Raw genomic sequence first — 242606 nt, forward strand, 5'->3', positions numbered from 1 at the left:
ACTAGAATCATGTACATTTTATAACATGGTCACACCTGAACAGCTTGATGATGTCGAGTATGTAAATTAAAGATGTTCCTGGTGCATAAAAAGATGCTGCATGCTGTAAGTGACAAAGCTGAAATACTGCCTTACAAATTAGCCATACCATCCGGTGAGCTTGTTAAACAGCATCCCTCCAGAAAACAGTGGTAAATGTGAATGATCAGCCATGAATCCACTTAGTGGATATCCTGTAAAAACAGATTTTGAGCCCACATTTTTTGTCTGCAGGCAGTTCTGAAAAACAGCATTCATGAAATGATTCCTTAGTGCAGACATTTGGTAGAGGGCTGGTGTAACAGCTCCAGGACCTCCTTTTCCTGACAAGGAGAATAAAGGACCTGACTAGGAAAATGAGTGGAATTCTCATCCACCATACACTGATAGTGCACATCAGCTGGGGGTCACGGGCAGCCAACCTCCCTTGGGATCACACAGGACTCTGATGGTTAAGGCAAATCCACTTTCCTCCTCCTCCTCCTCTGGGACAGAAGTTTCAACCTGCAGAAACAGCATAACTTCATTCTTCAGCTCATATTCACACCTCATTGCTAGAGGCATTACTCTTTTGTTTTGAAACCTTCTTACCGCTTTTCCAGATTTGACCTGCTTTTCTTTTTCTTTTTTTTTTTAATTTTTGAGAGCTAGTATTACAGTGCTGTTCTAAATGAGAGAGTTACCCTTAAACACTCTCTGAGAGGTGCCTTCTCAGGTGGTTCTTTTCCTGCGCTATACCTGATGTTGTCTACACAAGCGCTGTGCGATTTTAGGAAGTCGTTGGTCTCCGCTGTATCAAATCTTAGCATCTCCCGTAAGGACCAAGAATTTCAAACAGGCAGAATCCTCTCCACTTTCCTGTTTTCTTGATATCCCTGGTATGTGGCCTCTGGCTGATGTATTCTGGCTCCCCACGCTGCCTCCCTTCCCTCAGCACTCTTCATTCTGGAAAGCTTTGCTTGTAAGTACCTGGCTTCCTCTGAGGAGCAGGAGTGCTTTGCTTTTCCCTTCACTCTAGGAGAAAATGAGGTGGTATTGGCAACTCTCAGGAATAAATAGCTGCAGCCTCCACGCTGAGACGGAAGGACAAAGTGCCTTCAGACCAAGGTCTGGGGTAGCTCATGCTGTGGATCTGAGCAGGTCTAACCCTCCGATGCGAGGTTACATAGGCCAAGTCATGGTTCTGCATGTCGTTTCACTACTAACGCTTCAGTAAGTGATGGTTTAAGTTAGTCACTTCAGATGTAACAGCTGTAGGTTGCATGATGTAAAAGCACAAATACATCTGTTTTGCTGAATGTCTGAGCGGCTGTATTTTAAATATATTATTTTCCATTTATATTTTCTCTTGAGGGGGTATTCATGCAATAATTACCTGGATTGGTTTGTACTGAAAAGACCTAACTTAATGCCATTTTTCAGCTTCAGAAAATATGTTTAAACATTATTCTAGCAGGATCTAATTCTTTATTTCACTGAAGCAAACCCAAGCTGTTCAGGCTGTTCAACAACAACAACAAAAAACCCAGCCTGGCAGTTTCAGCAAAAATTTAACAGCATTAAATGATGCATTAGCCAAGACTTCATTACTTTTACCAGATATAGCATGGTGCGTTATAAGTATTATCAAAACTGACCTTCAGTTGTCAAGTTAATAGATCGGAGGCCCGTTTGGCCAAACCTCTACACTTAGTTTGGCAGGGCAGACCCCCGGGCTTCTCGGAGATGCGCAGCCCCTTGGCAGTACTGCCGGCGTGTCGGAGCTGATAGCCCAGAGCTGGGCTGGCACCTCCCGCTCCTGACGAGGGATGTGAAGTTAGAAATCACAAATGATGGGCTCTGGGCATCTCTCTGCATGGAGCTTGTTCCAGGATTAGTGGATTTTGGGCCAGAGGAGGCCACAGGGACCGGTCAATCTGACCCTCCGTCTAGAGAATTTCACCCACTGTAGCTGGTAAATTTGTCTTGTACGGTTCAGATTACTGCATATGTACTGCATTTAATTCAGCACTGTATTAAAAAAAAATAAAAATTTCCCTTTTTATTTGAGGCTCAGCTTTTGCAAATCACTAATATACAATAACAAAAAGCTGCAGGAAAAAAATTGTGAGCCTTGGGTTAGAAGCCAGGAAGTGTAATTACTGATGCGTGCAACAAGCTATTGCACGTGTGGTGAAAGTGTGATCCTGGCATTGATTTTTCCATTACTGTATCAAACTCTGCGTGTGAAGCATTAACAGCGCTTCAGCGGGTATATATGAAAATCTGTCATTTGCTACAGCTGCCTCAGTGCCTGCCCTCTAACAGCCCCAAAACCTGCCCCGTGCCCCCCGCTGGGTATTTCAGCGGTGTGAGAAATGATTGCTCTTGACACCCGAGAACTAGATAGAGAGCGGGGAGACAACAGCACATCCTATCTGCAAGATTGCACCTGCCACAGCGCTCTGAAGGATGCATGGAAGGGGTCAGGGTTTTGCAAAGTGGGCAGAAATTACATGAGTACTTTATCCCCCGAGAACAGGAGCTGCCAGTGCATGTGTGCCAACACGCCCTGGCGCTGCGGTGAGAGCCAGCACCCAGGGAACGACCTCATTCGCTCGGGGTTGGGTGAAGCACTCTGTCTTGTCCTCTTATTAAGCCACTGATCCAAGGCAGACATGAAAAAGACCCCTTCTGTTTTGAAACTTCCTACAGTTCCCAATTCTATGTAAGGACATATTCCAAATCCCCAAGATACAACTGCTGTGTAACCCACTTGGTCCACCTGCCGGCAAATTTGGTTTTCAAATGCAATTGGTAAAATGGTTGCTCTGTGTGGCGCAGCCATCCTGTGCAAAGCCTTACTTCCCTCTCTGCCCCACCTTCAGAGGTTCTTTACTTTCCCTAAAATGTGGGTGCAGTGCCTTACTAGGATCCTCAGGGCCACAAGAAGGGACAGCAAAAGGAGTCAGAAAAGGCACACTGGAACCTCCACCTTTCAAAAGACGGGTGGACATTTTGGGAGGGAACAAAGTATAACAAGAGCCGGGGAGGCAGTGTCATATGCTGTGGTTAGAGGGGTGGTAAGTGGAGGCAGGGGGATGCATCAGGATCCATGCAGTGTTTGGATGAATCCAGAAATAATGAATTTGCATCAGCCCTACATCTGCTCAGTTTGGAAGAACTGATCCAAGTTCAAGAGGTTACAGGCAAGAAGATAGTAAGCAAAAGATACAGTGGAGTTGGGAGAGAGAAAGGGAGGATTGGGGGAGTGAGAAGGGATAATGAGATAAGTTGTCGCAAAAGCAGTGCAGTGTTTCTCTAATGTGTTATACAGAAAAGACAAGACAGTGAAAGCCTGTTGAGATTTTATATCATAGGGTCAGGCTTTCTGGTTTTGTTGCTGTTTCTTCTATGGTTAACTGGAGCAAAAAGGTCCACATAACGTTTGGGGTTCCTCCTTGCAAATAACAAGAATGAGCTCCAACCCAGAGACCTGGGAAAACTAAATGCCTCCTCCCTGGTTTTCCTTAGCAAGCAAAATTTTCTGCACCTGCAAATCCTCCAACACTGTCCAAACAAAGAAGCTGTCAGTAGAGGAAAGGGAACACGGGGATATTTTTGCTTTGTTTCCTAGTACTTGCAGATAAAGAGTAATATTTATCTGCTCCCTCAAGCTCATTTTAACTTTTACAATACTCCATCAAACTTGCACTCCTCCAACCTCGCCCCTTGGCAACAGCGTGCCACAAAATTAATTCTGTAAGTCACCCTGTCAGCTGAACCCCACTCTTGCTCTGGTCAGGGAACATCGCGTGCCTCTGTCAGTCTTGCTCCACGGATGTCACCTGTCTGGTCCTGCCTGGAGTTCCCGCAACCTTACTGCAGCACTCGGCAGGCAGGGCTGTGGGAGAAGCAGCCCGGCTCTGTGCTGTTTGCCATCTCTCACAAGAGAGACGGTCTCTCTCTGGGCTGTTTGCTTGCCGTGAATCACATCTCACAGGGGAGACCTCGGAGCCACTCTTGTACTTGTAAATGGTGCTACTCCACCAGCATCTGGAAGACTGAAGTCCTCTGCCTGACCACTGAAGATGTGTATTTTGAAAAGCAGGCATGCAAACCACCTGCTGCCCTGCCACATTCACCTTTCCCCACGGTCTGTGCCCCCGGTACACCTCCAGCTTGGCCAGGAGGTATTCTCGTCTTTATGGCTACTTCCCAGCCTGACCTCTCTGTTGGAAGGCTGCCAGCAAAATTAGAAATTAATTTCAGGTCTAGTGGTGGTTTTATGTGATGCGGCTGCTCGTCTGCTGGGAACACGATTCGATCCCCAGATACAGTCACTGGGCACTGAACAGACTGTGCAGAATAATATTTTTCAATCAATACTGACCTGAGCTGAAGATGAACCCGTCCGCGAGAGACGAGAAGCTCTGCAGAGCTCCCATTTACAATTCCCTTTGGCATGCCAAATCCCTACCAACGGCAGACCCCTTCTTTCCCAGGATCATTATGAAGCAAACTCCATTTCATTTAGGTCATGACCTTTTGTTTGATTTTTCAGAGAATTATGACCTACTTGGTGGCACGGCTTTGTGCTTGTTTTTAGCTCTTCGGATGGAGAAACTAATAAGTTAAGTAACAGAGGACAAGCATTTATTTTTAAAACTAGCCTCTCAGTGTAACCAACCATAAAATATTTATGGTTCTTCCTTGTAAATCTAACAGCTACTAGTTTTGAATCTGCTGCTTTTTCTCCTGACCTTGATGAAGTCTCCTATACCTCACTGCAAAGTATTAACGTGAAGTGCCACCAAAATGAAATCTCTGGCCTGAAACACAGTAAAGAGTCCATAGCTTAGAATAATGCTGGCTCAACTGATCTAGGCGTTAACCGTATCTGCTAGAAGAAAGAATAAAACAGGAGATTCCCCCCCCCCCTTAATCCACCTTTCTCTATACTAATCTGAAGATGAGCTTGTGAATGGTCAATAAGGAGGCCAGGGCTCAATGGCAGTTTGCTGAGCATCTGGCCTAGATCCTCAGCTGATGTAGATCATGTGTATTTTGAAGCTCATCACACCAGCAGCAGATTGCGTTCCTGAACAATAAATATTTCCTTCTATAAGGCCCTATTCAACTTTAACAAAACGTCATTTTCTATTCCAGCTCTTGTCCCAGGTTAAGTCCAGATAAGCAAATTAAAGCATGTTACAGCAAGATAGGCCAACATAGCAGTGTTTTGAAGCCATGTTTTGATTTTTGCTGGAAAGGAAGCATGTCACTGATGCTGTACCTTAACCAGGTCATATTGAAGTTTCCCCAAATTATATTTGCCGCCTTCCTAAAACAATAAAAGTGCTACCAACTGGGCCTTAACACACAGTGCATTTCCGTATAGTGTGACAAATGGCAAGGTATATATAATAAGCAGACCCCTAGGAACGCGGGGTAACCAAAAACCTGGTAGAGACACAGCCCTGAAGATCTTATTTCACTAAAACAGTCTCCAATCTTCACTTCACTTTGTCCAAGTAGAGACTCCAAGACAGGCTGTAACGCATTTATCCAATAAACTTGTCACACAAGAAAGGCTGTGCAGAAGTGTTTGGTTGGGCCCGCCTTCGCTGAAAGGTAAGAGGATCTCAGGTTGTTTACTAGAAGGTATTGCACAATTCACAACACAAGTTAAAAACCAGGCTGGCAGGCTCTGTGGGAGCCGTACTGGATAGCACTTCCCCAGCTGCCTGGGTCAAAGGCTTGCATAACATCAGGAAAAATAATGTTTAGCTGTGATATTATTTGAAGTGTAAACTTCATTGAAAGTATCATCTACCATAATTTCTTTCCAGTTAAGTATGTGATTTTGGATTTCTAAGATATAAAGGGAAAAAAAGGACTACCTCATTGTGTTGACATATGTTGTTCAGTTAATTTTAGATTTTGTGGCACTCTTTTAGTAAACCATTTTACACATTCAGGTAATTACCTGATACAATTGCACGTGAGTAATAACGCCAGGACGCAAGGACTTGCTTTCTCCCTCTTCCATGCAGTGCCAAGTGAGAAGCCCTGATGAAATCAGTGCAGTTACTCCAACGTGAGATGCATTAGTCTCATCTTCACACCACAGTTACATAAACAGAGCGATAGTGTCATTGTTTTGTTTTAAACACTTTATTCCGTGCTGAGTCTTCAAATTTATGTTATTTGACTCAATAAATGTTTGATGGTCTCAGTGTAGCATCTAGTGGAGAAAGGGTAAATAACAGAAAAAACGCAAAGCAGAAACGTGCCATTAACCCTTGCACACAGCAGGGATGAAAATGTGAACTGTTGGGGAGTGGGAATACTCGCTTCCCCAGATCATTCAGCAAAAGACTTCAAGGGTTACTCCGAAGTGGCTGCAGTTAACTGGGTACAATGCAGGGCTTGTAATCCTGGCAGAGCAAGATGGTATCACTGGCTTGAATTCAGCCCAGCAAGGTCTCTATGTCTGAGGTACACAATGCTATGAGGGCAAACTGTCCTTTAGAAACTTCCCTACTTAGTTTAAATTTGCTGTCGCTCCGGCAGTAGTGTTTCTGTCCTGGCTTACAGTCAGTTTTGCATTTCTTCCGTTCATGCTAATGCTGTTTCCAGTTTAACTACAGAGCCAGAGCTACTGTTCCCCAAATTCTGTCCCGACTTAGCCCCTGCACAACCCAAATGATGTGAGTGTTACTGCAGTGGCTGGTTGCACTGGAAACACTGCAGCCAGATCTGGCTCAGAGGGGATTTGACTCAGGACTAGTCCTGGACCCATGGTGCAGCCAGACCTCACGGGGCTCGGGGAAGTTGTGAATGTGCAAGCAAAGCAGGAACTGTTCCTGCTGCCTTTCTGCAGATTTGATCTGGGATCCAAGGGCTTAGCTTTCAAGACATATCAAATCTCAGTAGGTCCTGAAAATTGGGGTCCTCTGTGTAATTATTTAACAACAGCAAAAAAAGCTTAGAGTTACATTTTTAACATCTTTTATTTTATGAATGTCTTTCATTATAATATCCTGTTTATAAATAAATTAGAGTAGAATATCTGTGGCAAAAGAGAAGAAAGCTTAATTTTCAATAACCATGAACTTACTTAATAGAGTAAAGAATAGCAGGCTTGTTTTATAATTATTTTCTTCGAACTTTATTGGGACTTCTTCATCTGCATAACGTCTTTAGCATTTTATGGGGAGGTGAACAAAGAAGCACAAATCTGTACACCAGAATCTGCCTCCAGGCACAGTTCCTAGTGGAGAGTCCTCCAGAGGCACCACTGTTAGAGGAGGGATACAGCTATGAAATTAAAGGCGGGGTTGCAGAGCCAGTTCCTCGTGACATGGCATGGAACTGTGCTGCCTTGGGCAGAAATACAAAGTAGAAGGTATGTCCTTCATTAAGAGTACCTCTACAGAACACTGATTAATCCAAAATTATCTGAGATACAATTTCTTTGCAATTCATGAGGACACTGTATGTTGCCACTGATCCGTACTAGCAAGCGATTACAGAAGCATCTGCATTAGCCTGGTGGCACTAACCAATATGTAACAGGAGACTCAAGGGTTACCCATTCGGTATTTGTCCTTGCTAAATCTTCTAAGCAAAACAGAGATGTGTTCAGATCTGTTTACTCCTTCATCCCTATTAAGCCCACCGGATGGTGTAAAGCGGGGGTGATTCTCATTTTCCTATCTTGGTGCAGTGAGTATAGCTGATAGTGCTGCCTGTGAGCAGCGAGGCTGCTGAGGTCATCTCCTGAAGTGCCTTTCAGCTCTATCCTAATCTCAGTCCAACCCTTCAGTACTTGATGTTTTCCTGTTCCTCTGAACTGCTCGGGGTCCCATCTGGTGATTCCAGAACAAAAGCCCACTGGAATCAGAATAACTACCCTGTTTTCTGAGAACTTAAGGAGGGGCAGCAGACATCACTGAAAAACTATCTCACAGCTGTCCAGTGAGTGACAGAGCCTGGAGCTGGAGACAGCGAGCTCCAGATTTTTACCTTTTCAAGTGGAGAGGAATTACTTTATGCATGCTTTCCGCTGTCCTAAAGGTGACTTGGGAGTATCAGTAGCAACACTATTGGTAAAGCCAAGCATTCAAAAAGGAGTTTGTTTCCAAGATTGTGAAATACAAAATATAGTTGCACTTTAGTTTGCATTGTTTTTTTTTTCTTGCCTTTTTGACTTTCATATTTCCAAGTCCCCGCAACTATTATGACTAGAAACATCATTATCATTCTTGTTATCAGTACTACGGCTGCTTATAACAGTAGTACATGAAAGCTAAGATTCTTAGATAATAAGCAAATTTCATGAGCTGTGGGCAACATTACAGATCTGCTATAGATCAGATAAAAGCCACATTAAATCTGCAACTAATTGGTAGCCTTGGCGGAGGTGTCACCAGAGAGTTGAAGCACTGAGCCATCCTGTCCTCAGTGTGTGGTCCCTTTGCGGTTGAGTAAGATAAGTGCAGGTAGAATAGCGGTGTAAATGCAATACAATGCTATATTATTTTCAGTGCAGGCTACAGTCCATAGGGCTGACACTTCACCCTTTATTGGCTTCTGTGTTCTTCTCTGTCCCTGCTAACCCAGAAGCCAATATTGTGTCTGTGAAAGCATCTTTTCAGGGTTCTATCCATGTAACAGCAGTCAAATAGTTTGAAAACTTCCCTCAGCTCTCTGGTCCTCTTGTCTTCGCTGGTTGTTTCAGAAGATGTCATCTGGTACACTCCATCCATACTATTTTTAGGGGACATATATTTTTAAATAAAAAAGAACACATACAACCTTTTTGCAGTCTTGATCTGAAAATAATTTTTTTCACCTGTATGAAAGGTGAAAGGTTGCAAGGTTTTGGTAGCAGGGGGCCTACTGGGGTGGCTTCTGTGAGAAGCTGCTAGAAGCTTTCCCCATGTCCGACAGAGCCAATGCCAGCCGGCTCCAAGATGGACCCGCCGCTGGCCAAGGCTGAGCCCATCTGCGGCGGTGGTAGCACCTCTGTGATAACGTATTTAAGAAGGGGGAAAAGCTGCTGTGCAACAGCAGCCAGGAGAGAGGAGTGAGAATATGTGAGAGAAACAACTCTGCAGACACCAAGATCAGTGGAGAAGGAGGGGGAGGAGGGGCTCCAGGAGCCGGAGCAGAGATTCCCCTGCAGCCCCTGGTGAAGACCATGGTGAGGCAGGCTGTCCCCCTGCAGCCCATGCAGGTTAACGGTGGAGCAGATATCCACCTGCAGCCCGTGGAGGACCCCACACCAGAGCAGGTGGATGCCCGAAGAAGGCTGTGACCCCTTGGGAAGCCCATGCTGGAGCAGGGTCCTGGCAGGACCTGTGGGGAGAGGAGCCCACGCTGGAGCAGGTTTGCTGTCAGGACTTGTGACCCCGTGGGTGACCCACGCTGGAGCAGTCTGTTCCTGAAGGACTGCGCCCTGTGGAAGGGACCCACGCTGGCGCAGTTCGTGAAGAACTGCAGCCCGTGGGAAGGACTCACATTGGAGAAGTTCGTGGAGGACTGTCTCCCGTGGGAAGGACACCACGCTGGAGCAGGGGAAGAGTGTGAGGAGTCCTCCCCCTGAGGATGAAGGAGCGGTAGAGACAATGTGTGGTGAACTGACCACAACCCCCATTCCCCATCCCCCTGCACCGCTGTGGGGGAAGAGGTAGCAAAAATTGGGAGTAAAGTTAAGCCTGGGAGGAAGGGAGGGGTGGGGGGAAGGTGTTTTTAAGATTTTGTTTTTATTTCTCATTATCCTACTCTGATTTGATTGGTAATAAATTAAACTAATTTCCCAAAGTCGAGTCTGTTTTGGCCATGACAGTTAGTTGGTGAGTGATCTCTCCCTGTCCCTATCTCGACCCACGAGGTTTTTGTTCTATTTTCTCTCCCCTGTGCAGGTGAGGAGGGGAGTGATAGAGCAGCTTTGGTGGGCACCTGGCGTCCAGCCAGGGTCAACCCACCACGTCATCCTATTAGAAAATGCAGTGAGCTGAATTTTCTGTAAATGTTGATGCTTTTTATCATAATTAATCTGGCTAATTTCTATATGATCAGCCCAAGCCTTCTAATAATTTTTGCTCTTTATAACATGAACTTTGGAACTACTTCAGGAAGCCAGAAAGTGAATGTTCTATGAATCAAGAACTCAGAATGAGTTGTACAGTTCCTGGAAGAACTTAACCGGTCAAAAATCTCTCTTGACAATTTTAATTACTTTGCAGGGAGGCCAGAATGTGGGTGTACCAGGAAGTAGTTTGCACATATGTTTTGCTTAGCTGAGTTGCTGCTGTGCTGTCTTTTGTCTTTTTCTTAGGAAAGGTCAAATTTGGCGGTTTTCTGTACTGCATACTCAAGTAGATGGTTAATGCAAGGTAAACGCAAACCACAACAGTCAATAAACACTCTTTTATTTTTCTCTTTAGAGATACTTGTAAAGAACATTTACTTTTGAAACATGTCATGTTATACTGCAACGAAGAAAGATGTTTTTAGGACTGGAGTTGCATTTCTGGCTATGGCTTACCAGCGGGGGAAAAGCCTTTCACTGGTGCTTGCTGTTGGCAGACAATGTCGACCTCAAAACCTCAACTGTGAAACTGCAGAGCGGTGAGAGGTGACATACGGCCTCCTCTGTGTTTCAGATGAGTGAGTAGCTCTGTGCAAACTTTTGTAAAGAAGCCTGTGAAAGGACAAAGTAACCAAACACTACAGTATTTTTTTTTAAATCCCCAGCAACAAAACGGGAGGGGATGTCAGAGCAGCCATTTTCTCCTCCCTTCTTTTATATGTATTTGTGTTTTTCAAAAGGTTTCCCGATGTTGTACTTGAAACGGACCTGAAATACAAAAATTGCCCATCTGAGAGCCTGAGCTCATTCCAGTGCTTGCCTTGCAGACCAAGGAAACAAAACCAACAAAAGCAACTTCTTTACAGAGGTGAAATACGTATTGCTTATCTACACAGGCTACATCAACTTAAAGAATAAAATGCCGTGGCCTTCACTCAGAAGTGGAGATCTTAGCAACAGAAATGTAAATAGCATTGAGTACAGAATGCAGCAACCTGGGCACATACGGCGTCCTTATTAGAATCACTGCTATCTGACTTTTAGCTTTGCAAGAAAACTCTCTACCTTCCTGAAAGTTACCTAGAATTCAGCCAGATTCAGATCAATGTAAAGTTAGAGCGATTTCTCAGTATAGATATTTACAGAAGGAAAAAAAATTAAAGCCCACGGACCTGGACCCTGCATGTCTGAGCTGCTCATTTCAAAATCCTCATTGGATTTTTAAATTTTTTTTCTTTTCACTACAGAAAGAAATCAATAGCAGAATTGTACAACTTCCTTACAAATTGAGCCCACCAGTACTCTCTTGCTTTTTGAATGTTTCTTCTTCTCCTCTCAAATACTCCAGAAATTTTCTGACAAGCTGCAAAGCTGAGTGGCTTTGGTGGCAGTTCTTAGCTGGATTGCTTAACGATGGACCTAGAAAAGGCAAAAACTATTTTAAAACATGCAACACAATTCAAACCAAAGTTATAGGCTTGCTGCAGAAATTACTGGGTGAGGTTCTTTGGGCTAAGTCAAAGCAGAGGTCTAACTAAATGGTCATTTTTGGCTTTATATCTATGCAAGTGGTTTGCCTAAAATAAGATCACTATGGATCTCATCTCAAAACTTTGCTCAAATATCTTTTAAGGTTCTAAAAATGTTCATTAGATGTTTCATTAATTAAAATGCTTTATCAGGATTTCTCCTGTTCGATACCCACAGGATATGATAGGAAGCAAAAAGCCTGAGACAGACGTCTTTCTGCTCCAGCTGTCATATAGGAAAGATTGAACTGAGTCACACCAAGGGTCCAGATAACCTGGCACCCTGCAGTTGCCTGTAGTAGAAATACAAGGACAGAGCAGTTACAGCTTCATTTCTCCTCCTGTTTACCATCTCAATTTCTGGCAATCTAAGGACAGAATTGGAGGCTTTGTCCATCTCTCTGCAAAGCAGCCTTTTCTTCCATTAATTTGTCTAGTTACTTCTTGCAGCCCTTAGTATTTTTGGCATCTAAAATATCTCATGACAATGAATTACCCAAATTAAGCAGATGTTGTTTACATAGTACTTCCTTTTGTTTGTTCTACACCTCCATCTGAAAAAATATTGTTAGATTCATCGTAGTTCTCCTAAGAAATGAGTAATTGTTCCCTGTTCACCCTTCCCATGTCAGACGTGATTTTTTCATATCTGTATTATGTCTCCCATTTGTCGTCTGTTTTCCTGGTAGTGCCAGAGTACTTAATCTGTCTTACTGAGAAGGCACTCCATCTTTCTGATCAATCCACTCTTTTTTCTGTCTTTTCATATGTTATTCTGATGCTTAAGATGCTACCACATGTCGAGGTGCTATAAGCAGAATTTAGTGTTGTATTAAAGGAAAGAACATGATTCCTGAGGATTTATACAGTAGCATTATATTTTATGTTTGCTTTTTCATTCTCTTCTTTCCTTATCAGTCCTAACTGCCTCTCTGAGCACTGAGATAACAATTTCAGAAAACTATCCATAGTGACTCCAAAATATCTTTGCTGACTGATATGAGCTAATTTAGAGCCTACTATGTTGCACAGGTAGAGAGGTTTCTTGTTTTCCTTTCATGGACATCTGTGATCATTGCATTTTAGCTGCTATTTTATCACCTACTCAGTCTTTATCGTGATTTTTTTTGCTATTTTGTGCCAGCAGTCTTGGTTTTGGTTTTCCTGAATAATTGTGAATCACTGGAAAACACTGTCATCTCACTGTTCAATCCTGTTTCACTTCCCGCTTGTGAACGTGTTTTAAAGCGTAGGTCCCTTTGGATAATCACTGGTTACTCCCTTCTTTGTGATCAATTACCCACCCATCTTCCTTTCGAAGCAGTTACTAATCACAAAAGGCTCTCCCCTCTTGTGCTTTGTAAAAATGTTTGGGGAAATATGTGTACACGATTGCTTAATCTAGGCTGCATGTTAAATGTTCTTCATGTCGTGTCTACAGTCCCCTTATTGTTCAGACTGATACCCAGAAGATACCCAGAACATGCTCTGCCTCCCTCTGTCCCATACATTTGGATTTCCTTTCTGTGGAAATTAGACTGAGAGTAAAGGCAAGCTGGGAAGAGAAAGAGAGGAGGCAGGAGATAGCAGAAGATGGTACATACTTGGTCTTTGTCCAACAGGGAGTTGGATTATGGCTGAGGAGGACTCCAATGTCCCAGTGTTTATACAAAGTCTATATAAGCCAGCTCCTCTTTATCAATGTTTGCTGACATTTTTAAAGCACTACCAGATTTGCAGTTTCCATCTCTTCCCATTACATGGTGATGAGCCAACTGACTGGTCTGTCGTTTCTAGGTTTTCCCTGAAGTCGCTTCTAAAAATTGGAATGTCATATGCCACTTTCCATTCCTCCAGAACGGAATTCACTCCAAACCATAAATTACAAAGCACAGTTAATAGTTTGGCGATTTCAGATCCAAGTTCCTTTAGAACCCCGTGGTGAGAAACACATCGTCCCGGCAGGCAGGTACCGCACAATTTACTGAGTGGCTCCAAAACTGTACATACTAAGTTTTGCGAATGTCTTTTCCGACTGTGCCCCTAAAAAAGGCTTTGTTGTGGCAATCACCTCAAAATCCGCCATAAGGAACAGCGGTAGAAAAAAGGTACTTAGCTTTTCTCCTGTGGTTTCCTTGAATGCTTCTGTTATACCTTTGTTGCCTGCTTGTTCCTCTTGTTCTCTGGCAGATCTCCTGTTCTTGCTGTATTTGGAAAAGTTTTTATGCTTCAAAATCTTTTTTTGGCCTGCTTTATTATGGTTTTATATTTAACTTGCCAGAGTTTATGCTATTCCTCTTTTGGACAGAAGCAGAAAATAACAGTATTCCACAAGTGAACGCACAGATGGCATGCAGAAAAGGCTCAGGTATTTGTAGTGGTATCTAAAAATGCAACCTCGTGCTACTTTGATGCATGTTAAAGGCAAAGGAGTTTGTTGAAGGCTGGCTGGAGAAAAAAGGACTTAGCAAAATGTGGTCTAGCGACTGTAGCTACTGATGTTTCCATCAGCTTTCATTCTCAGTGTATTCTTAGAGTATTATCTTTTAGATCTATTTTTAAGAGATACCCAGCCAGCCTTCAAATAGCGGCAGCAAGCTTATTAACACAAATTGTTATTTCACAGTATTCTAACAACTGGCATTGTGGAGCCCTATTGCACCAGGTATTGCACAAACATAAAGAGAAAGTTAGTCCCTGCCCCAAACAGCGAAATGATTCTGTCCCCGTAGATTACCTAGGACACTGCTGAACAAGCACGCTTGGCATTTATGTCAATACTACGTTTTAACAGTGACCCCAAAACCATGTTCAAGCACAAACTTGCCTGCCGTTCACACTGATCGGTGGCACGCTCCACACGGGATTTGGCCAATCTCACTTTAAGGTTGTGCCTGTGCCCCTGAAGTTTCCATGAGCAAGGCGTGTATGTCTAAGGGTTTTGCTGAATCAGGACACCACTTTATAGAAAACGTATCTACTATTAAACATACATTATGCTTGATCTTAGTGTTGAGATTAAGCGCCTTGTCTCCTGCCCCTTTCCCAGCTAAACTCCACCTGTGGTGAGAGTCATTCATCTTGAATTGCTTTAATGCAGTGTTTAAGTGTGTCATCTTGGCAACAAAGCAGTTTGCACGGTATTTCAGTGAGAGGTTTAAAATCCCATTCACATTTTTAATATACACTTCTCTCACATAAATTATCACAGCTTGGTTGGCAGGTCTTGCATGAGTAATAAGGTTGTTGGCACAAACACGTACCACAGATCTATTAAGTAAAGGAGAAGCTTTTCTTTGTTCCTACATTTATATGAGAGGTTTAACTTGTACAAAATGGTTTAAGATACTGGCATTTTACTAGCAGGACATTACTAGCCATGAGATAACATATCCTCCCCAAAATGCATCAGCGGCAGTACAGATGAATCCCCATGCACCGGTTTGAAAATTAAGCTCTTGCTATGTGAAATATCTATGCAAAAGGCAGCTTTCATTGCTTATATGCGCAGGCAGACTGTAGCCGAAAACTTGCTCTTATGTAAAAGAGCCACGCTACTGAAAGAGAAGTGAGCTGAATGCACTTTTTACATATGAATGTGTTCTCTTCCCAGTAAATAATGACAGAGTCACGTTTCAGTTTGCTTTCTCTCTTTCATTCATAATTTTGGGAAGTGATCACTCAGGGTATGTAACACATAACTCAGAAATCAGGATTCTGCAAAGTAACTTCTCTGCTGAACTCCACATTATAAGGTCTGAGCAAAGTCTGTACGCAAATACCCTGCAGTGCAATTTTGCTCCATTGATGTTGTAAGCGCAGGAGCTGGAGAACTTTGTCTCAATATCTATTTTTAAAACATTTAGCGCTCTTGCAATGTAGGCCTGACCTGAAGTACTTTGCACACGGTGGGAATCTTCCACTGCCTTTATTTAGGGCTTTGAATCAAGCCTTCTGTAAGCAACAAATTATAGGAATAATAATGTATTGCGAGGAAATAACCTTGGAACGTCCAGCCTTTAGTATCTGTGTCACCAGTTTTGTGTTAGATTAGCAAAACATATCCTTTCATAACAGCTTAAGGTTACATTGGCCAAACAAATGTGTAGTTCTACAGTCACACTGAGTGGTTTGGATTGCTTCTCTATTACACGCTCTGTGTAAAGTAATGTATTAATTACTGTTATTCTCAAATTGAACATAACTGTATGTTTGACATAAACCAGGCACAAGCAAAGAAAATTATACGAAAATGTGAGAGGCAGACTTTGAAGCTTACGTGCAAATGGATTAAAATGTATCTATGCAATTGGTGAATAAATTTGCCATGACCTGGAAGAGAATTATCAGGAAACCAAGACAACTCCGCAGCTAAGGAACACTTTAATGCACAGAAGAACATATCTTGTCCACTGCTCGAGAGGCTGGCGGTAGTTCAGAAACGCAGAATGCAGTTATTGGATGTCTCTAGATGCACCACAATCAGTTTGTCAATATAGCTATGGAAATGTTCGAGAGGAGCTGGAGCAACGTGGACACAATAAGGAATGGCTTTACTGATGCTGTGTGTGTTATTTTGGGGCTTTATGAAATCATCAGCCTAGGAATTGTTCAATCCAGGAAAAACGTTCACATTTCAAACTTTGTCCTCTTATTTATAGACTTTCATTAATAAAGTTTAAGTAACAGCAATTTATGAGTGTTTTCTAGTCATAATCATTAAAAAGTCTATTATTTAAAAGTGCTCCAGAGACTGTGCGTTATCTAAAATTCCTGCTTGACTGCCTTCCCCAAATTCAGTCTTCCAACCCCGATTCAACTTAGGCCTGAAAGAAGATGAGACAACTGGAGAATCCTGCATGTCCTAATACTCAGGAAAAGGGAGAAGAGGCTAAAAGAGCTTGGATTATTTAGCCTAGTAAAATGAAGGGGGTATGACTGCTTTCTAAAAAATAATTGGGGGCAAACACTGCTAAGAGCGAAGGGCTATTTAAGCAAAAGAACAAAATTGGCACAAGAACAATTTAGGCTGGAAATGTACAGGTGGCTTCCAAACATCAAAAGAATGAGATTTTTAGAAAGCTTCCTAATTAGAAGAGTACATGCAAACTCCCTTAGTGTTATTCTGCATCTTGCTATGGTTAGGAATTTAATTGTGAAATCCAAGAACTCATTCCCAACCATATATTCTATGTGTCTGTTATTTGGCAAAGAGCTTGTTGCAAGAGGTTGTGTTTTAATAAATGGACATTAAAGACATTTTTAACCAAACCCTTTCACACATAGTATAAATACATGAAAGCACTGAGTTGTGTTAAACTAAGCCTTGCAAAGCCAGCCTTCCCATGGGCCACGTATGAAAATCTTTATGTGGCCAAGAGGCGCAATACGTCTCATAGCTTGGAGAACTCTGGCAAGGACTCACAGGCAGAAATGACTCTCTAGGACACTTGCAGGGTGAGGCTGGGTGGACACGTGGCCAAGACTAATGGTTACCCCATTAAGACAGCCCCATTCCCCCACTCTGGCTCTTTTCCTCCCACAGTAGGGATTTTGACTACCCGGCAGCCCTGATGTCAATGCGGACTTGCTGCCATTTAAGTGATTTTGCCCTGGCCTGGCAGTTGCACTCAAACTACTTGCAAGTCCCATGGAATTGAGAGGCACCAGCTAGCTGCATGTCGCTGAAACACATTATCGCTACTGCTCAGGTAAGCAGTAGCTCACCGCCCTTGTTAAATGCTTCCCTCAGCTCTGCTTTGTCATTACACTTCTGTGTCCCTGCCAGCCCTCTGGACCTGGGCTGCGGCCCCGCTGTGTCCCTGGGCCTACCCAGCAGGGAGGCTCCGACCCTGCGCACCCCGACAGGAGGGTCCCCAGGCTGCACCTGAGGGTGCAGAGAAGCTTCACCTCTCCCACCCTACCCACGTCAGGGGCACCAGCACAGATTCTCGGGAAGGCTGCGGTTACACCCCGCCTTTCTACAACCCCATTTCTGAAGAGGGGGGATCCCCACTCTCCCCGGGCCTCGCTGTCCGCGGGCACGCCGCAGGCCCGACGGGCTGCCTGCGCTGACGGCGGCGTTTCGGGTTAACGTCCCGTGGCGGGAGGGAAAGCCAGACCAGCCCGGGGCTCCCACAGCCACAACCCCCCTCAGGAACGACCTCCGTCCCCAAGCGAAGGGAGAGCGGCGGGAGACGGCGGCGGCCGCTGAGGACCGAGCAGCTTAGCACACCGGAGCGCACTGAGCGACCCTGCAACCGTAACTGACGGCTCAGGTGGCCAATCCACGCTCAGGGACGGACATAGAGCACCGCCCCCCCGGTTAATGGTAGACCCACCCAATCACGCTGCGGGATGAACGCTCAGCCGTGCCTTCTCTCTTTTACGGACAGGCAGCGAGGCCAATACGAAGGGGAGGACACCGCCCACTTGCCGTTCGACTCTCGCGAGTTTTCCCGGGCTGGCTCCCGTCCCCCCCCCCCCCCCCCCGCCACCGGGTGACTGCGCAGCCGCCATGTTGGTTGCTATGCTGCCAGTGCTGCCCGTATGAGGCGGGAGGGCGGCTGTGAGGGGAGGAGGCTGCCGTTCCTCCCACCTTCTCCCCCACAGACGCTCGCTCACTCGCTCGCTCACCGGCAGGGAGGGCGCCTCTGCAGAGCCCCGCCGCCTCGTCCCTCCCCGGTCCCCTCTGTCTCCCGGCCGGGGCTGCGCGCGAGGCGGCTGCCGGTGCGTGTGACGCGGCGCCGTGCCTCGTGAGGGGGGGACCCGGCCCGCGCGGCACCCGCCCGCCGCCGCGCTGCCCTGCCCTGCCCGCGCCCCGGCTCCCGCCTCGCCGCCCCCTCCGGCCGGTCGCTGTGAGGCGAGGGGGGAAGGAGAGGCCGGAGGGGGGTGGTCCGCCGCCTTCCCCCCCGGGCTTCCCCATCCCTTCCTTCCCCAGCTCTTCCCCCCCCCCCCCCCCCCCCCCCCGGTCCCTCGGCCCAGCCGCCGCAGTACGATGTGGTCCTCGCCGCTGCGGCTGGGCGCGGGGCGGCTGCTGCGGCTGCTGTCGCTGCTCCCGAGGCTGCGGCTCGGGCGGTCGCTGCGGGGGAACTGAAGGCAGCCAGCGGCGCGCCCGCTCCCGCGCGCGGGGGTGCCGTGCGGTGCTGCGCGGCGCGGTGCTGCGCGCGCGCCCGAGCGTCTGCGGCGCGTGCCCGTGCGCGCGCGGGGGGTCGCGGGGCGGCAGCGGCGAGCGCAGCCCCCGCGCCTCTTCCCTCCGCCGTCCCCGCTCCCCGCTCCATCTGGAAGGACGTGGCTGTTATATGAAGGTAAGGCGGCCGCCGGGGCGCTCGGGTCTCCGTGCTGGGGGGAGAGGGGCGGCGGCGGGGGGGCTGCGCGCCGCATTCCTGTACCGTGACCCCCCCCTCCCTCCCCAGCCGGCTGTGGGGCCCGAGGCTCCCCGCTCCCCCTCAGCCCCGCTCCCCGCAACTTCGCGCACAGGTCGCCGCTGGCGGAGAGCGGCTCTGCCGAGAGCCCTTTCGGTGGAGGGGGGGGGGGGGGGGGGCGCGTGTGTGGGTGCCCCTTCTGTTCTCCCCGCCGAAAAGAAAGGAGATCCAGCTCCGCTCTGGCGAAGGGGTTGGGGGGTGTGTGTGTGAAACCGACCGCCGGCCCGCGGAGAGGGCTCGTAAACAGCCTTCGGGGGAACGAGCGGCTTGGGCAGGGCGGGGGCGGTTTGGGGTCTGTAAAACGTGGTAAACTCAGCTGAACGCCTGAAATGGATTTTTTTTTCGGTATGTTTAATATGAAAGTTTGCGTTCCTGTGCTTTCTAGGCACATGTGCACGTTGCCCTGGTTATGGGCAGGGAAAATGGGTTTGAGTGCTGTCGTTGCATTCCTCCGGTACATTTTTAGTATCTCCCTCAAGCAGAGGGCTTGTATAATCGCGTGTGTCTGTATGCGACAGAGGCTTTCGGTGTACCTGGTGATGGGTTAACTCGTGTATACTGTTGCAGCACCAGCTGGAAGAGGAATAACGCCTTTTTCCTTTCAAAAAATCTCCAAGAGCTAGTTGCTAAAACTAGGTAGCTGCTAGTGTAGGTGAAATGTTCCCACCTCTTGCCTGTTCAAAGAAGATATGTCGTTCAGATGTAAAATACACGTGAATGAACTTTGTGCTGCTACTTATACCCTTCCAGGACTTCAGTGTGGCCAAGCTGTTGGAATTTTTTTTAACTGTGAGATAGAAAATATTTATGTGATTTGTGTATTACAGAAGTGCTAATGGATCTCAGCTGAAGAATAATTGTTAGACTACAATATGCACATATATTTTCTGACCCACGGGGCATTTCTCTTGCCCTGAGCTAAACTCTGTGTTGAATGGTAAGGGGGTTTTGTGAGTGCACATGTTTGCTTGCTTGTTATTGGCAAATAACTGCCCTGTAATGTTGGGAGCCACTGGTGTGTTCACACACATGCAGACATTTATGAGCTCGTCACATCGTAAATGTGTGTTGCGGGAATACAAGAATGAGTTGGATTAGAATTGGTAAAACCATTTTCTTATTAGGTATGTATATTGTAGGAGGTTTTCCAGTTCATTGCCTAAACATAAAATACTCAGTATTGTGATCTTATGGATGCCATTTTCTTGACAATGGATTTCTTGCTTCACCGACGTAAAAAGTTGTTTTTACATATTGGCATGACTCTGGCTTGCACCATGTTGATAAAATATGATTCCTGGGTGATAAGCTTCCAAATATGTACATGTGTGTCTATGTTTCCCAGGCACATTTATACTTTATAAACTCAGAAGTGTAACTGTTGGTCTGATTTTTTGAGATAATTTTGTTGTCATTACAGTTTCTGTGTATTTTTAGATTATGTTCACATTTTTATTTGTAGGTTTTTAAAGTTAAATTAAACATTGAAGTACAAATGTATTTTCCTCAAAAGCAGAAATGTACTAATATTTTACCTTTTGGTACATTTTTCCTTGTATGTGCAGTTAAGTTTGTTTGGAATCAGGTTCACCTACTTAGGGTTTAGTTTGATGTTTATTTCTTGTTCAGTAAAACTTTCCATGAAATGTATTGTTTGTTGCCATGCTTTACAATTCTGTTGTCCTGCTAATGTCTAATTTAAGTTGTACATAGCAGTATTGATTGAACACCCTTGCTAAAAATACTTTCAGGGTTGGGTATACTTACAGTGTAGCAGCAGGAAAGTTAAGCCTATACTGTGTTTCTGTGACTAGAATTAATTTATTATTAGCAGCTACATTTGTAAAACATGAATAAAAGAAAAATCCTGTAATCTTAGAAGTAATGCTAATTGCTCTATGGAGTGGATGAGCTCTCTATTAATGAACAGAGTTCATGTAGTACTATTTACATGTCATTGCCATTAGCATATTTGGAATATATGGTAAGTTAATACCCAGGGTACATCATTTTGGCTCTGATCCTGCAGTGACCCCTGTTTGGGCAGAGGGATCCACCTACACAAAACTCGCTGCAGGAACTGAGGCTCAAACATTCATTCTGTAGACACTAGGCCGATGTTTATCATGAGCGTTTGCTGCATGTGAATGTTTTGTATGTCTTCTTGTTAACCTTTGTGCGGCATGTCATGTAGGCTTCTGCGTGTGCAGAGCTGCAGGGTTGGTGCCCAGAGTAACAGCCTAATGCAACAGTGTGTGACGTGATTATTTTGTGAAAACGAGGGGTTTTTTTGAAATTGCTTTCATATTGTAACTTAGTACTGCTGAAAGGTCCTGATCAGCATTTGGGGGTTCCATCTCACTAGGGTCTCGTTATCCTTGGTGGATTATTTTATGAATGTTTTGTTGAATGTACATGGAAGTTTTGTGCACTGATTTATGCTCACATATAAAAAGTGGAATGCCTACTCTACAAGCGTGTTCTGGAGAACTGAGTGAAGGTTACAAGTTTGAATATACTGGAGGGGAAGATATTCAGGATGGTTCACTTAGTCCTGTAAGCTAACCTATACACGGGAAACAAAGACAGAATGGCTTGCTCGTGGTGGTTTAGACCTTTGGACAAGGTAAATGGGTTGAGTTAAATGTCTCCTGAAAACTATGGTAGATTAAAAATTCTGTTTTAACTTTTCAGCTGAGCAAAACTTAATTAAAACAAATAGTAGGCATGTGAGTGCTTTTGTTGTTGTTGTTGAAGTCAGTGTTAGATTATTTTTCTTAAACTGATGAATAATACATTTCTGTGGTCTGTCGTCTTAGGTCTTCATGCTACCATTAGTTAGATCCTCTGGTACATTATGATTCTGCCTCGTCCCTCCCTATGCTCCCCCCCCCAGTTTGGGTTTAAGTTTGGTACAAGATCACATGAATCCCATGCCTTCACATCCTGTTTTTCTGTCACCTCACTTCCATTCTCACCAATTATAAAAATGGTCAAACAAGAGAATCTTTCAGCAGATGGTTGACTGTGCTTTTTCTTTTTTTTTTTTTTTTTAATACCACACTTTCACTCTGGTGCTGTCACTTTTCGTAAAATGGCCAGACAAAATTCTCATGGGTTTTATTGTGCTCCAGCCTAAACAACTGTAAAAATGGTTTGTGTGTGCATATAATATGGGATTGTTTGTAGTGGAAAGAAGGAACTGTGAAGGTGGAAGAAAAAGGGGAGGGGAGAATGGCCTGAGCAGGAGACAAAACCGAAAGAGCTGACAGTGGCCTGGTAATACAACAGCAGGTCTTTGCCGTCTGGGCCAGCTGTTCATATATGCTTGTTTGGGAACAGAGGCTGTTTTTCCTTGAGGACTTGTAATCCACTGAATTAGCACAAAAATAGTTCTATGGAGGCTTTTGAAAGCCTTTAATTTCTAAAATTTTGCAATTTTCTGGAATTTTTCTCTGATATGTCATAGAATTGTATATCTGCAGGTACATGTTCAACATCTCCATTCTTATTTTGGAGAATTTCAGAATTATTAGAAAACTATTGCTATTTGTCACTTACAAAATAAACTACTTCAAGTTTACAGTAGTTAGTGTGTTCACAGAAGTTTTATTGATGTGTTAACATACCAGAACTAGATGTCCAGATGTAGGTTACAAGAGTATGGTCTGTCATGGTTTAACCTCAGCCAGCAACTGAGCACCACAGAGCTGCTCGCTCGCTCCCTCCCGCCCTGGTGGGATGGGGGAGAGAGTTGAAAGAGTAAAAGTGAGAAAACTCGTGCGTTGAGATAAGAACAGTTTAACAATTGAAATAAAATAATAATGAAAAGAATATACAAAGCAAGTGATGCACGATGCAATTGCTCACCACCCGCCAACCGATGCCCAGCCAGTCCCCGAGCAGCGGCCCCCCCGGCCAGCTTTCCCCAGTTTATGTACTGAGCATGACGTCACATGGTATGGAATGTCGCTGTGGCCAGTTTGGGTCAGCTGTCCTGGCTGTGCCCCCTCCCGGCTTCTTGTGCACCTCCAGCCTTCTCAGTCGGTAGAGCATGGGAAGCTGAAAAGTCCTTGACTAGTGTAAGCACTACTCAGCAACAACTAAAACATCACTGTGTTATCAACATTATTCTTATGCTAAATCCAAAGCACAGCACTGTACCAGCTACTAGGAAGAAAATTAACTCTATCCCAGCTGAAACCAGGACAGGTCTTTTCATGGTGATCTGTGTTACAGCATACTAAAGTGTGTGCTGATTGTATGCATGGTGTCCCAGTACATGCTACAGAATATTACAGCTGATAGTCACATAGTTACTCAGGTAGATTAGACGAGTGTAACTAGGTGAATTTTTGTTTGAAATACGAGAATTGAACCAGCTTCTCCTTTCTCGGCTTATGCACCTTCAAAAAAGACTTGGTAGGGTGATGCAATTAGACCTCTCTTGGCACACTTCTTTGTCTCATACTGCAATTACTTCTTGGACAAGTTGTAAGGCGACTGTTGGATGATAAATGCAATTCCATTTGTGTGGTTTATGAGATACTGCCATCTCTACAGTTACATGAGGAAGGGGGAAATGGCTAATAGCTATTTAAAAATAAACAGTCTTTTAATTATGAGTGCTTATGATCTGTAATGAAGAATGCTCTGGGAAATATTTTCACTGGTCAGGGAATGAACTTAAGAGTTTTCAGGCCATCCATAAGATTTTAAGAGGAAAAGATTGATAATCTACTTCTTATGGCATGTGTGTTCTTACACTGTCTTTCTGGCCATTCCTTATCTTCTGCAGGGTAACTAGCTGAGAGAATAATGACTGAATTATTCTGTATGACCAAAAGCCCAGATCTTCAAATGAAAATCAAATTTTGTGCTGCTAGAGATTAACGTTTTCATACTTGGATTTTTTTTAAATTAGAATGGTGTAGATTAGATTGAGGAAGGATGTATTCAATTCTCTTATCAACCTGGGATTTATACTTTTAATTTAAAGTTGCTAAATATCTGGTATTAAATGCTGAAAACCTTGTTCTGACTGGTGCTTTTTTGGGGATGATGTTCCAGTCTGGAGGCCTTAGTTGCAAGTAATTTTGCTATTTTGTTTGATAGTTTTCATAAACTAATTAAAAAAAAAATTCATTTAAATGTAAGCTCTTTTTGGTGTTTGTTAGGAGTAACAATATAAATCGTTTTGGTTTTATGCTGTTAACTGTGTTTGGGTTAAACAAATGATCCTCACTTATTTTGCCTCTAAAAGGATATTAACTTTTAAGACAGTTGAGTGTACTTTAGCTTTTCCTGAGTCCTCTGACCAGTTTATTGCATTTGTGTACCAACATCTCTCTGCCCTACAAAAAAACCCCCACCAACCAAACCCCCAAACAATGTTTTGTGTCTGTTGCAAAAGACAGAAATGAGAAACAAATTATATCAGTACTGCACTGAAACTGTCTATTGAGTGCAATGAAAGTTACATAAAAAATGTTTTCTCAGATGAGAAAATTATTCTTAGATAAGTCTTATCATTTTTACAGTTTGGGTTTTTTTTTTTATGGCATCAGTCGGCTTTAAAACCAAAAATTGAAACTGTATCTGCAGCAGATAGCTCTCCATGTAAACCAAAGCAGCATCTGGTAAAAGATAAGAGCCTGCTGTGGCTCCTTTGTCTCAGAGAGATGTGCTAACATACTTTGTCTTGGAAGAAGGTTAACAAGCAAGATTCCTGTGTTTTCTTTTCACAGTGGAAGGTGGTATTTGCAAAAGGGTCAAGCAAGTGGATTTGATACACTGAAAAGCTGTGTTTTTAAAAGAAGAGATTCAAGTGTGACATACCAGAAACTTGTGCTCCCTCTTGTCTCTGCCAATAGAGATGCAGTGCTGAACTAACTTCATAGTTCAGCCTTGAATAGAAATAGAAATGTTGTTAATTCCTCTAGGAATTAACCTTCCTTTAGGTAGAAAAATGACCACCTTTTCAATAAGAGCACACAGAAATATACCAGTCAGTGGAAGAACAGTTATTGCTATTAATGCTCTCTGAACTCCCAGGTTAGCACTGTTTTGTCTGGATGAACAGATAATTTCTTGATGATGCTTTGCCTTATATTTTCCTAAGCCATGTCAAATAGTTGTAAGTTGACAAACGTTCATTGTAACTTAAAGCTCTTATCATAACTGATTTGAACGAAAAAAAAATCCAAAATGAGATGTATTTCTCTTGGGACAGAAAAAGATGCTTCCCAGATCTTACAGCTGTGATTCAATGCCTTTGCTTAAAAAAAAAAAAAAAAAGCCAAAAACCAGACAAAATAATTTAGGAGGAAAAATCACATAGTAAAACTGGGATTCTTTTTTTTTCCACTGACGTTGACAGTGAATTCAGAAATGTTTTGGGGAAAAAACCTGCAGTCTTTCCATGAAAAATTGGCTTTGGAGAGAGTTAAAATTAACATATGTCACTTTGCATTTGTCTGTCTTGATACTTGCAACAAGCTTTAAGTGTCATCTGAAAAAGTAGTGAGACATATTTTTTGTCTTTTGATGTGTGAATAGGGTTAAAGATCACCAGTGCTGATGGCCAGTGATGTGTTGCATTGTAAGTTGTTTTTTCCCGTATGGATTGTGTATGTGCACTGCATATGCCAGCTTTGTATTGTGTCTCTAAACTGCATATAGCCACAGTACTGTTCTTAAAATGTTTTACTGAGTTTATATAGTGCCCCTATTTAGAAAAGATATACTTCAGGAGAAGGGATGTGTATCAATTAGTTTGACTTCTTAAAAATAAAATTTTATAGAACTTGGCATTTGAGTTTTAAATCACTGTGGCCTGTAACCTCCAAACTGTAAGCTGCTTGCTATTAAGGCTTTCCTTGGAAGAGGTTCTTGGCTTTTTTTGAGAAGCAGGCTGCTGTTACGATTGATGCCACAGTCTGTTTTTAGTACTTGAGTGCAAATGAGGCTATGGGTGAGTCTTGGGAATCCTAATTTGCAAGTAATTCCCCACTTACTATGTTTTAGGCTTGTGTGTTGACTCTGTAAGAAGATACTGCATCCTGTTAGCTCATCTGAATGCACCTGCTTTCTGTGGAGCTGATCTCTTTAAATCTAATGTTTGGAAGGACCTTTCCAGATGTAACGTCTATGAAAAAGGAGTTTGAAAGATTAAAATGTGGCTGCCTCTTTTAAAACTGAAGGGATGTATCACCTTTGTCTAAGTCTGGATGGAGAAGAGGGGAAAGAGGAAAAGGACAGCTGCCCTGCAGTGATTATAAAACATAAAGGTTTTGGAAAACATAATGAAAAATGAAAGTTGAATATGTGTGGGGTTTTTTTTTTTGTTTGTTTAATATCAGCAAATCTTTTGACCTCATAGGAAGCTTCTGCTGAAATAACTGTGGTACACACAACCACAGGAGGGGGAAACTGAAATACAGAAGTGGCATTAGAATGGAACAAACAGATCAGTCAGGTATATTATGGGGTCATACCTCCAAATCATTTGAATATTTTTTTGGCTCACTTGTTTTCTGTGAGCTTGAATTAGGCTACCGATTTAGATGTTTCAGTGTAGGGCTAATACAGTTGCTTCTAGTCATGCTTCTAGCATCTCTTCTCAAGTTCACTATATGTGCAACTAGGTAAGGAGGGACAGAACATTAATGGTGGTAAGAGGTTTTTACTTTTTTTACTTTTTTTTAACCCTTCACTAATGAATATTTTGCTTCTATTTTCATTTTACGATATATTAAAATATACCATATAAGTCAAATTCATATACCACACAGTTTGGAAGTGGCTTGAACTTTTAAAATCTTCAGATATTCATATTTGGGACTAAGGAAATAATTTTATTTTGGAGACCTTTGTTGGGAAAACTTGTTATTTTTTGCTTTGCTTTCCTGTGTGGTGTGATCTGCTTACAATTTTTTGGCATCTTCACTTAATGGATTTGCTATTACTTTAGAGACTTAAGGCATTGGTCATACTGTCTTTTCCCTTAGCTGCTAGTGTAGATTTGAGTCCTTTGTTCTACAGCTCTTAGATCTGCTGGAGGAAGTGACTTGGTGTGAGTGTGTGTCTGGGGAGGGGCAGAATGCGGTGGATGCTCTCTGGGTTCTTTTTGTAAAGTCATTTTTGACTTTTCACGGTCCCTGTGCTTGCAGAAACTTTTCAAATTTTGCAATAGTTAAGTAAATTTTATTGAATTGAATAATAGACATAATAAATACATTAAAATACCTCTGCTTTCAAAAACATGCCACTTAAAAGGCTGAGAGAGATACAATAAGAAACTGAGGCATGGGTAACCACTAAGGATATATACAGTTACACTTAGAACAGAATTCTTCTGTAGAAGACTAGAAAACAGACTGAAAATTAACATCTGACAAAAAGTCCTCTAAGAGGAAATTCCTACAGGAGAACTTCATTCTTGAGATTAATTAAATGAAAGATTAGAAATTCTCTAGATAGCTGTAAGCTATTTAATAAAACTGAAGTAAGCAATTAAGACTCGGTTGTAGTTACCAGCAGAGGCATTGCCTCCTTTTTACGATCCTGGTGCTGCCCCCCCGCACCCCACCCCCCCCACCCCCCCGTTACATATGTTCTCCCTCCTTTTACAGGAAAGCTATATGTGCAGCTCATTAATGCTAGATGTTTTCTGCAGAAGCATTTTCATAAAAAGCATCCCTCTCTGAATAAGGGTGATGTAGATAATAACTTCTTTGTCATTGAAAAGACATACACAGTCCTGTGAAAACAGAAATAAAAGTGCTTTGTAGGAATTACACTAATGAAATGTATGTGAGAGAGTAGCTTGGAAGAGAAACCTGATTAACATCTGAAACTTCAGCTAATATTTAGCCACCTTTGAATAGAACTTATGTTGCCAATAAAGCTACTTTGTCAAATCTTTGGTTTCTATTTCTAAGTTACATTGATGTAAGCATTTTTCAATCCACCTCTTTACAGTATTTTTTTTCCTATATCTTCCAGACAAACAGATTAATTCTAACTCTTCTGGGAAATTACTGTAGTTACTCTGGTATCTGCAAAAGACATTTTCTGCTTAAGTCTTTCATATTCATTCTGAATATATTTTGCATTCTGCTGCACCTGCTCTGCCGTGAAAATTGTGTGTGCTCTAGCAGTTGTGTACAATAAGCTGGGATATGTTATATCATCAGAGATCCATCCCTTGTCTGAGGGCAGTGTGTGATAGCAAATCACGTCATCATGTTAGGGAGAAAAATGTATAACTACAAATTGGCATTGGATTCCCCAAAATTGAAGTAGTTGCCATAGTTCAGCAGAATTAGTGTGCTACGAGTAAATGGGAAAAATAGAAAAAATGAATCCTTATGTGTACCAAGTAGTGCTATTATAATAATTTTACGTTGCTTCAAAATAAGTTACTGACTACTTAAGTCATTAAAAAGAGCACTCCATGATAAGATTTTTTTTTCAGAAGTGTTTGTTACTTTCCACTCTTAAGTTTATGAGAAAACAGATGTGGTCTTCAGTGAAAATAAAGATAGGCTGATACAGAAGTTCTGAAGGTAAACTTCTTAATGCTATTATTCTTCTGCTGTAAACAGAAAGCCACATTCTAAAAATCTGCTTTCCAGACATAAATGACTATAATTAGTACTCGGAAAAAGCCACAGTGAAACTTTTTCTTTTGGCAATGTATAAATGTCCTTATTTTCATAACATTTAACATTAAAATATAATCCATTGTCAGACTTAAAAGCAAAACTAAAAAGGAAGAGTTGCCTTTCCTAGTGGCCATTTATTGCATTTATAATAATTCTTTGTGTCTAAGTAAAAATAAAAAAAGTTGACTAATTATTTCTAGAATAAATTAGCATTATTTTTGTTGTAGCTGCCAAAGCATGGAAATGGGCTTGAAGCCCACTTTGCTATGTACAATTCGTAGAAAACAAATTGTGCTTTGAAGGCTTAACATTTCTGAAGTTGAGGTAGGATTCCTTGTCTCGTAACAGACTCATCTCCTTACGGTATTGGTGGGATATCCAGTTGCCTTGCAAATGCTTTAAAGTGTATTAAGAATGGCATAAAAATGAATGAATGCTTATGAACGAGGGCATTAGGGACCCAGATCTCAAGCCTTCAATGCACTTCCAGACAATGTTTTATAATACATGTATTCCTAATAACTATATAAACTAATGTGGCCTAAAATCAGCAGGGAATTCACTTTTCAGAAGTGTATCTGTTTAGTGTCCATAATATAATTAACATATATTGCCCACTTCTGATATATCTGTACACATGCTAAATAAAATATCTTCATATTGGTGTATAGTGGTCAAAAGGATGGAGTGATAACATTTTAAAATTCTGTAACAATAACTCCATGTTTTACTATAGAACTTACTTGAAGAGTATCCCAAGATTTTTTGAAATAATATTTGAGAAGCAAACACCAATGTTCATGCTTCCTCTTCAGGAGTGATAGGGAAATGTATTTTGTATATTGTTTTTGTATTAGACTTAATAATTTCTGCCAAACAGTGTTGTATATGCTTGCACTCAAAAAAAAAAAAAAGTTGAAATGTTCTGTTGACTTTTTAAAACTTTTTTGGCAATACTTGGCTTTCCATTTATTTTGTCCCTTGTTTAACAGTTTTTGTGTGTGTTTTCAAAAGCACTTCCATTCACCATTCAAGGAATTCAATAGAATTCTAATAGGAACTGCACATAAATAACTACAGAAATCAATGCTTCAATTCAGCCAAGAGTTTTTTGTGACTTCAAAAGCTACAAGAACATTTATTATTAGAAACATACAATTGACTTTTCTTGTATTATCATTTTGCATAGTGATTTGGTTTTTACCACCACAACAAGATGTTTGACAGTTTCATTTGAAAATGATGTATTTACATTCAGCGTTCCAAAACAGTGTAATTTTTATCTTTTCTGTGAAGCTCTATTCATGTTAATTTGCATGTTCAGCTTTGTGCAAAGATTGTCAGTGAAATATTCACTGGTGGATTTATCTTCAAAGGTCAACCGAATCTTAAGCATAGTCTCCTATTCCTGTACTGTAATGAAAATATAAAAGAAATCTTTAAAGAATGGAGTTGTTGGGTTAATTTTTGTCTGTTGACCTCATACAATGTAAAGCATATCCTCTCCGCTGAAATGCTCAATTTCCTGAGTATAACAACCACAGAAATAACCAACCTGTGATAGCACAGGGTTGTCTTGGAAGTACTTCCAGCCTTTAGTATTTGCACTACACCTCAGGCCACGTCAGCTGCAACAGTCCTTTTGATCCTGAAGTTTTTAGGTCTGTTATAGAAAGTGAGATAGTCTCTCGAAGGAGGTTGTTTGAGCACACTAGAAGCTTTAGAAAATTGATGCTTCTTTTCTTTTGAAACAGCCTGAAGATGATGTGACATGAAATACAGCACTTCATGTTCAGTAGTGCTTACTGCCTTGTAAATGGACCTCTTGAGTGCTGTAGCTTTTGGGCAGCTCTTGCGCGCAGTTGCCGTCAGGTAATAGTACAATGTTATCACCTTGGGTGGAAAGCACATCCAGAGGGAAACAGTTTTGCTCTGGTTGCCAGGAGGGTAGTCGTAGATTAATGGATTTTTCTGCATTAATGTTTAGTTTTTCACTGTTGCTGATAGTTTGAAAAACAAAGTCAAGTTACCAGCAGGGGCTTTTGGGTGGCAATAGCCTTCCCCCACCCTCCCAATCTCCTAATTCCTGCTCACTAGCCAGTCTGGTTCTGTGTCAGGAGGATGAGGTGATGTTAGGAACTGCTTCATGGAATTTCATCTTGTGAACCAACTGGTGCTGAGACTTGCCACCCACCCCTCCAATTACCTTGAGATGCAGACCTGCAGTCCCATCCTCATCTACCTTGTGGCATGAGCAGGTGCTGGTGGTGGATGCATGTTTTGGCACTTGAGAAACATTTCAGCTAGGTGGAGAGGTAGGGAAGCATGGCCTGTCTCTAGTCCTTCCTTCTCCTAACATTTGCAGTGGAAACACTACACAGGGGAAACTTAAACTGCACCTTGAGAAAGGTTTTAATGGTGATGAGGGGGAAGAGAGGCAAGGTAGAGCATGGTGAGGAGCAAGACTAGTAGCATAGACAATGTCATAACTGCAGTTCCATTAGTGTTTAATGTTGTTGTCACTTGGGAGTTATATGCATTTAGGATTTGAGTGCTGTCATGGTGTTATCTTAAAAAAAGATAAAGGAAGTGAAGTCAGACCTTCTGTTGGTTCCTCAAAGTTCTTCCCCATTTCCTTTTACCGCTTCTGTCTAATTCAGATTGCATTTGAGTCAGCTGCTTTCATCTTGACGCTTATGTCATTCAAGCATCCACAAAGTTAGTATGCTAATGTCTGCATTTCAACTGACTGATAGGTACACCAAAACCTATCTTACTTTTGTCACTGCAATATGAAGCTTCTTTTAATTTCCCTGGCTGTTCAGCATTTACAGAAACAAGATAATGGAATGGTGCTGGCACAATTTGTAAGCCTAATGTCTGAAGTTTATTAAACACGGATTTCTTTCTGAAACACAGTCTGGCCCTTCCTTGGTTCTTATAGGTGCTTGGTATTTAACTGGTATATAAGCTGGAGTGGAAGAAATAATAATGGGCATCTGAAAATGATGGTTTTGTTAGGGAAACTTGGTTCTGTTAAGGGGCAAAGAAGGCTTCTTAGATTTGTCTGAAAGCAAGCATTCCTCTGTATTTTTAGGTTTGTGGGTCTTCTACTTCTTTATGAAACCCAACTTATGATGGTAAGCAAAACAAACCACACACCTCATGGTTTTTTTGAAACCATTGTGGGTATTATCCATCCTCTCTTGCGCTGCTGCTCTTATGTAGCCAATCCCAAATGTATCAGTGGAAAGGAGAAAGACATCTGTAATTTGTTTTGAATGCAGGAAGGAGAAACAGAAGAGAAAAGAAACAGATAAGAGAGATGGGGAAGACTGGGAAAGAAAGAGTCTTCTCAGTTCTTGCAAGTAGTTGCCAGAAAACCTGAAGCATGGAGGTATTAAAATATATTATTGGTATGGAGCAACAAAGATTTTATTGCTTGATACAGCACACTGTGTTTCGTAGCTCCACCTTATCATGTAATCCCTTTTATTGAACATTGCTTTGAACTTGTTGAGGTTCCTGACACCGTTTGTAGAACAACTGGTTAGAAATTTACCTCAGAGACAAAAATATAGTCCTAAATTTGAACTAAATTCTTCCCTGACCGCTTTATTTACTGTATTTTGTACTCATCATTACTTTTCCAGAAGTGCTTTCTTCTCCTGCCTGGGCAGTGTGTCTGTGAGAGTGTTGCTCTCCTCCATATCATTAAAAAAAAAATAAATCTAATATCTAATTGGTGTTGCATTTTAAGCTTCTTAATAAACATTCCATCAGCTATATATGGAGAAAAAATTGTGTTTCAAAGTGCTTGAAAACTATAATACGTACAATTTTTGCAGTCTCAGGTGAAGCAATCTGAATTCTTTCTGTTTTATCATTATCGTGCTTTTTTAGGTATTTCATTTTGGTACTGCTTGGTACTGGAACAGTCTCTTGACCGTTCTTAATTGATCTACTTCTTTTTTTGGAAGCTTAAAAACGAATCCATTTGAATTTTTGCAATACTGAGCAGCATGAGAGAGGGCCTTCATCTATCTCATAGGCCGTGTGCCTGACTAAGCATCGTCATATGAGGAATTCCCTCTCTACAACAGCATGACATAGTTGGTTTATGTTTGTATCTTATGACCTACTAAAAATACTATCTTTCCTTCCTGCTTACCTTCTAAGATCCTCTTCTGCAGAATTGGTGTATAACCACTTTGTATGCAGTTTCTGTATTTTTGCAGTGGATTATGCCTGCTTGATAGAGTATGGAAATTGTCCAAACTTATAAAAGAAATGTATGTTTTCAGAAAATAGTTTTCTAGCTAAATTTTTAAGAATAAATGTTGTTCGTATGTTCTGAAGACACTAATGACACTTTAAGAATGTCGTGTCGTGTGTGTCGTCCCCCCCCATTTACGCTTGTGTTACTGGGAATGAAGGAGATCTTATATAGATTTCAGTAAATGACTGGATACAGTGTCCATGAGGGGTTGTGGAAACTACTGGGATTAGTAGAGAAAGCATAAACTGAATCAGAAGCTGACCAAAGAGAAGACTGCAAACAGCTATACCGTAAGAGCAGCTAACAGGATGGAGAGAGATTATTAGTCATGCTCTTCAAAAATCAGTCTTGAAATTAATCCTGTCTCATTACATTCATTAATAACCTTGGTGCAAGAATTATGTCTCTTCTTATTAAAAGCTGTAGATAACACAGAGTTCAGAAAATTTTTTAGTATTTCAGAGGACTGGATTATCCTGTAAGGAAAAATAAGATAAACTCATAGATTTGAGTACTAAAAAAATAGATACAATTTAATAATACAAAATCAAGTATTTAAGGCATAAGAACATTTCTTTGGTTTTAGGAATTATGAATTAGTAAGTAGGAGAGGAATTTGGGAATGCTGATAGTAATGTAGGTAACGGCTCCCAGTATGAAGCACAAGCAAGGTTAACCCACCGAATAGTTACCAGTGGTTCACTGTCAGAGCAGAATGTATCTAATAGTTTTTGCACCCGGTCTGCATTGGCTAATGATTTTTATTACTGGCTTGGATAACAGAAGAGAATTGGGGATAGCATGTCTTAAGTTTCACCCACAGCACCAACTAGGGGTGACTGCAAATATGTTGGAGAAAAAATTTAAATGCAGAATTTTTATATGTTTTTTTGTAAACCTGTCAAGGTAAAGTAGGGTCGAATTCATTAGTGTCTGTAGAACATAGTGTGTTTTTTAAAATGTATTTAGAAAACTATTTTCTAAGAAATATATCAATCTTTTAAAAGTTTAGACACTTTCTCTTGTGCAGTTGTTTTCCAGACTTTGTTTACTTTTTGTATGAGAATACACCTGGAAACAAAAAGCATTCTTTGAGAGTTTTGAAATGTCTTAGTTTTTAAAAGGAATTACATAAATCAGATTCCAATTCATAAGACACAGTTAAAATTTTAATATAAAGATTAGAAACTTAGTTTTAACAGTAATCTAAATTATAGGTAGATATCCTGATTTACCGAGCTCATGACAACAAACTGAAATAATGGCCTCTTACTTCAGGAGATTTGTGCTGAAACCAGCTGAGGTCATAAAAGAAATTCTAGTTCTGTCCCCATTTCTCTGAAAAAGAATGCTGCTACTCAGTGCCCTATTAGGACAGACAAAAGGCTGATGAACAGGAACATCTGGATCCAACTGTCAAATGGCCTAGTGTGGCAATACAACTAATTGCAGCTCGCTCTTAACATTTGTGTCCTAGTTCAGATTTACAGCATTTGCAATAAGATTATCAGTCTGTTATGCTTTTTTTTTTAATGTTTGGAAAAAAATAGGAAGGGGGAAAAAAACTTTATTTGTTTCTGAGCAATTGATGTAATTTTAATAATTGTGAGGAGTAGATAGTGTCCTTTAAAGGCTACTGTATGGACTGGTCTGGCTGTCTTAAACACTTTTTTCAGTGCTGACAATGTGCCAAGGTGAGCTGATCATATGTGTTTTAAACCTTAAGGATGTTTGGAATGCTTTTGATGGTTTGTATGCCTATACGTTCTATATACCAATGTGATTTCTCATAAAGTATTGTGCATTTTAATTAAATGCTGAATTGCCTTTCCTTTAGGATTTCTGTTCCTGCTTGTGTTTAGTCTCATCTGAGCTTACTTGGATCAGATCTATTACAATACAAAAAAATGTACAGGATTCGTCTACATAGGAATTTCTTGTAAAATAAAATTCTGCTAACAAGCAAAATCATTATTTCAAACCTGTTCTTGTGGACGTTCTTATTCCCTATTGAGTGTCTAATTGACCTTTGGTTGAATTCTCTTCTGAAGTGAAATAAAGGCAGCCTTACTGTTGAATAAATGGGTGCTGGTTTGGATTATGTTAGAAAAGGAAAGATGAAAAGAGAGAGAAGGAAAAAGATATGTTAGATTTTTGGTAAACTGGATCGAAACCTGAACATCTGAAGTGATTTGTCTTGAGCTTTTGGGGGAGACATCTTTTATTTTTTCTTTCTGGAGGAAAAAGATTTTGTGGATTCTTTTATGCATCTTAAACGTCTTAACTATCAAAATACACAGAAGCACAAAATATCAATATGTATGGAACATAAAATTAGAACAGGTAAGAAGTGAATGTATTTCATGTGATAGTTAAAAAATTTTACATGACTTGGGCTCCTAAGCACTTACAGCAGTTCTGAAAAGTAAATTTAAAGTATTACTTCAATGTCAGTCTCTGTGTTTGTTTTAGAAAGAAAACTTAGATTTCTAAATCAGTTAAATGGTTTTGAAGAGTTCATTTGCCATCTGAAAGGCATCTTACCACTTGTAACCTAATGCTAACTAAGCTGTCTAATAGATAGGTGCAGCTAAAAATACATAGGGATCTTAATACTTCTTTCCCTATGCCCAATTAAACATTGGCTACTGTGTATAAATATTTTTCTTGTGTAGCAATTACTGTTTCAAGACCTACACGGATGTCTGGTGTAGTAATTTTCCAGAAGATGATAACTCAGGCACACATAGTTAAGCCTATGTCCCCTCAACTCTTCTCATTGACTATAGCAGTAATACATCCCTTGAGCACCGTAAACTCTCTGAAGCAAGGTTCTCTATGGCTATGCAGATTCCTAAGTGTATTTTTAATGGAATTATTCTAAATGTTATTAATACTTTGCCTTTTCAGAGGAATATATACATTCACTGACATCTTAAGAGTTGTGTTCATACACCAGAACCTTTCTGAACACTAATATTAATCTTAAATCTTTCACTTACAAAGGTTTTGGCCCCTGTTGTTGAGAAGAGAAACTTAAGAGCATGTGTATAGGTGATGCAGCTTCCCAAACCTGTAGGGAGCCTGCAGTGGTTCCTAGAGGCAGATTGTTTCATCCATTTTAATTGCCTTTGCCTTTTTAATTCCAGTGCCACCATCTCAGTACTTCTTGTGATCTCCTGCTGTAGCCAGGGTGTGATAGAGGTGGGTGGTCATCGCTGATGTCGGCTGATAGGTTTTTGACTAGCATGGTGTGGCAGAAGCAATTGCATGGAGAGGTCAAGATCTAGGATGCCGCATTCAGGTAACTGTTAGAAACAGCTGATAATGACAGAAGTTTGGAAGGGAAGGAGCAGATCCTGCTTTATCTCTTCCTTCTGCTGCTGCTTCTTTTCTGCTTTACCCACAACTGGGCATCAGTACACGTCTTTGGAGTCCTTTCCTGTACAGCTACATGGTATTTTCAGGTAGGAGAAGATGTATCATCAAGCAGCTAGATAATCAACTTGGCCTTGCCTACCCCATCCCCTACTGTCTGAGCTGAAAGTTTTATGCCAACTATATTAGATGAACTGGCATGAAACTCTTCATAGCACACCACCTTTAATCTCTCTTTGCTTTGTCTTTTATTGGCAAAAGTGGCAATGATTATTTTCAATATATGTTTATCTGTTTGGACTTGGACATCTGCAGGATAAGAAAAAATGATTGTGAATTAAAAGTGTAGACTCCAGTAATATTCTGGCAAATAGTAAAACTGAACACGCAATAAGAAACTTCAGTGAAAATTACTGCTAGAGAGACTAATTGTAGAAAAGTGTATCAGCACCAATTACAGCAGGAAAGTCTGTCTTTCTGGAAAGGTCTGCCAAAGTCATTGATGAAGATAAAGCCCAGTCTTTCCTGAGCTGCTTTGTGTGATTGTGTGCCAAAGGTGATATGCTAAAGGGATCATAGACTTTATGCCAAGTTCTGTGGGATTTAAGGATTGCTTGTTAACTAGAGGAAATTTTTTTTTTGAGTTGCATAAATTAACCTTTCTTCTAACAATTTATCTTTTGTTTATGTATTACTGTTCCTTTTTCATTTGTACTGTCATCATGATTCTCCCCCCCTGCCTCCCCCGCCCCCCATGCACTAGTCACTTTTCATACCACAGGGAGAAAAATTCTGCATCAAAAGGACTGGCACAGCACGCACTGCAGATAAGAACCCGAGTGCCGTGTTGGATCAGATTAAAGATCCAGAACTCAGTAATCCTGACAGTGATGAATAACATGGAGAAGTATAAGACATGGGTCCTGTATACAGTGAACCTTCCTTCGTGTAGCCACTGGTTATAAGTCACTTTCCTGGTTTTGTTTGGTTTTAACATGTAGGTACTGATGGCTATAACTTTTGTTCTGTAGAAGATGTAACTATTTTTAAATGTTCATGGTAAACCCAAAAGCATTTCCGGTGTCTTTCAGGCAATGAAGTACTGGGCTGAAAAAGGAAACCACTGGTGGTATTATCTTTTAAATAGAGTGCATTGTATAAGCTTTAGTGTTCATTTTCATAGCAAAAGAAAGAACAAGCATACATTTGAAATTGTGAGGATCATGTTGTTAATACATATGGCATATAACTATTATAAAAGACCTTATTCTAATGCCAGTACCTGATAAGAACAGCAAGAGATGTATGACCAGCGTGGGCTGCTGCCACTGACTCACTGTGTAATGACAGGCAAATTACTTTGTTTTCTGCATCTCGTTCTACTCCTTTATAAATGAGAAATATTGTTTCCCAGTGAAACTCTTTGAGATCCTTGGATAAAAGGAGATTTTTTTTTTGTACGCCTACTGAGTATATAAATTTGAAGTGAGAAAGTGCAGCAAATACCAGGTTCTGTGCAAGTCTTTTACCAGCACAGACACAGTACGATGAGTCTCGCTGCTCATTATGGATTGTATTAAAGCATCTTGTACTCCTGAAGACCTCTGTAAAGCACAAGCAAAAAGAGGGGTTTAGGTCAGACTTGGCACTTGAGTCTGTGTTCTGTTCAAGCCTTTTTATAGTTAAGTACAGCCTCAATAAAACTTCTCTGACGTGTGCATTGGTAACTACCATTCCGATTTCTTTGATATGCCAGACACTGATGAAATAGTACAGGGAGCCTTTTAGAGCAGTTTTCTGTAAGTCTCCATCACCTCTTTCACATTGTCTTTGGCTATGTTTTATCACTGAATTTTCATAATGTTTTGGGAAACTTGACCTTTCCAGAACTGTCTGTGTTAACACTATAGTCTTAACATTTCCCCTGGCACCTCCTGAAACAAAATACAAATTAATGATTCAGACACCACAAAACAAATCACATGCCAGTTGTTTCTTCCCAACTATTCTTCATTGTCATTGTTTGCCCTATTGTATGCAAGTCCTTGTGTATTCTGTGGTGAAAGGGACCTAAATAATGCAGGAGATTTTAAGGGGTGTCAGTAGCAGATAAGTAGAGAAATGATGCAGTGGTTTCAGGTATATACAGAAGACAATTTGGATAAACATAAAAAGAATGCCATTATTTCAGCACTGACATGTGGAAGTTAACTTAGGTTTGATGTATGGTTTGGTTTTTAATAAATTCAGACTTATTTTGTGATAGTCCATAAATAGCTGTGGAAGTTTCTGGTCTCTGGTGCTTCAAGGAAGAATATGCTGTTGTCTCTTTTTGTAAATGATTGCCCCTCTGGTTTTGCATCTTTATCTCCTTCTATTTCATTTATCATAATTCTTCATCCCTTTTTAATTTGCTGACTTCCTTAGACCTTTTTCTTCACAAGAAGTGCCTGCTTTAGCTTCATCATTAAAAAAAAAAATTCATCCCATCAATTACTGTAGCTATCACCCCATTTTATACAGTCATGTTCTGCCCCAAATTCAGTAAATACACAATCTAAAACTTCAGTTTTGAATTTCTCTTTACATTTTCCCCCACCTCTTCACCATTTTCCACTCTTTTATTCTTCTTTTGAAATGGCTCTTACCAAAATGAATGATCTTCACTTGGCTGGATGCTAATACCTTTACTCCGTTTTCCTTGTTTTGACCATGAAAGAAGCAGCTTCCCCCCTTCGTGGCCACCTGCTGTCCTCCTTGTAGGAGCTGCTGTAGTGCTTATGCTGCTGCACAGTGAACCATATTGGGGAATTGGTCTGACTGAAAAATAATTTTGCCAAAATTGTGTTGCTTCTTAATTCCCCACTCTGGTTTACCATATGGCTGTACAAATGGCTGTGTCAGCAGTAGGGAGAGGATGATGCAAGGCTGGAAACAAGTGTCCAGACTCAGGAGTGGGTCAGGAATGCTGCGTTAGCTAGCAGTGCCAGGTTATGTCAAAATAAAGAGTTCATCAGAGTAAAGTCTAATTGTCTTTGACGTGATCACATCCTACTTCTGGAAATGCTGATTTCTGCTGCTTTTTTTCCTTAACCTCTCTCCCTGTCCCCCTTATTGTTTAACATATTTTCCAAAGCTGCTTGTTCATCTCTTTCTTGCTATAAGTGGTCAATAACAACATTAGTAGAAGCCTCCATTTCTCAGTGTGCACAGGAGGTGGAGCCTGTCATCCTCAGGACATGTTGAAAACCTCCTGTTTAAATCATTTGGGTGGGCATCATTAGTCAAACCTGTACCATCATTTGGAAGTACCTGTTAAATAATTACAATAAGGTTTCGACTGATAAGCTGTTGGAGTTGGATACGTATAAGTTTCAAAAGACTTATTTAAATCAGTAGTTTTCCAAGGCAGCACAGTATGATATCTGTTTAGTATGAAATTTTAAAGACTTAAGCCATTTTGGTCGAATCTTTGGCAACAAAAAAGATGTAATATAAGCTTATCTGCTTTCATGGTGTCTTTGCAGCAGGGACCGGATACCTTCACAACAAATAATTTTGTTTTTCATGTCCCTGAAATCACAAGGCACTCTTTGTAAACAAATGCACTGAATAGTCCCACCCTTTTCCTTAATCTACAGAGATACACTTTCATTAATCTGCAATCAAGTTATTAATAGCAGCATAAAAGCGTTTGTGGTTGGTTTTTTTTTTGGGGGGGGGGGGGGGGGGAGGAGGGAGAGAGGGTGGTTTGTTTTACTCTACAGATATTAAACTGATTCCGAAATGGTGAAATATACGTCTGAATTTGTTACCTGCAAAGCTGGGCATTTTCAGATTTGAGCCTGGGTTAAGGCCCACAAAGGTTATGAATTCACATCTAAATCCAATTCTGCATACTCCCACGGTGCCGGGTAAATAGACGTTCTAGCTCAATCCAAACCTGTATGTAATGCTGCATCTGCATGCGTTCAAGTCTCAAAATGTTTCAGCTAACCTAAGAATATCTTTTTGTTGTTCTTAAAAAATTCAAGTAAATTATGTTCCCTCTATTCCTTTATTTACTTGGAAAAAAGTTACAGGAAAAAGTGGCATTGATTAACAGTGTGATACACACTGTTGAGACAGTTTCAGCAGCTTGGCTTTGATACTCAGCTGCGTACGTCCTTTCAGAAAGGAATGATATTAATTACTCTCTGGTCAATCATATGAGCTGTAGTTCATTGTGTTGTCCTTGCCTTTCTGGCTATCATAATCCTGATTATTGACTTTCAAAATTTCCATTTCTTTCTAGGACAAAAGGATCAATCTTTGGTGCTTTCAAAGATCAAACCATGAAGTAAAACAAAAATCTGAGCTTAATGCTCTGAAACAAACATAAGCTCGCTCAGGCTACAGATGATCATTCAGTATTAGGGTTTTTTTCAGTAAATAGGTCATTTTCCAAACTTTAATACCAGGATTTGATACACAGCCCTGATGAAGGTGGACTGTTGAATTCCAGTCTCTTGAAGTATAACCCCAAATCAGAAATGGAAGACAAACTGTTCTATGGCATGTAAAATGTAAATAAATATGACTTTTTGTGGGTTTATGTCCCATGATCTCTACATCTTCTCCCAAAATATCCTAAGGCCTTATTATATGTGCAGTAGGGGATCTGATGCCCATGTCTGCTGCCCAAGGCTGGCAGCGCTCCCCTGCCCAAGAACTCTTACTGTCACCTTCCTTTTATTCTCAGTAGTCATAAAATGTCTTTTTAGCCTGTATCCGTTCTGTACTGCTGGTACCTGTCAATAACATGGATCCTACCTCCCACTCTTTTCCATAAGCCCTTGAATACTGTTCTCTCTTCCCTACTGAAAGGAAGGCATGATCTTCATTCAGGAGTTGCTCTCAGATTCCTGAGGTAATATTTTTCTTGAATTGCTGCCAGTGGAGATAGCGGTTGTGTTCTCTTTACCTAAATGTTGCTGTCAAATAGTCAGTTTTCTATTTCTCCCTTGTTGCCTTGCCTAGATTTTATGTACTTTCATAGATGTTGTATTTTTATCTGTAAGTGTTCTGAAAACAGGCATTTAAGTAAAGGCTCTCTGATCTCCCTTAACTCCGATATAGTTATTCTGGAAAGTAATTTTGTATTCTCTTAAATTCTCTGTCAATCATATTCAATAGAAAACTGAAAGAACTTCTTAGTGAAGCCAGCAAAACAGGAAAACAAGCTAACTACAAAAGTGAATTTCAGGTAAATGTTCAAACAACTTTAAGACCTTTCCCATCCCTTGTGGTTGAGATTAAAAATTCAACAGTCCATGGAATTGTAAGATGAGATGTAAAAACCTGATCTGTGGTGGTATTAAAACTTGCCATGTAATGGTGGCATGGCTACTCCTACTCCAGCTACTAATACCTTCCCATATCATGTTTCAGAGGAGTGTAACAACAAGTTTACAAAATGGCTTATTAGAATATGTAGTGGCAAAAATATTAGTGGTCATTCATTGATGTAAGTTATTTTGCTGTAGTGACCATCATGTGCCAGAGAGATGTACATGTAGTGTAGCCTATATATCTGTTAAAAAACAAAGCCTACCACAAAGTATGCATAAGCTGTAGGTTTGGGTATCTGTGGTAGGCTCTTCAGTTACTTATTTTGGATTTCTTGAGGGTTAGATGAGATTTTTCTGCACTTTCATGAGCTCTGTCAGCACTTGTTCAGTCTAGTTGGCACCTCTTCATTTCTCTCGTTTTTTTCAGCAGATTTTTCTTAGAGAAAGGCGGATGATCTAACGCTGTGAAGAAATTCTAATTTGCGTTTCTCTTTATATACTTCCAGAGGACAGATGGACATGTCTGTTATTTAATAATGCTCATGTTACATCCTTCGTAAAGAATCAGAATAGCTCCTAGCAGTCTGCCTGCCCTGTCAGTAGCAGACACAAGCTTCTGGCTGGTTTTGTGTTAAATAACAGGGATTTCTGCTCACTGGGCTCCAGCTTTCAGAGTTTGAGAACAGCACATTCTCGGATGGACATTGTAGATTCCACATACTGTTGGCAGCTGAGAAGTTCTCTTTCTTTGAGAGATTTTTGGGTGACCTTCTGGTAAATGAACATGCTGTGCTGGTTCTTGGAGAGTGGGAACTACTTTTCAAAAGGATAAGGCAGTGGTGGTAATAAACTCTTTACCATTGCCTCTCTCCCTGATGCACATAACATCGTGCCCATTCTTAAGAAATTGCCAGAGCATCCTGACACCAGCTCCTGAACCTGGAAGGGACAAGCTTTGTTTCATTTCTTTCCTTTGACTAGTCAGAACTGAAGAACACTTAGGTATTTCTCGGCTTGCCTTCTGAGCCACCCTGCCATTGACTAACACTGAAGGAGTGGCATGGTGCACGGCACTGGCTACCCGCTGTTTCACGAGTGGTGAGTAACGTTCCCGGCAGCCTCAGTTCAGTAATCGAGTGATGCAGCTGGAGCCGCATCTCTTTTGTTCTCTAGCTTCACAGACTCCAGTTTTAGACCTGCTAGCACTGACTTCAGAGGAGAGGACCTTTTCCAGCACTGGACAAAGCTGAGACTTTTCAAACCTTTACTGGACTGTAAAGGGACCCATCGATCTGTGTGTTTCGACTCTGCAACTTCCTGGAGCCATAGAAACCTTTCCAGTCATGGGTCACTGGGGTCTTCTTGCTGTGATCTAGGGAATAAATTGATGCCATTGTCGCACATTTCCACAGAAGGTTTCAACAATTTCATGGTAGGCCAGGATGTTATTGGTGTTACTCAGTTTCCTGACAGTTCTGAGACCGTTGAACTCTGATGTTGGCAGCTCATTTCAATAATTGCATGGTCGTATCTAGATGACTAGTCAGTATTTGCCAACCCATAGCGACAGATACTTGCTGAAGTGTACTTGTTCTGAAGTCAGTATTGCTAATGCCGGTATGGTGGCTGGAATTCAGAAGGGATAATCTGGATTTTGTTGTCTAGAGTGCTCCCCATAATCATAATGCAATTGTAACGTATTCAGATCTCCTTTGTATGCTATTAAAGAATGCAGTTTCTATATCTGCTCCCAGGTTTATTATTCTGTAATGGGAAAAGGATCCTCTCCATTTCATGGGTTGAAGCTTTTTTGCCTCTTCGTAATATGGCAAGCTTGTTCATCTGTCACAGATCCACTAATTATATCAGGAAGGACTTAACTGGGAAAACCAAACTAAGCGGCTAGTGGTTTGGTTTTGGCTTGGCACTCAATCTTCATGAGCCTTACTATTCTGGGCTGCCTCCTACATCTTTGTTAACATGAAGCTTGTTGCTAACTCAGTTTACCACTGCATTCTTGGAAACACTGAATTTCCTAAAGTCCTTATTTAAAGTACTTCTTGCAGTGAAAGACTTGGTCCCCCAGAAGAACTGAATCTGATCTGTGATATTCTGATGAGAACATCTTGCTATTTAGAAAGAAAGTAACTGCATTGTGTCAGCAAATACGGCTAGTGCTTGGGTGATAGTGGTGTCTTCCTTTTTGGAAAATATTTCTTCTGAACATTTGTGGGAGTGCAAGGAAGAGCTTTGTGCCCTCAGCTGAGCACAGTACCACTGTGCAGAGAGAGACTGCTCTGCAGAACAATGCTCCTGTTGCTTTCACCTGTGGCTCCTGCAGCTAACTGGGCTGAGCTGCAGGGCTGCCAGCAGGGGAAGGTGCATGTGAATAGACATTGGAAAATAGAAGAACCCAGTTACTTGGTTTCTTTGTTAATGTGCACATTCCATATCCTGCCATATGTCCCTTTTCTTTAGCTTGTTAATTCTGGGATGTTATAGATGATGCCTTCAGAAGTGCTTCAGTAATGTTAGACTGTGTGCCTGTTGTAAAACATCATTAGAACAAACTAAGAAACAATTTATTTTGAATAATGTTAGGGTAATGTTAGTGTTAATTAATTTTTCCATGCTTTATTAAAATCAACAACAACAACAAAACACCATTTTGTTTTATACTTACAGTGGTATTAAATGAGACTCCTGAAATTTTCTTACCTAAACCCTGAGAACCTATCTCTACAGGAGTTGGAAGGAATAATATTTTTCACAGGCAATATAAATAAACTGCACTTCTAAGATAATATAGTTCAGCTATTAGCTAAATAGCTTTTTAGCTTAGCCTATTCTTTTTTGAGGATATGAATTCTAGATAATGAAAAAGTGTTGGAATAAACGGTCCAAGGCAGTATTACTGATGCTGCCTTATAATAAAAGAAGTCACATAATAGTGTAATTTTTATGATACCGTGTCTTTGCCTCCAAGGGAAAAAATAGTGATTGTCTGTATGAGGTAGAAATTTCACTTTCTGTCATGTAATACAGAAGGCAGCAAATAGTTTGGGGAAGCTGAGTTTAATTATAAAAGAGTGCCTAAAGAAGAGGGTGTAAGAAAGCTATTGGGCCTGACTGCAGAGGCACATGAATGAAAAGAGGTTTTAAACATAATGCTCAAGAGGAGCAGTGCAGGTGTGCTGACTCAGAGAGCTCATCACCTTTTAATGCCATCTTCATAGATTCATTTGTATGTTGTTAGACTGTTCTTTCTCAATGCGCTTTATACAATATTTTTGCTTTGAAGAAAAAATGAATGTAATCTTTTATCTTCTGAGCGTCTCTTCACGCTTGATAGAAGCTGTAAGTTTTCTTCTCTTTTTATATATCGGAAAACTTAGCTACCGGGAAGCTGTATCGTGTCACTGTCAACGTGTTTGTGCATGTTGAGAATAGACTTGTACTTAATCAGTTTTCCTGCAGGGATTTCTCTTCTCCTGAAAGTCTGGTTTTGAAGGAGGTCGTCCCTAAGCATTACAGGCATTGAATTAATTCTGTTGGTGAAGATGATCGAAAAATGAGGCTGGGCTAAGTTCTGAAACCCAGAATTAACTTAAAATTTGTGCATCTGGGAGACTGTTAGGGGGAAGTCACTTGACTATGCAGGTCCTTTACGGATTTTTCTGATGGTGTGGGAATCTTTCTGTACCTCATGTTAAAATCTGTGAAATTTAAAAGTCTTTTAATGATTTTTGGTAATGCTATGTAGGTGGTGATGTTGCCATTCATCCCTTCCATTCATAGCCATGTGGAAAGCATCTCAACAGAGTGCATCAGACACCTGTGGTGTTACTCTGACTATAGATGTACCTGGCATCTCTCTTTAAAGCTTGGGAGCAGACTTGAACATGGTTCTTGTCTCTTGGCTACAGTTTTTCTTATTGCCTCCAGGTGGTACATGTTTGGTTTTCTGTGGGGGACATTTTGGTAGTTTCTATTGCTGTTCCATCTTCTGTGCCCACCCCAAAGGAGTAGGGCATGGAGTAGCAAAGACAAGGATGGAATAGGCCAGCGAGAAGTTGAAAGGTGGTTAGATAAATGGGCATAATGTAGGGAAGGATTTGAGTGGAGAAGGGAATTGAACAGTTGGAAGGGGGACCGTTGGAACCTTGAGAAGTGACAAAGGGATGTGGAGGAGGTCTGGAATACTTGAAGGAGGGGAATGGTACGGAACTGATGGTTTCAGTAATAAATAATTATCTTTGTAGTTTCAGTGTGGCTGCTGCATCAACCTGTGAATCTGTAACCCGTGTTTGTACCTGCCTTTCCAGGGAAAACAACAGGAACAAGAGCCAGGCTATTTTAAGACTACTTAATTAGTATATTACTTAAATTGCCTAATGATGCCTAATGACTTTTAAAGTGCTATTAGTAGCCACATTTAAATGTCTGAAAACATAAACTTAACAATGTGCTATCTCTACTGTCCACTGTTATCTATTATTTCTTTCAGGGATAACATGTACTTGCTAAGACAAAAAAATCTTGCATTTGATGTCAAATATTCATAGACAAATGGTTCTCCCAAGAGAGGCCAGATCTGTCTTTATAAAATGAGAAAATATATTGAGAAAACTTTCTTGTTTATATTATCAACTTGATAGGAATTTTTGTTGTCTATAATGGTATTCATAAAAGTAACTTAAGTATTCGTTACTGTAACTTGTTTTCATTTCTTTGCAAGGCTGTGCTGATACCTTTAAGAGTCATAGCCTTTTATCGTGACCTCATGAACTCTGAATATAAGCAAGAATTGTAGTGGGAAATTTTAGAACTGTATTTTCTTTTAAATAAAACACAAATGCCTAGAGTAAGCTCTTCTAGAGCTTTTGGGAAATTAAGCTAGATTCTTCATAAAAGTTGCCTCATGTTCATTATTTTTGAGGTTTGGTTACTGAATTGATCTTACAGGAACGATTTCTCATTTGTTCAAGTTAGTACTAGTGGAGACTAATCACACCTGATCTAATGGTGAACTTTTTTCTAAGGACTGCCCATAATTTTGGGATGGCTGACACCAGGTTGAATTCTAGATGTTCCTTCCTTCTACCATAGACAGTCTCTACACATGGCATTATTCAGAGGGAGACATTGCACAGATACTCATTTATGCTCTGTATTTTGAGAGGTGTTTTTTTTTTTCCCACAGTAGCTTATGTTCCCTTTTAGAAAAGGGAAATGGATCTGTCCCAAAATGTTGACTGCTTGGCAGTTGAGCAGAAAAAAGTGTTCAATGATGGCCTCAAAGGAAAGGTATTTAAGGAAGTGATGATTTTACTTGCTGGCAGCTTCCTTTCCACTACTCTTATAGAAAACAGCAAAATTTTTGATTTTCACCTTTACCAAAAGGGCAAGAAGCTGGGAAACTTGGGTACATTCTGCAAATCTTTTTCTTGTCAGGGACACTTAAATTTATCACGTCTGTCAGAAGACTTGAATCTTTTTGGCTCCACAGGCTTGGAGGAATTTCAGAGTTTCTTTGTCAGAGATTCACGTCTCCATATACCAGTGCACACTGGAAGTATGGGTCACTTAGTATGTTCGAATCCCTGAGAACTGAAATGCTGGGCAGAAATATGCCTACTTATTAAGTCCTTTACTCTGTTTGGCATGAACCACGATTACACCTAGAGGAAGTAGTTACTTCCTAGGTTTAAGAACTGCAGCATCATTTCCATGCTTAGTTTTGACTGTGAGGAGTTACTGCACTGTGTTTGATAGGGGGTTTGGGTAAATGTCAGCTGTCTACATAATAGCTTGTGCTGAATTTCTAAATATTAAAGGTCTGCTATTGTAAAAGTACATTGACTTGTTGTCTTACTGATACACTTGTCAGATAGCTTTGGAGACAGAATTTCACCCCTTGTATAGAAATAATGAATGTGGTAGCAGGGTGAGTTATACTGTGACTGTTGCTTAGGCCATCATTGCAGATCAGCTACTTAAATTGTGTGTTCCTTACATGCTTTTGGAAATCATGGTATTGTGGATAAATTGGTTTTTTCTTGCAGATTTACACTACCTTTTTATTTTGACTATGAAATCCCTTTCTGGCATTTGTAGCATGCCAACTTTGTTGAAAACATGCTCGCTAAGCCTTGTGTTAGGTCTCCGCTGTCAGGTTTTACTAGACTACCACATGCTTCAAATGCTTGTTCATGAATTTGAAACAGGTAGACATTTAGCATAATCATTCATTATTACTTAAAGTACTTTTTCAGTAGAATCAAAGGAGAACCGAGGGCACTGAGGGAGTTGGTTAAAATCTGTCATTCAGACCTGCTGCTTTGCATAGTCCCTGGCTCAGCAGAGGTGGGGCTCGAGAGCTTAGCACTTGCATGGAGGAGCAGAGAGAAGTGATTGCAGTAAAGATGGAACAGCCTTGCAAACTTCTGGTTTCTAACAGCCTGGGGATTATAACTGGTTTTGTTCAGTTACAGTAGTATCTGTTAACTGCAATATAGTGGAAGAGGCTATCCAAATGGTTTTTTTGCTAAGCTTTTTTGTAAAGCTGCTGTATGCTGGAAGGTGAATTAGTTTGCATAGAAGGCTCTTAAATCAATCTGCTGCTTCAGTCATTTGACTTCAAAGAGAAAAAATAATGCTATATCCTTATATTTAAAACAGTGGGAAAAGATTGTTAAAGGCTAGGACGTCGCAGTCTCTCCCATATACAGTTGAACAGTAAAATCACATATGTTCATTTTTAACAGTAATTTTTTTTTTGCACAAGTAGTATGAACTTCACTGTGGCATATAAAATAAATTCATCACTCGATTTAAGACTTCTTCTGAGAGCAACTTCTATGGTTAGATTATTTTATTATGAATAAGTAGAAGTCGGTTACAGGCAATGTAGTGGAAGAGTTGATTTGTGTTTCACTTACTCAAAGTTTAGTGACTAGATATGTAACCAGCTCTGTCAGCGTGGTTTTCTTAGAGTTAAGCTTTGTTTAAAAAAAAATTAAAAAATAAAATTGGTCTGGTTTTTCATACCACAAGTTTGAGAAAGTTTGCTGTGATGACATGGATGTGTGGACTTCTGTATTGGGCTGTGGCTACAATCCGGTTGGCATTTATGGTTCTGGTAGGAGAAAAAACAAAAACTGAACTCACCCCCAGCCTCTCAGCTGAGGCATGGCAACTGTGCTTGCAGCCTGCAACACAGTGAAGAGGCTTGGGGTGGGGATTTGAACCATCTTACAGTTTTAGAGGCAGAGAAAATATTTTGCAGGATACTTCCAGACCTCGGGTTGCTTTACAAAGAAGAATAAGAGGTAATTTGATTACTGTCAAGGTATCATCAGGGGCGATGGGCTCTTCCTGTGTTGGTTTGTGGCAGGAGTTATGTGCTAGCTTCCTATCAGGAAATCAGTTTGGCCAGATGAAAGTTATCAGGAGCAGCAAAGAAGGAAGTAAATGAAATTGAAGACCCTGTGATATGCAGGTGATTAAACTGCGTTCAGGGTTTTGTTCTTGCTTAAAAGTGGTAAATACATGAGAGAAACCATAAATAGCAGTGTGATAAATAGTAGTGTGACATTAAGCTTATAAATAGCCTTTTATAATTTTGTAGTACTTTCTCCTTTTAATAGCCTGTTGCTCTGTAACTTCAGCACGCACTAACTGCATATGTGTGTTCATTTGCCCTTCTCGGCAATGTTTTCTTCCAGCTGGAGCTGTGATGGTTTTTTTGTTGCTTTAGTTGATCAACTGGCTTGTAACAGTTATGTGCCTGCTTTTTCAGTGGACACGAAACTTCATACTGAACTGAGCCAATATTATAAAGAAGCATTAAAGCCTCTGTTGTCTTCCTGAACATGAATGCTTTAGAGGAAATTGTAGAAGTTGTTTTTCTACTAAAAATAAATTCAGTAAATTATAGAATAATTGAATTAATTCATCTCAAACCAACAGTATTGAAAGTTTATTGCTGATTCTGAATGGCAGCTGATTTTAAAAGTTTTCAGCTCCAAGCAAAATGGCCAGATAATTTTTCTCAGTCGGATGTTTTATTAAATGAAATGACACTAAATGCTTTTATATAGAAAATGTATACCCCGCCGTACCTGGAAAATAATTTGCTATTACATTAGTAAAAGGAATCTAACTTCTAATTAAAGGTCTGAGATTTAATTGGGTGGGCTGAGATGAATAGTATATAAATACAGAGTTTGTCACTGAATTTTAGTTTTGCTTGGGTGACATGGTGTGACTTCATTTTGGTGCTGTAGTGCATTAAAAAATTCCTTCTTTTTAGGTTTTGCGCCTGTTGCAGTTGTATACCTGCAACTTTGTGCCTTTACTTTTTAGATACAGGAATGTAGGGATTTTTTTGTTGTTGTTGCAGTATAGTCATTGTTAGCCTTGACAGTGTGATGTTGCTTTTGACACCATTAATAACATCTGCTATTTTTGTTAAGTTAATTTTGTGGAAACTTCCAAGTATTACTGTGTAATTCTACAAAGAACAAAGCTATAAGGAAGAAAACAGTCATATTCAGAAACAAAAAATAAAACTTTAAAGTTTTTTCAGAAGTCTACTTTGATGAACCCTGGTAAGAATTATAAACCTTTTATGTAAGTTTGGATCTTGTCTTTCGTCTTGTATTACGTTTTCTTTCAATACTTTTTTTTTTTACAGAAGCTTTATATGCTTCTGTAAGTTTGTCAATTTAGTTTCAAAAGAAGGAAATGCATCCCAAAAGGAAAAGCATTTTTAGATAACTGTTAGAAATACGCATGAAGGTAATTTTTCCTCTTACTCGTGTACGTACAAAATTGATTGTAGTTTAACAATTTACAAAACTCGGAATATATGAAGATATGTGCACGAAGCCTGCAGTCTGGCCTTAACATTTAATCATGTCATAACGCCTGACAGGGTGCAACTGTTGAGGTCAGTATGCCACAGTTTTGGAAAACTTTTGGTTTGGCTTTGAGTTTCACTTCGTAAGAAGCATAGATAGAATTGTCCTGTCGTTTTCTGGTCAAGATCTTTGAAAATGATCCTTTTACAAAGTAAGTTTGTACAATTTACAAATCTGGGGAGCTTAGACCTCTGTAAGATACTTTGCTAAAGAAACTAACCCCCCCAAACTGTGATTTTTTTTTTTTTAAATTTCACTGCATGTGAATGGTTATCAGATTTAACTGCTTAATCACTTGAATGTGAGTGATACTTTCATTGCCAGATTCACTCAAATAGTTTTGAACTTCTAGTCTTCAGCTGGCTTGAAAATGGAAATTGTTTCCTGTAAAGAAAATCTTTGAGAGGAGGCAGAGGCAAGTCAGAAAAATACTTACCTGAGCTGTGCTGAAGTTGTAAAAATGTGAGAGCTCTTAATAATAAATAAGTAAATAAAAGGAGAATTTAAAATGTGGGATGATATGAATAGGATGATTCTTTCGCTACAGGGCAGGTCCATCAGCAAAGCTGCTCTTGCCCTGTGTGGAGAGCTTTTCGTTCTAGTGTCCAGACGTGCTTTGGGGTCTCTCTCGAGTGCACACCCCAAGAGCAACCAAAGAGGCGACCTGCTCCGCTCTCATACCCCAGGGCCAAAAAGCTGGGGAGAGGCCGAGTATCCGGGTGCTCGGGAAAGGAGTGCGAGGCAGGGCGGCTGAGAGCCAGGGGCACGGATGGAGTGAGGTCACTTCTCTGAGCAGCGCTGCTGGAAGACTTCCCTTGGTTTGTTTTCTGTTGGAGGAGGAAGTGGAGTTGACAAGGGTTTTCCAGGCAGGTAGCCAGACAGGCATTATTTTAATGTTTCCAGCGGAAAATCGGTGTTTTTTGGCAAAACTGAAATTTTCCATGTGAAAATTCCTATTTTTGTGGAAATGGCATTTCTGATGAAAAACTAATTTTGATGGAAAGTGTCCAATTGGTTATATTCAGCCTTAGAATTAGCATCTGCTGTGTTTAAGTCTATTGAAGATAATTTGGCTTAGGTTTAACGACTCTGAACAGGATATACAGAGACAACTTTCCTCCCTCTGTCTAATACTTCAGTTCTAGTGCCAGCCAAAATTCAACTTGAAGTTGGCTATGAGTAGAATAAAAGCTTTTTCCGAATTTTGCCAGTTTGTTTTCAATTCAGAATTCTGTGAAGCCTTCAGCTTCAAAGGCTTCACAACACAGATGCCATGGCTGGAACTAAAGCTGCCAATTCAATTAGCTGCTCTGGACTTGAAGATCATGCTGCGTGCAGCAGTATTGATCTGTGGGTGCTTGACTGGTTAATAGTTAGCCCACAGATTTTCTCCATCAGTATGTTTTGTGTTGATGTTGTCTTCAGATAATTGTGGTTGAGACTTGTACAGTGTATAGGATGTGGGACTTGTGTTCATTTACAGTCACACCAAGTGAGAACATGTAACTTTCCAGCATTTGGTGTTTTACCCGTGTTTTATCTGCTTAGTTGTATACAACTGTTGAGGACTAGCAGTTGTTATTTACATGTAATTTCTTTCTCTTTTTGGCTTCTTAAATTGTGTTAAAAACCCCTCTTATTTGCAGATGGAAAAGCTGAAATCAAAACCTAATTCTCACTTGCTACATTTCCTTGATTCAACATGTGTAGTCAGGCTGTTAATATTAGTGTCCTGAAAGGACTGTACTAGGTTATTATAGCTATAGGCAGTTGTACATTGTCATTAAAGGCTTGAAGATTACCAGGCTCCTTTTTAGTTACTAAAGATTTTGGTTTCTACTAGGCCTGTAGAGAACTGTAAACTCCTTTTTTAATAGGTAAAGAAATCTTTTTAGAAGTTGTATAGTAAAGGGGAGTCAAATTTAGTTACCCCTTGATACTTTTGAGGAAAGCTGTAGGAAGAAGTTTGGGTTTTTTGAGTTTGTTGGGTTGTGTTCCACCCCCCCCCACCCCCCCCCGCCTTTCTTAAGCAAGATATAAAATACTAACTTGTTGTTATCACCTGGTGCTTCTGGTTTTAGTTTGTCCTAACTTGCACTGATTTCAACCCTTTTTTCTTTTGGTGAGTAGATACTGAGGCTTCCTAGTCTTAGGGTTGTATGGGAGCCAGAATTTCCTTTTAATGAAAAATCTATTTAACCTAGTTTAGGAACACAGTTAAAAAAATACTGCAAATTTATTTTGAGAAGTTTCTATCAAGAAGATATGTTAGTAATGTTTCATTATAGTCTCCATTTATTACATCTTATTATAGCATTGAGTCATGAAGCCAAGAATATGAGATCCAGCTCCAGGAATGGGAAGAGATAGATGTAGTAATCATCTGTGTGAGGGTCAGGGACTGACATTTTTAAGGCTATTTTCAAACAAGGGCAGGTTATAGATATAATCAAGTTTAAAATATTAGAGGTGGAACTCACTTGGAAAACTTTTCTATTTATTCCTGGTAATCTTTACACATGATAAACACCTCCAAATACGAACTGACAGCTGCGTACTAGGAAACAAGGTGGTTTTATGTCTTACCAATGCATTTTCATATTTGTTTAATTTATAATATTTTTTTAAAAATAGAAGGATAGTTAAATTCACCATTTTGTGATATTTAAACAGTACTTCTCTTCCTAGTTCTTTTTCCTGGCAGCTTTATCCTTTTCTGACTGCTTCAGCTATTTGCCCTTCCACAGGGTTTGGTCTGCATTTTTAATTTTTTTTTTTTATTTTTAAAAATAGTTAGATTTAACTTTTTTTCCCTGCTAGCTTTGCCATTTTCCATCCTAAATTGTTTATTCCAGGAGCGTGGGCTGCTGCTAATGCAGTGCATAGGTTTCTTTGCTGTCCGTCGCACTGGCTGAAGTGGTTGTATAGCGGTGCAGTGACCATAGCCGTGCAGCCAGGGGCTCTCCCCTCCGTGTGTCTTTGCTGGCTCACAAGCTGGCCACTGCTATAGCTGGTGATTGCCATCAACTTCTGTTTTCATATTACAGGCCTTAAACTATACCAGTATCTTTGCTTAAAGACATTTCTAGCTTCAGCTGCCTGCTCTCTGTTTCTTCACACCATGGTATGCCTTTCCTAAACTATTCTGTAAAGTGGTCGCACTATGATCCAGGTGACTCCTGAAGATCAATTATAGTTTATTGCTTAATAGAGGGATAGGTGTGTGTTTTCTGGTTTGTTAAGGTGCGTATATGTATATTGCTATCATATAGAAACTTTCTAGGCTTTCTGTGCTCAAAATAATCTCTGAAACCTCACATAAAATTCACACATCTTGTTCAAGTGCGTGCATGACTTGTTTCATAAAACTTCCCTTACCCCTGAGTATCACCTGAAAATAAAAGGTCTCCAGGTCAGAAGCAATGTGGCTGTACAAATTCATGATGTTTCAAGTCTGATTGTGGCTTCAGTGTGTCACCTGTAGGACAGATGGGTTTGTGTTTGTTGTGAATAACCATAGGTACTCAATATGAAGCCTTTTCCTAAAGGCACGTGGACTCTGGATTTCTTGCATCATTTGGAAGTGATGCAAAAGTCCTGTCTCTTCTGAAGTACTGTTATCATCAGGTCAGTGAGTACTCAGCCTTGAGCTGGCAGGAGGTAGCTGGAAGGAGGTTTTCTGTTGTCTTTGCATTCGTTCACACTGACCTGTAAGACTGTTGCAGTTAGAAGGGAAACAGGGTGAACCTGCTGAAGTAGGGTAGGGTAAAAAAAAAAATTAAGTCTGACTATTTTAATTCTAGATCTTCCTTAGCTGCAGACTTCTAGTGTATTGGGTGTATTTCTTCAGCCTCTCTGAAGCTCAGTTCATCTAGAAAACTGGTCAAAAACTGAAAAAAAGAGATCAGATTTACTATGAAAGGATGTGCTATAGAAATCCAGTGCATTTATCAGGCTGCCAGTTGTAATGCGGTGTGGACAGGTATTCGCTAGGAATAAATTTGAAACTTAAAAATGAACCATATTGAGCTGTTTGGAATCTGTATTTGTAAGTCCATTTGTCTTTTTTTTTTGTCTTTTTTTTTTTCTCCCCCCCCCCCCCCCCAATTTTACTATCTTCTCGGGCTGTATCTCATCTAGAGTCCTGGATAGTGAAGATGGAAGAGTTACTTTCTTCATGTGAAAAATGTCTGCGCCTAGAAAGGGAGGACATAACGGTTTGAGGTTCAAAATAATTGGCAGTGTTGATGGCATGGTTTCTAAGAACTACTTTTTTTTATTAGTACTCCTTCTAAACTGTGCCAGTAAGTATTACAATCTGAAACTAAGGAATTTTATCTTGCTGTCTTTGTGTTTCCTGAAATGTTACGTATAGGAATGAAGAAAAGCAGATAACCAGATGTCTTGTACTATACTACTTCAGACCCAAAGCAGAGAAAGGGAGCAGCTGAATTTGAGAGGCTTTTTTTGGAGCGTTGTGCATACAGTTCAAGCATAATAAGTATTGGCATTTAATTAGATGAAAGTGTCATTTATGATAGGCTTTTCTGTTCGCTATGCTCTTGTTCTTGCAGGAAGGGAGGAGCAAGGGAGGGAATTGTCAAATTGTTGAAATAGTTTATTTTTCAGATGAAATAGTAGATTGCTACAGTATTACCAAACTAATTTGCTGTGTTCTGGTATATATTCTCCAGCTTTCTCTAACAGATTGGTCACTATCCTGTGTAGAGTGACCAAACACTCGTTAATTATTATTTTTATGTTGGAAAGAATGAAATTCTGGGAGTGACAGAGCAAGGTGTTTTGCCTTTAACCTTTTGTCTCTATTAGTAATTATGTGATTATTACAGTGAAAATCTTGCTTGATATCACACAGCAGTTGTTCAAATTTGAAACCCCTATCCAAAGAAGTAGATAAAAAGCATTATCCAAGGAGGTCTTAATATAAAAAGAGGTTCTCAAGTAATTTTTAAACTGAGAGTAATTATTAATTTAGGTGTCGAGTCTGTACTGAAATCTACAGCCAACCCCATGAAATCCTCGTGTTCATGAAAGGAGATGAACTAACAATTTTAGGAACTTATCTGAAGAAGTGGATAGAATATTAATTCTCTCTTACTGGCTCGTTTATAGGAGAAGCTGATGGTGGGGGAGAGAAACTTCTTTTCTCTCAGCTGTTGAACTTCGGGCCCAAAATTTTCAGAAACTGTCAGATGTACTTTAAGAATTAGTGCTTTTTGTGTTAGATTTGGCTTTTCACGTGGTTGAGGATTGGGGGTGTGGAAGAGGAGGATGTAACAGTAGCTCATTCATTGAAATGCAGGTGAAGTTATGGACATTTTGGGGGGCATGTGAGTATGTTGCTCTTTATTGCTCTTAAGAGTGAAATACTTGCAGATAGGAATTTCTCTTCCTGTTCTGTACTTCTTGCATCTGTGAGGGATTTAATCAAGCAGCTCAGAGTGCCCGCACATAACAGAAGTCTTGAGGGAATGTATAAAAGCAGCTGGAGATTAGATAAGTTTCGTGTACCAGTTTTGCATGCGAAGCATGTAGGCTGCTCAGGGCCGGGCTGTAAAGAAGGGTGTGGGAAGCCCTGACTGAGGAGGGGGGTGAGCTTGGAGCCCCAGAGCTGCCAGCCCCATGCAGATACCTGGGATAACGAGAGGTCAATTTGGTTACCCACCAGCGAAGAGAAGTTGCTGAGGTTTTGAAAACTACCTTCCGAACTTCCAATGCTGATGTCTCCTTGTATTCAATGATGTCTTTTGACAACTCTTTGAGAAGGAATTGTGCTTGTAGTTACACTGTCAGTCACTGTAACAACCAGTTTGTCAACAGGAAAAATGCAATATCCCTCTTTTCCAGTGGAAGTTTTAGGAAGAGTTTAATAAGTGGCCATATGATAGCTTTACGGGAGTATATTATTTTCCCTAAGCAGAATGAATTTGATTAATTTATATATTACAGATAATTAATAAACTTACAAAAGAAACAGAAGATTTTGGTAGAGCCCAGAATCATTAATGATGCTGTTGCCTGGCTAGAAGTCTAGCTTGAACCTTTGCACCTGGTGCCAACAAAGTGAAATGACCCAAAGTTTACATATCAACTTTCAAGAATTATGGATACTTTCCATTGTTTGGTCAGCAGAAAGCAGGAAGAAATGAATGAAGTACAAATTGTTGGAATTAGTTCAGGATTGTGGTGCATGGGTCGATTCACTTAAATGAAAATGCATTTCTACTCTGATTTTATTTACAAGGAATGTCCTGAAGCTGTGTGCTACATGAAAATTGCTGAAAGCTTTCAAAAAAAATTTTTGAAAGGTAAAAAATTTGAACTTTTTTTTGTTGGACTAATGTGGACTTCCCTCAAAGTAGTGCACAATCAACTAATGTTTAGCATTTTCAAACTGGTTTTGGTTAAAACATCTAATATAGTTTCACTAACATGTTTTCAGTAAATGTATATGAAGATGGGTTCTAGATATAACTCAGTGTTTGTTTGAAATGCAGTAGGTTGTATTACTCAGTTTAAACCTTCAAAATTTTCTTTATACTTCTAATGGTTGGTTTGTTTTTTTTTCCTCCTAATTGGAATGTCTGGATAATTTTAGTAACCATGGGGTCTGTAATCTATTTAATGTATTCAAGCTACATCACGTTATAAGAATGTGGGTTTTCTATGAGTCTGGCCTACTTTTCCACCTCTTGTAGCAAATTCATGTATTATGTTGGACCCAAATCAGCAGGTGGACTACAGTGGAAATACATGCCTTCTGGGTTGCTAAAATACCAGCTTCTAAACAAATGGAAATCTGGCAATGCATTAGCTTCTTAGCTGCTTTAGATTAGCCATGAAAAATGAAATTTCTTATGTCCGTTCACGCACATGTGCATACTGTACTGTGCTAAGGTGGTTGTCTTTGTGTACAGTACACGATGCAAACTCTCTTTAAAAGAACTCTTTGCTTCAAGTCAGTGAATCGGTTGCACTCTTGGATAAATTAAATTTCAGTTAATTACCTTCTTAACCAACTGCTTATTTATTAAGCTGCTTAAAATTGGTTAGTTTATTGTAAGCCCAAGCAAATCGTCCTTTTGCTGTATACTTTTACATAAAAGAATAGAGGATGCCGAGAATTCGCTCGTGAAGCTTCTGTATGCTCTTTAATGCCCTAACCAAGCCCGTATCACAGGAATGTTCTGCCCTTTGATAGGGAACACTCCCTAGAATTGCTTCATCGCTTGAAACCTGAGCTCAGGCAGGAAATGTACAACTTACTCCCTCCACAGACCTGAGAGGTAGGTGGAGTTTCATTGCACAAGTTCTGTCCTTCTCCAATTGCTGTAGCAACATGTGCTTTGGATTATTAATTCAAGTGTCTGAATATTACATGCTTAGCAGAAGACGCTGAAAAATTATAAGCAGAAACCTTCTTCATATGCAAAGATTAATCTGATTTAAATCCGATTTAAATAAGCCATTTCCATATGTGGAAAGATTTTGAGTGTAAGTGGCCATGGTGCTGTCCATGACACAGATATGCACACACAGTAGTACCTTGCTTAAGTTAACCTGTGGTTTAAACCAGTTGTTCTCAAACTTTTTTTGTCTTTACTCCTGTTTCTTTTGGGGTTGTAGATTTTGATTTGGAGCTTGAAGTCAGTCCTTTATTTGTTCCATACTAACTTTAGCTATAACATATTTTCGTTTCAGAAGTTTGCAACCAGTGCAGCTGAATTTTTATCAGTTTTGTCATTTTATATATCAGTATTTGCTGGGAAATCAGATAGTTATGATTTATAACCTCATAAGCAATAGCTAGCCTTCTCACTATCTTGCTAGTATGTTAAAAATGTATAGCAAGAATAGCAATATGTGATCAGGAGAAATAATATTGTCTCTGTTCTTGGTGCATGTATTTCTGGAAGAAAGGAGTAGTAAAGATGATAAGGATACAGTTCGGGGCCAATTATATTGTAAAGCAAGTGTGTCACAGTAAGACCAGTAATTGCAGGGTCTGTGCTTAACAACTGTGTCCTTTTTGTATGTACGTATGCTGATAGAGGTGTAAATACGGGTTGTGTACACATGATTGGCCACAAAGCAGTTATATGTAATAGCCCTGGTGGATCTTAGAAGGAGGAGTATTTTTGAGAGAGTGTGTGATGGTGAAGGCATTTTAACATAATCCCTACATACTTCCATAGTTTCTTTGCTGACATATGGGGAAAGAATAACTTTGAATGTGGTTTGCAGAAAATAGTCTGTCTTTTGTCACCTTCCTCTCTATCACTTTCATGGCTGTTATATTTCCATTTTGTAGAAGTGTTTCAAGATTTCAGTTATTACACTTAGTTGTAAAACTGTATTCTGTAGTTGTAAAAGCCTCTTAGTTTCATGGAAGAAACTTGTCTAATACAACATGGCTACTACGTATTGTATGTGGGACATGGAATATAATGCTTCATTGCCTAACCTGAAAGTTCAAAACATGGTTTCCTAAGTCCATGAAGAAAACATTCATGAGTGACTGATGTCCAGCATAGTGTGAATATGAGTTCCACACCAGGGAGATCCTAAGCTCCAGACTGTGGAACACAGTATATGAGAAGTATCTTTATGTGTGTGTCCTATTAATTTCTTCCTTCCTTAAAGAGAGTAAAAAGGCATTGCCCTTCAGGTCTGCGAGCTAGATGAACTGTTGTTCTGACCCAATATACCTGGTCCTGTTTCCTTAGCGAACTCATAATACAGTGCCTTCTTTCTTGAATTTGACCGTTTCATTTATGTACATTGAGAAAGACCCGAATCACTGTCTGCATATATTCAATGTTTTTATGTGGTTGGAGTGAAAATCAACTGTGTTACAGCAAGAACCTTGCTGGGTCTGCAGGTTGGGTCTACCAAAGGACATGGTGAATAGTTGCTTGGTATTGAAGGATTTTGAGGATCGCTGAGGGCAGATTTTCTCCTTGCTCACTCTTAACAAATTTGTTGCTCTGTTTGAAATCCCGTTTTCTGTCTAGTTTAAGGCAGTGATGAGGAAGGAGGAAACACTGTTGGTCTTGATCAGCAAGTAAGACAAAAATAAGGGAGGGAACAGGAGGGAAAGGTGAGATTTGCCTTTTTGTTCCCTTAAAGCATGATGGTTTCTGGCCTTTAACAAGTCTTTTTTTCTGCTGCGAAATTGTGAATTGTTGAGTTAGACCCTTCCAGGTCACCACCAAATGGTTTTGTGAGGACTGCAATACTGATTTGGAAGCTAAACAGTCCTACTTTGTGCACTGGTGTTTGTATTCATGGGAAAGGACTCTTGAGATAACCCTCACTGTCTTGGTTGATTTGTCACTTATGCAAATCCTTGTAAAATATGCCTGTCGAAGGGTTGTTTCTGTGTTATGGATAAACTGGTTTTAATCAAATTGCATGCTTTTCTGAAACCTTCTTTGATTCAGCTCACAGGCAAATACCACTCTAAAGTCTTGGCTATAGTTATTGGTTGTGTAGCTGCACTGATAAAGATGCTGATCTTCATGCCATTATGGCTAGTTAAGGCAATTGACTTTTAGATTGTGTCTATATGACATAAAATATTGTTTGTGAAATGTTACGTTGTTGGCTCAGATCACTGGTATGGAGGTTCAGTTACCTGTTCTTCTCTGTTAAAGGTTTCCTTCTGCCTTTTATTTTTGAGACTTCTAGAAGGCCTAGTGGAAGCAGCCTGTTCATGAGGAGTTGTCAGACGTGTACTTTCTTGTTAGGCTTTACTTTGGAGTTTTAATGTTTGCGACACAATTTTTCATTAGTTTTTCATTAAGATAAAGTCATGAGTTTAGCTTGCAGCTGGTTGGCTTATCTAGTATCTTTATCCTTTCTCAGTATGTCATATTGGTTTAGCAAAACAAAAGTAAACTTGCTGTAATTCTGCATGAATACAGCATTGCAGTTCTGAAGCCAGAGTGACAGAGTAGCCAAAAAAAAAAGCTGTCTGGTAAGGAAACAAGTACTTTTTAATCTGAAAATGCTGGTTAAGTCAAAACTGAAACATTATGCAAGGATGGATTATCATCAAAAAGATTCTTTTATGTCTGAGATGTGTGGTCGTGCTGAAAGAGGTAAAGACATACTCTAGAAAAGCAGCATACCTCAGGGATTTTTAGGGCAGTCGCTCAGGAGGTTGACTGCAGGCAGTGGGAAGAAGGCTAAACTGCAAATTTCCAGCCCTTCCTGATACAGGCGGCTTGGATCTTGGTCTTCCACTTTCCCATGAGTGCCTAAGTACCTAAGCTATCGACTATTTAGGAGGGGTTTGATCTTTTATTTGTTACCCCTATTCATTTGTGTATATTGGAGCACAGATACCCCTTATGGTCCAGGCAAGCTCTCTAATCACTACTGGGATGTTTGCTGTCCTCTGCTAAATTATGCTTTTCATCATGATACACACCTACCCCTCTCAAAATAGGAAGCAAACACATAAACATTTTTGTAGTCTATATAATTTTTCACAGAATAAGGAAAAGCAGTTATTTTATATTCAGTTTTGAGAATATCTGTTTTCTTTTACTACTTTTTAAGACACTTTAATTTTCTATCTCAATATATTCTCTACTTAAGTTATAAAACTTTCTGTTTGCTTACGCCCTTGTCAAAGGACGTAGAAATAGTTTGCTGAGTGTATAATTGAGTCACAGGCCCTGATCCTGCGAAGTACTTAAGAAAGTAACTAGTATCGTTGGATAGGGCTGATAGCATCAGGTGTGCACATAAGTACTTTGCTGGACTGGGGTTGCGGGATAGTCATTACAATCTTAGTTTTGAAAAGTGAAAGTCACATTTCAACTCTTGCATTTTATTTATCAGCACTTAGCGCAGGGTGTAGACTTCTGTTGGTCACGGTTCCTTATTTGGAGAATAAGAATTGTTTGTGCTTCCAAACTAAATATGTAAATCCAATCAAATTGACCTAGACAGAAGATTCAGTAGTTTGACAAACCTTTATCTCTTCATGTTGTAATTTAAAAAAAAAAAAAGCAATGCTAATGTTTGTTATCGCTGTGTATTCTCATGTCTAATTGTTATACAGTGAATGCACAAGCTTTGCAGAATAATGCATCAGAATTTTTGTGTATTTGCAGTTCTTTTTTCTGCATGCTTTTTCTCTAAAAGGTTTTTGGTGCAAGCACTTTTTTTTTTCTGTTTTGCACTGAAATTAATTACTTAATTCTCTCTAATATTGGGAGCCTAGTAGCCATGATGTCCAGCAATTACAAGGCTTTTTGAAGTGAAAATGCTGTTCTGAATCTTATTAAAGCAAACAAACAAAAAATCCAACCCCCAAAACCCGCACAAAACAACCTTAAAATAGGGAGGGAGTGGGCAATGGACAGAAGGTAAAGGACTGAGTATTTTGGAATAAGGTTGTGTTGTAATTTGTAATACATTGTTTCGTTATTGGATACCATGAATTTAGTACTATTTTTTCTTTTGTCTGTGATGGAGTTTTTTAACAATGGACTTGCTGTGTGTTGACCTTTCTTTGAGGTATGACATTCTTGCATTTGCACTTTTTGATCTCTTTTAATTTTATTTTTGTTTTGCCTAAAGACTGTGTGTGGACAGTAATGACCGCACGTTTCCGATTGCCTGCTGGCAGAACCTACAATGTACGAGCATCTGAGCTGGCACGAGACAGGCAGCATACGGAGGTGGTCTGCAACATTCTTCTCCTGGATAACACTGTACAAGCTTTCAGAGTTAATGTAAGTAATTTGCTTATTGCAAATCAATATCGCTGAGCTTGCTTTCCTTTGCTGGACTTGTATGGCTAGAGTTTGACTTTCAAAATAGTGTTAAGTACAGAATAGAAGGGGAAGTTATGTTCAGGCAGGCATGCTTGTACACGTACATACTAAGTCACTGTGAACTTAGTCATTCTGGCATCCTCTACAGTACTAACAGATCTTCATTTCAAAATTGAATATACAAAGCATAGTTTATTTCTAGTAATTTTGTTCATGGGCTAAAGTTGTACAGTGGAAATGGAGGGCAGTTTTGCCCCTGAGTTGAATGAGAAGCGAGCTGTTGTTTTACTCCGTTCTGGTTTTTGCGTTTTGAGCATGGGTAAGGCATAATGGTAACTCTTCTCTTGACTGTGCAGCTAACTATGTTCAATCACGTGTATGGTTATATTTGCTTACAGCTATCATCTTAAAGTATCTCTTTGCTTTTTGCTTTTCTCAGATTATATTCTTGTTCTGTGATTTCCCTCGCTTAAACTCACCACCTTCTAATGCACTAATGAGGATGGCAGGAAAGAAAATAGGAAGCTGGTTGCTGAATGCGGAGGACTGTTACTGGGAAAAATGAATAACTTTTATATATGAGCCCGGAATTTAAAATAGGTTATTCATCAGATTTTCTAATCTGTAATCCTTGATAAGGAGTTAAAATGAAAATGTTCATGATTTTGTGCATATGTTCATGCAAGTGCAACCATTTCTTTCGACTTCTTGAGGAAAAAAAACTACAAACAACAAACAAGGACTTCACAAGGAAACATTAAAGCATTTAAAGTGATCTTCGTGTGAGAAGAACCAGAACTCAACAGGAAAGAAGCTGTGGGGTGTCCTGGGGCAGGAGAACTCAGCTTTTACTTTATAAGCTATAGAATTGATGACTTCTGTGGAGAAAGGCTCAATAATGTGATGGTAAAAGTTACAGGTGGCATGATTATTAAAGTTTTTCAAGAGAAAATTGAACTTCAGCAAATGGAGTGAAGGAGTAGCTCGATATCAAATAAGGTTGTGGGACTTCAGTGGGGAAGTGAGGGAGAAACTGAAGCAGTTTTCAAATCTGTGTAAACAAGTTTAATTTGGACTTTGAAAAAGTTGTAACGCTCAGAAATTATATTGGATTCTGATATCCAGTGTTTAGCGAGGATATTGATACTTTTTAACATTTTAAGGAAGATTTGTGAGAGTGATTGCATTTCTCTGTTCTGTAATCAGGTGGTTAGAGCCTGTGCAGCCTGCAGCTGTCTATTAGAGGAGTGAAATCTCTGTTACCTAGCAAGAACTGGCAAGGATCCAGTGTTGAGTGGCTTAAGATTTAGAGGTAGACTTGGTGGTTATTTATTTTAGATTTTTGAATCAAGATACAAGGTTTTGGGATGTTCTCTTAAGGCATTTTTGTAGTTCATTCAGGAGCTATTTAACTTTTTGGGACTTCTGAGTAGTTAAGGGTGGGAATTTTGGATGATGGAGCTGGGGGAGGGACAACTAAAGACTTTAATTTATCAACATCAAGCCTCATCTCCTTTCTGGGATAATTTCTCCTACACACCTTTTCCCTTTTTCTCTACAATATTCCACTGCTCTTCTATATCTTTTATCTTCTCATCCTTGCTAACAGGTCTATACTGCGTGCCACAAAGCAGTATGTGCAGAATGTAGTTGGAGACAAAGCATGAAAAGTGCATCAGAAATTGTAAATGTTGTGTTTTCGGCTTTCAGGTGCATGAGTTTTCCATTAAAATGTCTGTCTTGCAGTTTTTTGTTTGTTTATAAGAGTTGGCTAAAATAAGGAATAATGTTGTATAGTAGCTATGGGAGGTTATGCCTCTTTTTGACGTAGGTGTTCAAAATCTGTATGATAGAGAATGCTAGTGTCTCTCTAGAGTAGAATCACCAGTTATAAATCCTCAAATGTCTGTTCTGTCTCTCCCAAGAAAAATTTATGTAATATGTTCTTGTCACCTCCCTAGTGTACTAAATACTTTAGTTGCATGGATCATGCTTTACTGGTTATATACATCAGCCTGCAAGTTTGTCCATTAAAACTGAGTTTAGGGAATAAAAAGGTCCCTTGGTGCTCAACATTTTGATCTGTTCTTCAATCTGTTCTTTCAAAAATAGGGAGTAATAAAGTATTCAATCATAGCAAATATATGCTAACCTACATGGTATACAGGTTTTCAGGGTTTATAGCTGTGTTTTACTTTATTGTGGTTGACGCAATACTTGGCAATAAATATTTATGGAATTGTTTTCAAAATAGGAAGAACAAAGATTACATCAAATAAATTAGCAGGTTTTTTTTTCTTCTGGTGATTGCTATAGGTATTCTGTATGCTAATGATTGTAAAGCTTAATCATGTGGAGTATGCAGCGCTGTATTAATAAAAATGTACTCAAACGCTATTTCTTCTCCAACAGAAAAGTTCTGATCACAGACAATGTCTCTTGATAATTTGTGTGACGTGTTTTAAGTTCACATTTCAACCAGCATTTTCCATTGATCTGCAAAATAGGCATTCTTTGTGCTAAGCCTTACCTTGTATAGAGCATAACAAATCAAATCAAATAATCCCTGTGGACTGTAGCCAAAGGTTATTTTGGTTGCAGGCAGAAGAATCAGTTGGAACTAACCTGTGCATATGTTTGAAGAGTAGAAATCCCTTCTATAAAATGCTCTGTTTACCAAATTAAGCACTACTTCGACCTGAAAAGCATACTTCATAGAAAGCATAGCTGGAAGAAGTGAGGCTGACTTGAGTTAATAACGTGATCAGGATGATTTGTGTTACTGTAAACCTGCTTCTTCAAGATCAAATTGCTTTAATTGGTTTTAATTAATTGTTTAAATACTTCAAATTGCATCTTTTCCGTGCAGGCTGACTTAATTGTATTCCCTGAAAGCCAGTACATGGATATGGAGATCACGCTAAACTTGAGGGAAAACTAAGTCAAGGTAGATGGGATGAGTTGTTCTGTGAACAAGGCTAGTGGGTTAGCAGTCATGGACAAACGTTCATATTTGGAGCCTTTATTGTCTCAGAATTCTCCTCAAAGTTAATGAATTTACACTCTAATGGAAGTAAAATCTAAAAATCTGTAAAATAACCCAAACCAAAACAAACCCCCACACACACCAACCCCCCTGTAATTTAATCTTCAGCATTACTTAGTTGCTTCCCTTTTTTCGTTGGCCAAAAAAATAAATAGCCTGCTTGGGAACTTTTTTTAAAACAAGGTAACTTTTTGCAAAGCTCACATAAGCCACAGCATTCTCCTAGAGAAGCTGGCGGCTCACGGCTTAGACAGGTGGACTCTGCGCTGGGTCAAAAACTGGCTGGATGGCCGGGCCCAGAGAGTTGTGGTGAATGGAGTTACATCCAGTTGGCGGCCGGTCACGAGCGGTGTTCCCCAGGGCTCAGTACTGGGGCCGGTCTTGTTTAATATCTTTATTGATGATCTGGATGAGGGGATTGAGTGCACCCTCAGTAAGTTTGCAGACGACACCAAGTCGGGCGGGAGTGTTGATCTGCTCGAGGGTAGGAAGGCTCTGCAGGGGGACCTGGACAGGCTGGATGGATGGGCCCAGGCCAACTGTATGAGGTTCAACAAGGCCAAGTGCCGGGTCCTGCACTTCGGCCACAACAACCTCATGCAGCGCTACAGGCTTGGGGAAGAGTGGCTGGAAAGCTGCCCAGCAGAGAAGGACCTGGGGGTGTTGGTCGACAGCCGGCTGAACATGAGCCGGCAGTGTGCCCAGGCGGCCAAGAAGGCCAATGGCATCCTGGCCTGTATCAGAAATAGTGTGGCCAGTAGGAGTAGGGAAGTGATCGTGCCCCTGTACTCGGCCCTGGTGAGGCCGCACCTCGAATACTGTGTTCAGTTTTGGGCCCCTCACTACAAGAAGGACGTTGAGGTGCTGGAGCGTGTCCAGAGAAGGGCAACGAGGCTGGTGAGGGGTCTGGAGAACAAGTCTTATGAGGAGCGGCTGAGGGAACTGGGACTGTTCAGCCTGGAGAAAAGGAGGCTGAGGGGAGACCTCATCGCTCTCTACAACTACCTGAAAGGAGGTTGTAGCGAGGTGGGTGTTGGTCTTTTCTCCCAAGTAACAAGCGATAGGACGAGAGGAAATGGCCTCAAGTTGCGGCAGGGGAGGTTTAGATTGGATGTAAGGAAAAATTTCTTTACTGAAAGAGTGGTGAAACATTGGAACAGGCTGCCCAGGGAAGTGGTGGAGTCCCCATCCCTGGAGGTTTTTAAAAGACGTGTAGATGAGGCGCTTAGGGACATGGTTTAGTGGGCATGGTGGTGTTGGGTTGACGGTTGGACTCGATGATCTTAGAGGTCTTTTCCAACCTCAATGATTCTATGATTCTATGATTCTATAAGCTGTAGGGTGAAAGGAGACAGTAGTGCAGCGCTGGCTGTTTGGGGATGCGCTTGCTTGAGTTGTGACACAAGTATTGCGGTGAGCTGTGAGAGGAGAGGTTCCGGTGTTGTCATTAGTGGAGGAGCAGGGCAGCCTCCTACAGACCTGTGAGCAGCAGAGCCGTCTGACCCCCTCCAGGAAAGCCTGGGATCTATCATCCTATTCCTCTGTCATCAGAAATCCAAATTTGTTTGGACTGGCACAGCAGCAGTATCTCCTGGTGGTTGCTGTAGATGTGGCCAGTTCTGTAGCCCAGCAACAAAACCAGAATGTCAGTAATATAAATTGGGAAGATTGTGGTGGTAGTTGGTAAGCAGGCATTAAAGCTATGTAATTGCAGCTGTTTTCCTAAATTTTCAAACATGGTGTTTGTAGACAGCTAACAATCATTTTACGATTAGAGACTAATTGTAATTACATCTAGTGGTACTAGATGTTAGTCACTAGATAATAGATACTTCATAAAAAGCAGTTAATATATTGATGTCAGTGTTGATGTCAAACTTGTTCTGAAAGGCCAAAATTTGTTAGATGTTTTGCCTCCAGCAATGACTAATAAGAAGTACACATAACATTCTTATCAACATATATTCCAATTCAGAAAAAATGTTTTGTATCTACCTACTGCAGTTTTATGTTGGATAGTTCCCATTTTTCATATATTTTTCCATTATTCCCTGTTTTAAGAGAAAATATTAATGTTTAACTTTATCTGTAGGAATAAAGCGAGTTTCTTTTTATGCTAATCCACATTTATTGGTTTTGCATTTTTATTTAAAAAAAAGCAAAAGTAGAAACTTGTTATCATACTTTTTATAATTTATAGCAGCTATTCAATGGTTATGATAGTATTACAAATATTGTGGACCTTTCACAACAACCAGGATTGCGACCTTCACCTGCTCTGGCAAGCTGCAACATCATTATATAAATATCAGAGATGGGTTAAACGGAGGTCTGGTTTTACTAGATGCTTATCTTTATTTTGCACTGAGAGTAAAACATAGTGATCAAAACATGCTTCGTGTTGAAACTAGTCTTCTCTTACCAAATTTGCTGCTCTATTGCAGGAGAAATACCTTCCTTGCGGTCGTGAAATGATGTTCTGTATTACTAAATTCAAACTGATCAGCCAGTTCTAAGCTTTCTCATTAGGAAGCATCTATTCAGATATTTAAGAAACAGTATAAATTCTCAGGTTTAGTTTGGAAAAAAGCTACAGAATTGATATCTGCATGTTATTTGAGGAAGTAACATGTCAGCTGTGGTAAATGTAAGCCTAAACTTGGGTTCCAAACGTCTCCCATTTTCTGATAGTTACAGTCCTAAGTTCTTAGTTTGAGTTCTGATTTAAATCTGCATGGGGAAAAATGCCAAGAAGCAATTAGTGTTGCTGTGTAATTTTAAAATTAGTTTTATTTGCTGAAAAAATTGTACTGATTACTGGTTTACTTCAAAATATATCAGAAACTCCTAATTTAGTTAAAATGAAAGAGGCTATTTTTGGATTGTACATAAAAATTGCCTTACGCATTTATACTGTTGTGTATTTATTATGTTAACATCTGGGGTTTTTTTTTTGCTTGTTTTTAGTTATTGGAAGGTAAATTTTTCAGTAGTGAACTTTTTAACAATGGTGCTCCTACTGGCTGTTCATTTTGTTAAACATCAAGAAATGTTCTCTGTATGATTATTTTAAAAAACAAGATCTTCTTTCAAAGGAAATATAGCAATTCTTAGATCGCTTTAACTTAGCCAAATTTATATGGGGCCTGAAATATATGCCTTACGTAATTTCAACTTAAATATGCAGAGCTATGGTTATGATTGTCCTGCTGGGATCATTTCAAGCATAATTTGTTGATAAATATTTTCTAATTTTTTTTAATTATTATGAAATAAATTATCAAGCTTCTTGGAGTTTTTAGCCCCCAATAAATGGTTTTGACAGTTTACTCAATTTCAGTGTAATTTCAGCTGAACAAAAAAATGAGTTTGATAGGATGCTCTTAGATGTTAACAAATGTCTGAATGTGATTTATAGATTTTTCTCATATATGGATATTAATGAAATTCTTGCAACCTTCTTTTGACCTTTTCTGTTTTAACAGCTGTAAAAGTACTGTTATATAATCTCTGAGAAGTGAGGTAATTTGGGAGCAGAACAGCAGGTTTTTTTGGTTTAAAACTTAAAATATCTTATTGCCTACAGTAAACAAGGCAAGATGTATCAAATCCACTGTAGTATCAATAATACTTGGCACCTAGAAGATTGTTAGAAGCTTGCTTGGTGCCAGAGAAGTAGAAAATCTGGGTGGAAAATGTATCAATCATCTCTTTCATCATTTTTTTTTGTTTGACAGTTGTTCTTGCAGACTTTTTCCTCATCTTTTGTACTTCAAGCAGCTATGACACTTTAACTTCTTTGGGTAACTCTTTTCAGATTTCACCAAATGTATTTATTGAGTCCTGTCATAATGGCACACTCAGCGTTCCAATTACTGTGTTGGCAGTGTTTTCAGGTTAGGCAAAAAATTGCTAGGTACCAACAACTACACATTCTTTTTATATCATTTTATGGGTAAGATTTGTCCCTGTAGTAGAAATAAGTTTGTTCACTTGTCTCTGAAAAGCAGCGTTACTGTTGTTCAGTTCATTTGAATTAGTTCATTTAGAGTGAAGTAGTATCTTTGAGAGAACGCATTTAAATGACACTTCTCAGTTAGATATTTGGCTGCTTCAGCTGTCTATGCCATTTAAATTTGGAAACATTTTCAACATGCTGGTTCATTTAGATTCAGGAATAGATTTTCAAATAAAATAAGTAAGAATAACTTGTACAGACCTGTACTTTCAAATTCAGTGACCCAAACAAGGCTACAAAGTTGTCAAATCCTAGCCTTTTTTCTTGTCTTTTCTTTTTTTCAGTACTCCTTTTAAATATCAAATTTGGCTAATGAATAGCTTTCAGGAATAATCATGTAGCTAGCTGAGAAGTGAGAAATTCTTACTGTCAGAAAATGACAAAGGGGAAAAATAATAATTCTTTACATATGTTTCAAAAAGAGGGATGAAGCTCGTTTAAAAATAATGCTCCTGGGATATACTTCATGATACTTAAAATTTAGGCTACTAGAGCACATCTGAAAGAATGTGTATGTGCTCTGCCTGCCTGAAGTCTGTGTGTCCGATTATATATTTGTTCATTAAACAATATACGTATTTGTTCTCTGCAGAAACATGATCAGGGACAAGTTCTATTGGATGTAGTCTTCAAGCATCTCGATTTGACAGAGAGAGATTACTTTGGTTTACAGTTGGCTGATGAATCTACTGATAACCCTGTAAGTTGTCTCTGTTTTATAAATACGATTTTATAAATCATAATCATGTTCTTCACTGTGCTCTGTGTCATTATAAAGAGAAGTAAATAGAAGCCATTGCAATATTGTGCCATCTCCAACTGTGTCATTTGAGTCACTGAGTCAGTATCACCTTGCAGTTACGACAAAAGTAAATGTTAATAGTTACAAGTTTGGAGTAAAATGTTGAGATCTGTGCTTATGAAATAATACCTTAAAAGGATATTGCTTGTTTTATTGTATCTATTTACTAGATTGCATGATCACTGTCAGTTGGGATAAGAAATAGTAACTCTTTTTAAATTTTTTTTTTTCATTAGGACTTACAAAAAAATGAGGGTTTTTTTTAGATTGTCCTGTACAGTGTTTTTGTTTCTAGCCCAGATACCTGGTAGGTGTTTTAATAGTGCTTCATATAGTCCACTATCTGACAAGGGCTGTCAGCTCATCACCTTAACGGAAAAAGGAAGGGACTCCTTTGAAAATGAGTGTTTATGATAGTTCATGTGCTTTAATTGAAAGGAAATCCCATAGGACTGAAACTTTGTAAATAGCTTTATAATTCACCAGTAGAAACTAATAAATCCAGCTGTAATGTTCAGTGGCTGTAATAGTTATAGCTGTACTGCTGAGATCATGATTGCTTGAAGAATACTTCTTGAATACTTTCTTTTATAGGTAACAAATGTTCAATACTTGTTTTAAAGTGCAATTTAACGAAGTATTATTCCTTATTATACAGTTCTTTACCTAATTTCCATTATATGCATGTCACAGTGATGGGGTCTAAATTTATCTCCCAACTTGTGTGTCAAAAGTAATTTTTGTTCACAAAATGTGCAGAATGTGATCTACAGAGTTAAGTGACACCGTAAAGTGTTAATAATTCAGTAACTAAGGTGAATTTCAGAAAGTAGTGCAACTTTCTCTGATAAGTGCAGATTTGGTCTACTGTTTTACCGTCAAGAGTGACTGTTCTAAATAGAAGGAATACTTTTTTATCTTGCTAAAAGGTTGGGTTTTTTTCTTTTTACTTATTTTTAACGTAGAAGAGGAAGAAAAAAGTCACAATACAGCCATAATTTTTCTTCTGCCTGAGTAGTAAACTGCTTCCACATTTCTTTCTTCTCTAGAGCAAATTATTCTTAATTATATTCTTTTTCTAAATTCTGGTAACATTAAGATTATTAATACGAATACAGCTGTATAGCACAGTGGTAGATATTTAACAAAGTTTTCTTTTGTAACTTTGTGGATAGTTCTGTTAAGACAGTGGCAAGCTGGCCTCATTTAATCTTTTTATTCTGAACTTTGTTTCCAGGCTGAAAAGACATAGGCATGCTATAGAAAAGGCTGAATTATTTTTCAGCTTTGTTTAAGAAGTATTTAATTGAATATCACTCAATATTTTACTCAACACTCAGAAATTTGTAGTGTTTCTCATCCTCATTTATCTGTCTTTCCAAAGCTTAGACCTCTAAGCTCTCTTATTTTAGTTTATGTATCCTGGAAGCAGCTGAATACAACACTGTAATAGAAAGGATCTGGTTAAGAGTTAGTCTGAAAGAAGAATGACTTCACAGCTATTTGATATAAGCACATGCTTTAAAGGTTTAGTATTCTTTGACTTCTAAATATTTTGGCTTTTCAGCACATACCTAGTTGCCATGAAAACAATGTGTCAGAGCTAAATAGAAATGTTACCAATATTAGTCATGTAAGCTTGAAGAATTTATGGGTTTGATGAATTTCAGGTTTTACTTTTACACTTGGTTCATTTGGACAAAGAAACCAGATTGGATTGACAAATGTTCGAGTTACTTGTGAAATAATGCAGCAGAATATTATTAAGATATAGTCAGTACGTCAGGAGATAAAGGTGATGGGGAAAAGAGGATTCTGCTGATTGAGTGTGAAACCTCTATCATTGTGCCTAAACGTGGATCTCAAACTGCACAAGCTTTATGTTTTTGTATAATATTAATGTCACAGTAAAAGTCAATGCAAGAAAGCATTGATGCTGTGTACAGCTGGAGTGGTGTATTTGGCTAGGGTCTTGGGCTGTGGATGCCTGGAGCAATGCTGAGAAGGGGGTATTGGTGCGTAGTGGGTGTGAGGGTGTGCAGCGAATACTGTCAGTGTGGGTGCTGGAGCACCCTTGGCAGGAGGGAGTGAGGCAGGGAACGTTGCTGGGGGAGGAGAGAGTACAGAAATGACTCTTCAAGGGACTGGGGTACAAACTTCATGGATCCCCAAATCTACCTGCCCCTCAGACTTACTGGGATGTAAATGGGATAACGTTGCTAGCAGCACCTTGATTCATAAAGTTCTGGTACTTTTGCCTAAATCCTGCCAACTTCAGCTTCTTTACAATATTAAGTGGTTTAACCCTCTGCAGTTTCCCAGAGAGAAAAACACCTTTTGCATTTGGATCCAATGATATCACTTGAAAGCATGGATATTGCCTGTTAAATACGTTTCCAAAAAAAGTTACACTTCTGTAGTTTGAGCTATGCTAGTACATACCAAATTGATCTTTACAACTAGAAGGAAATGTAAATGCAAGCTTTTCTGCTAGGCATTTCAATTCCAGGTTTTCTGGATTAACTGTAATCTCGAACAGTACTTTCCACACAAAAAAAAAAAATCAGAGGATTATCAGTCAGATCTGTGCATTTATCAGACATGTTGTATTATAACCCCTTGCTTAAAGATACTCAAGTATCTTTCACCATGTTTTGAAAGATTCTTATATAAAATTCATGTGTATCCCTGGCTGGAGAGTCCCTTCTTAAGCCTTTACATTTAGTCTTAAAAGTTAATTAATCCTGTGTGAGTTGTTTTTGAAATAATCACTCTCTTTAAGTTATATCAAACTGTCTCTTTAGTTCCTCTTAAGTCATCTACTACAAGGATACAGCATTTGGATGTAGTCATCATTATTTGTTATTCCCAATGAATAAAATGACTCAGAACTAACTTCAGAGCCATAGTGTGTGTCAGATAACTCATGTACCTCTGTGTGTTTGCTTCCTCCTCCCTCACATGAGGGGAAGAAAAAAAAAAAAGCCCTGTGATAAATGTGAGGTAGTTACATTCCATACAGGATTAGGTCTCGGTCACTTCATAGGAACTGTGGCCATATAACCGTTTCCTGAGGCTTGTGGGCCTGCACTGCAAGGCAGGATGAGGAATTGAACCATATTTACAACAAAGATAGATTTATGAGTTAACTGAACTACATTGGTATGTGCAGAGTCTGCTGGGTTGCTGGTGGGGAGTGTTCTAAACAACTTGTAGGGCTTTCTGGAGAACCATACTTCCCTCTGAAATTTGCAGCGTTGATTTTTATAAAGATCTGTCTGTACTTCCCCACAGTACCATTCTCCCGTAGAGACGATAAAGATTGGGTGCTGTTTGGTAAAATTGTTCTGTAGTCCTTAATCCAGTAGGCTGAGTGCTGAGCCTCTGGTTTCCAAGATCCCAATTAGTGACTTACCAGAAATGACACTCAGGCTGACAATTTGAAGGGAATCTGTGAGCCAGTGGGACCAGTCCCTGGATGTGTCAGAACTGCAAAATGCAGAGTCAAATGTACTGGAACTAGTTTAAGCAAATTAACTTCAGAGTTGGGTAAATTAGCCTGCTTCTAGCTCTTCACTGCCACAGTTAGTTCACCTTGGACAATCAGTTTAAAGAGTAGCTGAAGATTGTTAAACACACCATAATTGAGTTCTAACCTCTCTCAGGATCACGTGACAATCATAGAACCAAGTCATAGTTGAATTAGCGCTGTAAGAGACAGATATTTGGACAACAAAGGTTAATCTCAGGGAAAGAACAATAATATCAACTGTTGATGATAATGTTGGTGTCTTTCCAGAATCAGTAAGAAGACTTTGTATGCCAGTAAGACATTTTGGTAAAAGACCAAGTAAAAAGTAATAGAAAAAGCAACAGTTACTTGATGTATAAGGCTATAATTTGTACTGTTTTGTTTCTCTAAAGTTGGTGTTATAATTTGTCTTTTTCCAGAGGTGGTTGGATCCAAACAAACCTATCAGGAAACAATTAAAAAGTGAGTACATGTATGTATTTGGTCAATTCATATATCGTTATTATGCTGTTTTTCCAGGGTACCCTGATTAATTAGAAATAACTTTTCTTGACCGTAGGAGGATCACCTCATGGTTTGAACTTCAGAGTTAAGTTTTTTGTAAGTGACCCAAATAAGCTCCAAGAAGAATATACAAGGTAGGTCTAATTAATTTATCAATAAAACATTTTTCTAGAAGGCTTATATTTAAGGGGAAAACTGCCATTAATTTTTTTAAGGTATAACATGGAAATTTTCTTTTAAATCATTTTTGTGTCATATGTGCAAGCTTCTAATTTTTGCCTAATAATTGCAGATATGAACTATGCAGTTGCACCAAATCAATATAACAAAAAGCCTCTGTGAATAAATTTACCAATTTATATGCAAAGTGACGTAACTACATGAAGAAAATACTACCAAGTAGAAACAGAAAAGGGAAAATAGTGAAGAGAGGAAAAACTTAATCCCACTATTCACCAATGAGTACAAATTTAATTTCATCCTTACTTGTGTTCCCCTTTGTGATTAAAAAAATCCCTGAGCTTTCTGCTTTTTTTTTTCTTGATGCCACTCCCCCCACCCCCAATTTTCTGCTTGGCACTAATAAAATTAATCTCTGTCTGTATGGTTGTAGTCCTAGCTTGAAGCATGTAAGTTTTTTTGATAGCAGTGTGTTGAAGTCTGTTGAAGAAAATGCTCAGTGTGAATCAAGATAGGAGGCTTGTGAGTTGCAATTAGTCCCTGAAGAAATGCGTCAAATTTTCAATATTCTTAATTAGTTCTGGTCCTCTACATAACTGGCATGATTTGACAGATGGAATTTTTGGATGTCAGCCATTCTTGAAAACAGGTCAGCCTCATTCAGAAAACAATATCTAAATTATTAAGGATAGCTTTAGACATGTAAGTACCAAAACAGTGAAAATTTGAGTTCACATTTGTTTTGTCATATTTTGGACAAAATTTTACACACATCAATGCAGATAGAATTTACTAAAATGGGTCCCAGAGATCCTGGATCAGGCTTTGTTTTATTGAAATACTTACTCTGAGAAAATTTGGCAATTTACTGTATGCAAATAATGAAAAATGTGTTACTTGAATTAAAGGACAATATGTAATATTCCTGAGGAGATGGAAAAAACAGTAAACGTTGATCAATATGAAGTAAACAGTAAAGAAAAGAGAACTGTTTACTTTAGATGTTATGCTGTAAACACAAAGCTATAAATACAGCATCCTTTTAGATGAGAAATAGTGTATGATTGCCGTATCTAGGTCAGCTCTGCCTTTTTTGCTAATTGCCCCAATTGCCCTTGAGAAAACTCGTTTGTATTTGGAATTATTATAAAGAGAGAGGAGTTATCCATGGGGTTTTTTGAAGTTAGGATGCCATGTCACACATATGGGGTCCTTTCATGTAATCCGTATTTGTCCCTTAAAAAAGAAAAAAGCAACAAAGCGCGAACTTCTGACAATTCCAGCTCAAGCTGAGACTTTTCAAAGATGCTCAGTTTTTATAAATTTTGTGAAAACAGAGGAATGAGTCAACGTATGAGGCAGTATGAATAGACATCAGGGAAAGGTTCAGTGCAAGCTCGTGTCCCCTATTAGACCTCTGCAAATTCATGTGAGGGAGGCAGGTTATGAATGCCCCAGGTCAGGAAAGGTCAGTGGGAGCTCACCTTGTGTTGGAGAGTGTAGCTTTAGGAAACGGAGCTTCGTTAGTTCTGCTCATGGCAGAAAGACTTGCTTATTAACATTGACTCCAGTTAGCAATAACTCTGTCTTACCCTTTTCTAGATACATATATATGTATAAGGAAGATGAAAACATTGTAATGCAATGCCATCTTCATTGTTTTAGCTGAATTTGTTGTGCAGGCTTTTGCAGATCTACATTGCTGGAGCTTCTATTGATTGCCCCTTTTGCTCAATAATACGCGAGGCTTCCGTGTTCAAACTGGTGTGGTTAGCTAACAAGCAATTAACTTCACTGTTTGCTGAAAACACTGGACGGAAAATGAACTTTGCTTGGTGTCCCTTAATTGTGAGGTCCCTTAAGTACCGTGGAATATTTCTAATAAAGCATTACACTAAAAACAGTAAAATAAAATGAAGGTGCAGCTGCACATACAGAATGTTTTTGTCCTACGTTTTTGCAGCCCTAAATGTTAACAGGAAAAATAGGAAAAATTTGTTTGATATATTTGTGAAGGGATGCTCAAGCTAAGCATATGAAGCACATCCTTTTAATATATAAATTTAACTTGTCATTTATTGCTTTTTTTTTTTAACAGGTAAAGAAAATTCTGCTTTATCTGTCTCTTTTTTTCGGTTTCAATATGCATTTTAAGGTGGAAAATGAAACAGTATTTTGAGGTCTCTAAAGCCTGGCTAATGTCTCAGTTTTAACTTCTTGAGGTTAATACCATAAACTAAGCTTCTTGCCATTCTGGTCAGTTAGAGAACCTCTAGACAGTTTTGGAGGAGTTGAGCACATGGGCTAACGTCTTTGCTTGTCAGTTTGCAAGTCTTTCCCTCATTTTCTTTCAAACATGGAATGTTTTACCTTTCCACCATACTTAGCTTGTAAATGATTGGATTTCTGTGTGTATATTTGTAAATGTTTGTGGAAGTCTTTAAAGTGGTAGTTAATCCACTTTCTGAAGACTACACAATTATGAGAGGTCATATTATGTGTAATAAAGTGATATATTTTGTTTTTAATTTCTTAGTGCAAGTTAATATTGGGAAATATTTAATGTTTGGTTTCAGTTGAACTTGAACTAGGTGTTTTTAATAAGTAATTTTGATGAGTGTTTATAATGAATGGGTATGGCTGACTCTCTACTTTGGAATCAGAACTACAAGAAGGAAGCCAGATGATTTTTATAATAATAATAATGTAGGAGGTCCCAAAACAGAATAAATTTATGAGAAAGCAGGAATGATGTTTAAATTTTCCACTCAGTGAAACTTTTTTTTAAAATAAAAAGGCATTAGAGCCTAAATTCTACAGCTGCTTTTATGCCCTCTTATAAGGGTTTTTTGCTGAAAGTTTAAGCTTGTGCTAACATGCTGCCATCTCAGTAAGTCTTGTCTGTTACCGCACTTCAATCTCTGTGTCAGTGGAGGTTTATAATAGGTGTGATTTCCACTTGATATAAACATTATACTTCTTTGAAATTGTCTAAAACCTTTGAGTGAAATATGAAGGAAGCAAATTGAATGAACAAAAGATTCATTCTGAGATGTTAACAAAATATCTGGGTTTTGTTGGAGAAACAAAGGAAGCAATTTAGAGGGAAATCTGTTTGCAGTTTCAGGCTTGTTGGGGTTTTTAAGTTACAGTGTTTCTGCTGCCACTGTTTGGTGGGAAATAATTCTTGTTTTAAAGTGTTCATCTGTTCCTTTTGCTGTTTCCATCTCCTTCCTGATTTGAAACAGTGGGCATGGGAAGACTAGATGAATTTCTAAAACAAGCTTTTCTCACATCATAATTAAAGAAAATGTCAAGGGAAGTCAGTTGGAAGGCATTTGACATAAGAGAATCCACAACTTTTATTTAAGAATGTAACTCCAAAATGCTAAGAGTAATTCTTTTAATTTAAATGAAAACAGAATAATATCAAATACTCAATGAGAATAAATTAATTTTATCTACCTGGAGTACAAATCATTCTTATTAAGGTACCTCCATACACAAATGCAAACTTCAACTTTTCGTTGCCATATTGAATAGTTCTGTTGTTCACACTTACTCATCATGAAGGCACTTCTTTTTCCTCTTTTGAAACTTTAAGTTCAGCATAGGTACTGGAAAATAAAGCAGGTAGAATGTGAAATTTGCAGCCTTTTAGTGCAATATGATGTATATCTTCATAGCCTGTAACTAGTTTAATTTACAAAGTTGTATTATTGTTTTACTAATCACAGTTTAATTTCTTTGCCGTAGGAGTTTAAGAAATAGCATGCAAAATGTAAAGTTTTAGTTTTGCACTAACTGAAAGCAAAATGCATTAAATTGATGAAAAATGGTTAAATAATTTTATTTTTAATTACAGTGTTTTTGTTTGTTTTTTTTAAATAAGGTACCAGTATTTTTTGCAAATTAAACAGGACATTCTTACTGGAAGGTAAGACATTTTTGTTGGGTTAAACATTAAATGCAACTTTGGTTGAGAAAAAGTTAATGGTGAGGGATTTTACCTGCAAAAATAAAAACATATTTAAAATAAATTACTGTTTATGCAAGTAGAAGTGTTTATAATAATTATCTGTCCAATTTGTTCATAGACTATGAAAGATTAGGCTTTTCAGAATAACCAATTTCATATGAAATATGTAATTTTTTTTGTTTCTCATTTTAAAAACAAAACAGATTGCCCTGTCCTTATAATACTGCTGCTCTTCTGGCTTCCTATGCTGTTCAATGTAAGTATAATTAGTATTCATGTATATGTTAGTACTGAAATATACAAAAAGCAGTATTGATTAGTTTCTAAAGAATGTAGTTTGCATAGCATTATATTGTGAAGTTTGTGGACATGATGCTACTTTTCTCATGATTAAGGAAATATGGTTGGTTGGGTTTTCTCCCCCAGCATGTTTTGCTGAATTAGGTATGGAAAAAATACTAGTAATGCGCTCTGCTTTCCTTCTTTAAACCCATGCAGTTAAAAACCCTGAAACAACCTTCTTGTATTTCTCTGTATTCTGAAGTGTGCGGTTGGGTTTCTTCTTGAGAATGATACTAAAGGTTTTTTTTAGACACTTAAACATTTTTAATGTATCATACAGTGAACCTCCAAATAGGTGTGGAAAAGGGAATTCTGGTCATATCTGGCCAAAAAGTTCAATACCCATCTTGTCAATTTTAAGCCATCCACTTAGTAGATAAGCCTTGAGGACTGAGATTTAGTCCTCTTCCTCTCTCCCCATTTCCTTCATAAATTTAAATTGTTCAGTGGGGAAAAAAAAAAAACCACAACAACCAACCAACTATGAGACTGTTCAGCACTTAGTTCTTGAAATTTGTGATTGTCAGTTCAGTTTTATGAGCAATCTTGATATATCAATCTATATTCCTGTGTTTTTCTGCTATTAAAGATCCTTATATCTACATTTAGCACTAGGTATACTTTGTACATATTGGAGAAATAGTGTCCATGTTAATCTTCTCAGGGAAAAAACGTGTAGTAATGTTAATGTAATGTTTTATGCATAGTTTTGATAAGTGGTCACCTTTTTCCAGATCAATCAATAGAGCAATTTCTCTTAAACAAAACTCCCAAACGCCAGCTACTTGGAAATAGATATGTACTGCAAGTGCTGTCATGCCTTAGGGATTTGCCTTAGGAGAGATGAAGTATTTGATAACAAAGCAGGCACTATGAAAAGTTTATAACATTTTAAGCTTTTAAGAATGCAATATGCTTATTTTTCAAATGTTGTGGAAGTGGTGGGTGTGTGCAGTGCATTATAGTTACATTTATATATGAGATCCCACTGCCCATAAGTTCTTCCGTGTGCAGACCTCTGTCTAATGATTTTCTGTGCATGCCTATTACTAAACTCTCTCTGGGTTTAGCTCTTGGGATTCTTTATAAATACAGGTAAATAGCAGATGTAGATCTTAGACAGTCTTGTATTCTCTGTAGTGGATTTTAGCAAGGCATGCACTCTTTATGAAACCTGGTCCCATTTTCCAATTTTTAAATTATTTAAATTAGGATCTGTTTCTGGTGATGCAAGTGCCCCAGACTTATTTCCTAGCATCCCTTCACTTGCTTATCCTCCCGCTTCTCAAGTGCGTTCATCCCTGCCCCATGAAAGTGTCAGTAGGCTTGCCCAAGACCCCACGTCATGCTGTGTTGCTGTGAACTTTCCAGTTTTCACGTTATGTTACTTATCTATCACTGTAGATCTGTTACGTGGATTGCAGTTATTTAAAGCTGAATTTTTTTTATTATAGTTAGAAAGCCTCAAAGCATGTATTCTTAGCAAATGTTGTTGTTTGTATGTTTTTTTTATTCTGACAATAACTGTGATTTTAATTTATTTATTATAATTTTAAGAAGGTGTTAGAAATTATGTAAATGCAGTTTTTAGTAGTTTCAAGTAGTTTCAGTGTAGGTGTATGTATACATACTTTTTTCCATACATACAATTGAATGTGCAAAAAAATATTTTTCTAATGCTTCTGAATATATTTTGGTACAGAATGAGTTGGTGGTTTTTGCAGATCTTAATGAAGAAATAGCAGTTGTAGTGTTAAAAATATATGTATTGTGTAATCACATGAAAGCAAGCAAAGGTAAAAGAAAAAAACAGGAAAAAATCAAATACCTTGAAGTACATTATTTAGTGCTAGCCATTATGACAGTATTAATGAATTAATTTGTGTATTAAAAATTAAACACTTTATAAACTTCCTTCATAAGTACCTACTCAGAGCTCTCTTTAAATGATCTTCACTGTATTCACTGAGAATGTGACTGTTTATTCAAAAGGAAAAAGGGGAGTTCAAATGTCTTCTCTATTTTTGTTTGCTGTAGATCATAAAGTATGTGGGAGCAGACTCTTGTGAATTTGGGGGCATTGCACAATGCCAAGTACATCAGTGATAAACAATAACCTCTCTTTTTAATATTTTAGCCGAGCTGGGAGACTACAACCATTCAGAAAACTTGCCAGGCTACCTCTCAGACTATTCTTTCATCCCTAGCCAGCCTCAAGACTTTGAAAAAGAAATAGCAAAATTACATCAGCAGCACATGTAAGGATTTACAGCAGAAGATATTGACTGACTTTGTCAAATCCTGACTGCTGGTGCTGTGCTATTATGTAAAAAAATGAGTATTTTGTCTTAAAGGTTTCTGGGTTTTTTTTGTTGTTTTTTTTTCTTTTTTTAAGAGTACGTTTAATGTGATTTTTTTTGTAGATTGTCTGTATAATAAGTACCATTGATACTCTGCACAGATAGAATATCTATGACAATGACAGGGAAAATAAGTGGGAAAAAAAGAACATGTTAAAGGTACCCTGAAAACAGTATTTGTGTGTATTACATGGGATATTAACTTAACAGGATATAATTTATAAGAGTTTTTCTCGGTCTTTGAGAATGCTCTGTGCGTAAAGGCTTTGTTTTCGTGGTGCTCTCACCAGTAAACAAGAGTTACTTTAGAAGTAACAAAGTCCTTTTCTTCAATATCTGCTCATTCCTGTGTGCAAGTCTGTGACCTTTCACTAAAGAGGAAAAGGCGATGAAGCAATGGAAAATATTTTTTTTTTCAGTGTGTAACATTGTGGTACTTTTTCAGTGATGGTTCTTTGATATTTTAGAACTTAAGTGCTTTTTTTCACAGTTAAATTTAACAAAATGTAAGCTATATTTACAAAAACATTTGCTTGATTGCGGCATGTTGTTGGCTTTAGAAAGTACTGAATGTTATGTTACATTTCAGTCAATGGCTTAGCAAATTCTGTTAGGTAGGGTAAAGAAATTAAAGTGAGTTGATGGTAATTTAAACTTTAAAGGTGAGCCTTGGAGAGAAGTTGCTGTTATCAATACAAAATACAGGACTGCAAAAGTGATTTCCAGATTCTAGAGCTCCACAGACATTTAAATGATACAGTGCATTAGAAATAAAACGTGTGCATTTGCAAGCTGTGTTGCGGACTCTTGACAAGACTTTGTCTATGTGGAAGCACAAGGTTTTTTGCTGTTAAAATTTTTGGGTTACAGTCTGTTTATGGTGAGAAAGGAAATTCAAATTTCAGGGTGGGGGTAGAAGTAGTAAAACAAATGCAGATTTTCTGTTTTAGCTCACTAGGGAGCCTGATGCGGAGGGTTATGTTAGAATGTTTCTGATTTAGCTTCTTTCTTTCAGAGGGTTGTCTCCTGCAGAAGCAGAGTTCAATTATCTCAATACAGCACGTACCTTAGAACTTTATGGAGTTGAATTGCACTATGCAAGGGTAAGTTTGGATGAACTAGTATTGTAATGTAAAAATGAATTCCTCTGAGATTTATGGAAAAATAAATATTTAATTTTAGTGAGCCTTCCTGGCTGCTGCTTACAAGAGAAAAAAGTGGAAATAATATTAGGTGCCTAACTGTGATTTACCAATTTCAGTAACCACTATTTCACTCTAGTGAGGGTATTTCTTTGCTTAAATTTGGGCTTAGTTATACGTGTGTTATTCAGGTGGAGCCTTGTTGGCCTGAATGCCAGTTCAGTTGGCTACTGGTAAATAAGAAAAATGTACTTGTTGAATGTGCTTCTGATATTTAAGGACCTGTCAGCTTTTAAAAATACTTAATTTGATTCCGATTAGAACTAAATTATAAATCGTTATCATTATATAATATGAACTGTTAATGTAAGGTGAGCATACTATAATTTGATATAGTGTCAGTTTTATCTGGTAAAGTAAGTAGCTCAAGGTCTTGACTCAAACAATCTTAACCTGTCAGTACAGTACAACCATTTCTGCAAAGCCTCTGAATATAATTATTTTTAGTAACTAAGACACCTCTGTTTTTTAAATATTCTTGTCCTACTCTCTAAGGTTAGAGAAACTTGCAGTAGAAATTGAAATGTACCCTACTTCACTGCTCTCTATCCTGCTGTTGCACACATATTGAGAGATTTATAGCAGGTGTTTGATTAGAGTGCAAAGATATTTCAGGAAAAATGTGCTATTTAAATATGCTTACAATATTGTTTGTTTTAGAATCTCTCCTCTCTGTATTCTGAGATTGCAATTTCCTTCCAGGTAGGAATTTAAGTTGCTGGTTGCTTTTAGTGTAGCAAATGTCAAGCCAGTCTATTAGTGCTGTTCTTCACAATAAACTGCTAGAATACGCTATATTGTGTATTTCTTCGAAGTTGGTGGAAGACAGATCTAACTTAAGAAATTAAAATTCTGTGGTAGCTTATAAAGAACTCTGAGCAAACATTTGGGCTTGTCCTTAATAGGAACGAATAATTTAATTCTTACTTGTCTTATTAAAACACATTTCCCTCCATGTTAATTTAGATCTGTTTTACTATGGTATTGGTCTATTTGGAGAGAGAGAGAGATGAGAACGAATATATATGAGCTTTCAAAGATATTTATATTGTTCTTCAGGTAATTTTCTCTTTTCTTTTAAAGGATCAGAGTAACAATGAAATAATGATTGGAGTGATGTCAGGTGGAATACTAATTTTTAAGAACAGAGTACGAATTAACACCTTTCAGTGGTAAGGACAGCTGTTTAAGCTAATGTTTTTGTTTGGTATTTCAAAACATATTTTTACTGCTACCAGTGTCATGCTTTAAAAAAGACTGAAACTTAGTTATAGCATATCAAGTTGAAATGTTTTACCTCATGCTGTGCTATGGATAATTTTATGATGGGGTTTTGTCTGCGTGCTGTGTTGTTAAATGATTGTGGTGCAAACTATAATGAATTTTAATACTTTTTTTTTCTTCAGGAGTTTGTGAGCATACTTTATGTTTAATTAACTGTATAGCCAGGGCCAGTGTTATGGTCTAGCTCACAGTCTTTAAAGAGACAACTGAACTTAAAAATATTAACCTGGAGAGAGACTGCTCTTATCTGTTTTGTCACCTATAACTTAATTACGCTCTGTGTGTTAAATTTAATGTAGGTATGGCACTTCAGGATAACTGAGGTGGAGCATTCGGGATATTGTCATCTCTTCATCCATAGATAATCAATTTTATGATAAAGATCAAAAAAGTGCATTTATTGCAGAAGATACTGTAATTTATTTCTCCTCTTAACTAAAACAGTTTTTAAGGCTGTTCTGTAAACATGGAGTTATCCTCACTAAATATGTTCTCTAGTTATCAGTCGTCTTAAGTTGGGATCCTGTTCTTATTTATTCATATAAGAAGGGGAAAGATCTAAGAGAAATCCTGTTCTGCACTATGACTTCTATAGTGCTCTATAGACGTGTTCTATAACTTCTGTAGTGCTCTACAGAAGTTACGTCACCTTCCCCAATGCTTTTTTTTAGTTCCCTCAGAAGTAACTTTCCCTTGGTTTCCTTTGCCTGCTTGGAATCCACTTTGACAGCCTTACTCATTACATATGTCATTGAGTATGCTATAACAGCATTCTGAGTGGGCGAAGTCAGCCATATAAAATTATCATAATAGACATTAGTTTGCCAGGCACAAAAGCTGTTCGCTCTAGAAAAATGATGAAAAGTTTGCATTTTCATTTGCTGCTGATTTTACTTTTTCATTTGCTGCTGATGTGTGTACTTGGGCAATGCAGCACTGGACTTTTCTAATGTTCTTGGCTGGTCTGTCATCTTCATGTAAACAGATTAAATTGGTTACCACAATTGAAACTGGAAAAACTTTTATCTGAATTCATACTGATATGGACAGTTGAAATCCTTGGGTTTTTTGTTGTTTTTTGTTAGCTCAGGGTAAGATTCATTACCTATAATTACTCACCTGTTTTCACTTAGTTAGTTCCCTTGCAGAGGTTCAAGATGTTAATCACAGTCTTGATCTCTCCTGCAACCCAATGAATTTCTGAGACATTCTGGTTTTCTGTGCTAAGCTTAGTCTCAAGTTTTGTTGTAAGATGTTACGTATTCTGTGGTTTACCATGTTGAGAAACAGTGTGAATGGTCAAATTTTAGTAGATTTTTTGGAGAGAGAAAAAAAGACAAAGCTATGACATAAGCATTATCCACAGCCAGATACAATTGAGCATGGTAAACATTTTGCCTGTAAGCATTCAAAGATAAGTAAGCCTGAGGCAATTACGGAGCATGTAAATTTTCAGTCTCCATGGTTAGTTGGGTTAATTAAAACTGGATCTTGCAACGATAAGTCTGGAACTACCGTACTAGTCAGTCAGACCTGCCTTTATAATAGTGACACGTTCTAAGAAAGATATCCTTTATCTGGTAAGAGTTTTGAAGTGTTAGAGCCATTTCTGGGAAAGACTGCTTTATAAATGCAATGCTGTAATAATCGGGAAGGTTTTAATTCAGGCTGCTTTTACTGCTGTTTTTTTTGGGGAAAACAGTAATAGTAGAAATAGGTTCTATAAAATGCACTGGTAAATTACTGAGTACATACAGTGGAAGTCATAATTAAGCTACATGTCCCTACTGGAAGCCAGAGGTTTCTGTGAGCTCTGCTTCGTATTGTTTGCATGCCAGGGATGCTGATCTAAATTCTTAGTGTGTTTTTTTGTGTATGTGTAATTACCTAAACAGTTCTTCTTTGTATTCAACCATATTAGCTGACATCAGGGATATTAATTTCTTCCTGTGAAGACTATAGTACCAACATAATTGGGCTTTACAAAAAAAAGAACCACCCCTGCCACATACACCACCCCACCCCCCCAATTTCGTCCTATTATAGGCTTTCTTTTGCTATGAGTAAGGATCGGAAATGTCAGTTCTCACAATATAGCTCAATAGTAGACCTATTACCTTTCATTTTCAATATAGCTCAATAGTAGACCTATTACCTTTCATTTTATCCATAGTTACGCAGCTGCTCCAGTGACACCAGTCCTGATACTTACTCTTCTTGCTTCTATTTATTCTTGCTCCTGTGCAACTGGAGCTGTGTAATGTCTTCCCAGTGCTTTATGGCTACAATGAATATTTAGATATCCCTTTTTCAGTACTCCTGAGCTGAGTTTTGAGACAAGTGAGAGGATAGACATGCATGTATGTGGGAAGAAATAAAGGTTTAACTGTATTGCTCAGAGAAGAATAAAATAAAATGTCTTTGCCCTCTCCCTCTTAATTTGATATTATATCTAAATTGCATATTGTGATCCTCATGATCACGGGGAGAAATTAAACAGGAGGGAGACAAGGCAGGAATAAGGTAAAACAAAGGAAACTGTCTTTTATCCAGTGTGTCCTAACTTGATCTTCCTGTATTGTGAGTAATTCTTCTTTTCCCCAAACTGTGCTACCAGGCACAGAGACCTGGGAATCCAAGGAGTAGATCCTGCCCTTGAGGACCAAAGGAGAAGAGCATGGAGTACCTCAGCCTTTCCTTTGTTACTAGATTACCTGTTCAGCAGTGGAGACGTGCTTTCCTTTGCCTCTCTTTTGCGGTCGATGTCCCCCTAGAAAGCTTTGTTGCCTTTTGCACCCATTGCCAATTGGAACTGCAGTTGCACTTTGGCTTTCCTAGTTTTATCCCTGAGTGCCTAGGTAGTACTTCTGTGTTCCTCCTTGGTCACCTGATCCTGCTTCCACATCCTGTACGCTTCCTTTTGTGTTTGAGCTCAGTCAGCAGTTCCGAGTTCATCCAAGTTGGCCTCCTCCCACGCTTGCATGTTTTCTAGCACATCAGGATTGTTCTGAATTGAGAAGATTGTCCTTTAAGATTGGCCACATCTCCTCAGTTCCTGTGCCCCAAAAGGCAGCTTCCAAGGGATTTTGCCTACCAGAGCTCTGAGCAAGCTGAAGCGTCTTCTCCTGAACTCCAGGGTTGTTTAGTCTGCTGCATCCCTCCTCACTTCCCTCAGGATCTTTAGCTTCACCATCTCACAGCTGCTGGAGCCAAGTTTGCCTTTGACTACTAAATCTGGACAATCTTTCCTTGTTTGTGAGTTGTGCTACCAAGAGCATCTTCCCTAGCTGGCAGGTCCAGAACCTGTGTCAAAGTAGTCTTGGTCAAGAAATTTGCTGGGTTGCTTGCATCCTGTGTTATCACCCTCCCGGCAAGGGTTGGGGTGGTAAAGTCCTTAGTGAGAACCAGAGCTTGATATCAGGAGACTCCTTCCACATGTTTGAATACAGTCCTCACTTTAGGACTTTTAAATATCTCTTCATTTAAGAAGATACATCGTACGATTTAGGATGCCTGAGATGGCTGGAGACTGGAAAATCATACCAGGAAAAAATTATTGATGCCTGCCTGTTCTTACCCTTTTCCTTGGATATGCACGATTGCCAGCAGTCAGAGAAAGGAAACATAGGCAGACATGCCTTTTACTTTGGCTGAGTATGGATATTGTTATTTAATGACTAGCAGGGTATTAGCAGATAAGGGAGATTCATATGCACTGCTGTATTTTTTGAAAATAGCTGAGATTCAGCTTTGCTGAGTCATTTATTTGTACTTGAATGGTGACTCTTATGGGTTGCATTAGACCTTATTGGTTAACGTTATAGTTTTGAATCTGTTCCAAATGGTTTCAGGCTTAAAAGGCAGCTGACCTCACTCTGCCCAAATTATGGGGTAAGATTTAAAAACAGTGTGTATAGCTTTCATCCTTATTGTTCTCCTTGAGTCTGTAAATCACCAAAGGCAGTAATTTCTGTAGCAGAAGAGGGGGAAAAAAAGAGTAAAAAGGTAGTAGAATGTTTTTATAAATGGAATAATTTTGATTTATTTTCAGGTTTTCTGTTGGCATGCAAAGCGAATCTGATATGTTGTAGAGTGTGTGTGGTTCAGATTTTAGAAAAGGTATCTATTAAAATGTTCTTTTAATTGCCCTGTACCCCAAAATTTTAGAAAATTAATCACAACATACTTCTGGTTAACTACAGCCTAAATAATCTAATAATTTTTTTTCTGTTTTTTCCACAGTCAGACTGCTATATTCACTAGTGTCTATCCCATCCAGAAAATTTAGGACCCATCCCTAATTAGTCTTAAGCAATTGTTTGTCACGGGAGGTGCAAAGAAAATTGCTGCATTACCAATGGAATAATTTGATTTCAGTAGATAAAATACAAAGGGGGCTACAACTTATAATCCTTGAGAAACTAACTTCAATAGCAACAATTTGTTAAAAATTGGAAAAAAAAAAAAGGGACAAAGTTATAGCTGCTGTGTGTTTTTTTTTTTAAACTAATGGCAAAGCTAGGAAAGAAAAAAGAAATGGGAAAAGATTTAAATAAGCATAATTTAAAGGCTAATATTCACAGACTTCATTTATGTTATTGGAGATAGAAACTCTCTCAACAAATTAGGACATCCAAGTTAGGTTCCTGCTCTGAATAATCCCTTGGAGAAAAATATCTCCATTTGATTAAGTTAAGAAAATAATTTCTATGTATAGATATCCATCTAAGGTGTCTGTTAATGTTTTGCTTCTCATCCTTCCTAGTCTAGAGGGTTTTTTATTCAACAAGGTGATTAATATGCAAGTAGTAATTCCAGTCACTGTTGAGGTCCCTGTATATTCTTCATGAATATGTTTATCTCAAAAATTGTAGCACTATCTTCACTGACACGTTTTTTTTGTTTTGGTTTGGGTTTTTGGGGGGTTTGTTTTGGGTTGGTTGGTTTGGGGTTTTTTCTGTCTTTTGTAGCTTTACCAAGCCAATATAATAACTTGAAGTACAGGGACCATCAGAGATGACAGTTCGGATTAGTAAGGGTGCTCCATATAAACACGCTGTGCAAAAGGTTGATTGTAACCCCTGAAGAGTTTGCTGTGTAATTTCCCGCAAGTTAACTGTGTGATCTAGATTCTCTTTTGCTTTGAGTTTCATGACAGTTGTCAGTAAAATCTCCTTTGAGTGAGATAGCATTTGAATTTAGTGTTCTACAGTTTGCAGTAGCATATCAGTTGTTCCTTTTCAAAGTCACAGAAGTTACTGTTTTTTCTTGTTACAGTTGTAACCTTGCTTTTATTCTTGACCAAAATAATACTCCTGTATATTTAATAAAGGATATGCACTGTCCTAATGTTGCATTTCTCTGAAAAAGTGTATAGTTAGATTGTGATGGAAATATGGCCTGTCTTTTCCCATTTAGCATAACTAGCATTGCAGTGACCATCCAAAATTCTCTGGAATTACTGTCAGCATCTTGAATGTTTATAGCTAACCTGCAAGACAAAAAGATCTGTAGGCTGATTTTTCCCTGTCGTGATATTTTAAATGTTTTTTCCTCCTCATAGTGTGATGATTTGTTTTGTTTTGTTTTTTAACTTTTTATAAAGACCAAGATCGCAAGTCCTTATCTCCGTGCTTATATCTTGTCTTAGCTATTTTACTAAAACAAGTTCTGGTTATATTTAAAGACATGCAAGAACATAGAGAAAGAATGTCTTTCAGGAATCAGGTGCAGTTCAAAGTATTTTTTTCGTATTCTAAAGGATAATGAAAGCAGTCTCAGAGAAGAGAACATCTGATTGGAATGACCTGGGGACAGAATAGCTCTTTGGACTTTGGAACTGGGAAAAGATACTTAAATTAGCAATTGCCTTGGGTTTAGGATTGAAACAAGTGAATTTGATGGATATCTTAAATATATGGCTCATAAATTTCAAATTATACAAGCTATTTTATATAATCTTTGATATCTTATTTTTTGTCTATGGAAATTTCATGGAAATGAAATTAAATCTGTCCTCTCTAGAAAGTATATTTTCAGTAGGTGTATTTAAGCCTTTAACCATGATTCAGTATACTAAGTTTTTAAATATTGTGATTTTATTTTTCATTTAGGTTGAAGATTGTAAAAATTTCTTTTAAGTGCAAACAGTTTTTTATTCAACTTAGGAAAGAATTGGTGAGTACTGTCTTAAATTTCATCTCAAAAAATGAGAGCAATGGAATTTCTCCATACTGCACATCTGCATTATACTGACTGATATTAAGTTGATTCTTGCCTTTATCTGCAATTAAAAGTCCAGCTTCACCAACATTCTGGCTATTTCAGTTCTCATATGGGCCATTACAATGCTTTATAAGACTTTTTTTCATTTGATTTGCCTTATATTTTAGATATGTTTAGTTACAGGAAATGTAACTTGTTTGTATAAGACAAATGTTGAAAAGGTTGAAAGTAAATCAAGATTAAATTTAAATTTCAGAAGAAACCAAATTAAAATTAAAGGTAGTGCTTAACGCTGCTTCAGTTGTATATGTGCTTGTAAGTAAACGTTTGATTAAAACATGCTGACTTGTATTATTCAGATTTAGTAATACAAGTTGGCTTTATTACTTATATTTAAAGAGAAGAGATAAGAACGTCTTTGCCCTTTTAAATTACATATGGTAATTTTTTATGCCTACTTCTAAATTTGTTGGGGAAAAAGTTGAAGCTTTCTGTGAAGAATGTGTATGTTTCGCTGCTTGTGGTGTGTGTTTGCTACCCTGTGAAGCACCACAGGACCCCTGTGCATTTAGTTCAGCAAGAAACAGATTGTTCCACGCCTCCAAGAGATTAGAGTCTAAACCCATCACAGACATATCACTGGGGAAAGATGGAGGAATTAATTAAAAATATGACTATGTGATTAACTCATCAGATTAGTTAAAAGGTTTTGTGCAGTTCTTAAGCTGAAAGGATTTGAAGACCTGAAATGTAGAGTTACTGACTAGATAAAAAAAATGGATTCTAGGCAGAAATGCATCCTGAGTACTATAGGACTATTTCAGATTTAGAGACAATATGGTTAAACAGGAAGAATAGAAGGAGGAAACACCTGTTACGTCAGATCAGGCCAATGGCTGGTGACTAGTACTAGTACTGAAAATAGGAGTCAAACTGTGTATCTTAAAAGTAGATCCTTTAAAATGAGGCTCAGGAGTTTGCAGTTTTCACAAATGGAACTACCTGACCACATGCAGACACTTCATTGTGTATCACTTGACAGGAGAAGTTGAACCCGTGTGCTTGGAGCAGTGTGAGTAGCTATCAGTTCAGAAGTGGGGTAACAGGAGTTAGAAGATTATGGAGTAATTGTGTGTAGAAAGAAATGAACTTTGGCTATTACATGAAATAAACTGGAGTATCTGTCAATGTGAGCTGGGAAATGGTAATGATACAAAAAAGGGGGGAGGACTATTTCATTGTGGTGACTCAGGTATTTCTTAATACCCTGCAGGAGCTATAGGCTAGTTCTCAAAGGCAAACTGATCTCTGACAGCCCAGAGGTCAAATTTTGTCTTGATACCAGTGTGTGTAACTTCCATTATTGTTGCAGGAATGTTGTATTTAGATCCGAGATGGGAATTTGGGTTTTTATTTGGAATTCAGAAATTATGAGCTGCAGTTGTTTTCTAAATCGGAGCTTGCGGAAAAGGCTGTAGTAGCAGAGTTCAGGACTTTGAAGATTGAGATACCTAGATATAAAATTGGATTGGGTACTGTACTTGAGTGTTTTCTCTATTTTCTGCAGAAAAAAATTCTGCATATAATTGAAGGTAATAGATAGCTTTCTCATCTTGTTTTTTCTGTTGCTTTTTAATCTCTGCATATTGTTACTTGCACCAGAATGTAGTATATGTAACTAATGTAATTTCTCTTCTGAGACATCTTATCCAAGCCAACTGTTTTTCTTTAAACTCTATGTATCAGATGAAAACTGATGGCAAGAACTTAATTTTCATTAATTCCAAGTCATGAATATCTTAAGATCAAAGCTCAAATTTGGCTTCCAAAGAAGGCATACTTAAACTAATTTTTTAATCAAACCTAATATTAAAATTATTTCCAGAGTTACATTTCCTGAGTAGACTCATAGGATAAGATTCATCTCACCTATATTCAGCTTCAGTTATGTTAAAGGAACATATTTTCTGTTTCATGATAATTAGCGAACCAAAGCTAATCATTAGACTTCCTCTATAGTAACCAGACACATCCAAAGGGTGAAACAATTTGGATGAATTGGAAGTACATTTTAGGATGGATTAAGTTGCTCTCTGGTGGAATATACTTACTTTTGCTTTCACTCCCATTAACAGTAAAGGGAGCCTAAATGGCTCGCTTTAGGCAGCAGAAACTAGGAGAAGTGGCTCAGTGATTGCACATTTGGTATGTAAAATATCTCTGGTCTAGTGCTTTGAGTGTATATTTAAAAGCACTGATTTACGATATGGCAGTGAAAATACATTTATGGTATGCTGATGATGTGTTTCAAAGTTCTGTGTAAATATATAATAAATTGTACAGCTGAGAAACCATATTTATTCTGATGCAAAGCTGAGATGCTATAGGATATTAAATTAGCGGACTTGGGAGAGGAATTTTCCCGTGTTTTTTCTTTTTTCCAAACTGGGTTGCATATGCTTTTAAGCAGTCCTAAACAGAGATTTTTCAAATACTGCTAATGAATGTTGAGAGCTTTTAATTGCAACTGTCCACAAAAGTGCAAGTGCCTTATCTTTTAATCACCTATTAAATTTATTCCCTGACTTGGCATTGCTTAGAGGCATCAACATAAGTAAAGAATTATTTGCCTACTTTTAATAGATTATATCTGTGTTTAAATAAATCACTTAAAGGAAGTCAGATGAAGCAGTTTAATGTCAAAGTCATTTTCCACTGGTAGCATGATATAATCTTGAATGGAAGCTGGTTGTGTATTCTGACAATTATATAGCTGGAGCACGCATCCACTGGAGTAGATTTTCTTTCCATTGTTTCTTTATGATTTTGTGGGGGGAAAAGAATGTTATATGTATGACTTCTTCATCCGACATTAGAAGCCCCCTGAGCTATAACTTCAATGGCAGGATTTTTCACCATATTTTTGTTTGTTCTGCCTGTTCCCTATGCTGCTTCCCTTACATGCTTTGAAGCTGTTTGAGAATAATTCAGTAGTATCATTTTTCTAGATGTTTCCCTAAGCTGCTCTGTTTTCAGCTAGTTGCACTGTTGGCTGTTGTAATGTCAATAGTCAGCATCAAACTCTTAATGCTGTCCAGCATACTTTAGTGGTCTTGATTCTTCAACAGCCAAATAAGCCATTCAGCATGTTCTTTTGCTCTTTTAGAGCCCAGATGTCCACTGAAAAATTACTTGAGTCTGTAACAAAACAATATCATAGGTTTTGTCCATGACCAAGACCTGGTTTCAGTGAGTGGCCAAAATGATTTTTTTTTTTAAATTACAAGTTATGTATCTGAAGTTTGTGCTTTGAATTTTTTCTTCTTGATGACTTTTAGAAAGAACTTGGGCTAGAAGCACAAGGTGATGGGCTTATCTGCCCAAGTACATACTTGATCTTAAGTAACACTGGCATTCATTAGATGCCTAGCTGATTGTTGCCGAATCCTATCGAAGTTTCTGCCGTTGGGTTTTTGTGTGAAGACCAGATACTGTTGGCACAATCTGTGTTGCATTTAAGCTTCCACAGGACTTTTGTCCGCTATTTGTGGAATATCTTGAGTCTCTGGACCATCTGCCGCTTATAAAGGGCAGCTCTTTTTGTCTCTCTCAGAGAAGGGGGTAGGGAATTTTTGCTTTGTTCTGGGATTTTTCTTTGTTTAGGCAAAGTGAAAGAGACCATGAGAGAATGTTTTTTCAACTCAGTTTCTCTCCTGAGCAGAGAGAGATCTGCTCTGAAGTCCCTGTTTCAAATCAGGCAAAGGTGGGTTTGAATAAATGTCCTCACCCAAGGTGAATGTTCAAGGGCTGAGCTGTTGAATGTGAGAGGGGCACCAATATTCATTCCGCTTTTTTTTGTTTGTTTTTTGTCCTTTTAATAAAAGGAACCACAAACATGACTTAGACTTTACTTTGCCCTATCCCTCCAGTGTTTCTTCTTGGATTCTGTAGGTAGCCTGCCACACATGTGCCATGCCGCATGGTGTATGTCTGTAAGGTTATGATTTAAATTAACTTACGTGGTGGTATTTGGCTTACCTGTAGTTTCATGCTTGGGCCCTGAGCCTCATCACTGGTATTGTATTCCAGCTGCTTCACTCTTCTCCCCTTCCGTAGCAAGCAGACTGTTTTCCTCTCTCTAATAGGAACCATGGACACTCTGCTCAGTAAGATAGTCATTTCAGAACAGAATCCAACTGTGACTCCCTGAGGTAGTCTTCTAACGTAAAACCCTGAAATACCTGTATGTCATTGTCATACCATAGAGCATTCAGCATCTTCCTGGAGCCTTGTGCTATAAAAACGTTCTCATAGGCTGCACTATAACTGTCCTGTTATTTTATATGCTTTTGGCTGAAGTACAGTGGACATTATAAATGTTGCCTTGGGGTCTTACGCTGAGCCCCCATTGATTCAAGCCTACTATTTTCAGGGAAAACAGGGGCTTTACAATCTTTTGTAAATCCAGCTACCGGACAGCAGTAGAACCAGGGCTTGCACCCCAGAATCATCAGCAAAGATGAATTTCAAGTGCCCAACTTAGGTTTAGATATTACAGAACCTGCAAGGGTGGATAGGAAAAGGATGGGTGCACTTAGGAGCCAATATCTTATACTCTTCTTTACCTTGAAGATTGATTCCTAGCTCTAATTGAGATTAAGGGTAGGGTTTGAGAATCAGTTCTCTCTGCACTGAAATGAAAGCCTTAAAAGCTATGAATAGAACTATTGTTAAGGTACCTTTAAAGCTCTAACACACCAAGTGCCTGTGAAAGTGCTGTTTCGCATTACAATTAAGCTGATCTAGCTGCAGCTCCTTCTCATCATGCGATACCAGCTCCTCCTTCATGCTTCATGCCTGATAGAGTGATCAGATGGTGGTATGAGAATCAGATCAGCTTGTTCTCTGGAATACAAACTAGGGGAAACAGCAGAATATGCCCTGCCTCGCCCCCCCCCCCCCCAATAATGCTTTGAGTGACGTGAAAATACACGATCACCAGCTCATATAACTTGTCAAATTCTCTTTTCTAACAGTGTAAAAGGCTGTTTTTTTAATGCCCTGTCGGGCATTAAAATTTGCTACATCATGAGAACTTTTTGTTGGACTCTAAAATCTTAGCTGGTTCATCCTTTACTGGATCCAGATGAGGCAGTCCATAACTTTACATAGTTGCTCTCTTGCAGAATATTAGTGTATCTTGTTTATATTATTGTATGTTTACATTGTTGATAAAGCCTTTTTAAACTGAACAGATAATAGACTTAATTTCTGTTACTTTGTTTGTGACTTTTAATTTTTAAGTACTTCTGTTAACATGTCTAGAAAATACAGGGAACAGCTGGCAATACTTGGAAATTAAGAAAAGAGATTTAAGTAATTTTTGTAAATGGAAGTAAAATATCAGGTTTCAGTTTCTTGCATATAATTTCTTGAATTTCATCAATAGATACTCGGAATTTGCTCTTTACTTTTTAAATCCATTTTATTCTTTATCCTAAATTAATCATGTGGATGAAAATACAGTGTCATTCTTAGCCGTTAGGCACGATGACTTGCCAAATACAACGCTGGGGGAAGAGTTGCAGGTCTACGCCCCGGTATCTCAGCAGATCAAGAGATGAGCAGGCCAGCAAAAGCTTGACTTGGAAAAGGAGTTTACTGCTAAGTGTGGCACAGTTACACAGTTAAGGTGTGCTAAATGTTGTGGAGGATTTAGTACTGTGAAGAGAAAGCAAAGTGCTGATGGTGTTTTCTGACCTACGAAGGTTGTAATCAAGCTCCCTCAACAGGCAGAATAGCTTAGCTTGAGTTGCAATTTTGCTTCTTTCCTTTACCAGGAACCTAATTAATCATTTAGAAGTAGGCACATCAGTTGCTCTTGCAATCAGTACCTGTTCCCAACCTCTAATTGGCATGTGTGCATGACAATTCCTTGTCTTAACTGTAGTAATCTTAACTGTAGTAATCTTGAAACAGGGAGGCACGTTGCCTTTGAGTTCTCAAATGTAGCAAACATACAAATGTAGCATACCATACAAATGGTCCTACCTTTTGGGACCATTTCTTCCCATCTAGACTTGTTTCAATATCACTAAACAGACTGTTAACCTTTGAGCAGGCTCATTTTTAAAAAAAAAAGGAAAAAAAAATCTTTTAAAGAAAACTTAGAGGTATTTTAAAAGGGTTTATAATACATAAAGTTAATGTAAAATTAGAGAACCACTTCAAAAAGCATAATTTTAAAAAACCAACAAACTTAACAGTATTTATCTTAATTTCAAAAGTAACTGGGAATAATTTCTATCTCAAATAAATTTTTCTCATTTTTAGCATGAATCTAGAGAAACATTACTGGGATTCAATATGGTGAATTACCGAGCATGTAAGAATTTGTGGAAGGCTTGTGTTGAACATCACACGTTCTTCCGTTTGGACAGACCACTCCCCCCTCAGAAGAACTTTTTTGCACATTATTTCACTTTGGGTTCCAAGTTCCGGTACTGGTAAGTGCTGATTTGAAATATATGGGAAAGGACATAAGAGAACAGGCAACTCATCAATAAGCATAGGGAATTATTTAGAATCTATATTAAAAGGTGCCATAATTCAAGTAGCTTTTGAATCCTGCAACTGTTCCCCTCTCCTGTTGACCTAAGTTTCAAATGTTGTCAGTAATTTTCTAGGATATCTTGGAAGTATAATTATTGTATTATTAGCAGTCGTTATTGAGCTCGTACTCTGAGATTGTCTCACAGGCTGCATTTCTTCGCCTGCTTACCTCCTGGGTTATGTTTATTTTAAAAGTGTTGTCTCAGAACTTCAAAGTCTTTGGCCTGGTGTTTTTGAAAACTGATGGATCTCAGATCTTGGGTGCAGCAACAGCAACAAAACAGACCTAAATAAAGATCAAATAGAAATCGATGAGAAGAAGCTTGTACAAGTAAAGCCCATTTAAGCTAGATGCATGCAAATAAGCAACAAGGTGAAGACAAAAGACGTACATGTTCTGCACCAAAACTAGAAGTTTAGAAAATAAGGATGAAATTAAGTCCATAACTTTTAAGGATGAACTTGACATAATAGGCAAAAAGCTTGGAGGTGCAAAGAATTACTGTGGAATAACTGTAATCCACAAGTATAAGCTCTGTTCTAACGATGGAGTGGGTGGTGGTGTTTTTTAAAGTGTTTTATACTTTAAAAAAAAAAAAATCTCAGTTAAGTAACTGAGTTAACTGTATCTGCAAGTAATGCAGAATGCCGATGGTTTAAATTGTGCCTGAAGTAGAGAATAATGGAACAACTATTAATCATCCATCTAGAAAGGCAACAGTGTCTGTGATGTACAAAGGGAGATGATGAAAAGCTAGAAAACACAATAACAGACTATTTCTGTTACACTTGTGAATTGCATAAATGTATAAAGAGGAAAGTAATTTTGTGGCTAAATTTTATACCATCTGTTTTTTTGACCAGCATTCACAGCACCCATTTGAGAAACAGCATTCTGTGATCCTGAACAGTGTTTGAGACTTGGTTCAATGTTGTTGTAGTGAATTTGAGGGAGCTTTTTCATTTCTGTAAAGATTTTGAATTTGAATCACTGTGGTTACTATTACAGAATAGTTCTTTGGTGACATTCAACTTAGGTTAATGTCAGATGAAAAGGGAAACTGCATAAAAATTAAGAAGGTCATTAAAGTTAATGAAGCTGCCAAAAGGCTAGGATTTCTGCAAGTAGTTTGAGAGATTGTTTAGAGGCAGCATAATAGTAGTAACGTGGCACACAAGGAGAGGTTAAGGGCACTGGACTTGTTTAATCTGGTGAAGAGGAAGCTAAGGGAGAATTTAGTAGCAAGCCTAAAGCTACTTTAAGGGCAGTTTCAGAAATGATGGAGCCAAACTTGTGCTGGTAATGGCAGGTGATAGAACAAGGGGCAACAGCCACAAATTTCACCTTGAAGATTCTAGCTGGACATTAGGAAGAGGTTTTGGTTTTTTTGTTTTTCTAGGAGGGTAGTGCATTACTGGAACAAGTTACCCAGAGAGGTTGTGGGATCTCTATTTTTGGAGGCTTTCAAAACTTGGCTAGACAAAAGCATGGCCAGACATGACCTAGTGTTAGCAGGAGATTGGACTAGAGACTTCTAGCCAACATTTCTGTGATTAAAACGAACTAATAAAATACTGGACTGCCAGGGCTAGACAGAGTTATCTCCAGTTCTGAAAGAAATCAGAGACATGAAATTGTTGAACTATTAAATGTGTTATGTAATCTATTATTTCCATTGGACTAAAAGATTCTAATGCAGCAAATTTTAAAGCAAGGTTGTTTTAAAACAAACAGACAAACAAAAAACAAAAAAATTTCTAGGAGGGATCAAGAAGACTACTGATGAGAAAATCTGACTTCTGTATGCTGTCCTTGGATTTTCAAAGTGGTTCTAATAGTATTCCTCACCAAATACTCATTAAAGAAGTTAAACTGCCAAAACATGAAGGGTTTTATCGTATATTAGCAACTGTTTTAACCAGATGGGAAACAAGTAGGTCCCTTCTTTACAACGAAGGGAAGTTACCACTGAAACTTTGTAGTAAAAGCTGAAGTTGACTGTAGAAAGTTTCGGTGGTATGTCGCAATAATGGGCGAGTAGGCAATAAAATGGTAGATCAAGTTCCGTGTCCAAAAATGCAAAATAATCTACACAGGGAGAGAAAAGAGGAGGAACAGCAATTATAAATAAGCTATTACTGTCTTGGAGCTTTGTAGTTAGTTCTCTGAAAATGTTAAATCAATTATTAGTAGCAGTTAGAGAAAGGCAAATACAATGTTAGAGTTATTGGAAAGGAATAGAGGAAAATATAGATGGCTTACTGCCTGTCAGAGTTAAAAATGTGTAACTCCAAGAAGTTAGCAGGCAGCAGGTTTGAAAAGAGATTTCTTAGAATTGCAGCATGGCAGAAGTTGGAAGGCAGCTCTGGACACTTGTCTAGTCCAATGCCCTGTTCAAACAGGGTCCACTGTAGCAGGTTGCCTAGGACTGTGTCCAGCCAAGTTTTGAATGTCTCCAAAGATGGAGACTCCGCACCATCTCTGAGCAACCTGATCCAGTGTTTGACCACCTTCACAGTAAAAAAGTTGTTTTGTTTTGTGGGTTTTTTTTGTTGTTGGTCCCCCCCCCCCCCCCCCCGTTTAAGTAGGATATCTCATATTTCAATTTGTGCCCATTGCCTCTTGTCTTGTGTCTGGGCTCCCTTGAGAAGAGTCTGGCTGTCTTTTTTTACTTCCCCCTTCAGGCATTTATACGCACTCATTTGATCCCCCTGAGCCTTCTCTTCCTGAGGCTGAACAGTCCCAGCGCTCTCAGCCTCTCCTCATACGTCAGATGCTCCAGACCCTTAATTGTCTTCGTTGCCCTTTTCTTGACTTGGGGGACCCTAGAACTCGACACAGCACTGCAGATGTGGTCTCACCAATGTTGAGTAAACCTGCTTTCCAGCCAGTTGGCCCTCAGCCTGTGCATGGGGTTATTCCTCCCCAGGTGCAGGCCTTTGCATTTCCCTTCACTGGATTTCGTGAGGTTCCAGTTAGCCCATTTCTCCAGCCTTCACACATCCAGTAGTTCTGCAATAGGAATGTGAAAATAGCTAATTATTCTTTGATTTCATAGTGTAAATGTCCCTGTAAATGACAGAAAAGAGCAGAGTTTTAAGTATTGGTATCCTTTTAGGACATGTATCCTCTGACTCTGTGCCTTGGTATGATGTTATAAATGGGGAAGTGGCTGCAAGAGGGAGTTTTGCTGGTAGCTTGCCACCAATTCTTAACTGCTGATAGACACTAAAAAAAAAATTGTATTTTTTTTAAAACAAATTATGAAATATTATAAAGGATCTTTGATTTGACACAAGACATCTGGTCTTACATGAAAAGTCAGCAAGTTCCAAGTTCTAATTTTGGTTTTGACAAGTTACGTAGAAGAATACAGTCCTGATGTGCTTATCATCTGATTTCTTCATGATATTTTGCTGAACTAAGTAGCAACTAAGTTATTAGCAATTCAGGGACTAGTTTAGGAGGAGTACGGAGGAGATGCTCTAACTTTTGATTGTGACTATGACAGGAAAGATTGTGGTGTTAAGTGTTATCCAAAGATCCAAGCAGAACTTTCTTATTGCTTTGGATAAGGAGAAAAAGAAAGAGAAGAGAAGAGAAAGCTTTATGTTATGCCTAAAATTAATTGGTCTTTGTTACAGTCAGACTCTAATGGGAAAGAAGACATACACTTACCCAAACGCTGTCTAAAATTACACTGTACTGAAGCTAGCGCAATTGCTTGAGCATGACTGAAAATATAATTTTTTTTTTTTTTTGTTGAGATGGTTCAATTTTAAGCAAGAAATTGTTATCCTAAGTTTATTGCATTTAGTGGTTTGGTTTTGTTTTGTTTTCCAGTGGGAGAACAGAGGTCCAGTCTGTGCAGTATGGTAAAGAAAGAGCAAACAAAGACAGGGTATTTGCAAGGTAAGCAATTTACATTCGTACAGGATCAGTAAGTCTTCTGTTTGTATTTTTTAAGATGTTATGGGATCATTGTTTTCTGTTTGCAAAAATGTAAAATAAAGAGCAACTGTTGTTGACTGCTGCTGGTGGCTTGACTTAACCATATTAAGGAGTTTAATTTTGATATGGGAGGGTTTCTCTTTGGGGCAGACAGAAATGGGGGAGAATCTTATGAGGGAAAAGTTAGTAAGGGTATTCTTTAATATTTCCCCCTTTATATATTTTCAAAATTCAGAATTGCCTTCCATCTGTGCAGTTTGTTGTTACATATACTAGCCCTCTCTGCTGTCTTTATTGCAAAGAATGGTGTCTCTAACTATTCCATTAAAATATTGAGTTACTGGGTTTTACTGTACTGTTTTATCCCTGATAACAACCTACAACTGTACACACGTATTTCCTTTAGAATAAGGTACTGTGAATGTCTGACTTGGTGAGAACAACTTTGTCACTATAGTCCCAATGAGGTATTTTACTATGAAAAATTTGACTGGGAGTGAGCTGCTTTTGAAGGTATTCTGTCACAGAGTACTTGGCTAATCATAGAATCTATTACTTAATTGTGTTTCAGACTCCTGAGGGGTTTAGTGATTACAAGAAAACAGTCAAGACATACATTTATTTCTTAATTTGGAAATTATGATACAGTATTCAAAAGTAAAACTGCTGCTGGATCCGTTTGGCAGTCTGCTCTGTTCATTAATAGAAAGAATCCTTATGAGCAGAGAGCATGCTCCATGCTTTTCTTTATGCTTATACTTTTACTGAGATGCGGAATGTCTTTTAGCATAGTTACCCCTTCAGGAACTCTGGAATTCAAATTTATGCTCGCAGACTTCTAGTCACAAGCCCAGCAACCTTTCTCAAGTACCTGCAAACAGTTTTTTCAGAGCATTGGTGATTTCTGCCTTGATTTCTTGCCCTCCCCCCTCTTCTTTCCTCCTGTGCAATATTATATAATTTGAGTTTTTAGCTGGGCACGCTGTAGATACCCAACTCCATATTAAAAGGATTTGAGGGCAGAAGTGCTGTGACATGTTTGTTTAACAGGTAGATTTTTGTAAGACAAATTTGTTCTGTGTGCTGTAGAATTATTTTTTTACTCAATTTATTTTGGGAGTCTGGTTAGATTTTTTTTTTACTTGGCAACTTTTTTAGTACTCGGAAGACTCAACACTGTGACAACAGTGTTGAGTCAATTATTTATTTAAATGACAGTTATGAATCAGTTAAAAACTATTTTTCTTGTTGCACTCTGAACTTGGCAATTCCCCACAAGTAAGTAGGATGGAGGAGAGCCAATACTTGGTTTTGAGGAGTATATTTATCGTTTTAGAAACTGTTATTCAGTAGATGGCACTCTTCCCTTTGAGTCATAACTGAACAAGTGGTGCTGGGGTCACTTGTATTTTGTAATATATACCCTGGACAAAATTGAAAGCCATGGCTAGAATTGCTCTGATGTTTTCTCAAGTCTTTTTGGCTTTTTTTAGTTAATAAAATACGTGGCTCTTCTGTCCTCAGTAATTTTATTTTCCACTCTTGCTTTTGGATTAAAGAATATAGCATTCATCTCACCTTTTGAGTTGTTCAGTAATGTTGATGACTGATAAATATCAGAGGCATATATGCGTACATCAGTGAACTGAAATTAATGGCATACTATAACAAATACACCTTGAAAGGCTTTTAATAAATAGATCATCTGTTTCTTCCTCTGTCCTCCCCATCACAGTGTGCAATTAATACATTTTCAATTTTAAAGACTTTTAGTATTTTCAAGGGTGAAAAAACTTGAAATACAAGACATTTCTAGAACACCATGTAGTTCAAGAAGCTTAATCTAAGAACTTTATCTTTAATTCCTTGAGATGTAAATGTTTAGAAGACAAGCTGAAATACTAAGTAGATGTTAGCCCTTTTGTATTCATACAGAGGATAAATTTTGCTTTTTAAGGTTTTACAGATACAGTGTGGGTTTTGTTCCTGGAACCTTCCTTCCTCTTTCTCAGACAAAGTCATAGTGTTATTGAACAGCTCCTTAAGCTGTCAAGCAGTGAGCTTGTTTCGGTTGCTTTTGAAAGTTCTGCTAGGTATTGGTTGCCTTTTGCTATGAAACAAGGAGCGTGCTAGTATTACAGTCAGGTCTTTCGTGAGAATTAAATGGACACATTAAAAAAAATAATTACTGTTGCTTTTACTGTTGCCACATCAGAAGATTTATTCAAGATCAGTTAAAAAAAAAAAGAAAAATATGTTTTCAGGTTTTTTTTTTAGAGCTATCCAGATTAACACTCTGTTTTCTCATCAGTTTTTAACTAGAAACTGCCTTATTTGAGCTAATACTCTCTAAGCAAACTTTTGAATCATTTCATTGTAAGAAAATAACACGATAGTTACATTAAGGTGTTATTTGAGTGATCTATTTGTTCTAAGTTGGGAAATGGTGATTGCTACAAGTAATGATCATCTAGCCTTTGCACACTGAGCGGAACATAGATACAGAGCACAAGACATGGAAATAAAATTTCTTAACAGCCAGTTGAATAAAACAAGCAGCCTACAATTAGCAGGCTTAGCTGTTTGACCTCAAGATTTTACTTTAAAATTAGCTGAAGTAGTATTCATGGATTCCCACCCCCCCCTCCCCAAATCATAAAAGTATTTAAAAATTAATTTTAAAAAATGGAATCTATTACTGTGAAGGAGATGGTCTGTAATAGATTTGATACATTTTGTAGATGCTGTTTTCTTAATCTTCTTCAGCATTTGGAAGACTGTTGCTGCAGTAGTTTAGATTTTTTTTTTTCCTTTCTTTTCATCTTCATTACAGCTATTCTCTTGGCCTCATTTGTTGCAGGATATTCACAACCCAAGAAAAACCCGTAAGAATTCCCAGGAGCATAATAAACATGAAAGTAGATAATAAAAGTAAAAAAAGTTCAATCAAGTCATGAATTGAGAGATTTCTTAAAGAGCAGTGCTCTCTCTCAGAGTCCTTGCAGAATATTCTAATTCTGTGTACTGGAGCTGAGAGAAGGTAGTTTATGTGCATTGTATGATAGTGAGTAGGTATCTCAGTCATTTGTATTTGCTGACTCTCTAACATTAAGTTGCAATCTCTGTTTCCAAAAATGCAGTCTTGCTTCAACCATGCATTTATTCAGGTTAATTAAATAATTCCTCAGTTGCTTTAAACGGCATATGTCATTTGTGGTGTATCTGCAGATTTGTATACAGTTTCAGTCTCTCGGTCTGAAGCAGTAGTTGCCAGTTTTGCTGAGAAACGCATTCCCTGTACTCCTTGTCAAAAGACAAAGCAAGGCTGTGGCTCCAGGTTATATTTCTTTTTGGGACAGAAATGATTTATAAGATTCCCACCTGTATTCCCAAACAATACCCTCTTTCTTTCCCAGCTCCTGTGAGAATTTAGCACTTCAGATGTGGAACGCGCAACAAATTCTGTCTTCGAAAGCTTTTGTGTACTGTAGCTGAGCTAATATAATTTGTCATGCTTTTTTTTAGTTGCATTATGCAATATCATCCCTGCTACTCATTTGTTTTTTTATTTGATGTAGTATCACAGCTTGCAAGACTGTTCCTGATTTTGGGGGCAGGTAAAGTTTTTGGTCTCTGTCCCTACTCAGATAGATAGGACTCCTTCCAACTTTTTTAGGAATGTCTCTGCAGGTACACCGAAAAAATAAATCTGAAAATAGTTTACTCTGTTAACTAGCAGTCCCCTGAGCTGGGGTGCAATAGAAGCATCCAGACTGAGCAGACAAACGTGGCATTTAGAATTTCAAAGTTTATCAAAGCATTTCAGAAGTTTTTTACAGCTTACTCCCCCCTCTCGCATCTCCTCAGCTGCACTCTGGCATAAGAAAGTTATTTGAATCATTTTAAGGAATTAGTGATACAGGAGAAATTTGCAGGAATATTTCACAACATATCTTAAAAGTTAATCAAAAAATAACTTATTGTTAGATTTAGAAGTGTTGGCAGGAGAAGTAGTATCAAAAAGCCACAGCACTGAGAAGTTTGGTGCTGCAGTGTGGTAATTTTTTCTTTGAAATTTCTGAAAAGACAGGAAATGGAGGCAACAAACATGAGTGGGTGGGACTCTGAGGTTAGAGCTGTTAATAAAATAATTGAAACGAACCTTTGCTGATAAACACTGCAGCTGTTTATCATGGTAGTAAGGTATTTCTGAAAGATCAGACCCTGTCCACAGTAAAAGGTGAGTTTTCTTAACATTGGGTTTTTTTGATAGGGAAGAAAGTGATGCTTCTCATTTTAGACTTTTGTTTGCATAGAATGAGGAAGTTTTCAAAAATGTAGTTACAAAATGTGACTTAAGATACAGTGTGGTGGCTTTTTCCTTTTTTTTTAAAGCAATCAAGAATTTAATTTTTGGAAGAACTTGGTTTTTCCTCTCCCTTTATACTTTTGTGTCTCTCTTTCTAATTTAGTTTGTTTAATACAGTCAAGGATAGTGCCCTTTCACTGTTGCACATTTTTTTTTAAAAAAAAACAACCACCAACTTCCCTGTAGTCTACTTGTTGCTTTTTGACTGAAGGTAGATAAGGTTCAGTAGCTGCCTTTACGTGTCTGTCAGAAAATACTTTATCTGCAGTCCTGTATTTACCTAATTTAGCATTGGATATATTATGTTCCTCTGCATTTTTCCCTCAGCCCGTTCTTTCCTTAGTAGAATCCACTTCTTGGCGGAGCTGGCTCATGGTGCTAAACTGCTGGCTGCAAGCGTGCTGTCAGCAATGTCTAGTTAATGATAGCTTTGATTTAATAAAGGAATAATGAATGGATAACATTAGACATGTATTTCAGTTCTGGTTTCTTGTTATTTTACCTGTTCAGAACTGCTCAAATTTGCTATGTTTGCGAAGAAAAATGTGAGTGGTTTGAGTTGCTCACATTTGAAGCAAATTACAGAAATTGAAAAGTTGGTTTAATTGACATGATATCAAGCTTATTACTTTTGAATCAAATTAATACTGCTTAGAATACATGCTAAGAAGCTGTATGTGTTTTTCCTCAGGAATTAAATAATTGATATTTTCCCTGTTTTCAAATATCAATATAATATTAGATTTTTTTCCCAAGTGGAGTAAGACCTGAAACAGTAGTATTTAGAATAGCCCATCTCACTTAACTGTCTGAAATTTGTCAGCTGTTATTCAGTAAGTCTTTAGAGCAGCAAAGCAGTGTGCAATACATGTTCAAAACTGCTTGGGGGTGTAAAAACAAAAATAAACACTCCACACACAGATCACCACTTCTTTAGTATCAAACAAACACTGTTGACATTAATAGGACTTAATGTTTTTCTGCATGTGAAGGTAGGTTATTCGATATGACGTTTGGTTGGTTATTGTTGTAGACTTTTGATAATATTGAGGACAGTCTGCTTGAGGTGGTGGCTTGCATTGAGTTTTAAGTTCCGTGAGAAGCAAAAATGTATTTGTAACTAAGGTTCTCATTTTCAGAAGGATGTAATTTGTGTGCGGGTAGTTGCTTAATTTCTCAAAGTTCCTTCTTTCTGGACTTGCACTTTCAGTAAATCAGTAAGGTGATAATGATAAGAAGATGATAAAGAACAGTTACCATGTGTCCCAAGGACAGCAAAGGCAGAAGTTATTTTGTGATATGGGTGTATGGAGCTGGGGAAGGAAATGGAGGAGTTACGCTGATACAGTAATATGTTGTCACCTCATTGTGCAAAGCTGGAGAGTAGAGAATAGTGATAGAATATACAGGCAAATGGGAATGAAATGATCATGGCACAAAAGACTGATGAAATTGAGGTATCACTGGAACAAGAGAGGGTTGGGTAATGATGGAGGAGAAATTTGAACTATATAGCACCATAAAAGTAGTAGAAGTAAAGTCAAAACCCGGTAACACAAAATACACAGGACATATTTAAGGATTGTTTAAAAGAATATTTGTTGTTGGCTAAAGAATTTTCAGTTGAAAACAATGAACAGCAAAAGTCTGGGTACGTTTAATTTCAGGATGACTGAACCATCCCGTGTGATGCTAAGAAAAAAGCAACCACAATTCTGGGATGAATCATTTGATGATTTCCAGTATAAAAGGGAAATACACTATTTCATGAGAGATTGCAAGTATGGTCTCATTTCTGCTTAAAAAATAGGTGAAAGAAACAGCAGAAGGGGATTGTAGGTATCCTGGGATGACTAGAGAATGAGAAGAAAAAGTTTCCTCAATATCGAGAAAGGGCAACGAGTAGAAAATACAATTCCTTCTGTATAAAATTACTGGCGATAATGACCTTTAAGCGGAAGGACATTTCTGGCACAAAACCAAATGAAGTTTGGTTACCTACAAAGAAGTTTAAATAGGATGATTGCATCTGCCTTACAGATGACAAAACATGTTCTGGAAGAAAGCATGTCACCTTGATGGAAATCCCTGATGAGTAAACAAAACCCAGCAGCTCTGTTGCCATGTTGATGATTACCCCACTTTCAGTTCTTCAAAGTCTTTGGAAGTTATTTTGGGCTGATGTTTCCACTGCTTTATTTTTCCTGAGATGGCTGAATAGTTGTTTTACTTAAAGCGTTTTTGTGTGGGTTGGTTGTTGTTTGGTTTTGTTTTTGTTTTTTTTTTTTTGGGGGGGGGGGTGGTGGTGGTTTTTTTTTTCTTTTCATTTTTAAGTTCAAACTTCTCTGACTATTCTGTTGGAGTCAGATTCTCTTTGAGACATTAGAGATGCCTAGTGAAGTTTAGTGGGTTCCTCTTGCACCTTGCCTGTCTCCCTGCCAGCCAACAGTATTTCATGACTGTATTTCATTGATGTTCTTGTACAAAGTACAGAAAATGAAGTACAATATATTGAGAAAATAGAGAACTGCCCATGTAAATATAGTTTTGCATTATTACATTTCCTTTTGTCCATATAATTTGGTTTCCTATGATAGAATATCCACAGTTTCATTGTGGTGAATTTTATGTAATTTTGTTCTTACCTCATATAATTTTTAGTTAGTCATTTTACTTTCTTCTTCTAGATCCCCCAGTAAACCCTTGGCACGGAAATTAATGAGTGGGATGGACTGGGAAGTAGTGAGTAGGAACTCTCTGTCTGATGATAGGTTGGAAACACAGAGCCTACCATCACGGTCTCCACCTGGAACCCCAAATCAGTAAGTAGCATTGAATCCTCTCTCCCTAGAAGTGACTGTCTACCTCTAATGTGAGTGACCTACTTGTTTAATAAAAGGATTAATGTGTTACGGAGACAAATAACTTCACAAATTATGTGCTGAGTGATTCTCTGGAACATTTAGCTCCAGATAAAAGAAACTATTTGGGGGTGAATTTTAGGTGCTTCTCACTCAACCTATAAAAAGTGTAAGATGTAGCACACTACCCTAAATTTGAGAGCTCAAGTTTTCTCAAGCACAGTTAAAACAAAATTATTCATTTGGCTAAGAAAAAAACCTGATAATAAAATCCGTGTGATAGTTTAGAAGTAATTGATTCTGGTTAATACCACTTCCTAAAACATTGGGGAAAATTACTTAATCAGAAATCCTTGCGGGTTTATTCCCCTCAATTCTTCTGTGTTTTCTTTCAAAGCTCACTTTTTTCACATGGTAGAGCTTTCTGGTTTATGTTTATAGTTAGTGAAAAATCATTCCTGATTTCTTTTGGAAAATAACCAATTTTCTCAGTGTGCTGAAACTGGGCTTAAGAATCGGTATTACCCAATTTTGTATTGCATAAACCAGAAGGTTTTAAGATTCTTTGGCATTGCAGCATATTATTCAAAAGACTGTTGTAAATATCTGTACCGTTTAAAAATTATTGTAAAAATTGTGTAATAATCATGCTTATAGCATAACATAACTTAATCATGCGTGTTTCAAAGCATTTTAAGAATGATGCCTATGTCACTATGCTAGTTTTCAAATGGGAAAATTTTGGGTCACAGAAATGATAAGACTCAGTGCAAAGCTTATGATTCTTGTAGGAGAAGATGCAGGGGGTAAAATGTTCATCTTAATGAATTCAGGCTAAGTCCTGCCATGAACAGAGCCAGGATTTTTCTTTTTGGGGATTAATTTTTCTTCTCATTGACTGGACTGTCAGTCCAGTAGCCTGTTCATTAGACCATAATGTTTTCAGCCTTCTTTAATTAAAAAAAAAAAAAAAAAAAAAAAAAAAATTAGCCATTTAGTGCTTATTAAAATATTTTTTGAGCACTTTTAAAAAGAAAATTATGAAATATAGCCTGTTGATCTGACAACATAATTGTTTCAGTGATTTTGAAACCTTAAATTATTTAATAAAAATATGTATATGAACATAGGCTTGCACTGAGAGGAAATAATTATTTTAGCATTCCTTTGTAGTGGTGTAAAAAATGTAGATCAATAATAATATTCTTTTCACATTGCACTGCTATGCTTTCCCTCTTAGTCGCAACTCTGCCTTCACTCAAGAAGGAGCCCGGTTACGACCCTCATCAGTTGGACATTTAGTGGACCATGTAGTTCACACTTCCCCAAGTGAAGTATTTGTAAATCACAGATCTCCATCTTCCACTCAGGCTAATAGCATCATACTGGAATCATCACCGTAAGTTCTGTTGGTTGTTACTGTATGGTAGCATACAGGGCTTCTGAAAATAAGTCAGAAATCTTCGCCATTAAGAATTTTGTGTTAAATGTTTGGGTCAGGGAGAGGCAGAAAATCTAATAAAAAGGTAGCTGTTGTTTAGGGAGTATTTGTAGAAGTCTTATTGAAAATTAAATGATACAGAAGTAAAGACCTATATGTGACATGTTCCTGGTGCAGGATTACAATACCTTCCCCACCCACCCACCCAAAATGTGGGTTTGCTGTAATGTGACCATCAGTGTCTGGATGTGGAAGTGAAAGTTACTTTTTTGGTAGAACTGAAGTATGTTGTTTTGTGATAAAAGTTTTTAATTCTCGTGGGTTTGGAAAATTTGCTTTTTGTCAAGGCACAGAAGTATGAGCTTTACAAATTATTTAGCCAAAATACCTTTTTAGCACCCCAGCATTCTGAGGTTTCTAGTATGTTTTGTATATTGTTATAGGGCATATCTTCATTTTTTTTTTTTTTAAGATAGCACTATCAGGCTTTTTTTCTGTAATGCTGAATATTCTTAAGTTTACTATGCTATGATGGGCAAAATAAAAAACTATTATCGTGTATTAAGTCCAGAAGGATGACAAACCAAAAAAACCGGTGAGTTATTCAAAGATTTGAAATACTCAATAACTTGTGGCCAGAGTACAGATTAGTCGGGGAAAAAAGGGGCACAACATACACCTTATTAACAGTGCCACTGTACCTTCTTATATATAGCTATACATGTAATGCTAAACTTGTCCTCATAATTTCGTATAATCTCTGTTGGCAAGGAAATTGTGCAAATGGTTTCAGAACTGTTTGAGAACTATAAAATAGCACATACATAATTACATGTTTATAAACAAATTGTGTATCTCAGGAAAAATTACTCTGGGAAGATATTTGAACACAATTTTTAAACCTTGCTTGGACTGTACCTTCAGTTTTAACAACTGTGCGTAACTTTGGGGAGGGAAATAGAATACGAAATTTTCAAGGTTTTTTTAAAAATAACACAAGACACTTTTTATGATAGGGTACAATAGTTATAATTTGACCATCAGCTAGTTATTTAGCTTTCAGAGTTATAAAACAGTAATTTGGCCTAATAATAGAAAATCCCCTTTTTTTGGTGGGCTTTTTTAACCTATTCACATGGCAAGGGAGTCTCAAAACTGGAACACTTGTGAATCTTTTCTCATATTAGAGTTTTGCTGTACAAAGGCCACACAGGGTCAGGTTCCTTCTGTTCCAAGACTTCCAACTGAAGTCAGTTATGAGAAACACTGAATGGTAGAGTGATACAGCGAAGTAAGCGCAATTCTTAAATATTCTCTTTTATTCATATGCCTTTAAGTTAAGTTGTAAGAGATGTTCCTGAGTGTCCTTGAGATTTGTTTATTTAATACCTGATTTCTTGTGTAAGTCATCATAGAAATGAGTCTTAAAAATTTGAGAGGAAGTGGTTTTCTAAATTAGTTATGCAACTATGCCTGTTCTTTTTCATGATTTTGCACTTTTTATGTCCAAGCAGAAAAACTATTGCTCTTCCATCGCTAAGTTTTGCTTTTTGTTTTTGTTTTTTCCCTTGTTGGAAGCTTAGAAGTGGAATTTAATCTCCCAGTATAGATATCTAGCATAAGATATTTTTAAGAATGAGGACAATGACTGTCAAAAATACACGAACCCCATTAGGATCTTCTGAAAGTTTCAGGTGACATTATTGATTCAAGATTCGAGATTTACAAAAGAAAGTAGTAGTCATGAAGTTCATGTTAGCTATGTAATTTAAAATGATACTGTTTTACAGTCCAGAAAGCTATTTCTTAAACAGTTTGACCTTTCTGAGTGAAAAGATTTGAATAGTCCATCTGCTAATTCGTTGGAAATTTTTATTTATTGATCAAATTTACATATGTAAGAAAGTCAGAGGGGCTAACCTGACAGGCAGTAGGTTTAGTGATCTCTCTGAGTTTGGAGTCAACATAGCAAAAGAACTTAAGAGTTTCAGTGCAGTTTAGAAGGATATTATAGCTTAGCTAATACAACCTTTAATTCCACATTTTTTTCTTCATCTGCATGTGCTATTCAAAACTAAATTGAGAGATTTCTGTTTCTAGTTCCCTGAGGTAATTATAACCTTAAATTCCAAAAGCACATGATATGTGTTTAGTTTAATAAATTTATGAAACTTCTGCTTAATATGTTAAAAGGCCAGACCGGATATCTGTAACAAAAATACCCAAAGCTTGTCAGTGCCAGGGTTTGTGTGTTATTTTATTATTATGTAAATTGCTGAATGCAGTAACAGAGAGCTGCTTTGCCTGCAAAATAGGCTGCTTTCACTGCCATTGTCTAAGCATTCATAAGGAAATTCAAAGCTGACTGGGCAAATATAAAGCAATGAAGCTTTTGCCCAAGGCTTGATTGTTAGTTCTCACAGTTCATTATGCTAATATATTACAGTACTTGCATTGCTGCTTCTAAAACGCTCATTTAAGTAACTTTTCAAATCTTTTCTATAAGTTTGTATGTTCGGTAGGAATTTATTTGTGTTTGTTGACATGTATGTACAGACATCTAGTCAAACATAAGATCCCATCTTTTACTTTTATCAGAATGACTTCTTTTGTGTCTCTATTCATGTTTTCTGTTCCTTTTTTATTCAGTTTAAAACTCTGAGGAGTAATTGTTTGCAGGAAAATACATAACTATGTTGCCCTTCACTTAAAAGGCTGAATAATCTGTGCTGACCAGACTTGAATGAATAAATACATAGGCAGATAAAAAGCTCTGGGTGACCTTTGTAAGTCAACGTCTAAATAATTTACAGCTGCCTTGAAAATTCATGTTGCAAATGTTGGCAATCGTCATAATTTTCTTTCTCCACAAAAATGAATTTAGAAAAGCTGCTTATCCTGAAAAATAAAATATAAGGATGATATGCTCTTTTTTACTGTCACTTGCATTGAAAAGTGTTAAGAAATATTATTTTTATTCCCTAGTGTGTTTTGAACATGAGATTCTTCAGACATCAGATACTGAATAATTAGTACTTTTTTTTTCTTTTAACACTGCATGAAAAAAAATTATTTTCTGAAAGCAGCAACATACAGGAAAAATATTGTTAGGATCTTTTCAAATGTACTGTTTTCATACACTGACAAAAAAATTCTATCAATATTTTGTTTTCTAAGAAAATTGACTAAATCTTTGAAAAAACACACATTTTCCATTTCAGTTTTAAAAGTGAAGTCTTCCATTTCCCATTCAATTTTCATGCTTTTTGAAAGAGGTTCATCCTTTATTTGAAATCACTGTAGACAATTGTGATCTGATTTTTTGTTTTTATTTGAAAACATGTATCTGGGATCTGCCTTTCTTTAATTGCATAGAAACAAATTATACGGTATGGAATTTGATGTGTGCCTTAGGTTTTCTAACTTGCAGCAACTTGAAATGTTATGCTGCCTCATAATGAGAGTCCTACCCTGCTAACAGTTTACTGTGGCTAGACCAGTTAAATACAGTAGGACTACTCACGTGGTTACCAGTGCTTTGTAGAGGGATGTTATGCTATGAGTTACCGCTACAGCTTGCTGATAATGAAAGGGGCAGCGTCCTATTTCTGGCTTCTGGGATTGTACTTCCCTCCCTGCGCGGTGGTTGACCCTGTGATGAACGAGTTCACCTTGCTGAACCAGCAGAGAGCTACCCAGAGAGCTTGTCCAAAAAGTCAATGTATTTTTGCTTGCTTGGTAAGCTGCCTTAGCTAGGGGAGGAGCACCGGAGTGCTTCAAGGAAAGGGGCCGTGTGGGGGGGTGAAAGAAAGAATGGAGGCACCCGTTTTTGGTGATAGTGGTCTCTTTAGATTTAGCTGTAACCTGTAACTTCATTCTTGGTGGCTTTTGGATTTGCCACTAGTATCAGTGGGCTGTTTTCATGAGTTGTTAAATTACTTAATAATACCTTTTAATGTGGTTCATGGGGAGGAAGGCATGTATCCTCGCTGGTATTTAGAAACTGGCATTCAAGCTAAGTTAATGGGAACTATGCGCTAACTGCCCTTTTGGGCCTCTCAAAATGTTTTTCTTAATTCTTAAATATAAAGCTGTATAATGAAAGATGAATCATATATTTATGTAATACAAATTATACAGTTAAGCTTTTATTCCAAAAGGACTAATAAAGGAAATTATCCATGTTATACATAAACACAGAGAACATTTTTATTAATCTACAGTAGAGTGCTTGCAGATCTAAAACAGAAATAGAACTTTCTGCTATTTAATCTACAGTAATGGTGTTATAACTCAACTAAAAAATGTATGTGATGAATGCCATTTTTACAGATGTCTCAAAGCTGCACATGTTTCAAAGGGGAATATGTTCAAGGGGGGGAAAAGTTCTCTTGAAATGTATACGTATACTTTTAAATTGAAAAATTAAAATTTAACACTATCATCTCCAGTGGGCATTTCAGATAAATGCAGGGGGACAGTTGAGTTGTCTTCAACTTTGCACTCCTCCTATTTTTAGGTCAAAAGCCAAAAACTAGTGTGGGAGCACTTTATAATGCTGCTTGTGTCTGTTTTTAAGATTTAAATTGCAGGCATTAATTTAAGATGCAAACTAATTGATTTTCTTACTGAGGAAAACATATTAAGTGACATACCTATTTTAGCAATAATTTTTTTTAGCAAGAGTGCAGAGTATAAATACAGTGAATTTTATAATATTCCAATACAAAGTGGGTTGAGTGCTAAAACCATTTAAAAGTCATGTGTAAAAGATGAACTTACTGGTTCTGTGTACAGTTGCTTGTCAAGAAAAAAGCAGTAACGTGTCCAAACGTACACTTCCAATATATTCCACTGCAGTACATTTTTGAGATTCTAAAAATACATACAGATATTCAGCCTTCAAACTCTTGAGTTTCTTCTAGCATTTTCAGTTTATTTGGAACCCTGAAAGAACTGTCAATATCTCCTGCTCACTCCACTTCATACTTCTATTTTGGTATTTAGATCTCAAGAGACTCCTATAGATGGGCAGCCTCCTGCGTTACCACCCAAACAATTTAAAAAGAACAGTTGGAACCAAATTCATCATTCACACTCACAGCAAGAACTGGATAACCATATTAATGAAACATTTGATGTTCCTGCATCACCTGAAAAATCCACAGTAAGTTTTTGGATCCAGTTTAACCGTTCTGCTTTTTAATCGGAATGATAGTCCTACTTTTCATGAGCTTGGTTCTGATGCGTTTCAGAGAGTTGTTGTGTTTGTGCATTACATTGCAGCATTTCCATTATGCATACTGTCTCTTTGCTAGCTCCCACTGTTTTTTCCACCTGCTGGAGTAGTCCTTTGTCAGTTGTCATCAAAGGACTACATCGGGATGGATGTGCAAACATACTGAACATTAGCTTTTCAGCACATGCAGAAATTTCTAACCTCTTCTTTGAGAAGTCATTTATTGTCAATTTTAAAGAAGACATTGCAGACATTACCACTGGTGTTTAATCAAGCTTTTATCAAAAAGCTGAAACTAGAAGTGCCTGCCAGCTTCTAGAGCAGTTTTGTCAGGAGAGGCTTCTTGAATCTGTGGTTGCATTTCTCATCAGAATTTCCAAGAAAGAGACTCTACCAAGAGACCTGTGACAACGAACGTAAAAATCTGAGCAAAAGTTCTTTTTCCACACTTAAGCATGTGCTAGATGAGTAAGCTAGTCAGTTGATTATTGTCTGACTGAGGTGAGATCTCACTGATGGTTCTTGTGATTTTTGTCCTTCCAGAAGTTTTCAAATGGTTCTTGGTTTTACACTGATGTGGGACAAGAAACATTTTGCAGGATGGGAAAACTGTTTAACATCCAGATGTAGCAAATACTGTATAAACAGTTTTGCCAACCTCAGACATTCAAAATTATGAGTCAGCTCCCAAAATTGATCTTTTAGAAATGCCTTTTGGTTTATTTTTATTTGCATTCTGAACTCTTAAGCCTAGGGTGTTCTCTCAGGCCTCGTTACAAAGTTAAGATTCCCATAAAACCCATATTTAATTTCATAGCTGGGGTTTTAATAAAACACACAAAAGTGAAGCTTGTAAATTTATGAGCATTTTGGGAATGTTGTAAAAAAATTTTGCTTTAATTAAATAATGAAACAATTTTTAACAGCTTTGTCTTCTGTCAGTGCTTACCTGAGTCATATTAAAGTACTGCTCTGTTTTGAAAGATAACACTACTTCACTCATCGAGTTTTTCTGCTCTGTATTCAGTTATCTTTACCAAATTGACAAAAATAACTTTCAGTTGTTTTTTTAACTCCTTTTAGTTCTGCAAAACCAACACAGCTGCGTGAGAATGAGATTCTTTTTTCTCTGTGCATTATCAACGTGATTGTTTGCTGTGGTCCGATGAGTCGCATTTATGCAGCCTCGCTTAAAGCAGTACTCTGTTGTAATTGAAGATCTAATTTGGTCTGCTGATGGCTTTTTATTTTGAGTATTAGAGAAGGAGGAACACAGCATGAGACTGAAATTTTGTGATATTGTAAATTTAGGATTTGGAATGTGTTTTTTCTCGAAGTTGCTTTTCTGACCAGAATGCACTTCAGGTTCCTGCACCACTAAAGTTTCTTCTGCTGCTCCATCTCAAAGATTTTAAGGAAAACCCCTCACGATTTTGACTTCATTTAGCTATTGAATTTCCTTCGTCTGTTATATGTGATGATTGATTTATCACATTGATATTATTGATCACTTATCAATGATCTGGATGAGGGGATCAAGTGCACCCTCAGTAAGTTCGCAGACGACACCAAGTTGGGCGGGAGTGTTGATCTGCTCGAGGGTAGGAAGGCTCTGCAGAGGGACCTGGACAGGCTGGATCGATGGGCCCAGGCCAACTGTATGAGATTCAACAAGGCCAAGTGCCGGATCCTGCACTTTGGCCACAACAACCCCATGCAGCGCTACAGGCTTGGGGAAGAGTGGCTGGAAAGCTGCCTGTCGGAAAAGGACCTGGGGGGTGTTGGTCGACAGCTGGCTGAACATGAGCCGGCAGTGTGCCCAGGCGGCCAAGAAGGCCAATGGCATCCTGGCCTGTACCAGAAATAGCGTGGCCAGCAGGAGTAGGGAAGTGATCGTGCCCCTGTACTCGGCCCTGGTGAGGCCGCACCTCGAATACTGTGTTCAGTTTTGGGCCCCTCACTACAAGAAGGACGTTGAGGTGCTGGAGCGTGTCCAGAGAAGGGCAACGAGGCTGGTGAGGGGTCTGGAGAACAAGTGTTATGAGGAGCGGCTGAGGGAACGGGGGTTGTTTAGCCTGGAGAAAAGGAGGCTGAGGGGAGACCTCATCGCTCTCTACAACTACCTGAAAGGAGGTTGTAGCGAGGTGGGTGTTGGTCTTTTCTCCGAAGTAACTAGCGATAGGACGAGAGGAAATGGCCTCAAGTTGTGGCAGGGGAGGTTTAGATTGGATGTGAGGAAAAAATTCTTTACTGAAAGAGTGGTTAAACATTGGAACAGGCTGCCCAGGGAAGTGGTTGAGTCCCCATCCCTGGAGGTATTTAAAAGACGTGTAGATGAGGTGCTTAGGGACATGGTTTAGTGGGCATGGTGGTGTTGGGTTGACGGTTGGACTTGATGATCTTAGAGGTCTTTTCCAACCTTAACGATGCTATGATTCTATGTATGGAGAGTCTATTTAGAAAGGTAGTAGGACAGATAGGGAAATGACAACTTTTGACTCCATCTGCAATCCCTAAGTAAGCAGTCTGAGAATGTCCAGAAGTTTTTGAAAACAGGTATGGCCAGGAGTCCCTTCAGTCAAACAGGTTAATGATGATATACAGTGCTCTCTTCAGGTTTTTCATTATAAACTGCTGCTCAAAATAGCCTGTTAAAGCAGGAAATTATTATTCCCTTTTTGCCTGGGGAATGCAATGACACAAATGTTGCCAAATGCTGTAGATGAGCATTTGGTTATTGTTCATTCTGCCCAGGAACCTGAGCCTGGTCTCCTGTGCCAGTGAACATAGGCTAAAATGATTTGCATATGATCAGGCTTCCTAAGCACCCTTCCTTCTCATTAGCATATCTTATGCTGTTACTTTCCTCTCCTTCCCCAAATTTTTCATCTTTTCATTACTATGAATGTGTTGGGGGGGGGGGGGGGGGGCGGGGGGGGGTGTGTTTTGTTTTAACCAGGAGCTTAAAACACCTGGAATTGAGTTAACTTTCTGAGCCAAGTTGAGCAGACTTCTTTTACCTATTGAACCTGCAGGTTTTGAACTTTCTTACATATAGAAATGTTTGCTTTAATAAGTCTTTTTGTTTTCTTCCTTTGTGAATGAGTCATGCTTTGGCTGTAGTTGGTAACATTGAAAACTTCCTTGAAACAAACTTCTTTAATAATACTTTGCATCCTCACCATAGAAACTATAGAAATACGAGCTAATGTTCAGTCTGTGAAATAAATATTGATGGGAACAAACTAAAAATCACTTCAATGGCACTAAATGGATTTTTCCAGATTAAAAAAGTATCTAGTATTCCCCAGTTTATTGGTAGTTCCTTTAGCAGTGTTGCTGTGATCAGAATGAAACCAGAGAGAAAGCACCTCATACTCCACTACATTGGAAATGGAATAGCGGCTATGCAACCGAGATTTTGTTGCCAAACTTGTTCTTGCTTACTACCATCATATTGCTGTTAATAGAAACAGAAGTATACCTTCAATTACCTTATTTTTCATCATATTACATTCTTCCTGCACGCTTTTCACTGCGGTCTTAATTAAAATGAATTTAAGGAGTTTCCATTTAGTAAACTGTGTTTTCTTAAGACTGCTTGAAGCCAATTAGTCTTTTCTAATGCTGTTTCTTACTTTGAGCTTGCTTTGACAGAACACACTTTTAACTTAGTTATGTCCAGGACCTTTAAATGTGTAACTTTTCCCTTCTATGCAGAACTCAAGATAAGACGTTTGCACTGTTACTTGATGTTTTCTCGAGTGTCCAGGAGCAATTACTTGATGAGGAAACTGCAAAATTACTACATACAATATCCTCAAAGTCTAACTATGAACAAAATATTTATTAATATAATTTTTGTTTACTAGCCCAATGGTGGTGTCCCCCATGACAATCTTGTTATGATCAGAATGAAACCAGATGAAAATGGAAGGTTTGGCTTCAATGTAAAGGTAACAGTACATCTATTCCCTTCAGGTCTATTAAGATTATTTTCTGATATTTGTGATTTATTACTAATTTAATTTCTTTTTAAAGGGGGGATACGATCAGAAGATGCCAGTAATAGTGTCCAGGGTAGCTCCAGGAACACCTGTAAGTTATCAAAAAAACAAACCTGGTAGCAATATCTGTGTATCTTGAAGTATGTATTAAAAACTGTAAATTATTTCATAGCTGCCTGTGAAAATTAGTTTGTGCTATACCATTATACTAACAAAGCAAATTATTTGCAGTAAGAATTTGATGGGGCTACATAACATTTTAAAAAGTTCTTCAATCCTCAAAAACATTTTTTCTTACTGAAACAAAATTTAATTCCTGAAAATTACAGGGAGTTACAGCTGTTCAGTATGCACTGTTTCTTGAGCTATGTCATCCTAAAAATATGTTTACTTTACTACTTTTTTTAAATACAGGCATTCATATAATTTCACATAAATTATATATTGAAAGAGTGTTTTAATATGTTAAAAATAACTAAAATAGCAAATCTCTCTTATTTTAGTGACAGATGTAGCTGAATAAAGCCAAGATTTAGATTAAAATCAGACATCATGAATCATTCATCAGGTCTGATTGTCTGTTCTTACTGGTATTTAGTGACTATCAATAGTGTCTTCAAAGTAGGCACAATATTTTGTCAGTTGATTGCCAAAAATACTGACCTGGTATTCAGCTGACTGGAGTCAGCTCTGTTTATACCTTTTAGAGTGAACCATTTATTTGCTAACATTTAAGAAGTACAGCTTTCTTCTTTTTTTTTTAAACTATTTGAAACTATTAAAACGTTTGCCAAGAGCATTGTTCTTGTCCCTGTTAATTACTATCTCTGAAATATTTAATAACATAACATAAATAATTTTGGCTGAATGCTTTAAACGTCCTCTGTCTAGGAGGAGGAGAAGATATTTGGTGATGGCACGATTTCTTTTCTGCAATGATGTTTAGACCATGATTATAATAATGATTTTCTTATTACCTTATTCCTCTCTTTGGGATTACTGGCATTTGTGCATTGTCTTCGGTCCTTGTCTTACTCTTGCCATTACAGTTGTGATATTTCACACCTGAAGTGTTTAAGCCTGTGAAATTGATTTGAACAAGGCTTTGCCATGTTACTCCGTTCCCTTCAAAGATAAAAACATCCTGCTTTTTAATTGCCTATACAAAATGTGATTCAGAGGAGCTTTCTACTTCAACCAGAGGAGTGGAGTAACAGCTGCTGAAAGACATGTTACAATTACAGTCACCTCCCAGCTGCAAATTGATTTGTTCATGTGAATGGCACTGTCTTATGTATTGTGTAACACTTAAATTTGTCATTTGAATACAGCGCGGCAACTATAGCAACTAGGCTGTTAGGATTCAAGTCCCCAAGTATAGTTACTTTAAGTTGCTATTTTAAGGTGAGAAACTGGAAATGGCTTGTTTTACAGATTTATTTTTTTCCCCCCCTCACCTTGCAGGCTGATCTCTGTGTCCCTCGTTTGAATGAAGGGGACCAGGTTGTACTGATTAACGGCAGGGATATAGCAGAACATACCCATGATCAAGTTGTTATGTTTATTAAAGCTAGCTGTGAGAGACACTCAGGGGAACTTGTGCTCCTAGTTCGACCCAATGGTGAGTGATTTGTATGTAATAATAAAAAAAATCCACACCTTGCTTTCATTTTCTAATCATTTTGTGTGGTGAGATGGAATGCTTAACATCTTTGTAAGAAAGAACTCCCTTCCTTGAAAAGGAATTGCAACAACACAATGTATTGTACAAACCTTGATCGATCCCATACTCTAAGGAGCTGTGCATAACTAAGTGTTGAAAATTAATAAGAAAGTCAGAGATCAAATATTTCTAACAGAGAGCTAATTTAAATTTTGGTCTCACTCTCATTGATAAAATGTCCAGAAAGCTATGTGGATATTGAATGTAGTTTCTGAGGTTGCTGTTATTCTCTTAAGGAAAATAAAAACCAAACACAAACAAACAAAAAACCCCTCACCAAACACCCAGTGTTTGGATGACTTTGGAGGTCGATATATGCAAAATCCTTCCATATGTTTTTAAAACAATCTAGAATGACTGGTAACGTTTCTACTTGAGAAGGCTTAACAGAAGAAAGTGCTAAAAATGCAGTCTAAATAACAGCTTGTGCAGTATATTCATGAAATACACTGTTGGAGCACTGCCAGCAGATGGTCACTGGATTTAATTCTGCTGCACATCCCAATTATAATACAGTTGCAGAGGAAAAAGCAAAATGAAAAATAATGATGTTTAATTGGAATAATTGAAATTACTTTAGGAGAGTACCTCAGCCACCTCATAAACAATTTTTCCGTTATTCACCTATTTGCACTGCCCACTTACTTGTGTTCTCATTCTGTGTGTAAGTTCTCTTGCAGTTTTTGTGTGCTTACTTTCTTTTTCAGATAAAATCGTTAGCTTTGTTTAGAAATTTACTAAAAGAGTTTCCCCTTGTGTGTTGATTAGCTTTGTATTCTGGATAAAAACATTTGAGTTGTAGGAGTTGCCAGTTTCTTCCTTTATGGTCATGGGATATCATTTAAAAACAGGCTTTCGAACAGCATATGTCTGTTATGTGTAGTAGAAGATGCATATTATTTTTCAGTTTATTTATAGGCAGGGCACGCTTACAGCATTGATAGCATTATAATGGCATATATTAATGCCATTTTCTCAAGTGGTCTGCACATCTTGCCCTAATTACTGAAGCCTAAAATCAGTTCAAAGTGAATTAAAAGTAAAAATGTAAATGCAACCATAATGACTTCGGAGGCATGATGTGAGAATCTGAGATTAGGGAGTTACATCAGACAAGGTAGGGTATAACGTGAGTTTTGATCAAAATTTTAGCAGTCAGTGATGTGCTTTCGCTTAAAATTACTATTAAACCAAAGAAAATAGTTTTGTCGTGGATTATAATGATCAGTAAAGGCTACTTGGCCTTGCTGATGGGGACTAAAATCAGTGTGTTAATAAATGTGGATTTTTCTACAGGAGAAACACTTGTCTTTTTTGCTGTTTTGAATAAATGACTTAGAATTAATTTTACTTGCCAAACAGCATGTTCAGTCAGAGTGTTCATACCTTTATTTGTTATAGCTGTCTATGATGTTGTGGAAGAGAAGCTGGAGAGCGAGCCTGACTTCCAGTACATCCCTGAGAAATCTCCACTTGATAGTGTCCATCAAGATGATAATGCTCTGAGGGAATCCATGATTCAGCTAGCAGAGGGGCTTATCACTGGAACTGTTTTGGCTCAGTTTGATGTGAGTACAGTGTCGCCTGTAGCTGTGTGTAAGTTCCAAGTCTTTTGGGATAGTAATTATTTTAAGCAGAGCAGATTTCAGTTAAATTTCAGTAGAGTCAGCATCTTTTGGCAAAACTATTGTCTTACACTCTCAAAAGAAAAATAACAAAAAAAATCCAATCCTGTATTGTGTGTGCAAACTTATGGCATAGAATAATCCCAATACTAGTTTTTAGTGTTGTTTGTTATAAATAGCTTTATTGATTACTTACAGCTTTTTGTGATTATCAGGGACCTGTGCTAATAAAATACTTTCACAGAGATGAAGATTGAAAAATGTATACCAAAATACGTGTTCTGTACTCAGACCTTCATTCTATATCTAAGTTACTGTTGAAACTGAATGACAGATGAGCTGTTGACATTTTATGGACAATCTCAATGAGGGAAGGTAAAATTACCAATGGAAAATATAACCCTAATCTTAAGGGTTAATGTAACAATGTCTTTTATAAATAGTTGATTTTTTTTTTATGACATATTTCAAAAGAACAGTGCACTTCCTGTGGGGTCCTAAGCTGCTGATAGCTGTAGTCTTTCTTTACCACTGACTTGTGCCTTGATGATATTCCATCTTTAATGCATGAGATCAAAAGACTTAAAGCAGGAAGCGCGGTAGGTTTGTAAAACACAGCAGTGTGAATTCTGTGAATTACTGACCAAATGGAGACTTAGCATTATGTATTACAACGTATATTTATAAAATATATTTATATACTATTCTTTAAGAGCTTTGGTAAAATTTACTTTTATATATAGAAAGAAGAGATTTTCTCAAGTGATTTAAAATCCCTCCTTAACCATACATTTTCAGTCTCCCAAACAGGTTCAATGTTTAAAAGTTTTTAAAGTGCTTTTGATTGAACCTGGATCACTTCATCGGTATTGTTTGCAGCACAAGGGTTGTGGCAGTGCGTGGCTAAGGCATAAGAGGGCAGGAACCTCTCAAAGGAGATTTTGTGCAGGAAAAGCACGAGGTAGCCCAGGATGCACCCTACAGTCATTGAAATGCGGAAGGACATCTGGTTAAAAAAAAAAAAAAAGTGAAACAACTGCAACGTAGGTAGATGCCTATACACAACACAATCTGCTTGCCCCAAATCACCATGTGGAATGTCAGCATCAGTCAATTCCCTTACCAGTATACAATATTGACTTTTCTCTGGATCAGTGTTCTTATGGAAGCTTGAAACTTAATGTTCTGTTTGTCTTTAAACAAATTGTGATGACATCTTGATTATTTTCAGTGATCCCACAGCATAACTAAATTTGTAGTGCTTTTTTTTGAAAAGTATTTTCATGTGTGTTGAAGCTACTGTTGCTCAGTAGTTTATGTTCTAAAAAGTACCTCTAAACAAATAATATACTAATGGGTCTTTTGCATCTATTATGGTCTCACCATCGGTTTTCTCTTTTAGCAACTGTATAGGAAAAAGCCTGGAATGACAATGTCTTGTGCCAGATTACCTCAAAACATTTCCAAAAATAGATACAGAGACATTTCGCCTTGTAAGTATGTGTGTTTGTATATGTGTTCTAAAAGTATTTTACTGTGGTTAGTAAATAAGTAACATCTTTCTAAAATTTTTTCAGATGATGCTACACGGGTTATTTTAAAAAGTAATGAAGATTACATCAATGCAAATTATATAAATGTGAGTAGTATTTTTCAAAAGAGCTTCTGACAGTAAGTAGTTTTGCGGTTTTTCAATGGAGAAGTTGATTAAAAAAAAGAAACATTTTCATAAATCTAGTTCAGACTAGAATGGCTGATAAACCTGTAGTCAGATGGTTTGAAATTTACTGTAAATATACTTATTTGCTAATGCTTTGTGCGGGCGTTTTTATAAATGAAACCAAGAAAAAGAAAAAATGCTAAGAGGAGCTAGCCCTCTATCAGAGGAATTCATTCTTCTTTTCTGATTACTAATGTGGCAGTAGTGTTCAACATCAGTAAAGTTTAATCTGGCAGCACTTTCTTTTACATCTCTTTTTGGTTTTTTGTTTGTTTTTTTTTTTTCCCCATTGTCAGTAACAACAAAATTATGGCTACCTACTTTTCCTTTCAGGAGCAAAAAATTAAGATTAAGTTAAATTCCAAGATTAGTATTATAAAAGCTAGTGTCAGAAACCCACAGAGCACGAAATGTTTGCACCTGAATTATTTGCCAGCTGGTCTGTCATTTCTTTTTTTGACCATTAATCTTGATTATGGCAACTACATAACTGTCAGTTAATATGTGAAGTGTACTTGGATCTTTGTAATAATTTTATGTGTGAAACACTTTGAAGAATTTTTATCTGTGCCAATCCATATTTACTAACTTATAATAAATAGAATTAATATAGTTGATGCTTTTTTAATGTATTAGTTACTAAATACTAAATATCTGATGCCTGACTTACATTTGCTGTAAGAATTAAAATAATGACTTTGTCTTCTCTTAGATGGAAATCCCTTCTTCCACAATAATAAACCAGTACATTGCTTGTCAAGGTCCATTACCGAACACTTGTCCTGATTTTTGGCAGATGACTTGGGAACAAGGCTCATCTATGGTTGTAATGTTAACGACTCAAGTTGAACGGGGCAGAGTAAGTAAAAGATTCCTTAAATACTACTTGCATGACCTTCTAAAAATCTGTTGGTGATTAGCCTTTAAAAGATTAGAGGAATATACTGTTATGACATATAATATGACAAGGGGGAATGGCTTTAAACTGAAGGGGGGTAGATTGAGACTAGATATAAGGAAGAAATTTTTTACGCTGAGGGTGGTGAAGCACTGGCCCAGGTTGCCCAGAGAGGTGGTGGATGCCCCAACCCTGGCAACATTCAAGGTCAGGCTGGACGGGGCTCTGAGCAACCTGATCTAGTTGAAGATGTCCCTGCCCACGACAGGGAGGTTGGACTAGATGACCTTTAAAGGTCCCTTCCAACCCAAACTATTCTATGAGTCTATGACTTTTTTTTCATAAGGGCAGTGCATTCCTAGTTCCGTTGCAATGATGACTCTTAGATTTTAAACATCCTTATATTGTTAACATAGCTAATATTTAAACTTTGTTCAGTTCTGAAATACATTGAAGTCTTCACCTATTTCTTACAATATTTTTAGGCTTCTTTGTTTGATTCTTTATTGTAAAGTAAAAAGCAAGCAGAATTTACCTTTGTAGGATTTTTTTTCTCTAAACTTCAAATGAAGGAACTCCAAGAAGTTTCATCAGTTTTTTTAGATTAGTTCTTTGATATGTAGAGAGATTAGTTTTTTAAAGCAGCCTAACACAGCTTTGTAGTGTTAAGATCCCATGCCTGGGTGGCTGTCTTTAAGAGAATCCTTGATAAGCTTGAAATCTAAAATTTTTCATAAAATGTTCTTCTGTGGCTATAAACATTTGTTTAATCCTATGAAAGAATCATTGTCCTCTAAGTCATTTGCATACAAAAATGTGTAAAAAAAAATTTAGAGTTATAAATTACTTTTTTGCTTTTGTTTCTTTTTTTTAAGCTACGGTTTCTCCTTAATAGCTTTGTTTATTATGCATCTTTGTCCTTCGGAGACAGGCAAAACAATCAAATCTGGTCATACACACAGTGTAATTGCAGAGTTACTGGGTTTATAGTCTGGACCATTCACAGTAGCTGAGTGTGTGACAGAAATGACAGCCTGGAATAATAGTTTAGTGGAATTTCTCCACATTCAGGATTTCTTTTGAAGATGGATTTATAGTAGGTTGTGGGTGTTCTGATCAACTCAGACTGTAGTTCAGCTGTGTGTCTATATTCTAACTTTTTAATAACCATATATTTGCTGGGAGGTCAGGCCTCTAAATATAATTAAAATAATTGAAGGGGAGTTGCAGTGTTTTTAAAGCATTTTTCGGTGACTCAATGTTAGCATGATGCTGCCTGCTCCCAAATGAACATGATTAGAGGGAATTTCAGTACAAGTGCCCTTTTAATTTGAGGGTTTTTTGCAGATCTGCTAAGAACAGACTTGCAAGAGCAGTTCTCTGAGGTTCCCCCACCCCTTCAATAATGATATTTGTGGAGTTCTTCGGAGAGCTGCTTAATAATGAAATAAAAGGACTTATCTGTCTTATACCCGTAGGCAGACTCCCTGCTCTAAAGCTGATCATGAGGCTACTGACATCACTATCCCACTGCATGCCGGGATGTCTCAGTGGAGCAGGAAGTCTGCAAATCTGGCTGCTCTTAAAGAATTGCCAGGTGGGTTGGAAAAACAAAAGTACACTTGAGCTGAAATGACCTCTGTAATTAGGTGTTTAAGCAATATATCTGAAAATCTTAGTGTTTGAAGTTTTCATTCACATTTGATTACTTGATCAAGAGTCTTTGAAGTCCGCCATCTGCATCCCCCTAACTTCTGCATTAGTTTAGCAACTTTTTGTTGCTTATCGCTTTTTTTTCCATTTGTTCTTTTCCCATACGAATGTGCTTTGAGAAGATTAGATTAGGATTTTGGAGGTCAGAAATGTTTATAAAGCAGCATCTTTGTCATTCAAGTGTTAAGATGGAATATTTATAGATACACTTTTTTAAAAATTGTAATGAAAGTTAAAGGCATCCATCTTCAGTTAAACTATCCTCAAGAGCTGGTGCATGTGTCCTCTTGAAAAGAGAGCCAGGAGATCTCTGCGATACCTTATTTTATAAACAATAATTAGGTAACACAGTCTATTTGGTAAGTAAATTAATAGTGATTACAAAATGATCAAAATAGTCTTTAATGAACAAAGGTATAAGAAACTAAGAGAATGAAAATAATACTTTGTGAATTTAAACACAGGCATCTTTAAAAATGTGTTGACCCTAGGTTAAATGCCATCAGTACTGGCCAGAGCCATCAGGAAGCTCATCATACGGGAATTTCCAGATTACCTGCCATTCAGAAGAAGGAAATCCTGCTTATGTCTTTCGAGAAATGACGTTGACTAATCTGGAGGTAAAGTCATAATATATATTTTTAAGTATTAATCTGTGGAATCCTCACAGACTAGCTAAAACTTACTTCATGAGACTTTCTTCTCAACTTGGTGGCATATCCACATAAATAGAACTGTTTATTTCTGGAAGCCTTTAGAAAACTACGCATATTGCCATGTACTTACCTAGTATAAATTCTGGTTTTAGAATGATAACAAACCTTTCACTAGCAAAATATCACAAAGATTCAGTTTCCATAATCATATTAATTGGTTTTAAATCACAGAAAAGATTTATTTGTTTTAAAAGTCTTTACTGGTGTCTTTCATGCCCTGGCCAAAGAAAAAGAGTAATTAAAAAAGTTGAGAAACTTGTTATTCCCTTGATGTTTTCAAAAGATGAGACACTAGAGGTATTTCATTATTGCAACTGAAAATCTGTCTTTGTAGAGGCAAACAGTTCTTAATAATTCCATCTTGGAGTATATGTGCAGGTAGATGGAAGATAAATCCTGCTGAGAGGAAGATGAATTGGGATTGCCGACTACATGTAAACAAGGACCTTCTTGAATATGCATTGCATGATTTTCAGGGCACGTGTAGTTTCCAGAGCCTCCCCAGCTAGCATTTCAATCTCAGAAGTGTTTGGAAATGAGTATCTGGAATTTAGTTCATGTACTCATTTCTCACTGCTTGGGTTACCAGATGAGATGCCAGTTTTATAGAGCTGCCTTTTAGTCAGTTTGCAGTTAAAATTCCTTCCCTGTGTCCTGTTCAGACAATTGCTTATTTGTTATCAGCAGTGGAACCTCTGTAAATTGATTCCATGCCTAAAGGTTATTTAAAGTGTGGTAACTCCGGTTCTTTGAAATGCTGCTTTTACACTGATTGTACGGTCTGCCCCCTCCACTAACCAGAGGCAGATTATGTTTGTGATATTAGAGCAAGGAGCAGGAGAGAGTGGAAAACAAAGTCATTGTGCATGTTATGTATAGTACGCTGGACAAAATTCAGAGGTGCAGATAAAGCTAAAACAATGCTGCTGTTCACACGGGGTCTGAAGGAAAGCTATTACGTCTGAAAGTCCTGCCCCTCCCCTCCCTACCCTGGTTCTGTCATTTGATCTAGTAAGATAGTACCTCTTTCTGTTAAATTTGTTTTGCTAAAAATTTGACCACCACCTTGTACATCTGGTGTTCAGATAGATCGTTGGTATCCCTGGAACTGCTTTGCTATTACATGGTGTGTAATTTTTTTAACCTGTTGAAGATGTAAACATTTGTGGATTGCTTTTTTGTTTTTAAGAAAAAAAAGTGTAATGATAAAATCCAGGATGAGCAATGATTAACACTAATAAAGTGCTGCTAGTTGCCTGAAGCCACTTTTATTGTGGGTACAAGTTGCTGTAAATGTACCATTGATTTTTTTTTTATTATTATTTTTGGTGTTTTTCTTTTTAATGGGACCTGAATTACCTTTGAATAAACTTCGTGTTTCTGATTAGAAAGAGGAAAGCCGCCAACTAACCCAAATCCAGTATATAGCATGGCCTGATCACGGGGTTCCTGATGATTCCAGCGATTTCCTAGATTTTGTGTGTCTTGTGCGAAAGAAGAGGGCTGGCAGAGAAGAACCTGTTGTTGTTCATTGCAGGTATCCATTTTTTTCCAACTTTATTAAATCATCAAACTGAACTTATTTATCATCAAATAGCTTTTCTGTGCTTTGTTGTTGAAATAAGCATTTAATTGTGTCTGCTTTGGGGGATGACAGGAGAACTCAACATTTAAACAACTACTTAAAATTATAATCACATTTCAATAAGCAAAATTTTGAGTATCTACATGCATTGATCTCTTCAGGAATTTCATTGGTTTTGGTTTGTTTTGTTTACAGTTTAAATGCTTGTGCTAACAGTTTATATAATAATTCAGGGAAATGGCAAAAGATACTTAGGAACCTTTTCCCCATGGTGACAATTCTACAAAATTCCAGAATAGCTGTATAAATAATCTGTAGCAGAAAACGTGGGTGGTATATGCAATGATCAAATAAAAGACACTTTCTCTCAAGTCTGCAATCTTAGGCTACGTGATATTTTGATACATACATTAAGATAACACATTTTTCTCAACAATTTACTTTTGTCATGAATTAAAATAACTCTGTTACTCAGATTTTTAGGTACACATGAAATGTGGGGTTTTTGGTTTTTTTGTGCAATAGTTTTTAATAGCATTCTACATTCCTATAGTAAATTTCCAAGTCTTAATCCTTTAAAATACCTAATTAGTAAACTATAATAATGCATAATGCCACAAATGTCTTCAAATGAACATGTGCTATACCAATTCTTGGTGAGCAGTTCTGTGAATAAAATTTGACCTCTAAATTCCCAAATACTCCCCAGACAGTCAGTGTTCCTGAGTCAGGTGTGCATTGTTCCTGTTTCAGAGAAAAGCTGAGAAGTTTACGGGATAAAATAAATTTAAAGACTATCTAATCTACAAGTAAACTAGACTCTTATTGAAGAAGATGAAAGAAAAATGTTTTCTCTTTCTAACACTTTGTGTATCAGAAATTGTATTTAATTGGCTTTGCCATCTCTTCTTCTTTATGCTGGTCAGGGTGAATCTTATTAACTAGAGAAACCAGTACCAGAATGCCACTGTCTTAAATTATATTGTTCCTCAACATTATTGATGTACTTTTGGTTGATATGGTTGTGAACAAATAGTGAAAATATCAGTCAAATACAACTTCTAGAATATAAAGTGTGCAAGTCTGCAGAGACACTGGAACAAAAACTTTGGAGAGTATGAACAGTTTCATTCATCTCAATGAGGCATCAGTTCAGCTCCACACTGATAATTTCAATACCAACATTTATAACAGTTTTATGTTTCACAGAAGAAAAGAGAGGGAGTATCACAGTTTGGCATAATTTACTTGATTGGCCTAACTTGGTGGCTGTTGGGAAGTATAACCAAATTCCACTAATGAGTCAAGCCGAAGGAGCCCAGGAGTTCCTCCATATGGTGCATGCACACTATTTTTAACGTCTGTTCAGTATAATAGGACAAGGTATTAGTGCAACAAAATGGTGAAACTTGTTTTCAGGACTAAGCCGCCGGCTTTAGTGTGGGGAATCCAAGTAGCTAGTAGAGCAGACTTTTCTTTTGTACAATAGTAGTTTAAAAACAAAACCAAAAAACCCAGAGAGATTCTAAAGCAACAAAAACCTTAAGAAATTGGAAAGGTTTTTGTTATGTTCAACTACTTAAAACACTAGTTTCCAAGCTTGTGTTCATGTGTTTGTTTTTATTTTTACAAGGCTCCTACTAGTTTAGTTGAACAGTTTCTAATTCTTGTTCTAGATGAGAGGGTGAGGCACCCGTCCTGTCCATGCCCTTCATGATTTTCATATCCTGTCTCAGTGTTTCCCTCCATCAGTCCATGATTTCTTTTTTCAGGCTGAAGAGTCCTAGCCTACCTGATATTTATTATATGGAAACTCTCACACTTTCCATCATTGTTGTTGCCCTTCTCTGAATCTTTTGAAGTTGTAAAATGAGTCATTAGGTTCTTTGACAGATACTGTTCCTGTTTGGATTTGATAAAGCATTCTGCGTATAAATTCTGTATGTATAAATTCTAGAAATATAAAATGCTACTGAAGAATTTTATATAACCAGCACATTTACGTCTTGTCATAAAATTCTCATGATATCACTGAAATATATAGTAGCTTTAATGCCACCTTCTGGGCAAAGATTTAAAGTAGTAGTTTGGCCAGACTTAATTTGAAGTTATGCTTCAAAATCAGAACAATTAAGTTTCAAAGTTTGGCATGTTTATATTAACTAATTTAGAAACAAACACTTTCATTTATTGACTGAAATACTAGTTGTATGAGTTGAGATAATGCTGGTGTTTGAAAATACGGATTTGGTCCTGTATTCAAATATGGAGAAACATTGGTTTTCTATTTCAAAAGTGCAACATAATTTTCTTGAATATGAAAAATTTGAATTTGAAACCGATTATCAAGTTGAAAGTTAAATATTCAGTCTTTGAGGATTGCTACTTGTGGAAAAGTGTATGTATATGTAAAACAATGCAGATAAATCTTTAGATTTGTTTTATTTTTAAGCTAAAGATTATTCATGTAAGCTCTCTTAACAATTTTGCCATTCCGAGATGTATGTGTTATGGTTCTTCCGTGTCTTGAAAGGGATTGCTATTACGTATTCCTTTTCAAACTACACAAGTTAGATCTCTCTCGTACTTTTTAATACTAAGAAAATTATCATTATTGTCATCCTCCAAAGGTTTTTAGTAATTGTTCTATTCCTTATTCTGAAATATGAAGGTATGGATCACTTAAAGAACATAAACATGGTTTTATCAAATCAACCCAACATTCCAGTAACAGTCATTCCAGCAATGGTCAAACTGACACAAAGTACACAGTGTATGCTAGGTATCTCTGTGTTTTGTTATCATCCTAGGTATCAGTATGGTTTATAACATGATCTGAATAAATATCTGTTTCTAAATTCTGCTCAAGTGAATGGCTGGGTTAAGACACTCCCTCTTCAAAGGATTGACAACTCTGCACTCACTGTTTTTTGCTCTGTTCAGGCAGGATGGAGGCTTCCAGTGACACAGATGCTATCTGTCTAACCCCTGCCCTAATAGCATGCGAATCATAAAGATCAATCAATCTCTTCCTTGAGAAGGAAGGTCTTTAAGTATGAACTGTATTTCAGACACTTTGTTTAATTTTCCATTTTGGGTTTTTTGTTGTTGTTTTCAGTGCTGGGATTGGACGGACGGGAGTTCTTATCACTATGGAGACAGCTATGTGTCTCATTGAGTGCAATCAGCCTGTTTATCCATTAGATATTGTAAGAACCATGAGAGATCAAAGAGCCATGATGATCCAAACACCTGTGAGTATCATACTTGCTGTTCTGTGTTGCAGAAGAGTAATTTCCTATTATCTAGTCATATTATTAAATGGATTTTTAATATACTTGCTGTTGATCATATTGCAAAGAGGTCACCTTCACCCAGTGTAGCTGTAGCTTTGGCTCCAGGCAGGAATAAATTGCTAAGGCTATTGGAAAGGAGCAATTTTTTAAATTTCTACAAAGAAAACTTGAAAAAAGCAGCAGCTGTTTCAGGGATACCTGGCAATTAATGTGAAAAAGGGCCAATTTTCAGTAGTGTAAAAACTACTCAGTCGAGAAAGCAGGAGCCTGATTCCAGGTGTTAAGAATGGGAGCAGTGTGAAAGGTAAACACAGAAAGGTCCAAGACATGCAAGAAAAACCTTTAGTGATGCAATGCAGTGATTTTATGTTGCCTTAGTTATAATGAAAACAAGCCTTAACTCTGCCCTGTAGTGACTCAATTAAAGGGAAATAATCAGATAAATAATATTTTTAAAAATCAGTGTAATTAAGTCTGATGCGAGATATATCAAAGTAATTTTAAGTGTATTTAGTCTAAAAAAAGTGAGTTTCTACCAGGATTCTTTTGGTGCTCTCTTCACATTTGATGTATCTTAAGATGCTAGAATTTTTCCTGGATCTATAATGTTTGGGGTTTTTTGAGATAATTGCGATGTTGCTTTAATGTATTATATTTCAGAATTGTAAAAGTTTTAGAACAGATTTAGAAACTTGTTATTTATGTCAGTTAGGTGTTGCATATCTCTGAGAGCAGTTTATGTTTACATTTTTAGAAAATACCTAAAAAGGGTCAAAAGATTGAGTTGTGTTGTCTTTCAAAAAAAAAAAAAAAAAAAAAAAAAAAAAAGGCTTGGACTCTTGGTTGTTCCAAGCTTTGACCAGTTCCAGGTTTTTTATTTTTTTTAATCAGTAATCAGTTGTATAGTTTTACTCGTAGTATATAGTGTTTAGAAGAGGAAGTATTTTGAAGGAGAAAAGGCACTAGAACCAGTATCAAATCTCTCCCACAATTACCTGAAGGTAGTTACTCATTGTAGTAATTTTAATGTCCCTGCTGCTGTTCCTCTAATCAAATTTGAATAAACCTTTTGTGTTCTTCAGAGAGTATTCAGACTGACAAAAAGTACATATGGGCCTCCATTTCTAGGTCATCTATCATTCGGTGCTGCTGTCTGGTATTCATGTTCCACTAAAAAGTTGTATTATTCAGCTAGCACAGGAAGAGTGAGGAAGATGATACATGAAAAATAATGAAGGATGGCTCTTGCTGTTTGTGATGACTATACAGTATGAATAGCATACCTCTCTAGCATACACAGAGAGGAAGAGAGTTTTATTAGTAAAGGTAGAAGGTGCAGTGGTAAGGGTTTTGACTATTTTTTCACGGCACGTGCTAAATATCTTCTGGTCTTCTCATTTTTCTTAGAGAAACCAGAATTTTCAAGCTTCAGTGAAACGCAGGTGTTTACTGCATCAGAGGGAGAAGGGATAATAAAAGACTTGAAGTGGGTTTTTTTAAGATTTCATAAACATATGATTCTATTATAATTTCTCCTTTGGCACTCTTCCTGATTTTGTATATCCTGAAAGATTCACTCGGTGTCCACAAGATGGCCCTATGCATGGGTGTCTGCTGTGCGTACTATGAGAGTTGAGCTCAGAGTTTCCTTGAGGGAGCACTGGAGGCAAAATAAGTGTTTTACACAAATACGTATGAATTTAACTATTTTAATATACATGCAATAATACAGTAAATAATGATTCTATTACTAAATCTGTTACTGTGCCCGTTTAAGATCTGACATCACTAATTACTGCATACAGAGGGATATTCCACGACACTGAAAAGGCAGGCATGCTGGCTTTCTGACCAGCATAAACATCATTATGCAGTATTCAGTGTTAATTGTGGCGCTTTACAAAACAGTGCTTTTTATTTCATTTTATTTTCATTATATTCTAATTTGATTATTGTTGGGTTTTTTAACTATTACTTGTTTAAAACAAAATAATAGTGGCCTCTATGCTGGTGCTAGACTTGAATACATTGCAGAGTTAGACATTATATAATGTTAAGAAACTGGAGTTCTGGCTTTTTAAAACATGAAACAATTTTCTTTTTTATCAAATTCTGAGAGGGAGGTGCCAATAACATGCCAGAATTAATTTAAATATGAAAAAGTGCTTTGAAACTATAGCTTCGAAATCCAAGTGTATAGAAACCTCAGGTCAATGAAACTTCAGCAATGAAATGAAGAGCAGAAAATTACTAAATAGGTGATGTTGTAATAATAGTACTGGTTTTGTGGGTATGACTTTTGGTATATATTTCAAAGTGCCATTCATCCCATTCTTCTGTTGAGAAACAAGATGTTCTAATATGAAGTTCCGGTGGTTTTGTGTTTCCTAAACTGACTTTGAAGTACAGTTCTTGGCCTGTCAAGAGAATGGGATGAGAACATCTTAGAGGCCTTTTCTGCTTCCAAATGACATGGTTCAATTACATTTCTTTTCAACTTACTGAATCTACTCTTCTTTTCAGAGTCAATACAGATTTGTATGTGAAGCTATTTTGAAGGTGTATGAAGAAGGATTTATTAAACCTTTACAAGCATCACTGCATAAGTAAAGAGCAAAAAACCTAGGATATCAGTTGAGGAATCCTGTCCTCTGTAATGAACTGGCAGCATTCTTTGTGCCATAATACTGTTTGCAGGAAATGATAGTGAAGTACAGCAAAGAATTGACAAAGAACTTTGAAAAACTTCAGCACTGTTGCACTTTACGTTGAAACAAAATCAGTCTCTGAAACTCTTCTAACCTTCATCTGTTTGAAGACTTTATTTTCGTGCTTTGCTCCGAACAAACCATAAACTGAAAGAACTAATTGTGTTCAGGGTAATCTACGATATTTCATTGTAGTGCCATATTCTGCGCTTCTGGTTGAATTGCTACAAACAAGGCTTGGAATTATTTCACTCTGTTTTACACCCATGTCTCTTAAAATGAAAAACAAATGAAAAAATACACTAAGCCATGGTCTTTTTCCAGTGCTAGGTTTATTTACTATGTACAGACTCTCACTGTTTTGTTTTTTACAACATTAGCAATATTGCCGATACTAGATAGATACACACTGCCTACTGATGCAGCACACTTTGTCCTACACCCTTACTAGAGACCAGCTGGTTGTTAGAGGAAAGCTGGCGTCGGTGTTAACCCAGCAGTAGCTGCATAATGCCCTCTTACCAGCATCTTGTACAAAATAATAACAATAACAATAAAAATTAAAAAAAAAAAAAATAAACAGCATTTCTTTGACACAGCTTGTGTGTCATACACTGGTGTATTCTGATTCGTGTGACTTAAGATTACGTGATGGGAACTAGTGCATGCATTACGTCTTAACCCCTTAAGTGCCTTGAAACTTACAGCGTACATCCAGTGAAAGGCACTCATGATTCTGTGGGGGTGGTATTGTCCTGTCATATTTATCTTAATGGGTTCAGATTTTAAAAACGGCCCTTGGTGCTTGGAATGCGTTACTGCAAGGGGTCATGGAAATACCATTCCCTCTTTCCTTATACAAGTACCTGTGTGCTACTCTCAGTAGCAAAAGCACCTCTGCCAACTTAATGAATGAGCATTGTATGCTGCTGTGTTCTAATTATGTGAAAAATCTGACACATTCCTTCATTCCTTCCAACTAGTAACTTACTAGCAGCTTACTATGAAATGCTGGTAGGTCATTAGAAGCTGATACTTTGTTTTATCCTTATATTGAGAATAGCTGTCTTACTCAATTAGAACATAACTCTTTAATAGCACTGATAGTTGTTGAAGTTAAAATCAGATGTGATTTAATTCCATTATCTGCTAACCAATTACTTTTTAAGTCCTCATAGTTGATTTCAAGCCATGTTCGTACAGGTCTGCCTTTTTTTTTTTTAATTGTTTGGGTGGGGGGAAGGGAGGAGAACACTATGAAGTTGTCCCAGAACTTTATTTTAATTCCATAATGACCCCAATCACCTTCTGTTATGCTTGTGCAAAATTGTTCCAGTTGGTGTGGGTTGCTTCTTATTTAAGTAGGTAGATTTGTAAGAAATGTCTGATACAGTATCTGAGCTCATTCTAAAGATACATAAATTCCCGGGTTTTTAATATTTTTTGAGTATAGGAGAAACCAAGTCAGAAGCAAGGTATCCAGTGTAATATACTGTAAGAAAAAAAAAATCAGTCACTTCTTTGACTGCCCTGTGACAACATGACTTTGTGTCCTCTATTTAAAAGTTTTAATTTATTGTATTGGTTTCCTGAAAATGTTTATCCAGTAAATTTTGTTGTAAGCTATATAGAGCATAGAATTAAAATGGAAAGTTCTACGCTAAATAATTTTTAGCTATTGAAGAATTATATTATATAAAATACTGTGTTCTATGGACATTGGAAAGAGAATCAGCTATGAACTATTAAGTGAAAAGGGATTCAGGCAAAGTGAAATCCTGGCTTATGACTTAGTAATAATTGTGAAACACAATGCCAAATGGAAGATAGAGTTTTAAATATTTTTAGAAAACAAAATAATATTAGGTGGCCTGTGGCCCTGTTCCTTATATTTCTAGATTTGATGCTTAAATCAATATTATCCCTCAGTGACAAATGAATCTTACAAGAATCTCTGGATCTGATAAACTGAAAAAGAGTAATAAAGTAGCTTTAATCTCAGTTTTATTTTAAGCCATTTGCAACAAAAGAAAATTCTTCTTTAGGAAAGTATAAGCTTTAACTTCCATGTGACGAAATTATTAGCTGAGATGCTGGCTAGTTGGAAGGTTATTTTAAACTGAGCACTTAATGTCTAAAAATTAAAATAATTCATCCATTATATTGAAATAAATTTTTTTCATAGTCAAGTTGTAAATGAAAATAGCATTTGCCCTTTTTTTCTGAGGGAAATCAGAAATGGAGTTTATAGCAACATTATATAGTGTTGGTATGTCACATATTTAAATATTCTTATGTAAAGTTGCCAAAGCAGTTTGAGTTCAAAAGACCCATTTATACCACAATTAAGTGTGGGATATTTATTGGTCGTCTGTCATTACTTTTTTTGATTACAAACACAGGCAAGAATAACAGGTCTCTTCAAAATCTTCCACTGCGCTGACTCAAGCTGATTTGTAGCGTATTAACTAGTTGCACTGGGGAAAAAATTGGAACAAAGTTACTATTCTTAGATAATTGGCCATCAGCGACTCCGTGGCTTTTTGGCTTCTCCAAAGCCAGGATAGTGGTAACCAAAAACTGATTGGGAAAGAGAATAGCATTAAAGCCTTTCTGCACCATAAATCATTCATTCAAATGTTTCTACCTGTTGTGGTATAAATGGCCTTTAAAATATTTTTATATGGCCAAAAAGAAGCAAAACTGCTAAATATTTTACTTTGGGTTATGAAGATCTGTATCATCCTTAAGAGTTTTCTAAGGAAGTTTTTGTATGTTTCATGCTGTACAAAACATGAATGTATCTTTCAGACATAATGACCTATAGACCTATATGTGATTGGTGTTATGACTGTTGGATTTTATGAATAATTATTTTCATACCATTTGATTAGGAAAAATGTTGGGTGGGTGTGGGAAAGAGTATGTTTGTAACACTTCCATGATACAAATCCAGTTTAAAAAAAAAAAAGTAGTTTTCATTGTAAATAAGAGCAATATTATGACAATTTTGTGCCAATGTCTGATGTTAAGACTTTTGTTTTCCTTTTAGGTTCAGATTGAAAACTACCACTACCATCTCTTGTTTAAAGTGGATTTCAAGGTTGTTTTTAGTAGAAAGACATGGGGCTCTAGCAGGGGCTTTGAGTGTTTTGGGGGCATTTTTTATTTTTGCTAAGTATGAAATAAGATGCAGGTATTGTTTAATAAACCACCTACAGATTGTCAGCCAAGCCACTTTGAGAAATACTGCTTTACATATACCAGATAACTGAGAGCTGAAGAATTCATTTATCCTGAACTTGGAAGCATTTGGTATTTTAAATAACTTGCAAGTCTTAAGCAGTAAAATACTGCTTTTATGCATTTCATTTTTATGTATTCTCTTCCAGTTATGAAGAAGAGAAAGCCTGATTTTTTTTTCTTTCCTCACTACGTTTCACGCTAGTTGACGTTTCTTCCACATTTCTCTGTTAAATCTTGAAAGCTTATGTCCCATATAGATAAAGCAGTAACACTTCTTCTAGAATATCTGATTACAGTCTGGCACACCATCTATTAGAGAAAGGGTGAGAAAGCAGCTGGGAGATTAAGGGACATGAGGAGTTTGTTATGGAACCCGTGTAGCCGGCAACTTTCCGTGGAGACCTTCCAAAAAGCTTCGTAGTACCCGTGGAAAGGCCAAAATGCAGCGGACCTGCTGCAGTTGCACTGCCCAGGGAGATGGGAAGTAGGGAAGGTCTGGCATAGAGATGCTGGAGCTCCAGGTATGCTGTGGAGCTGAATTATGTGATATTTTTATGCTTCTGCAGTGTGTGTGCAGGTGTGTGGGTGATGTTTGATGGCTCAGGGAATTAGCATGAATATGAAAAACTCTACAGATCCACCAATTTTCAAGCAAAAGCACATTGTCCGATAACGTATGCTGTAGTTTTGACTGTAGAGCCACTATGCAGGCAATTTTTAAGACCCTTAGCCCTCAGGATAAAGGGAGGGATTGGGTTATGGTCCAAATTAAAATTTTGCATATTTGGACTTCCACAAAGTACAGGAATGGTGTCCTCTAATGTCACTTGTAGTCTTTTTGTAGCTCAACACTCAGGTCCCCGGTTGGCTGGATGTATTTGCTAATTTAAGTACCCACCTTTTGTCCTGAGACTGGAAAAGCTCTTTTCCATTGCTACTTTTAGTGCTAGGATCCAATATCAAAATCTGGTAAAAACATATTCATTGATTAGATGTGGATCTTGCATGAAATTGAAGGGGTTATAATTAGTGGGAAGCTGTTACAAGGGAAAAATGGTTTGTTTGTTTCAGTGTTAACTGTTCTGTCCAGTCTCTGTTAATCCCACTGCAGTTATAAATTGAAACTGTTTGTTTTTGTTTTGGTGGGGTTTTTTTTGGTTTAGCAGTCTGCCAGTTTGTTAATCGCTGGATTTTACCTCTGTGCTAGTTGCTACCACGACCGTGCATCTTTACAGTTCACAGGGCTTCTCCAGCTACAAGTTTTTAACTGGTGCATAAGCCGTAAGCTCTGGCTATTGGCTTTGGCATGTTTTGCTCATTGAGAGCTCAGTGGTTAAAATTTGAGATAACTTTTTTTAAAAATGCTGAAATTTTCAGTTAAAAAAATTTGGACTTTTTGATTTCTTTGAACCAATAGCCTCTTGAAAAAAAAAAAATTGCCACTAAAAGAGCTATCATTCTGGTCTGCTATAGCATGAACTATGGTTTCACGGACTGGCTGACAGTTTGTTGGTTGTGTTATTTCATATTTAGCAAGCTTACACATTTTAAAGGGTAATTTTTTTTCGAAGTGTTTTGATGTTTGAATAGTAGCACTTTATCTCAAGCTTACTACTGACTGAACTATTGGACAAAATAAATTGGGTTTGGAGAGAGATGCTTAACAGATTTCTGTACAGAGATGATTCAGATTATACCCTGGTACGAATGCTTTCTGTTGTTCCAACCATTTCTGGATTATTGTTCATGTGTTTCTGAGGGACTTTCAGAAAACAGATATTAATAAGATATTAATAATTCTATCATCTCAATTTTCATGTCTTAGAATATAAAGCTTGCATGGGGGGGAGGAAAAAAAAAGGTGCAAATAGAAACTACAGGGTACTTGTAAATTTATCTCTGTGATCTCTCTCAGCTAGCTGCAAATTAGCTATGTTTACTGTAAATGTTTCTGCTAAGAATTATTTTTAACATTAGATCAATTACCTGGAAATCAGTATTTTTTTTTTACTTAACTTATTTCAATTTTGATAACTAAAGATAATGCACAACGAAGTTTAAAGAAGTTGTCACCCTTTTACTCCTAGGCCAGGGGCCTAAGACATGAGTGAAAGGGTTCAACAGTTTACATTAAGCTGTTGTTTTCTTTAACTAGAATATATCTGCAAAGACTAGACTATAAACGATCCAGTGCAATTATCTCAGTACATTGGGGCACCACAGTAACAACCCATAATAATCTTACAGGAAAATTAAGGTAAGAAAAGGAAGGTTTTATTTTATCCAGTCTATCCAGATTTGTTTTCCATTTGGTTTGATTCATTTACCAGTGATCCCATTTTAACCAGTCAATTTGGCAGGGCTGTTTGTGTAAGGTTTGGGTTTTTTTTTTCTGTAACAGGTGCTATACTATGTGTAAATACAAAGGGAAGAATATTATTTAGATCCTTATTAACAATCAGATGGTGGCAATATTTTTTTGCTAGTTACTTCTGGTAATTAATTTGCATTTCCAGCTGTGGCTTTCAGTTGTCAAATTTCATCTCAGTTTCATACTGCTGAATGACGGACTGCAAGTGTGAAGTAAATCATCTCAGAGTTGAATTGCTCTTTTGTTGTTTAGACTAACTCTTGTGTATCTTTATTAATGTTGGGGGGATGGGAAGGTTCTTCCCATAAGTAGGCTTTTGCCTATAAATTTGTTTAAAAGCACATGAGGGGGAGAAAAAACCAAACAAACCCTAAACACAACATCTTGGCTAAACAGCCGGGGTGGTTGATTGAAAATGATGGAAACTTGAAATTGGTCAACACTGGACAATGTGAAAATAAATTCAGCTTTTGTCACTGCAGCTACTGTATGCTTTAAAGGGCCTTATGTATTTGTCCTCATTTTGATAAAATGAAATTTCTTGCCATTAAAATGATACACTAACTTCTACCGAAAACCAGCAGTTCCCAGGATAAATATGCTAATTAACATTTAACAAGTCTTGTTTTAGTCTTAAGTAAAACTTCATTCTATTATGTGAAAAAATGCTGTTATGCATATTTTGTGGATATATTTAATTTCAGTTGACAAATAGTTGTCTAGGTACAGACTTGAAAATATATATATAGTTTACTTGTGGATCTTAATTGTTTAATTGCAAAATAAAGATGTGCTTTAGTAATTTAAAGTTTAATTTTTTTCTGCAATTTTCTTGATACTGTACACATGGTTTTGCTATGCTACTTTTATTACGATTCTGATGGCAGATAATGTTCATCTTGTGTTTCACTTTTTGGCATTGTATGCCATAAACACACCCCTATGGATCGAGCACTAGAAGAGGATGTTAAATTATCAGGAATGAAATTGCTTGGCTACAGAAGCAGCATGAGAGTATCAGCCAAAGTTTTTTACCTGACAATATATACTGCAGTTTTTGCTCTAATGGAAGAATAACTCTTTATTTATCTTTTATACAGTGAGTGTTTTGGAGACAGTGTTCAATAGAGATTATAGTCTGATTACAAAACTTGAGGGCATGAGGAATACTGATGTGACGAACAAAAATTCCAGGTGGAAGTTTGTGATGAAATATTTGCTGCCAAAAAGCGAGGAGATATTCAAAGCAAAAATGGGAAAAGAAGATGAGAGGATTTAGGAGGCAAGACAAAAATCTCAGGAGGAATAAGAGTCTAAGAAGAGAGACCGACCCATATGTTCTTAATTTGACTGATTAATTTAGGACTGTAAAGTGAGGACAAGGTGTTTGGATTTGAAGTACAAAAAGATAAACTACTGGGAAAGCATTCAAGGAGAGAAACAGAAGAGATATTAAGTAGGAAGAGATTTGTTTAAACTGGAATAGGAAGACTGGACAGAAGACAAGTCACAGATACCACAGTTGCATGTGCGTATACTTGGACTGTATCTGAGTAGCAAATAGTGAGGAAGGAGTAGACTGCAGTTACATGAAGAGTAGCAAGAGGCTGGTGTGAAGTAGGAAGAGCAAAAATGAGCAAAAATGTTTGTGTCACTGAAGCTACAGAAAGGGAGCTGGGAATAATGAAGGTTTTGGTGGCAACAAGGGAGCTTGTGAGTGACAAGAATGGAAAGAAGCTCAACTTGAGGAAATAGTTGAAGACAGGCAGAAAATTTAGGGACAGCCTCTAAGAATCAGGTAGTTTATTCTCTGGAATGCTTTGTCCAATAGGAAAATGTGAATTGGCGTAGACCAAGGAGAGTGTCATTTATGTGATCAAGATCTCTGCTGAAAACTAAGCATCTTTGTTGTGCGTATGATCAGTTAATTGATCTGCACTGAGTATTCATCAGATACCTGAAAGCCTCCGAGATAAATGATTCCCCCCCCCTTTAAATATAGTAAGATTTTGCATGTTTCTTCTGGGTACCAGGAGCGAGCATAGTCCCTGCTCCTCTGATAAAAAGTATCTCAATCCCTCCCCGTTTTGTGATTTGTGTTCCTGAGTAACCACGCATGAATGTGAATCTCGCCTTCCCCCTAAGCTTGCTTTGCTCCTTCTGCTTGCGGCAGGAGGATTGCTCTGTTGTCAACCCAGGGGTGCTAAAATAACTGACATTTAATGTTAAAACCAGCCTGTTGCTTAGTCAGCAAATACCGGGCAATTACCTGGCAGCTTTTTTTTGCCATTTCAGCAAATGACATCAAGATAACTCGATGTATATTTGGGCACTGGAGCTGATTTTGCCATAGCAGTGTACTACCGGGTATTTCGTTATGGCAGTTGCTCTGCGTGGCAGGTGAGTGACCGGTTATCTCAGACCGGGTTTCACAGCTGAGTATAGAAAATGCTGCATTATCGTTAGCAAAAGCGGTCCCAATAACAAGCCAAAGTCTCCGCTTTCCCAGACTGCTACATAGACTGGATTCCCAGTTATCCTGGGATTTTGAAGGAGCCTGGCGCTTGTTTACCCAGAGCAGTCTCTCTGTTAGCCAGCACTATACTTTGCAAGCAGAGTTTATATTGCCTTCTGTTTATGTTGCCTTTCCTGAGGTTTTCTATTTGGAGATCTCAAAGACTAGCTTGAACACAAATATTTATGTACTCAAAAAATACAGTGAAGTGCAGCCCTTTGTAGCTGCTGTGGCCCTGCCAGTGAGCAGGGCTTTTCTCCTGAGACTGGAGTAACAGGAATTAAAGTATAGATCACGGATAAACCATCCTTGTATTTCCTAAGGACGTGAGACTACAAACTGCATTTTGTCGTCATAATCTTATTTCAGCCTATAAATACTGTTAGTTTGTAGATGGTTCTGCTTTATTTAGTATATTGCTACACTTACCCTTTCAGGCAGTGTTTAAAGAGACGATTTTCTTCTAAACTTAATGGTTTAAGAGGGCGTTTGCCTGAGGCTTCTTGTTACTGCTGGCCAGCTGAGGACTCGTTACAGTTCTGGCTGAACAGCTGAGGGAAACTTCTGCTACGCGTTAGCAAAAACTCCAGACATTTGGCGAAATAATTCGAAAGCCATCCCGAAGGCTCAAAACGAAGTGCCGCTTCGCTAGAGGGTTTCCCGTTCGCCCCCGTTTTACCACGCGGCCGTTGTCCAGCACGGCGGCCCCTCTCGCCCTCAGGCCGCTGGTGCCGGTGCTCCTTGCCCGGGCGGCGCGCGCTGCCTCCCGCCGCCCTCCCCGGCCGGCACGTGGGCCGCGCCGCGCCCCCGCCGCCCCCCGCGGCGGCCTTTCGCCGGGCGAAACCACCTGGCTCGGGGTGGGGGCGCCCCTTCTCCACTGGGATCCGCCCCTTTAAAGGGGAGCTGGCCCCTCCGCGCGGCGCGACCAACAGCGCGCTCTTTACCGTCGGCTGCCGCCTGCCCTTCCCGCCGCCCCGCTCCTCCATTGAGAGGGGCGTTTGAGAGCAGCAGCGGAAGCCGCCAGGTGAGTAAGCGCAGGCAGGAGGAAACGGACGGCGAGTCGTTGCCCGTTTAAGGGCCTCCCACATCGCTCCGCCATCTTCGGAGGCCCGCCCCCTCCCGGGGGCTCCCTCACCGCCCCCCCCGCCCGCCCCCAGGGCCTTGAGGAGCCGCCGCGGGGACGCGATCCCGCCGCCCCCGGCTCCGCTGCTCCCGCCGCCCGGGCCGCGGGGCCGCCCGCCAGGTGAGCGGCGCGGGGAGCCCGCTGCGACCGCCGCCAGCGGCTCCACGGAGGGTTCGCGGTGCCGCGCCGGTGCCCGAGCGGCCGCGACCGCGGTGGGGGAGGGCGCGGCGCGACCCCTGAGGCGAGGCCGCCGGCGAGGCGGGGCAGGAGCGGGGCCGCGGGCCGGGGTTGAGGCGGGCGCCGGTCTCGGGGCTTATGTAAGGGCAGGGGCGGCGGAGGCGGCCGAGGCAGGGGGCGCCCGGCTGGCTTGGCCTGGGGACGGGGGATTTGAGCGCGGCGGGGGCCGTTCCTTGCCGGGGCTCCCGCGGTGAGGTGGCCGGGCGGCGCTCCGTGCTCGCGGCTGGGTTCCTCTCCGGGGAGAGCGGCCGGTTGTTGGGGTTAAGGGCTGACTCGCCGCCCAGCTCCGGGTGTTTGCCGGGCCGGCGCTGCCGCGGCGGCCGGGGACCCTGGCCGCCGCCAGCCCGGTGTCGGTGGGCGGCTGGGAGGCCGCCTTCCCTGCGCCGGCGGGGATTCTCGGCGGAGCCGTGGCCGAAGAGAGACGGGAACCGCCGTGCCCAAAAGGCGCTCGCCTGCCTGTCTGTGCAGAGCCTTTCCTCGAGAGGCTCGACACCAAAGTCCCCGGTCTGTAAGCGAAGTTCTGGGGCGGGAAGAGTCGTTTATAACTTTTTTCCGATGGGAGAGATGGGAGTATGTCAGCCAAGAAGATAGCTGGTGGTAGGTAGTTCTTAGTTGCTCTCCAGCTTTGAGAGAACATCACCATCTCGTTGAAGAGTGCAGCAGCATTTGTATTAATGAAAGATTGGGATTAATTGTATGAAATCTACACAATCGCTGTTTTTTCCCTAACGTACTTCCAGATTGTCCCAAAAATCACCCCAACTACCATCCAAGGTTTGAGCTGAGGTTTTTTCAGAGTAGCCAAAGACTGTGGGTATTTAAATCCAAAGAAGTGAAACAGCCGTTTGATTCTCTTAACAGTTCTTTATCAAAGTCTGGCATTTTCGAAGAACTTTAAATGCAGGCTATTATGTCTCTTTTTTCTGTGAAAAACTGACATTAACATGTTCTTTTTCTGTCTTGGATTTCGTAGCAAAGATGCTGAGCTTTTTCCGTCGAACCCTTGGACGGCGGTCTATGCGTAAGCATGCGGAGAAAGAACGGCTAAGAGAGGCCCAAAGAGCTGCAACCCACATCCCTGCAGCTGGGGATGCAAAATCCATCATTACTTGCCGAGTGGCGCTGCTGGATGGAACAGATGTCAGCGTGGACTTACCGGTACGAGTGATGCAAGTTTGCTTTTTCAATACTGTTGGCTTGTGTCAATCCGATTGTGCTTCTTGCTCTTCACAAGTTGGGTTAAGGCGTATCTATTTGTCATAGCGACTGATCCTGTGACTTGATGTCCGCTAAGTTACTGGTCATAAAAAGGTACTGAAAGAATAATTAATTTTGTTATTCACTGAAACTAGAGTGTTTTGTTAGAAGTTGTGCCTTATACCTTGTACATTGAATGCTTTCTAGTGTGTTTATCTAATTGTTTTGCTAAGGCTTAACTTAGGGTAACGTTTCGGATGAATTGGATTTGCTTTTCAGTGAGCTATGTGTGCATCTTGAGAAGGAAGGTAAATCTCTTGGTGTAACTCTGTTGAAGAGGAGGGATAAGCGGAAGTGCTAGGAGTAATTCCTGCGTGGGTTTTGTTTGTTTTGATTTTGTGTCAGAGACGGATGCAGTTTTTAACGCTAACTTGAGAGGGGAGGGAAAGAGAAGGTTTCTACTTCCTTCCCCTCCTCAGGGCAGATTATATAGCAGGGATTGTCTCATAGCATAGTGCTTTACTGGGAGTGAGGTGTTAGCCACTGTTTTACATTTCTAAAGCTCCCTTAATATACACGTGTCTGTTCTGCTCTGCTTAATTATATACCTGTTTTTAGCCAACAGGATGAACAGTAGCAATAGAAGTGATGTGCTCTTGTTTTTCCATTACCACGTGTTATAGTTGTTAGTGACGTGTTTTGAGCTCACATAGCTGAGTTAGGAAGCTGTGGGTCTGTGAGACCTTCTGATTAGTTCCATAGGGTTTTGGCTGCAATAACAGTTGCGCTGACATTGGAACTGCTGGCTAGAAAGAGCGTGCGGAGCAGCCATTCTTGAAATGGCTTTTCTTTCCTCCCTTTCTTATTTTAAGCACAGTTCTAGAGTGTTTATAATGTTAGGTAGCCTGAGGAAGGCTCAACTTGTCAGAGTATTGTGTGGTATGTTGACATAGTGAGTGGAAATAACTCCTGTAATATCCAGAACCCTAAGTAATCTAGAGTTGAAGAAGCAGTTTGGCATCTTTATTTGCGAAATGACTACACAGATAGGCGTTTATAGAGGGCAGTAAAACTAATTTGTGCATCTCTGAAACAATGTAATGAACATATCCAGTGCTGCTTAGTGCCTAGGATGTTTGATTTGAGGCCAGGAATGCCCACAAACACTTTATAGCAAGAGTTACACTTAAAAAGTACTCAAGTTTAAATTGGTGTCTCCACATAACCAGAGCAGTAATCTTTGGAGCTGGAGTTGGCTCTGTAGGCAAATTCCTGGTGCCTCTAACAACATTTCTAAGGCTTTGAGGAGCATAAATTGAACCTGAAGAGGTGTCATGACCTGCCATCTGGACTGTAAAACTTAGATCAGGGTGCAGTAGTAACTATTTATTTCTACAGGAAATTTTTTTCACTCTTGCCTTTTTTCTTTATAAGCCAATATAAAGCCTTGTCTGTGGACATCTAAGTTATGAGTAACAGTAAACAAATATGCTAAATCAGCATAGCTAGATGCAGTAATTACAGTGCATCGTCAGTGGCTGACAGTGCTTTTGGTGATTAAAATACAATAAATTAAAAGTAGATTAAATGTTTCATTTCAGACTCCTTAATGTGTTTGTTCTTGTGTCTCCACTTGCATCATTCGTATTTTAGGGTTGACTCTTAAAGAAGTCTCCCTGTGGGGGAGACAGGGGATGAAGTGGAGGGTACAAAATCCTGGCAAAACAACATTGCTTTCTAAGATCTAAAGCTAAATTAAGAATACATGTGTGTATATATACAGAGATTTTTTGTCTTTTACAAAAAAATTCCTTGAGAATCTTTGTCCTCTTTGAGCTAACACCTTTTCCAAGACTGGTTCTGTTACTTTGTTGGCAGTAGATTTGGTTTAAAATGAACTCCTGTTATCTCAAAGAGGTGCCCTCGGGTCTGCCAGTTCAGTTGTGCATAGTCCCATTGTCTACCTAAGTTCTGTGAAATTGTTTTATTAAAAAAAAATAAATAACAGAAAGTGTTTCTTAAGACTGAATCACTTAGCAAACAGGTTAGTTCACGGCCCGAGAAAGAGTTGTCTTGGCAGGAATGAATGCCATACCTTTTTTAATCCATGGCTACGTAAATACTGTAAAGTATTTTTGTAGGAAGAAAAGATCTTGCTTTCATTGTTGCATTTGTCCTTGTTTTCACATACTCCTTGGCAGAAGAAACATTTTTTGGCAGCCAGGCAGTAAGCTAGGTCAAGAAAATGCTGTAGCTGAAAATAATTGGTATAATTTTGTCATGTTAGTTCCCAGCTGGAGCGATTCTCCAATCTGGTTCCCCATGTGCCTCCCCAAATGTGGTGAAGAAGCATTTAGAGGCAGTATCAGGCTTATGCTTGTTGAGCTATACCCTTACAGTGAATTTGCTACTGAAAGAAGAGTATTCTGGAGTTACAGTTGTTCATGTACTTGAATCTGAGATTGCTGAATTTCCATTTAAATTAAAAAAAGAAAAGGGGGGGGGGGGGGGAACCACCACAGGGAACAGTACTATGTAAGCCAAACAAGTTTCACAGTCTTTTTAAGCAGCAAAGGTGGATATTTTTATGAATATTGACAATGAGACAGAAGGGACGTGTTGTAAATGATACAGTTGAGATTAATTTATTAAACACAGAGCCAGGATTTGAGCAGTAACTCTGCTTTTTGTCCACTGATGTTATCTATGGTGTCTGTCAAGCCACTTAATCTGTCTGCTTTTCTATTTCTTCTGTTGTTTTTAATTACAAAAGTGCCTGACTTGAACTGTTCATCAAAGCTACGGTCCTACGCAGTACATAGACTGGATTGTTTTTAAGAATCTACTTATTTTGTAGCTATGTCAATGACTGAAGAATATCAGTGTTACGTATCCTATTTACGGTCACTTTGGTGTGTTCAAAATGGGAGGCATGAACTTCATGCGATTTATCAGTGTTCTTTTGGGGCAGATGAAAGGTTCCTCAGTCTTCATCTCCGATTCTAAAGTTGTGTTCTGACCTGGTAGTTTTCCTTGTCTATTACCACTTTTTTTGAAGTTTTATGTTTGTCCAAATGCATTCAGTGATTTTGACAGACTTATCATGTGCTTAGTGAAACACTGAGAAGCTTATTACTGGTTTTTTATCTATGAAAAGTTTTTATAGAATATATCATGTCTGTTAACTGTGCTGCTGTTGATGTTCGTCATACACACTATTTTACTGTTAACTTACCTCGAGTTCAACTTCAGGCAAAAGTTGGGTTGCTTTTTCTTCTAATTGTTTAAGATCCATGGGTAGAGTGTTTGCTTAGTGGTATGAGCGGTGAGAGGACAAGAACTCTGATTTGCTGACATCCCCTATCTTACTTTTAATCCTGTTCCCATGCGAAACTAAACTCCATCTTCCCCCCCCGTACCTCTGGAATTCCCAAAAGCTCAAAAGCCATGAACAGACCCAGTTTAGTACCTGAAGACTCCAGCAGCTCAGTCATACCAATCTGGGCTCCCAAGGGAACCCCTCAACAGCTGGAATACTGGCTCTTTTGGTGGTCATGGTTTGTGGGGAAAGACAGGTTGGGGATCAGGAGGGCGTCATAGCAGTGTTTTCCCTGAAAGCTGTTTTTAATTGGAGTCACCAACAGCTTATGAAATACTTGTGAACAAAAATGTTTGTCAAGAATTTCAGATAAAGTGCTGGTTTGATTACTGGAGGGCTCCAGAGGATTTTTAAATCAAGAGCTAAAAGTTGAGCATTTGTTCTAGAGATAGTCAATTCTGCGCTATTCAGAGTAATAATTGGGAGAAGGAAAAGATAACCTAGATAAAGGGGAAAAATGGTAAGACAAATAATGTAAATTATATTACAGGGATACACTTGTAATATGCACCTTTTCTTAAAATTTGTGGATAGCTTTCTGTGGGAGAACAAGGTCAGCCTTACAATAGCAACAGACAGTAAGTATGGGGTCTTATAGAAGCAGCACTGTACTTTGTGGAAGCCAGGGTTGTTTTGGTAAAAAAACCCTGACCCTGCTTAGCTCACAATTTATATAATCTTCTCATGGATAATAGGGCGTTAATTGTATTCCAGTTTCTGTACGCGCAACCTAAGTTTTAGGCAAAAGCTTCCTAGTGGTATAAGGTGAAAGACGCAAATTACAAGAGTGGATGCTCTCCGAGTAGTTTTTCGTCTTAGAATATTCCTTACTTATGCATGCATGAAATTTAGTATGGAGATTGCAAAATGAGCTGTTTTTATCCTTACTATAATGAAGTATCATTAAAACAAGGTCTTATATAAACCAGTCCAAGAGCTCTTTGGAATAGCAGGAATTAGCTAAGCTGTTTACAGTTTTGGAGTAATGCTTACAAAATAAGATTAAAAAGGACTGTATTTGTAGTGATTATTTTAAACAAAATGAAGAAATCTATCTGGAATGCCAGAAACTGTTAACGAGTGCTGATGGCTTTTTGTGTGGAGGGAGATGATCTGTGTTGATCCGACTACAAGATCAGAGATGTATTGTTATAGTTGTTTTTACTCAGTAATCCACTCTGGTTTTTTGTTTTTTACAAGCTTGTAGAATATTTGTGGCTACTTGCTGAATATTTGTAGCTGTAAATATGAAATACAGAATGCTGTCTGTGGCACAGGTGCTGATTAAAAAGAAAATGTAGTAATGCTAAAAATGTTGGAAAATCGGTCTTCAAATAAAATGAATAATCTTAGTGTTCAAGGCTGGCTTTTAAATTTTCAAAAATAAAGCTAAGTAGACAAAAGTAATGAGTAAATAAAGATTTGCTTGTGTGTGTTTGTGTTAAGAGTATAAAGTTTTGGATTAAAACTTTTTCCCCATGTGGTTTTTGTCTTAAACTATTGAAATGCTTTTGACTATTTGCTTAAACTACTGAAAGACCTTTAGGGGACTGAAACTGGAAAAATCAATCCTGGGCTGAGTGTTACGAAGCAGAGGTGCTGTCTGCGTGGTGGAAGGGGGCCCAGCTGTAGTGCAGGTTGATCAAGTGCTTCCTGGGGTGCCAGATTTAAATGCATATTGAGATTGAGTGTAAGACATACAGTACATGCTCAGCACTTCTGAGCAGCAGCAGAATCACAGACTGGCTGTACTGAGTCGTGCTGGGAGTCCAGTCATTTTGGGTTAATGGCAGGTGAGCATTTCAGGCTTGCTTCGATGCACGATGCCCTGGCGACGTTGGAAAGGGAGGAAGGGAGCAGCTGGAAGCAAGCTGCGGCTGCTATCAGAGTAATTTGTTTGGCCTGCAGTGTACTGCCGAGTGCTTCTGGGGATGGTGCTGCAGGCTGGTTTAGTTGCCCGAAGGTTTAGCATTCCTAACTCACAGCATAACAGTGAATTTTGTCTGAAGGCCTGCTTTCCCACTGAACCACCCCTGTAAAGAGCTCAGTCAAAGACAGACTCTCATATGCTCTTAACCAGACTGCTCCTGAGAAGCCTGCAGGTGGAACACCAAGTAAAACTGAAATGTTCGAGAATATATTGGGGGGAGATATTTAATCTCTAAACCTTAATCCTGGACAAGCAGTTTGGATATATTCTGTATCAGAAAGAACACTAGGAGATAGATTCAGAAATGGATTAAATCAAATGTGTAACTAGAAGATATAAACTTTCTGGGAGAGGAAAAATAAGAGACTTCTGGCAAAACAAACTGATAAGTATGAATGTTTTGAATCTTTATCTTTTTGTGTGTAGGGTCAATAAGCCTGAGCACAGTACATTAAAATCTTTCTATATAGCATTCTATTAAACATACCGTTATAATGGGTATTGAAATGCCTTTTTCTTTCTCCAGAGAATAACAGAACAAAACGTTTAATCCCGAATGTTTATCTTCCTATGTTTGGGAGAGATTGAGTAAATGGAAGAATTGATAAGCTCTGTCTCTGGAGATAGAAATTATTCTCTGCATTGTTCCAGCCTGCAGGGCTTTTTACTTAGTACAAGAATATATGGTGCATGTTGTTAAAGGCTGGGGATAAACCAGAGAGGGAAGCAGAACTGGTGCTTTGCTGCCAGTGGCATCTTTAGATGAAGGAGAAAATTGACTGGGGAGTTTGGAAAAGTTATTTGAAAGACTGATGCTTGGAGCTCGAGGAGAGGAGCAACTCCATTTGTAGGTCAGTACTTAAAGCTGTAAGATGAGGGTGATACAAATAATGTGTACTTCTAACTCTGCCTTTGTAAAGATAAGGGGTTTTAACCCTCCAGTTCTCCAGCAAACCTTAATGGTATTAACTATAGATACTGTTTTCATGATATTGAGATGAAAACTTTTTCCTTTAAAGCTCACTGTTGGAGCTTTCTCATGGCTTATTTTTTTGAAACATGTCATTTGGGAGAAGGGGGATTAACTTAATAAAAAAATGGACAGGCTCATCTCCTGCTCCCGCACTGCCATGGTCTGCAGACGTGCATAGGTGACATCCTAGCAACTGGGTGGCTGTAAATCCTGAGTAGGGGTCCCTAGCTTCTCTGAGGGGTAAATGGGGTCTTTCTGAGGAAACTGGTATGAATACGAATGGTAAACCTCCTAATGAGTTGACAAAAACCAGGAAGGGAGGTTTTTGCCTTTCAGTAGTTGCTGAAGGCAATAGCTACGGTTAGTTATTGTTAATAAGCAATATTAACATAATCATTTGAAGAAATCTTCTGACAGAAAAGTACAGCTGCAAAGACACAAGGGATAGTAAGTCCCATGAAGGTAAAGCCTATTAAGCTTTTTTTTTCAGAGTTCATCTTACATAGGGACCTCCTTTTCTTCACAAAGAAAAGAAATAAAGAGGAGAAAAATCCTTTCCTCATAAGCATTTTAGTTAGTAAATTCATTAGGTGGGCTTTTTGGTTTTCGTTTTATTTTTTTCACATTTTGGAAGTCTGAAGTACTTCGCTGTGATTAAAAACCTGATAAAAACCTTAAAAAGTGAGCCATTCAGCTGGTGCCTGCCCAGCACAAAGCTCTCATCCCCAGCTGTTGTAAGCTGGTGTGGCTTCACCAGCGCCGGTCTGTACTGACTGCTGCTAGAACTGAAAATGGTTTTTACAACAGACAGGCAAGTTGTGGAGCACTGAGCTGCTGGCTTATGCTCTTGAATGCGTGTCCATGAAATAACCTTTACCTCTGAGACCATGAGAAGAGGGTATATAAACGCTGCCTTTCTAAGTTTTAGGCAGTGACTGAGATGCCTGAGCCAAGGTGAATGTCTCCGTATCACCTTATCCCGGCCATGAAGGGACAAACCAGCCTGCCGAGGTGAACGCCAGAGTTGGCTTTGCCCAGCCTTGCTGCTGAGCTGCCAGGGTTAAGTCCAGCCTTTGTAACACCTACTCAGCCACCAATTGCAGTTATTAGGAGCAACATGAAATGTCATTAGGATGTAGTTGGGAGCATCCCTTCCATTCGGGGGGGGGGGCCATGATTCATGCCCAAGCGATCAAAAGATGCTTTTATCTCGTTCCAAAGTGTTGCAAAACCACTAGATGACCAGCCCTATATAAATGGTATATTTTATTTAAGTTTCCCAGTTCAGTTGTTGATTCTCCTGCTGTGAGATGTTTGCTGTTACTTCCTACAGAGTATAGCAAACTGTGTAAATCAAGTAGTCAGGTTTGACAGAATTACAAACCCATGAGTTTAATTTGTGCCCTGAAGGGAGGTCCAGCCACTGGCTGGACTGCTTGTGAGTGTGGAGTCGTTAATAATTCATCGGTAACCATTAAGCAGCTTGAAAATATTTGTACTTTGAGAGTAACCTGAGCTCTGCTGCAAGGAAAAGAAAGGGGGGGGTGGGGAAGCATGGGGTAGCAGCAGGATAAAAATGTCATTTAAATTGAATGTTGCCATTAGAAAGTTAGGGTAATTTTTCACCTGAAAAATGTAATAAAAGTGTATCTTTGCTACGTCTTTCTTCAGATCACTTTCCTGATCACTTGAGATCGCAGTTTCATTGAATACAAAGAAATTAATTTTGATTCATAAAAATTGACCGGTTACAACGCAATAATATTTTTGGTTGCTGTTTGTTTAAATATAAGGAGGAAGGACTTTAGTAAGGCCTTAGGAAGGAATTTGAATTTAACATTAAAGCACGTGTGAAACTTTTGCTGACTCACACCAAATACAGCTACTGATGGTTTAAGTCATATGCAAAGTACTGCATAATTAATTCCACGTTGACAGCCTTCGTGATTTAAGTCAGAAAACAACCAGCAGCCCTGAAAAGCATTCCACAGCTGCTCCAATGCTATTCTTCAGGGACTTTCTCCCACTTTAGTCATTCTGGGTCCACTTGATCTTTGAGTCCTTTGCTGAGATTACCAGAATGGCGAACACGCTCTGAAACTAATTTGACGCTGCAGAATTTTGAACAATAATAAGTTTTGGTTGTTGGTAGTCTGAGAATAGTACATGTAGTAATTCCAGGCTCGAGTTAAAGTGCCTGTCCCCGGGAGGGAATTTGGCTGAGATAACTGGTTAATTACAGTTTTAAGAGATGACTTACTGAGGAATTGAGAAGGATCTAAATGTTCTGCCCAATAAGGGGAGATTTTCCTCTAGTTTTAGAGCAGGTGCAGAAAGCTTCATGCAAAATAAAACATTTTTCTAGTTTTGCTGTTGTGAATGCTGAATTGATTTCATTTGTATTAGTATAGCTTCCGGTTGAAGCAGAAGAGATCCTGTGCTGAGAGAAATTATCAACAGTTCAATGCCTTGCTCTTTCAAGAGAGAGGCTACAGACTCAAATAGTGGAAGAAATGTGTGGTTTTATATGTAGGCGATTTGCCTTAAGGCTTCTGTTAGGAGAGTCTTTCTGGTGCTTAATAAATCTGCTATTGCCTGAGAAGTACTTTTTCTTGAAGTCAGCTGAAAAAACTTGCCCTGAACGAGTTTGATGAGGTCGACATCTCAGCATTTTCATTATACAACGTTTTGTAGGTGCTGTGTGTATGTGAAGTTGCCTGCTGGTCTAATTGCCTACCGTTCCCCCTACCTCCCCCGATACTTGGAAATAAATAACTGTGAGAGAACTTGCTTAGGCAGGTTCAGTTTACAGACTTCTATGAGATTTTGCTTTGAGCTGTGAAATGTCATGTTGGATTTAACTAACACATCGAGTAAACCAATGATTATGATTGCAAAGTTGAATATAAAATATTTGAAGATCAGGGTAGAGGAAGGTGGCAAAAATTATGCATGCTGCTTTACTTACACAGATATTAGTTGGTGATTAAACCAGATTATTTCTGAGAATAGGAATTCTGGCTGGCCTGGAATTTTGAGAGGTGGACTAAATCTGCTAGTTAGTAGCTTATGAAAAATATGCTTAGAAAGTTAGCCCATTTCTCAAGTTGTGAATGTATAAATCTTAAGATGAAAGATTGCAAGATGATAGCATTATGGTAATAGAGAAATCCTTAAACTGCTTGCAGAGTAAGCATAAATCCTTTCTGCATTTCTTTGCATTTAATAATATTTCAACACCATGACTTGTACTCTGACCTACTAATTTATTAATGTATTTTTGTTACATTTAGGCATCTCGGATATTACTGTTAAGCTTTCTTTCAGTGTATTACTATAAAGGAGTTCATAGCATGGAAAATGTATCTTGCGTAGAAACTGCCCAGTGCTATTTACATGCCTTCTCTTTAAAAACAACTGTTCAATTTTTTAGATCATCACTGTAAAAATGATGTTTACTTGGGGCCAGAGCTAAGTTTTTTCATAAATTATGTATGAGCATATACGGCAGCTTTTTGCACCTACAAGTGAGTTTTATGAACTTACTTTTGTAAATGTGTTATCTATTTGTTAAAGTTGCTTGCCCCAGACTGTTTCCTGGCAGTTGTTAAAAGCACTTGCTAATGGAATGCTATATCCTAATTCAATATGCTTTGCTACCTGCTTCAAAACTGGTGAATTGCCTAGTATAGTAGTAAATTTGTAAGCAATTTGCTGTACTTTGCTCTGAAAATTTTCCAGTACATTAGTTATTGCATTTGTACTAGCTATATTTCCAGTTCTGTTGAACTTCGGTGGGTAAGGAAAGCCTAAAAGGGGCAACTGATAAAATGATGTTTTAACACTCTGTTGTGCAAGTCAATGCTGACATTTTCCAAAAAGGAGGTTATGCAAGTCCTTTAAGGATATTATGTGTGCTTCTTGTGGGATGTACAATTGCCTTAAGAAAAACAGCGATCAAAAAATATGAGAGAAGAAAATAAATTCCACATTATATTTTCAGAAGCTTAATTTTGGGCTTCTCTTACTTTTGGAATTACAATATAAAGCGTGCCTAGAAGAAGGTAGATGCGGCAATAAATCTACCTGCTAAGTACTAAATCCTTTTATATTTTCAGAAAAAAGCCAAAGGCCAGCTCCTGTTTGAACAGATCATGTATCATCTGGACCTTATAGAAAGCGACTACTTTGGATTAAGGTTCATGGATTCCGCACAAGTGGCGGTGAGTAGCAGTGCTTTTTTCTTTTTTTTAAGCAACAGTCTAAAAGTGAAATCTTAATATTGACAAAAATGCTATAAGAAGGCTGCCTTTTTTGAGTTAAGTTTTGTGCAGAAGCTCTGTGGTGTGTTAGTTTAAGTGATGCCAAGTTTAATTCCACCTCGAGCACTCTAACATATTACAACACTGTTGTCTCTTCCTTTCTTGTCTTTCGCTTGTTCCTGTCACACCTTCTGTTGTCATTAGGCAGGCTGGTCCACTAGGACCCCAGAGCCTGGTGCACCATGTAGAAATTCTTGATGCTGCTGATGCAGAGGGGACAGGGCAAAACTAGAGTGTGTGTTTGGCCCTTCGTTGTTCTACAGAGTGGAGAAAGTTTTCCTTTACCAATGCCATCAACTTTCTCATCAGCAAAAGTCATCATGTTAATGTCTGCTTGGGAAATAATCTTGGCAAGAGGGGTATACCTTTGATTTGCTCAAATCAGTTGTGACTCAGACCCGCAACTAGAAATTTTTGGGAGGATATAGGTGTGTTTGTATGTACCAGACAGTTTGAGTAGAGGGTTCTTGCAAGCCTGAGTTTGTGAAGTTTGTTGTGTGTTTGTAAATATGTGACTGCTTTTGAAAACAGCAGCAGAGCATTGTTTGTCAGAAGCAACCGCAGTTCTTTCACTTGAGGGCTGTGCAGTTTTATATAGATACTTCTTATGGCCAGGTACTTAATCCTGTCCACAAGGATAGCTGCAACTTAAGTGAGGCGTTAGACAAGGAGTGGATTTTTACCTCTGTCCTGCATCCCTGTAACTTAAACCTGTGTTCACTTATCCCAACACCCCCAGGTAGAATGAGATCTGAGTTTTCATACTGTCTATGTCAATCTTATTTGTTAGATGTATGACATAATTGTTTCTGTTTTTCAAGTCCACTTCAGAATTATTTCATGATTAGGATGGCACAGTGGAAGCACAGACAGTTGCTGCTGAGCTAAATACCTGAATTGTTTGAGGTCAGCATAAAAAATGGAGGCAATGACATATATTCCTTTACTTCTGTGAGGATCTATGTCCAGAACAATTTGAAGGTGGCATCTTAATTGTTACAGCTTTGTACGATGGCAAAAAACTCCCCAGTCTTGAATCTTTGAAAGAAAGATTTGAACAGAAAAGATTTTGAATCTCTCTAATCTTTGAAAGAAAGATTTTGAAAGACAGCTTTGGACACGATGTTATCCACCCCAAAGCACACTTATAACCTGATGGCTTCTTTTCAAAATTATGCGATTGAGTTTTTTATGCTTAGCTTGTAATTGTAGAGAACATTCTCTTTGGACAAAATAATTTGTGTTCAGCATCTGAAGCAAACTTCATGGCTAGCGGGATTAGCTGCAGCTGGGCTGCAGTTCCCAGTGGTGAAAGTGATCTTAAACCTCTTGCGGAACAGAGACTTTTAACACTAAGGAGAAAAAGACCATCACACTAACGGAGGGATGTCATTCAGAACCATGCATACCTCCTACCAGCAGAAATTAGAAAACAGCCCATTGCATACCATTTTATATTTATAAAAATCATGTTAGCTTTGTTAAGCATGTGCAGTCTAGGATGTTGAGTATTGATAGTGAATGACTCCATTGCATTTATCTTTTTGCTTCAGGAAAAAAAATAATCTGTATGTTTTGGGTATCCTAACTCAATTTCTGCCATGTGGCTTCTGAAGTATTTCCATGTGGCTTTAGGATCTCATAAGAGTTCACAGTGGATTAGTTATAACTGGTGAAACTATCTGTATGGTAAACTTTTTTCTCTTACTGTTCTGTTAGAAAGTAACGTCATTTCATCTTGAAATAGGAAAATAAGAGTTAATCTTTTCTGTCTCAGCAATGGCTCATGGCTTGCTTTTGTCCAGCAAATTGTTACTTCCAGTCCAGACAGCACCTGATTGAGTATTTGATACTGCACAATCTACCAGATACAAGCAATTTCAAACTTAGTTTGCTTCCTTTTCTTGACTATGTGTGACTGAAAAGAGGCAGAGTAGAGATAACAATCTGTTTAAACTGGACTTTAAGGATACACTCTGTATAACGAAGCAGAAAAGATTGCATTTTGCCTAAAGAGCTGAACACAACAGCCAGAGATAATCACTTTGAGAAAGGAAGAACTGTTGTGATGGCAGCTGTTCTTGCAAAGAGGAGCTGGCACATTCTAGCAGAAACCCAATCTGCAGCTGGAAACAAAGAGACTAATCAAGTGACTTGTCAAAGATTATTCAGGAGACCTGTTAAATAAGCAGCGTAAGAATCCAGTCTCTTACTGTGGACAGAATTGTCTGCTGGCTCTGAAGGAGATAATCTTTCTGCTAACCAGTTTAAGTATATTGCCTTACTAGCTAGTTGCACCTTATGATATAAACACACTGGCAAACTAGCAATGTGTAGTTAAGTAAAAAATTGGGAAATTCCCCGCTTGTTTTAACTACAAATAAGTTTTCAATGGATTCATTCTGAACAGTTGAAGGATAGCTTCTTTTTTTATTCTTTTGAGCTGCTGAAGTGATTAGTAGTTAGGTGTTTGAGTTTATGATGTACTGGGGAGTGGGGGGAACCCTGATAACACAAACTCTTCCTGACATTTTGGATTTTAGGATTCAAATACTAGCTTCTTTAAAGAAGTTCTTGAAACAGTTAGTGAAGTGAAAGAATTCTGATTTGTGTTCATTGGTAGTCTGATGGTTAGGAATAGATTCCCCCCCGTCGCAAAGTAAGAGGCAGGAGATGGCAAAAGGAGTTATTTGCAAGATTGTCCACCATATATCAGACTTGGTCTGGCAGCCAAGGGAGCAGGCTATTGTTAATTTGAGTAACTTCGGTTCAGGCTGACAGTGAACAGCACAGCATGTCCAGTGACACAAAAGATGAAGATAGCTGTTAACTTGTTGGGCTATTTGGCTTTTCCTCTAGCAATGCTGGAGAGATGTTTCTACTAAGGAGGCATTGAACATTTAACAGGTGGCAAATTTCTAATTCTATCGTACAGGTTGCAAGCATCAAATACTTGCTCTTCCTAATGGAATTGTGCAACACATTGGTGTTTAACTCTGGCAGTTTTATCTAATGTAGTGCTTAATGCAGAAAATAATTTGTATAGCATTGCACTAAGTATGCACCCATTAATTCCATAAAGTATGGGACCAGTTTTAGCTTCACCGTCTTACAAAAAAAACTCGTTTACCCTACCTTCTTGAAATGTTGCTGGATTTTGGGTTTTTTGTTTTGGTTTGGTTTTGGTGTTTTTTTTTAATTTCTGAAGCAGCAAACTGTTTTAGTAAGGACTATCAGTACTTTATGCAGTCTGTTGTTCATATTGCTTTTTGTTTAGCAAACTTTATCTCTGGATTTCAGCAGTAGACTGTGCTGAGCAAACTGTCATCAAAATGTAAACTTTTTGCCAGGTCCACTTGAATTCCATTTTAATCACTTGGAATAAATCTTAAGTTTCCTGATGTCTGTGTGTGTCCATGCATGTGTTGGTTTTGGGTTTGTTTTGGTTTGTTTTTTTCCCCCCCCTCCATTTAAAAGCAGTTCTGTTTCCCTTCTTCCATGCACACCCTTACCATTCAGATGGAGCTCCTGTAGGCAGCGGTGGTAAGAGCCGAGCAGAGTAAAACGCTATCAGTGCCTGTCGCGGGCCTCTCAGTTGCCTTCCCATGGAATGTGGAGGAGATGAGAGAAAACAGGAGGGAGATGAAACAGGCGTGCACAGTCAGTCCAGGAGCCTAGAAATGGCGCTCTCTGCCATTCTTGTATCTAAATCACCTGCAAGCCTCCAAGTGGGTATTTTGTGTATTTTTATGGTGGAGGAAGGAGTAAGTAAATTGTCTCCTACAGCAAGTGAGTTTATGGAATAGGAAGAGAGATTATATCATTTTCTTAAACAAAAAAAAAATTGCTCAACTCCATTTCGCTGGTAGTGTAAGCAAAGTTGACATAAATATTTGCTTCATTCTTCCTTAAGCTTCCTGCTTTATTTTAAAAATATATTAGATATATTTCAGATAGCTTTCTGTAGCTACTTTGTTTTAATAGGTAATGAGAGCATTTTCAGCTGTGTGTACAGCAGCAGTAGGTGGTTCAGTTGTTGTGATCTGCAGCTAATATATCAATCACTGCATATCCTGGCTGTATTACAGGCTGACTTTACACCCTCTCTGCAGAAGGCAGGGCTGCTGGAATGTGTTTGCACTTGGCATTGCAACCTGAAAATACCGGTTCTTTCTCACACCCCTGTTGCTCCTCTGTCCTCCTTGGGGCCTGCTGTGAACTTCGTGGCACATAGTTTAACAAAAAGAGTGTTGCTAAGTATATAGAATCATAGAATCATTGAGGTTGGAAAAGACCTCTAAGATCATCGAGTCCAACCGTCAACCCAACACCACCATGCCCACTAAACCATGTCCCTAAGCGCCTCATCTACACGTCTTTTAAAAACCTCCAGGGATGGGGACTCCACCACTTCCCTGGGCAGCCTGTTCCAATGTTTCACCACTCTTTCAGTAAAGAAATTTTTCCTTACATCCAATCTAAACCTCCCCTGCCGCAACTTGAGGCCATTTCCTCTCGTCCTATTGCTAGTTACTTGGGAGAAGAGACCAACACCCACCTCGCTACAACCTCCTTTCAGGTAGTTGTAGAGAGCGATGAGGTCTCCCCTCAGCCTCCTTTTCTCCAGGCTGAACAGTCCCAGTTCCCTCAGCCGCTCCTCATAAGACTTGTTCTCCAGACCCCTCACCAGCCTCGTTGCCCTTCTCTGGAAGGGAACCAATACAATTCCATCTGTATTGGTTGCAAGGTGACATTTGGGATTGATCAAATGAGATGGTGTTACCTGGCTGGGCATTGTGAACCATGCAGGACATGGTGTGCTAGGTAGTTTGCTCTGGCTATTGAGTCAATGCAATTATGTTGAACAGGGTGCCCTGTTTACTGTTTAACTGAGTCACCTCCTTTGGAGGAGGGAGCTGTTCACTACACACAGCACTTGGAAGTAGGTCTCTACCGCTAGGTGTATGTTAGCTTTCCAGCTTTATCTTTAATTTCTGGTATAAACTCTTCAGCAGTGGGAGCATATGCAATTATTTTAGGGAGCATAGCAGATACATGTAGATGTTTCTCTCAACCTGCCATCTGTAGCATATTTTTCACATGCTCTTGTATTCACTATAAGTGAAGCCATTATTTTGGCTTCATGTCTATTATATAGCCTATAATTAGCATTAGTAGGTGAGGCAGTAAATTCTGTCCTCCCATGTGACAGCTGCTAAAATGTCACCTGTGAATAGATTTTGGAGAATTAGGTAGAGCTGACCCTTATGTTCAGACATAGACAGCTTTGCTGTTACTACACTTGAGTCATCTGAAGAAAATGCCTGAAAGCCAACAATATTTATTTTGTCTTTCCCCTTCCACCCCAAGTAAACATCACACACAGCTAAGTGCCAGAGTCTCCAGCTATGATTTATGCCTCTGGCACATTGTCACTGGCTGACCTACTAATGTGTGAATTAAGTATTTGTTTGGACAGGATGAAAATTTTAGTAATTTTTTTAAAGTAGATAATGCTTTCTTGAAGATTGGCTTTAAATAAGGTACTACAGGATGTTGCTGTTGTTCAAAACTGACATTTTGCGTTACAAACTTTGAGTGAAAGGATCTTTGATGAGCACTGAGAGAGCTGTGAATTGTGAAAGATTTGGATTAGATTGTTTTAACAAACTACTTGTTATTGCAAGATGGTCTTCACTAACGAATAGGTTTTTTTTTTCCTTTTTTGCTCTTTCTGTGAGATTTCTTATCGATAATTCAATGAAAGTAATTTATTTTTCAGCATTGGTTGGACAACACAAAAAGCATTAAAAAGCAAGTTAAAAGTAAGTGTCCTTTCCGTTTTCTCTTGGGATCTCATATTGAATGTACAGGAGGCATAGAGAGTTGGAAGGGGGGGGGGCGGTGTCCTGTGAGGGGTGACAAGGTCCGGTGACAGAAACCCGGCATGGTGCTGCTGATTGTTTAATGACCTCTTCCCTCTGTAGCTCATATTACTTTAGTCTAATGACCTTAATTAAACATGTTATAGGCTCATTAATTATAGTTTAAATGGAGTCAAGGCAGCTGAAGACGTTTAAGCATTATAGATCGTTATCCTGACTATAGGAAAACTTTGTCTTGGAGCCTCCATCCCTTGGGGCAGCCCTGAATGCCCAAATCTGTGTTTGGTCCACCAAGTCCTTACCTGCTGCACAAGGGTTTAATGTGGCCTGGTTGTTTCAGTAGTGCGTGCTTGGGTAAGCTCTGACATCAGCTGATTTTTGTTTAGCAGCTTCCTTGCTCTGCGCTGTGGGAAGTCTTCAGGGATTTGTGGTGCTGTGTTAATACAACAGAGGTTTTGGAAGCACCGAGAGAGAAAATTCCTCCTGTCAAATGCAAGAATCAGCAGAGCGCTGCACATTTTTAAAGAACTGTTAATCCATCCTTTTGCTGAATTAACTCTTTGGTTTCCCGAACAGATGATTCTTCCACAGAAGGGTCTGATAAATCCCCCTAAAATATGTCTACACTTCTGTGCAATAAAGGGGCCTGAGTTGTCAGCAGTGGTATTTCCCAGAGCCCTGGGAAGGCGTTACAGAGACCAACAGAGTGCCTGGGGTTTGGTCAACTGCAGAGCCAAGATGCACAGCTTTCTTGGTGATGGATAGAGTCCTTAAATATAGGGATTAACCTAGATTTGTGTGCTCTTGGCAGGACAAATCAACTTAATGTGATACGATTGTTGGACTGACTTGTAACATATAAAGCAATTTTGTGCATATATTTAAGTGTCCTTTCACCCTGATGTTTTTCATGCATTTCCCTGTCACAAAGGAATTCCTGCCTTAAGACCTTGTGGTAGGACAGAGACAATTTCAGTCAAGTTTTGTGATGTGATTCTGTGTAATAAAAAAATAAGATGTCTCATCCAGTAATTGTTACTGCTGTCTTGAACGAATTCTACTTTGCAGTTGGCCCACCGTATTGTCTGCATTTTCGTGTAAAGTTTTACTCATCAGAGCCCAACAATCTACGTGAAGAGCTAACAAGGTAAGAGGGATTTTGTGTGAGAGAGAGGTACCCAAATAAGGCCAGGAGAATGTTTTTGTGGTATTTATTTAAACAGTTGTACGATGTTTTGGAGAATTCCTTAGAGCTGCTTGCTTACTTGGTTTTTTGTAAATGTTTCTAATGTAGCTCTCATGAAATAAATGAGCTTTAATATCAAGAGATCTATATATTTACTGTATTACTTGATGCACCATTTTTCATTAGGCAATTCTGGCAACTGATCTGAGTAGCTTATACACAATGGACAGAGGTTTTTACTGAAGAGAACAGACATCATTCCTCTATTATTCTTAAGCTGCATTTAATTTCAACTGTATGCAGTCATCATGTTTCTTTAGGCAGAAAAGCGTTGAATTGCAAGTTAGAGCTTCTCTTTGGCAAAAATAAGTTCGGTTAACGTTTCATTACTTCTGTGTTCTTTGCAGAGTTTATGGAAAGGGAAAATAATATTTTACTACCATGTTGAGATGTGAGTTGACAGTACTATATGTGTAGGATTGTAGCATCAGGTGAACAGTAGTTTCTCTTGAGTAAAGCATTTCAGATCTGTTCATAATGCTGCATTTCATGTTGGACTGAGACGTACTTGGGGTGCTTTGAAGGAGAACACAACCTACCATCTGTCAGTAGTATAAATTTGTTGTAAAAGGCAATGTTTCTTTGTGTTGTCACCACTGCTGATGATCCATTTTGGAGAGAAAACAAAGTTGTTATGTTTTCTTGATAGCTGTAGACGCTTCATACCCTCAGCCATTTGTAAGAGCATAAAGTTCATTTGTTTGTTCAGGTTTGTCTGAGTGGATCTTTGATCTGCACTTTAGCCAAATCCCTAGGAGTGCTACCAGGAAGATTATAGTAGCATTACCCCTTACAGCCATATGGACCCTGTGCAGCTTCATACTTACGTGTGGTAACGTAATGTTATAACTGCTCTTCTTTAATGCTTTCCTGCCGATCTGGGAAGAATGTTTTACCTCCCCATTCATGTTCCTGCATAAACATTTAACTGTCTTTAAAAATAGTGACCATAGACAAAATTTAGACCTACATCTGTGTCTACCACTCTGAAACATTTTCATCCATCCTGACTGAGTTCTGCCAGTCAGACCTTGCTGTACAGGTTTTAGCAGGGCAGACCTGAAACCTGAGGGCTTTTAAACCCTGTCTGTCTGCTTAGCTAATCCCCCAGAACACGAGAGCAGCAAGTCTTTCTTCTGTCTTGAGACAATTTTATGCCTTAAAGAAGCAGTGGGAAGGGGAGCTCTGCTATGGGTTATAAGTGTCACTAGCAGGGGCTTTCTGAGGGTTCTGCCTTTTCTTTGTGCAGCAGGACACCCAGCTGGAGCCACTTTTCAGCTTCCACAGGTGCAGCTTGCTCACGTTTTCGGCCGGCTTCCCATCAGATGCCACCAGTCAGAGGTCACGTAACACAGCCTAAGCATGGGAAGTATGCTTGAATTGTTTGCAAGTGTTATGTGGCTGATAAGCATGGACTGGTCACACCCACTATACACTGGAGGCCTGTGCTCATTCTCTTGATATCTAGGGTCAGTACCAAACAAATTTATTCCCCATGTAGGGGCCAGTGTTCAAAAGGCTTTGGATAATAAATGGTTTGGCAAAGTAATTTGTGGATTTCCAGGGGACCTGTGGGAAAAATGCCTGTACTTTTCGTGTGAGAAGTATGTGAGTATTGAGGAGGCATAGGCACGTGTTGAAACAGAAGCATCGTTGTTGGCTTTGTGCATAAGGCTTCTGTTCATCTGTAGCAGAATGCAAACTGGATACCATCGCGGATGACAGCATTTTAGTTGATGAGACTACTTCTTCTCTTGTTAAAGGAAAGCTGTGTACCGTAATGGAGCAAGAGGGCTACACTCTGTGGGTATTGGATCAGAAGGATTGGTGTTGCACACCAAACAGATAGGAGCTTTGTATTCAATACTTGCCTGATTTCTAAGCAAGAAGAGTACTGAATAAGCAAGGCAGTGAAGGAAAACTGGCTCTGAAGAGTAATCAAGTTGATAAGGCTGCAGCCTACTGTTTATCTTTTTGTCACTTTGCAGTCAGCTTTCTGGGTTAGATTTTAACTAAGCAATCCATATTAGGAACATTTATTTTTGAGAGACTTTAAAATATTCATTCTCTTATGAGATCTATATGTCTATGAATAATGAAGAAAATGTGGAAGGTGCATGTTGTTCTTTGCCCAAGTAAAAAATGAGACTGACTTAGGTATCCTATTTCTTTTTTCATGCAGCACTGTAGTTCAGCTTGTGACAATTTCTAGTTTTGGGTTTATTTCATTTGAAATGTGTGCAAAGCATACAAACCCAACTGATAAAGCCTTGAAAGATCACAATGCAGTTTCTTCAGTCTTGAAAACCCATGTAAAGAGTAGAAAATGTTTTTATTTGTCAGGCTCTAACTTCCTCCTGTTGGCTGAGTGACACATTAGAACTATTAATTTTAATGACTTTTATTTCTTATTTAATCCTACAGGTATTTATTTGTTCTGCAGCTGAAACTGGATATTCTTAGTGGAAAGTAAGTATTCCCAATAAACAGTCTTGTAAACAATTACAGTGTGTTTAGCATAGGATTTATTAAAACTATATTTGGACAATTAATAAGTTTTGCTAAGTAATGTAATGTTTTTTTTCTCTAAAATATGACTTTTCTATGCATGAATAGCAGCAGAGGAATGCTTAAATAACGTAGTGCTTATCTCTTGTTAATTTGCTGAAAATCTACTAATCCTTTTTCACTTTCTTATCCCAAACATTTGCAGTTTCTCACCATCAGGTATATGAGTTGTCTGTTAAATAGTGTCAGCTAAGCTTTTAACAATGCATTTCTCTTACGGCAGATTGGAATGTCCTTTTGACACAGCCGTCCAGTTGGCAGCTTATAACATGCAAGGTGAGTAGGTATGAGCAGGTGTCACGGTTTAACCTCAGCCGGCAACTGAGCACCACACAGCTGCTCACTGACTCTCCCCCCGCCCCGGTGGGATGGGGGAGAGAATCAGAAGAGTAGAAGTGAGAAAACTCGTGGGTTGAGATAAGAACAGTTTAACAATTGAAATAAAATAGTAATAACAATAATAATAAAAGAATATACAAAGGAAGTGATGCACAATGCAACTGCTCACCACCCACCAACCGATGCCCAGCCAGTCCCCGAGCAGCGGCCCCCCCGGCCAGCTTTCCCCAGTTTATGTACTGAGCATGACGTCACACGGTATGGAGTGTCCCTTTGGCCAGTTTGGGTCAGCTGTCCTGGCTGTGCCCCCTCCCGGCTTCTTGTGCACCTCCCGCCTTCTCAGTCGGTAGAGCATGGGAAGCTGAAAAGCCCTTGACTAGTGTAAGCACTACTCAGCAACAACTAAACCATCAGTGTGTTATCAACATTATTCTCATGCTAAATCCAAAGCACAGCACTGTACCAGCTACTAGGAAGAAAATTAACTCTATCCCAGCCGAAACCAGGACAGCGGGGAAGGATGAAGTTGCATGAACAGCTTTGTGTAGACTCTTATTACGTCTTTTAGTCTGTATTTGTTATATCCAGAAATAGGTTCTGCCCAGATGTTAGTGAGCCAGTGTAAAACACAGCTCTTTTTGATTGTAATTTTGCTGAGAGCATATATAGAAAACTACTCGATTCCTCAGGAAACAGAACAAGGAGGTCCTAAACATAAACAGCTTTGCCCTAAACTTGTTTTCTCAGGTGCTTGTGTGCAAACCTGTCCACTTTCACACAAGATACAAGGTCTGCAGTCTTCCTGAATTGCTTTGATGTAGTAACATAGTTCACTTCTTTTTTTCATCGTGTAGTTTCTGCCATGTGTTTTCTTTCTTGTATGAATCAGGTACAAAACTATTTTGGTTCTGCACTCAGTTGAAAAGTCCTGTATATAAAAACCACCAGCTTTTGACTTCAGCTTATTTGTAGAAACATGTTAGTGCCCCATTTCTCATGCTTTTTTTACTTGAGCATTTGTGGTTGAACAGCACTTGTTGGTATTTCAGATCCTTCTTCAGCCAAAAGAGATGACATACTATATTTGTTTTCAGCTGTACAGCTCTCTGCTTGAGTCATCTGAGACTCTTATTAATGAGTTGTCTTTAACTTTTGATTCCAGCTGAGACTCCAGCATCCATGGCTTCTCTGAGAGCTGTGGCCTGACCTTCAGTTGCTTGTATAGGTTGTACATCACTGAGCTTCATGGCCAATGTCTTCTGTTGTTTGGATGAGGGTGTGATCTTAACAAATGTGAAGTTTGCTGTGGTTTCAAGCAGGGGAACTCGCAAAAAGAGGGGAGGCTTGAGATTTTAGAAATGTCTGCCAGAGTAGGCTTTTGAGTCCTTATTGGAGGATATAGCTATATGCCCTTATTCAATCCAGTTTATGAGTCTACAAAAAAACCCGGAACCTCTGCTGTAAAGCTGTTGTACGGTCCTCTTGGATGAAGAGGGAATTTGGAGATGTGCCATGCGTTTGTGCCGCACAAATTCTCTACACAACATTCATCTTATAAACCAATGCACTGTTGTACTTACTTTGCAGGAGTTAGCTGACAGGACTAGGTCACTGAAATTCTTTCTCTTAGAGATATTTTCCAAAACACATTTTGTTCTTCAGGCAGGAACTACTAATGGCCTTGATCATGTGTAGGTATAGAGAGTTGGGATTAAACTGTAAAGATATCTGCCTTTTTAACCTTCTCTTTTGTGTGGAAGAAAAACAGTTAGAATACATTCCATAGTTAAAAATATTAGCATTGTTAGAGCCTTAAGATATGGGTTCAGTGGATAAGTTTTTGGAAAAACAAAGTGATCTAATTAGGCCATATATCCATTACTTTTTGTGCTGGTCTTTTCTTTCCTCTCTTCACAATGAGGCCTGTAGCAGAGCTTTAATCTTACTGTCTGACAGCTGTGTACTTTTATTTAAATCAGCTGGAACCTAAGCTGGCTTTGACAGCATTCCTTTCAACAGAGGCAGGCGTTCTAGTGGGAGTAAATTATTATAGAACTACAGACTTCCTCAGTCAGCATTAAAAAAAAAAAAGAAAAAGGAGGGGGTGGAAAGACTATTATTATGCTTGCAGTGTTCAGAAATCCAAGAAACAGGTTTTTAGATCGTATGTAGTTTTTGTACCTGTGGAATACTGTGCGTATTTATTTGACCTTTCCAGGTCTTCCCAAAGATGTCACTATTTTTTTCTTATACAAACATCTGTAGTTTCTTTTTTCAGACAGTACAATTATTGGCCTATATCAGACACCCAAGTTCCAAGTTACAGAATTATTCCTAATTTTTTGGATATGAGGTGAACATTAAGAAGCTGCTTGAAATCAGTGGGAAGAGCAAATAGTTAGTGACTCTGAAAATCAGGACATTTTTATAAAGGTTTCTAACTGTGAGTTTCAGCATTTTAGGCATACATCAGTCTTCAAAAGCTGGACTTGTTAGCATCTGTGGAAAAAGGAGGTTGTGCTTTTGATGTGGCACACCCATTGACTAGTATGTTCCAGTATGCTCTCTAAATAGCATCTCTTATTGCCCCTGTTGAGCATGCAGCAGTGAACTAGATGAGCCATTTGACTGACCCAGTAGGGCATTTATTATGTTGTTAGATGAAAAGGAGAGCGACAAATAACAGCTGCATGATTGTGCCCTGACACAGAGTAATTTTAGTAGGAGAGGGGGATTTATAGCCATAAACCCAGAAACTGATTTTTAGAACGGACAAATAGTTTTATGAGAAGTGTCAGAACTGTTTTTGCTTTTTACAAATCTCAAGAGATTTTGTTCTAATAATTTAAGGAAAAATTCCATTGTAACTTTAGTCAGCTGTTGTCTCAGTAGAGGCTTCAGTGATAAAAATGTTGAAAACTGCAAGAAAGAAAAAAGGTGAGTTTCAAGGATGTTGATAACTTGCATTTATAGGAAGCTTGTTAAGGAATGTATCAATAGCACTGTGTAAAAATTAACGCAAAGCTTTTGTGCAACCAACACAGACAATACAGTTGTTCAGTGTCAACAATTTCCCTGTCAAAAAAGGTGACAATTCAAATATTGGAAGGACTGGAGGAGGAGGAGGAACACAAAAAGAAATTTAGTATTTTAGATTAACTGGAAAAGTATGCAAAAGTTCCTGTTAGTATCCACTGTGTTTATTTGGAACAAAGCTTGACAATGCTGTTCTTTTGTAGCTGAACTTGGAGACTATGATCCTGCTGAACATGTCCCTGAACTGGTGTCCGAGTTCAGGTTTGTTCCCACTCAGACTGAAGAGATGGAACTAGCCATTTTTGAGAAGTGGAAGGAATGCAGGTACTAGATCTTCCAGTGTGTGCTAACGAGCTGTTTGCACTGATTTTTCTGTGAAGAGAATTTATTAAAAAGATGCTGCTGACACTTCTTCTGTTGTCTTGTTCAGAAACATAATTCTAATACGGTTCTGTCATATTTTGTAAGAGGATATAATGTGAAAAATTAAGCTTTTCAAAGGTCTGAGTAAAATGATGAGGTACAGAATTTTGAAATGCAATAATTTTTGCAGGAGCGGTTTCAGATTAAAACTTAGAAAAATTTGCTTTCATGAACATCAAGGTCACAAGTGTCAGCAGCTTTTAGGTTTTTCTCAAACTTTCAGGAATTTCTTTTCCTCTTTCCTCATATACCAGTTTTTCCTTTCTGTGCTTTTTCAGGCATCTACCTAACAGCAAAAAATTTATTTCAGGGGCCAAACACCAGCACAGGCTGAAACTAACTACTTAAACAAAGCTAAGTGGCTGGAAATGTATGGTGTAGACATGCACATAGTCAAGGTATGTTTAACCACAGCATGGTGACCTTTGGAAATGATGATGTTAGCTTTGTCCCACATTTCAACACTGGATTTGCTTTGAGAGGGGGAAAAAAATAAATATTGTACTCATCTAAACTGTGTAACAAGTGATCTGGCTTTGCATCAACATTCCACTTTATAGTACAAATTTCTAGAAGGTATAGCTTTAGTCCAAGTATATCTGCTCTGTGTTAAATTATGTGATTGGTGTGGCAATATGTACTACAGTTTGTATTCAGACTAAGAGCTATGTGAAAATCATAGTAATTAAATTAAAATTGGCTGGGGTCCAGTCAGCTACCAGCTGAAGAACTACAAGTAAAAATAGATCTCCTGTGGAGAAGGAAGTGCAGAGAACTGCACAAGGAAGTCCTTATTACACAGACAAATCAAGAAACTTTGATTTTCCACTTTATTCAGACTTATTGAAGGGTTGCAAACTAGAAAAGTCCATTGCATAAAATCATTGAAACACAAGAGGTTTGTTGTATAAAATAAGCAAATATGTGTTTAACTGTAACACTGGGCAAATAAGCTACATTAATTACTGGAGTAATGGGGATAAAAGGTCTAACACCAAAATGAACGTAATCTTTATTTTGTGGCAATTAGGCAAGAGATGGCAATGATTACAGCCTGGGACTAACACCCACAGGAGTTCTTGTCTTTGAAGGAGACACAAAGATTGGTTTGTTTTTCTGGTAAGCTCTCTGATTGTACATTAAAACCCATTTTAGATTTTTACTCTTTTGGTTCTTTTGCACTAGCCAAAAAAAATACTTGTTTGGGATATGAGAGCACTGTGAGTATTAGGTACCTGCAGAAATATTCTGTAGCCTGCAAGTGTTTTCATGGTGTCCAAAAATATTCTTTCTTTTTTTAACATTCTTGGTTGATATGTTAATAGGCTGTATATGTGTAACATGCTTAGAGGCAAGTAAAAGATGGAATAACTTTGGGATGTGTTTTGGTTTTGTTTTTTTTTTTTTTTAATAGTGTTTTTGTTGTTGTATTTTGCACTAGATTGCTTTGGAAATAGAGTATGTACCCAGTCAGTGAAATGAAGCTTCTTCAGGCGTTCTAGCCAAGCATCACACCTTACTGTTGAAAAAGAGGCAGAAGCAATAGTACTAGTGGAGTTTTTACATACAGTGTCATCCAGGCAGGCTTTTCATTAGGAAAATGTCTCTTTGTGCCCAGTAAAGGGCAGAAGTGTCCCTTTCTGCCCATCAGTAAGGACTAATTAAAAACAAACAAACAAACAACCCCAAACACCCTTCCCCCCCCCCCCCCAGCCCAGATCTATATATAGTCAGGGGATATAGAGCTTCCTTTAGTTTTTTATGAACATGTGCTTCTTTATCTGTCATATACCTGAATAACACCCCACGGTTTCTTAGAAGCATTCCAATGAAATTTTGCAGGGCTTTATATTGCATAAAACACAAGGTGAAGAACCTTCTAGCTAGCATATTTGGGTCTGGGTACACAAGCGTTTATGGATTTTTAAGTGCTTTATTCTGTAATTACCATCCAGTCTTTCAAAACTGTATACAAAGAATAAGCAGGCAGACGATGAGGTGAAATTTCATCATATGAATAGTTAGTTTGGGTTAGCCCAGTCCAATTCTATAAACTTCTCAGAAAAACACTCACTTTATAGCAGAAATGTTATCTGTGTGTCTTGTCCCTCCACCATCGATTCTGTGTATTTTTTTGGTGAGCAGGGAGGGGGGAAAGTGGTTGCATTTTTATGTCATGTCATGTTCACATTGTTCTCTTTGGCTGGGATTTTCTGAAACAGTCATCATAGGAATTGATCTGTGATACACTGTACAGTGATTTACATTTCTTTAATAAAGCAGAATTATTTTGGCCTGCCTTTGTGACTTTCTGAGTTCAGTTTTGTGGGCTTGTGGAAGAGTAGGCAAGCAGGAATATTTGGGTGGAGTTTGATTTCAGTTCAAGCTATTATTATTTTAAGTTCCGATAGAATTATCTCTTTAGAAGTTGCTGACTTCTTATCTTTAAGGTTTCTAATTAAGTGTTCAATTTTGAAGTGATACATTGGTATCCACAGTATAATCGAGCCCTACTGCATGAACTTAAAACACCCACAAACACAGAGAAAAATACTTTGGTAGAGAGGCTTGAACCAGCATGTCGAACATAACTCTCAGTGAGTTACTAAGAGAGTTAGACGTAACCTGCTTTTTCTGTTCATCTTGCAGGCCAAAGATAACAAGGCTTGACTTCAAGAAGAACAAACTCACTCTGGTTGTTGTTGAAGATGATGAACAGGTAGGTAACTATCTGTTTAGTTCCATCTCAGTCTTGATTATACAGTACTAGCTTACATACTCCTGATCTCTTTCTTTATATTGAGGTTTTGAGAATTAACGTGGATGCCTTGCAAGATTTTTGACTGTGACTTGGGTGGAGAAGGGGAATGAAGGGACTTAAGTATAAAATAAATAGGCTCAATTACTCCCCCCCCCCGTTTTTAAAAAGGGAATACCTTGTGAAACTAGTGTGGACCAGATAATTTGGAAACAGTGTGCATTGTGCAAGAAAGGCCCCCATATGGGGCCCTGGAACTTGAGGGCCAGGCAAACGAGGATGTAGACGAAGGTCCATCCAGGAGGTTGCCTAGGGTGAGGCAGTCAGCCCCACACATTATGACTGCCTCTGCTAAGAAAAAAAGGAGGGTAATTGTCATAGGCGATTCCTTTCTGAGGAGAACAGAGGGCCCAATATGCCGACTGGACCCATCCCACAGGGAAGTCAGTTGCCTCCCTGGGGCCCAGGTCAGAGACATCACTAGGAAACTCCCTGGTCTGGTACGGCCTTCAAACTACTACCCGCTGTTGGTTATACAGGCTGGCAGTGGTGAGGTTCCAGAGAGAAGTCCTGCAGTGATCAAAAGGGACTTCAGGGCACTGGGGTGACTGGTTGAAGGATCAGGAGCACAGGTAGTGTTTTCCTCAATCCCTACAGTGGCAGGGAAGAATACTGAAAGGAACAGGAAAACACACCTGATCAACACATGGCTCAGGGGCTGGTGCCATCAGAGGAATTTTGGCTTTTTTGATCACGGGGAGGTTTACACGGCACCAGGCCTACTGGCAACAGATGAAGTCCAGCTGTCTCACAGGGGGAAAAGGATCATCGCTCATGAATTGGCAGGGCTCATTGAGAGGGCTTTAAACTAGGTTCGAAGGGGGAAGGGGATAAAACCAGGCTCACTAGAGATGAGCCTAGGGGTGGCATGCCGATGCCGGGGGCGAAATCGATAGCCCAGCTCAAGTGCATCTACACCAATGCACGCAGCATGGGCGGCAAGCAGGAGGAGCTGGAAGCCATTGTGCAGCGGGAGAGATATGACTTAGTCGCCATCACAGAAACATGGTGGGGTGACTCTCATGACTGGAGTGCTGCAATGGATGGCTACAGACTCTTCAGAAGGGACAGGCGAGGAAGGAGAGGCGGTGGGGTGGCCCTGTATGTTAGGGAGTGTTTTGATTGTATAGAGCCTGAAAGGAGGTTGTAGCGAGGTGGGTGTTGGTCTCTTCTCCCAAGTAACTAGTGATAGGACGAGAGGAAATGGCCTCAAGTTGTGCCAGGGGAGGTTTAGATTGGACGTGAGGAAAAAATTCTTTACTGAAAGAGTGGTGAAACATTGGAACAGGCTGCCCAGGGAAGTGGTTGAGTCACCATCCCTGGAAGTATTTAAAAGACGTGTAGATGAGGCGCTTAGGGACATGGTTTAGTGGGCATGGTGGTGTTGGGTCGACGGTTGGACTCGATGATCTTAGAGGTCTCTTCCAACCTTAACGATTCTATGATTCTAAAGTGTAAAAAAAGGCCATGTACCACATTTAGTGGAATGAATTCCTTAAGCAGGTGCCAGAATTGTTCCTATGGGAAGAAATTGCTCAGAACTGAGATAATAAAAATGTGAGCATTGGTAATTTGAGATCAGATTTGGAAGTGAGACCATGTTAGCCTCACTGAGAAGTACCTTCCTATTATAACGATGTCTTTAATTTGTAGTTATTCAGAGGTTTGGCTTGTTAAATATATGGGCTCTAGCCCTTTCCAACTTCAGACAATGGAGGAGTTGTTCATTAAAGCTTCTGAAAAGGTTGCTTTTTCTGCCTAAAATATTTTTTTAAACACACATTTCAGTATTCGTAAAAAACCAAATTTTGCTTGGCTTGCATTGAATTGTAGCTTTGACTTACTCAAGCCCCTTGTAAATCGTCAGTGTGCTTTGTGTGCTTTAAGGGAAAGGAGCAGGAGCACACTTTTGTCTTTAGACTGGATCATCCCAAAGCCTGCAAACACTTGTGGAAATGTGCGGTAGAACATCACGCCTTCTTCCGGCTCCGAGGTCCTGTCCAAAAAAGCTCAAGTCGATCAGGCTTCATTCGGTTAGGATCCCGGTTCCGATACAGGTCAGTGTCGTCTATCATTTAGCACATATCTTCTGTCATTTCTTGCTTTTCTTGGATTATGCGTAGAAACGGGAGAGAACTTGGTATTCATTCACCTAGGACATATAGAGCAGTGAAACTTGCAAGCTGAGTGAGTTGCATTATTGGTTTTATTAAATCAAATGTATTTTCCCCCTGCATTTTCTGATTTATCTTTAGGTGATTCTGGTTTGTGCAGTAGGAAACCAAAGGTTTCTCAATGTTTATGTTCCTTACATAGCATATATAGTACATTGTGTTTTATAGATCACTTCCTCTTGAAAGCCCACCCTTTTTTAAATGAACAATAGAGGATGGATGATTGACTTGCACAGTTCGGGGCATTGAAAGTCTTTTGACTCCTGAGTTCCTGACTGTTTGAGTGATGGTAGTGCTTCAGAAGCCTAAGATAATGCCCGTTGCATGTTAGGCACTACCGGTGCTGTAACAGACTTCGAACGGCTTGTGGTTCTAGATTAGTCTGCAGGATGCTGTCAGTTGTCCCACCAGAGTTGGTGAGAACATATGGAAGGGGGTGGGGCGTGACCCCAGGCAGTATGCATGTACTTTGCTTCCATTTCCAGCAACTGTAGCAATACCATCTAATCTGCTTCAGAAAGGATTGGTGGTACCAAGGATTCAGCAAAACATGAGGCTGCTACTGCCTTGGGGGCAGGGTCTGGCCAAACTTGGGGAAAAAAAGACTTGCCTTGGGAGCAAGAGCATCTAGATGCTGGTTTTTAGTCCTATTATCATCTTTCTCTGTGACCTTTGGCAACATACCTTAAGCTATATTCTCTCCTAGAATTTTCAACCTTTCCCAAACTGCGTGCACTGTGACCACAGAAATATGCAAAGGACAAATGTGCTTTTTCAGCAACTTAATGTTCAAGGAGTCATTGCTTCAGACTTTTGTCTTGGGAAAATGGGGTGAAGATCAGGATGTTTGTAAAACTTCCCTTTTTTGTGAAAGGCCTTCTGAGGTGTTACGTTTGGGATTTTTTAATAGAACTGAGATCAGATTATTAAGCTATGAATTTAAAATAGAAATGTGATGTTTTGATGAGCAGTGTCTATATTCTGTCATTAAAAATAAGTGATTTATTTTATTGTTTTGTACTTTTACATGGCATTGTTAGTGGGAAAACAGAATATCAAACCACCAAGACCAACAAAGCCAGAAGATCAGCATCCTTTGAAAGAAGGCCCAGCAAGAGATATTCAAGACGAACACTGCAAATGAAAGGTAAAAGACCTTCCAGTCTGAGAAGTATAATCTGAGAATCAAGTAATCATATCCTTTAAAGGTTCTGTGTAGGAATTCTTCTGTAGCTGTTTGCCCTTCTCTTGAATTTTCAAAATTAGGTTTTCTTTGACTTATTTGGGAGACCACATGTATTTATCGGAAAAAGCTTGTGTCCAAAGCATGTCATTCTAGCTTGCCTAGCAGGTAAAACACACATGAATATTGCACAATAGGTCTCTGTATGAAGATGGAAAACTTGGGTCCAGGAAACAGTGATATATTAATGATAATATTTGAAATTTATGAATCAAGTTTGAAATATTTGTCATTGAGATTTTTTCATTGTTCGTAGGAGTTGCACTCTGTTGTCACAACCTGACAGCATGTGATACCTTGTCGCTTGTTCCCACTCTTGCATGTCAAGCGTGACCTCCATGCATGCTTTCAGATACTTGCTTAAATCCAACTCTTTGGTTTGCTCTTCAGATTTTTTTATTTAATTTTTCCAATTTAGAATTTTGTTTTTCACGCATTATACGTGGGATACACGCAACTTCTGCTCTTTTAGTTGCCTACTTTTAGGCAGTGCTAGACTATTTTTATTAATAATATACTTAATATTTAACTGATAACCTAATTACAAATTAAATTTTAAATTTAATTAAATTTTAATTAACACTTTATATTTTTGCAGCACATGCTGCTAAACTTGAAGAAACAAGGTAAGATGCATTCCAATATTTAAATTTCTCTTTCATGTTTGCCGCCTGTACTTGGGCATGTGTCTGCAGAAGGAGGTTATAAGATTAGTTAAATGCAGAGAGTGTTAACCTCTTAACTGTGGTTTTGCTGTGGGTTTTGTGTGCGTTTGCTTTACATAAAACCTACTGTTCAAAGCAAAACTCCTGTGTTGCTGTCACATAAAAGATATTGCCAGACTTGCTTACTAGCAGGCAAAGAGGTTTGTTTACGACTAGCTATGATTCTTGCTGGATATGAGCTGTAGTTCTGTGTGCTGCCATGTAAAGAGATCAGGTAGAAGCATGTGAGGATGTCTTCTTTCTGAAATAATCAACAAATAAGTGAAGGTCAGAGACAGGGAAAAGACAGTAAAATAAATACTTGAAATATGTTGATGATTTTATATTCTGTACTGTACTTGCATTTATTTTTATATACTTAAGTATTTATTTTTATATATTTATACTAAATTATTCATGATCAACATTGAGAGGGAGGCCTTTTGGTTCTTTATTTCTATACCTAGATTCTTTCTGCATGTGTAGGTTCATACTTGCTGTTGCAATGTAAAATACTCATATGAATCCTGAATCATACAATTTTCATACCCTTCCTTAAGGGACGAGAGGAAACCAAGCTAAAAAGAATTACCTGGTAGTGAAGGAGCTAAGTTACTCAGTTGTTTCTGTCCTTTGCCCTAATAACTTGCGAACCTTGCAGTGATCAATTGCAACCAAATTATTTTTAAAAAGTAGGTACTCATGGATGTTAAGCATCGTGACAGTCAGGAGCTGGGTAAGGAATATCGAAATAACATTTCAGAACAACAGGCTTAATACAGCCATATGTTTTCTGTTTGTAGCAGCAGGGTCGATTCTTGCATGAGAGGGGGAGAAGTCTAGGAAGTGTGTGGGGATAAGGCTGCAGTTACTGTAGTGGAGGTCACTCTGTCTTTGTGACCTTCTGTATTGTCATAGAATCATAGAATCATTGAGGTTGGAAAAGACCTCTAAGATCATCAAGTCCAACCGTCGACCCAACACCACCACCCACTAAACCATGTCCCTAAGTGCCTCATCTACTCGTCTTTTAAATACCTCCAGGGATGGTGACTCAACCACTTCCCTGGGCAGCCTGTTCCAATGTTTAACCACTCTTTCAGTAAAGAATTTTTTCCTCACGTCCAATCTAAACCTCCCCTGGCGCAACTTGAGGCCATTTCCTCTTGTCCTATCACTTGTTACATGGGAGAAGAGACCGACACCCACCTCACTACAACCTCCTTTCAGGTAGTTGTAGAGAGCGATGAGGTCTCCCCTCAGCCTCCTTTTCTCCAGGCTAAACAGTCCCAGTTCCCTCAGCCGCTCCTCATACGACTTGTTCTCCAGACCCTTCACCAGCCTCGTTGCCCTTCTCTGGACACGCTCCAGCACCTCAACGTCCTTCTTGTAGTGCTCTCATCATTTCTTTTTATAAAATGGGAAAGTACTCTTCAAAACTGGGTGTCATTAAAGCGCTTAAAGATCCTCTGCATACCAAATGTGACTGATTAATTAGTACTCTCGTCATGCTGTGTTGTCATGCCCTTCTCCGAGTTTCATGCTGCTTAGGTCATTCTGAGAGTGGGAAGAGAAACTTCATATGCAGTTTTTCCTTCTGATAAGACAGCGGTCTTCTGAGCTGCACCTAGGTGTGGCACTGTTACGTTAGTCTCCAGAACAATCTATGCCATTTCTGAAACTCTACACTCGAGCGTTGCTAATTGAAATGCATCATGAAAGATGTATGTTGTTCTGTTCTTTTGTGTTAACTCAGCACAGGGGAATGTGCTACCCAGAAGGCATTCCTTAATATTTCTGTTAAATGTGCACTATTCTGTGGTAACCTCCACATTCTCTCGATAGAGAAGGTGCAAAGTTGGGAAACAGGCAAGGAACAGCTTGTTTGGTCTTGACATTATGGTATTTCAGTAAAATAATTCTAAAGAATCACTGAAGTAGATACAGAAATTTATTTGAATTGTCAGCTTGCCAGGTTGGATAGCTATTGTCCAGACCATAAATCAAAAGATTAATGGGTTGTAGGAGACTGGAACCATTTTTTAAAAGATTAGAAGTCTGGGAAAAAAGTTTGCTTTGCATGAGATTTATAATGAATAATTATTGTGCAGGGTGTTAATGCTTTTAAGTCTCTCAAAAATGTGAAAATGTGAAATGTCTCTTGCAGATTCAGAAATCATCAGGAATAAGGATATGAGTATTATTTAATTTATTAAAAATATTAAATATTTACTAATATAAATATACTAATATAAATATTTAGTAATATAAACTTATCAATATACAATTATTAATAATGCTGTGCTGAGCTGCTGTGCGCATAATTTTGAATGGCTGCTTTTAAGACTCTGAAGCAGTAATTCGGTCCATTAGAGGTTGTATGCAGACGAAACTCATTAATTTTTCTGATAAACTTTGTGATGTGAAACTTCAAATCAGAAGAGTCCTAGCTATGGAACAAACATAGTATCTACAGCACGTAGGTGAGGTTTCAACAATGTCACATTTTGCTGGGTGTTTAACTAAAATGATATCATTTTTGTTTTAAAAGTGCCCTGCCTTACTGCTGAATCAGGAAGACTTTCTAAACCAAACTGGTTTAGGAAAAGAAGAGGAAAAACCAGATGAATTACAGATAAACTACAGTTTGAACAAATGAAAAATAATATGATACCCTTAGTTACCTAGAATGAGGCAGCTGACCTAAACCATAAGTTTTTAAGTGTTCTTTTGAGAACAGTTAAGTACTTTGGAAAGATCTTGTTAGACTTTTTGTTTCTTTCTGAAAATCCTTGCAGTTCTGCCAGCCTGCAAAAATAGTTTTTTGATCTGATTCTGATTTAAATTCTTTTTGTCTTTCAGTACTGCAAACAATGCTGTTATCAACCAAACTAACGGATCACAAGTAAGGAGTCTCTCTCTCATTCTTTTTAAAGGCAGTTTTCATGTATTTCAACAGATTTGAGGATTTCATTATTCATTCTTAAAATCCAGTGGTTGACCAATTGAAAGTTACACATAGTTAACTACTAAATTTCATGCCAAGTAATGACTACTAATCTACAAACAAGATAATGGGTTAATTTAGCTGCAGTAAAGAAGATACCCCATGCCCCAGTACTGTAGAAACTATGCTATTTGTACATACAGGTTTTCACAGGTACACAAAGTACCTTTGTGTGAGAGTTGTTATTATCCAAAGCACATAAATTCTATATGCTAAATAACATTAAAAAAAAAAAAGGCATAATTCATCAGCACCTATGTTGATTCCTGGTTACAGTATTTTTTCTCTGAAAGAGGGGAATGCACCTTGAAATTAAAGAATATATTGTTAGCAAAAGTTCAGTGTTTTCTGAGTTTGAGGAGGAAATTGGAGACACTTGTCCCCTCAGTACTTGTACACAGAATACCTTGTTTCACTGAAAAGGGACATTAGTGTAAGGTAACTCTCCTCCCGAGTATCAAAAAATAGGACTTGGAGTTTGGAAAGACCTTGTCTCACTTTCTGGAGTATTTCAGATGCAGAGTGCAACAGAAAGGGTCACATATTGGTGGAAATGGGAATCTGGTTTGTTTTAACATTAAAATACTCAATCTCTGCTGATAGATTGCTGCTCTGTCCAGCCTTTTGCCTTCTATGCAAATGGCAGTCCAAAGGCCTGCAACACAAAGGTGCCAATTGTTATTGCGAGGTTACCTACAGAAGGAAAGCATTACTGCATTAATTTAAAAAGGACTGTTGTGGTTTAACCCCAGTCGGCGACTGAGCACCACACAGCCGCTCGCTCACTCTCCCCCTGCCCTGGTGGGATGGGGGGGAGATCAGAAGAGTAAAAGTGAGAAAACTCGTGGGTTGAGATAAAAACAGTTTAATAATTGAAATAAAATAAAGTAAAATAGTAATAATTATAAAAGAATATACAAAGCAAGTGATGCACAATGCAATTGCTCACCACCCACCAACCGATGCCCAGCCAGTCCCTGAGCAGCGGCGCCCCCGGCCAGCTTTCCCCCAGTTTCCGTACTGAGCATGACGTCACACGGTATGGAATGTCCCTTTGGCCAGTTTGGGTCAGCTGTCCTCGCTGTGCCCCCTCCCGGCTTCTTGTGCACCTCCAGCCTTCTCAGTCGGTAGAGCACGGGAAGCTGAAAAGCCCTTGGCTAGTGTAAGCACTACTCAGCAACAACTAAACCATCGGTGTGTTATCAACATTATTCTTATGCTAAATCCAAAGCACAGCACTGTACCAGCTACTAGGAAGAAAATTAACTCTATCCCAGCTGAAACTAGGACAGGGCACAGCAGGCCATAGCTTTTTACTGAAATCTTTGAGCAGCCTTGGATTCATTATGATCCCAATACTGCGTGCAGTACTGGAAAAGACTGGGCATAGGCATCCAGTGCTGTGGAAGCAGTGGAAGACAACAGCCTTGTTTTAGCTTTGTGCTTAAAGAGAAGTGGTGATATGTTTTGTTATGTATAATATGTCATCGCTTCATTAATGTGTGTATAGTAACTTACTTGTTTATATTCTGTCTCCAAAGAGCTGGAATGCAAAGCCAAACCTACCTGTCCTAACAGCAGTTCCTTCTGCCCCAGTCTTAGTGGAAATAGAAGACCTCCCAAGGAGCCCAGGAGCCAGCCAGCAAGACAAGAAGTGGTATGTTCTGCTTTGCTGGGAAATGAATTTTGCTTGCTTATGCATGATTTAAGTGACTGTTTCTTTATCTGCACTTAAATAAGCTACCTTCCTTGTACCTTTAACGTAAGTTGACAGTCAAGTTAGTGATGATGCAGCTGATTTGTTGCTGTGAATGTAGTGTGGGGAGGTGAGGACAACAGGCTTAGGCACTGCCAACCAGAAGAAAATTTCTTCAGGGGCTGAAAAAATGATTAAATCAGGAACAGCATTTCAAGTCTTGGAGAGAGCTGGGTCCTTCTGATGTGTCATAATACTCCTTGTAACCCTTTGCTTGGTATCATGGGGCCCAAGGACTTACCTTGATCCTTAATAAAATGTAGAACCTTGTAAACAGGTATCCTTGTGAATCTCTTTTGAACCTTTTGAAATGAGTAAGCTGATTTTTTTTCATTATCTCGGGGAGAATGGAAGCTTGAGGAGAATGACACAAGCTGAAGATAAGAGCTTTGATTTCATGTAATCAGAGTATTTGTTTTATGGATTGGATGCATCTCAAAACGAGGATGATTTGTTTGAAGATAAATGTACCATATAATTTATCTTTTCTTAAAGTAATTCTATATTGCAAAGCTATTTCAAAACCAAAACTGACATATATCAACCCAGTACTTGTGCATACATTGTCTTAACTTTTTCAGCTTCTTGTGCATTCAGAGGCAGTATGGCTTATCCTAGAAGTGTAATTCTGGTTTCTGCAAGACTCTCCAGGAGCAGCAGTGATGGAATGGAGTGACACAAAAGCTCTTATCCTAAGCATTTTCAGCCCTCAAAAGAAAAGATCCTTCTCCCATTGCCTGGCATATGAACCTACTTTGCTTCAGTATCTCTTAAAAGTAGATGATACCTGTTTCTGAAAGTGCAATGGCAAATGTACTTTAATTTTGTATGTCTTATTGATTAAAGACTTTTAATACTATGGATTTTAGATTATAAGGGGGATGATAATTCTGCTTTATCTGTTGCATTTTATTGAAGTTTCAATCAGAACATATGATCAATGCTGTTTTTCTTTCTTTTGCCCTTGATTTGTCTAGTATCTGAAATCTGTGCTTGTCTATGGTGAGATCCTGTTGATCGCTCGATTCCTTCCGTGGTGGTGGGTGAAAGGTGGTGGTTTCTTTATTCTTCAGCATTCTCAGTATGGTTTTATTTTTGTTCTTTTGGTCTAATTGCAAGATGCGTGCTAGAAACCGGTATTTCCTTTGGTGGAAATGTTTGACTCTTGCTCCAAACAGCTCTTCTTGGGTGCTTGATTTGTGCTAGCGTTCTTGCTAGTATTTGCAAGACTTCTGTTGCTTATTGAAATCCTGTTGCTTTTGTTCAGAAGCAGAGAGGACTCTGTAGCCAATCTGTTTCAGTTTTGGTCTTGGTACGCTTGTTTTTAGGATTAAGAACTTGAGCCTGTCTGTCTTAACATTGTCAAGGAGTCTAAGCTTACATGCCAGCTGCCGCAGTATGTAGCTTTTCTATAGAAGAGTGGGAGTGAACATAAAATACACCTGCATGTAACCCAAAACAGTATGCTGTAAAGAACATATGGTTCTTGGCAATTGATGAGTTTTAATTGAGAGAGTAATGCTTGTACTGCGTATGTGTTACATTTCTTAGAGACATATCATTATTATTGAAGGCAGTTGTCTTCTGGCAAAGGGGTTTTATTGTGTTCACTGGAAACAGTACTGCCTGTAATTAAGGGCAAATCCAGCTGTAGGAAGAAGATAACAGTTTGGAGCTGAGTCAGCAATTGAGCTACATTCTGGTTTCCTAGATGGGAAGTGGGGTTAGGCTAATATAATTGCCAGAACATACCTATTTATTGTGGGGGCTGTGACTTGGCTATTGCACCTTCAAGTCTTGATGTCTCGATGCCACTAACAAAATCTCTTTTCAACTGCTGCTGTCCTTAATTGGCCTGTTTCTGCATGAATTATCTTTGCTTCCTGTCAGAAAAATAGTCTTCTTTTAGAGAGAGTTTGCCAAGGATTGTTGAGGACACCAAAATCTTTTGGACTGGGGATTTTGTAGATGGTTAAATTGAAGGGGTTTAGAAGTAAGGTCCCGACCCCTTGAGTTTCCGTACTCTGCTTGGCAGATGCCCGTATTGGCTACCTTGCAGCTTATATCCCTTCCTAATGTCAATGTTTCCTTTAATTTAAAATGTTACTGCTGCAGCTGCCAACAGCAATTGTGCCAGATCGTAGACAGTACTTTGCCAGATAGGAAGGATTTTAGTGGTTTTATTTTTTTTTTTTTTTCCCCTTTGCTCCATTCCTGTAAAATTGTCAGTACAGGAAAACTGCTGGTCTGGATGGACTGAAAATGGTCTGGAATATTAGCTGCAAGGCTGGGAAGCCTAAAACACAATCAGCGTCTTTCTAGCTTTAGTCTTTTCTCAAGAAGCTGTTTCTGTGCTGAGATAGGACAGGAGACAAAGGATTAATAATTTTTTCCATATTATGGAATAAGTAGGGGTGGGTTTGGTTGGTTGGTTGGGTTTTTTTGCTTGCTAGTGGATGTAGCTTTCACTTAACTGCTTAAATTAGAGAAATGGAAAAATAACGTAACTGTTGAGGATTGGAGCCTTCAGTATTCATGGGTCACTTCCTCAGCATGTTTCACAAAAACCAAAACTCTGAATTTACCCATGGGTGACCTTTATATAAATCCTCTCTCTTTTCTAAAGGAGGACTATCCCTGAGTGTTAATCATTTACTGCTGTTGTGAATCCTGCATGCTTTTCTGCTTCCCTGCCTTAACACGTGTGATCTTCCAACTCATGCACTGGCTGCTTGGCTGTTCTGGCAGGGCTGGGAGTGTTAAACCGGGCTTTCTGGAACATGAGAAGGTGGAATTTGAGCTGGGGGCTGTCCAGGACCCCTCTAGATGAACAGCAACAATGTTTCCGCTTTGTTTAGATTTGGGTCATTAAATAGAGAATTTTACATTAAACTGAAGGAATACGTTTGTTTCAGAAATGTCCTTGCTTGAGTAGTTTATGAGAGTGCTTTTTTCCAAGCACCTTTTTTGATACCTGGCTGTACCTTGCATCAGCCTCTCCCAAAACATACCAGTGAAGGATCCTAGTACAACACAGACAACAGTTAATAGATCCTTGTCTATTTTCTAATGTCTTTTAAAATTCAACTGTTTCAGTAAATTGCTTAGCCCTGCTGCTTTGGAGATGCTTTTGTCTAAAGCCTTACTGTTTTCTAGCTGAGAGCTCCTGCATAAAAATACTTTTCAAAACACTGTTTAAAGTGATGAGTGTTCTCCCCTGCTCCTCTTTCTAGCTTTTGGAGAACTTTATTCCAGCTGTGGTATAGACTAGCTATAACTGTGCACGGCATTTCTGTGGTTTTGATTTTAAGAATTCAAAATTTAAAATTTACGAACCATTATGCCTTCATATGCAAAATTTGAAAGCAGGGTCTTAGTTTGTATTGTGACCTTTTTTAAAATGTTAATCAAGTATAGCTACAGTCAGCTTCTTCAGTAGTATTTAGTCCCTTAGTCAACTAAGTTGTGAATGATTTGTGTGTGCTCTACTGTTTGCTCCTGCACAGTAACGCTCATTTCTCCGAGTTTCTATTTTCTTCTCCTTTCTTTTTTTTTAACTTGCATTAGAATCAACATTTTCCAGTGACTTTGAAAACTGGTGTTGCTTATAGATGCTTGTTTCAGGTGTACATTTAGAGCTGCCATTTAAACCCTTTCAGCTTCCTGCAAATAAAATGCGCTGTATACTTGGGAGGTCTGTGCCTCCATCATGTTATTTTCTCCCATCTGTAAAACGTGCATAGTTCTTGCTCAGTTTTGTGAAGTGCTTTGAAATATGAAGTGCTTTTCATTTGGTAAGTGTAGACAACGTATACATGAGATAACTTAACCTGTCATTTCAGACTTCTGCAAAAACGTGCATGATACTGAGCAGAAAAGGGGTTTATTTGACAGTATCGTCATGTACACGTATACTTGCATGCCTCTTTCGTTCAGTATTTACCTTCCAGCAATGCCCTTTTTCCTTGCCTTTTCACATCAATCTTCTTGTCTTTACCTTTGCTTTACTTTTCCACCCTCTTTCTCATCCATACCTGTTTACTAATTGTGCCCCCTCCCGCTCCCCAATAATCCAGGCCCTTTGACGCTGCCGACCGCTGTCAACGTGGTGGAAACCTGTGGGACGCGTGGGCCCCGCCGAGGACCCGCGCTGCAGACGGACAGTACACCGCTTTTGTCCATGAGCGCAATGTGAAGAATGCAGGAATGCATAGCGGTGCTGGTACCTATGCTGTCCAAACCACCATGACCAGTCTCTGAGACGTGGGCCTTTCTGGAGCTTGAGACTGCTTTCTAGCAGAGGCTGGAAAATTGCATTTTGAGCTGTCTCTGAGATAAGGACAACGGACCCAAAGCTGACTATAGAGGGGGGAAAAAAACTTTTATTACGAAGGCTCTGCATATCGTGCTGTTGGTATTTAGTCTTTAAAGAAAAAATAACATATAGACCAGAAGCCACCCGTCACTCTTGCATTAAAAAGAGTATATATGTATCTTTTTAATTGTGTTAAGGTTTTTCTTAATGATTGAAAGATTAATTTTATTTTTTTTTTAGCTGGGTTTAACTTTGAGAGCCATGCAGGAAGTCACGTTTGTAATAAAACTACATATGCAACTAGTGGGTTATAATGCGGTTTCAAAAATCTTAGAGAGACAGAGGATGGAACTGCCCCTCCTTTTGAACCATGATTATTTAAAAATATCTAAGATAGATGGTTGATCTGAAAACTAACCTTTTTTTTTTAACAAGTCTTCTTCTGAAAAATATTGTTTGGAAATGGAATAGAGTTATTTTAATTTTTTTAAGAATAAAATTATCAGAAATCCTGAAAAGGCAAAGAGTAATTTTTTTTTTTTTTTTTTGCTTTCTAGAAATTTTTTTTCCTTTTTTGCTGCTGTGCTCCAGTTGAAATGAAACAGAAATATTTCCTGACAAACACCAGCCTACCATATGATTCACGAGGTTAATTGTTAAGTCAGAGGTTAAGACTCCAGCTTGATGGCTCATTGGTGTTCTTGGGGGCCTTTAACAATGTGAAGAACTACCTTTAACCTTGAATGCACTGTGTTTCCACATGTTTTCTGAAGTTAGCTGCTTTTAAATTGCAATGTTCTTTTCCTATTTAAAAAATAAAAGAGGAAAAGTTGTGGTAGAGCGCTTTTAAAATTCACTTATATTTGGCTTTTAGGATAAAGAAGGTGTTTGAATGATTTTCAAATTGTTTGAATAAGTTTCAAATTGCCACACAGCCCAGAAATACAAAAGCGTTGTTTTCAGATATCCAGCCCCAAAGAACCAAGAAAGTTAGTCTCAGCCAGGACATAACTTAATATTGCCCGAGATATCTTGGCCTCCTCACCCTTGCAATCTGACGGGGGAAAGAAATTGCTAATGAAATATGAGTCTCTATTTTACAACTCTGCTTAAAACAAAAAAGAATATGCAAGCTACATATTAAAGATCTGTGGGATCTACAGATGTGATTAGAGCAATCTGTTGTGCTATTTTTAGTTTTAGATTTTGCAAGGTGGATGTTGTAAACTTCTGGAGTTTACAACATTTGTTGCAAACCTATTTATTATTTATAAAGTTGCATATGAATAGGCAAATGAAACCAGGTGTTTTAACTTTAAAATATTGTATAATTTCTGTGTAGATGAGGGAGAAGCTGCCACTAATTTGAGTGGAGGAATTTGGGGTAGTTTTGTATTTAAAATGCAGGAACGTTGTTGCAATAACAAGTCACTGCTTTATCGCAGAGCTTTAAGTTCAGATGTGCTTATGTAGTGGTCAGGCCACTGCAAGTAGTGGCTGACTCCTCGGGTATCAGAGAAGTTTTGTGTAGCTATCATGGAATTAAATAGTTGAGGTTGGAAGACGCCTCTGGAGATCATGTAGGTCCACCCTCATGCTAAAAGCAGGGTTGAGTGGAGCAGGTTGCTCAGGACCATGCCAGCCAGATTTTGGGTATCTCCAAAGATGGAGACTTCACACCTCTCTGAGCGACCTGTTCTGGTGTTTGACCAGCCTCACAGCAAAAAAGGGTGTTTTTTCTTGTGTTTAAGTGGAATCTCCTGTATTTCAGTTTGTGCCCATTGCCTCTTGTCCTGTCTCTGGGCTCACTTGAGAAGAGTCTGGCTGTTGTCTTTACACCCCCCCATCAGGTTTTTTACACACTGGTAAGATCCTCCTGAGCTTTCTTTTCTCCAGGCTTGAACAGTCCCAGCTCTCTCAGCCTCTCCTCCTATGTCAGATGCTCCAGACCCTTTATTGTCTTCGTGGCCCTTTGCTGCACTCCCTCCAGTATGTCCACGTTTCTCTTGTCCTGGGGAGCCCAGAGCTGTGCACAGCACTCCAGGGGTGTCTCACCAGTTCTGATTAGAGTCCTGGGTGTCCCAGCTGCCTGCAGCGTGCTAACTGCCACAGGCTGCCCTGGGATTAACTGCAAGTTTGGTAATTAAAGCTTTGGCTAAAGTTTTCATAGTAGATTTTTTGCATGACAGCGGAACTAGTTCAGATTCAGGACAGGGGAAGCAAACCTGGTTGCCTGAAATCCATCTACCTTTAGAATTGAGTGTTTTAGTATGGTATATGTTGCATGCTTTTGCCATGTGGCTTTTAATCTTCCATACATCCTGAGGGTCGATTTTGCTCTGTGCTGGGCTTATTTTAGTGTGACTTCATTGACTTGGGGAGAATTATTATCCTGGTTTCCACTAGGGTAAGTGACAGCTCTCAATAGCAGACGGAGAAATTGTACCACACTAGTACCAACCACACCTAGCTGCATTTTTTACAGTGACAGGTCACGTGCTCTAGGAATAGCATTGAGGAAACACATGGCTGTCTTTCTAAACAGTATGGTGGTGACAGATCTTTGCTTAATATCCACAAAGGTTCTGCAGCCAGCACCTTTTCCTAAGGGTGTTTTCTTTCCTTTCCTGTAGTTGTTGACTTGCGTATATTACGCTATGTCAGTATATGGAATTATCTTCAAACAAATGGGAGACAGCAGAAGTCTTGGAATATGGGACTCAGCCTGCTTGATTAGAAACTGAGTGCACGTGAACAGTCTCCATTTGTAGGATCATACATCCCCAGGATTTTTTCTTTTGCTTTCCTCACTTTAAATGGAAAAGGAAGTTCTTTTTTCTGAATATTTTGTATTTTTGTTTAGGAAAAAAAATAATCTGAAAAGATGACAGGCTTAAATTTACTACTCTTCTTACCTTCAGGTACAACATTGAATGTCCCAAAATGAAGGAAATGAACAAAGAATGTCATACTATTGTACTACCTTGCAGAGTCAGTGTGAGAAACTATGCAGTGTCACTACCAGTTTCAAAAAATAAATTAGCTTGTATGGTGCTCCGTGCTGTTTCAAGTGAGATTACTTGCAAAAGAATTATCTCTTTTGCAACAGACTTGGATAGTTAATGTATTTTGCAGATTGTATCTCACAAACTAGAATGAGGTATTGTTTTTGCTTTTCAGCTAGGAAATTAAAAAAAAAAAATCATACCCTTTGTAACTGACAGCTTTCTCGGTCACGTTATGCATTGTATGCTGTATGGTACGTACTAATATCAATATATTTGTCAGGCAAAAAGAAGAAATAATGCAGTAGCTAACTCCCTTAACTGTGGGAGTTCCCTGAGCATGTAACGACTTCTGTTTGATTTATTAGTGGGCTGACAAACCTTTCCAGGCACTAAAACCCTTTGATTATTCCTACATTCATAATTATTTGTATGGCTTGAACTCCTGGTATAATTTATCAGCTTGTCCCTCAGAATATTTCTTAAAATACGCTGATAGAAGTTGATTCTGAAGACACAAAACCTGGCACTTACTACTACGCAGAGTTCAAATATCCCTTTGTATGTGGGTAAATGGAGGAACGTGGAAAGCTAACGCCCATTTCATTCTTGAGTACTGCATACTGACTATCGTAGAAGTTCTGCTTTTCCTGGGAAGCCTTTTATTATTTCCTTTATGATTGGCATGACAGTTCACCAGTGTTTTGTAAGAGAAGTCAGAAATTCTGTGCAGTGATGAAAATGAAGTCTCTTGTGCTGTTTACTTCCGTAGTCTGGCCGTTTATGAAGGCTGCATGGTAGACTTCCTGCTGGTGCTCTGAAGAGGGTGAAGAATCTGGGTGACCTCAAACAATTTAATGCTCTCTGGGGAACTCGTCTTTTGTGCCTGCAAATTCCAGTGGCTGAGGGTCTCCCTAGTATGACTTTCCTCTTGTGACTCTGCCTATCTCAGGGTGGCTAAGTAGGTGTTTCAGTGGGTCTGAGGGCAAAATGGGGTCAATTCCTACTTGAATCTTGGCTTAGGAGGCTTCTCTTGGGTCTGCCTAAAATTCATTTAGTTTCCTTGAGACCCTGCTGTGATGCAGGGGTGAAGCTGCCGGGACTCACCTCAGTTGTCCTTGCTACCTCAGCTGTCCTCCATCCCGTGGCACAAATGGCAATAAGGTTTCCTACAAACTTTCATCACCTTAATGTAAGTAGTACACTGCTTTTGGAGCAACACTAGACATTGCGTGTGCCATTTGAATATGCCGCCAGATTTCAAGACTGCCCTTATTTCTAGTGGGCAGGTTTTTGAATGAACTCTCTTGTCTGTCTAGTAAATGTTACTGCAGTTGTCATAGGGGGGAAAAAAGGCTAGTGTAATTATCCTAGCAATTTTCTAATGAAGATAAATTTCATTTTTCATGCATTTTCTCTCCACTGTGCTGCAATGCTAAGAAAAGCGTTAGAAGATTACAGCACAAAGAAGAGTTACTGGTGCTCTACATCACCTCTCTTATGTGGAGTTCATAGGAGCTTATACCTAGTTCCTTCAACATGTCATGGCATCAGCATCTCTCTGTGCTGCAGGCAAAATCTGAACTTCCTACACTGGTTGTCATATTAAACATTTGGGAGGCTATTTACAGAAAACTGTCAGCAAATAGGAAGAAAAGGGTTGGCTTCGTGTGAAGGTTATAAAACATTTTCACTTTCATGCATAGGCATCCTCTGATAGTAAGGTACGGGATTCAGTCTCACTTTGTTGCCTTAATTGGAAGAGCATCTATTCCTGCCTATTTCTTCTAATAATTGAAATTCTATGTATCCATCATTCCCCCTTTGCAAGACTATCTGCTGCTTGCCATTTCCCATTATGGGTGCACAGAGAGGCTGTACAGTAGGTTGAAAGGTTTCCTATTATTTGCTTTGCTAGTAGCTTCTTATTCCACCACTTTTAAGAGAATCAAGCAAGTGACCTCAGTTTGCCTCATGGCAATTAATTGTCTTAAGATGATTTGTACATTATTAGCACTAAAACAGTGATATCCTGTAATCTGTTTCCAGAGGTATATATTTAACATTGGAAGGATTCTTTTGGGTGCTTAAGCTGGAGGGTGGAGTTTTTCCCTGGAGCCTCTAGTGACAACAGGGGACTGCTTCCAAATTCCAGGGGCTGGAGGGAGGCAGGGGGCATTAACCTGTTAGCGATAAGGGAGAAGCTGGTCTGAACGGTCAAGTAGGAAGCGTCTCTGTCCGTGCATAAGGGTAAGTTTTCTTGTGGTGGATACTTGCTTGGTATCATTGTTCTCGTATTTGGGACAGGACTTTGAAAAGTGATAAATTTTTCTTCTTAAACCAATATTGCAACCAAACTGTATGTAAGTATGATTGTTGATTGAAATGGGCGACAGTCAAACTGCAGTTGTGTGTGCAGGTTGTCTGATTAACCATCATGTTCTGCAGCAGCTGTTTTTTCCATATTCGTTACAGTTTTCTGTTAGGATGGCTTTAGCTGTTCCTGAACTTTGAAGAGAGATGAGATTCCTGACTGCACAACATAAGCATCATAGTATAACTTTTGGTTTTGTAATTGTTTTTCTATTTTCATTGGAAATACAGATGGTAGGACAAAATAAAAAGGAGACATTTCCATTAGAAAGCAAAGGAGGTGAAACAAGTGATCCTAACAGGGTACAGAGTACATGCTGTGGTTCACTTAAAATATTGTGACTGCTAAGGTTTCATTCATGTCTCTGCCCAAGTTAACAAAACTGAAACTAGTTTATAGGTATGCCTAACCATAACATAGTGTCAATGCAGACCTATGCAGTGCACCCTTCTGCCCTCTATTCTGCTTACAAGTGTTGGGCAAAGTGCTGTACAAGTAGCTTTTTGTTAACAGTATCAACTTCCCTTCCCCTAACTTAGCTTTTTCTCTTGTAAAAATCCTAAAGTGTACCTTGACTTTGTTAGAAAAACTTCAGATGTTTGTTCCAAAAAGTGTATTTAATGGATAAAATCTTCCCTCCTTCTCTCTTCACTTTTTCCACTACTATGTGATGAAGCAGCAGGCAGTGTGGACCTGTTTTGTTATGAAGTCAGTTCTTCTACAGACATGAAATGTTCCCTTTTTTTTTTTTTTAAACTCACTGAAAGCCAATGTCTATTAGTTACCTGAAACAGTTTTTACAGAATGTGTCTGGTTCCCAGAAGACAGCTTGAAAAAAGAGATTGCGTGTGTTAAAGCTTTTTCTTGTTACAGGAAGAGTGGTAACATGATTCTGCGTATCTGTGCCCATCTTTCTGCCTTTGCAGTGTACCTCTTGTTGATTTGCTAGACAGCACGGAGTTGCCAGAAACTTGTGTTGATGATGCCGTAGGCCGTCCAGTTGTTGGCTTGGCAACAGGAGATTCAGAAGAGGCTGTTAGTTGCCCTTATCCTGGCACAAAGGAAACAGCTGCTGAAAAAGCAGACTCTGATCGTAAGCAAACTTAAGGATTTTTCCCTATTATCATGACGTGTGGGGTCCAAGTTAACTGATTAGGTTGTTACGAGGTTTTTTCCTTACAAAAATCCAGAAATGTTTTAGAAAGCTCCCTTAGATTATATGCATAAGGACAGTTTTGCCCACCACTGGGACAACAAAGTCAGTCAGCTCTCCCCGTTTCAGATGGAGGCAGCTCATTTCCAAGGACAGAGGTGCAAGGGAAAAGTTACAGTTCTTCATGAGATCTGACTTTAGCCACAAATACAGTGAAGTGCAACCATCTGAGCAATTAAGTCTTGCTGCTTGCTCGTTCGCTGTGAGGATGGCTGGGTAAATGAACTTGCAGCAGTGCAGTGTGTTGTGATTAGGTACATACAGTCTGTAGGCTTGAAAGTTGCATTCAAGGTTGAGCAAGTAGCTTCCCCGTCCCTGTGCTTTTTTCCACAACTGTAAAACCATATAATTAGTGCTCAGGAAGAATGCAAGTTACAAGTCAAATAACTCCACAGTGACATTAGGAAGATGTCTTTTCTGTCTTTTTCAGCATTTGAAGACACGTTCCTAAAACTGAAACAGTTGGAGACAGAGCACAGCAGCCCCGTGCCAGCCGAGCGTCCCAACGTAAACATAAACATACAGGTACTTGGGATTCATTCTTCCTGGCAGAGTCGCTGAGTTTTGTTCAAATCATTCTGAACAGTCTTACACTTACCTTGAGCCGTTTGCAAGATTTTTAAGAATACGAGTGAGTAATATTGGGGATAGTAAAGGAAATACAAATGCTTTGTTACATATAAACCTGCGTGTGACAGGGCAGTGAGATAAAGATGGGGGGCAGAGGGGCACGTGCGCCTATGCAGACTGTGGCCTGGTGAAATTTTCTAAAATCAATGGGAGTAAAAGGCATAAACACTTGAAATGTTCCTCAGTTGTCTTTATCTGTAGGTTCCCAAGTGTACGGTGTTGTATAGTTCACCCTCATTTTTGAGGGGGTGAGCTGCTTTCCTGGTGTTTTTCAGTTGCCTTTGGTAACCCTCCCAGAACATTGTTTTGACGTTTTGTTTTGAGTCAAGTTTGCTGGTGATCCGTCCCTCCTGTTAAGTAACCAGTTTTTACCTGCTCTCTGAAGTAGGTGTTAGTGCTCTGTGTGTTTACATAGAGAGGAGTGATGTGGTTTGATTTAGTGCTCTCATAAATCCTTTTGAGCAAGTGAGGCTGCATTTCCACCAGCAGCTGAGCCAAAATACGAGCTTCAGTGCCCTGAACAGGGCGAGGGCTCTCCTCTCCCTCACTCCTTTTTGCTCTTCCTTCCCCGGCTTCCTTCTCTCCTCCGTCACCTCCAGGAATCGTTGCATGTTTCAGTGAACCAATGTAGCCTACAAAATGGCAAACAAAAAATTTTTTGCCTTTTTTGTTTTGAACTTTTTGTTAAGGTGTTGGGTTTTTTTGGTTTTGTTTGTTTTGGTTTTTTAAGTTGTTAAATCGTGAGCTAAATAGGTTCATGGAAGGGGTCAAAGAAATGCCAGAGCCATAGTGAAAATAAGTAGTGTTGCTAGAAGGGATGGAGAGGACGGGAATCCTCCCTTACAACAGCAGTGAACTTTCATAGATTCACTGGTTATCAGACAACTGCACCCATGCAAGATACTATTCTTTTTTTTTTAATGAGCTTTAAAAAATTTGGAATTTAGATTTCCCTTACTCTGCTTCCCCCGGTGTTAAAGCTTTAGCGCTTTACTGCATTTTGAACAAGCAGAGAGAGTAAAACACCTGGCAGTGTTATCTCTGTTTGTACTACCCTCCCTTGCAGGGAGGCCCGAGGATTTATCTAACTTTCGGTGAAGCAGATATGATTTTTCTTGCTCCCTCAATAGTAAAATGAACCGGTTGCCAGGAGAGGTGTTTAGCAGTACGTGTTTGGGCTGAACCCATTCCTGAGCATTTGTTCCCCCCGCTCCGTGTGAGAGAAGGCTGCTGCTTTGGTATGCTTGGTGCTGCAGGCCGTTTGGCTTTAAGTGTCCCCTTTAAGGACTGTTGTCAGGGATGCCTTGTGCACCTCTCCGCTTGGTGAGTGCATTACAAAGATTACCAAGTCTCTAAGAAGATTAGTCAGTAGCCTATAGGTCTTGTTATGCTGAAACACTGCCTCCGCATAAACTAAAGCAAATGAGCAGAGTTTATTTCAGAATATTTTTGCCGGTTGAGCTCCATTTTAGTTCAGACAAAGAGGGGAAAAAAAAACATTTAATTGGTTAAATAGAGAGAATGGAGCAAAAGTGTTCTAGCGGTTTTTAAACTGTGGCTGATATATAGTAAGCAAGATAAGATTCCGGTAATGAGCTAATCTAACAAACAGCTGCCAATACAGTACAGTCACAGTTATCCAGCTGCTGTCATATGAGGTGCCAAGTAACTTTGGATATTAGAGGTTACAGATACTGGGGTGGTAGTAACCTGATTAGAGAGCAAGAACATTTGCATGACTGAGAAATATGTGATGTATGGATCAACAGTATGCCAATATGATTCTTTCTTTGGGTAAAAGAGACTTCAGCTTTCAAGAAGGGAGTGCGAATTGTATTATGAAAACATAAGAGTAGATCATCAGTGGTTTTCCTCGGGTAGAAAAGATTGAATAAAGCTTTTCAGCCTATGATGTAGCTTACCAAGAAGTCACTTGAGAGTGTTTGTTTAAAAAGATAGACAAACATTAGAGACTGTCTTTGTATACTTTAAATTCTGTATGCTTCAAATTGCAAAGACGTGTAGGTTACAGTAGCACCAAATGAGCACACCCAGTTGCGACTAGAGATGAAGGTTTATGGTTTGGAAATGAGTCCTGAAAAAGGTGACCTAAGAATAACTATTAAAAACACGTTGTTTCCTGCTTTTGAAGGCTGCTTTAGAAAGAATTTCCACTTATGGTGTTTGTTACAAAAATGTACCTATTGGCTCTCCTCCTGCTTACTTCTGTTCGTAAAAGAGGTGTTTATGGCACCTTCTTTTGACTGAACTGAATGGGACTGCAATATATCCACTAAAACCTTGCAATGAGCTTAGATCCTGGAGCTTGCTGTTACCTCAGGTGAACAGTGTTACAGTGTTCTCTCTGAAAGTGTGTGATTACAAATTTCAGCATGTCATCTCCCTGAAGTTTTACCAGTGCATAAGATACCTACCTATGTAGAAACAGTTACAGCACATAAAAGGTTTGGTAAAATGCATCGGGGGAAAGCATTAGCCTTTCTGCTTATGAAGGCAGAGCTGCATCCTGAACTTCTTAAGTGACACTGTCAAATGCCAATGAACTGCTCACTTCAGCTTTGTTAATTAAAAATCTTGAACTATTTTCCATCAGGGGTCAGAGGTGGCCTGACAATCATCTTTACGTAATTCTATACTTGCAATCAATCAATCTTGATTGATTTCTTTGATAGGGAAATATTTATCTAGCTATCCGTGTTCTTTCAGAGAAAAAGAGAAATCTTTCTAGAATGAGAACTGGGAAGGGGCGAATGAATAGCTTCATTCTTCACCGCTGCTCCCTGCCAAAATCTGTTGGGATGGAAGAATGTGACTTTGTCCTTTCCCAGCTTTCACTAGTGCAGTGACCAGATCTGACAAAAGAGAGCAAATAGCTCTTAAATACACCGACGCTCCGCTTTCATCAGCTTCTGAAGCGAAATGAACAATGAAAAGTTCACCCTGTTTGCCCGTGTTCGAAGTCTGCTCCAGAGTCAGAAATGCAAGGACGTGAGGGTTTTCTTTTTCTGAATTCATTGTGATCTGTAAACACGTGGAAGTTGCTCCAAAATGTGCCTGTATTAGACTCCATCTCCCTGCACAAAGTGATTTTTCAGTGGCACCAGGAACGCTGCTCAAAAGCACAAAGGATTGGGATCGCACGCCCTGCTGCCGCCTTCAATCTTTCCTTCCCTTTTTACATCGCTGTCTAGCTCCATATTTGACTGAAGAATAGAGCACAAATATAGCTTGTCTAGTACATGGAAACAATAAAAATTCATAACAAGCTAGAATATTGACAAACCCCAGCAGCCTTACTGTTTTATGTGAACAACTGAAATGTCAATTAGACATCTTGAGGCGTTATCAGGTGCCAAATGCTTTCCCCTCTAGCTACATGCTCTTTCCATTAAAAAAACCAGTAAAACACCACTGCTTTTTTCAAGCACAAAATAGAAAGGATTGAGAAAAATGTATCTTGAATATTGATTGGAATACTTCCCTGGTGGTATAGAACTTATACTTGATTACATTAAAATATTTCCAAATAGTACTGAACTTTTCAAAAGTTGGGAATCTAATCACTAATAGACTAGAGTGACCTAATTAAACTGGTTGTTCAGGTGGAGGAAGCGGAGAGGAAGTTTAACCACACACTGGTGCTTAAAGCACCAGTGTACTCATGTGCTCAGTTAAAATAATCAAATTTACTATATCACTGGTACTGGAATAACGCATTAGAAATTCTGTGCAGGGACTGTTACATACAGCATCTGGTTCGGTGAGGTCCAGTGTAAGGCTTTAAGGATTGTCACAGTTGGGTATGTGACTGTACAAATAATAATAATTCAGTTTTAATTATTCCAGACTTTTGGCAATTCCAGAAGCTTCTCTAAAATAAAAACACTTAAATGTTTAATAATTAATTGTTTTGTTAGCCTTCATGAATTACGTGCATCTCTCAATATCTGCTAGCAATAGTCATTAGCAACACTGGTTGTTGGTCCTCATACCTTTTTATGTTGACAGTGACCCTTGACTATTTTGCAAAGTTCATTGCTGACTAGGGTCAAAATTTTAAAACGGGTTCTCCTTTAGATGGGCTCATAAGTTCCTATTTGGATACCCCAAAAGGTGAATTAGGGGGAGACAAGAAAAGGAGATGTTTTTCCCCTCTCTAAAGACCAAATACCTAGAAGTTCTCACCAGCATTTCCAGTGAACGAAAAAAGCCAGAAGTGGATGGAGAGCTGTGTAGGGGACAGGCATTCACCTCTTTTTAACTTCTCTCCCCTGCTTGCTCTCTGTGCGACGGGCTTCATTCCTTCTGGACAGGCTGCAGTTCGTGCAAGGAGGAGTGCAGCAGGATTGTGCCTGCTCCGGGGCGTGTTGCAGGAATGCAGCACTTGCCTCCAGGAAGGAGCCTGCCTTAGCCAGCGACGGTGGCATGTGGGGAGGAAAGCAGGACTCTGTCTCCCCCTGCTGAGTCATACCCCGAGAAGAGAGGTCGCAAGGTTTAGTTTCCACTCAGTTAATTAACTTCTGTCACTAATCAAAGAGCAATTAGTAAATTGAATGCTTAATTAACATTTTATAATTAAGAAATGCAATTCACATAATGAAATATACTGTAGTGAAAGGTATCTCATTTTTAATTGTCTTCATTATGTATCTGGCTGCCAGTTTGCTCTGATATAATCAGTGATGGGAGAGGTGGCTAAGTAGCACATTAAACTGTTGTTCTAATTTATAAATGGATTTTAAGGTAAAAATCTTCCCAGCTTGCATTTGAGAGTGAATTATCAACTTATAGTTAGGCTATACTGATATGATATGATGGCTGCTGTATTGATCTCCTATCAGTAAACTAGGCTGCAAATTTAGGGTCCACTTCAGTTCTTCCACGCTGTATTTTTAGCACAGCACTTTGCATCTCCACTTTTAAGGATTGTGCTTTTTTTACTTTATGTTTTGCTGTGACTTTACAATTGAGTTCCAAAATAAAGGAAAAAATTGCTTTTTCATTTCAGTATAAATCTGCTGACTTTCCTCTCACTCAGAGCCTTCTTGTTATTTAGAGGTGTTAATAAACTTCAGCCCAGACTTTTCCATGTGGGAACTGCTTCTAATAAAGATTTTTTTTTTTTTTTTTTTTTATGTCTAGGATGAAGTGGTAAAGTTGACAGATAAATGTCTTAACAATGCAATTGAGAGCCCAATCGCAGCAGCAACGTGGCTTCCAGCAGATCTCAAAAGCAATATCCTGAAGGCCCAGGCAGAAGCAGGGCACAAGGTAAATACTCAGCCGATAAGGACTGTGACATTCTCAACTGTTTTGTTTCTCTTCAGTTGCCTGGTGTTGGAGAAGGTGCCTTGCAGATAAGGGTGCTCCAAGAGCCAAAGTCCAAGGTAGAGCAAGAGAGCCTTTCAGCCTTTCTTCACAATAATAGTGGTCTGGTACTGGAACGGTTCCCCAGGGAGCGATCTCCATCCTTGATGATACTGAACATGTAACTGGACAAGGCCCTGAACAAGCCCTGGTTCGAGTGGTTATTGAGCCAGATAACCTCCAAAGGTTGCCTTCTAACCAAGAAATTATTCTGTGATTCTGTGGCTAAGACTATGCTTCTAGCATGTTCTAGTAAATTCTGTAGCAAATAATGGTATTTTATTTGGCTATGTTGGTGAATTATTTTTATTTCTGCACTGAGGTTTTCACATAGAATTGATGTTTTCAGTCCCTGAGCAGTAGATGAACAGCACGCTTCCGTGCTGGGAGGGAGACGCTCGGCTCTTCTGTGAATGTCAGAACTGACACAAGACGGAAGCAGGTATCAGAAATGTATATCTTTGTTCATTTTTTCCTCTCAGGTCATAAGAGAAGACAGCCTGACAGGTGTCAAGAATTCCAATATTCAGGATGCTGCTGCCAGGTACTGAATAGATTTGGAAGAAGCGCGTGATCTAGTTACCCAAATACAGCACTGTACAAAAACCTGACACTGACAGCTGATTTCCTGAGAATTACTGAGTCTCAAATGATTGCTAGTTCCGGTGGGATTTCAGGCATTGAAAAAGTTAAAGGGTTGCAACATATAATTTCTTGACCATTTGTGAAGATGAGCATGTGTCAGACCTCAAAGAGCACGTGGGGATATTGAATAAAATGTACATCTAGCGATCCGAAAAAATACGCTGTAACAAGAGCTTTCCGTGGAAGGTTGTACCTGGTTTTTTGTTTTGTTTTTTGTTGTTTTGTGCCAGGAACATTCTCCCATCAGGCAAAACACCGAGTAGTCCCCCAGCAACCAGTCCAGTATTTCAAGACCCAAGAGAGCTGCTGAAAGCAACCCCTGCCTCAAACACCTTTGTTCCGTAAGTGATTCAGGAGAAATGTGTTTCTGGGGTAAGGGAACCACATGGAGATTATCATGAACAGGTCTGAAAAGATGAGGAACAGTTGCTGAGCATTTAGGCTACATCTAACTAAGCAGGTTTACCGATGCATCTTTAATTACTGTTGCAACAGTTAATCAGTGTAGGCCAGGCCTCAGGTGAGTATTCTAGCAAGCAGTAAGCAAATCTCTCTCATCTTCTGAAACGACTGAAATATCTGACATCCTGCTGCCCCTGGCTCTAAAGAGGAAGATAAGAGGATGGCAGGGAAGGCTTCAGGTGAATTAGAAACAAGGGCTGAAGAGGCTCCTTTGAGATAGAAGATATTGATACTGTTGGGTCTGTACACAGCTGTAGCTGAAACTATGAAAGAGAGCAGTAATCTGTGGAGGTAGTTGGAAGGCATTTGCTTCAACGTACTCACAAACGTTGGTCTTTTGTCTGCCTTGCATGGAACTGGTGTCGAGTTTTTGGGTTGAGCTATCAGGGAAGCAGCACTGTTTCATGCTATCCAGGCAGTGTGCCGATGAGAATGTTTTCTCCTTTCAGTAATGCGTTAAATGAGGACAACGCTGCCTCTAACCATGAGGACCTGCTGATTCCAGCTAGTCTGGCTCCAGCTGAGGAGGCTGCTGTTTCAAAGGTATCACCACCTGCCAGCCTGGAAGGTTTCTGTGTGTCACGTTCTGAGCTACTGATGCCTCCAGGCAAGCACAGCAGACCTTGCTGCATGCCTCTCATAACTCAATGAATACCAGTCGTTGGTGAATGCCAGAGAGCGCTTTCTGGAGCAGATGGGGACACTGTACAGATCTCTCCAAAGGCCATTTCTGAGTGTCCTTTCAGGTTCTTTGCCTGACATTTTTCTAAACAGATTGTTTTCCTTGCGCTGGTGGGGAGCCCCTCATATCCCAATGATTTGATGCTCCAGGAAGGAGACTGCAGGGATGAAATTCTGACATAGGCAGTTCGTATCAAAAAAACCACAGAGGGAAAAGTTCAAATTAAATGTTTAATTGTTGTATTCTGGTTACCTTAAGGATAAGGTAATTTTTAACTGGACTCCATGAAATCACGTAGTAATTCAGGGGTCAACTTTCCTTTGTCCCTCTCCAAAAGAAGAGTCCAACACTGGACTCTGCTGTTACTTCAGCAGACTGAGGGGTTACTCTGGATCACTAAAGCACCATGCCCTTTAGGTGTTGTTCCTCTAAACCTGTATTATGTAGTTGATCCCACTGAATAATTATCAATTTCATCTTCTGAGTTCAAATACTCAGCTCACAGACCTGGCTGACCTTCTTGTTGAATGGCTCAGTACCCTGTCTTCGCACAGGAGAATGGGACAGTTGCACAGCTTACGTGGCAATGACTTTGTTTCCAATATGTTGATGAGAATAAGTGAAATGAAAAGGCTATTAAAAAAGATCATATGGAAAGATTTGAGAAAACAGACCTGATAAACAGGGGTGTTCATTAAGGACACTGGTCTCTAACTTGGAAAGCCACTAGAGTATTCAGCAGACCTATCTGGTTACTACTGGGAATTCAATTCAAAACTGATTTATTCCATAGAGCACTCCAGATGACCAGGACGTTTCCTTAACATCACTGACAGAGAATCTAATTGACTTTACAGAAGCCACACCTCGGGTAAATGTATTTCAAAACCAAACTTCTTCCTTCACACGTACAATGGTTTTCGCTCATAAACTCTCCTCTGGCTTTAGCATCTGTCCACCAGGCTTGGATCTGCTGCAGTAGAGTGAAGTGGTGATTGACCTGAAGCACTGCATATATGCCCCCCTACTTGAAGGGTGGCTGGCGTAGGGTTGTAGACCCTACAGCTTTGTAATGGAAGTGAAGGAACCTGAAGAGTTAACTTGTATCTGTGCCACAAGAGCCTGTAGTCTTATTTTAGTACACCAGCAAGTGCCAGCCTGCTTCTCGGGCTTTTGGGTATATGTAATACTTCAGAAGTTATATGTAAATGTGTATATACATGCACAGACATATATGTGTGTGTGTATATGTAAAATAAATACTTGAAAAATAAAATTTTAATACAAATAAACCCTTTTACGTACATGATAAAATCTCTTATAATCTGTGCCGGCGAAAAAGGAGTTACGTTGTGTGCACCAAAAAAAAAGGGGAAGGAGTAGGACCTTTAAACTGTTCACCGAAGTGTGCTCTCGGTTAACTTTGTCCACAAAGCAGAAAAACATGATGGGTTCAGGTGCCTTTGGGAAGGGGCGCGCTATGCCGAAACTGCTACCAGTGAGTTTCTGTGAGTGGGCGGGTATTAGCTGTATGCTGTGTGGGTGCCATTTACCTTTTGCTGTGAAGTCACATCATCTGCAGCTAATCATGAGCATGGTTCAAAGGCTAGTGATGGACAAATACCCGAGATCATTTTGGGAGGCAGTATTGTTTTGGGAGGCAGTATTGTTTTGAGAATGTTCTTGGCTACTTCCAACCTTTTCTAATGAGCATTTGTTTGCTTTTTGTAGGTGTCTTCCCAGCCCACGATAACACCAAGGTGGATAGTGCCAGTGAGTTATTTGACCATTCCTTAACAACAACAACAAAAAAAAAAAAAGAAAAAAAGAAAGATTTTGTCATGATTAAGAAACAGGAGCTCAAGTAAAATAGTAAAATATAATAATTTGTAATCATTTGAAAGCCCATAAAATAATGTACCAGACCAAAATAAAGCAAACTAATTCAGCTGGAGTAAATCAAACAACATACGTATCCTGTTAATATTTAAACTTCATTTTCGCTGCATTACATTGCGGGTAAATGCCAAAAAGTTTCTTTAAGAACTTGCATTTAGTGAAGCCCACCCTGGAACTTGATGAATCTTAGTTTTTACTGTTGTAAGTAAATCATAGTGAAAAATTAGCTTGTCTTGTCCTGGCAGGTTTTTATTTCAGTTTCCTGTTTTGTTCTCCCCAATTCAGACTGGACTGATTTCCAATGGGCCTTTGGGAAATGATGTTGCCTTAGCTATGAAGGCAGTGAAAGGCAGCACGGAGACTCTGTTGTCGTCAGCTGGATTGCCACCATCCCAGCAGACATCCGAAGTCCTTGCAAGGTAAGGTCTCCTCAGCACTCGCTTCAGAAGTCTGTATGGGGTGGAAAGGAAGTATGTGCTCTTGCTGCTTCCACTTAAATAGTTATAATGGTCATTCAGACACAGTGCCTTGTTCTGCTGTGCTTATAAACTATAGTTCTGTCTCACTTTATAGCATTTGAAAGCCTATAAATAAATAGAGCAGCTGACGTGTGTGTATTTTTATATAACATTGTTTGAAGGGTAAGAAAACATTTTTTTTAATTCAAGTAAGTAAAGGAACAAAGCATACAAATTCAGCTGGAGTTGGAGGAAAACCTGTTGTCACTATAAGCGCTATAAAATTGATTAATTCTTTTTAATGATCATTTCACTTCAGTTTCTTTCCTTATCTGCTAACATGTTTTAGTACTGGACTAAAATGATGGTACAGGTGAATTTTCTGAGAAATCTCTTTACAGTGTTTCAATACCTGTCAGAGGATTGGCGGGGGGGGGGGGGGCGTCTCCCAGTTACTTCCAAGCTGTAAGGAAGTCGGAAAACAGAATCTGTAGAAACCTTTCCCCTTGCTATTCCATTCTGCCGTGCTGGTAAGGCAGAACGATGGCAGTGATGATCAGGCCTTTCAGTGAACCTCTTACAATGTGGATGGCAACGATGCTCCTGCTGCACTGTGTGAAATTGGTTGTTTGCTCTTCTGCAGTTGTCCATTGGAAAGGTTTGTCCATTGGTCTCATTAAATTACGAGGGGAACAGCTATTAACGCTCTTTGGAAGAATACTCATCTTTTTCTTTTTTAATCCATTACGGCAGATCTTTGTGGAGGAGTGTATTTACAGGGCCTCATTTTTTTTTTTTCCCTTTTAGCCCAGTTACTGAGGATGCTACAATAAGAACGAAATGTTTACTCACCACTGAACTCTAGAAGAAGGAGTTTCTGCACTTCCCACCTTGTAAAAACTCAAATCTTCGAACATATCTCCAAGGGATCCTTCCAAAAGACTTGCTTGGGATCGAACTCTTGCTGAACAGAAGTCAAACAGCCAGCTGGTTTGCTAGGATCCAGGAAGAGACTTCTACATCTTTTGCAATCTAACTGGAATTACAGTCTAAACCAGGATATAAAACCACATGCACATTTGATCTTCTCCCTCAGGAGAAGTGAAATACCACACTGGAGCTAGTTCTGAAAGCGAGGAACAGAATCTAGTTGTGTTCCACTCACGCCAGGTTTAGTCTTTCTTACCCTGTGCTGCCTCTCAAGTGTTAATGGAAAGCGTTCACTGTGATGTTAGCTATGTAGGGTGTGAGCACGGTATCCCTGACCTCTGTAGATTAATATTGGAAAGATTAGGAGAACTTGTAGGGCCACCTTGTGGCCATACTATGTATGGTGGCTCACAGTAGCGATGACTGTTTCATATGGCCAAGGACATTTTCTTCTGTGTGATTATTCCCTCTGTTTTTCCTTTGTTTTACCAACACATACTCTCCTTTTTGGCCTTAAACCCCTTAATAATCCTTGCACCTCTTGTTACAGTACCTGGAAAGAATGAAAATCTAGTCCATCAGTGACCAACTATGTTGACTGGATTTGAGCTGCTCGTTGCAACCAGGAAAAGGAAGATGAACCTGCCAAACAGCTTGTAGCACTAGCAGACTACAGCAGAGGTCCCACATTTTGACACTGATTATTTCGTTTCCTATATGACTCAAATACATGCATTTTAGGCTAGAGATATGTATGTTTTAAATGCTGAAGCAGTGAAGGCATAAGTACAGCTTACTTCAGGAACTGCTTATTAGTTAGTTTTATTGTCATACAGGACTAGGAAGAAAAAGAATTTTCTTGTTTCTGTTCATGCTATTTCTGGGTGTTGTTTCCAGATGCCGTGCTTTGGGAATACTTACCAGGTATGTTAGCAGCATGAGGGTAGAACTAGATCAGTTCTTAACACCACCTCGAATCCTGTTCCAAGTGTCATCTAATAGTTGTATGTGGACCAAGAATAGAAAGAATAAGGTGAAAACAGGAAAAAAAGATGAAAAGTTCCTGTAAGCAGTTCACCACTTTGTAGAAAGAAGGTAGGAGCACTTGCAAGAGCACGCTCCGCAGAGCTGGTGAAGGCCTTTTGGTGCTCAGGTGAAGTACAGGTTATGATATGTAAGAGATCATTTGAGTCCTGGGCAGCAGGAGCCTTGTGGACATGTAGAGGTGAGCACATGGACCCTGCGGATACAGCCTGTGAAAAAGGTCAGTGCAGAGTCAGAGGGAGGAGAAATACAGAAGCCCGATGATGAACTCCACATCTCCTAACAGGGAGGCACAGATGAAACAACTGGGATCTTTCTTAGGAAGAGGTTTGTACATATGCCTGGGGTTGGAGGATGTTTTCTGCATAGCGCTGCTGTTTATAAATATTTATATACACGTAGTTCTTAGAAATAATTTTAAATGTGAGAGTTGGTTCTGAAGCCTGGATGCACAACTTCATTTCTGCACACCGGCTGCGTGCACGTCTCTCAGTGTAGACGAAGGTTTGGACCAAACCACTGTGGGTTGTGCAGGTAAGCTGGTGCCCGGCCAGGCTGCTTCTTTCAGGCTAGGGTGTTCTTACTGCTGCTCTTGTGCTCTTGTTTGCAAGATGTTGAATGAGAGTGTTAAGGAAGAAGCCACGTGGCATTTACGTGGCCCACTGCCACTCCTCAAAACCCCTGAGGCCTTAATAGGGAAACATAGAAACCATGGGGAGCTCTTAGGACTGACATACCAGAGCAACTCTCTGCAGACAATGATTTGCAGCCATTGCCTCAAGAACTGGGAGTCAAAATTGGTGGCAGGCGCTTCAGGTCCCTGCTCCAGCCAGCGCCTGAAGCACTGCACGGGCAGGCTCCCCGCACTGCCAGCCAGAGGGGAGCTGCTGTTCTGGGCCAGGTGGAGTGTTTCTGCTCGCCAGCCGTTCAGCTCTGTCGCTGTTACTTCCAGTTGAGTATTGGCTTTTTTATATGCTTTTAAGTCTGAGCCTTACTGCATATTAAAATGTAGAAGGTTCCCGATTCAAATATCAAATGTCTTAGTCTGGATTAATAATACAGTTGCCAGCAAAGTTCCTGCAGGAAAAGGGAAGCTATGGCTGCAACAGTCTGCTTCCTGCACAAAGCCAGGACTGTGTGGGGAAACTTGGCACTTGCTGTTGATCTGTTTGCTCAGCAGCTGAGCTGGCATTCGCCGGCTACATGTGTTGGTTTTGTAAATAGACAGAATGCAGTAGCATTTTCTTCAAGGCATGTTTGATATTTGACTCTTCCTGTTGGGTTCAGGAGCTCTGTGAACTGTTAGCTTGAATCCCTCCCAAAAGTAGAATAACAAGTTTACAGTTCTACAGCATTGCGTGTTGAATACCATCCTTAGATTCCTCCCGAGCAATCGCATACAGCAAATAACAAGTAAATAACGTGTGGTGGGTGTGTCCCCCTAAAAACCTAAGTGGTTCCAAGTAGCCAACTGTTATTTCAGCATGGTCGGGATAGTGGTGATCAGAGGGGAATGTTGTATTTGCACACATGCGTGCACACACGAAAATTTCAAAGGGGCAAGGTTTTTCTCAATTTTCAGAGGACTAATACTTGAAACTTTATTTAAAAATTCAAAATTTTCAACTGTTAAATGGGGGACTTGGAATTTCTAGTAGATTTGGGGCTGCAAACCCAACTCTTTCCAGTGACATCTAATACTTGGAGCAAATATTCACTCCATTTAACTCAACGTAGCTTATTTAGCCATTCCAAATCACTGTTTGTATAGGGAGCCTGGCGAGACTAAGGCGCCACAGTTATGTGGTCTGAGCAGACACATAGGTAGGTATCTGAACATCCTATGGTTTTGCATCACTGTTTTGCTTTAAAACTATAGGTATCATGTTGTATCGTGACTGGCTAACAGGTAACGGAGCAGTACTCATCACCTGCATTTTATCAAACACAAATAGGTGTAATAGTCCCTACAGTTAGTGTTACAAAGTATTAATTAATGCCTGTGTGACACTGAGAAAAAGGGATTTTCTTACCATTGCGGTACTATTGATTGATTGGCTGTAAGGTCCAATCATCCCCTAAAAGTTTATTTTTTGGGATTTATTTAAAGAGATTTATAAATAAAACTTTTGTTTGAATCTGGTGTTGGGACGTTGGCAAGTCTGCCAACCACTTAAAAGCTGTAAGAGTTGACAGGAATGAATAAATGCAGGTTCTGTTGCAGTCATTTGGAAAAAGCCAGCTTCCTGATTTAAAAACAAAAAAAAAAGTTCACATTTTTTTTCCTAACAAAGTTATCCCCCATTGACTTCCTCATGCCTGTCCCAGCCTGTGCTCATTAATTGGCCTTGTACCCTTTTGCTGTGTGTGCCTGTAATGCTGGTCAGAGATGGAGGCTGTTTAACTCTGTAATTAAAAAATGCTAACTTACACTAATGGGATCTAAAAGTAAAAGTGATTTTACTCCGGTCATACTCCATAGGCGATTGGAGTAAAAGATTTTATTGAAATCTTAACGTTAATAATAACACCCCCACCCCCCATATCTCAGACTGGTTAATCTTCGGGAGATGCTGGATCTTAGAACTGCGTTTCAGTCTCACCCATTTAGTCCAACAGGGAGAGACCAGAGAGTCTGCATGTGCTGCGTACCTGGCGGTGGTCTTAGAAGCTTTTGAAACGGGTGTTAAAACGTGGGAGTTCAGGCCCTCTTACAGTTGAATTAAGGGAATCTATTCTTTACTTCAGTGGTAATGGGGTTTAATATTAGGTAAGTCATATGACACAAAATAACTACTTACCTGGTAATCAGTCACGGTTAATGAATTAGCTTGAATGTATTAGATTTTAAACTGAAATTCCACATACACTTTGTCAAAGACAGACAGCGGTGTAAAAACTATGTTTTGGACAATTTTTTGGACGCAACTTTGGCAAGAAAATTTTCAGCACCGTTAAGAGGGACTCAGTTGCATTTGGGTCTCCTTCCACAAACTATTTTCAGCCCTTGCCTGTTATCCCTTTGTCTGCACCTTGCTCATTCTCGTTTCCTGAAGCAAAGGTGTACTGTTAAGATCAGCATGTCCTTCACAGACAGCACTGGATATATTTTTCACATTGTGAACATATTCTGGTACAACCCAAACCTTCTACAAATTAAGTGTTAGCAGCTCTATTTCACAGCCAGCTAGCATTTAAAGCTCTATCTGGGCACGTAGAGTGTTTGTTAGTCTAGAAAGTTGTAGTAAAACTACATAGCTGTTAGACATGGTAACATCACAGCTTTCAAATGCAGCTGGACAATCATAACCTTTATACCAAAACCTAAAAGTAATCCATGCTAATGGCCTTGCAGTGATGCAGGTGTAATCCGGGTGTGTTTGGTCTGAGCGTTAGCACCGTAGACATAAGTACAGGGCCCTTCCCACCACCCTCAAATGGAGGTAGAGTTGGTGTGACTTCGTGAAGTGCTGCCGCTGTCTTGTCACAGTGTTCAGGAGGGAGATCCAAGCGGTCGGCGCAGCCTGTTGAAAGCGCAGCATCGCGCCTGGCTGTGCGCGCCTGCTGGCAATGAGGAGTGGGTGCTCACCCTGCAGTGATGTCGGACCCTGGGCAGCAGGGAGCCGCAAGGTTCTCCTACAGAGTTCACCTCCTTTTTACTGTTTGGCTTGAGCACTGCTTCATAAACACACACACACACCTACCTATAACTGGACAAACTTATTTTAAAAGTATGTAAGAATATTTTTTTAGCTAGATTTTTTTTTTGTTAAAGCCACACTAACTACTGTATTTTTACCTTTTATATGTAAAGCTTGGCAATAGCTCTCAATGTATAATTTATTTGTTGTTTTTTTATAAAACAAAGTGCACCCTCTTGCTTCTGTTTCACACCAATAGCGATGTATGAACTGTTTTAGGCACTGCACTGAGATCTGTATTGAAACTGTACCTGGGAACAAGAAACTGTGATTTGTAGTCCACTCAACCCAGTCTTGAAATGTTTATATTGTAGTTTTGTCTTAAATATACCATGTCAGTGCAAAAGTCTGGCAGAGTCATCTTTAAGCACCGCTGTGTTACGCTGGTATGGCAGTAAAAGACCGGTGGGTCGGCCGGGACTTGGGACATGAGCTGTGCGGTGAGGGCCGGTGGGCTGCTGCACCTCTGAAATCAAAGCCGAAGGTGTGCGGCAGATGCGTTCTTCGCGCTGAGCGCTCACCCGGTCCGCAGTTCGAGGAGCCTCTGTGGCAGTACATTAACTCTGCAGGACCGTATTTTTTTTGTCTGTATGCTAAGGTCGCTTGGCAGCTTCTAATTTAAGAGAACCTAATTTAAGAGTACCTGGGTTGGGGAGAGATGTGTGAACTTATTTGGGATGTCAAAACTGCAGGCCGTGTTATAAACTTGTTTTGTTGTCAATTAAAGCGTAACTTAAGATGGCATCGAAACTTGCAGGTGGATGCTAAAGAATTAAATGCCTTCTTTCCAAAAGAGCTGAGATTGTCCAGGAGGACTGTCAGGTGTTCAGTGGTTTTGAAAATCAAAGGACCGAGGTGTGTGCCCAGAAAGGCAGTTTTGAACTTCCAAGTGTAATTCCACAAAATGTAGGCAAAAGTGCATGCTGGTTAGCTGAGCGGTCTTGCTTCTATTTCCAATAAGGGATTGTTTTATGTTTTGAAGTACAGTGGTGCTAGTGATTGTTTAAAGGAAGCTGTTTATTTCCAAAACCCGACTTTGGTGAAATGCTTAAGAAGGCAGCAGAGGGCAACCAAACCATTTGATCGTCTTCGTTTCTCAGCAATTAATAAACTTGGGAAAGTATCAAAAGGAAGTGACATAATTCCATCCTGATGACAAAAGGAAGTGAAATAATTCCTTCCTAATGACTAAGCTCATAGAAAGTCATTTCCCTTGTGGCATAATTTGTTGTGTAGATCAAACCACAATCCCACTGATAAGCCACTGAATTGTTCTTCGAATCCGTTTATAACTCAAAACAATGAAACACGTTTTGGTTTAGATTTTTTTGTTATTATTTTAAAAAAACCTCTTTAAATGTCTACATTTTAAAAGAAAATCCCTCTGCTATTCATGCATTTTAATGTTCAGAAACCAAGTGGTAATTAAAGACCGTTTGTTGAGATAGGCTGATCGATTTGCTCTCTTCTACGTATGATTTTAAGAATCTTAAATGAACAGTGCATCTTGTGTCTCAGATGAGATTACAGAACACCGCTGCATCCTCTTGCTTTTATTCTACGGGTTTGAGTTAGGCTGCGGGCATATCAAATACACGCAAGCTTCCCTTTTCTTCAGAGACATTTTAAAACCGCTAGCTTCAGTGGCAGCCCCTTCGGTCCGTGCCCAGCCAAAAATGGTGTGTTTTGTTTTCTTTCTAAATAGTTGCCATTAGCTGGCATTATTTCATGCAGGCCACCACAGAGCTTTCAGATGGCAACAGCTTTTAGTCACTCACTTGGGCTCGGGATTAATTCTCATTAACTGCTACAGTTATGGAGAAATACCATAACTGTAAGCACATCCACAAAGACTCTTCCTCTGTGAAAAGGTGACTGCGTTGGATAAAAATGTGCCAGGAAAAAGGGAGTGAAACCACTTGAGGTGCTCTGAGAACCCTGTTAAGTGTAGTTGATAGCGCTGGTTGGGTTTTGAAAGGGAAGATGACCCAGGAAATGTGATACAGTGGTATGAGCAAGGATTGCGTGCCTAGGTCTTGGATACCTGAAGTACGGGTCATGCATGGCCAGAAGGGACTGAGGTGCCAGGTACTCCTGCCGCTGAGCGGCTGTGGGTTGCAGTCACTTCACATCTCAAACCCCTTCCCTTCCAGCCTGAGCTCACCCTTGTTTTTTAAAGACCTGGGAATGGGCCAGTAAGGGGAGAAATAGCCTCTGGTGGCTTCAGCAAGTCTGCTGTAGCAGAGAGTCCCACTTTCAGGATTGGAGCTCCCTTCTCTTCCACAGAGAGATCTGAGCTTAACTGCAGCTCAGCCTCCCGTGAGCGAGCCCTGAGCCCACCTCTCTCCAGCCACAGCCCCTTCTCGACCTTCTGCACACCTCGTGTCCTGTACAGGGGCTGGGGAACAGCGGGGCCCCTACGGCATCGGGCCGGTTTGAGAGGCTTAGGCTCTCTTAGGTGGAGAAGCTGGAGTTGTGCCGAAAGCGCTGGTGCAGCCACCTGACTTGGCATGCCAGCAGAGGCGAGGGGAGGAAACGGGGGAGATGGGCACGTTCTGCAAGCTGCTTTTTCCTCCCCGTGCCAAGCCGTTGCCTTTGGGCTGGCTCGTGTCCTGCCTGCGTTGGCTCCAAGTAAATGTTAAACCCTTCATGGGGCTGCCAAAGGGAAGAGAGTTTTGGGGGGGAGGAAGAAAGGAATGGCAGAGTCTGGATGGCATTTTCCTGGGGCTCTTGCACATCCCCAGGATACCTGTACCTGCCAGGAGGCCTTCGTGTGACTTGGAAAATCACCGGTTTATTGTTGCCCTTTCCAGTTAAATTTCCTTCCCTCATCAAGTCTAGGTAAAAGTCTGTATGTTACAGCAGCTCTCACTGGATAATGCCAAAACAGACATGTCAGCCAGCACAAGAAAAACATGCTGCTGATTTAAGATTGCAGTGCTCTGTACGTGCTCAGCCCAATCGCTGTATGAAGTCCTTTCCGAACATATCTCCTCTAACTGGGCCATCCTCCGTTCCTGGAGGAGGAATTCAAAGCCTGGGCAGCTGTCGAGGCTGGCTGAAGTGCAATGAGGCGACTGGGGCTTGCAGGAGCACGTTCCTTGTTCAGAAAGGTAAGTTCTTTGTTCGTTTTGAAAATATAAATACATATTTTAAATTCACGAAAGTTCAGAAAACGAGCACACACTGATATGAAATGCAGCAGGCTTTATTCATATGGCAGCTTGTTCAATCCTCTCTGTTTCCAAACAAAGGTCACCGAAGGTCCAAATAACTCTTCAGTAGCTTTTTGTGAACTCATCTGCAATTTTCCTATTGAATTCATGTGACAGCTACTTGTGAAGAGATGATTGAAAGTATCTGTAAATACTCTCACTTAAAATTCATTATTCCTATGAAACTTTTGAAAAGTGATCTTTTCAAATATTCAGAAGTATTAAATCACACTTTCCACTAATTTCAAACATCAGCATCTCTTCTTGCAGAAGGCTGAAGTTCAGTCAGAAGGCCGGTATCTTGGCAACTTCTGTGGAACTAAATGCTTGAAACACTGGACAATATTATCTTTCGAAAAAAGGACTTTTTCTTTTCAACAGAGAAAAACCATACATGAATTCAGGATTTACTAGTACAGAGGGGAAACGTGTAACAAATATTACGTATGTTGAGAAAACAGAGAGAGATGGAGTTGGAAAAGCAGAAGTCCCTTTGTGACTAAAATCTGAGTTACCAGTCAGAACAGCTTATGTTTTGTGCCGCTCCTGTCAAGCCTTCCTCTTTCTTTTTCCCCACAGAAAGTCAAAACCTTTTGATCCTGTGCTCAGTCATGAAACCTAGCACTCACTGTGCAACTATTTTGTTCTTCCAGGTGTAATGCGCTTCCTCTGGTCTAATGCTGCACGTGATTTTCAAGGGGGACTTGTGGTTTCACTTCCTCAGGGTTAGATGCAATCCTTGAGTATCTTCTAGATTTCACTTGCTAATTTGTCTGTTGGGTTTCTTCTTTGTTATAGGCCATCCCATGTTGCAAATATCTTGTGCAAAGAACACTCTCTGAAGAAAAGAAAACCTTAAACGTCTTAGAAAATGTTGCCATTAAGATTCATCAAATCCCTCAAATGTGACCGTAACGTGCACAAACTTGATTTAAATACAGTTTTATGGGTGCGTATTTATTTCTTATGCCAGTGCAAAATGAGCAAGCTTTGCACCTGAAATGCAGTTAGGGAGCCAGTAGGGGTTACTTGTAGTTCTGATTTTCAAGGCAGCATCAGCCACTGCAATTTGAAAGGGTATTAACTGACCAGAAGAAAAAGTGACAAAAAGAGCAGCATTCCAACAAGCTCCTCTCAGAAATGGCAACTTAGATGTAAGCTGTGACTTAAATATATGTCGGGTTTTGTTCACATTGTAAAAAATCTGTTCACAGCAAGTATGAGAAGGTTTAATTTTTTTCCCCAGGGTGCTGATAGGAAACCGAAGACAGTTGCAAGCAGTTGGTTTACCACCTACTGGCACATTGGTGGAAATTTATTCTTTTGCTTTGCAGTCAAAGCGATCACAAGCTATCCAACTCCATTTGCCAGAACGAGATCTCAGAGAAGCTGGACAAAGGTTTACCCCCAATGAGCAGCAGCGCATTGGTATCACTGCGAACTCCATCCACTGCGGTCGCGTGCTGACAGTCGGTTCCCTCCTCTTCTCCCACAATCCGAGCAGCAGCAAAAGTCTCTTTTTCTGAAGAGACAAACAGACGGAGAGGCTTGTCCTTTGACAAAATGCCTGTTGCTCTGTTTGGGTCTGTTTCTGCCTCTGAAGTGGTTTGAAACGCACAAAAGCCCCCTGGCTCGGGAGGCAAGCTAAAGGTTTTCATTTCAATTGCACTGCTTTCCTCATTGCTGAACGCTCGGTATGCAGGCTGTTGACGGAAGTAGTTGCAAAAGCGAGTGTGCTTCGGGATGGTCACCAGCTGGTGATGGTCTTTCTGCTTACTCTTCCAATGGCTGGGGAACGTATTGGTGAAATCTGAGGTAGTTTGGAAATCAACACCGATTCCTAAGATGCAGTGATACATTTTAGGAGAAAAGTTTGCCTTTGTAGTACTACTTAGCTTCTTCCATGTCTGCGTATGGAAATGATACTCCCAGAGGTCATCCTTAGGACTGGAATTTGAAATCCCTCCACCGAAAATCAGCATAGAGTCTTTGAAGACTATGGAAGCATGACCTACCACTGGAGGAGGTCCTTGGCTAAATGTAAGAGAAACCAGCAGTTAAGGGGAGACCAACAAGAAACTAACACTGATTTTAGCCTCTGTTTTTCTTTTGGCTCGAAAGAATGACTGCTGAACAGCTGCATTGGGACATCAAAACTACACGCTGACAGCTGCATCGACGCGTTGCCAACAGCTTTTCCAAGCAAAGCCAACTGGAGCCCCAGGGATGGCAGCAGTACTATGTCTTGATCTGAACAGTTCCTACAATCGCCAAAAGGGCAACATCTCCCTCTCTGCCTGCACGCAGTATCAGATGGTAAGACTAATTCTCTCTTTCTTCGTTAATTTAGTGTAACAAATAGTATAGTTTACCTCGTTCTGATGTTGGACCAGCTGCTGCTTACAAAGTCCCACTTCCATAAGTCCTTCTGTTCACTCAGCCCCATCAGTCCTCCGAAGAGGTACATGCCTGTGTGATAAACCACTGCTGAATGACCATGCCGAGGTCCTGGGCCCGTACTGTGAGATGGGGTGGAAACACACAACCATTTCCTTGTATCTGAAAGCAAAATGTTAATTTATAGGTGGACCAAATTTACCCTAGTACTTGAGAAGGGATTTATTTCAAGAACAGAGTAACTATTCTGTTGGAGAATAAGGCTTTCTGCTCTAAGCTTATTATAATATAAGTTAACAGCTTAAATTCTGACACTGAAAAAGTGCATTTAAAAAATCAGTTTTGAAATAAACTTTTAATGAAAATGTCAGATGCTGTATGACAGATGCCATGGAAATTTTATTTACAGAGCAGTTTTTCCTACGGCTTTGTTAATTCATTAACGCTGACATCGAAAGATAATTTCCTGGCTATAAGAGTGAAAATCAGTCAACAAAAACAGTCCTTCATTAATGTCTGTGCTTATTCTCCCTGTGAGGGAACGAAGGATGAGATAAACCCATCATTCATTTCAAAATAGCGACTGAATGGCCACCAGATAACAAAAGCTGTCCATTTAGGAAGTCTCTGGGAATCATCTGGTTTGCAACCACCAGATTAGCGATGAATATGCTAATGAAACCATCTCCTGTCAGGTTTGGCTCCCCATGGTCAGTTCTAGATTTGAGATTCAAAAGATGGCATTAACAGGCTGAAGTCAGGGTCTCTGCTGCATCTGAAAGTTTTCGGTAATCCTTGAAGCATTTAGTGAATAGTGAACAAAACATTCTCCCTGATTCCCAGCTCTAAAACGGGCCAATACTGTGAAACTTCTTCCAGTATAATACAGTCTAATTCATTTCAGCTGGGTATTGACAGAATTCATAATTAAATACTGCCAAACGGAAGCCAAAACTAACTTACAACACTTCTAGCGATGGGAATTTTCTTAACAGAGCAAGCCATGCTTTCCTGCAGCAGTCATCGTTTTACACTGGATCAAAACCTTATCGTGCTTTTTAACTTACCAAAATGGAAAGTCCAAAACTCTTGTGAAATGCCTCTGATGCCGAAGTATCCCCCGTAGATGCACATGCTGGAATGGTACACTACTGCACTGTGACCTTTTCTGTTAGTTGGTGCCGAGCTCTAAAACAGTTTAATAATAAGACAAAAAACTGTTAACAGATCAAGTCGTATCAGTAGCTATGTCTATCTTGGGAATATGCCCAAGTAATGAAAACCGTTGCTTTGGGTTGTGTTAAACTTCTTTGAAAATACAGAATAAACCCGCCACTGAAGACTTGTACAGATGCAAATACAAACCATTCTCAAATCTCAGCAACCCTCCCTTTTTAAGTCCACCACAATATCACGTGCCTACAGCCAGGGCCCCCTCTCTGCACTCACATCAGTAGTACTGCTTTCACAACTACTGCTAGGCATGGTTTCAGGACATGTTGTAAATATATCGGGCAACTCTTGGGAATATAATGGGGGGATGTAGCCCTTTCCACCATCAAGCACAGCCTTTCCACATTGAGGAAACTTTAGTCCCAAGAGTAACTCTCACTCATTTTGCTTGGTGTGGATTTATAGAATCATAGAATCACAGAGTAGTTTGGGTTGGAAGGGACCTCTAAAGGTCATCTAGTCCAACCCCCCTGCCGTGGGCAGGGACATCTTCCACTAGATCAGGTTGCTCAGAGCCCCGTCCAACCTGACCTGGAATGTTTCCAGGGATGGGGCATCCACCACCTCTCTGCGCAACATTTGCCCCGCCACAAGTCCTAGGCTATGCCCAGACCCTCAGCAGGAAACCAGGTGGTTCCCACTGTGTCCGCAGCGGTTCTCAGCACTGCTAAGACTCGTGGACCCAAACCTGGGGACGAATATATAAGGCAAGTGTTTGGTTTTGTTCTTTTGTTCTTCTGTGGTTGTTTCTTCTCAAACAGCCCATTATTTTTTTTGCAGGGGGGAAGCCATGTTCTCTGTATTCAGTTTTAGGATAATTACAAGAAACGATTTACTCCTATATGTAAGAAGGTGTTGATACATAATTCCATCATGTTTGTTGTACATAAACAAAATGTCGTCAACCATATAACACCTCTCCCCCCCCACACCCCAAATGACCCTGCAGTCCCAAACTTTCTCTTGACTCCTCCACCAAACACAGGTAACCACAGTGGTAACTGTGTCCCATCTTAACAAATCTTTTGTGCAATTTCATAGTGTAGTAACATTGTGAGGTTGAAGTTTCAATAGCAAAAAATGAGCCATTCTTTACATATAGTGATATAAAAGCAACCTCGTAAGACCACAGCATAAATGCTCCCACTGAGGTTTCATTTAGAAGTGGCAGTATCTTGGTGAGTCCGCGTGTTCAGACTGAAGAAATGAAAAATGCTGCAGCACTTCACATTTCAAATTTATTAGTGTGACTGCCAATCTGTGTTCACAGCCCTACTTTTAAAAGCACAGACTACATGTGTGGTTGCAATATTCCATTTAGAATTAGTTTTCTTGATGAGGCATTCAGAAAAACAGAAGCAGTAGTAGAGGAGAGGATTTAACTTCTTATATAGGACTTAAATTTTAAGAGCAGCATTTTTAAACACTGTTTTAAAGAAGGAAAAAGCCTTAGTTATTGAAAGTGCAAAGAAATAAAGTATAGCCACATGTCTCTGAAGAGATAAGATTGGAACTGTTTGGGGGAACATATTTCAAAGCAATCTGTTTAATCAACAAAGCAACAGGCATTTGATTCACACATTCACCACTTCCTGGCTCCTTACCTCAGTCTCTGCTGGTACGTTACGGCACTCTGTCCATCTTGCAGAATCTAGGGGATTGTTTTAATAAAGCGCAGTTTATATCCCAGACCACAAGAGGACACTCCTCCAACATTAATTTTTCAAATTACAGATCTAATTTTCAAGTAAGTCTCATCCTGGTGTTTACCACTGACAAGGATGAAGAAACCCGCTTCCCACTAAGACAGCAGTACCAAGGGACTTACAGGAGACAGCTTAAATAGTTTTCCTGTATCCTTATCTGATATCGAATCACAGAGATACCATACCGTATTTCCTGTTTCCTAAGGCTAAATTTCACAATGCAGAAATAATCTGTGATTTTCAGCATTTGCCGAACTTGCAGAATCCCCAGATTTCCCGATGGGTGTATGGCTCCTTCTATTTATTACGTAAACCTTATGACAGGAGCCTTATTTTTCTTGTTCCTTTTCACAGATCCCTTAAAAGTAGCCCTCAAATAACAGTCAAAAATCACTGATCTATGATCACCATGAGGGAGTGGAAATATCAGACACCCAGCATCAGAGGCAGAATGAGAAAGCAGTGCAAGCTTACAGTAATAAAAGCTATACTTGGCAGGAAAGATTTTAAATATTGACCATGAAAAAAATAGACACGCAACAGATTTTGAATAACTCATTCCCAATTTTCACTGATAAGTACTGTGAGTAATAAGATGCTTTCTCCTATGAAATATATCCTATCTGAGGATCTCTGTTCTTTCAGCAGGTAAGTATTTCAGGTAAATGGTGGAAAACAAAGAAAGGATTAAAAAAAACCCCATTGACTTAAGGTTACACAGTGAAGTAGCAAAAGAGGCCAGGCAACTTAAATCTTGGTCTTGTCACAGGATTTACTAGCTCAAAAAGAAATCAATCTCTCTCTCTCTCCTCTTCATCTGACATCAAAATAAGTAGCCATTACTATACGCAGTATTTCCAAAGGGAGAATATATAGAGTATGACATTGCTATTAAATTCAAATGTTGCACTGCTTTTATTAGAATATACACTTAAGAGATCCCAAATGTTTGTTCTTAGGGAAAAAACCCTGTGTTATGAAATGCTGATATTAATTTCCCACCTTCTTATTTAATTATACTTTTTTTTTTCCAGTTCCTTCGTTGTTGTTGCCAGCTCATGTATTTCTTCAGTAAAAATACAAAATGAGATATACTTTACTGATCTTTCTTCCATAATAAAACAAAAAGCTTGGTTTTAAAAATTTATGTAACAAGGAAAATACTTTAAATATTGTATGTAATAATTATTGGGGTTTATGATCAAATAGTAGACTTCGGGGGGGAGGAATGGAAATTCTGAGACCTTAAAATGCATAAAACTTTCCCATAAAATACTTTCTAATTAAAGTAAGAGCTGACTTTAATAGCTTAACAGCCTAATTTTAGGGGGAAAATTTGCACACAGTTTTACACACATTACTTCTTGTAAAGCCTAGGGAAGGCTATGTTACAAGCAGCAGAAAACAGTTTGGTTCTTACTATTTATTAGTACCTATGGACTTGGAATGTCCCAAGGAAGAGACTGGCTATTGTGTATCATACCAATGTCATATATCCAGAGAGGAGTTTTTGCTTGTGTGAAAGCAGAATCCACCATCCCACCGAAAATATACAGGGTGCCCTGCGAAATGCAAAAATATTTGTCACTTAAAGGTAGGCATATAGCGTAAAAATAATTTTTAAAACAATTCTTAAATGAAAAGGCTGCCATCACTAAAATATAATTAACAATAATGCATATGATGATCTATTAACAATTCAAGAGGCAATCACAAAAAGCCACCAATTTTTAATCGTGTCGTTATCCTCTCCCAGTAGGAAACCCTGATGAACGTTGTGCTATTTTAAGGGGGATGGCATTCCAGAACCACTCGCTTCCTCATCAATCTGGGACAGCTTGAGGGATGCGGATCTGGAGCTCTCAGAGGCATTGCTCAGGTAATGTTAGATTATGCAGGTTTATAGAAAGATTTCCTTGCATTGCAGCTCCTGATATCCTAAATTCTGTTTTCCCTTCGCAGGCAAAGCTGTAATTCTTATTTGCCTTCACTCCCCCGTCCCTCTTCTATGCAAGTTCTTAAGTGAATGTTTTTATGCTGTAGCTTATCATGCAAATGAATTCAGAGCAACTGTTACAACTATACAACTAAGTCTAAGAATGTGCTGCCGAGGTCTTTATTTTGTACTACTATTATGTACTGAGCATTGACTGAGGAAACTGGGGAGCTGCACACTGCTGCAAAGCTAAAATACTGTCGCTTTATTCAGAAAGATTCCAAAACGTTGGTACAGCTACATCCAGAATTGCACCAACATAAAAGTATTTTCTGGGTATAGTATTTCAGTACATAATAATCTATGGCGGTTTATTTCATTGTATAATAGGAAATAAAATGTTAGGATATGGACGATATAAATCTTGGTCTACTACCTTATAAGCCACCATTGAATGTTCTTCCAGTTCTTCTGGACCATCTCTTGAGCAATCCAGCATTTCCCATTCATTTTTCACTATAAACCAAAGTTGAAGTTAAGGCAGTGGTGCACTCAACGCATAAACTTTAGGGAAAAGGTGAAAAGATCAGCTTTGAATTTGGCTGCACTGCCAGAGTCAATAGGGGGAAATGAAGCGTTTTGTCATCTTTCCTCTCTGCTAGTTCAGAAGACTGAGGCACTTCCCCCAAAATTAAATATGTGCATTTTTCTGTTTAGCAAACTTAAATGTAATAAAAATTGATCGTTACCGCTTTTATTTTAATGCTGTACTGTTACCTACATCAAAACCTAACTATTCCATGAGCATGAACCCCAGCACAATTCTATGTTTTACTCCAGTAACAACCATTGAACAGGGAACACCGTATGTTAAGTCATATTTGATAGTGCATTATTAATACAATCTTACAAGGTATTGTATTCATGTGTTCCCTTTGGGCACTTTTACATGCATAAACTATTCCCATGATAAAGAGTCAATAAAGCTATGTGTTTGACATCCCTTGCTAGAACTAGGATACTTTAAATGACTCTCTATTTCTGGTCAAAAAAAAAAAAAAAAGGAACTGAACTGAAATCTGAACTTTCTGGGACACCTGCAACAGGAACAAACACACACCATTTGCCCAATGAACAAAATGCAGTTTATCCATCATTCTGATGGAGAGACTTTAAATGGGGATAATCTGTTAACTACTGAGTATCCCCAGTTTCATGATGGCTGGATGTAGAATCTCTTTAATCCTGACATACAAGTGAAGGGGCAAACTTACCTATATTGTATCGCCAAAAATCCCTAAGACTGGTGGTGTTCCTTCCTCCATAGAGATAAACAAATCCTCTGCAAACAATGCAAGCATGTTTATATCGATCGCAGGGAGAGGGCTTCTTTTGGGGTGCAGATTTCCAACCACAGTGTGCAGTCTTTCCTTTCATGCTGACGACCAGGATCTTATCCAAGTATCAACTTGCAAAGGACAGCTCTGACAGGGGAGGGTCCCAAAACATCAGGGACAGGGCTTAAACCCTGCTTGGTCTGTAAAAAGACAAAAAAATAGTTTCAGGTTAAAAAAAAGGGAAAAAAAGAAGATAGAAAAAAGTCTCTGCTTTACGACAAAAAGTTACTGTGTTTTCTTTTCAGTCCCATCAAAAGCAACCTGACAATTTTGGCCGACTGTGATAATACACTAACTGAAGTAAAGCATTTGAAATGCTGACTCTGAGTCTTATATCAGCGAGACTGGGACAGGAACTTCCCTGGAGCTGAAAGTTTTCTGTAGGGTATCGGTGAGCTGAAGTGATAAATTGCAATACCCTACATTTGCAATATGGTAGAAACCAAGGCTTGGTCTTTTTTCACTACAAAAAAGTACTTAAAACAAACCCGTACTTAAAACAAGATTTGGAAAGAATGATGAAAGTTTTTCATCACAAATATTCCAGATGAAAGTAATGCATTAGCAGTTGTCCAGAATTTATTCCGACTTTCATCTGAACCAGCTGAAATTAGGATGCATCTGGAAAAAATGACACTATCCTTTCATTTGCCACAAGATGTCACTGTGTTCTGTGAAGACAGAAGTACCAGGAACAACATTCCTCTGTTAATCATCTTTAAAATATATCATGGCCAGTGTTTTGAAGTAGATTATTTTATGAAGCACTAAAAAAAAAAATATAAAAAAATCAGCATTAGGCCAAATTCTGGGATTTGTGTTGGTAACATGTCTGAGGTGACACATGTCACCGAATGAGGTGACAAAGACTCCCAGTTCCAAAACTATTTCAGTGAAAGCCAGATTCCAGAGGTATGGAGGACCTAGGATGGAAATTGATAGGTAACAATGTGTCAGTACGGATGCACTGTTAACTCTTACCTACTGCAAAGTAATGCCTGTTCTTCCACACTTACCTTCTCTAGTTCAAGTACACACGTATTTAGCATCCCAGTGGATAAAGTCATATAACTCTCAGCTCAACATAATGAATGTGCAGCAAAACCATGCTTTTGATTTGAGACTGTTTCCAAGGTAAATGCAATAAACCTATACCTACTTAGCCCAGTTATTCCTAAGTTAAAAAAACCCAGACATACCAAATTTGCCGTGGATGTACAGCAATAAATCCATTTACATCCACAGAGAACTTTCATGACAGCTGAGCAAAGCAGTGACAAGGCTGGAAATTTTCCCTCCATCTCTTCAAAATGGGATGAGAGTAACAAAGCCCTTACAAAGCCTGGTCATTTCATGTCACAAGCAGCAGTGTAGGCAGGCACTGGGGCCGTCCACCAACTTCCAGCTTAGTGCATCGGGGTCTTCAGCCTGTGTGTGCCGAGTGCTTTTTTTAAAGTACTGTGCGGTACTCAAAGGCTATCTTCTTTGAAGAGATGCCTTATACTAAAAGTTTCAGTTTCCCAGATTAATTCACAAGGACGCTGCAGAAAAGCAGCAATGCTGCTGTCAGATCAGAAAACACTTCCAGGTAAAGTTTGAAATGTAAATTGTTTCCTGCAAATGGTAATTTAAACTTTCTTTATGCTGGAACAGTTACTTAGAAATATAGCAATAATCAGGTTAGGTTAAACGAAGCCCTCTTCTTTGGATCTACATGCAGCTATTTTTACTATATGCATTGCCACAGTATAACTTAAGGCATATAAACTGTGCCTTGAAGTTCATTGCGTAAAACTATATTTAGCCATATATATGCCAGTGAAGGTCATCGTAAGCACTGTCCACCCTGTGCGTATCTGATCACAGGACAAGAGGGTATGTACAGAGAGATTACAAAGTATCTAGATTTCTATCAAAAGTTGCTGTGTTATAAAAAGGAAAGAGCAATATTCTCTTGGATTCAATGATGAACAAGCAGTTAAATACAAAACAAAAAAAATACTATAAAATATTTCTGTAAAATGAGTTTATATGTCCATAAACATGCTGAGTAATAGTGGCCAGCTACATAAGCCTTTATTTAATCATTTTTCTATGTACTCCTATAATAAGCCTTCCTTTTTATTTTTCTCTCAAAATCCTACTTGTCTTCTGTTTCACTGCTGCACTTGAAGCAACATTTTTGTTTCTGAGAGTTTTCAGTATTCTGCCTCTGTGCCAACATCCCTTGTTGGGAGAGGTTTATATATGAAGCAGCACAACGCACACACCCCCTTCTTCAAACACTTTCTCCCGTGTTCAAGGATTCCCTTGTTTTCAAAAGCCTGGATTTCTTCCAGGCAAATTCATGAGCCATCATCAATATTTGCTCCTTCTCTCCATCCATGAACAACGAGGCTCCTTGTTGTCCCTTCACACCATCTCCTTCCTCAAGGCCCTAGCAGGTGAGCCCTGGCAGATCAGCTGCAAGGTGTGTATCCGAAGCTCAGTCACTCCAGCTCACAGCCTGCTGCGCTGTGTGTAGTTCACCCTCCCACGGCCCCTGCTGTGGGAAGTACCTGTCAGCAAAGTGCCAATGTAAAATCTGGGAGGAGAGAAGGCCTTTACACCTTAAATTACCGTTGAAGCAGGTAGACTACCTGGAGTGATGTGGAGATGCTGGGACTCTGGAGATGACTCTGCAGAGCTAGCTCAGGTGTAGATGTCTTAGAGCACTCACTGCATACTGCTTCAAAAACTAGCTCAAGGACAGAATAGCAGTAGTCTCCTATACTGGTAGAAAATGAAGACTGGTACCCACTCAGCTCCCTCTCTAAAATCCCTTGGCTCCATCAAGCTTGTGCTGAGCTGGTGACAGAAAGCCCAGCTGATCAGGGCCAGTACCACGGGTGATATAAAGTGCTTTTTGTAGCATGCATGTTATCCCAGGTCCTTGGATTTTCTGGGGTATCACCACTGCTACTATCCTAAAAATACCAAGTGAACTGTAGTCCAGTATCTCTCCGATATCGCTGACCTCTCTCTCTGTTAAAAGTATAGGAAGTTAGGATGCAGTCTGTATAAAATATGAACAGCTTAACTTGATTCCTGAAATCAAAATAGACACAATGAGACAACATGCTACAGTGAGATGCTTCAGATATTAAATATTCTAGCTGCAAAAGGTGTAAGTCTGTATTTTCACTGTATCTGAAATTTGTACTTATCACTATTTATTCCTATTGTCAGTAACCAAAGGAAGCGACCCAGGAAGTGTTTACAAGATTAATCCTTACTGCATCACTCTTTTCAGGTGCTTACAGAGAAGTCCAGGGGAAGTTGCACATAATTTGAGGAAAAGCAAAGATTACAATAAAACAAGCTACGGAAGATGCAGTCATATTTCATATTTTTTATATATATTTCATATTACTATGAAATGCATGTATCTAATTTATCATCCAATTTATCTCTAAAATTCACCACTTGTAAGACTGGAATATATTCAGTGACAAAAACATGCTAGAGAATCTCTTGCAGCATATTCTGGCAAGACTAGCTATTCAAATTGTGTTAATCTTTTTTATGCAAACCAGTATTGTAAGCTATTACTGTAGAAAACTGAAGTATATTCTTTTTATGTTTTCTCTGATAGAATACAGGATTGGCAGCATTTACAAAGGTGTGCATTTCTCTCTTCCAGGGGAATTAGCAGCTATGAAGTAGTGACGCATTATAGGTGTGTAAGTCTGTAATACTTTATGGTATGCCATTGAAAAGGGAAAAGCAGCTGAAGTCGTGGAACACGGATTCTCTCCCTAACCCTGCCAAAGCTTCTGTGTAACCATAGCCAATTCATCTATTTACTTCCACCGCTAAATGGGGACAAAGACAACTCCTTAGTAAACACTTCAAATTTGCTGATGCAGTGCTGTGTGAGAGTGCCAAGGTATTACTACTATTGATGTAATTTAATGTGAAAAAGGTGATAGGTCTCTGCTATTAATACTTTACAAAGGTAAAATAGGCTTGCCCCCTTGAGCTTTGTTTTTTTTCCCAGCTGTAAAACTGGTTATTCCTCTTTCTATGTATTTCTGTTTGTTATTCTTCCTACAAACCTTGCCTCCTATTATAGACACATTCAGAGAAGACAGCCCTGATGTCATATAGTAGATTAACAACAAAATCCTGTCCACTTGTTTATCTACCCCAGCTGAACCCTGTGTAAGGCAGGCAAGCAGGATGGGATAACAAAAGGCCAATCTGGGATTAACTGAATGGGTGTCTCCTCCCAGTCACACCTTCTGAGCATCAACTGACCCCGTGAATCACGGCCGTTTACTCCCAGCATAAAGCATTCCTGGAAGCAGACCTACAATCACTTAAACGGATCAGTTAACAAACTGCTTAATTTCAGAGCTGGGGAAAAAAAAACCCACGTTCAAAGTTAATCTTGAATCTTGCCTTTCATCACTGGTATTTTACATTATAAACTTGACTCCTGGATTGCCTTTCTATAGAACCAGACTCACCAAAGTTCAGCTACCGTCTACCTTAGTCCTGTTTCCAAGGAAAAACGGCTGCTCTTCTGAGAACGATGTTACGGAGCAGTATTCTCTGTGTCATGCAACACTGACCTCAGCTTCAACTTGGTACAAGCAAGACCAATTATCCAATAGGAAGCTCTAACTTCAGCAGAGTTTCCAAAAAAATACCCAAAAAGACAACTCAGAACATTTTTATCCAACTTTTTTTTTTTTCCAAAACAGCTGTAGCACACAAAAAAATGGCTGCTGCTCTCCAAACTCTTCTGCCATTTCATTCTAAAAATAGCTCCTGTGCAATCAATCCCAATTGTTAAACGGCTGGAGGAGCTGTGAGACAAGGACCTAAAGAGCTGCAATTAGCATGGTAACTATAGCACAGAGTGCTTATCAATTAATGGTGCCACACTACTGTTTCATAATACAAATCAGGAAATGTAGAAAGACAGGAATTACTTCAGGAAATGTAGTTTATATGTTCATTATATAATTATTTATATTTCCATTAGATGTGGTTTCTCAGACAAATGATTTATTCATTTAAAGTATTACTTAAATAGATCTTCATTAAAGCTTTTTTCTACCTCGGTCCCCTGATTCATTTCCATCTGTTTTCAATATACTCAGAAAAGTTTCAGATTGCAGAAGATTGAGCCTTTTGAAATATAATGAGATATGAAACCACTCATACTGGGGAAAAAAAGTAGGAAAACTTTTTTTTGTTTGTTTTGTTAATGACCCAGTCTTTGAGCTCAGCCCCTGAACCTTTATCTGCAGAACACTGTATTTTCTTATTAGGCAACTCGATGTTTTACTGCTCTTCAAAAATAACAACAGACCTTCCTGATTCTACTTATCTTACAAACCTTTGCTTTAGTAGTGGTTTTATTGTAATGTGTGTTCTAAGGGGACCGCCTGAATTTAGCCATACATATTCTCCATGAATATGGAGAAAACTTTGACCAAAGACTTGCAAGGCAGTTACAAATTACTAGTTTTAAAAACAAAACCACTTCGTTTAGAATAGTTGAGAGGGCAGGGCTTTTTTCAGTATAATCACGTTTACTTGCAGTGCTTTACTATGTATGATAGATTTTTAGTATCCTCCGGTTTGCTATTTTATTATTTCCTAAATTCAAGTTGTTATGAACTGTTTCTAGAGTGGGTATTTTTGTTTGTTTGTTTGTTTTCAAAATACAGGAATTAATTTTCGGAGATGCTCAGCTTCAGAATTTCAACCTGAAAGTCCAGAATGGCTTTGGGAATATAGAGTATGTGTAGTATTTCTGCATTATTAGAATTCTGAATTGAAATAAGGGCCTTGTTTTGCTATGGGTTGTAAAACATACAGTTACCCTGGAGATTCAATGTAATAAATCTGTACTTAGGTGTGACTGAAGGCATCTTCTTGACAGCTCGTGACCTGCTGTTGAAGCAACTTCAAAATACTTCATTTCCTAAGGGAGACTCTACTTGCGCTAATTCACAAAATTTTCTAGGTTAGGAAGAAAGACTCTGGTTGACAAAGGAGTCAGTGGCTGCCCAGTCTGCCTACTCTCCTCAGGCACGAATTAGAGTACTATAGTATATACCTGCCAGCTGAGAGCATATCGATGAAAAGCTATTCTTTTCCGTAGAAAAAAAGTATGCACTGAATTTTACTTGTTTGTTCTTTGTATTCCCTGACTGAGGAAAAGGAACATCTAATAAAACACTCAGCCACACTTAGAACTTAATGCCACACTTCATAGAAGATAGACAATGTGTTTTTCTTGTCCCCAAGACGTTTTGCCCTTAGATGAACATGGAGCAATGGGGTAGAGAAGACATACAAGGTTACGACAATAGCAGAAGCTGTAGCTTGAAGAAATATGAAGGAGGAAAGAGAGGGCATTTGGCAATGAGAATAATAAAATGTTCCAGCTGGCAAATATTAAAACATCCAGATATCATGTTAGAATCAGTATGAATTTAGATTACACAGTATGGGAGAAGTCATGAGAGACTTGCGTGAGAAAGAATCAGATGGCACAACTGGAAAGACTGTCAGTAATGACTTGGAGGAAAAACTGAGTACAAAAAGGATCTTTTATAGGGAAGATGAATTTACACAGTCAGGTGAAAGATGGTTGCATAAAAACAGATGATACAATTGCATAGCTGGAAAAGGTTGCATAGAGAGGAATAGCTGGATTTTAGTCTGGCAAGGAAAACAAAGGTGTCTGGCGGGCAAACAGTGATAATAACCGTGATGGTTCACAAAAACCTTGATGCCAACAGTTACTGGGCTGCACCAGCAAATGGAAAAAAAACCAAACCCACATAATTTCAATATATAAAGGAGACAGAAAGCATATGAGTAACTTTACACATACACGTTGTCGCTCCAAATTCAAATGGAATTACTCATGTGAATAAAACCAGTGATATGCATGAGCCTGCACAATGTAGCCTAGATACCAGAGCAAAAGAAGGACCAACTCTTTTGTTAGAAGCCTGAAAAAATGTTTTGCAAGCTGTTTTCATATTCAGACTCCAAATGACAGGGTCCATTTTTGACTGGGGCCTGGCTTTCTGAAAAATCCTCACTCCCAGCTAACGTGGTCCAGTATTCATCCCAAGCCAGATGCACTTTGGCTTGGGTTTTGGATGGTTGCATTTCTTTGTTTGTCTTTTGCTCGATAGAAGGCATTTTGTTGCTTTATGCTCTTTGATTGTGGAAAAGGGAATGAGCAAAAGGAGGGTGGTGAATCTCCTAAACTGGAAGCGAGGAAACAAGAGTTCTGGCTGGCCCTACCGCAGACAACCTGCGCAGCATTGCGGAAGTTGCAGGTCCCCTTTCCCCAGCGACCTCCTGGCTGCAAAGCGCTGATGCCGCTTCCTTCCTTTCATGCACTTTGTTTCGTTTCGTACCTTTGGACAAAAGCAACTTTGCGTACAACTGCACACAATTGTACAACAGTAGTGTTGTACAACAGTACAAATGTGTGTACTGAAACGTTGTCCAAGCGTTCCCTGTGATGCTGTGCGTGCATTAGAGCTGGTCGGTGCCTTCACCACCTTCCCTCTGCTCCCCTTCTCCCTGCGGTGGTGCTGGCTTCTCCTCGGTGGGTGCTAGGGCCCACCGTCCCTCTTGCTGTGCCCCTGCCCTGGGCAGGCCTCACCTCTGCAACTCCCTCTCCTCTCTGGGTGCTGCTGCTTACTACCACAGCTGGGGTTTGGTCCTGACAGGACATGCAAAAAAAAGGGGGGTGGGGGGTGGGGGGAGGAAAAATAAGAGTCTCGGGAGCCTGCATTTGGCCAGGAGTAAACCCAGCCCGGCTGTGCCTACTGCCTCCCCTCAGGTTTGCCCTCACAGGGGGACACCATACCCTGCACCCCCCTCACCCCAGATACCAAATGGGGACACCTCCCCCAACCCCGGAGGAGAAGGGAGGGATCCCGGGCCGCACCGCAGCGGGAGCCAAGGCTGCCAGCCCTCAGCCGGGAGCGGGGCCCCGCCGCCCGGAGGTCGCCGGGCGCTGCGTGAGGCGAGGGGCGCTGCCGCGGGCGGGCCCGGGGGGGGGGCGGCAGGCCTGTCCCGCTTGGCCGCCAGCACCCGGGGGCGAAACCCCCTCCCTGGGGCAGCAGCCGGGAGCCTCCGCCCGCCTCCACCCTCTCCCCGGGCTCCCTCTCACCTCCCGAGGGTGGCGGGGCCGGCCGGAGGCGCGGCCCCTGCCCCGAGCCTGCGCGGCGGCGGCGGAGAGGCGCGGGCACCGCGGGGTGTGGAAGCGGCTGGGTGTGCTGCCGTCTGCCCGCGCCGCTGCTGCTTGTCCCTTGGGTGGGGACGGGCTCCGGGAGGAGCTGGTGGATGTCGAGGCCCTGGCGTGCCCGCCGTGACCGGGGGCAGGACCGGATCCGCCTGCCTGCGGGGTCCCCTTGCAGGGTGGCGGGGAAGCGGGTGATGCTGGAGGCCGTGCCGAGTGGTTGTGAGGTCCTACGGGCTGTGTACATTGCCGGGAGGAATGTGCCGTAGTCGTTTACTGCCGTGGCATAGCCCTGTTATTCACGAGGAATGTATAAAATCTTGTGTCTGGCCTGAACGCAGCCAGAAACAAGCTTTTTTTTCTCTTTTTTTCTTGTTGTTGGGAAGGGGGAGCACGGAGAGTGGTTGGTTGTTTCTGCTCTCAGTTCCAAGCCTTTTAAGTCAGCGTTTAGCCCAAAGATCCCTCTCTGTACACTCTCCTCAGAGCCACAGCCCCAGTACCTGCTTGGACTTGTGTCCTTGGCTTTCTGCTCATCTGCTTCAGCTTCCACGGGGTTTGCTTTCTTTTTCTCCGTTTCTTCTTTACAGCTACATAAGGCTTCATAAAACAGCCAGGAGTGAAACTCCCCCGCCCACACGTGCCTCTATTTTCCATGTTGACATGTTTTCCTGCTTTGGGGTGGAGGCTACTACTTTTTCCTTAGTGTCGCTCCTAAAAAAGAAAAAGCGTAATTGTTTTTTCAAGTTACCGTAAGTGGAGGCCAATAGATACACCCAGTCCATAGCAATGCAAAGCATGTAGCCTGGACTGTATGAATGATATGAATACCTTCAATTATAATATATTATGTATAATATATCCGAGTATGGTAGCAATATATGCTTCTGAATTTTTCATGCTAGGACTTCAGGTGTTACTGAGAGGCTGGTCCAGAGCTACAGTGCAGAACTTTCCCCGGGCCCTCTTAATTGCCTCCTGGTAGGAATTAAAAAAAAAAAAACAACAAACCCAAACCCCAAAACAAACCCACACATTTTTCATAAAAAGAACTCTGAGATCATTAGCTAACATTTGGAAGTCCCTCAAATTAACATGCGTGAAGGACTGTGGCCAAACTCCCACTGGCTCCCATAAAAGCAGTAATCAGTCCTTCAAGCAAGATTCTCTACAAAATAACACCCAGAAGCCCCTGCAGAAGGGATTGCCAATCTCACCATCTGACTAGATTAAAAACAGCAGTAACAATGTGATAATTGACAGGAGAAACTTCCCTGACAAGGAATGAATCAGTGTTTATTTTTAGCCTTTTTCCCAAACGCTTTACTTAAACAAAAGATTAACTAATTATTTCCGTCGTTATATTGTCCACGCTAGAAACAGGAGGTGGCAGATCCTTATGTATCTGCAGGGAGCATTTTGTTTTGGCTCATCCTTTGAGGTCTGCACCCTGGACGGATGTGATTGTGCCAATTGTCCTTTCATTTCTAGTCCAATCAATCTGAAAAGTATCAAGGCTTCACTAAATTTAGACACCCCCCAACCAATATTTTTTATTTCCTAAATAGCAACCCTCAGAAAAGGTTTCTGAAGTGTAAATTGTGATTTTCTCCATATCCCACCTTTGCTCCAAAGCTTCACTTGAAAAACAAGTCAGTATTAATCCTGTCACTGCAACTGCCCACTGCAGCCTTTTGCAATGACAGAGCACTCGCATTCCAAGAAGATAAGGTTGCTCTACCTCTGCACAGGAGCCAGCAATAAAATTTTATCTAGGAGAAGGCAGCTCACCTGAGAAAAGACTGGCAAAAGATTTACGGGACGAATGCAAGGAAACAGTATCAATCCCAATGACACCAAATATCATCTATGTTTCTGGTAATAAGCTTTTTGGGTTCTGCTTTGTTTTGAAGTGGGAGACTTGAAGTGTTTTTCTTAAATTTTGAATGAATTGTGGATTGCAGCGTGGGTTTCATTAGCAGAGAAGGAATCAGGCTTCTTTGAAAATCTCTGAGGATATATTTTTGTGGCTTATCTGCTATGGAACTAAGAAACTTAAATGACCCTTTGTTTCATGGTACTGCATACCTATAATATGAGGATTGCTACAAAATATACAGAGAGCTGATTTACTGGTCTCTTACTTTCACAGCCTCAAAGCAATCATACCACACTAAATTTATAGGTCAAATTGTATTAATTTTAGTCCTAAAAAATGAGTCTCATTTTCAGCATCCAAATATTTATTCTTCAGTGGAAAATGTTTGTATAGAATTTCTTTTCCACGCTCCTTAATATTTCAGATAATTTTGGATATGACTACTTGGGCTGGGCTAATTCTAGGTAAAATAGTTTATTTGTACCATTTTAGTGCATACCTGATCATTCTGAACAGAGTGAAATGTGAAGTAGAAGACCACAGAAATCATGGAAAATTATCAGTTTCTTTATATGCAGCCCACCGGTCTCTTACAGAGTTTAGAGGGAGAAACTCCACTGTTGTATTGCTCACAGGAGCAAGCTGAATCTTCGGTATCTCATCTCATCTCATCTCATCTCATCTCATCTCATCTCATCTCATCTCATCTCATCTCATCTCATCTCATCTCATCTCACATATTAGTGCAAGACGTGCATCAAAATGGAACTCTACCTAGAAATAAAAGTATCCATTCTCCTGTTTCTACATCTCCTGAAACGACCATTGCAGAAATGGCTGCTCATTGGGATGAGCTCTCTGCTTTGCAAGTATTATCTGCAACACAGATATCCCCACAACCCCAGATAATTTAATTCTGTTTAGAAGTAAGATGAATGTAGAACACTAACAGGAACATTGTACAAAATGATTTAATCTGTGGGCAATCAGGCCAAACTAATCCATGAATCATTCATAATCATTCATACACATCTGCATTGCAAGAGATAAAGTTAACTACAAAGGAAAACATTACAGATGGAGGGGCCAGTGAGGCAGGGAATAAGGTAGATCAGTAAAATCTGCATGAAACACATGGGGTTTTAACCAGAATTTATTTTATTGGCTGCAGGCCAAGTCCAAAAAACAAGGGTTTAGGGCAGAATTTGAGCTCCTAAATCTAAAACAGAGACGGTGAAAAACCCCAGTGAGCTGTGTCTGACCTTGCATCATGCCTAAATTCCCAACCCACCTTATGTGTTTTTACATAAGGTACTCTGCTGTATAGACCCTGTCTGTAAGTGCCCAGATCTGCACCAGTTCAACAGGGCTAAGCAGCTTGGCACTCATTCACATCTCAACTCAGTCAGGAACTAAAAACTGTGTTTCTCCATACAAGTCCTCAGAGCGGCTCAGTTCAAGAGGTAATCTTCAAACCCCTCTAATGGTTGCCAGTGGGACTGAGTCTTCACAACTCCAACTGTACCTGTTCCCTCTAAAAAGACATTTTTATGATATGCTAGAGCAGGTAAAGCATTTGTCCAGGAAGTGGAAGGTCTGAGTTCAGGGCTTGTTCTTTGCAGATCAGAGATATCAGTGGTCACGCTGATGTCTGGGTGCATAAGTATTCACCTGAAACCAACTTCCAAGCTTGATCACTCTCGTTTGTGACCCTGCACAGGACACGTCTAGAGCGGGCGGATGCTCAAATTAGCATTGCCATGTTCCTATCAGAACTGGGTAATGCCATGCCATCAGAGAAGGCTGAAAAGTAGCAGAGTTTATTAGCTGAGATGCAACCAACGTTAAGATGGTGGTACGTACTGCTTCTGAGTCTAGCTAGCCCGGGAGCCTCCCACTTCAGCACATTCCTACTCTCAAGCAAGCAACAATCTACATTCGTTGCCTAAACTACTTCAGTATGGAAAACCGATTAAGAAAAATAGGAGTTACTGATTTTTAATAGAAATGTTCCTCTCAGGCTAGCAATAGCTACTCGGGAGTTTGGATTTGCAGGTATCAGATTGGTAGGTATAACAAGTACCGGGTACTAGTCACCTCTCCAGGGACGTCTCCGGCGAATACAGATTTGGGAACTACCGCTGGATGGCACTCTTGTGCCACAGAGTATGTAACCGTATGATTTTATTTGGCTGCAAATACAGACATCTTTTAAAGACAAAGAACCAAGTTCACTTCTTCCTTATGCCGTCATAAATTTGGAGTGGCTTCACGTAAGGCATTCAGTTTCATTTAGAGTTGCACCAGCATAACTGGGAGAAGAATACAAACCAGATGTTGAGAAGCGATGTTTTGGCTATTAATTCTATCGATAAAGTTTTGAACAATTTATGAAACTTGAATACAAGGAGCAGGCATAGAGGCTGTGGCCACAAAAGACCACGAGCACTCAGCTTAGTTCTTCTGTGTTGTTACAGGCTACACTAAATCCTAATAATCGACCTTAATGCTTTTACATGCCAGTGTTTTTACCCTTAAGGCTGCTATATTTTACACACTATCGTATAAAGATACAAGAAAATTCTTCTATGGCTGGCTGTAAAACAAGAAGGTATCTTTATTCCAAAAGTCAACATCTGAAGTCTTTGTTTTAAAGTTTCCAGTCTATGTATTTAAAATGTTTGGAGAATGTTTCAATCCTTTCTAATCCAAAATATTATGCTTTTTATTTTGAAATATTTGAAAAATGGCTCAATTATTCTCACATAGAATAATCATTTTGTGAAAGTCAATTTTTTTTTTCAGAAAGTATTTAGTTTTCTGACAAGAAATCAATTTTGGACTAAATTTACTTTTTAAAAAGTTATGATTATCTCAGCCCTCTAGTGAAATAGAATCATATCCACAGTAACTCCTTAATAAAGATAACACGTTTGGCTTAATGTAATGTACACGTGTTATGTATCAATGCAGGGTATGGGAGAATTCCAGGAAATTTCTGCAAATACATTTGAACATCAGGGAAATATCTTCATGAAATTTGTGCTTCTGCTCCTTTTCTGTTGGTAGAGATGGTGGTACCCCTCTGCCTCATAAAGAGGCTCATAAAGAGCTTCAGTTCCCCCAACCCCAAAGCTGTACAGTACTCTGAATATCAGGGAAGTCTGATAAGTTCAAGAACTCTTTCAGCAAAGTCATTTTCTCCACCTTTACTTCCACCAAAGCCAACAAGAGAGCTAGTAATCAATTTAAGCTGAGGCATTTTCTATTTTGGGGCTGGTAGCGTATCTCTGGTTTCAGCCAGGGAAGGAAGTGCTTAGAGTGTTTTATCACAGCCAGCTCTTGTGATTTACTTGGCATAACTGGAAGAAGGAAATTGTGTAAATATGGGCTAAAGCTTATTCTTGGGAAATGCAGTTCCACAGACTTCGGATCTTTAACTTATATTTTTGGTTATCACTTGTATGCTGTCATTTTCTCTATTTGTAGCATGAGAATAATATCACACTAATTCCGTGATCCTTGACAGAAGAGTTCCTGTATGTGTGCTAAATGTACTCAGAAGCAAACCTGGCAGGCTCAGGGTAAGAATGCTTCAGCATACCTTTCCTGCCCTCCCTGGTTTTGGCTTATTCTGAGGGTCATCATGGCCCTAGCATAATTTGGTCACCCTGGGAAGATGCTCTAAATTAAGGATTGGCTTTTATGGCTGAATAACACAGCAGCCTGAATCTATTCAGCAAATAGGGTGGAAACTCTTGTCTTCTCACACTTTTGCCCTTCCATCCCTCAACTTTATGCTGGGACTTACAGCATCTGCAGTTGACAGGATGGTCTGCAATTACCCTATAAAGAACCTGTGTCTCCCCTGACTTTCTTTTATGTACTGTTGCCATTTACTGAAGAGCTGGTAGTTAACTTAATTTTTAAAATCTATTTTATGGTAACACCCCAGGGCTATGTTCTTATTTATGGTTTCTTTGCACTAGCTATTATAGATACTGGTAGCTGGGAGAGACACTGTTGTGGAGAGCTTATAGGCTTTAGGTAGCACAAGTGGAGAACTGAGATCCAGGGAAATCAAGTGATTTGCCCAAGGTCACATGCTAAGTTTGTGGCAGTGTTAATCTCCCCGATCTGATTATCTAAGGCATGTAGGCACCGATGCATGTTCTGGTGTATGTACCAGCCACAGGAATGCTAAACTGGAGAAGTTCATTTGGAAAAATAAAGGGGAAAGGAAAAAAAAAAAAGAAAGAAAAAAGGCATGCTTGGCACTACTTGAAGACTTGCAAGAAATTTCCACTTTCCCATTCTTCAAATACTTTGGCAATACATAAACTCTTGGGATCTGCATTTTAAAATGTTGTTTTAAACTGGAATAACATCTGTTAAATGTAGCCAAGAAACATCTGGTTTTCTGTTCCTGGAACCCTGAGCTGAGGCGGCCGTTTTCCTGTCAACTATGCCGTGGAGCGAAATTGGTTCAATAGGTCATTCTGTTCTCTCCATTTCATAGTTCTCAGTTTCCCATTAAAAAGATGGCCAACAACGAGACTAAGCAGGAGGGGAAAGGAGATTCTGTGTAATGTACATATTAGCCTATGAAAAAAACCCATTTAGCTTCAGCCTAAGTTAGATAACTGGTGAGAGCAGAGCTATTAAGCATTAGAAAGAACACCAGGGATTATATGTATGTAAGATTTATTAGCCCCCAAATGGTTTATCTTTCATCAGTGGAAATAACAATCTGATACATATCCCACTCAAAACAATGAAAATCTCACACTGATGGTCACTGGGCTTTGGATTTGACCCCCTCTGGTATCACTGGCAGATGGCCTAGTGGAAGCTGGTCACCAGTACACAGTATATTGATTGCAAGATTGTCAACTATCATCTGAGCAGCTCCAGACAATGCAGTAATTGAAGGGCCAGAAATTGCATGCACCATCTCTTCAACAATCGCTCACTCCAGTGGAGTTAAACTGAGGACAGCTGAGAGGGAGAACCAGAAGAAGAGTTCAAAGGCCTCAAGTAGAGAAGACCATAAGCATATTGTGTAGGTTTTAGTTCTTACATTCCCAGCTCTCCGTGCTTTGACAATGCCTTGGACAAATATGTTCTTGAGAACTGCATAATTTTTTCCCTTCATCTTCTAAGAACGGGACCAAGACTCATAAAGGCATTTAGATGCTTATGCTCCCCCTGAAATCATCAGGCATTAAAAGCATAAATAACGTTGAGAGCATGCACTGTAATCTTAATCACCAATGAAAACCTGTATCATTCAGTCAGTGGCATTAATATTAGGAGACTAGTAACACTGAGGTGGCAGAACCCTCTGTATGTATCCTTACTGAGAAATGGCAGCACCCTTGTTTTTCAGTGCCAACCTTGAAAACAACTGGGAAAAGAAATGCTGTGACCTTCTGCCATGAACATTTTGGTGAGGCAAAAAGGCCATCAGAGTCCTGTTTCTTATACAGATGTAATTTGCCACCACGCACGTGACTTGAAAAGCAAAACTAATCTGGAGGAGGGGTTTCTCCAGTTTTTGCCTTAGATGTGACCTTTCCCTTCCCAGTCCATGAAGTTAAAATACCGAGGAAGTGAGTCCTAATCTGAGGAAGAGTTTCCAAAACAGAATTAGAGATGCAGCACTTTCTGTGGCAGGGTCTTGCAAAGTGCTGATGGTATAAATTAACTAATGGGGGTCAGGTCTGTGTGCATAGAGGAAACTTGCCAAAGGCAGATAGGGTGCAGGAAGGGAAAAGGGAGTTGTACAGCTCGTAGGCAGTTGCAAGCAGCTTCCTGATGCTATTTACTTGGTGAAACATTTTGTTTCTTTCAGAGCAGTGTTTGACTTTGCTTTCACCATCACCAGTGTAAGTCACATGTCTTTATTGGTATCGTGTCTGTTTTACATTGCCCAACATTCACAGTCTGATACTGAAGTGACCGTTCCCTGCTAGTCTGTAATTATCTAAATCCACGCAGGGGTATGGTCCACCCATACCCCAATTAGACTACAGTCAAATGTATGCTTTAAATAAATAAGATCTAGTCTAGCTACCAAGAAAGACTGTGCCGTTTTACTTCACAAATAGCAAAAAAAGTCTGTAATGACATATGTATATGGAAAATGCTGTTGTCAATGGATAGTTGGGAGTGGAATGAGCCGGCTTATTCTGTGATGCATTGATTTGTAGCCTATATTGCTCTATGCCATCTTCATCTGTTCTCTTCAGCCTCATCTGATTTTTGTATTTGCCATATATACACTTTGTCCAAACACAATTAGGTTTGTTGTGTGTTTGGCACATCAGTGTTTGGAATTGCCATGATTTATAGAATCACACCCAGTGACATGATTCAGAGGACCAGCATTTACTACAGAACCCCCCTGCATGCTGTGAACACAAACATGCTTCTGCACTGCTTGAGTTCCAACTTAGTCCCGCTGATTAATCATGGATTTTCTCATATCTGGAGCTTTATGTAGGAACGAGGGACATCTAGTGGCTCAACAGAATATAGCAAATTAAGATGTTATGCTTAAAAAAGGTACATTGTTGTGCAAAGTAGACCATTCAGTGAAAATTAGACTAAATCAAAGACTTTCTCAGCGGTTGAAATGCAATTTGAATATATGAAACGACTTTGGCTAAGAGTCGAATTATCTGTGATGAATTTTATTTTTGCGTTTCTATCTTCTTGTGAAAAGGTGAGCTGACTTTGAAAATTGCACAGGTTAAAATGTATTTGCTACCTATTTTCAGGAGGACGTAACATCCTCTTTCATTAGGAGGAGCTGGGGTACAAGACAGATGGATAAGAAACAGGGACAAATCACACAACACAACCCTATATATTCTTTCTTCCCCCAAATGAACACATTTATTTTATGCATGGTAATTCAGGATGTGATTAATTAGACTAGGTGATCGCTGATAACTTACAATGACTAAGAATAACTGTGAAGAGCAGTTAAATGGAGAACTTTCCTTTCTCTGCAACGTGTTTCCTATTTTAATACTTAAATAATGAGTTTCTTTAACAAGTAGCCCACTCTGAGTCATGTTTTCCTCTCTCTCCTTTGTTCTTATCTTAACCAATAACTACATGGCATCCCAATAGCTTTTATTACAAAAGATGAGATGTGCATTGTAGAAGCAAAAATACCTGCATCGAATTGGAAGCTGTTTCTGTATTGTGAGCCTGTGTTTGTATTAGGTTTGCCAGTCTGTCTTTTTCTAGTCCATACAGAATGTCCAGATGGATTATGTCAGTCTATTATGCTGCTCAGACCAGGGACAGTGCTTGACCTCTCCTGGAATAACTAAAATTGAGAGACCAACATCAGGCCCTCAAGGGCTGTCATCTCTGAATGTCTCTCACTCCTATTCTAACCCCACAAAACAACTAATTCAATTTATGCAGATGGAGCTGGAGTGTTTTGGCTGGAGCATATGACAAAAGGAGGCAGCCTCTATATAAAGAGGGAGGCTTCTCTGCAAATGAGAGCAAATCATTGCCAAATATTAAGACAAATAATCTGGAGAGAGCAACAGGAGGCATTCTGTCTCACCTGAGACGCTGATAAAACCTGGAAGCCACAGGAGTGAGATCAGACTGAGAAAAGACAAATCACTTGTTATTTTGCAAAGATGTGTAACTCAGGAGGTTTTTTTTTTATGGGTAAGAAGTGATGATAAAGAAAACCCTTTGCTAAACAAGTGGATTTTGTCTTCCTTTTTCCCTCTGAACAGGCTAAACTAGAAGCTTGTAGGCCTTGGTGAAACTAAGAAAACCATGAACAAGCAAGCGAAGGGTTCTCCCATTCTGACACACCAGTTCTAGGTCCATATGCTATGCTAAAGTTCAGAGAGGGATTCTCAGCCTATGTATGTGCCATTAAAATGATATAGGAACAGTTATTTAAACACTGCTCAGATTGCATTAGGAGCTTGGGAGACAGAGATTGGGTCCAGTGGTTCAGGCTGATGTTGTGGGGGGTTGAATTTACAGAATTTATTGTTTCATCAAGGTACACTGGAGGCAGGGACTTTATTAACGTCCTATGATTAATGAGTAGTGAACACACTGCGTATATGATAGTCCCTGGATCATTAAGATTAATGAAAGTATTTCTTTAGAGAGAGGTGTTAGCAGCCTTTATTTATGTGATAGAGTTTGCAGGTTTTAAACTCCTGAAGTTTTAGGTGCACTAGCAGGCACAAAGTTACATTGTTGAGATCCCATTTATCTCCAGATTTGCTTCAACAATAGTTCATTGTAGAGAGAAGTTGCAATGAAGAGAGCTTCCAAAGGATTTTTCTATTTGGACCTCTTGTGAAGGCTATATTTAGGATGTGAACACAGATATAGCAAAACCCTGTTGCTGACAACATTCAAACTGTATTTACCAGTATTAGGGAAAAATGAACTGAATTTGTTTTAGCTGGCAAATAATCAAGTCTCTCTATTTCAGACACTTCTGGGAAAGAATGGCAAAGCCAAGGTACACCTGACCATATGAAGTACCCTGATGCAACTGTGGTCAACTACCAGAATGAAGAAAAAGAAGAGGGCTGGCATTTTAACGAATGTTTATTAAATGAGAAGGTAATGACTTCTTAAATCTCTACTTACCTTTGCTACTACAAGGTTCTGGTTACCACATTGCCACTTCACTGATTAATAGGGCAGTACAAAATGAATCTAAAGTTACATCGTCTTTAGACTGAATAATTGCCCTTGTGAAAAGATCTAGGAAAAATTAGCAGTCCTGTACTGACCCAAGATTAGGTGAAAAGAGCGTGTTTTGGGGAAAGGTTGGAGTATGCCTTGCACAGATCGTGAGCGGAAAGGGTAAATGGGAGAGCTGAGACTCAGCACCTGACATCCTTCAAGCGTAAGGTCTGTTACAATGCTGGAAATCAGCCTAGGACTCCTCTGCTCATACTTCTGTTGATGTTGGAGTGCCAACAAGAAAAAAGCTATGACTACTCAACTCAGGCTTCCACTCCCGCTGCCCTAGTGCTTTGCCCCTGGCCTTATGCAGGGATGGGTACATATTCACTAACTAGTACAGGCAGACACAAATTTCCATTGACTAATCTTCCTCTGGCAAGGTGAGTCATCATATAGAAAAGGTTGTTTCTGCTTGTTCTCTGTTTAGATTATAATCCAGTCAGGGCTCCAAAAAAGGCCAGGCCAGTAGGTGTTGACCTATGACCATCTCTGTTCTCCCATAGTAAGAGGGAAACTTGGAGAGACATCCGTAGCTACAAGCTTTCTGCAGGAAAATATCTTCCTTGGAAATTACTTTGAAAGAAGCTGGCAAGGATCCTGGTAAGAACTTAGCTTTTTCTGTCCGTGTTTCTCCATCTGTCAAAACAAGGCATAATCCTTCCCTACTTCACAACGGTATTGTGAGGACTCATCAGTTTAACATGTTTACATCACTAAATGTGATTTCCTATTCTAAAGCACCTAGACTTTAGTTTTTAGGAACACAAACTCATCTCACCCTTCTTAAAGATCTTTTCCCTCTTTTCACATGTTCATATTCCTCTTTGCTTTCTGCTACTGCAAAACGCAATTGCTGCTAGTGTTGCACTTGGACACCTGAGAGCAATTTTGAATTTTCCTGAGCAATTAAATCATCAGCAAAGGAAAAGAATTCTTCAATTTCTGTTTTTCCTTTTTATTAGTGTTGGAAAATGATTTATACCTCACAGTGCTCACTACTAAAATTTCTCATCGCTGCTCCAACTCCTTGGTATTGTCATGAAGAACAATCTTTGCATATATTTATAAAGCGTCTTTTAGTCCAGAGATCTCTGAAAGGATTAATTGTGATCGAAACTGGAGTTATCTATAAACAAACTCCGGTATAAATGTTGTGTGTTGTCTATGTTTGTATGCTGCAGGACCTGTACCTCTCTCTACAAAAAGGCAACTTTCTCTGGAACAGAACAGTAGCAGACCAAAATATCTGCACTGTCTTAAATGTGAAGTGTACTATCCAACTGAAATTGCACAGGGAACCTAAGAAGGCAAAATGAACTGCAAGCTCCTGTAATCAACTTCATGCCGGAACTGGCAAGATATTTTTAGCTATGGCACACTGTTGAAGATTTATTTAGGGATGTAAGAGGTACCCAAATCTGGAGGTGGTGACCATTTTAGTTATGGTCCTGCTGCCTTCTCATCATCCAAGTTATCCTCCCATACGCAGCCTTGCCTGACCTGTGAAACAGCCCTTTCTTTTCTCCCTCCCTGCCATGATCCCTTTTACTCTTGCTTACCACTGTCTCTCCTACTGCCTTCTATAAAACTAAAATCTTGGATTTTCCTCATTTCCCCATATTATAGTTCCCTCCCTCCTGTTTCCCAAGCTCCAAACTACTTCCCCAGACAGGTTTACTACTAGATGCTGTATGTTAACGTGGGGAAACATCCCAGCCTTATATATGCACAGAGGAATGTGAGTTACACTTCGTATGAACTTCACAGTCAGGGTGGTCAAACCCTTGAACAGGATGCCCAGTGAGACTGGAATGTCCACCCTTGGAGATGTTCACACCTGGACCAGGCAAGGCACTAAGCAACCTGACCGAACTTTGAAGATGGCCCTGTTTTGAGTGGGTAAAGGACCAGATGATCTCCAGTGATTCCTCCTAATGAAAATTATTTCACGATTCCATAATTCTAACTAAATCTTGAAGGAAAATAGGAAGAGGAAGCAACACACAAGAATCTAAGAGAAAGATGGTCTTCTGGCAAGAAGAAAAAGGAATACAACAAAATAAACCAGAGCTCTGTACAATTAGTCTGCTTTTCATCTTGCTCGCACTGAAGTAATTCAGGATTAAGTCAGATGGATGTTAAAATCAGTAAAGAACCAAGAAGAAAATCAACACCAACATGCCTGTGGTTAGTCTAGGCTTGCTTCATCTGTCTGGACTAAAGGCCTGATTACTAATTTGTGTGTTGTCTTCAGAATATCCTTAGTTGGAATATTCCAAGGTACCATCTGTTTTATTTCCTGCGGATTGAGATTAGGAGCACGATGCAGGCAGTACCCCACCTCCTCAGAGCTTGGGCTGAGCAATGACCCAGGTGCTGCAGCCAGATGCATGCTGTAGAGTAACCTTGTCGGGGGGCCAGAGAGGAGTAGGAACAGGCCAGAATTGCCCTGCTCCCTTCATCGCAAGCAGCAGTTCCAGCTCCCTCATCCTCTGAACATTTAAGAGTATGGTTTGCATTCCAGTGTGTGAATACATGAAATGTCCAAATCAAACCTGGAGCTGTGACAAGTCTATGCTGTTGTGGGACATCTTCTCAAATCCAGGTGATCACCTATATAGGTTTTATAGTACTTCTAAAAATCAAGGCACAAGCAGAAAAACAAAAATGTAAATGTAAACTGTATCCCAGTTTTTGAGAAGGGACTTCCCAAATTCTGCAAAAGTGAATGTATTAGTGATCTTAATTCACACTGCCCAACGTCACAAACAATTTATGTTTGCCCAATTTGAGATGTCACTACCCTTTACTACACAGAACAACTAAAGATGATTGATCCTTGATTCAGAAGTACAAGTAGTTAAAAAAATCCCTAGAATCCTTATGAAGAAAATGGTTGCGTTCCAGTTTATTTTACTACTACTGCTGGTTCATTTAGGAGACACATCACCACTGAATAAACAAGCATTGATAATACCAGCATCTGTTTAATAAATATTATATTATAAAGTATTGTTCTTCCACTATCCTCTTAAATAGAACAAGTTCCTGAAATTGAAAGTCCAGTAACAAAGGGCACAAATAGAACAAGAAACCTGGCAGCAAAATATTTCTGTTTAAACAACAGAGCTTCAAGAGCAACACCCTGTTGCACAGCTCAGTAGAAGGGTACTGACAAATACCGAAACATAAAATGCCCAATCACTAAACTGCTTTAATATGATAAAGTTCCCCAAAATCCAAGCCATTAAACCAAAAACCAATACAGGAGCTTGAAAATTATAGTAAACTACAATATATCACTCATGGGTGGCCTTAATGCTGAGTCTGGGATGAATTACATGAAAAAAATCACAGGAAATATTTAACACAAAAAAGAAATCTGAGAGGCAAGCACAATGACTGCCATAACAGAGAATTTAGCAATTCCAAACACAACACAAAAATGTTGTGTGCTTGAAGGCTGTGCTAAATTTTCTTCTGAGAGTGTTTTATGGGATTATAACAGAAACAAAAATATCCTGACAACTTGAGAGAAAAATGAGTGACTTATTAGACCAATTGATAAAGCTGGAAAGAACAGACAAGCTTCTAGGCACGCAGGTGCTTCTTTGGATCTGAAATAGAAACAGCAAACTTCAAAGCTAAATCCAGGTTAAGAACAATTGTGCTGAGTTAGAACATCTGCTTTGCTTCAAATGTTTATTAATTTCTTTTTTAAAGGCTGTAAATGATGACCTGGGAAATAAATTTATAATAATATAGCCCTGTAAATGGATTATTATTTCTAAAGCAGGCTTGCAATTAGAAAGGGATCTAAGGAGTAAAACTTACCCCAGCAAATCTGCACAAAATCACATTGACTTTCCATAAGATTTACAAGCCTGTTTGCTTACATTGCTTTAGAAAATATTAATTGGATTCCTAAGTCACTTTGGTGCTTTAGAAGATTTTACTTTCACTGAAAAAGGCAATAAACAAGTCAGGGTACTGCCAAGGAGTAGATACACATGGGTCCTTGTTGCTTATGCAAACCCAACTGTGGCTGCAGAGCCAGCTATGCTGGGGACTGGTGTATTTGCCTGAACAGACCTGGTAACAAGGTCAAAGCTTAAGATCTGACATAAGCACAGACAACAGACAACGCCAGGCCACAGGAAGCAATGCTCTGAGGTGGC

The 242606-nt window shown here is 39.2% G+C and overlaps 4 protein-coding genes across 7 annotated transcripts; 3 read left to right on the top strand and 1 right to left on the bottom strand.

Moving 5' to 3' along the window:
• The first annotated feature begins 18912 nt into the window (after positions 1–18912).
• PTPN4 (protein tyrosine phosphatase non-receptor type 4) lies at positions 18913–140835 on the top strand. Of its 3 annotated transcripts, none has more exons than XM_076342929.1 (27): positions 18913–18956; positions 62269–62423; positions 70122–70229; positions 74283–74325; positions 74423–74501; positions 78440–78484; positions 78730–78782; positions 81006–81126; positions 82244–82331; positions 83514–83602; positions 89828–89891; positions 96273–96445; positions 100396–100464; positions 107560–107694; positions 108974–109132; positions 114182–114341; positions 118286–118369; positions 118455–118511; positions 119885–120041; positions 121545–121711; positions 123171–123261; positions 123346–123407; positions 124201–124347; positions 126591–126719; positions 128204–128352; positions 131519–131654; positions 134220–140835. In XM_076342929.1, the coding sequence occupies exons 2-27, from the start codon at positions 62286–62288 to the stop codon at positions 134304–134306; spliced, it is 2790 nt and encodes a 929-aa protein (XP_076199044.1). In that variant the 5' UTR covers positions 18913–18956; positions 62269–62285; the 3' UTR covers positions 134307–140835. The 3 variants fall into 3 exon arrangements, with proteins under 3 accessions (XP_076199044.1, XP_076199046.1, XP_076199045.1); XM_076342930.1 differs by lacking the exon at positions 18913–18956 and adding an exon at positions 56963–56981; XM_076342931.1 differs by lacking the exon at positions 62269–62423 and having other exon boundaries at positions 18920–18956.
• A 2880-nt stretch (positions 140836–143715) lies between these two features.
• EPB41L5 (erythrocyte membrane protein band 4.1 like 5) lies at positions 143716–185398 on the top strand. 2 transcript variants are annotated; one of them, XM_076342932.1, is made up of 17 exons: positions 143716–143779; positions 144870–145054; positions 155494–155598; positions 161480–161522; positions 162651–162729; positions 165253–165297; positions 165620–165672; positions 168975–169095; positions 169505–169592; positions 170225–170313; positions 171844–171913; positions 173900–174069; positions 175227–175333; positions 176028–176055; positions 178996–179038; positions 180682–180797; positions 184973–185398. In XM_076342932.1, exons 2-17 carry the CDS (start codon positions 144875–144877, stop codon positions 185154–185156), a joined length of 1521 nt encoding a protein of 506 aa, XP_076199047.1. In that variant the 5' UTR covers positions 143716–143779; positions 144870–144874; the 3' UTR covers positions 185157–185398. The 2 variants fall into 2 exon arrangements, with proteins under 2 accessions (XP_076199047.1, XP_076199048.1); XM_076342933.1 differs by lacking the exon at positions 184973–185398 and adding an exon at positions 181874–181996.
• Positions 185399–200496: 15098 nt separating this feature from the next.
• LOC143162471 (band 4.1-like protein 5) lies at positions 200497–207984 on the top strand. The gene is made up of 4 exons (XM_076342934.1): positions 200497–201108; positions 201342–201383; positions 201795–201928; positions 202775–207984. The coding sequence occupies exons 1-4, from the start codon at positions 201055–201057 to the stop codon at positions 202830–202832; spliced, it is 288 nt and encodes a 95-aa protein (XP_076199049.1). The 5' UTR covers positions 200497–201054; the 3' UTR covers positions 202833–207984.
• A 2856-nt stretch (positions 207985–210840) lies between these two features.
• On the bottom strand, positions 210841–219661 carry LOC143161688 (kelch domain-containing protein 1-like). Its single transcript, XM_076340800.1, has 7 exons — positions 219404–219661; positions 218566–218645; positions 217677–217755; positions 216092–216138; positions 214322–214442; positions 213230–213416; positions 210841–212891 (listed from the first exon to the last, which is right to left on the bottom strand). The coding sequence occupies exons 1-7, from the start codon at positions 219564–219566 to the stop codon at positions 212201–212203; spliced, it is 1368 nt and encodes a 455-aa protein (XP_076196915.1). The 5' UTR covers positions 219567–219661; the 3' UTR covers positions 210841–212200.
• Between the last annotated feature and the right edge of the window lie 22945 nt (positions 219662–242606).

This window comes from Aptenodytes patagonicus, chromosome 6 (genome assembly GCF_965638725.1).
Source record: "Aptenodytes patagonicus chromosome 6, bAptPat1.pri.cur, whole genome shotgun sequence".
In the NCBI taxonomy this organism is placed as follows: Eukaryota; Metazoa; Chordata; class Aves; order Sphenisciformes; family Spheniscidae; genus Aptenodytes; species Aptenodytes patagonicus.

What these genes read in the sequence shown, in the direction of transcription:
- LOC143162471 (XM_076342934.1), top strand. Translation starts at nt 201,055, where the DNA reads ATGATGGGTTCAGGTGCCTTTGGGAAGGGGCGCGCTATGCCGAAACTG. An exon ending in CTATGCCGAAACTGCTACCA is followed by an intron (nt 201,109 to 201,341) that starts GTGAGTTTCTGT and finishes TGCTTTTTGTAG; the next exon opens with GTGTCTTCCCAGCCCACGAT. An exon ending in CACCAAGGTGGATAGTGCCA is followed by an intron (nt 201,384 to 201,794) that starts GTGAGTTATTTG and finishes TCCCCAATTCAG; the next exon opens with ACTGGACTGATTTCCAATGG.
- PTPN4 (XM_076342929.1), top strand. Translation starts at nt 62,286, where the DNA reads ATGACCGCACGTTTCCGATTGCCTGCTGGCAGAACCTACAATGTACGA. An exon ending in GGTTCCAAGTTCCGGTACTG is followed by an intron (nt 96,446 to 100,395) that starts GTAAGTGCTGAT and finishes TTTGTTTTCCAG; the next exon opens with TGGGAGAACAGAGGTCCAGT. An exon ending in GGGTAGCTCCAGGAACACCT is followed by an intron (nt 118,512 to 119,884) that starts GTAAGTTATCAA and finishes CTCACCTTGCAG; the next exon opens with GCTGATCTCTGTGTCCCTCG.
- LOC143161688 (XM_076340800.1), bottom strand. Translation starts at nt 219,566, where the DNA reads ATGAAAGGAAAGACTGCACACTGTGGTTGGAAATCTGCACCCCAAAAG. An exon ending in ATTCAATGGTGGCTTATAAG is followed by an intron (nt 217,756 to 218,565) that starts GTAGTAGACCAA and finishes TGCATTTCGCAG; the next exon opens with GGCACCCTGTATATTTTCGG. An exon ending in TGGTCCAACATCAGAACGAG is followed by an intron (nt 212,892 to 213,229) that starts GTAAACTATACT and finishes TCTTACATTTAG; the next exon opens with CCAAGGACCTCCTCCAGTGG.
- EPB41L5 (XM_076342932.1), top strand. Translation starts at nt 144,875, where the DNA reads ATGCTGAGCTTTTTCCGTCGAACCCTTGGACGGCGGTCTATGCGTAAG. An exon ending in CATTAAAAAGCAAGTTAAAA is followed by an intron (nt 161,523 to 162,650) that starts GTAAGTGTCCTT and finishes TCTACTTTGCAG; the next exon opens with TTGGCCCACCGTATTGTCTG. An exon ending in ACCAAACTAACGGATCACAA is followed by an intron (nt 179,039 to 180,681) that starts GTAAGGAGTCTC and finishes CTGTCTCCAAAG; the next exon opens with AGCTGGAATGCAAAGCCAAA.